Source organism: Pristiophorus japonicus, chromosome 10 (assembly GCF_044704955.1).
Source record: "Pristiophorus japonicus isolate sPriJap1 chromosome 10, sPriJap1.hap1, whole genome shotgun sequence".
Lineage (NCBI taxonomy): Eukaryota > Metazoa > Chordata > Chondrichthyes > Pristiophoridae > Pristiophorus > Pristiophorus japonicus.
The window spans coordinates 178,471,750-178,760,107 of NC_091986.1; the positions used below are offsets into that span (position 1 = coordinate 178,471,750).

At 45.1% G+C, this 288,358-nt stretch overlaps 2 protein-coding genes across 12 annotated transcripts; one reads left to right on the forward strand and one right to left on the reverse strand.

Moving 5' to 3' along the window:
- Positions 1 to 20,757: 20,757 nt before the first annotated feature.
- Positions 20,758 to 76,397, forward strand: exosc8 (exosome component 8). The gene is made up of 11 exons (XM_070892369.1): positions 20,758 to 20,958; positions 31,204 to 31,240; positions 36,661 to 36,724; positions 48,554 to 48,627; positions 56,158 to 56,203; positions 64,223 to 64,328; positions 64,458 to 64,503; positions 65,466 to 65,562; positions 71,271 to 71,391; positions 74,781 to 74,887; positions 76,203 to 76,397. The coding sequence occupies exons 1-11, from the start codon at positions 20,942 to 20,944 to the stop codon at positions 76,337 to 76,339; spliced, it is 852 nt and encodes a 283-aa protein (XP_070748470.1). The 5' UTR covers positions 20,758 to 20,941; the 3' UTR covers positions 76,340 to 76,397.
- supt20 (SPT20 homolog, SAGA complex component) lies at positions 75,850 to 195,446 on the reverse strand. 11 transcript variants are annotated; one of them, XM_070892357.1, is made up of 25 exons: positions 195,302 to 195,446; positions 179,395 to 179,481; positions 176,753 to 176,788; positions 176,579 to 176,637; positions 176,419 to 176,485; positions 174,630 to 174,756; positions 174,264 to 174,367; positions 157,372 to 157,488; positions 151,702 to 151,755; positions 151,250 to 151,389; positions 149,345 to 149,501; positions 149,193 to 149,249; positions 141,373 to 141,444; positions 138,653 to 138,819; positions 130,946 to 130,978; positions 130,736 to 130,853; positions 129,747 to 129,855; positions 121,544 to 121,705; positions 113,744 to 114,056; positions 106,330 to 106,484; positions 99,256 to 99,314; positions 81,220 to 81,339; positions 78,782 to 78,881; positions 77,681 to 77,805; positions 75,850 to 76,705 (listed from the first exon to the last, which is right to left on the reverse strand). In XM_070892357.1, exons 2-25 carry the CDS (start codon positions 179,395 to 179,397, stop codon positions 76,565 to 76,567), a joined length of 2,595 nt encoding a protein of 864 aa, XP_070748458.1. In that variant the 5' UTR covers positions 179,398 to 179,481; positions 195,302 to 195,446; the 3' UTR covers positions 75,850 to 76,564. The 11 variants fall into 11 exon arrangements, with proteins under 11 accessions (XP_070748458.1, XP_070748459.1, XP_070748460.1 ...); XM_070892358.1 differs by lacking the exon at positions 176,753 to 176,788; XM_070892359.1 differs by lacking the exon at positions 157,372 to 157,488.
- Between the last annotated feature and the right edge of the window lie 92,912 nt (positions 195,447 to 288,358).

Below are 288,358 nucleotides of genomic sequence, written 5' to 3' on the forward strand. Positions count from 1 at the left end.
GGTAGCTCGGGAGCCGATACTGCAGCGCCGCCCTAGTGCTCGGGAACCGACACTGCAGCGCCGCCCTGGTGCTCGGGAGCCGATACTGCAGCGCCGCCCTGGTGCTCGGGAACCGACACTGTAGCGCTGCCCTGGTGCTCGGGAGCTGCCACTGCAACACCGCCCTAGTGCTCGGGAACCGACACTGCAGCGCCGCCCTGGTGCTCGGGAGCCGATACTGCAGCGCTGCCCTGGTGCTCGGGAGCTGCCACTGCAACACCGCCCGAGTGCTCGGGAACCGACACTGCAGCGCCGCTCCGTGTACAGGAAGCGACACTGCAGCGCCGCCTGCTGCAATCTTTATAATTTTTTCTCACACCCAACAGTTCCACAAGTTATATCGACCTTTTTGAGCATTTGACATATTGAAATATCTCGGCTGACAGTCCAGTGCACTCATCATAGGCAGTCTCTCGAAATCGGCTTGCTTCCACTCTAAAAGTGAGTTCTCAGGTGACCGTACAGTCCAATAGGGAACTACCGTCTCTGTCACAGGTGGGACAGGCAGTCGTTGAAGGAAAGTGTGGGTGGGGAGTCTGGTTTGCCGCACGCTCCTTCCGTTGCATGTGACACTATTGCAAAAGTCAAATGCTGTAAGTTTCATCTTGTGAATAAACCTGTTTAAAAACCAAGATAAGTGTTGGCCTACATGATACTGACAACCTGCTGTTTATCAACATTATTGGGAAATCATGTTTGACAAATCTGTTGGGAGAATTTTGCAGTTATAAATAGTGGAATTGATAAGGGGAGACCAGTGGATGTAGTCTATTTGGATTTTCTGAAGGCATTTGATAAGGTGCCACACAAGAGGTTATTGAATAAAATTAGGGCTCACGGGATTGGGGGTAAATACTAGCATGGATTGAGGATTGGTTAACGGACAGAAAACAGAGAGTAGGAATAAACGGGTCATTTTCGGGTTGACAGGCTGTAACCAATGGGGTGCCGCAAGAATCGATGCTTGGGCCCCAGCTATTCACAATCTATATCAACGATTTGGATGAGGGGACCAAATGTAATATATCCAAGTTTGCTGATGATACAGTTTGAACCTCTCTTATCTGGACTCCTTTATCCGGCACTACCCCTCGTCCGGCACCATTCCCGGCAGGGGCCAGGTCTGTGTGTGAAAGCGGCCGGAGCTGCCGCAGCGTTGAATGTGGAATGCCCAGTGATCTGGAGTCTCAGTGCTGGCCTCCCCCCACCTCCCTCACCGACACCCCCCCCCCCATACCTACACCCACAGCCCCCGAGAGAGAGAGGGACAGCCTGACACTCACACAGACAACTGCAGCTGTCAAGCTGCACAGCGTGTCTTGTATTCAACCAGCATTGTAACCCATGTATAATCTGACCTAAGTTGTACACTGTGAGAACACTGACCATTAGGTGGTGAACTTGTGGGAGACACTCCTAACCTGGACCTTCAGATATAAAAGGGGAAGCTCCACCCACTTCCATCACTTGAGTGCTATGAAATAAAGAACAGGTCACAGACTGACCTTCTCTCAAGCATGAGCCTCGTGTGCATTTATACTGTATAGTAAGGACGTATTAATGGCGAAAAAAAACTGAGATTTAAACCATGCGAGCATGGCCACTAGCAGATCAGACGAGAGGTACTGTGTTAAGGAATGGTTGGGACAGAGATTCAACATTGTTAAAGCAGCACACAGTTCTCCAGGCATGCCCCAACATGTAGTCGAACCCAGAGGGGGAGTTCGACAGAGACAATGGCAAGCTGAACGGTGATTCACGCCATTGCAAGGGACAATGCAGCCAGTAATGGGGCCATCAACACCTGTTAATGGTGCACTCAAGGGCAATATCGGGCAGTCAGGGACGATCGACTGGCAAGGGACCTTTTGTTTCAAACAGCAGCTCATGCTGGAGGCGTGGAGGCACACACTCAGCCGGAGTTTGCAGAGGTGAGCAAAATACCTGCAGAAATTGCAGAAATGAATGCTGGGGGAAATCGCTGGAAGCTGAAGTTCAGCGAGTTCATGTGGAGCACGTAAACAGTTCATGCACCAGGACGCCACCGATAATGATGAAAGTGCTCCTCAATGGCATCCCAGTATCAATGGAGCTAGACACGGGGCCAGCCAGTCCCTGATGGGTATCAAACAGTTCGAAAAGTTGTGGGCGTCCAAGGCCAGGAGGCCAAAATTAGCGCCGATTGACATACACAAAGGAGATCATTCCGGTGCTAGGCAGCGCCACGGTAAGTCATGACCCACAAAGATTCGGAGAACAGGTTGCCACTCTGAGTTGTCCCAGGGGACGGTCCTGCACTACTGGGGAGGAGTTGGCTTGCTGTCATGAACTGGAAATGGGGCGATGTCAATGCAATTTCCTCTGTGGAGCGAGTATCATGCTCACAGATCCTGGACAAATTTGACTCATTATTTCAACCCGGCATTGGCACTTTCATGGGGGCCAAGGTAGTGATTCACATAAACCCGGATGCCAGGCCAGTACACCACAAGGCCAGAGCGGTGCCGTACGTGATGCGGGAAAAGATAGAAGGCGAATTGGACTGCCTGCTGAGGGAAGGCATCATCTCACCAGTCGAATTTAGTGACTGGGCGAGCCCGATTGTGCCGGTGCTCAAGGCGGATGGGTCGGTCAGGATATGTGGCGATTACAAGGCCACCATTAATCGGGTGTCACTCCAAGACCAGTACCCGCTACCGAGAGCGGAGGATCTCTTAGTGGCTCTATCCGGTGGCAAACTTTTTACAAAATTGGACCTGACCTCAGCTTACATGGCCCAGGAGCTGGCGAGTGAGTCGAAGAAGCTGACCACCATCACGACACACAAGGGGTTGTTTGAGTACAACAGATGTCCGTTCGGGATTCGCTCAGCCGCCGCAATCTTCCAACGAAATATGGAAAGCCTCCTCAAGTCTATTCCAGGGACGGTGGTTTTTCAGGACGACATCCTCATTACGGGTTACGATACTGAAGAACACCTCCACAACCTGGAGGAGGTGCTACGCAGACTGGACCGGGTAGGGCTGCGACTGAAAAAGGCGAAGTGCGTCTTCCTCGCTCCAGAGGTAGAATTCCTGGGGTTGAGGGTAGCAGCAGACGGGATCAGCCCTACTGTGTCCAAGACGGAAGCGATACAGAGAGCACCCAGATCCCGTAACACGACGGAGCTGCGTTCATTCCTGGGGCTCCTGAACTATTTTGGCAACTTTCTTCCCAAATTGAGCACGCTGATAGAGCCGCTACACGTGCTCCTACGCAAAGGTCACGAATGGGTCTGGGGGGACAGCCAGGAAAGGGCTTTTAATAGAGCACGCAATTTGTTACGTGCCAACAATCTGTTAACGCTATATGACCCATGTAAGAAACTTGTGTTAACGTGCGATGCATCGTCCTATGGTGTCGGGTGTGTGTTGCAGCATGTCAATGCCAAGGGTCAGTTACAGCCGGTAGCTTATGCCTCCAGAAGTCTGTCCCAGGGATGGTAGAAAAGGAGGCGCTCGCATCTGTATATGCGGTAAATAAAATGCACCAGTACCTGTTTGGCAGGAAATTTGAGCTGGAGACAGATCACAAACCCCTAACGTACGTTTGGCCGACAACAAGGCCATAAATGCAAACGCATCGGCCCGCATACAGAGGTGGGCACTCACGTTAGCCACCTATGACTACACAATTCGGCACAGACCGGGCACCGAAAACTGCGCCGATGCACTCAGCAGGCTCCCACTAGCCACCACTGAGGGGGCTACCGAGCATGCTGCTGAGATGGTCATGGCTGTTGAAGCTTTCTGGAGCGAAGGCTCACCCGTGACAGCCCGTCAGATTAAAGTCTGGACAAATAGAGACCCGCTATTGTCTCTAGTCAAGAAATGTGTCCTGAATGGGGACTGGGCAGCCATGTACAGGGCATGCCCTGAGAAATTTAAACCATTTCACAGGCGCAAGGATGAACTCTCGATTCAGGCCGATTGCCTACTGTGGGGAAACCGCGTAGTCATGCCCCAGATGGGCAGAGAGGTGTTCATCAGAGAACTCCACAATGGGCACCTGGGCATTGTCACGATGAAGGCAATTGCCAGGTCACACGTTTGGTGGCCAGGGATAGACGCAGATCTAGAACTTTGTGTTCGCAGGTGCAACACGTGTGCCCAGCTGGGCAATGCGCCCAGGGAAGCCTCCCTTAGCCCCTGGCCATGGCCCGCCAAGCCTTGGTCACGGACCCATGTGGACTATGCAGGTCCTTTCATGGGGAAAATGTTTTTGGTTGTAGTAGACGCCTACTCCAAATGGATCGAGTGTGACATTTTAAATTCAAGCACATCCTCTGCTTCGGTAGAAAGTCTACGGGCAATGTTCGCCGCCCACGGTCTACCGGACATCTTGGTCAGCGACAATGGCCCGTGCTTCACAAGCACTGAATTCCAGGATTTCATGGCAGGCAATGGAATTAACCATGTTAGAACGGCACCGTTCAAGCCGGCCTCAAACGGCCAGGCAGAACGAGCAGTGCAGATAATCAAACAGGGGATGCTCAGAATCCAAGGGGGTTCCCTACAAAGCTGCTTATCACGCCTCCTGTTGGCCTACAGATCCCGACCACACTCGCTCACAGGGGTTCCACCCGCAGAGCTGCTAATGAAAAGGATGCTCAAAACCCGGTTATCCCTCATACACCCCACCATGAAAGAAATTGTTGAGAGCAGGCGCCAGTCACAATATAACTACCATGATAGGAATGCGAGGGCGCGATGTATTGATGTAAATGACCCTGTTTTTGTCCTCAACTACACTGCAGGGCCCAAATGGCTCGCAGGCACTGTGGTTGCCAAAGAGGGAAATAGGATTCTGGTAGTTAAACTTACCAATGGACAAATCTGCCACAAGCATGTGGATCAAACAAAAAGGAGGTTCAGCAACCCCATAGAAGAAGCAGAGGAAGAACACGATGTAGAGTTCACTCCACCACAGGTGACCGAACACAGGAACCAAAGGGAGGAGAGCCCAGTCACTGTGGGCAGTCCGGACAGGCCTGAGGCACCGCAAACAGCAGACACTCAGGCCAGCGCCCAACAACCAGAGCCCCAACTCAGGCGCTCTACAAGGGAGCGTAAACCACCAGAGAGACTCAACCTGTGATCCCAATAAGACTTTGGGGGGGAGGTGATGTCATGTATTCAACCAGCATTGTAACCCATGTATAATCTGACCTAAGTTGTACACCGTGAGAACACTGACCACTAGGTGGTGAACTTGTGGGAGAGACTCCTAACCTCGACCTTCAGATAAAAAAAGGGGAAGCTCCACCCACTTCCATCACTTGAGTGCTATGAAATAAAGAACAGGTCACAGACTGACCTTCTCTCAAGCATGGGCCTCGTGTGCATTTATACTGTATAGTAAGGACATATTACAGCGTCTGCCATTTTGCAGCATTCCGGCGTCGGCAGACCCAAACTGGGTTGAAGCAGCCAGGTGTCTTGGTGAGAGGTCGAGCCCAGCGGCGGTGTCGGGGTCCAGAAGAGGTCAGCGAGCAGCAGGAGGTGAGGTTGTCAGCCCGAGGACACAGCGTGGGTGTTGTTGGTGTAATAGGTCAGCAGTATCAGGTAAGTCTGGGGGGGGGGGGGGTCAGTAGGGAGGGGGAGAGGCATGACCTCCCTTTATCCGGCAAAATCCCTTATCCAGCACAGGCCAGGTCCCGAGAGTGCCGGATAAGGGAGGTTCAATCTGTACAAAGCTAGGTGGGAATGTAAGTTGTGAGAAGGATTCAAAGAGACTTACATAAGAACATAAGAAATAGGAGCAGGAGTAGGCCATTCGGCTCCTCGAGCCTGCTCCGCCATTCAATACGATCATGGCCGATCCAATCTGGACTCTGGTCCACTTCCCCGCCCGCTCCCCATAATCTCTTATTCCCTTATCGTTTAAGATCTGCCTATTTCTGTCTTAAATTTATTCAATGTCCTAGCTTCCACAGCTCTCCGAGGCAGCGAATTCCACAGATTCACAACCCTCTGAGAGAAGAAATTTCTCCTCATCTGTTTTAAATAGATACACCTTATTCTAAGATGCCCTCTAGTTCTAGTTTCCTCCATCAGTGGAAACATCCTCTCTGCATCCACCTTGTCCTGCATATTATCCTTTTGTGTTTCATGCACAAGTACCCCCAGGTCCCATGGTACTGCAGCAGTTTGCAATCTTTCTCTATGTAAATAATAACTTACTCTTTGATTTTTTTCTGCCAAAGTGCATGACCTCACACTTTCCAACATTATACTCCATCTGCCAAATTTTTGCCCACTCACTTAGCCTGTCTATGTCCTTTTGCAGATTTTTTGTGTCCTCACACATTGTTTTTCCTCCCATCTTTGTATCGTCAGCAAACTTGGCTACGTTACACTCTTCCCTTCTTCCAAGTCGTTAATATAGATTGTAAATAGTTGGGATCCCAGCACTGATCTCTGCGGCACCCCACTAGTTACCCGAGAATGAACCATTTATCCTGACTCTCTGTTTTCTGTTAGTTAGCCAATCCTCTATCCATGCTAATATATTACCCCCAATCCCGTGAACTTTTATCTTGTGCAGTAACCTTTTATGTGGCACCTTGTCAAATGCCTTCTGGAAGTCCAAATACACCACATCCACTGGTTCCCCTTTATCCACCCTGTTCGTTACATCCTCAAAGAATTCTAGCAAATTTGTCAAACATGACTTCCCCTTCAAAAATCCATGCTGACTCTACCTGACCGAATTTTGCTTATCCAAATGTCCTGCTACTGCTTCTTTAATAATGGACCTCAACATTTTCCCAACCACAGATGTTAGGCTAACTGGTTTATAGTTTCCTGTTTTTTGTCTGCCTCCTTTTTTAAATAGGGGCGTTACATTTGCAGTTTTCCAATCTGCTGGAACCTCCCCAGAATCCAGGAAATTACAACCAATGCAGCCACAATCCCTGCCGCTACTTCTCTTAAGACCCTAGGATGCAAGTCATCAGGTCCAGAGGATTTATCTGCCTTTAGTCCCATTATCTTACTGAGTACCACCTCTTTAGTGATTGTGATTGTGTTAAGTTTATTGTCTCTGTAAGCACTTTAGTAATGACTCCACGAGGTAAGATATCGTATTTGAACTGTGGTGACCTTAGTCCATTTATTGCAGCTTCTGAGTGAGGGTACAGCATGGTGAGCTCCCTGGTTACCTGGTTACCTGTCGTGTACAGGTGACCCCTAGGTCTCCACCAGTTGCACCCTCTGGTGGTACAGGCATAGTGTATACAGTGTGAAGATACATCCAGTAGTCTTTTGTAATTGTACATTGAGTGTACAGGGTATATACTTATGTTATACATACACAACATCACTCCCCCTAAGTCTTGTGGCACTGGCCTTTGCACTGTGTGCTCTGACCCTAGACTTGTGTGCCAAAACCTTTGCACCTTGTCTATGCTTTGGCTTGGCACTCTCCCTGCAGACCCCCAAGTCCTTATTGCCACAACATTGGGAAATGGTCAACAGTGGGCGGATGGAGGTTGCAGTGGGGGTTGAGTGGGTTCTTGGTGTAATCCATGTGTGTGCATGGTTACATCTATCCATTTTCTCCCCCCATACATAGACCACGCATGTGGCTCAACACCTGCATTTGCATTCATGTACAGATGGAAAGAACCAAAAAAAAAGAAACATAGGATTAATTATATTGTGTTCCTAACACAGATGAGACTGCACACAGGGAGGTTAAAGTAGTAGTGACCTCAGTCTTTATTAAAACACTCCAGAGTAGGAACAGGCCTTAGGGGCTGGCTTATATACAGTGCTCCCAAGGGATGCTGGGATCCCTTGGGACTTCAGGGGATGCGCTCCCTGGTGGCGTGCTTTACAGATACACAACATCACTCCCTCCCAAAGTCAAAGTGAAAACTATTTACAAGATGAGGCAGTCAGGAGCCTTTCTTTCCCTGGTGGATCGCCTCGGTAAAAATGTCTGTTCTGGTGTGTTGGCTGTGCCCTCGCTGGGCTGGCGTGTTGTTGGCCCTGCAGGACTGCTGGGTGAGCCTGGCCTTGCTGGGCTGTTGGGCATGATGGGTTCGATTTCCTGGTCCGGGGTGGTGTCGTTGATGCTTTGGGTGCGTGTTGTGGGCTCGAAAAAGGTGGTGTATGCTGTGGGTTGTTCAAGGCAGTCTGTGAACCACAGCCTCATTTGGTCCAGGTGCTTTCTGCAACTTTGTCAATTGTCTAGTTTGACTACAAACACCCTATTCCCTTCTTTAGCTATCACCGTGTCCGCGATCCACTTGGGACCATTTCCCTAGTTTAGCACATACACAGGGTCATTCAGATCAATTTCCCGTGATACAGTGGCGCGACCATCGTTTACATTTTGTTGCTGCTGCTCTCTACCCGATCATGCAGGTTGGGGTGAACCAGCGAGAGTCTGGTTTTAAGTGTCCTTTTCATGAGTAGCTCAGCCGGGGTTACCCCTGTGAGCGAATGGGGTCTCGTGCGATAGCTGAGCAGTACTCAGGACAGGCGGGTTTTGAGTGAGCCTTCTGTGACTCGTTTAAGGCTCTGTTTGATTGTTTGTACTGCCCGCTCTGCCTGCCCATTGGAGGCTGGTTTAAACGGGGCCGAGGTGACATGTTTGATCCCATTGCAGGTCATGAATTCTTTAAATTCGGCACTGGTGAAACATGGCCCGTTGTCACCGACTAGTATGTCAGGCAGGTCGTGGGTGGCAAACATGGCCCTCAGACTTTCAATGATGGCGGTGGCGGTGCTTCCAGACATTATTTCACATTCAATCCATTTTGAAAAAGCATCCACCACCACCAGGAACATTTTACCGAGAAACGGGCCCGCCCGCATAGTCGACATGGATCCTCGACCATGGTCTGGAGGGCCAGGACCACAAACTTAGTGGTGCCTCTCTGGGCGTGTTGCTCAACTGAGCACACACTCTGCATTGCTGTACACGGGACTTGTCATGTATTCAACCAGCATTGTAACCCATGTATAATCTGACCTAAGTTGTACACTGTGAGAACAATGACCACTAGGTGGTGAACGTGTGGGAGACACTCCTAACCTGGACCTTCAGGTATAAAAGGGGAAGCTCCACCCACTTTCATCACTTGAGTGCTAAGGAATAGAGGACAGGTCACAGACTGACCTTCTCTCAAGCATGGAACTCGTGTGCATTTATACTGAATAGTAAGGACGTATCAGAACTCTAAGTCAGAGTCAATACCGGGCCACCACACGTGGGATCTGGCTATCGTTTTCATCATTACTATACCCGGGTGTGTACTGTGGAGATCCGAGATGAACGTCTCCCTGCCCTTTTTTGGTAGCACTATGCAGTTACCCCACAACAGGCAGTCTGCCTGAATGGACAGCTTATCCTTTCGCCGCTGGAACGGCTTGATTAGCTCTTGCATTTCATAGAAACATAGAAACATAGAAACATAGAAAAATAGATGTAGGAGTAGGTCATTTGGCCCCTCGAGTCCACACCACCATTCAATAAGATCATGGCTGATCTTTCCTTCAGTACCCCTTTCCTGCTTTCTCTCCATACCCCTTGATCCCCTTAACCGTAAGAGCCATATCTAACTCCCTCTTGAATATATCCAGTGAACTGGCATCAACAACTCTCTGCGGCAGGGAATTCCACAGGTTAACAACTCTCTGAGTGAAAAAGTTTCTCTTCATCTCAGTCCTAAATGGCCTACCCCTTATCCTAAGACTGTGTCCTCTGGTTCTGGACTTCCCCAACATCGGGAACATTCTTCCCACATCTAACCTGTCCAGTCCCGTCAGAATCTTATGTTTCTATGAGATCGTCTCTCATCCTTCTAAACTCCAGTGAATAAAGGCCCAGTTGATCCAGTCTCTCCTCATATGACAGCCCAGCCATCCCTGGAATCAGTCTGGTGAACCTTTCAACGGGGATGCAGGCCCAGCTCCCATGCAGTACACAGTTTTTTACTAGGGACAGCAGAGGATGTTGGCTGGTCCAAGTCCTAATCTGGCGGGCCGTGACAGGTGATTTATCATTTTCAAACACTTCCATGACCATCAACAAATCTGCGGGATGCGCCACCATCAACAAGTTTGCAGGCTGCGCCATTTCCACCCCCGTGGTGGTCAATGGTAGCCGACTGAGAGCATCCGCACAGTTCTCGGTGCCTGGCCTGTGGCGGATGGTATAGTTATACGCTGATAGCGCGAGTGCCCACCTTTGTATGCGGGCTGAGGCATTAGTATTTATCCCCTTGTTTTCAGCAAACAGGGATATGAGGGGCTTGTGATCGGTTTCCAGCTCAAATTTGAGGCCAAACAGGTACTGATGCATTTTCTTAACCCCGAACACACACTCTAATGCCTCTTTCTCAATCATGCTGTAGGCCCTCTTGGCCTTAGACAAGCTGCTGGAGGCATAGGCAACAGGTTGCAACTTCCCCGCAACGTTAGCTTGTTGTAATACACACCCGACTCTGTACGACGATGCATCACATTCTAGCACAAGTCCTTTACACGGGTTATACAATACTAGCAGCTTGTTGGGGCATAAAATGTTTCTGGCTTTCTCAAAAGCAATTACTTGTTTTTTTTCCCATACCCAGTTCTCACCTTTACGCAGTAACACATGTAGGGGCTCTAAGAGGGTGCTTAACCCAGTAGGAAGTTACCAAAATAGTTGAGGAGTCCCAGGAACGACAGCAGCTGCGTGACGTTCTGTGGTCTGGGCATGTTCCTGATAGCCTCTGTGTTGGCGTCTGTGGGCCGAATGCCCTCCGCCACGATCTTTCTCCCCAAAAACTCCACTTCTGTTGCCATGAAGACGCATTTCGACCTGTTCAGCCACAGCCCTATGTGATCCAGTCGCTGGACGACCTCCTCCAGGTTTTGTAGGTGCTCGACGGTATCCTGACCCGTGACCAATATGTCGTCCTGAAAAACCACCGTGCATGGTACCGACTTGAGGAGGCTCTCCATGTTTCTCAGGAAGATCGCTGCAGCCGACCGAATTCCAAACGGGCATCTGTTGTAGATGAACAGTGCCTTGTGTGTGTTGATGCAGGTGAGGCCCTTCAAAGACTCCTCCAGCTCCTGCGTCATGTAGGCCGAAGTCAGGTCGAGCTTGGTGAACGTCTTGCCATCTGCCAGCGTCACAAATAGGTCATCCGCCTTAGGTAGTGGGTATTGGTCCTGTAGCGAGAAACGATTAATAGTTACTTTATAATTGCCGCAAATCCTGACCGTGCCATCACTTTTGAGTACTGGAATAATCAGGCTGGCCCACTCGCTGAATTCCACTGGGGAGATGATGCCCTCGCATTGCACCCTGTCCACCTCGATTTCCACTCTCTCCCTCACCATGTGAGGTACCCTCGCGCCTTGTGGTGAATGGGTCGCGCCTCTGGGACCAAGTGGATCTGCAACTTCGTCCCGGAAAAGTTTCCAATGCCTGTCTCAAAAAGGGAAGGAAATTTGTTGAGAACCTGGGTACATGAGGCCTCATCGACATGTGATAGTGCTCAGATGTCATCCCAATTCCAGCGGATTTTGCCCAGCCAGCTCCTTCCAAGCAGTGTGGGGCCATCGCCCGGGACAATCCAGAGTGGCAGTTCGTGCACCGTGCCCTCGTAGATTACCTTGATCATGGCGCTGCCCAGGACAGTGATGAGCTCTTTGGTGTACGTTCTCAGTTTCGTGTGGATGGGGCTCAGGGCTGGTCTGAGTGCCTTGTTGCACCACAGTCTCTCAAACATCTTTTTACTCATGATGGATTGGCTAGCGCCAGTGTCCAGTTCCATGGCTACGGGTAAGCCATTCAACTTTACATTTAGCATTATAGGTGGACATTTCGTCGAAAATGTTTGCACCCCGTGTACTTCAGCATCTACCTCCTCTCTCTGAGGCTCGAAATTGCTTTGATCCACCATGGACCGATCTTCCTCTGCCACGTGGTTGTTAGCAGGTTTTGCAGAGCTTGCAGCTCGTCTGCCAGCTCGTTGGAGGTGCCCCATTGTTCCACAGCTCTTGCAAACATACCCATTGAAGCGGCATGAATAGGCTGAATGGAAACCTCCACAACGCCAACAAGGTGTGAATTGCCTTGGATTCATCCTTTGTTGCGGACTCTGAGTCATCTGGGTCACCTGAGGCCTTCTGGCAGTTGCAGACTTGTGGTTTCTGCCCTGTACATTTCTGCTCGCAAACACAGTTCCAGTTAATTTATGAACATTGCTAGCATTTGTGTGCTGAGAGATTTGTTTGGTGTTATCACTGGTGGATATAAACGCCTGTGCTATCGCAATGGCCTTACTGAGGGTCGGTGTCTTTACAGTCAAAAGTTTTCGTAGGATGGTCTCGTGGCCAATGCCCAGTACAAAAAAGTCTCTGAGCATTTGCTCCAGGTAGCCATCAAACTCACATTGTCCTGCAAGTCGCCTTAGCTCGGCGACGTAGCTCGCCACTTCCTGACCTTCAGATCGTTGGCAAATGTAGAACCGATACCTCGCCATCAGCACACTCTGCCTCGGGTTAAGATGCTCCCGAACCAGTGTACACAGCTACTCATATGACTTATCTGTGGGTTTCACCGGAGCCAGAAGATTCTTCATGAGGCTGTAGGTCGGTGCCCCGCAGACCGTGAGGAGGACCGCTCTCCTTTTTGCAGCGCTTCCTTCTCCGTCCAGTTCGTTGGCTACAAAGTACTGGTCTAGCTGTTCGACATAGGCTTCCCAGTCCTCACCCTCCGAGAAATTCTCCAGGATGCCCACAGTTTGCTACATCTCTGCGTTGGATTCGTATACTCGTCGCCAGTTATTGTGTTCCTAACACAGATAAGACTGCTCACAGGGAGGTTAAAGTAACAGTGACCTCAGTCTTTATTAAGACACTCCAGAGTGAGGAACAGGCCTTTGGGGCTGGCTTATACAGAGTGCTCCCAAGGGAGGCTGGGATCCCTTGGGAATTCAGGGGATGCGCTCCCTGGTGGCGGAACATGGGAGTGCATGCTTTACAGATACACAACAAATTACATCACTGTTTGGCTTTTGCAATCGTGGCACAAGTACATTTTACAGGTAAGGTACATACATGGTATCACAGTCTTGCCCCTGGGTTGTGTAGGTGCAGGTGGGTGAGGACGCTAGTTTCAGAGTGACCGGACTGTGTCCAGGTTGTCTCATGGTGGCGCTGCACCCCCTGTCTGATGGGTGGCTCGGATCGCTCACCTGGCTGAGTCTCAGGGCCTTTGCCGTTGCCTAGTGGTGGGCAGAGCCACATGAATGTGTGGCCTCCCTGTCCTCCTTTGAGGGCTGCAGTGTCTCCCTGCTGCACCTTCAGCGGTAGTGGGAGCCTGATCATCCTGGAGGGTGCTAGCCTCTTGCTCCCAGTACTGGCCCTGGTGGCCAGAGAGGTAGAGCCGATCTGGGGCAGGGTGCCAGTAGTGGTGCCCTTGCCGTCCGCTGATCACTGGTCCTGCAGTTGGTATACTCCCTCTGTGTGTGGCCACGATCCCTGGGACATCACATTGGTCCCGGAGGCGCAGGCTACATAATCGGGTAGCCCGCTGGACCTGGTTGCTTCCGACGGTAGGTTGCCCTTGGTTTTGTCGGCGTACATGTAGAACCCGGCATTGCACATCATTTCTTCATTTACTGTCATAATACATTGGCTCTGACCGCACTCGCTCCACTCGACACTGTTATTGCCTTTACATACTCGCATTTGTCACTTACATCTTTTCCATGTGTATTTCCGGCATCGCTGTACAAAGTTACATTTACATACTTGCATTTGTCAATTACATCTTTTACATGTGTATTACTGGTATCTCTGTACAAAGAGTGGAACTGTCCCTTTAATTGTGATGGGTTGCCGGTCTCCTTTAAGAGGGCCGTGCAATCTTTACCCCAATCCGGTTCGCTGCTCAGCATCACGTGTTGCTCCATCAACGCTGCCCCTTGTGGTCTGGCCGCCGTCATCTTTACTTCAGGTGCTTCACCGTGTGGTGCGGGCGCCTTCTTCTTTCTCTTCACGAGGTAGGCTGCGGTGATCCTTTTCTCCCCAGGTTCTGCCACGGAAGCAGGGAAGTTACCTTCTGCGCTGATTTTCTTCCACTAGAGTCCTGCCACTGGAGCCTGGAAGGTGAGGTCGGGTCGTTTGGGCTGGATCATCTCGCCGTTGGGTTGAGCGGTCTGTGTCCTCTCCACGCAGTCGAGTTGGACGGTTTGATTTTCAGGTGTTGTGCTGGATCCAAATTTGGGGCCACATAGGACGTCGATTGCTGGGGCCTGGAGGTTTTCCCAGCTCCAACAAATTTGGATTTGTTTCATCCATCTTCTTCCTAACAGCGCTGGACCATCACCAGCAACAATCCACAAAGGTGGCTTGAGCACGCGCCGCCATGGGACACCTGGATATCCACGCTGCCCACAACTGGGATGGTGTCGTTTGTGTAGGTGAGCAGCTTCACTTCGATCGGGATTATTATAGGTCGTTTGATTGGACTGTCCCAGAGTTTCTCAAAGGCCGCCTGATTCATCAGCGATTGGCTCGTCCCTGTATCCACCTCCATCGTAACTGGAACACCATTGATTTCAACTTCCATTTTCAATGGAGAACTCTTGGTGGAGCAGGTAAACACTCCGTACACCTCTTTGTGGAGCTGAGCTGCCTCATGGACTCTCTCTTCCTCTTCATCAGTGCTGGAGTCCGGATGATCGGCCAACTCTTCAGCGACTCAGTGAGTAAAATTTCTCTTGCACATTCGCTGAAGGTGGCCCTTCGTGTTACAGCCTTTGCAAGTATAGTCTTTGTAGCGGCACTGGTGGGACCTGTGATTCCCTCCACAGCGTCAGCATGGGGCTGGCCGGCTGGCCCCATGTGGCGGACTCAAGGTTGCGGGACTCGGGGTTCTGTTCTCTCTACCCTGAGAGATACCGCTGGAAGCAGCGTTGCCTCTGAAAAGCGCCAGTCGGTTCACAGTACTTGCTGGGTTAGAGTCCTGGGGGTGAGTCATCATCCGCTTGGAATCGAAGGCCAAGGCCATGAATGCCTGGCTGACGTTAATTGCCTTCTGCAGGGTGACCGTGGTGTCCGCAGAGAGCAGCTTGTGGAGGAGGCCCTCGTGGCCGATTCCAATGACGAAGATGTCCCGCAGCGCTTTGGTGAGGTGATCGCCAAAATCACATGGTGCAGCCAATCGTCTGAGGTCTGCAGCATATTTTGCGATTTCTTGGCCTTCGGGCCGCCGGTGTGTGTAGAACTGGTGTCTGGCTGTGAGGATGCTCTCTTTAGGTTTGAGCTGTTCCTGTATCATCGTTACGAGCTTCGCTTACGTTTTGGTTGTTGTCTTCTCTGGGACTAGCAAGTCCCTGACGAGGCCATAGACGGTGGGTCCACAACTGCTGAGCAGGATAGCTCTGCGCTTATCAACCAGCGAGGCAGCTGTGTCTCCCGCCAGGTTGTTCGCAATGAAAAAGTGTTCGAGCCTTTCCACAAAGGCCTCCCAATCTTCCCCATCGGCGAATTGTTGAAAGTTGCCAAGGTTAGCCATTTTTCGCGTGGAAATTCGTAATCTCGTCACCAGTTATTGTGTCTGTAAGCACTTTAGTAATGACTCCACGAGGTAAGATATCGTATTTGGACTGTTGTGACCTTAGTCCATTCTTGCAGCTCCTGAGTGAGGGTACAGCATGGTGAGCTCCCTTTTATACCTGGTTACCTGTCGTGTACAGGTGACCTCGAGGTCTCCACCAGTTGCACCCTCTGGTGGTACAGCCATAGTGTATACAGTGTGAAGATACATCCAGTAGTCTTTTGTAACTGTACATTGAGTGTACAGAGAGTATACTTATATTATACACACACAACAAAGTTCCTCCCCCCCATAGCCCCTTGACTATCCACTGTTGTAATACTGTTAGTGTCCTCCACCTTGAAGACTGATACAAAATATTTGTTCAGAATTTCTGCCATCTCCACGTTCCCCATTACTAATTCCACAGTCTCTTCCTCTAAGGGACAAACATTTACTTGAGCCACTCTTCAAGGAGACTTCAAGGGGATATAGACAGGCCAAGTGAGTGGGCAAGAACATGGCGAATGGAATGAAATGTGAAGTTATCCACTTTGGTAGAAAAAATAGAAAAGCAGAGTATTTTTTAATTGGTGAGAGATTGGGAAGTGTTGGTGCTCAGAGAAACCTGGTTGTGCTTGTACATAAATCATTGAAAGTTAACATGCAGGTACAGCAAGCAATAAAGAAAGCAAATGGAGTGTTGGCCTTTATTACACGAGGATTTGAGTATAAGAGTAAAGACGTCTTACTGTAATTATATAGGGCCCCAGTGATACCGCACTTGGAGTATTGTGTACAATTTTGATCTCCTTACCCAAGGAAGGATATACTTGCCATTGAGGAAGTGCAACAAATGTTCACCAGACTGATTCCTGAGATGGGGGGGTTGTCCGATGAGGAGAGATTGAGTAGACTAGGGTTATATTCTCTAGAATTTAGAAGAATGAGAGGTGATATTGAAAATTCTTACAGGGCTTGACAGGGTAGATGCAGGGAGGATGTTTTCTCTGGCTGAGGAGTAGAAACATAGAAACAGAGAAAATAGGTGCAGGAGTAGACCATTCGGCCCTTCAAGCCTGCACCACCATTCAATAAGATCATGGCTGATCATCACCTCAGTACCACTTTCCTGCTTTCTCTCCATACCCCTTGATCCCTTTAGCCATAAGGACCATATCTAACTCCCTCTTGAATATATCCAATGAACTGGCATCAACAACTCTCTGCGGCAGGGAATTCCACAGGTTCACAACTCTCTGAGTGAAGAAGTTTCTCCTCATCTCGGTCCTAAATGGCTTACCCCTTATCCTTAGACTGTAACCCCTGGTTCTGGACTTCCCCAACATCGGGAACATTCTTCCTGCACCTAACCTGTCCAGTCCCATCCGAATTTTATATGTTTCTACGAGAACCCCTCTCATTCTTCTAAACTCCAGTGAATATAGCTCCAGTTGATCCAGTCTCTCCTCGTATGTCAGTCCTGCCATCCCGGGAATCAGTCTGGTGTACCTTCGCTGCACTCCCTCAATAGCAAGAACGTCCTTCCTCAGATTAGAAGACCAAAACTGAACACAATATTCCAGGTGAGGCCTCACCAAGGCCCTGTACAACTGCAGTAAGATCTCCCTGCTCCTATACTCAAATCCCCTAACTATGAAGGCCAACATACCATTTGCCTTCTTCACCGCCTACTGTACCTGCATGCCAACTTTCAATGACTGATGTACCATGACACCCAGGTCTCGTTGCACCTCCCCTTTTCCTAATCTGCTGCCATTCAGATAATATTCTGCTTTCACGTTTTTGCCACCAAAGTGGGTAACCTCACATTTATCCACATTATACTGCACCTGCCATGTATTTGCCCACTCAGCTAACCTGTCCAAGTCACCCTGCAGCTTCTTAGCATCCTCCTCACAGCTCACACTGCCACCCAGCTTAATGTCATCTGTAAACTTGGAGATATTACACTGAATTCCTTCATCTAAATCATTGATGTATATTGTAAATAGTTGGGGTCCCAGCACTGAGCCCTGCGGCACCCCACTAGTCACTGCCTGCCATTCTGAAAAGGACCCGTTTATCCCGACTCTCTGCTTCCTGTCTGCCAATCGGTTCTCTATCCACGTCAATACATTACCCCCAATATCATGTGCTTTAATTTTGCACACTAATCTCTTGTGTGGGACCTTGTCAAAAGCCTTTTGAAAGTTCAAATACACCACATCCACTGGTTCTCCCTTGTCCACTCTACTAATTACATCCTCAAAAAATTCTAGAAGATTTGTCAAGCATGATTTCCCTTTCATAAATCCATGCTGACTTGGACCGATCCTGTCACTGCTTTCCAAATGTGCTGCTATTTCATCTTTAATAATTGATTCCAACATTTTCGCCACTACTGATGTCAGGCTATGATTCCCTGTTTTCTCTCTCCCTCCTTTCTTAAAAAGTGGTGTTACATTAGCTATCCTCCAATCCATAGGAATGGATCCAGAGTCGATAGACTGCTGGTAAATGATCACCAATGCATCCACTATTTCTGGGGCCACTCCTTAAGTATTCTGTGATGCAGACTATCAGACCCTGGGGATTTATCATCTTTCAATCCCTAACACAATTTCCTGACTAAAAGGATTTCCTTCAGTTCCTCCTCCTCACTAGACCCTTGGTCCCCTATTATTTCCAGAAGTTAATTTGTGTCTTCCTTCGTGAAGACAGAACCAAAGTATTTGTTCAACTGGTCTGCCATTTCTTTGTTCCCCATTATAAATTCTGACTGCAATGGACCTACGTTTGTCTTCACTAATCTTTTTCTCTTCACATATCTATAGGAGCTTTTGCAGTCAGTTTTTATATTCCAGCAAGCTTTCTCTCATACTCTATTTTCCCCCTCCTAATTAAACCCTTTGTCCTCCTCTGCTGACTTCTAAATTTCTCCCAGTCCTCAGGTTTGCTGCTTTTTCTGGCCAATTTATATGCCTCTTCCTTGGATTTAACACTATCCTTAATTTCCCTTGTTAGCCACAGTTGAGCCACCTTCCCCGTTTTATTTTTACTCCAGACCGGGATGTACAATTGTTGTAGTTCATCCATGTGATCTTTAAATGTTTGCCATTGCCTATCCACCATCAACCCTTTAAGTATCATTCGCCACTCTATTCTAGCCAATTCATGTCTCATACCAACGAAGTCACCTTTCCCTAAGTTCAGGACCCTAGTCTCTGAATTAACTGTGTCACTCTCCATCTTAACAAAGAATTCTACCATATTATGGTCACTCTTCCCCAAGGGGCCTCGCACAACAAGTCTAGAACCAGGACTCACAGTCTCAGAATAAGGAGTCGGCCATTTAGGACTGAGATGAGGAGGACTGTCTTCACTCAGAGGTTGTTGAATCTCTGGAATTATCACCCCAGAGGCTCAGTCTTTGAGTATATTCAAGGCAGAGATCGATAGATTTTTGGATATTAAGGGAATTAAGGGATATGGGGATAGTGCAGGAAAGTGGAGTTGAGGTAGAAGATCAGCCATGATCTCATTTATTGGCGGAGCAGGCTCGAGGGGCCGAGTGACCTACACCTGCTCCTAATATGTTCTTATTGATGACTGCATCGGTGCTATTTCCGACTCTCGCTCGGAACTGTAAAATTTCATTCACTTTAGTTCCAATTTCCACCCTTCCCTCGCCTTAACATGGTCCATCTCAGACTCTTCCCTTCCTTGACTTCTGTCTCCATTTCTGGGGATAGGCTAACGAACAGTATTCACTATAAGCCCACTGACTCGTACAGCTTCCTTAACTACACATCCTCCTACAATGCTTCCTGTAAGGACTTTGTTCCATTCTCCTATTTTGTCAATCTCTGTCACATCTGTTCTGACGATACCACCTTCCACACCAGTGCTTCCAATTTGTGTTCCTTTTTCTTCAACAGAGGTTTCCCCTCCACCGTGGTTGACGGGGCCCTTGACTATGTCTGTTCCATTTCCCGCACTTCTACCCTCACCCCTCCCCTCCCTCTCAGAACCACGACAGGGTTTCCCTTGCCCTCACCTTCTACCCCATCAGCATCCACCTTCAATGGATCATCCTCTCCCATCTCCAGTGCGATGCCATGATAAAAACATCTTCCTCTCCCCTCAGGGAGACAGAGATCGATGGATTTTTGGATATGAAGAGAATTAAGGGATATGGGGATAGTACAGGAAAATGGAGTTGAGGTAGAAGATCAGCCATGATCTCATTAAATGGCGGAGCAGGCTCGAGGGGCTGAATGACCTACTCCTGATCCTAATATGTTATTTATATTAATTCCAGCCTGTTTTTAAAAAACTGATGTTATTTACTAACATCACTAGGTTATGATGCAATGGCCAATATCTATTGTAAAACTGTTAAATTTTCTACAACTTTATTTTAAAAAGCGCAACTTGTATTTATACAGTGGCTTTAATGTGGTAAAATGTCCCAAAGTGCTTCACAGGAGTGTTATAAAACAAAATTTGACACCGAGCCACATAAGGAGATATTAAAGCAGATGACCACTTTACAGCCAATGAATTACTTTTGAAGTGTAGTCACTGTTATAATGTAGGAAACGTGGCAATTTGCACACAACAAGCTCCCACAATGTGATGCTATGTTGATTGAGAGATAAATATTGACCAGGACACCGGAGATAGCTCCCCTGCCCGTCTTAAAAATAGTGCCATGGGATCTTTTACATCTACCTAAGAGAGCAGATAGGGCCTAGATGGATGGAGTGGGACTTGAAGGCATGGCCACCAATGATGGAGCAATTAAAATCGGGGATGTGCAGGAGGAGCGCGGATATCTCGGAGGGTTGTCGGGCTGGAAGAGGTTACAGAGATAGGGAGAGGCGAGGCCATGGAGGGATCTGAAAACAAGGAGAATTTTAAAATCAAGGCATTGTTTTACAGGGAGCAAAAAAGCTGGCAAGAACTAAAGCAGTGTTTAATTAAATTAATCACATTAAATGTGCAGCATTTAACTGTATAAAAAAGCCGAGGAGAGCAGTGCAGTGCTGGAGCTGTGCTCCACTACAGACTCCCTCCGCCTGGGGCAGGGCCGCCATTTCACTTCAGCACATTCAATAGGACAACAAATACAATTAACAACTTCAGAGGGGAAAGCGCGGGCAACCCGAGTTTGGGAGGCGCGGAGCAGAATTATTCGCAATTTAATGAGATGCGGCGGCTCTTTCGCTGAGTCCGCTCCGCGCCGCGCCGTGTTGTGTTGAATCTGTGCCGAGGGGAACGGAGCTCACGTGGTGCTGGGCGCAGGATGGCGGCTGGATTCAAGTGAGTGAGTGAGTGAGAGATAGTGAGCGAGGGAAAGGGAGGGAGAGAGAGAGATAGTGAGGGAGGGAAGGTGAGGGAGGGAGAGAGAGAGATAGTGAGTGAGTGAGGGAGAGATAGTGAGGGAGGGAAGGGGAGGGAGAGAGAGAGAAATAGTGGGAGAGGAGAGAGATAGTGAGGGAGGGAAAGGGAGGAAGTGATAGTGAGGGAGGGACGGAGAGATAGTGAGTGAGGGAAAGGGAGAGAGAGAGATAGTGAGGGAGGGGAGGGAGAGAGAGATAGTGAGGGAGGGAAAGGGAGGAAGTGATAGTGAGAGAGACGGAGAGATAGTGAGTGAGGGAAAGGGAGAGAGATAGTGAGTGAATGATGGAGGGAGAGATAGTGAGTGAATGAGGGAGGGAGAGATAGTGAGGGAGGGAGATATAGTGAGGGAGGAAGAGGGAGGGAGATATACTGAGTGAGGGAGAGGGAGGGAGATATAGTGAGAGAGGGAGGGAGATATAGTGAGAGGGAGGGAGATATAGTGAGTGAGGGAGAGGGAGGGAGATATAGTGAGTGACGGAGAGGGAGGGAGATATAGTGAGATATTGAGTGAGGGATAGTGAGGGAGGAGAGAGATAGTGAATGAGGGATGGAGGGAATTAGGGAGGGGAGGGAGAGATAGAGAGTGAGGGAGGGAGGGAGAAATAGTGTGGGAGGGAGGGAGAGATAGTTAGGGAGGGAGGGAGAGATAGTGGGTGAGGCAGGGAGGGAGAGATAGTGAGTGAGGCAGGGAGATATAGTCAGTGAGGGAGAGGGAGGGAGATATTGTGAGTGGGAGAGGGAGGGAGAGATAGTGAGTGAGGGAGGGAGAGATAGTGAGTGAGGGAGGGAGAGATAGTGAGGGAGGGAGAGATAGTGAATGAGGGAGGGAGAGATAGTGAGTGGGGGAGAGATAGTGAGGGAGGGAGTGAGGGGGAGAGAGATAGTGAGTGAGGGAGGGAGTGAGGGGAAGAGTGAGGGAGGGAGAGATAGTGAGCGAGAGTGAGTGAGAGATAGTGAGGGAGATGTGAGAGAGAGATAGTGAGGGAGGGAGAGATAGTGAGTGATAGGGAGGGAGAGATAGTGAGTGAAAGGGAGGGAGAGGTGGTGAGGGAGGGAGAGATAGTGAGTGTGAGGGAGGGAGAGATAGTGAGTGATGGAGGGAGAGATAGTGAGTGATGGAGGGAGAGATAGTGAGTGATGGAGGGAGAGATAGTGAGTGATGGAGGGAGAGATAATGAGTGATGGAGGGAGAGATAGTGAATGAGTGATGGAGGGAGAGATAGTGAGTGAGTGATGGAGGGAGAGATAGTGAGTGAGTGATGGAGGGCGAGATAGTGAGAGGGAGGGAGCGAGTGAAGGAGAGGGAGGGAGAGAGTGAGTGAGGGAGAGATTGTGAGTGAGGCAGGGAGGGAGATATAGTGAGTGAGGTTGAGGGAGGGAGAGATAGTGAGTGAGGGAGGGAGAGATAGTGAGGGAGGGAGTGGGGGGGAGATAGTGAGTGAGGGGGAGAGAGATAGTGAGTGAGGGAGGGAGCGATAGTGAGGGAGAGTAAGATAGTGAGCGAGAGTGAGGGAGGAAGAGATAGTGAGCGAGAGTGAGGGAGGAAGAGATAGTGAGAGGGAGGGAGAGATAGTGATGGAGGGAGAGATAGTGAGGGAGGGAGAGATAGTGAGGGAGGGAGAGATACTGAGTGAAAGTGAGGGAGGGAGAGGTAGTGAGGGAGGGAGAGGTAGTGAGGGAGGGAGAGGTAGTGAGGGAGGGAGAGGTAGTGAGCGAGAGTGAGGGAGGAAGAGATAGTGAGTGATAGTGAGGGAGGAAGAGATAGTGAGTGATAGTGAGGGATGGAGAGATAGTGAGTGAAAGTGAGGGAGGGAGAGGTAGTGAGGGAGGGAGAGATAGTGAGTGAGAGTGAGGGAGGGAGGGAGAGATGAGTGAGTGATGGATGGGGGAGAGTGAGGGAGAGTGAGTGATGGAGGGAGAGATAGTGAGTAAGTGATGGAGGGAGAGATAGTGAGTGAATGATGGAGGGAGAGATAGTGAGTGAGTGATGGAGGGAGAGATAGTGGGTGAGGCAGGGAGGGAGAGATAGTGAGTGAGGCAGGGAGATATAGTCAGTGAGGGAGAGGGAGGGAGATATTGTGAGTGGGAGAGGGAGGGAGAGATAGTGAGTGAGGGAGGGAGAGATAGTGAGTGAGGGAGGGAGAGATAGTGAGTGAGGGAGGGAGAGATAGTGAGTGAGGGAGGGAGAGATAGTGAGTGAGGGAGGGAGAGATAGTGAGTGAGGGAGGGAGAGATAGTGAATGAGGGAGGGAGAGATAGTGAGTGAGGGAGTGAGTGAGGGGAGAGATAGTGAGTGAGGGAGGGAGTGAGGGGGAGAGAGATAGTGAGTGAGGGAGGGAGTGAGGGGGAGAGTGAGGGAGGGAGAGATAGTGAGCGAGAGTGAGGGAGAGATAGTGAGGGAGATGTGAGAGAGAGATAGTGAGGGAGGGAGAGATAGTGAGTGAGTAAGTGATGGAGGGAGAGATAGTGAGTGAATGATGGAGGGAGAGATAGTGAGTGAGTGATGGAGGGAGAGATAGTGAGTGAGTGGAGGGCGAGATAGTGAGTGAGGGAGGGCGAGATAGTGAGGGAGAGGGAGGGAGTTATAGTGAATGAGAGGGAGGGAGAGAGTGAGGGAGAGGGAGAGAGAGAGAGTGAGGGAGGGAGGGAATGAGGGAGAGAGAGAGTGAGGGAGAGATAGTGAGTGAGGCAGGGAGGGAGAGATAGTGAGTGAGGGAAATGGAGGGAGATATAGTGAGTAAGGTTGAGGGAGGGAGAGATAGTGAGGGAGGGGGAGATAGTGAGTGAGGGAGGGGAGATAGTGAGTGAGTGAGGGAGGGGGAGATAGTGAGTGAGGGAGGGAAAGATAGTGAGGGAGGGAGATAGTGAGTGAGGGAGGGGGAGATAGTGAGTGATGGAGGGAGAGATAGTGAGTGAGTGAGGGAGGGCGAGATAGTGAATGAGGGAGAGTGAGGGGAGGGAGAGTGAGGGAGAGATTGTGAGTGAGGCAGGGAGGGAGAGATAGTGAGTGAGGGAGATGGAGGGCGAGATAGTGAGTGAGGTTGAGGGAGGGCGAGATAGTGAGGGAGGGAGAGGTAGTGAGGGAGGGAGAGGTAGTGAGGGAGGGAGGGAGAGGTAGTGAGTGAGAGTGAGGGAGGAAGAGATAGTGAGTGATAGTGAGGGAGGGAGAGATAGTGAGTGAAAGTGAGGGAGGGAGAGGTAGTGAGGGAGGGAGAGATAGTGAGTGAGGGAGAGATGAGTGAGTGATGGATGGGGGAGAGTGAGGGAGAGTGAGTGATGGAGGGAGAGATAGTGAGTAAGTGATGGAGGGAGAGATAGTGAGTGAATGATGGAGGGAGAGATAGTGAGTGAGTGATGGAGGGAGAGATAGTGAGTGAGTGATGGAGGGAGAGATAGTGAGTGAGTGATGGAGGGAGAGATAGTGAGTGAGTGAGGGAGGGCGAGATAGTGAGTGAGGGAGGGCGAGATAGTGAGGGAGAGGGAGGGAGTTATAGTGAATGAGAGGGAGGGAGAGAGTGAGGGAGGGAGAGGGAGAGAGAGAAAGAGTGAGGGAGGGAGGGAATGAGGGAGAGAGAGTGAGGGAGAGATAGTAGTGAGGCAGGGAGGGAGAGATAGTGAGTGAGGGAGATGGAGGGAGATATAGTGAGTGAGGTTGAGGGAGGGAGAGATAGTGAGGGAGGGGGAGATAGTGAGTGAGGGAGGGGGAGATAGTGAGGGAGGGAGGGAGAGATAGTGAGGGAGGGAGGGAAAGATAGTGAGGGAGGGAGGGATAGGGAGGGAGGGAGAGATAGTGAGGGAGGGAGAGATAGTGAGTGAGGGAGGGAGAGATAGTGAGGGAGGGAGAGGGAGGGAGCGAGAGATAGTGAGGGAGGGATGGAGGGAGAGATAGTGAGTTAGGAAGATGGAGGGAGATAGTGAGGTTGAGGGAAGGAGATAGTGAGTGAGTGAGGGAGGGGGAGATAGTGAGTGAGGGAGGGGGAGATAGTGAGTGATGGAGGGAGAGATAGTGAGTGAGTGATGGAGGGAGAGTGAGTGAGTGAGTGAGGGAGGGCGAGATAGTGAATGAGGGAGAGTGAGGGGAGGGAGAGAATGTGAGGGAGAGAGAGTGAGGGAGAGATTGTGAGTGAGGCAGGGAGGGAGAGATAGTGAGTGAGGGAGGGGGAGATAGTGAGGGAGGGGGAGATAGTGAGTGAGGGAGGGGGGAAAGATAGTGAGGGAGGGAGGGATCGATAGTGAGGGAGGAAGAGATAGTGAGGGAGGGATAGTGAGTGAGGGAGGGAGAGATAGTGAGGGAGGGAGGGATAGTGAGGGCGGGAGGGAGAGATTGTGAGTGAGGGAGGGAGAGATAGTGAGTGAGGGAGGGAGAGATAGTGAGGGAGGGAGGGATAGTGAGTGAGGGAGGGGGAGGGAGGGAGAGATAGTGAGGGAGGGAGGGAGAGATAGTGAGTGAGGGGGAGAGAGAGTGCGAGGGAGGGAGAGATCGTGAGTGAGGAAGGAAATGAGGGAGAGATAGTGAGTAGGGGAGAGGGAGGAAATGAGGGAGAGTTAATGAGTGAGGGAGAGGGAGGGAATGAGGGAGAGATAGTGAGGGAGACGGATTGGATGAGGGAGATAGTGAGGGAGGGAATGAGGGAGAGGGAGAGATAGTGAGGGTGAGGGAGAGGGGGGAATGAGGGACAGATAGTGAGTAAGGAAGAGATAGTGAGTGAGAGGGAGGGAATGAGGGAGAGATAGTGAGGGAGGGAATGAGGGGGAGGGAGAGGTAGTGAGTGAATGAGGGAGAGATAGCGAGGGAGAGGTAGTGAGGGAAAGGGAGGGAATGAGTGAGAGATGGAGAGGGAGGGAATGAGGGAGAGAGGGAATGAGGGAGAGATAGTAAGTGAGGGAGAGATAGAGGGAGAGAATGAGAGAAGGAATGAGGGAGAGATAGTGAGTGAATGAGGGGGAGGGGGAGAGAGAGTGAGTGAGAGGGAGGGAATGAGCGAGATAGTGAGGGCGAGAGAGATAGTGAGGGAGAGATGGAGAGTGAGAGATAGGGAGGGATATAGTGAGGGAGGGAGAAATAGTGAGTGATAGTGAGGGGAAGAGATGGAGAGGGAGAGATAGATAGCTAGAGAGATTGGGGGGGGAGGAGGGAGGGAGAGAGGAGGGAGAGAGAGGAGAGGGGAGGGAGGGAAAGAGAGAGAGAGAGGAGAGAGAGAGAGGAGGGGGGAAGACGAAGAGGAGGAGGAGGAGGAGGAGGGAGAGAGGGAAGAGGAGGAGGAGGAGGAGGGAGAGAGAGCGAGAGAAGGAGGGGGAGAGAGAGAGAGAGAAAAGGAGGAAGGCAGAGAGAGCAAGGGGGTGTTGGAGTGGGGATTTTGGGATTGGGACGAGGACTGAGAGCTGGGAATGAGAGTCTGGGGACAGGGAGCAACTAGTCTGGTTTAAGAGTGTGGGCCCTCGCTGTTTACTTCCATATGTTCAGCACTAAATGTTTTAAGTGGTGTTGCGGTAAAGTTCAGTTCAGTGAAGCATAAGCGCGGCTCCTAACATTTCCCCAGTGTTGACGGTTCTGTTTAAAGTTTTAATCTGGAGCAGGAGCTGCAGCTTTTCACAAGAGAGAATGAAATTTGGAGCTTGATTTGGTCTGTGCCCTGTGATGTGAATGTGTTTTGTAGCCCTGACCTGTCTCGGTTTGTGCCCTGTCATGGGACAGTGTCTTGTAACTCATTTGATGAAACAAACTGCGCCTAACTCCAGGTTAGATAGCAGCACTGCAGCAGCAGGAAACTTCCTATTTGTTTTCAATATGTTTTATCCCTGTAACTTTGTATTTCAGTTTTTAACCGCCAGATAAGAGCTGCTGATAAGAACTGCTGAGGTTGCCTGTTCACTTTGTGAAATCTGTTGTAAGGATTTTGGAGCAGAGGCCAGTTTCAGCCCTGTTTGCATTGTATGCACCTGGCCACTACCCCTCACTGTGTGGCACTGATCATAGTCATTGCCTTGGAAGTGAGATTATCCACGCACAGGCATCTTCCACCCTTCAAGATTTAGTTCGGAATCTGGAATTTTAGGTCCTTCATTGAAACACCTGTGAACTTTTTTGACGTGGAAGCAAGTCATCCTCGATTCGAGGGACTGCCTATGATGATGATGATGGGATATGGTACTGTAATAATTGGTAGACTTTGTTATTAAAAAGGTATTTTTCAGGGCCTTCATATTTTGTTTGGATAAACAACAGCTTGTATTTATATAGTGCTCATGTGTTAGACGTTTCAATGGTTTACAATTAGGAGGAAAGGAAAATGGTGGGCACTGAGCATGGGGAGAGAGGAGGACACATCTCTGTCATAAAGATCAATAGAGGATACATGTTGAGGATCTGCAGGGTGCAGAATTTATTCAGCAGACGAACCTGTGTTATAATGGAGCATGTTGGATGAATAGTATGTCAACCCCATCCCCATTTTTTCAACCGGTACATTGTAAACAAGCAATTGCAAATAACGTTAGAGCTTTAGCGTAGGTCAGAAAATAGGAGTAATAATGAGGTGGATTAAAGTGATTTCTGACAGTGGCACCATAGACAGTATTTTGTCTTTTCACAGAACCAAAGACATAGGGCTGGATTTTCGGTTTTGCTCATTTCAGGGCGGTAATGGTGGTGGGGTAGTAAAGATTGCGCTTCAGTCAGCAAAATCGGGCCCTGAGTGTGGGGCGGAGCGCTAAGGGAGGCATTGCACACCTCTCTTAGAGCGCTTGGCTGGCTGAGCATGCAAAAATCTATAGAGCTGAACAGCCGGCCTGGGGAGGGAAAAAACCCTGAAAAACCCCCCACCAAAAACATCCCAATACATTGCCCACACCACCACAACATAAATCGCAAAAAAAAAAAGAAAAACCAATCACACTTACCTGAGGAGGACATAACTTACCTCACTTCAGCCGGTATAGGTCGGACCGCCCCTTTTCACAGGCAGTCCCAGCAGGCTGCTCTACACGGCACTATGGGTTGGGCGGGAGCCAAGAATCGAGCTGGTGTCGCAACCAGGGGTGTTGAACACCAGCTTGCCTCTTCCAGGCGGTAATGCTCCGTAACCCGCCGCAACTGGCCCCGAAAACCCCGGCTAGAAGCTGGCCGCCCGCCTAAAAGAGCTCATTGCTGCTCCTCTGGGGTGAAAACAAAGGCAGCCAGGAGCAGAACATCCAGCCCATTCTGTTGTGTAAGGATCATTTAACTGCTTAGTTTAGTTCTGCTGTTCAATCATCCTCATAGGCAGTCCCTCGGAATCAAGGGAAGACTTGATTCCACTCTTAGAATGAGTCTTTAGGTGGCTGAACAGTCCAATACGAGAACCACAGGTGGGACAGACAGTTGTTGAGGGTAATGGAGGTGGGACTGGCTTGCCGTGCGCTCCTTCCGCTATCTAAGCTTGTTTTCTCCATGCTCTCAGCGATGAGACTCGAGGCGCTTAGCGCCTTCCTGGATGCACTTCCTCCATTTAGGGTGGTCTTTGGCCAGGGACTCCCAGGTGTCGGTGGGGATGTTGCACTTTATCCGGGAGGCTTTGAGGGTGCCCTTGTAACGTTTCTTCTGTCCACCTTTGGCTCGTTTGCCATGAAGGAGTTCCGAGTAGAGCGCTTGCTTTGGGAGTCTCGTGACTGGCATGCGGACAATGTGGCCTATCCAGCGGAGCTGATCAAGTGTGGTCAGTGCTTCAATGCTGGGGATGTTGGCCTGGTCGAGGACGTTAATGTTGGTGCGTCTGTCCTCCCAGGGGATTTGTAGGATCTTGCAGAGGCATCATTGGTGGTATTTCTCCAGCGACTTGAGGTGTCTACTGTACATGGTCCATGTCTCTGAACCATACAGGAGAGTGGATATTACTACAGCCCTGTAGACCATGAGCTTGGTGGCAGATTTGAGGGCTTGGTCTTCGAGCACTCTTTTCCTCAGGTGGCCGACGGCTGTGCTGGCGCACTGGAGGCAGAGTTGAATCTCCTCATCAATGTCTGCTTTTGTTGATAAGAGGCTCCCGAGCTATGGGAAATGGTCCACGTTGTCCAGGGCCACACCGTGGATCTTGACTGGGGGACAGTGCTGTGCGGCGAGGACAGGCTGGTGGAGGACCTTTGTCTTACGGATGTTTAGTGTAAGGCCCATGCTTTCGTACACCTCAGTAAATACGTTGACTATGTCCTGGAGTTCAGCCTCTGTGCGCAGACGCAGGCGTCATCCACGTACTGTAGCTCGACGTGGAAGTATTTCAATAGTGGAAGTGTGATTGTTAAGTTCACATTTTGTTTAGTGCTGTACTGTATGGGTGAAAGAGAAGTAGCATAAGCAAAGATAGTTCTGTAAAAATTAAATCCTTGGTGACGAGAATGGGAGAGGAGACTCAGTTGTAAGAATGATGCATTTAAAAATCTATAAATGATACATAATTTGAGTGTTGCTGGACTCTGAGAATTTGTAATAACCTGTTTACAGATGTTCTAGTATATTGGGCTACATTAACTTGTATTGGTTATTTAAAAATAAACCAAGTAATTAGCGTTTAACGTAGAGTTGTCTTTCTGTTATCTCTGGCTTATTCACAATGTCTGGTTCATCACACCCATGTTTAAATATTTTTTTAAAGATATAACGGGTTGAATACTGTTTAAACGACGCTTGCATCTGCGCACATTCAGAGACTGAACTCCAAGTCATAGTCAACATCTTCACCGAGACGTACGAAAGCATGGACCTTACACTAAACATCCGTAAGACAAAGGTCCTCTACCAACCTGACACCGCCACACAGGACTGCCCCCTTCAGTCATCAAGATCCATGGTGCGGCCCTGGACAACGTGGACCACTTTCCATACCTTGGGAGCCTATTATCAGCAAGGGCAGACATTCAACACCACCTCCATTGCGCCAGCACAGCCTTTGGCCACCTTCGCAAGAGAGTGTTCGAAGATCAGGTCCTCAAATCTGACACCAAGCTCATGGTCTACAGAGCTGTAGTGAAACCCGCCCTCCTGTATGGCTGAGATGTGGACCATATACAGTAGACACCTCAAATGGCTGGAGAAATACCACCAATGATGTTTCCGCAAGATTCTGCAAATCCCCTGGGAGGACAGACGCACCAACGTTAGCGTCCTCGATCAGGCCAGCATTGAAGCACTGACCACACTCGACCAGCTCTGTTGGGCGGGCCATATCGTTTGCATGCCAGACATAAGACTCCCAAAGCAAGTACTCTACTCGGAACTCTTACACGGCAAGCGAGCCCCAGGTGGGCAGAGGAAACATTTCAAAGACACCCTCAAAGCCTCCTTGATCAAATGCAACATTCCCACCGACACCTGGGAGTCCCTGACCAAAGATTGCCCTAAGTGGCGGAAGAGCATCCAGGAGGGCGCTGAGCACTTCGAGTCTCGTCGCCGAGAGCATGCAGAAAACAAGCGCAGGCAGCGGAAGGAGCGTGCAGCAAACCAGTCCCATCCACCCTTTCCTTCAACGACTGTCCCACTTGTGACAGACTGTAATTCCCGTATTGGACTGTACAGTCACCTAACAACTCACTTTTAGAGTGGAAGCAAGTCTTCCTCGATTTCGAGGGACTGCCTATGATGATGATGTTTAAAGGAAGTAATTCCACATACGACTCAGAAACTACTCAGTCTTGCACAGAAAATAATTTTAAATGCTCAAGATGCAAAATGCAACTTGTAGTTCTGTAATTAGCTTGAGGAACAGTAGAACATGATTTTCTTTGTGCTTTAGTTCCAGTATTTAGATTGTATTTTGCGGTCAGTATATGTGGGCCACGTAGATTATTGGCGATTACTTCCCTGTATAGTGCCATTTGTAATTTTGCCATGTTACTTCCACTGCTACACTGCAGATTTTGCTTTGAATGAGAATTTAGGGGTGAAATTTAGCTTTTAGTGAAAAATGGGAGAATGCTTAATTAATAACCTTCAGAATATTTGAAGTGCATTGTAAAGTTCTGAAATATTTTTAATATTGTTATGAATAAACAGTAAAGGTGATGATGTGTTGTGATATTTAACTGTTATTGAACATTTAACTGTTTCTAATAATCATGTTGTAACTGTCATATGATGTAATTTAATATTTGAGCACAATGAACTTGACCTGTGTTTTCTTTCCCTTTTGTTAGAACGGTGGAACCCTTGGAATACTACAGAAAATTTCTGGTAGGCCATTTCTCAATTTAATCTCTGGTAAATGACTTGTGAAAGGTTTACATTTTCTGATGGCCTTTGGAGAGAAAATTTGTATTCTTCTTGGGGCTAGATTTTCCACTTTTTTTTGTATGCTTAACACCCACTTAACGTTCATTTTACTGCTGAAATGACGTATAACGCCCAGATATCGCCCATTTAGCCACAAAATGGAAACTGACGGGCATTTTTCGGAAACTTATCGCCGAGCGTTACTTTCCGCATACGCGTAACGCCGGGATAAAATAATACCGCCCGCCCACTTTTTGGGGGCGAAATCAATGCCCATAATATCGCCCAGCGTTACTTTCCGCACGGAATTAACGCTGAAATTCAATAATACCGCCCGCCTTTTTTTAGTCGTAAAGAGCACGTTTGGCGAAACTAACGCCCAGGAGATTGCCCACCTCTCGCACATATCGACCACAATATCGCTCGCCCAAAGAACCGCCCAGAAAAAGTGGAACTGTTCTGAACTAAAGTCAGCGGTGTGGCTGCCATTTTTAAAATCGCAGCTCGCTTCATTCAAAAGGCTGCTTCAACTTTGGGGCAGTTTGCATTGACTCTGGAGTTCTTCTCAGGTGAAGTGACCATCTCAACAGACATATTTTCAGACTCTGGACTATTGGGGGTTTACTCTAGGTGTATTTTAGTGAGGAAATTATTGCTTCTGATCAATCGCTACTATACTTTCATTACAATGGGGACAGCCATTTCTCAGCCTGTATTGATTAATACGCAGATGCTGAAGAGTGCAGATGGCTCAATGTGTGATGCACATCATTATGACCTCAATTTAAGATGTGCAAGAATGAGGAGGAGGGCCAGACCATACACACCCCGCACGTACAGGGAAAAGAGGTCTTACCTCGACGTGTTCGACCACACCTGCCTTTGGAGACTGCGCTTGCACAAGGTGATGATCAATGAAATATGTGAGCTCATCAGACCACCTATGCAGCCTGCCATCGGGACATCAGTGTCGGTCGAGGTCAAGGTCACTGCAGCACTGTCTTTCTACGCGTCCGGTTCCTTTCGGGCCTCCGCGGTTGAGATTTGCCCACTGTCTCACCATGTCACCCATCGCTGCATTAGACAGGTCACGGAGGCTCTGTACGCGAGAAGGATGGACTTTATCAGCTTCCCCAAGACCACGGAGGCTCAGACTGACAGGGCTTGAGCATTCTACTGCATTGCTCAGTTCCCCAGGGTGCAGGGAGCAATACATCAGTGCACTCACATCGCCATGCGGGCACCTTCTCCGGACCGGAGCTTTTTCGCAACAAAAAGATTTCTCTCCCTGAAAGTCCAACTAGTTGTCGACCACAACCAGATCATAATGGCAGTGAATGCCAAATGTCCGGGCAGCTTCGATGAGGCTCACATCCTGCTTGAGAGCGCTGTCTCTGACATCTTTAAGAGTCAGCCACAAGGACAATGCTGGATGCTTGGTGATAACCGATATGGCCTAGCCATCTGGCTGATGACCCCCCTGCTTTGCAGCCATACCGAGGCCAAGAAGCGATACAACTAGAGCCACAGAGACACATGCAATGTGGTCCACAAAACAATAACTGTACTTAAGCAGCGCTTCAGATGTCTGAACCACTCTGGAGGGGAGCTACAATCCAACCCTGAGCAAGTAGGTAAATTCGTGGTCGTGTGCTCCATGCTGCACAACTTGGCTATCAGGAGAGGACAAGAATTGCCAGAAGGGACTGATGCTCCACCTCAGGAGAGAGAGGAAGAGGACAACGAGGGGCTGGACCCTGACCTAGGGCCAATCAGGCTGGCTATGACCCTCTCCAGACCGTAGGAAAGGGCCCATGGTGGCTACATAGCTGCAAGACTCTTAAGTGAGGAGCTGATATCTGAACGATTTGCCTGAAAGAACGTTGCTGTGAGTGACAACGCTGACACACTGCTGTTTGTATGCAGCTCAGAAATCAATGGTGCCCTTCACCTTGGTGCCAGTTAAGTTTACGTTAATTGAAGTTAAGTTTTATTTAACCCTTTCATGTTAAGGAATCACCAGTGTGTAATGGTCCAGCTTGCGACAATGCGCAACAAGGTTATGTTCAATAAAAAAACTTTTATACCAACATTGGTCTGAAATCATAAGTATCATGGGCAAAAAATCCAACCCCCGCCCACATCCCACTTTTTCCACCATTGACATTAATCAAATGTTCAACATGTCCAGCAACACAGAATACAAAGGCAAAGCAGGAGGGTGGTCCCCTCCCCCCATACATTACAACAAATTGCATACACCCAGATGGAGATATAACACAGCCATCATCTGTGCACATGCACCTCACTTTCCTTCCCCCTCCCCCACCTTCTCACCATCCCTACCCCTTCCCCTCCTCGCTCCACGGCGCCTGGCCGAGGAGCTCCTCAGGCGGTGCCTCATTTGGGGGGGGGGGGGGGAAGAAGGCAGAGGCGCTGGTTGCACGGGTACGGGAGTGCGGGGTGCTGAGGGAGCAACAGTCAATGATGTAGAAGCAGGATCTTGGTCCTTCATCTCATCTGTCGTTCGCAGTGGTGATGCAGAACCTAGGGCTGGAGTGTCGCGCTCTGGGACCACTGGGAGGCCTGTGCCAGCAGTGTTCCTGGTTATCGCATCCAGGGCCTCCGCCATCCGTGGAACGTACTCAGTCATGGTGGCCAGCTGTCAGGATATGCCCCCCAATACTACAATGAGCTGGTCACCAATGTCTACAGTCCTCCTGGACAACTGTACCATCTCTCCGCTCTCATCTGGCGCTCGTGGACCAGACCTACCGTGTCCACGAGGCCTCTGCGGGGTCGGCGCCGTCCTGGGGACAAATGGGGTGCCCTGTGGCGAGGTGCTTGGGGCCGGTACCTCCAGAGTGGAAGCGGGAATGACCAGAGGACCACTAGATGGCCTTGGGGTGGGTGGAATGGCTTCTGGAGCGTGACGATGTAGATTCCTCGAAGTTCGCGCTCTCATCCGTGGAGAACAGACCAGCGGATTGACAGGCGAGAATCGGAGCTCCACCGCACCAGATGTAGGATCGTCCGAAGTGTCGGGCCCCGAGGCCCCACTTTCTGGCCTCTGTGGTCTTGCTTGGGGCTGCGCTGCTGGTTGAGCCGCAAAACACAATTGAGGTTATTAGAGAAGAAGGGGGTGCTAGGGTCACAAGGTGAGTCCAGCGCTACACACAGCATATGCATGATAAAAGCACCATCGCTCTCAAAATCATCACGGACATCATATTTCATGACCATCAACACATTTGCATTGCAATGATTTTCATTAGGCCAGCATTATTTCTAGCACAATTTGAGAAATCATCTATGATATATGATTGTTCGGATATGAGTGGGTGTGGCATCTCCTGACTTTACATCACGCAATGGTGTAAACTTTACTCACGTGGCATCACTTCAGGGTCTGCAGATGCTTCCATGGCTGTCCGGGTGTGCTTCCCCACGAGTGCGAGCACCCACTCCTCCATCTCAGTGATGTCGCTGGGGACTGGTGGCCCCCCCACCCGTTTGCCTCTGCATGGACTTCATTGTCGATAGCTTCGTCTGTAAAAGGTGACAGGACGACATGGCATGAGATCATTGCTAGGTACTGTCACAGAGACTGATGTAATCATGATTATTATCATTCTTTACCTAAAAGACATACACCGTGACCGCAGGCTTTGAGTAAAACATTCCTGGTAAAAGTGATAGTCACTCATGATTGTCACCAAGGTACAGGAGGAGCGGTGAGGTCGGGGCGAAGGAGCGGCGAGAGATTGTAGAGGGACGTGATCGGGGCCCAGGAGAGGCATGAGTTTGGGGCCCAGAAGAGGCGAGGGCCCAGGGGCAGCACGGGTCAGCCCACACTGCGATATGTGTGTGCACTTGGTCCGTGCAGCAGAGCAAGTCTCCAGTCTTGCTACTGGACCAAGACCTAGCTCTGTCAAGCCCGTGTGGTGGCTGGTGTGCAACAGTCACCACACGTTTAAAAAAAAAAATCCAAGCACAGGCATCTTCCACCCTTCAAGATTTAGTTCGGACATGGAATTTTAGGTCCATCATTGAAACACCTGTGAACTTTTTGACGTGGAAGCAAGTCATCCTCGATTCGAGGGACTGCATATGATGATGATGATGATGATGTTACAAATCAAATTACATAAATACATGTAAATAAATATAATACTTTTGCGGATCCCACAAGGTCATTCCATCGTTTACGGCATTGGATGCCCTCACGCACCTCGGTGGTCACCGACGAGACCGCCTCTGCTATCTCTTTCCATATCTTCTGGTAGGCCTTTGGGGTGGGCTTCCCACGCCCTCCCTGTGTCAAATCACCCCAGCGAAACTCTACCTCCTGCAGGAGGGAGGCATTTGCCTCGTCCGAGAACCTTCTCGCTCTTTTGTGCCCTCCAATATGCTCCTCTCCCACTGCTCTCGCCAGCGTCAGTCTCCACAGTGTGCTGTGATGCCTCCTCCTCTCCCTCCATTATAGCCAAATTCGGGCAATTATGTGGCTGGTAACAGCTAATTTTTGTTTCCCTATTTGCTGTAAAGCTCTAAAGTCTCCCTCCTTCCTCCCAAAGCAGCCACACCACACCCACACACGCCTTCACTCCCTCTCCGCTCCCTCTCTCTCTGTTTCCTCTTCTGCACATGCCATGATGACCCTTGACCTCCTGAATCGCGGGAATTGAGCGTTGCCATGCTGTTGCTAAGGACAGCAACACTACGGCAGAAGGTCAGTGAGAATTAACGCTACCGACATTTCATATCGCTCGCGGTAACGCCCAATTTCAAAAATGGAGAATGGACGAGAAGCCGGCGATCTGAAAATCCATTTTTACCACCCACGCCAGAAATAACGCCCATTTTTGGGCGATATGCACAGAAGTGTAAATCTAGCCCTAGGAATGGTCCTTAATCATTATAGGCAGTCCCTCAGAATCGAGGAAGACTTGCTTCCACTCTTAAAATGAGTTCTTAGGTGGCTGAACAGTCCAATACGAGAACCACAGTCCCTGTCACAGGTGGGACAGATGGTTGTTGATGGAAAGGGTGGGTGGGACAGGTTTGCCGCACGCTCTTTCCGCTGCCTGTGCTTGATTTCTGCATGCTCTCGGCGATGAGACTCGAGGTGCTCAGCGCCCTCCTGGATGCACTTAGGGCGGTCTTTGGCCAGGGTCTCCCAGGTGTCAGTAGTGATGTTGCACTTTTTCAGGGAGGCTTTGAGGGTGTCCCTGTAACGTTTCCTCCACCCACCTTTGGCTCGTTTGCCACGAAGGAGTTCCGAGTAGAGCACTTGCTCTACATGGACCCTAGATGTTGCATTTGTACCATGAACTATGATGCTAAACAGTCTTCCTAAATGGTATCTGTATGTATGCTAGAAAGAAAATTGTCGACCCGATGGAAGGGAGCTGGGTGAATTCCGAACAACAACTCTCAATATAGGTGAGAATTCGACACTTATTGAAATGCTTCATTCGTAAAATAGTAACTTGATAAATTTGTAAATGGGAACAACCCTTTCCTGACAACCTCATGAATTGATTTCCTTAAAGTGAGAGCTATAATTTTTGGGTGGGAATAATTGGTGCCATAAAACAGAATGAGACTGGAGATAACCGTAATAAGGGCAGAAGTATGCTAGTTTTTCAGAGCACAGAAACATTTAGTGAAATTCTACAGGTCTACAGTGCACACATGAGCAAGAAAGAACTTGTATTTATATAGAACATTATCAGGTCTTCAGGACATTGCAAGGAAGTACTTTTGAAGTGCAGATGCTGTTGTTGTGCAGGCAAATATGGCAGCCAAATTGCACACAGCAAGATCCCGGGAACTACAAAAGCAATGAAAGACCTAATTATCTGTTTATCGTAGAATCGAAGAATGATTCAGCACAGAAGGAAGCAATTTGATCCATCGTGCCTGTGCTGGCTCTTAGAACTATCCAATTAATCCCAGTCCTCTGCTCTTTCCCCATAGCCATGTAATTTTTTTTCCCTTCCAGTATTTATGTAATACTGTTTTAAAAGTTACTATTGAATCTGCTTCCTCCACCCTTTCATGCAGTGCACTCCAGATCACAACAACTTGCTGTGTTTTAAAAAAAAATTTCCTCCTGTTGCATTTGGTTCTTTCGCCAGTCGCCTTAAATCTGTGGCCTCTTGTTACTGACACTTCTGCCACTGGAAACAGTTTCTCTTGAATTACTCTATCATTGCTCGCTGTGGCTCAGTGGGTAGCACTATCGCCTCTGAGTCAGAAGGTTGTGGGTTCAAGTTCCACTCCAGGGACTTGAGCACAAAAATCTAGCTGACACTCCAGTGCAGTACTGAGGGAGTACTGCACTGTCAGGGGTGCCGTCTTTCGGATGAGACGTTAAACCGAGGTTCTCTCTCAGGTGGATGTAAAAGATCCAGTGGCACTATTTTGAAAAAGAACAAGGCTAATATTTATCCCTCAATCAACATAACAAAACAGATTATCTGGTCATTATCACATTGTTGTTTGTGGGAGCTTGCTGTGCGCAAATTGGCTGCCATTCATTTCCGAATTTCATGTCATTTGCAAACTTTGAAATGATGCCCTGTGTGCCCAACTCCAAGTCATTAATATATATCAAAAAGAGTAGTGGTCCTAATACCGACCCCTGGGAACACCACTGTCATCTTGCCTCCAGTCTGAAAAGCAACCAATCACCATGTCTCTTACATAAGAAATAGGAGTAGGCCACCTGGCCCCTCGAGCCTGCTCCGCCATTTAGTAAGATCATGGCTGATCTGATCATGGATTTAGCTCCACTTCCTTGCCCGCTCCCCATAACCCTTTGTTTCCTTATCGCTCAAAAATCTGTCTATCTCCACCTTAAATATATTCAATGACCCAGCCTCCACAGCTCTCCGGGGCAGAGAATTCCACAGATTTACAATCCTCTGAGAGAAGAAATTCCTCCTCATCTCAGTTTTAAACGGACGGCCCCTAATTCTGAGACTATGCCCTCTAGTTTTCGATTCCCCTATGAGTGGAAATATCCTCTCTGCATCCACCTTGTCGAGCCCTCTCATTACTTTATATGTTTCGATAAGATCACCTCTCATTCTTCTGAACTCCAATGAGTATAGGCTCAACCTAATCAACCTATCTTCATAAATCAACCCCCTCATCTCCGGAATCAACGTAGTGAATCTTCTCTGAACAGCCTCCAGTGCAAGTATATCCTTCCTTAAATACGGAGACCAAAACCGTACGCAATACTCGAGGTGTGGCCTCACTAGTACCCTTGTAGCAGGACTTCTCTGCTTTTATACTCTTATCTCCCTTGCAATAAAGTCCAATATTCCATTTGCCTTCCTGAGTACTTGCTGTAACCTGCATACTAACTTTTTGTGTTTCATGCACAAGGACCCCCAGATCTCGTTGCACTGCAGCACTTTGCAATTTTTCTCCATTTCAGTTATAATTTGCTTTTCTATTTTTTTCTGCCAAAGTTAATAACCTCACATTTTGCCACATTATACTCCATCTGCCAAATTTTTGCCCACTCACTTAGCCTATCTATATCCCTTTGTAAATTTTGTGTCCTCCTCACAATTTGCTTTCCCACTCATCTTTGTATCATCAGCAAACTTGGCTACATTACACTCAGTCCCTTCATCCAAGTCATTAATATAGATTGTCATTAGTTGAGGACCCAGCACCGATCCCTGTGGCACACCACTACTCACTGTTTGCCAACTGGAAAATGACTCTCTGTTTTCTGTTAGTTAGCCAATCCTCTATCCATGCTAATATATTACCCGCAACCCCGTGAGCTTTTATCTTGTGCAGTAACCTTTTACGTAGCACCATATCGAAGTACTAGGGGACTGAGGGTCTAGTGAGAAGGAGGAACTGAAGGATATCCTTATTAGACGGGAAATTGTGTTAGGGAAATTGATGGGATTGAAGGCCGATAAATCTCCGGGGCCTGATAGTCTGCATCCCACAGTACTTAAGGAAGTGGCCATAGAAATAATGGATGCATTGGTGATCATTTTCCAACAGTCTGTCGACTCTGGATCAGTTCCTATGGACTGAAGGATAGCTAGTGTAACACCACTTTTTTAAAAAGGAGGGAGAGAGAAAACGGGTAATTATAGACCGGTTAGCCTGACATCAGTAGCGGGGAAAATGATGGAATCAGTTATTAAAGATGAAATAGCGGCACATTTGGAAAGCAGTGGCAGGATCGGTCCAAGTCAGCATGGATTTATGATAGGGAAATCAGAGTTGACAAATCTTCTGGAATTTTTTGAGGATGTAACTAGTAGAGTGGACAAGGAAGAACCAGTGGATGTGGTGTATTTGGACTTTCAAAAGGCTTTTGACAAGGTCCCACACAAGAGATTGGTGTGCAAGGTCAAAGCACATGGTATTGGGGGTAATGTACTGACGTGGATAGAGAACTGGTTGGCAGACAGGAAGCAGAGAGTCGGGATAAACGGGTCCTTTTCAGAATGGCAGGCAGTGACTAGTGGGGTGCCGCAGGGCTTAGTGCTGGGACCCCAGCTCTTTACAATATACATTAATGATTTAGATGAAGGAATTCAGTGTAATATCTCCAAGTTTGCAGATGACACTAAACTGGGTGACGGTGTGAACTGTGAAGAGAACGCTAAGAGGCTGCAGGTGACTTGGGACAGGTTAGGTGAGTGGGCAAATGCATGGCAGATGCAGTGTATAATGTGGATAAATGTGAGGTTATCCACTTTGGGGGCAAAAACACGAAGGCAGAATATTATCTGAATGGCGGCAGATTAGGAAAAGGGGAGCTGCAACGAGACCTGGGTGTCATGGTTCATCAGTCATTGAAAGTTGGCATGCAGGTACAGTAGGCGGTGAAGAAGGCAAATGGTATGTTGGCCTTCATAGCTACGGGATTTGAGTATAGGAGCAGGGAGGTCTTATTGCAGTTGTACAGGGTCTTGGTGAGGCCTCACCTGGAATATTGTGTTCAATTTTGGTCTCCTAATCTGAGGAAGGACGTTTTTGCTATTGAGGGAGTGCAGCGAAGGTTCACCAGACTGATTCCCTGGATGGCTGGACTGACCTATGAGGAGAGACAGGATCAACTGGGCCTTTATACACTGCAGTTTAGAAGGATGAGAGGGGATCTCATAGAAACATATAAGATTCTGACGGGACTGGACAGGTTAGATGCAGGAAGAATGGTCCCGATGTTGGGGAAGTCCAGAACCAGGGGACACAGTCTTAGGATAAGGGGTAGGCCATTTATGACTGAGATGAGGAGAAACTTCTTCACTCAGAGTTGTTAACTTGTGGAATTCTCTGCCGCAGAGAGTTGTTGATGCCAATTTATTGGATATATTCAAGAGGGAGTTAGATATGGCTCTTACGGCTAAGGGGATCAAGGGGTATGGAGAGAAAGCAGGAAAGGGGTACTGAGGGAATGATCAGCCATGATCTTATTGAATGGTGGTGCAGGCTCGAAGGGCCGAATGGCCTATTCCTGCACCTATTTTCTATGTTTCTGGAAATCCAAATACACCACATTCACTGGTTCCCCCCTTATCCACCGAGCTCGTTACATCCTCAAAGAACTCCAGCATATTTGTCAAACATGATTTCCCTTTCATAAAACCATGCTGACTCTGCTTGATGAATTATGCTTTTCCAAATGTCCCGCTACTGCTTTCTTAATAATGGACTCCAGCATTTTCCCAATGACAGATGGGCTAATTGGTCTATAGTTTCCTGCTTTTTGTCTGCCTCCTTTTTTAAATAGGGACGTTACATTTGCGATTTTCCAATCCGCTGGGACCGCCCAGAATCCAGGGAATTTTGGTAGATTACAACCAATGCATCCACTAAGTCTACAGCCACCTCTCAAGACCCTAGGATGTAAGCCATCAGGGGACTTGTCCACCTTTAGTTCCATTATTTTACCGAGTACTACTTCATTAGTGATTGTATTAAGTTCCTCCCTCCCTATAGCCCCTTGATTATCCCCTATTGGTAGAAGACACTAAAAACATCCCATGAAATATTTGTTCAACATCTCTGCCATTTCCCTCTTCTCCATTATTAATTCCCCAGTCTCATCCTCTAGGGGACCAACATTTACTAGCATCCTTCTTTCTGTCCCTTAGCCAATTATGTATCCATGCTGCCACTGCCCCTTTAATTGCATAGACTTCAATTTTGCTGACAAGTCTATTATATGGTACTTTATCAAACTTCTTTTTAAAGTCCATATACACAACATCAACCGCACTACTCTCATCAACCCTCTCTGTTACTTTATTGAGGAACTCTATCAAATTAGTCAAACACAATTTGCCTTTCACAAACCTGTTTAATTTCATTTATTAGCCCATACTTTTCCAAATGCCAATTAATTTTCTCCTGGATTATTATCTTTAAAGCTTCCCCACCACCAACATTAGACTGACTAGCTTGTAGTTGCTAGGTTTATCTTCCTCCCGATTTTGAACAGGGGTTTAACATTTGAAATCCTCCAGTCCTCTGGCACCACTCTCATATCCAAGGAGTATTGGAAGATTGTGGCTTGAACCGTTGAATTTCCACCCTTATTTCCCTTAGTAAATTAGGATGCATCCCATCGGATTAGGTGACTTTTCTACTTTGATATTAGTTGAGGGAGTAATGTTGTCCAGGATATCAGGAGAATTCCCCCTTTGAAAAATGCCATGGAATCTTTTACATTGATTTGAATTGGCAGGGGTGGCTTTGATTAAACGTCTCCTCTGGAAAAAATGGAACTCCAACAAAACAGCACTCCCTCAACCAGTATCAGCCTAGATTATGTGCACCAGGTCATCCTCATCCAGTCCACTGGTCTGCATGGCTTGGAAAAGAACTGACTATACAAGAAATAGATGGGTCTTCTCTGGCTGCAGATATAAGGGCCAGGATGTTACTTCAGCGGGAGCATAAACCGGACAGTTGTGAAACACCAATGCTGTATACACCCCATCCGATTTCCCTTCCATTGATGGCAATGGAAAGGTAAAATTGGGCAGGGTGTATAACGGGCAGTCAATCTGTTAGCACTTGTTTCCAGTCCCCCACCACAGTTCAAATTTCCACCCACAGTTTGTAAACCATTGAAATTCTTGCTGATGATGACAGGCATTCTTGCAGATTATTGCTTTTGTAACTATTTTCACCGTTTGATTGTCCCACTAGATGAAATGTGATTACCAAGCTAGAGTACTTGGATGTATAATTTCACGGAAATTTCGTAGTTCAATATATTTATGGTGTTAAATAGTTGAGTTAGTAAAGTTTGTACAGGTTATACAACTTAACCTGAACAGTATAAATCCTAATCTTGTACATTTTAATTAAAAATAAATGTATAAACATGCAATCTTGATAAACATACAGTCAGCAATGTGTTTCAAGGCAGTAACACATGGAGTTAGTTGGGGTGATGTAAAAAGTGCGAGCAAAGCCAGAGTGATTTGCCCAGTTTATCTCCGCTCCAAAATGATTAATGCTTTAGAACTCCAGGCACAATATGTGCAAACCTAACGGCTTCTTAAATCATTATCATTTTATGTTTTTTTATTAATTCTGTGAATATATCATGTTGGGGCAATGACAGACAAGTTCTTGCAACTGAGAAGCAATGATATAAGATTTCCTTAACCGAATGATATAGGCAAGTTACAATATGCCACTGTAAGCATAAGATAGTCTCATTTTGTCTAGGCTATATATATTTTTGCCCCAGTTATCTATCTATGTTTCACTCCTTGAATTCAACTTTAGCGGGGGCACAAAATGTCTGATAGTGGATCAACCACCTCCTCCAATTTTCTTTCCATTGCAAGAAACTTTAAACTTTAGCGAGGTCGTAAAATGGAAAGGAAAATTGGGCGGGATGTATAACCGTCTTAAATTTAAAATGCTCATCCTTGTGATTCAGTCCCTCTAATGCCTTACCCCAGCCTAACTCTGTAACCTCCTTCAGCCTTGCATTTCTCCAAGAACTCTGTGTTCTTCCAACTCTGGCCTTTTATGCATCCCCCCCCACTTCCCACTCTCGCCCCACCAGTGATGGCTGCGCCTTCAACCGTCTATGCCTTAAGTTCTGGAATTAATTCTCCACCGCTCCTCCTTTAAGACCCTTTTTAAAACTTACTTCTTTGACCAAGTTTTTAGTCACTCCTGATATCTCCTCCTTTGGCTCAGTGTCAAATTTTGTCTGCCTATGCTCCTTGGGATGGTTTCTGACATTAAAGGAGCTATATAAATGCAAGTTGTTGAATATGTAGTGGTGAGGACTGAAATAAAGTGTCCAGTAAGTACAGTAATAATTTTAACCAGCTTGCCTATTAAAGTAATTTTAATTACGCAATAAAAACAGGTGTTATCCATGGTTACAACTTGTAATAAAATTATGAGCAACAAGAACTGGACAGTCGCAAGAAAATTAATATATCATAGATGTATATATTTTTCTTAATGCTCTTATTAACCACTTACTAATGAGGCTGTAATACGACTGCAGATCTTCATCACAAACTTAATCCTTGTTATTAGAATCTATGACCCCAAGTTTCCACATGATTTGCTCCTGATTTTTAGGAGCAACTGGTGTAGAACAGAGTATCTTAGAAATCGGAATTCTCGTCATTTAATTTGCTCCAGTTCTAGTCAGTTAGAACAGTTTCACTTTGGAACAGAATTTTTTTTTCAAAAGGGGGCGTGTCCGGCCACTTACGCCTGATTTCAAAGTTTCGTGAGTGAAAACTTACTCCAAACTAACTTAGAATGGAGTAAGTGAAGATTTTTGTACGCTTGAAAAAACCTTGTCTACACATTAAAAAATCAGGCGCAGGTTACAAATTAGGCGTGGGGATCGAGGGGGGGGGAAGGTAAGTCATTAAATTCTACAATAAATCCTTAGTTATACTTATACAAATATACAAATAAATCCAACCTGAATAAAAATTTATAAGCAAAGAAAAGATTAAATAAACCATGTTCCTACCTGTGGGAAAGTTCTTCAGGCAGGCCTTTCAGGAAGCGGTTTGCCGTCGGGACCGAAGGTTGAACGGCCCGTCCCCAGCACCAGATTTACAGGTAGGTGGCGTTGGGTCGGGTCGGGGAGGGAGGTTCGGTTCGGGTTGACGGGGGGGGGTGCGGGGGAGAGAGGGAGAGGGAGGTCAGGTCGGGGAGGGGGAGAGGTCGTGGAGGGGGAGGAGGGGGGCAGGTCGGGAGGAGGGGGGCAGGTCGGGGAGGGGGGGGGGAGGTCGGGGAGGGGGGGGGGTCAGGTCGGATCCAGTCCGGGGGCGGGAGTAGAGTTGGGTCGAGTCGGGGGGGGGAGCGGCAGCGGCAGTCAGGTCGAGTCGGGTCCGGTCCGGGGGAGGGGGGGAAGCAGGAACGGCAGCGGCAGACGGGTCGAGTCGGGCCCGGTCCGGGGGAGGGGTGGCGGGGGGAAGCAGGAGCGGCAGTGGCAGACGGGTCCGGTCCGAGGGGGGGAAGCGGGAGCGGGAGTCGGGAGAGGAGCCTTATTCACGCAGCCCCAGTGAGGCCATTCGGCCAGGGCTAGGGGCTGCGTGCTTCGGGCCCCTCCCACACAGTTTCGGGCGCCTGGAGCTATTGCACTTGCGCGCCCACTGTAGCACGCATGTGCAGAGGTCCCGGCACTGTTTTCAGCGCAGGGACCTGGCTCCGCCCCCCTACAGCTCCTGCTGTGCTGCGCCGAGGGCCAGAGGACCTGCAAGTAGGTGGAGAATACGGAGGGTTTTTTTAGGCGCACTTTGTGGCGCGAAAAATGGGCGTCCAGGTCGGGACCAAGTTTCGGCCTCAGTTGCTCCTGATTTTTTGGAGCAACTGGTGTAGAACGGAGTATCTTAGAAATTCAAATTCTCGCCATTTAGTTTGCTCCAGTTCTAGTCAGTTAGAACAGTTTCACTTTGGAACAGAATTTTTTTTTCAAAAGGGGGCATGTCCGGCCACTTACGCCTGTTTTCAAAGTTTCAGCAGTGAAAACTTACTCCAAACTAACTTAGAATGGAGTAAGTGAAGATTTTTGTACGCTTGAAAAAACCTTGTCTACACTTTAGAAAATCAGGCGTAGGTTACAAATCAGGCGTAGGGAATGGTGGGGGAGGGTGTTTAAAGGGAAGTTTACAAACATTAAACACTTCAGTTTTACAAATAAAGAGCCATCATCAATAATAAATGATAAAAACATCAATAAATCAATCAAAAAAATTAATAAGAAATAATTTTAAAAAAAATCAATAAATAAAACATTTTCTACTTACCGACTGCAGCACCAGGAGCCCTCCAACAGTGTGCTGGGATTGCACCCCCCCCCCCCCCCCCACCACCCAGTGTGTCTCTGTCAGTGTCTCTATCTCTCTGTCTGTCTGTCTGTGTGTGTCTCTCATTCTCTGTCTGTCAGTGCCTGTGTTTCTGACAGCGAGGGGAGGAGGAGGAGGAGGAGGGGTGTAGAGGGAGAGAGGGGGGGCAGGGAAGGGGAGAGAGCGAGCCAGAGGGTAGCGAGGAAAGTGGGAGGGATGGGGGGGGGAGAGAAGGGGGAGGGGGAAGGAGAAGGGGGAGAGGGGAAGGGGAAAATGGGGGGAGAGGGGAAGGGGAAGGGGAAAATGGGGGGAGAGGGGAAGGGGAAAGGGAGGGGGGGAGAGGGGAAGGGGAAAGGGAGGGGGGAGAGGGGAAGGGGAAAGGGAGGGGGGAGAGGGGAAGGGGAAAGGGAGGGGGGAGAGGGGAAGGGGAAAGGGAGGGGGGAGAGGGGAAGGGGAAAGGGAGGGGGGAAGGGGAAAGGGAGGGGGGAGAGGGGAAGGGGAAAGGGAGGGGGGGAAGGGGAAGAGGGGAAGGGGAAAGGGAGGGGGGGAGAGGGGAAGGGGAAAGGGAGGGGGGGGAGAGATGAAGGGGAAAGGGGGGGGAGAGATGAAGGGGAAAGGGGGGGGAGAGATGAAGGGGGGGGGGAGAGATGAAGGGAGGGGGGAGAGGGGAAGGGGAAAGGGAGGGGGGAGAGGGGAAGGGGAAAGGGAGGGGGGAGAGGGGAAGGGGAAAGGGAGGGGGGAGAGGGGAAGGGGAAAGGGAGGGGGGAGAGGGGAAGGGGAAAGGGAGGGGGGAGAGGGGAAGGGGAAAGGGAGAGGGAGGGAAAGGAGGGGAAGGGGTGGGGGGGAAATGGGAGAGGGGAAGGGGGAAATGGGGGGAAGGGGAAAGGGAGGGGGGAAGGAAAGGGAGGGGGAGGGGAGGGGGGGAAAGGGGAAAGGAGAAGGGGGTGGGGGGGAAAGGAGAAGGGGGTTGGGGGAAGGGGAAGGAGAAGGGGGTTGGGGGAAGGAGAAAGGGGTGGGGGGGAAAGGAGAAGGGGGTAGGGGGGAAAGGAGAAGGGGGTGGGGGTGGGGGGAAAGGAGAAGGGGTGGGGGTGGGGGGGGAAAGGAGAAGGGGGTGGGGTCGGGGGGAAAGGAGAAGGGTTGGAGGAAGGAGAAGGGTTGGAGGAAGGAGAAGGGGGTGGGGGGGAAAGGAGAAGAGGGTGGGGGGGAAAGGAGAAGGGGGTGGGGTGGGGGGGGAAAGGAGAAGGGGGTGGGGGGGAAAGGAGAAGGGGGTGGGGTGGGGGGGGAAAGGAGAAGGGGGTTGGAGGAAGGAGAAGGGGGTTGGGGGAAAGGAGAAGGGGGTGGGGGGGAAAGGAGAAGGGGGTGGGGGTGGAGAAGGAGAAGGGGGTGGGGGTGGAGAAGGAGAAGGTGGTGGGGGTGGAGAAGGAGAAGGGGGTGGGGGTGGAGAAGGAGAAGGGGGTGGGGGTGGAGAAGGAGAAGGGGGTGGGGGTGGAGAAGGAGAAGGGGGTGGGGGAAAGGAAAAGGAGAAGGGGGTGGGGGAAAGGAGAAGGGGGCGGGGGGAAAGGAGAAAGGGGGCGGGGGGAAAGGAGAAAGGGGTGGGGGGGGGAAAGGAGAAGGGGGTGGGGGGGGAAAGGAGAAGGGGATGGGGGGGAAAGGAGAAGGGGATGGGGGGGGAAAGGAGAAGAGGGTGGGGGGGGAAAGGAGAAGGGGGTGGGGGGGGAAAGGAGAAGAGGGTGGGGGGGGAAAGGAGAAGGGGGTGGGGGGGGGAAAGGAGAAGGGGGTGGGGGTGGAAAGGAGAAGAAGGAGAAGGGAGAGGGAGGCTGAACGGGCCGGGCCCAAGACTTCGGGCAGGGCCCATCTCCAGCACCAGATTTACAGGTAGGTGCCGTTGGGTCGGGTCGGGGGTTGGGAACGCGGGTCGGGTCGGCTCCGGCGGGGCGGTGGCGGTGGCGGTGCCGGTCGGGAGCACGGGTTGGGTTGCGGCGGGGGGGGGGGGGGGGGGGGAAGGGGGGGAGCGCGGGTCGGTTCGTGTCGGGGGAGGGAGGTCAGGTTGGGTCCGGGGGGGTGGGGGGTCGGGAGCGCGGGTCGGGTCGGGGTGGAGGGAGAGGGAGGTTAGGTCGGGGGGGGGGGCGGTCGGGAGCGCGGGTCGGGGTGGAGGGAGAGGGAGGTTAGGTTGGGGGCGGGGGGGGGGGTCGGAAGCGCGGGTCGGGTCAGGGTGGAGGGAGAGGGAGGTTAGGTCGGGGGGGGAGAGAGTGCGGGTCGGGTCCAGTCCGGGGGCAGAGGGGGGAAGCGGGAGTGGGGTCGGGTCCGCTCCGGGGGTGGGGTGGGGGGGGCGGGTGTCGGGGTCCGGTCCGAAGTGGGGGGTCGGGAGCGCGGGTTGGGGGGGGGGGAGGGAGGGAGGTTCGGGTCCGGGGGGGAAGCGCGGGGCGGGTCGGGTCGGGAGGAAGCAGGAGTTGGGCGTGGGAGGCAGCCTTATGCACGCAGCCCCAGTGAGGCCATTCGGCCAGGGCTAGGGGCTGCGTGCTTCGGGCCCCTCCCACACAGTTTTGGGCGCCTGGAGCTTACTGCGCAGTGACCGGGCTCTGCCCCCCCACATCTCGTGCTGCGCCACGCCGAGGGCCAGAGGACCAGCAGGGAGCCGGAGAATCTGGAAGTTTTTTTTAGGCGCACTTTGTGGCGCGATAAACGGGCGTCCAGGTCGGGGCTACGCCGTTCTAGGCGCGGTCTGAAACTTGGGCCCTATGATCCTACAAAAAATTTTACAGATAATGTAATTGTTTGTTTTGGTGTCCTCTAAAGTGGAATCACAGCACACCTCTTGATTGTACATTGTTACTGGTTACAATGTAAAATAACAAAATCTGCCACGAAACAGTTTGGAAGAGTAACCGTGTTTGTAAGTATTGCATTTCTAACTTCGGGTCTGATATTTCAGGTTCAATTACAACCGCGGATGGTTCTGCACTGGTAAAGCTGGGGAACACGACAGTTGTTTGTGGCATTAAAGTGGTGAGATTTCAGCTTTTAGTGTATAACTTGTATTGCTTGAATTTTGAGTCGAAAAAAAATCTGCATGAATGTATGTACAGTCTGTGTTAATTCTAGCAATTCGGCAGACAAATATAATGGCGGTGGTGAAACTGTCAGCATTTGCCGTCATTACTCCTCTGAAAGTGACAGCAATTACTGGAGTCTGCGCATGCACAGATAAATCCAGAAGTTGTGGTCAGTCATTCCCTGCTCCGCCAAAGGTTGTGCTGTGGAACTCCCTGGAGCCGGCAATCGATTCAAATCGCACTAAAGGACGAAAACTTCCCCTATTATGCTGGAATATTGCTGTTAACCCCCGCCCACCCCCCCCTCCCAAAAAAAAAAAGTTAAGCCTTATTGAAAGAGATGTAACTGGATTTTTAACGGTGTATTTACTGCTGAACAACCATTTTGGCCCTGAAAAACTAATTTTATATTTGTGAAATGTCAAGTGTTTCCATTAATATAAGAATTACATTGCTTTCAATATATTTTGTTTATGATATTTCAGCTTCTACCTTAATCCTATGTGTATGTGCCAATCTTTATTTTGTTAAAAAGTGAATTACTTCCTGGTTTGCTGTCTGAGAATTCTTCAGTGTGATTGGCTGCTTAACTTGCTTGATGATATCACTGTTGCTGGACGCTTAGGATTCGCTAATTTGGCGCCAGATTCAAACTAAAGTTGGGAGAGCTGATTTGTGGTCAGCGGTGAGCTCTGCCGCGTCGCCAATCACAAATTCCAGGCCAATAAATTTGCTTCATGGATTGGAGAAGTGATGACTTTCAGGATATGATTTATTGTTTAGCAAGGTGTCTGACATGTGGAAACCCATCACCGTGTTTGAACCTCCAAACCAAGCTTCTGAAAAATCAATACAGGTGGAGATTCTGTTTACCTCGTATGGCATGCACATCCGCTCTGTAGAGAAGCATTCCTTTTTATCTACGGCCAGAGATGCAGGTTTGCAAGAAACTAAGCTTAGAGATTTCCCAGTATGTACATGGACTTTATAAACTTCACAGGCTGCCAAAACCGAGAACTGCTAAGCTCTCTGCTACTTATCGAGCCAGACTACCTTACCCATTTTCCTCACGTGGGGGAATCTAGAACTCGGGGGCATAGTTTCAGAATACGGGGTCGCACATTTAAAATGGAGATGAGGAGGAATTTCTTCTCTGAGGGTTGTGAATCTTTGGAATTCTCTACCTCAGAGAGCTATGGAAGCTGGGTCATTGAATATTTTTAAGGTAGAGATAGATTTTTGAACGATAAGGGAGTCGATTATGGGGAGTGAGCAGGAAAATGAAGTTGAGGCCGAGATCAGATCAGCCATGATCTTATTGAATGGTGGAGCAGGCTCGAGGGGCCAAATGGCCTACTCCTGCTCCTATTTCTTATGTTCGTATTAGGGCATGGCTTGATCCCTTTTCACATGAGTGAAATGAGTGCAGTATTTGCCTATGTAATGATGGCTGCATTTCAAACTCATTAATTGTGTCTGAAGCTTTTTGAAATGTTTGAGAGATGTGATAAACTCGTTGTCTGGCTCCTTATATTAAAATTAGTTTGCATAATTTCACTGTCCAGTTCCAGTTCCAAGTGGACATGTGTATGCAGCACAGAATTATGCTTATTTCAGCATGAATTAGCTAATCTCACGGATTGACAATATAGGTGTTTGCTGTGGGAATTGTACTGTAATGGGATAGTCTTCTGAACAGATTTTTATATTGCATTGCACTATGCTGTGTAGGACTTCAAGAGGACATAGGCAGGCTGGTGAAACATGGCAGATAAAATTTAATGCATAAAAATGCAAATTGATACTGTTGTGTATCTGTAAAGCATGCACTCCCATGTTCCGCCACCAGGGAGCTCATCCCCTGAAGTCCCAAGGGATACCAGCATCCCTTGGGAGCACTGTATATAAGCCGGCCCCTAAGGCCTGTTCCTCACTCTGGAGTGTCTGATTAAAGACTGAGGTCACTGTTACTTTAACCTCCCTGTGTGCAGCCTCATCTGTGTTAAGAACACAATAACTGGCGACGAGAATACGAATCCAACGCAAAGATACAGCAAACTGTGGAGATCCTGGAGAAGTTCTCGGAGGGTGAGGACTGGGAAACCTATGTCGAACGGCTAGACCAATACTTTGTAGCCAACGAGCTGGACGGAGAAGGAAGCGCTGCAAAAAGGAGAGCGGTCCTCCTCACAATCTGCGGGGCATCGAGCTACAGCCTCATGAACAATCTTTTGGCTCTGGTGAAAGCCACAGATAAGTCGTATGAGGAGCTGTGTACACTGGTTCGGGAGTATCTTAACCCGAGGGAGAGCGTGCTGATGGCGAGGTATCAGTTCTACACGTGCCAGAGATCTGAAGGTCAGGAAGTGGTGAGCTACGTCGCCGAGCTAAGGCAACTTGCAGGACAATGTGAGTTTGATGGCTACCTGGAGCAAATGCTCAGAGACTGTTTTGTACTGGGCATTGGCCACGAGACCATCCTACGAAAACTTTTGACTGTAGAGACACCGACCCTCAGTAAGGCCATTGCGATAGCACAGGCGTTCATTTCCACCAGTGATAACACCAAACAAATCTCTCAGCACACAAGTGCTAGCAATGTTCATAAATTAACTGGAACTGTGTTTGCGAGCAGAAATGTACAGGGCAGAACCCATGAGTGTGCAACTGCCAGCAGGCCTCAGGTGACCCAGATGACTGAATCTCAAACAAAGGATGAATCCAAGGCAATTCACACCTTGGCGTTGTGGAGGCTTCCATTCAGCCTATTCATGCCGCTTCAAAGGGTATGTTTGCAAGAGCTGTGGAACAATGGGGCACCTCCAACGAGCTTGCAAACGAGCTGCAAGCTCTGCAAAACCTGCTAACCACCACATGGCAGAGGAAGATCGGTCCATGGTGGATCAAAGCAATTTCGAGCCTCAGAGAGAGGAGGCAAATGCTGAAGTACACGGGGTGCACACATTTTCAATGAAATGACCACCTATAATGCTAAACCTGAAATTGAATAGCTTACCCGTAGCCATGGAACTGGACACTGGCGCTAGCCAATCCATCATGAGTAAAAAGATGTTTAAGAGAGTGTGGTGCAACAAGGCATTCAGACCAGATCTGAGCCCCATCCACACGAAACTGAGAACGTACACCAAAGAGCTTATCACTGTCCTGGGCAGCACCACGGTCAAGGTCACCAACGAGGGCACGGTGCACGAACTACCACTCTGGATTGTCCTGGGCGATGGCCTCACACTGCTTGGAAGGAGCTGGCTGGGCAAAATCCGTTGGAACTGGGATGACATCCGAGCGCTATCACATGTCGATGAGGCCTTATATACCCAGGTTCTTAACAAATTTCCTTCCTTTTTGAGCCAGGCATTGGAAACTTTTCCGGACGAAGGTGCGGAAAAGTCCACTTGGTCCCAGAAGCACGACCCATTCACCACAAGGCATGAGCGATACCTCACATGATGAGGGAGAGAGTGGAAATCGAGCTGGACAGGCTGCAACGTGAGGGTATCATCTCCCCAGTGGAATTCTGTGAGTGGGCCAGCCCGATTTTCCAGTACTCAAAAGTGATGGCACGGTCAGGATTTGCGACGATTATAAAGTAACTATTAATCGTATCTCGCTATAGGACCAATACCCGCTACCTAAGGCAGATGACCTATTTGCGACGCTGGCAGGAGGCAAGACGTTCACCAAGCTCGACCTGACTTCGGCCTACATGACGCAGGAGCTGGAGGAGTCTTCGAAGGGCCTCACCTGCATCAACACGCACAAGGGACTGTTCATTTGGAATTCGGTCAGCTGCAGCGATCTTCCAGAGAAACATGGAGAGCCTACTCAAGTCGGTACCACACACGGTGGTCTTTGAGGATGACATATTGGTCACGGGTCGGGACACCGCCGAGCACCTACAAAACCTGGAGGAGGTCCTCCAGCGTCTGGATCACGTAGGGCTGCGGCTGAAGAAGTCGAAATGCGTCTTCATGGCAACAGAAGTGGAGTTTTTGGGGAGAAAGATCGCGGCAGACGGCATTCGGCCCACAGACGCCAAGACAGAGGCTATCAGGAACGCGCCCAGGCCACACAACGTCACGCAGCTGCGGTCGTTCCTGGGACTCCTCAACTATTTTAACTTCCTACCGGGGTTAAGCACCCTTTTAGAGCCCCTACATGTGTTATTGCGCAAAGGTGAGAACTGGGTATGGGGAAAAAAAACAAGTAATTGCATTTGAGAAAGCCAGAAACATTTTATGCTCCAACAAGCTGCTTGTATTGTATAACCCATGTAAAAGACTTGTGCTAGCATGTGATGCGTCGTCGTACGGAGTCGGGTGTGTTTTACAACAAGCTAACATTGTGGGGAAGTTGCAATCTGTCGCCTATGTTTCCAGGAGCTTGTCTGAGGCCGAGAGGGCCTACAGCATGATTGAGAAAGAGGCATTAGCGTGTGTGTTCGGGGTAAAGAAAATGCATCAGTACCTGTTTGGCCTCAAATTTGAGCTGGAAACCGATCACAAGCCTCTCATGTCCCTGTTCGCTGAAAACAAGGGGATAAATACTAATGCCTCAGCCCGCCTACAAAGGTGGGCACTCGCGCTATCAGCGTATAACTATACCACAGGCCAGGCACCGAGAACTGTGCGGATGCTCTCAGTCGGCTACCATTGCCCACCATGGGGGTGGAAATGGCACAGCCTGCAAACTTGTTGATGGTGGCGCAGCCCGCAGACTTGTTGATGGTCATGGAAGCGTTTGAAAATGATAAATCATCTGTCACGGCCCGCCAGATTAGGACTTGGACCAGCCAAGATCCTCTGCTGTCCCTAGTAAAAAAAACTGTGTACTGCATGGGAGCTGGGCCAGCATCCCCGTTGAAATGCAAGAGCCAATCAAGCCGTTCCAGCGGCAAAAGGACGAGCTTTCCATTCAAGCAGACTGCCTGTTGTGGGGTAACCGCGTAATGCTACCAAAAAAGGGCAGGGAGACGTTCATCTCGGATCTCCACAGCACATACCCAGGTATAGTAATGATGAGAGCGATAACCAGATCCCACGTGTGGTGGCCTGGTATCGACTTTGACTTCGAGTCCTGTGTACGGCAATGCAGCGTATGTGCTCAATTGAGCAACGTGCCCAGAGAGGCACCACTAAGTTTGTGGTCCTTGCCCTCCAGACCATGGTCGAGGATCCGTGTCGACTATGCGGGCCCGTTTCTCAGTAAAATGTTCCTGGTGGTGGTGGATGCTTTTTCAAAATGGATTGAGTGTGAAATAATGTCGGGAAGCACCGCCACCGCCACCATTGAAAGCCTGAGGGCCATGTTTGCCACTCACGGCCTGCATGACATACTGGTCAGTGACAACGGGTCATGTTTCACCAATGCCGAATTTAAAGAATTCATGACCCGCAATGGGATCAAACATGTCACCTTGGCCCCGTTTAAACCAGCCTCCAATGGGCAGGCAGAGCGGGCAGTACAAACCATCAAACAGAGCCTCAAACGAGTCACAGAAGGCTCACTCCAAACCAGCCTGTCCCGAGTACTGCTCAGCTACCGCACGAGACCCCACTCGCTCACAGGGGTGCCCCTGGCTGAGCTACTCATGAAAAGGGCACTTAAAACCAGACTCTCGCTGGTTCACCCCAACCTGCATGATCAGGTAGAGAGCAGGCAGCAGCAGCAAAATGTAAACGATGGTTGTGCCACTGTGTCACGGGAAATTGATCTGAATGACCCTGTGTATGTGCTAAAGTATGGACATGGTCCCAAGTGGATCGCGGGCATGGTGATAGCTAAAGAAGGGAATATAGGGTGTTTGTAGTCAAACTAGACAATGGACAAATTTGCAGAAAGTATCTGGACTAAACGAGGCTGCAGTTCACAACCCACAGCAGACACCACCTTTTTTGAGCCCACAATACACACCCAAAGGATCAATGATACCACACCGGACCAGGAAATCGAACCCATCACGCCCAACAGCCCAGCAAGGCCAGGCTAACCTAGCAGCCCTGCAGGGCCAACAACACGCCAGCCCAGCGAGGGCACAGCCAACACACCAGAACAGACATTTGTACCGAGGCGGTCCACCAGGGAAAGAAAGGCCACCGACTGCCTCATCTTGTAAATAGTTTTCACTTTGACTTTGGGGTGGGGAGTGATGTTGTGTATCTGTAAAGCATGCACTCCTATGTTCCGCCACCAGGGGGCTCATTCCCTGAAGTCCCAAGGGATCCCAGCATCCCTTGGGAGCACTGTATATAAGCCAGCCTCTAAGGCCTGTTCCTCACTCTGGAATGTCTTATTAAAGACTGCGGTCACTGTTACTTTAACCTCCCTGTGTGCAGCCTCATTTGTGTTAGGAACACAATAAATACAAACACAATAAATACATTTTACTAGAAAGAATGAGAGGAAATATAAACTAAAGGGTACAATCCTAAAGGGGGTGCATGAACAGAGAGTTCTCAGGGTATATGTGCACAAATCATTGAAGAAAGCAGTTTTAAAAAAAGCTTACGGAATCTGAGCTTCACGTATTGAGTACAAAAGTGTTGAAATTATGATGAACCTGTATAAAACACTGGTTTGGCATCAACTGGAGTATTGCGTCCAATTCTGGGCACCACACTTTAGGAGGGTGCAGAAAAGATTTATGAGAATGTTTCCAGGAATGAGGGACTTCAGTTACGTGGATAGACTGGAGAAGCTGGGGTTGTTATCCTTAGAGCAGAGAAGATTGAGATGAGATTTGATAGAGGTTGTCAAAATCAAGAGGGGTCTGGACAGAGTAGATAGACAGTGTTCACATTGGCGGAAGGTCGAGAACCAGAGAACACAGATTCAAGGTGATTGGCAAAAGAACCAAAGGCGACACAAGAAAAATCTTTTTTACACAGCGAGTGGTGTGCACTGCCTGAAAGTGTGGTGGAGTCAGACTCGATCATTGCTTTCAAAAGGGAGTTGGATAAGCACCTGAAAGAAAAAATGCAGGGTTATGTGAAGGGTTGGGGAAGGGGACTAGCTGAGATGCTCTTGCAGAGAGCTGCCATGGGCTCGACGGATGGCCGAATGGCCTTCTGTGCTGTAACCATTCTATTATTCTAAGTACTGCTTACTGATACTTGGATGGAAAAGTATTTCACTCTGTAGCACCTTGGTCTTCAAATAGCTAATGTTGATTTTGGGGGATGCATAATATTCTGCCTACTATTTCATTAGTTGACAAAAAGAAAATGAAAATACCAGAAGGGAAATAATGCCAAATGGGGTTTCAGCAAGCTAAAATAGCAGAGCACTAAACACCCATTAATCTCATCTATTATAATTTGTTCATATTCAAGGACTTTTATAATTAACATTGCATAGATGTGCAACATTATTCTATTTACATTTAAATTGCATAGATGTGCAGGCATTTTAATGCATATAGAAAAATATTTTGTATAAAATTATAACATTACTTTTTACTTTGCAGGAATTTGCAGTACCAACGATAGATGCACCAAATAAAGGATACATAGGTGCGTTATTGGTAAAAGAATTAATTCAGTGTATAAATTGCAATCGTGTAGATGAGCTTGGTACTTCATTCAAATGCAGTGTTAAATTCCTATTGTGAAATAGTTAAGGTTGATTGGTTTTTTTTGTGACAGTGACTGCAATTATTATGAATGCAAACTCGCCTGTTAGCTGGCAACAAATGATGATTTAGGGTTTTTTTTCAATATATGTGAGATTATCACTGAAACCTGACGAGTAGGTTTAAATTTTTAATTTTGCCATTTTTAAAAAATTGTATTTATCTGGATCTTGTAACCCTAGAGATACTATCTAGTAACAATATCTATAAATATAGAAAAGTTTAGGGGGACCTGAATTTAAAAATAGGATTAAACCAATATCATTTATAAAAATGGAAGCCAGCTTTTAGAACATGATTAATACATTCAATTATATAATGTAGAGATAAGACTCTGGTCCGTTGTGATATTTATCTTCAAGTTTGCAGATGATACTAAGTTAAAAGGTGCAGTAAGTTGTGTAGATGAGAGCAGGAAGTTATAAAGGGATATAAACAGACGAAGTGGGCAAAACTATGGCAGATGGAGTTCAATGTGGGGAAGTGTGAGGTCATCATCTTCGGATCAGAGAAAGACAAATCGGAATGTTTTCTTAATGGCACGTGACTAGGAGTTGTGAATGAGCAAAGAGATTTAGGTGTCCTAAAAGCTAGTGCACAGATATAAAATATAATAAAAAAGGCTGATGGAATATTCGCCTTTATCTCAAAGGGGTTGGAATACAAAAGTGACGAAATGATCCTTCAGTTGTACAGAGTCTAGTTCAGACCTCATCTTCACTGTCGTCAGTTTTGGTCATCGAAACTCAGGAAATACATTGGCCTTGGAGGGGTATAATGCAGAGTTAAATTAAAAGGACAGTTGCATAAACTTGATTTGTATTACATAGAAACATAGAAAATAGGTGCAAGAGCAGGCCATTTGGCCCTTCGAGCCTGCACCACCATTCACATCATGGCTAATCATTCAACCTCAGTACCCCACCCCTGCCTTCTCTCCATACCCCTTGATCCCTTTAGCCGTAAGGGCCACATCTTACTCCCTTTTGAATATGTCCAACGAACTGGACTCAACAACTTTCTGTGGTAGAGAATTCCACAGGTTCACAATTCTCTGGGTGAAAAAGTTTCTCCTTATCTCGGTCCTATATAGCTTACCCCTCATCCTTAAACTGTGTCCCCTGGTTCTGGACTTCCCCAACATCTTCCTGCATCTAACCTGTCCAGTCCCATCAGAATTTTATATGTTTTTATGAGATCCCCTCTCATTCTTCTAAATTCCAGTGAGTATAAGTCTAGCCAATCCAGTCTTTCCTCATATGTCAGTCCTGCCATCCCGGGAATCAGTCTGGTGAACCTTCGCTGCACTCCCTCAATAGCAAGCACGTCCTTCCTCAGATGAGGAGACCAAACTGCACACAATACTCAAGGTGTGGTCTCACCAAGGCCCTGTACAACTGCAGCAAGACCTCCCTGCTCCTACATTCAAATCCCCTCACTATGAAGGCCAGCATGCCATTTGCTCTCTTTATTGCCTGCTGTACCTGCATGCCTACCTTCAATGACTGATGTACCATGGCACCCAGGTCTCGTTGCACCTCCCCTTTTACTAATCTGTCAACATTCAGATAATCTGCCTTCCTGTTTTTGCCACCAAAGTGGATAACCTCACATAAATCCATATTATACTGCATCTGCTATGCATTTGCCCATTCACCTAACCTGTCCAAGTTCCCCTGCAGCCTCTTAGCATCCTCCTCGCAGCTCGCACTGCCACCCAGCTTAGTGTCATCTGCAAACTTGGAGATATTACATTCAATTCCTTTGTCTAAATAATTAATGTATATTGTAAAACTTATACTGCAAAAGCTTCTATAAATATGTGAAGAGAAAAAGATTAGTAAAGACAAACGTAGGTCCCTTGCAGTCGGATTCAGGTGAATTTATAATGGGGAACAAAGAAATGGTAGACCAATTGAACCAATACTTCGGTTCTGTCTTCACAAAGGAAGATACAAATAACCTTCCGAATGTACTAGGGGACAGTGGGTCTAGTGAGAATGAGGAACTGAAAGATATCCTTATTAGGTGGGAAATTGATGGGATTAAAGGCCGATAAATCCCTGGGTCCTGATAGTCTGCATCCCAGAGTACTTAACGAATTGGCCCTAGAAATAGTGGATGCATTGGTGATCATTTTCCAACAATCTATCGATCTATTGACTCTGGATCAGTTCCTATGGACTGGAGGGTAGCTAATGTAACGGCACTTTTTAAAAAAGGAGCGAGAGAGAAAGCGGGTAATTATAGACCAGTTAGCCTGACATCATTAGTGGGAAAAATGTTGGAATCAATCATTAAGGATGAAATAGCAGCCCATTTGGAAAGCAGTGACAGGATTGGACCGAGTCAGTATGGATTTATGAAAGGGAAATCATGCTTGACGAATTTTCTGGAATTTTTTGAGGATGTAACTAGTAGAGTGGACAAGGGAGAATCAGTGGATGTGGTGTATTTGGACTTTCAAAAGGCTTTTGACAAGGTCCCGCACAAGAGATTGGTGTACAAAATCAAAACGCATGGTATTGGGGGTAATGTACTGACATGGATAGAGAACTGTTTGGCAGACAGGAAGCAGAGAGTTGGGATAAACGGGTCCTTCTCAGAATGGCAGGTAGTTACTAGTGGGGTGCCGCAGGGCTCAGTGCTGGGACCCCAGCTCTTTACAATATACATTAACGATTTGGATGAAGGAATAGAGAGTAATATCTCCAAGTTTGCGGATGACATTAAACTGGGTGACGGTGTGAGCTGTGAGGAGGACGCTAAGAGGCTGCAGGGTGACTTGAACAGATTAGGTGAGTGGGCAAATACATGGCAGATACAGTATAATGTGGATAAATGTGAGGTTATCCATTTTGGGGGCAAAAACACAAAGGCAGAATATTATCTGAATGGCGGCAGACTAGAAAAAGGGGAGGTGCAACGAGACCTGGGTGTCATGGTTCATCAGTCACTGAAAGTGGGCACGCAGGTACAGCAGGCGGTAAAGAAGGCAAATGGTATGTTGGCCTTCATAGCTAGGGGATTTGAATATAGGAGCAGGGGAGGTCTTGCTGCAGTTGTACAAGGCCTTAGTGAGGCCTCACCTGGAATATTGTGTTCAGTTTTGGTCTCCTAGTCTGAAGAAGGACATTCTTGCTATTGAGGGAGTGCAGCGAAGCTTCATCAGACTGATTCCCGGGATGGCTGGACTGTCACATGAGAAGAGACTGGATCAACTGGGCCTTTATACACTGGCGTTTAGAAGGATGAGAGGGGATCTCATAGAAATATATAAGATCTGATGGGACTGGACAGGTTAGATGCGGGAAGAATGTTCTCAATGTTTGGGGAAGTCCAGAACCAGGGGACATAGTCTTAGGATAAGGGGTAGGCCATTTAGGACTGAGATGAGGAGAAACTTCTTCACTTAGAGAGTTGTTGACCTGTGGAATTCCCTGCCGCAGAGAGTTGTTGATGCCAGTTCATTGGATATATTCAAGAGGGAGTTAGATATGGCCCTTACGGTTAAGGGGATCAAGGGGTATAGAGAGAAAGCAGGAAAGGGGTACTGAGGGAATGATCAGCCATGATCTTATTGAATGGCAGTTCAGGCTCGAAGGGCCGAATTACCTACTCCTGCACCTATTTTCTATGTTTTTATGTTTCTATGTAAATAGCTGGGGTCCCAGCACTGAACCCTGCGGCACCCCACTAGTCACTGCCTGCCATTCTGAAAAGGATTTGTTTATTCCCACTCTTTGCTTCCTGTCTGCCAACCATTTCTCTATCCACATCAATGCATTACCCCCAATACCATATGCCTTAATTTTGCACACTAATCTCTTGTGTGGGACCTTGTCAAAAGCCTTATGAAAGTCCAAATACACCATATCTACTGGTTCTCCTTTATCCACTCTACTGGTTACATCCTCAAAAAACTCTAGAAGATTTGTCAAGCATGATTTCCCTTTCATAAATCCATGCTGACTTGGACCGATCCTGTCACTGCTTTCCAAATGCACTGCTATTGCATCTTTAATAATTGACTCCAGCATTTTCCCCACCACCGATGTCAGGCTAACCGGTCTATAATTCCCTGTTTTCTCTCTCCCTCCTTTTTAAAAAAATGGGGTTACATTAGCTACCCTCCAATCCATAGGAACTGATCCGGAGTCCATGGAATGTTGGAAAATGACCACCAATACTATTTCTAGGACCACTTCCTTGAGTTCTCTGGGATGCAGACTATCAGGCCCTGGGGATTTACCGGCCTTCAGTCCCTTCAATTACCCTAACACCATTTCCTGACTAATAAGGATTTCCCTCAGTTCCCCCTTCTCGCTAGACCCTCGGTCCCCTAGTATTTTCGGAGGTTATTCGTGTCTTCCTTAGTGAAGACCGAACCAAAGTATTTGTTCAATTGGTCTGCCATTTCCTTGTTCGCCATTATGAATGCACCTGATTCTGACCTACATTAGTCTTCTCTAATCTTTTTCTCTTCACATATCTATAGAAGCTTTTGCAGTCAGTTTTTATGTTCCCCGCAAACTTACTCTCATACTCTATTTTCCCCCTCCTAATTAAACCCTTTGTCCTCCTCCTGCTGAATTCTAAATTTCTCCCAGTCCTCAGATTTGCTGCTTTTTCTGGCCAATTTATATGCCTCTTCCTTGGATTTAACACTATCCTTAATTTCTCTTGTTAGCCACGGTTGAGCCACCTTTCCTTTTTTATTTTTATACCACACAGGGATGTACAATTGTTGCAGTTTATCCATGTAATCTTTAAATGTCTGCCATTGCCTATCCACCGTCAACCCTTTAAGTATCGTTTGCCAGTCTATCCTAGCCAATTCACGTCTCATACCATCGAAGTTTCCTTTCTTTAAGTTCAGGACCCTAGTCTCTGAATTAACTGTGTCACTCTCCACCTTAATGAAGAATTCTACCATATTATGGTCACTCTTCCGCAAGGGGCCTCGCACAACAAGATTGCTAATTAGTCCCTTCTCATTACACATCACCCAGTCTAGGATGGCCAGCTCTCTAGTTGGTTCCTCGACATATTCGTCGAGAAAACCATCCCTTATACACTCCAGGAACTCTTCCTCCACAGTATTGCTACCAGTTTGGTTAGCCCAATCAATATGTAGATTAAAGTCACCCATGATAACTGCTGTACCCTTATTGCACGCCTCCCTAATTTCCTGTTTGATGCCATCCCCAACTTCCCTACTACTGTTAGTGGGAGTTGTGTACAGACCACCAAACGTTTTCTGCCCTTTGGTGTTTCGCAGCTCCACCCATATAGATTCCACATCATCCACGCTAATGTCCTTCCTTACTATTGCGTTAATCTCCTCTTTAACCAGTAACGCTACCCCACCTCCTTTTCCTTTCTGCCTATCCTTCCTGAATATTGAATACCCCTGGATGTTGAGTTCCCAGCCTTGGTTACCCTGGAGCCATGTCTCCGTAATCCCAATTACATCATATCTGTTAACAGCTATCTGCGCAGTTAATTCACCCACCTTATTACGAATGCTCCTCGCATTGAGACTCAAAGCCTTCAGGCTTATTTTTTTTATCACCCTTTGTCCTTTTAGAATTATGTTATAATGTGGCCCTTTTTGATTTTTGCCCTTGATTTCTCTGCTCTCCACTCTTGTTTTTCTCCTTCCTACCTTTTGCTTCTACCCCCTTTTTACTTCCCTCTGCCTCCCTGCATAGATTCCCATCCCCCTGCCATTTTAGTTTAAACCCTCCCCAACAGCACTAGCAAACACTCTGTCTAGGACATCGGTTCCGGTCCTGCCCATGTGCAGACCGTCCGGTTTGTACTGGTCCACTTCCCCCTGAACCGGTTCCTATGTCCCAGGAATTTGAATCCCTCCCCCATGCCATGTATTCATCTGAGCTATCCTGCGATTCCTACTCTGACTAGCACGTGGCACTGGTAGCAATCCTGAGATTACTACCTTTTGAGGTCCTACTTTTTAATTTAACTCCTAGCTCCCTAAATTCAGCTTGTAGGACCTCATCCCTTTTTTTACCCATATCGTTGGTAGCAATATGCACGACAGCTGGCTGTTCACCCTCCCCCTCCAGAATACGCTGCAGCCGCTCCGAGACATCCTTCGGGTTCAGAAGGTTGAGGGGTAATCTAATTGAAGTGTTTAAAATGATGAAGGGATTTGATAGGGTAGATACAGAAAAACTATTTGCTTTGGTGGGGGAATCCAGAACAAAGGGCAGTGGAAATCGGGAACTCTTTCTTCCCCCCACCCCCTCCCCAACGAGGCTGTAGATTCTGGATCTATTTACATTTTTTAAGACTGAGCTAAAAAGAAAGACTTAGATTTTATATCGCTTTTCACGACCACCGGACATCTCAAAGCGCTTTACAGTCAATGAAGTACTTTTTGGAGTGTAGTCAATGTTGTAATGTAGGAAATGCGGCAGGCAATTTGCTCTTAAGCAAGCTCCCACAAACAGCAGTGTGATGATGACCAGATAATCTGTTTTTTTTTGTTATGTTGATTGAGAGATAAATATTGGCCAGGACACTGGGAAAACTCCCCTGCTCTTCTTCGAAATAGTGCCATGGGATCTTTTACATCCACTTGAAACAGGGCCTTGGTTTAACGTCTCATCTGAAAGACGGCACCTATGACCGTGCAGTGCTCCCTCAGTGTGTCAGTCTAGATTTTCTTTTGTGCTCAAGTCCCTGGAGTGGAACCCACAACCTTCTGACTCCGAGGTGAGAGTGCTACCCACTGAGCCACAGCTGACACAGCTTAATAGATTTTTGTTGGGTAGGGGATCAAAGGATATGGAGCAAAGGCGACTAAATGGAGTTGAGGTACTGATCAGCAATGATCTAATTCAATGATGGAATCGGCTCGGGGGGGCTGAATAGCCTACTCTTGTTTCTGTGTTCCTATGCAAGTCCACTGTGAACTTAACAGCTGGTGTTAATGGAATGATCCTACCAGTATTCCATTTAAAATCTGACTGATTGGATTCAAACCAAAATGCAATATTGTTGTTTGGTATGTTGGCTGGACAACTGACATACTGGCTTAAAAATACAATCCAAAGGTCAATTGGTGCAATGCTAACCCATTCTGTGTTCATCTTCGACAGGAAGTTGTACTTTTTCAGTTTTATTATTTCCACATATGCAAAATTTATTATTTGGTAAACCACTAATTAAAACACAATTATATTTTGCCAGATTTAGTTTGTGCTTTTAATTTTCTTGCTCCAAGACAGAAGGTTGTGGATTCAAGCTGTACTCCAGAATTTGAGCAGTCTAGGTTGAAGCTTCACTGTAGTATTGAGGGAGTGCTGCATTGTCAGAGGTACTGACCTTCAGATGAGATGTTAAACGAAGTCAGTGTCTACCTGTTCTGGTGCACATAAAAGATCCTATGGCAATATCTGAAAAACAGCAGGGAGTTCCCCTGGTTTCCCAACATATATCCCTCAACCAACACCACCGCCAACAAATTTCTATGTGCAAGACATTGTGCACTTTTGGCTCTGTATTTGTCTACATAAGAACTGACAAAACTTCAAACATAATACATTGGTTGTGAATTGCTTTGGGATGTTGCAGTTAGTGATGAGGGGCGACGTCAATGAAGAAAGTCCCTCGTTATTCCAGTTTTGCCCTCTCCTCTCCCAAAGGCAGCGACTTAATGAAATACAATTTCATGGGGTTGGAGGCCTTCCAGTACCTTGCCCAAAGTGGCCATTTTTTAATCAGAATAATTATGTTTTGGAAACAATTTTTGCAACCAGCGATAATACTGGTATGGAGAATCGTCTCTATTTTTTAAACGACAGAAAATGTAAGTGCCATGGAGATGGTAAAACTAACAAATGTGTACTTCTTAATGTTTTTATTACAGTGCCAAATGTAGATTTACCACCATTATGTTCATCAAGATTTCGACCTGGCCCTCCCGGGGAACAAGCACAAGCAGCTAGTCAGTTCATTTTTGATATCATAGAAAAGTAAGAATCTCTGGTAATGTTATACATTCTTTTTGCATTTCAACTGTAAAGATGTTTTTTATAGTACAGCTGTGTGGCAAATTAAAATCTGTGGAGCAATTCAAAATTGTCTTTTTTCCCAAAATATAGTTCACAGATCATTCAGAAGGAGGATCTCTGCATTGAGAAAGGGAAGGTAAGAAAAGTTCAGTGGTAGGTATTGTTTGTTTTTAGCATTTTTGAGTATAAATATCAAACACCATTTTCAAATATATAATGACTTCTTCTTTAGTTCAGTTTGCTAGTGTTGGAATTTAAATAGTTATCCAAAACCCATGTGGGCCTGATAAATCTTTTTCCCAGAATAGTATAAAGACTGGGGTTGTCAGCTGACAGAACATTTTAAGAAATCTCAACAAAGTAACCAGGAGACAATGGGGGAGAACGCCTGTGTTTTGGGTAAAAAATTGAGCTTACTCCCTCCCCTTGTGTTTGGATCTGTTCAGCTGGCTGGTTGCAGGATGCATGACTTTTGTTTCATTACGGCGTATGCTAGGACTAACAAACCCCTGCTTTCAAACTTGTGTTAAAGGCCTGTGACCCTTTGTGTTTATTCATTGTATGGTATACAGGTATAATGTCCTGAAACTGGAGACCTCGGGACTGAGGCCATTCCGATTTTCATGTTTTTCCGAATTTCAGAGAAGAAATGCAACATCCCGAATCCAGAAACCCTTGGGTCAACGTTCGTGTACAGGTTGAGCATCCGAAATCCGGAGTTCTGAAATTTGGAATGTTCCGGACACCAGGCCGATCCGTGGCGGGGTCGTCCGGAATCTGGAAAATATTCCAAAGTCCAGACTCCCCGGCCTCAGCCCCGACCCTCCCGCCCCCCACCCCCGGCCTTCCCCCGACCTCCTTCTGCTGACCTCTGGCTGTTTTTATTTTCCCTTGCATAACCCAGGCGTACTGAGGGTAATTTGTACCATTATCAGTATGTATTTTGTGCCTGCAGCTGTATATCTCATGCTTTTTGGTATTTCATGTGCAACTAACTTGATTGGACCATATCTGATTAGGGGACTACTTCAGAATGGTACAGAAACACATTATTTTTAACCTGAGTTTTGATGATTCTATTTTTTTCTTTTGTTTCAGCTTGCTTGGGTTGTATACTGTGACATGATGTGCTTAGATTATGATGGAAACTTATTGGATGCCTGTATAATAGCTCTGTTAGCAGCACTGAAAAATGGTAAGCGTGCCTATTTAAAAGAAAATGTAATGTACAGATTTATTTAATCTTTTGCTGCAGGAGATGCTGACTGTAAGCCAGGTGCCTCCCTTTAGCAGCATAGCCAGGTTTGGGAATTCAGCCAAACAGTGGAACTGACCTATATCCTTCCACACTACCTCACTATCTCGAATGTGGAAATCTTGAAATGGTTTCTTTGTGTACTGCTAATGTCTAATCATTGCGAATTTAAAAAAATGCAGGCAACTTTACATTTAATACTATCTTGCCATATTAAACATTGATTAAACTGGTGTTTATTCTGTGCAGGAATACGTCAGAAGAGAGTGTGGCATGCAGAAATAAGACAAACATTGCATTAAGTTTCAGTGTACTTAAACTTTATTCAGTATTTTACATAATTTTACAGCTTTGGTATGTTTTAGATTTAAAAACAGTTTTTAGCAGATTCAGTATGGATTGTTTTGCTTTTTAAAAACTGCAAATGTTGTTCTATTCTACAATAACATTTATTTATATAGCGCCTTTAATGTAGTAAAACATCCCAAGGCGCTTCACAGCAGTGTTATAAGAGAAAACAGATAAATTTGACACTGAGCCACAAAAGAAAAAATTACGGCAGATGACCAAAAGCTTGGTTAAAGAGGTAGGTTTTGAGGAGCGTCTTAAAGGAGGTAGAAAGGCAGAGAGGTTTAGGGCCCAAGCAGCTAAAGCCACCTATGGTTGAGCAGTTATAATGAGGGATGCTCAAGAGGCCAGAATTTGAGGAGCACAGACATCTCGTGGGTTGTGAGGCTGAAGCTGTTGGCTTTGATGTGGTCAGCCATTTGTGATTAGTTTGAAATGACTGTGCTTTTGTTGTGTATACCTGTTCATTTACTGTTGCGTCTTTTTCACATGATTGAAATCCTACTGAAGTGGCTGATATTGGCCTCGCGCCTTGCCCTGCCGCTTCGTTTCCTGTGGGTGTTCTCTCTTCACTGCCACTCCATGATCTTTTTCTTATTTTCACTAATGATACAGACTGCGGTTGGTTGAATTCTTGTGTGTTGCTATGTTTCTTTGCAGTCAATTCATAAACTTATGAGTGAGCAGTATTTACTTTTATCTGTTAGAATGTGGAATTCTCCACTACAAACTGTTGAAGCAGCTCACAAATTATTTTAAAAGCAATATTAAAGTGTTTTGGGAGCAAACTGATTTGTACAAGGCTATTTGTGAATTTGAAAAGAATGGGAATTTGGAGAAGAGAATGAAAAGGTTGCTGCTTTTTGCCTACACTACTTGTAGTGCTTTGTGTTACAGGTAGATATTTAATTTCATTGCCCATAATTTAATCTAGATCAATTAAGTAGCCAAGAATCTAAACTGTAAACTACGTTACTTAAATACAAATTTAATTAAATAGAACAAGGTCATATAGGGTTGGCAGTGCAGATGGCATGCCGCAACTGCAGCATGTGGGAGTTTGTGGAGAGCATTGTGATCTCGGACAACTACGTTTGTATTATGTGCTTGCATTTTGAGGAAACTCAGCTCAAGAGTTGTTGAGCTGGAGTCTGAGGTGCAGACATTGCGAGGCATCAGGAGGGGGAAAGTTACCTGGACACTGATCCAGGAGGCACTCACACTCTTTAGGTTAGGTAGTGGTACAGGTCTGGTTAGTGGTACAGGTCTGGTTAGAGGTCAGGGACAGGAGGGTGTGACTACAACTCGGTTAGGTAAGGGGACCCCAGGTGCAGTGCAGGAGGAGCCTCGGCATTTGTCCTTATCCAACAGGTATGAGGTTCTTGCCTGTGGATAAAGGAAAAGCCTGAAGGATGGATGAGCAAGCTGACCATGGCACCATGGTGCAGGGGGCCATTCAATTGGGGCAGGGGTGGTGTGAAAGGGAATGTAGTTGTGGTAGGGGACAGTATATTAGTATTAGGCAGTCCCTTATAACGAGGATGACTTGCTTCCACCAAAAAGGGATGAGTTCACAGGTATTTCAATGAGGGACCTGACATTCTAGGTCCTGAACTACATATTGAAGGGTGGAAGATGCCTGTGCGTGGATTCATGTAATGTGGGGTGGCCGTTGCACACCAGCCACCACACAGGCTTAACAGAGCTGGGTCTTGATCCAGTGGCAAGGGTTAACCAAGATGACCGGAGACCAAGCTCTGCTGCACAGACCTAGTGTGCACACATGCTCCTACTATCCATAGATCGCAGTGTGGGCTGACCCGTGCTGCCCCTGGGGCCTCGCCTCTCCTGGGCCCTGATCACAATGCTTCTGGGCCCCAATCTCTTTCCGCTCCTCCGCCCTGATCAAAAATGGAGCAGTCAGAAACAGGACATCAATTAGTCTCCTCTTATCTTGCAGACATCAAATATCGACACTGTTATTTGAAATATCAAAGTATTAAACTCCAGCCTAGTTGAAGGATTATTAACAACAGCAGAAACAAACGGCAACTCACAGAATGAACACAGTTCATCAGGATGTGAATAACACCAGCAATAACAGCAGAATCCAAACCCTGCAGTCACTTGTGAAGGGGACAGTATAGTCAGATGAATATGATACTGTTCTCTGCATCAACCCTGTCAAGCCCCCTCATAATCTTATACGTTTCAATAAGATCACACCTCATTGTTCTAAACTCCAATGATTATAGGCCCAACCTTTCTTCATATGACAACCCCTTCATCTCAGGAATTAACCTAGTGAACATCCTCTCAACTGCCTCCAATGCAAGTATATTCCTTCTTAAATAAGGAGACCAAAACTGTACTCCAGGTGTGGTCTCACCGATGTCCTGTACAATTGTAGCAGGACTTCACTACTTTTATACTCCATCCCCCTTGCAATAAAGGCCAACATTCCATTTGCTGTACCTGCATGTTAACTTTTTGTGTTTCATAAACAAGGACCCCCAGATCCCTCTGTACCGCAGCATTTTGCAATCTCCATTTAAATAATCATTTGCTTTTTTATTTTTCCTACCAAAGTGGATAACCTCTCATTTTCCTACATTATACTCCATCTGCCAAATTTTTTCCCACTCACTTAGCCTTTCTATATCCCTTTGCAGATTCTTTGTGTCCTCCTCACAACTTGCTTTCCTACCTCTTTGTATCATCAGCAAATTTAGCTACATTACACGGTCCCTTCATCCATTAATATAGATTGTATATAGTTGAGGCCGCAGCACTGATCCCTGTGGCACCCCACTAATTACAGTTTGCCAACCTGAAAATGACCCATTTATCCCAACTCTCTTTTCTGTTAGTCAACCAATCCTCTATCCATGCTAATATATTGCCCCCCAACTCCGTGCTCTTAGCATGTGCAGTAACCTTTTTTGTGGCACCTTATTGAATGCCTCTGGAAATCCAAATACAGTACATCTATTGGTTCTCCTTTATCCATCCTGCTCGTTACATCCTCAAAGAACTCGAATCACTGAAAGTTAACAGGTACAGCATGCAATTAAGAAAGTAAATAGTATGTTGGCCTTTATTACAAGAGGATTTGAGTATGAGTATAAAGATGTCTGACTGTAATTATATAGCGCCCTGCTGAGACCACACCTGGAATATTGTGTACAGTTTTGGTCTCCTTACCTAAGGCAGGATATACTTGCCATAGATGGAGGGGAACGAAAGTTCACCTGACTGATTCCTAGGATGTGGGGGAGTGGGGGGGATTGTCCTATGAGGATTGACTAGACTAGACAAGACATATATTCTCTAGAGTTTAGACGAATGAGAGGTGATTTCAATGAAACATACCAAATTCTTACAGGGCTTGACAGGGTAGATGTAGGGTGAATGTTTCCCCTGGCTGGGGAGTCTAGAACCAGGGGTCAGCCATTTAGGACAGAGATGAGGAGAAATTTCTTCACCCAGAGGGTGGTGAATCTTTGGAATTCTCTACCCAGAAGGTGTGGAGGCTCAGTCATTAAGTATATTCAGTGATCGATAGAAGTTTGGATATTAAGGGAATCAAAAGTAAATGGGGATAGTGAAGTTGAGGTAGATCAGCCATGATCTTATTGAATGGCGGAGCAGGCTCGAGGGGCCAAATCGGCGACTTCTCCTATTATGTTCTTATTGATGACTGTATTGGTGCCATTTCCTGCTCTTGCCCTGAACTGGAAAATTTCATTCACTTTAGTTCCAATTTCCACCCTTCCCTCGCCTTAACATGGTCCATCTCAGACGCTTCCCTTTCTTGACTTCTGTTTCCATTTCTGGGGATAGGCTAACGAACAATATTCACTATAAGCCCGCTGACTCGCAAGCTTCCTTAACTACACATCCTCCTACGATGCTTCCTGTAAGGACTTTGTTCAAAATCTCCATCACATCTGTTCTGACGATACCACCTTCCACACCAGTGCTTCCGATTTGTGTTCCTTTTTCCTCAAGAGGTTTCCCCTCCACCGTGGTTGACGGGGCCCTTGACTGTGTCTGTTCCATTTCCCGCACTTCTACCCTCACCCCTCCCCTCCCTCTCAGAACCACGACAGGGTTTCCCTTGTCCTCACCTTCCACCCCACCAGCCTCCACATTCAACGGATCATCCTCTCCCATTTCCACCACCTCCAGCGCGATGCCATGATAAAAACATCTTCCTCTTCCCTCTTCAGTCAGCATTCCAAAGGACTGTTCCCTCCACGACACCTGATGAACTCCTCGATCACCCCAACACCCCTCCCCTTCCTGTGCAAGACTTGCAACACCTGCCCTTTTACTTCCTCCTGTCTTTGTCCCCAAACACTGCTTCCAGGTGACAGTGATTTACTTGTACTTTCAATTTAGTATACTGTATTTGCTGCTCACGCAATGCGGTTTCCTCTACATTGGGAAGACTAAACATAGATTGGGTGATCGCTTTACAGAACACCTCCGTTCAGTCTGGGAGCATGACCCCGAGCCTCCAGTGTCTGTCACTTTAATTCTCCGTTCCACTCCCACTCCGATTTAAGCCTCCTACATTGTTCCAGTGAAGCTCAACATAAACTCGAGGGACAGCACCTCATCTTTCGATATGTGCCTTCCAGCCTCGACCTTGAGTTCAACAATTTCAGATCAGAACCACTACCCCCATTATTTCAGATGGCAGCTATTGATGATTCTGCTATTCCCATTTACACCTCTTCTAGATCCATCTTTTATTCCTTTACATGTCCCATTACCATCTCCTTTTGTCTTTTAATCTCTCCTATCTTCCACCCTATCACAGACCTTCCCTTTCCGTTCTTTCCTCCTTTCCCGGCCTCTGCACTTGTTTAAAACCTGTTAAGTTAGAGATATGATACAAAAGCAAAATACTGCGGATGCTGGAAATACTCAGCAGGTCAGGCAGCATCAATGAACCATCATCAACCTGAGTATTTCCAGCATTTTTTGTTTTTATTTCAGATTTCCAACATCTGCAGTCTTTTGTTTTTGTATTAGACTAGATGGCTTGCAGAGAAAAAAAAACATTGACAGACTTCATGGGGAGAGTAGTTTGCTTTTTTGCTGCAAAATTCCATGATTCTGACTGACTGGTTCAGTACAGCAGAATATAGCAATTGAAATTTACAACACTTTTTGTAAAAGGTAGAGTAGTTTTCAAAAAGTCCTACAGAATGTCCCCCATTAACACGACATTTTGCAACTGATACTCATTCTAGATGATAACCGAAGATTAACTGTTCCTTTTTCTACAGTCCAATTACCATCGGTGAAAATCAGTGAAGAAACTGGTTTGGCAGAAGTGAATATGAACCAGAAAAATCAACTGAATATCAGAAAGCACCCAGTTGCTACATCTTTTGCCATTTTTGATGAGTGAGTTATTTCTTAAGTGTAAAATAATATTTTAACACCTCTTATAACATTGTTCTGAGATGATACTGTCATCATCATAGGCAGTCCCTCAAAATTGAAGACTTGCTTCCACTCTAAAAGTGAGTTCTTAGATGACTGAACAGTCCAATATGTGAATTAGTCTCTGTTACAGGTGGGACAGACAGCTGTTGAAGGAAAGGGTGGGTGGGACTGGTTTGCCGCACACTCCTTCCGCTGCCTGCGCTTGTTTTCTGCATGCTCTCGGCGACGATACTGTATTCATATAACTGTGGGCTATATGGCATTTTCATATTTCAAAGCAGCAAGTGCAATACGGGTTGAGCGTCCGAAATCCGGAGTTCCGGAATTCGGAATGTTCCGGAATCTGAACACCGGGCCGATCCATGGCAGGGCCGTCTGGAATCTGGAAAATGCTCCGAAACCGGACACCCTGCCAAACCGATTACCGCCACGAGCAGGGCCCAGGGAAATTCCAAAAAACAAAAACTCCAACCCACCTTTTCTTGCAGGTCTTCACACCCACAGGCACGCTGCTCTTGGATCCGCAATGCAGGTCTATCCCCCCCCCCACGGGCTCGCGAAAACTACAAAGCACGGCGACTGCAGCACCCCCAGCTTTGCATGCCGGCGATCCATCTGAAACCGCCGGCACAAGACCAGAGCGAAACTCCGCAAATGGCACTTCCCAAACGGCACAACAAAACAGGCGTCCGAAAACTGGACACGCACAGCGCAGTCATCCGGAATCGGCTAAACATCCTAAAATCTACTGTGGATAGTCATTGCCGAAAAGTAATAGACTGCCCAATCAGTTTCAGCAAGGCAAAACAATACCGGAAATCAGACTAGTTTCAAACAGATACAGGAGACTGGATTAACAAAAAACCCCCGAGAGGGAGAGCAGCAAAGGACTACAGAAAGACATCCCGAAATCCGAAAATACCCGAACCTCAGCCCGGACATTTCCAGATTTGGGACATCGGAAAGACATTCCAAAATCTGGAAATAACCTAAATCCGAAACGGCCTCGGTCCCGAATTTCAGACGCTCTACCTGTACAACCATTATGCATGTCATTTTTAATCATAAGATCACAACACGGATAATGAAGGGCATCTGGCTTTAATTCAGCCATCTAAAAAGACTTTCCACTTCCACTCATTACTCCCTGCCATTGTAGTATCTATTTTCTTACCAGGATTTCCATATATTGTCACTCTTTAATTTTCTGACATCAGTCCTAAATTTACTTTTTACTAGTTTGAATTAGTGTCCGGTTGTTCTAGTCTCCAAATTTAGTTTGAAGTAATATTCTGGATTTATATTTTCCATAGCGTTTATTGTCTTCTCTATGATCATCTCTTAGTCTCCTTTCAGGACTGAAAGACGCAAGTCTCTCCAGTCTTTCCTCATAGCTCAACCTCTTAAAATAGGGATTAGCCTGTGATTCTTCTCTGAACCATCTTCAGGGCTTGAATGTCTAATTTCTCTTGATAACTAGAATTGTACACTATTCAATGTATGGTCTGACTAGTGCACTATACAGTTTGAGAATGATTTCCTCAGACTGATAGTTCAGTATTCTATTGGTTTTGTTGATTGCTGCACTGCAGTGTTGAGTATCAAGTCTACAAAGGCCTTTATATCTCCCAATTTAATTCTTAGCTATTTCAGTACCATTCATGGAGTTCATATGTTGCTCATTTTCCCTTCCTCTTCACAGTACTGTAAATATAGATATGTTGTGTTCCATCTGCTGTTCTACCTACCTACATATTTTATGCAGTTAATTTTGTATTTATGAAGCTGCTTCCTCATTCAAACACCCCTGTTAATTTGGTATTCTCTGCATTAGTAAGAAATTATTCTTTCACATCTGAATGTAATTAGGGGGAGGAAATGTAAAATTGAAGTTTTAAATTTAATTTTCATGTAAAATGGTGCTTAATTTAACTTGGCTTTAAAGGGTTAATACAGTAAAATAGCTATTCCTGATGTTTGAGTAGCTTTATTGTTGCAATATGTTTTTTTAAAAATCATGTACTTAGTATTTTGGCCCAGTGAGATAGCAGTGTATTAATTTGACTCGATTGGTAGCGTGTTCACCTTCACTAGAGACTTGAGGCTGGAGTCTAGGCTGAAACTCCAGTGCAATACTGAGAGTACAGAGTGTTTACACTGTTGTCTTTTGCGTAAAACATTAAACCAAAGCCATATCTGCCTGTTCGGGTGAAAGATAACATGGCATTAATCAAAGAGGAGCAGGGAATTCTTCATTGTTGTGGTTAACGTGCCTCCCTTATTGAACACCACAAATAACAGATTATCTGTCATTCATTCATTTGCTGTTTGTTGGTACGATGCTGTGTACAAGTGGCTGCTGCATTTCCTTACATAATAAGTGACTACTTTAAAATTGATCTATTGGTTGTAAAGCACTTTGGGACTACATACATTTAAGTTTTGTTCTTTCATTCACATACTATATATACCAATAAAATGAACCCTGGTTTCCAAGGGGAAGATTGTGTTAGTGCCATGCCCTCCCCGATGTTATATTTGTGAATCACTGTGCCATACCCTCCTGGGTGTTATCAGCTTTTTACCTGTTTAAAGTCATATGTTCATACCAACAAGCCTATTTAAATACACTTACTAGAAACTGGGTTGAGATTGCTTAAGACTCCTTTCATGGGTAATAAAGGAGATTTTTTTATCCCATCAGACTAGGCTGAATTTGAACTCTGGTGCCAAAGATGAATGGGCAGTGTCCTCCAACAGACTGCACCACCCCTACCTCTATTTTAGTATGATTTTTATTGAAAACCAAAATTATTTAAGTCTTCTGTTTAAATGAGCAAACAAGATTTTTAGGAAATTAAATATTCTTTCAAGTGCCAAGTCTTTGAAGAGATTCATTCAAGTAATATTTTAATAGAAAATTGACTCCTAAAAGGTCATGAGCTCTTGCTTTACTGTATTTGTTTTTCCACCTTGTTGCGTTAGCTGGTAAATTGAGGTATCAGATACACGGAGGGCATATTGTGGTACTGTTCAACAACCTGAATATCACTGTGTGGTGCTTAATGAACACTTGTATTGTTTTTCAGTAGATTACTATTTTCACTCTAATGCATAATACTTGCATGCCACTGAATTTTGCATGTATCTACAAATATATTCATTTGTATTATTACTGAAGTTCAGTAGCTTCCAGTCTTAGTGCCTATTATTCCAAAATACCATAACTGGTAACTTGAATCAGGGCATCTAGAGAGCAAGTTGTATAGATCCAATATTATAGAACTGGCTCATAATTGGTCTTGGATGGTCTTCTGAAAAGCTTTTTCCTCTTTTATTTTAAAAAGCACAATATTCATTGTAGATCCAACAGCTGAGGAAGAGACCTTGGCATCAGGGATGGCTACTATAGTAATTGATGAAGAGGATAGGCTTTCGGCAGTACATAAACCAGGTGTGTTAATATAAAATGTTGGCTTAATTGAGTGGTCCTATTTGGTACAGTCTGCTCTTTTACATTATTTTGTTGGACATTTTAGGCTAGAACCTTCCATTATGCAGATGGTGCTGATTTATGAAAAATAAATGGGTCTCAGCATGCTACCTACTAGCCCTTTTGGGTAGTTAAGTCTGTTTATTTAATAAACATTTCTGTCACCAGTACTTTAACATGAAAAGTATGCAATTATGTGAAGGTTTGACTGAAGAATCTTTTAAAAATAAGCCTGCCCTGGTTACCACAAAAACACAATTGTAATAGTATCCAATGAAGACTCCAGCTGAGCTGTTAAAGCAGTGGTTGTTTTTCCATTTAAAATAGAAATGAATAATGTATCAGTTTTTCCGTGAAGTAATTCTCTCATGACCCAGGCAATAAAGCATTACTGGCCATTTGGATTTACATGCTCAGCTGACCTTAAGTGTACTGCTTGGCCCTGAATGGAACTTCATTCCTCACATCCAGTTCATTATCAAAACTTTCCAGGTCACGTCTGATCCTGTGTCCTACCCCCTCTTGAGCTTGACCTTGTATATAACCTAAATCATGCTGCTTATATCCTATCCTTTACAAAGTCATAGAGGCATAGCTCCCTATCCCCCAGTGCATTAACTTCAACTTCCTACCCCAGATGTTTTCACCAATCTTACAAATCACTATCCATTAACTGTTTCTCTCGCTCTGGTTCACTTTCTCACCCCCCCCCCTTCCAAAACCTGTTTATCCATACCTTCAGTCACTTACCTGCTCTCCATCTTCCTACGTGGGTGCTGATTCATTTTCTTTTTTCATTCTCTTTCCTCCCCCTCCCCCTCCCAAAAAAACCCATGTAAATAAAGTCGACCAAAATTTTTGGAAAAATGGACAGCAAAATCATTAGAATGGGGAAAAAACCTAGGCTTTCACCACCAGGACTGTTTTTGAAGCAAGGATTTAGAATTTTTATTCACCCAAGTGCATACCTTAGGCATCGGACATTTATGATTTAAAAATGATTCATTAATAATCCAGTTGTATTGCGTAATTGTTGATCACTAGTTAAATCTGTACAGTAAGTTTTGCAACATTCAATGTTTTAGAAAGCCTTCAAATCAGGTGTCCCAAGCCACTTTTTCAAAAGATTGCAGTTGAGCTAGTGACACTTCAGTACCTAATACCATTTTTTGTCATTAACAGCATTGATTTAAAATACCTAACAATGTCATTCTTCAGTTTTTGTTGATATAGAAAACATCCAATCAACATATCTTATTTTTCTTTCCATATGGAGGAGGGAGTGGTCTCTCTGGTGAAAAACTCCAGGACTGCATTGTTCGTGCACAAACAAGACACAGAGAAGTCCATAAATTGCTCACTGAAGTGATGAAGAGTGTAACACCCACAATAAATGTGAAAGAGAGAGAATAGTTAAACCTGCTGTTGAAACTTTGACTGTACAATAAATCAGTTATTTTTCAAAAGTCAATATGTATAAGTTGTTTTTAAACTAAGTTCACAATTCTTACTGAAACAAAAGATTATACTATATACAATAGTTGGGTTTCATTTTTTTTAAATATTGTAAAAAAAGCATTCACTTCACCACGAGAGATATTAAGTTCAAGAAGCAGGCTTAAGGTTACATGAGATGGTTTATGATTTTGGTGGCGTTGGAGTCCCTCTTTTCCTTTTACTTTTTGACTGGCTGCCTGAATGCTGCTGCTGCTGCTGCTGCTGTTGTTGTTGCCGAAGCCGAACTGCTAAAGCCATTTGTTGCTGCAAGTATCGTAACTGCTGTCGGGAAGGGGAACAAAAGAACACATTTGTAAGACTTGAAGAAAAATGTTCATATGAATTAAACTGAAGTCTCGACAGCAAAGAGATGAATCAGTTTAAACATTTTGGAAGTTTTTAAGGATGGAGACGGAAAAGAAAATTAAACCCACAAACTTAATGACTACAGTCAAGCAGCACCAGTGGCACAGAAGAGTTAAGACAATTTGACACACAAACACTTGTTCTTGCAGAGCTAACTGCATGCTTGTTAGTCAACGTCTGATCTAAAACTGCTTTAGTATTTCCAGTTGGATGCAGATGTAGATGGTAACAGAACTGCAGCAAGTCAGCAACTTCTAAGAGGCATCTGTGCTAGGCTCAGTATTTTGTACTGGAATGTAATATCCCAAGTTAAACAATGGTATATTTTGCATTTTCAAATGATTTCAATTTCATCATGCTGTGATTCATTTACTCTCCTCCCATTAATAGACCAATATAACCCAAAACAAAGTGCAATGAAAACAAACTACTAGCTATTTATACAGAACCATTTTTCATAATGCACTTTGTGTGTATGTACATATATATTGTGTAAAAGGATAAGCAAGTTGACTTTATGATTCCAACTGCAGGTATCCAAAAATGTATGCTTTTTACATTTTTTGGGAGGGGAAGTGGGAAGTAACCCTACAACATTGCCTGCAGTGGTTCTTATCTTTCAACGTGCCACAAGCACTTCTTGAGCATAAATGTAAGAGAAAGAGGTGGATGGCTAGGATGTCATTAATGTAAATTCAATGCTCCAAAGTGATTAAATAATTGCGTCCTAATCACCCAATTTTTTTTTTCAACTGCCAACCCTCCCCCAGATTCAAACAAACACAAAAGATTTTAGATTTTTGGGCAGCACCTCAATGACTTTTCTCCATTCTTTATTTTGGAGCTGAGAATTTTTTATTTCATGTAACTGTAGCCAAGTTGCTGGATTACTTGTATCTGTTGCTGCTGCTGCAAGGCTTGTTGCTGTTGCTGCTGCAAGGCAGATGTAAGCTGGAGTCTCTGCTGAGGAAGGCTTTGCCCAGGTCTGTTCACAGCAGAGCCAAGCTGAGACAACACTACAGGGGAGACAGGTAGGGGGAAAGGGAGGGACAACAAGAGGATCAAATGAGGGAAGGAAATCAGGATAGGGAAAGATTGTAACAGAAAGGGGATCAGTAGAATTCACCTATTAGTGTAAATCAGAAACATAGCTAAATATATTTTTATGGAATGTAATAAGATTACAGGTATGTAATTTGTTAAATATACTGAGGGTGCATTTTATTTTGTGCCTCAATTTGATAATGGCATATATGCTTCTATCAGTTCGAAGTATCTTAACAGATATTTGTGGAAACTTTCGCAAGGTCCAATTAATTGTATTTAAAATGACAATAATTGGGAGAGAAGTATTAGACATTTCAATTAACAGGATCCAATTTTTACCATATCAGTATGACAACCTCATGTTCAATTTGGTTTTAAAATGCAGGCATTCTCTCTGGATTTAAGGAAATCAGCACAATACAGTTTTATCAATTTCCTAATTACAATTACAATAAAATAATGCACACTCAGTACTTAAATGTTTAAATGGCTGCAATTTTTATGGAAATATACATGCTGATCAATTGATTAGTCAGACCTCAACAGTATTGGGTATAATCAGGGAATGGAAGACAAGTGAAAATGGATTGGTACACTCCCTAAACCACCCGGAAGAATTGCTATGCAAAGCAACAGACATTTTTGGGGTGAGAGGAGGGGAAAAAGCTCAAGGGGAAAGGGTTAAGTGCAACAAAATAAATACATGCATTCAGGCTTTCAAATAGTTGGTGCAATCCTTTTAATATTGTGCACAGTCAAGCAATCTGTATCTGACTGGAGTGGCATGACAAGACTACAAGGAAAAAGCAATCATTAGCAGTTCATAGGTGCAAAATACAAGGCTGCTAGACTAGTCAGTGACATTTCTAAAAAGGTTGCTCAAGACAGAAATGAAAGGAAGAGTAAGGAACATAACAGTCAGAAGATGAAAGTAATAGTATGTACCTGCAGCCTGGGGAGGCACAAAACCTGCTGCCAGGTTGATGACTGCAGTCTGCTGAGCTGCCAAAGCCTGCTCCTGGCTAGCTGGAACCTGGTCAGAATTCTGCTGGACAGAACAGAGTTCCTACATCTGAGTTCTATGGTACTTTGCATCAGTGTGAAGTACTATTGACCTGATATTTGAACACTTTCTAGACTAAGTCTCAAGGATTTTGACCACAGTGAACCAAACTAACATTTCACAAGGAATCACAACATTTTAATAATGGGGAATTTTGAGAAGCTGATGGCATAGCTACAAACTATTTTCCTGGATAATTCAGTATTTTGTCAAAAAAAGTTCTGTTCAACAGTAAACCTAATCTATCTAGATTCTGGTTTCAGAATAACCAGACTAAATATCCCACATTCTGTACACCATTTTTCTTTCCATTATTTTCCAGGAATTAATGAATCTAATTGTTACACTTACACAGGTAACAAAAACTAGACTTAGTTCACTTCAGTTTGGTTGGTTGAAGAATGATTAATAATTTTATATCAAAGATCCTTAAAATAGCATGTGTATTCTGAACTGTTTGGAGCACGCACATGTATTTCCCAAATGTTAGCCTCAACAATCAACAAGGCATTGCCTTCTAACCCAGCAGTAGCTTTTCAAAATAATAGTCTCTTCATATTGCTGTTTAATTTACATAAAGGTAATTCAAACTAAACTTGAGGCAAGCAATCTCATCTGGGGCACCATTTATCATAGCCTACGTATCTGATGTAATGACCTAGTAGAAAAGTGAGAAAATTTCATTCAGTATGAATGAAGATATTTAGAAGGAAACGTGAAAGGCAATCCTAGTTTAGTGCGACAATGAAGTTGGCAAAAAAGGAAGCATCATGCATTTTAAAAAGCAGTAACATAACCCACCTTACCCAAGCCAACACAAATAAAGCAGCTTCAACCATCTGTCATGTAAGATTGCCATTGGTACTGCTGAAATTTTGTGGATTTAATAACATGGCATAAAATTCTACATATAACAGTTACAATGAGTTCCTGTATCCTGTAACAAGTTAACCATTGAAGTGATTGCTTGAATTTAAGTTATAGTTACTGGCCAGAGCAACCTGCTTGGGCCAAGACTTGCAGGTGGGTGGGAGAATAGGAATTAAAGCTTGTTGGAGAAATTTCTAGCAATGTACTATTAAGTTAATGTGCTACTAGGTACAGAACTGGTCCAATATAAAAAAGGCTTGAGACAGGGAAATTAACATTCTACAAGTTACAGACGTGGGCCTTTCAATCTTTGATCTTCTATATGATCCACCTTCTGCATTTTGTGCTGCAACGAACTTCTGCTTTTACAATGCATTTTTCATCTTTTCTCAGCTGCCTTTGGTTATTTCTTTTTTAAGCAAGAATTCAATGCTCTTAAAAAGTTCATTGGTCAGAAGTAACATCAATGCAGTGCCAAAGGATTAAATTATGTACATAAATACTTGTAAAAGGACAACACAGATATTGCTAGTCTCACAGCAATTAAGTATTGACTATACAGTACTTTAAAACTTTTCCTGTGATCTCATGAGAGTTAGTAATGGCTCCTTCACTTTCAAAACAAACTATGTACATTAAGACATTGTTGCACCCATTTGGACACAAACAAGTATAATAGCAAATCAGAGCCAATATTGTTGATATTTATGCAACTTCATTGAAGATCAAGGTTTACTTCAGTTCTAGCCAGAGAACTACACCAGATGCCTGGTTCATTCTGACCATGAAAGTGACTGGTTGACCACATCCAAGCACCAGCAAAAAATTTCAAGTATTCAAATAATTTCTAATTTAATGCAATGAATATTGTTAATATCAAACACTTAACATTTAAATTTATCGATTTAATTAGATTTAATGATTTAATATTCTACCATTTGTGGACACCACCATATATGAATCCTACTTTAATGAATGGTTAATATTTTATTTTAAATGTTTCAAATTTTGGAACCAGATAAAAAGAATTATACTTCCCATATCACTTTTTTCTAGGGACACAGATACTATGCTAGTTTCAGCTTCTGAATGTTAATCACAAGATAAAGTGATAATACGGCAATGTTTTACTACTGTTATTGCAAAGCAAGCCAGAAGATATTCTAGAAAATGTCGATTTGCAATTTGAAATTATAATCTGGGCTTTCTGTTTGAGCACGTGCCAGGGCCTCGATTTTCCTGCCCATTATAAAGATTGGGAGAAAATGTTGCACTGGCAAGCACACGAGTGGAAAACCCCAGCCTTAATAGTTTTAGTTTTCAGTGTTCAACCTTTATATTCTTGTTCTCTCAAAAGAATTATTTGCAATCTTTAGCTGTGTCTTGCAGTCTGTTCAGTAAGTATCAGTGACTCAACTTACTAGCTTTGTAACATGTAAAGAAAATGCACCTGTTCTCCCTGCTGTTGAGGGCTGGAGGTTGCGGACTGCTGGGATGACTGTTGCTGAGAAAACTGGGGGAGCTGTTGCTGCTGTAGTGGATTGAAGATCACTGGCGGGCCACTTGACAGCTGGGATAGGATTAAAAATGTAAAATAAGGACAAAACTACTATCTAAATTTGGATTACACCGTAATAGCTTTATAACTACACCCCTTTTTTGGCACAGAAATGTCTCGTTAAGAACTCACATAGCAAATCTATTACAATTTTTCAAAGTATCCCTGCAAATGACATGAACTTATCAATGCTATTTTTAAAATTTGTGACAGTGACACATTTACTTCTCATCTCTACTTGCCCTAAACTGAGTGGTTTGCTGGACCATTTCAAAAGGCATTAAGAGTAGACCACAGTGTGGAATCACATGTAGGCATGACCAGGTAAAAGCGGTAGGTTCCCTTCCTTGATGGACATTAGTGAATAAGATGGATGCTGACAGTGGTCTTTTTACCCCTCATGGCAGCTCACAAATTACTGAAGTTAATTTCGCAGCTTTTCATGATGGGATATGAACTCCTGACTTTGGATTTGCTAGTCAGTACCATACCCTCTACAAGATCCTGTACCATGTTTCTCTCTGGAGAGTCAAATATCCATGCTCAAATTGTTATTTAACAACTTGTATTTATATAGCACCTTTAACGTAGTGAAACATCCCAACATATACAATACACAGGTATTTAACTTTTAACTTTGTAGTTCTCACATGTTACTGTGCTGTCACAGGTTACAGAGAAACAGTTTAAGAGACGACAAATTTCTTCAGTGTAGAATTCTTGTTGAGGGATGGATTGCCTGCAACTCACACCACCTGTAAGATTTGTGATTTAGGCTTTTGCCAACAAACCCAAATGGCTTCTGAAAGGAGACATGCATCTCTCATCTGTGGAGCAGGCATCATTCCAACTGCAGGCAAAACTTTCACAACAAATATCTTCATGCGTCTTCCCTGATCATAGTGACAAGTATGTACGGCTGGGATACACAAAACTGAATTGGGTCCTTTCAGAAAGGTAGATTGTCAGCTATGTTTTACAATACTGACAACTTTTTTTGTTTGCTATACCTCATGTTAAAGACATCTCCCTTCCCCTCAGAGCAGGATCAAGAGAAGCAGAATGACAACTTTAAATTTGTTTGGGTCTACTAATGCTGCATCCTTGTCAACAATTTTGATGTAGTTGATGAGGAAAAAGTTGTGAATTTTATTTGTGCAGGGAAAAAGTCACTAATCCTAAAAGAGTATGAAATCTTTGCAAAATAGCTTCAACATAGATAACACTTTGATGTTTAAAGCTATGCATGATACACACTGTTCCTAACAATCAAAAAATGTATCAAGTATTTGATAAAGTAATTTGTTACTTTTGGCAAAAGTACCATTAGGATTTTGTATGCAAATGGAACAAATAGATCATGTATAGTCTTTCTCATTCTGAGTGAAGCTTCCTCCACTCACATACAATGTACTGAGTGTTAACAGGAGAAATCGTGAAAACTTTTCAAGATATTTTTCACATCACCTGTGATTCTCCCCGACAGCATGATATAAAAACACCTCCCTGGGTTGCTGTGCAGTTCTATTTTTCTAGAGGAGTCAGAACAGAGCCAACACAAAAGTGTGATAACTATAGCAAATATAATACACTACATAATGTGATCCTGAAGACAGGATCAAGGATGATGTTGGGGTATGGAAAATGTTTCATCTAAAGAATGAAGATGACCATAGATGGCAGACAATGTTCATCTTTTTCTTTTTTCACATCCTCCCCAGGCTTCATCAGTCTAATCCAGAAGTACCTATAACAGTAATTTGCTAATCATAGAATCATACAGCACAGGAGGCCGCCATTAGACCCATCATGCCTGTGCCGGCTCTTTGAAAGAGCTAGCTAATTTGTACCATTCCCCTGCCCTTTCCCCATAGCTGAGCAATTGTTTGCCTTTCAAGTATTTATCCAATTCCCTTTTGAAAGTTATTACTAAATCTGCTTCCACTGCCCTTTCAGGCAGTGCACGCAGATCCTAACTCGCTACATAAAAACAATTCTCATCTCCCATCTGGTTCTTTTACCATTCACCTTAAATCTGTATCCTCTGGTTACTGACCCTCGGCCTCTCGAAACAGTGTCTCCTAATTTCCTCATCACAACCCTTCGTGATTTTGAACACCTCTATTAAATCTCCCCTTCACTTTCTCTGCTCTAAGGAGAACAACCCCATCTTCTCTACTCTCGCCAAATAACTGAAGTCCCACATCCTGGTATCATTCTGGTAAATCTCCTCTGCAAGGCCTTGATATCCATCCTAAAGTGTGGTGCCCAGAATTAGACAATACTCCAGCTGGAACCTAACCCGTAATTTATAAAGGTTTAGCAGAAACTCCTTGCTTTTGTAGTCTATGCCCGTCTATAAATCCAAGAATTTTTTTTTAACCACCTTCAAAGATTTGTGTACGTACACCTCCGGGTCTCTGTTCATGCACTCCCTTTAAAATTGCACTATTTAGTTCATAATGCCTCTTCCTCATTCTTCCCATCAAAATTCATCACTTCACACTTCGCTGCATTAAATCGCACCTGCCATGTGTCTGCCCATTTCACCAGTCTGTCTATGTCCTCCTGAAGTCTGCGACTATCCTCCTCACTGTTTACATTTCTGAGTTTCTTGTCATCTGCAAACTTTGAAATTATGCCCTATATACCAAAGACCATATTATTATATATCAAAAAGCAGTGGTCCCAATTCCCTCCAGTCTGAAAGTGATCCTTCACCACTACACTCTGCTTTCTGTCCCTTAGCCAATTTTGTATCCATGCTGCCCCTATCCCCTTAATTCCATGGGCTTTAATTTTGCTAACATGCATTATGTGGTACTTTATTAAACACCTTTTAAAAGTCCATCTACACAACATCAACCACACTAACTTCATCAACTTCCTTCGTTACTTAAAAGAAGTCAAACAAGGTTTATATTTAACAAATTCATGCAGGCTGTCACTTATTAACCAATATTTTGTCAAGTGACAATTAATTTTGTCTCAGATTATTGTCTCTAAAAGTTTACCCATCACAGACATTAGGCTGACTGACCTGTAGTTGCCAGGTTTATCCCTTTCCCTTTTTTTGAACGGGATGAAACATTTGAAATCCACCAGTCCTCTGGTACTGCTCCCATATCCAAGGAGGATTGGAAGATTGTGATCAGAGCTTCCGCTATCTCCACTTTCCTCAGCAATCGAGGATGCATTCCATCCGGACCGGGTGACTTTCTACTTTGAGCGCTGCCAACCTTTTAAGTACCTTTCCTTTATCTATTTTTTTCCGATCCAATTTCTCTACTACCTCCTCCTTTACTGTGATATTGGAAGCATCCTCTTCTTTAATGAAGACAGATGCAAAGTACTCATTTAGTACCTCAGCCATGCCCTCTCCCTCCACAAGACCATCTTTTTGGTCCCAAATCGGACTTGCCCTTCCTTTGACTACCCTTTTACTATTTATGTTTATAAAAGACTTTTGGGTTCCCATTAATGTTACCTGCTAATCTATTCTCATACATTCTCTTTGCCCCTCTTATTTCCATTTTCAGTTATCCTCTGTACTTTCTGCATTCAACTTGGATCTCTACTGTATCACAAACCTGACATTTATCATAAACCTCTCTTTTCTGTTTCATTTTAATCTCTATTACGTCACGTTCCTGGGCCAACGCACAAACGGTGACCGTTTGTGGCAACCTCATGCGCCATGCACCAACCCCTTTCCGCCCCCGGGGGAAATTGTCGCGAGGCTGGCCGACATCCACTCGCGGGATGGAAGTTAAACGAGAGGGTACCATTGCCCCGCGCCCCCATCTTTAATGTTCTGCTGACTCTTGGGTCAGCTTCAGATCATCCCTCCTAGCGTGGTCGGGGTTGCCATCGCGCAGCCCCGGCACCGTGCTACCCTGGTGGTCCATCAGAGGCCTTGCAGAGTGTGCAGCGGCCCTCCCCTTTAAGTGAAGGGGAGGGGCATTGAAGCGTTAAACAACTTACCCAGTTACTGCCGTGGGACCTGCCCCTAAAGGAAGTGGAGGGTGCGAGATTTCGCTTCACTTCCTCTGAGGGGTGATAAGCCCAATTCAATGGTTGGGGTGGGACTTTGGCGCCGTGAGCAAGAAGTCCCAGCCCCAGCAGGTTACCGACCCCAATCGGGGCGCAGGTCAATTTCGCCCCCTGTTTTGAGTCATCCTGGGAGCTCTAGCTTTGTATGCACTTCCTTTTCCCTTCAGGGGATTGTGTCTAGTCTGTAACCGAATTATCTCTTGTCCTTTTCCATTACTACTCTATACCTAATGGTAGTGATCACGGATTGCCAAATTTGCTCCTCTATCTCTTTCGCACTATTTGATGGCTTATAGTACACACCTAGCAGCATAAAGCTCATCCAATATTTCTTAATTCTAACCAAATAGATTCTGTCTTTGAATCCTCAAGTACATTAGTCCTTTCCAGTGCTGTAACAGTATCTTTAATTAATATTTTTATCCTTCTCTATCGTTCCTGAATTGCCAACGAACCAGAAGCTGTGCAGAAGTGTACTGTGCACTCCAACAATCAGAAGCATGATTTTTCTGCTTTTTAAAATACGATCCCGCTAACCAGCCTTTTCCCTTCCCAGCTTTTTCACCAGCCCGCTCCCTCCACGGCTTTTACTCCCTTCACTACTTTTAAAACATTTTCCCGGCTTTCGCAACAACCCAGCTCCCTTCCTGGCATTTAAACATTTTTTAAACAAACCTCCAGTGACGAACCAGCAGCGCACACGCGCAGACCACTTACGGTTTATAGAATCATAAAAAGTTACATCACAGAAGGAGGCCATTTTGGCTCTTGTGTCCGCGCCGGCTGGCTAAGAGCTATCCAGCCTAATCCCACTTTCCAGCTCTTGGTCCGTAGCCCTGTAGGTTGCAGCACTTTAAGTGCACATTCAAGTATTTTTAAAATGTGGTGAGGCTTTCTGCCTCTACCACCCTTTCAGGCAGTGAGTTCCAGAGCCCCACCACCCTCTGGGTGAAGAAATTTCCCCATATATCTCCTCTAAACCTTCCCCCAATTACTTTAAATCTATGCCCCCTGGTTGTTGACCCCTCTGCCAAGGGAAACAGGTCCTTCCTACCCAGGCCCCTCATAATTTTATATGCCTCAATCAGGTTTCCCCTCAGCCTCCTCTGTTCCAAAGAAAATAGACCCAGCATCTCCAATCTTTCCACATAGCCAAAATTCTCCAGTCCTGACAACATTCTTGTAAATCTCTTCAGCACCTTTTCCAGTGCAATCACATCCTTCCTGTAACGTGGTGACCAGAACTGCATACAGTACTCCAGCTGCAGCCTAACTAGTGTTTTATACAGTTCAAGCATAATGTCCTCGCTCTTGTATTCCATGCCTCGACTAATAAAGGTAAGTATTCCATATGCTTTCTTAACCACCTTATCTACCTGCCCTGCTATCTTCCGGGATCTGCAGACCGGCAATCCAAGGTCCCTTTGTTCCTCTACACTTTTTCAGTGTTGTACCATTCAATGTTTTATGCCATGCCTTGTTAGACTTCCCCAAATGTATTACCTCACATTTAACTAGATTGAATTCCATTTGCCACTGTTTGATGGCAGCAGTCACATTCTTCCTGAATATCTTGTAACCAGGAATATTAAGTTCCCAATCATCCAGGTTTGAACTAGGTCTCCGTTATTACCAATATATCATAATCCTGTGTGGCAATTTTTGCCTACAGCTCACCAACCTTATTTTCCACACTTCGTGCATTTATGCACACCCACGCCAAACACATCCTAGTCTGCCTCGCATTTTGCCCCTGTCTGATCCCACTTATTTCTGAATTACTCTTTATTTAAATGCTGTTTGTCTCTCCCAGTCCTCTATGCAGCCTGTTTCTCCTCTCCAATGCGTTATCCTGGTACCCCTCCCCCTGCCAAATTAGTTTAAATCGTTCCCTACAGCACTAGTTAATCTTACCGCAAGGACATTGGTTCCAGCCCTGCTGAGGTCCCTCCTGCCCCAGAACTACTCCCATTACGCCAGGAATCTGAAGTCTTTCCCTCTGTACCATTTCTCCAGCCACACATTATCCTGCTCCTATACTCACTAGCACATTATAAATTGTATTTATTAATCAAACAGTATTGGAGCAGCTCCCAGTAGCCCCAAGATGCAAATAGAGTGAACCCATTACATTTTCTGACGGTTTCTTATATGCAAAACAACTGTCATGTAGGCTATCACTAAGCAAGCCATATTTGGTTTTAAGTGCCATAAGGTACAAAAATGTATAGTTTTGTAAAGGAAATTGATAAAAGATCTTGGCGATTACATAGTGGAATCTACATTCTACTTCTAATTTAATGAGGATAAATTGAACAAAAGGTAAATTGAACAAAAGAACAGTTATTACAGTAATTTCCTGTTGAAAATTAAATCGCCTTCAGAAGGAATTTAGAGTGATGCTATAGGATTGCATGGTCATTATGTTATGACAAGTACAACAAGCATACAGTTCTTCACACCAGAAATACGTTCACAACAAAGATATGGGTTAAAAGAAAGATGTAATGGTTTATGAAAACCTGGATTTAAATACAAAGTACTATAGGAAACTGGCAATTTTGTGAACAGACATGGAATAATGCGATAATGAAATGTGTACACAACAACCATTTGTCCATCGGCAGAGACTGAGGAAGAAATAATTGTCATTTATTCATCCCACAATATTTAGTGTGAAGTAAATTGCTATTATATCAGTTTATAAAATGGCAAATAACGGCTTAGAAATGCATGGAATTGGAGATTCGAGATATACACATGCGTCATTAAATGCTCAGTGGAACAATGTGGGTGCTGTGCTGCTTGAGCCATGGAAACGTCATCTGCAATAGCTAAGTTAGAATTGCAATATTTCATTAGGTTATCTTTGCGAGTCAGAGAAAAAATTACTTAGTTTATAGTCTTAGCATAATTACCTATTGTTATGCCTTCGACTCATAACCAAAAATAACTTGGGCAGAGAAGCAAAAAAAAAATGTTGGGCGGACTGGGTTTTTTCCCCCCTGAAAGCTTTATGTTGTATTCTAATCATTCTGAAGTTTCTGTTTATTCAGTAGATAAAGGCTAATGACTGCAACAGTGCCAAAAGTTTTTCCAGAATTCAAGACTGATGTAAGCAGTTGCAGCTTATCTGACCTGACTGTTAACTCTAAGGTAGTTACTGCATTTGTGGATAGTGTTTACGGGGGGGAATCAAAGGGTCATTGCCACTCCTACAAAGTGTCCACAAAGCATATTTTTGTGTTTACCAACATTTAATGTGTTAACAATAATCTTCAAGAAAATGTCACTTTGAGCAACCGCATTTTTTTTGAAACATACAAGCATAGTTACATTTAAGAAAAAATAAATTCCACGTGCCTGGTACTAAATTTTGAAATAAATTGGATAAATTTTTATGTGCCAATAATGGCAATATATAACAGCCATCATGTTTTCAACGCATGTATACATCTCCTCTAATAAGTTATGCACATATTCTTGAACATCAATAAACTGTAGCATCTTTAAATGACAATGTATGAAGAATTGAAACATTATGCCTGCCAACACAGCACATCAGTACACCATTAGAAAAAGGGAGAGAATTTTTGTTTAATCACTGACATAGTCAGGAAACTACTGACGATCACGATCTTAGGACAGGAAATAACCACTCAAATATTTTCCACTTTGGATCCACTCGCTCATAGTCAAGGCCTTATATACTAAGCATTTATAATACTGTTACGTGTGTCTGCATACGTGCACATGAGTGTTATCCTGTTGGCATAGCTACAGTGGATTTGCAGGATCTCGCAAAGCCTCCTTAATAAAGTGCAACATCCCCACCGACACCTGGGAATCCCTGGCCCAAGACCGCCCAAAATGGAGGAAAAGCATCCAGGAGGGCGCTGAGCACCTCGAGTCTCGTCGCTGAGAGCATGCAGAAACCAAGCGCAGACAGCCGTGGCTCCCCACCCACCCTTTCCTTCAACCGCTGTCTGCCCCACCTGTGATAGAGACTGTCATTTCCGTATTGGACTGTACAGTCACCTGAGAACTCGCTTTTAGAGTGGCAGCAAGTCTTGCTCGATTTCAAGGAACTGCCTATGATGATGACAGCTATAGTGAGGGTGCTGGGGAAGGCCCGAAGGATGTAAGGTTTGGTTCTTCCTTGAAAGACTGCTGAAATATTAGAATATGTACCATAGGCGTGGTCTTATTCAATCTTGGAATCTAAATCAACCTCACATACAACAGACTATGTCGACATTGGATGAGGGCACTTTGAGACACTTGCTTTAGAAACTTTGGTTGTTATTTTCAGCAGGTGGTCTTCCTCACATACTTCAAACCACTTGCTTCTTTGTCAGATGTGGCAGAATGACACAAGCAGAAATGATGCAAGAAAATACACACACACACACTGAATTTTATCAGAACAGTTCCAAGCTTAATAAAATGCAAGAGATAAGCTGGAATGGAGATGCTAGGTGAAGATTCAACTACATTTAAACAAGGAAGACCACACCTAATATGCTTTTTCAATGAAATTGTAGCAAAATGTGCCAAAACTGGATGAGAGACTCTGAAGGTCTAAATATTCAAGCCGACTTGAAGCACTGCACCAATTGCCCTGAACTGTTAGATCAAGACTATCAATGCATGCAAGTTACTCCAGGGTACCCACCTTATAGTGTCAATGAACGATTATGCTTTAAACTATCATAGAAACATAGAAAATAGGTGCAGGAGTAGGCAATTCGGCCCTTCGAGCCTGCACCATCATTCAATAAGATCATGGCTGATCATTCCTTCAGTACCCCATTCCTGCTTTCTCTCCATACCCCTTGATCCCTTGAGCCGCAAGGGCCATATCTAACTCCCTCTTGAATATATCCAATGAACTGGCATCAACAACTCTCTGCAGCAAGGAATTCCACAGGTTAACAACTCTCTGAGTGAAGAAGTTTCTCCTTAACTCAGTCCTAAATGGCCTGCACCTTATCCGAAGACCGTGTCCCCTGGTTCTGGACTTCCCCAACATCGGAAACATTCTTCCTGCATCTAACCTGTCCAGTCCCGTCAGAATCTTATATGTTTCTATGCGATCCCCTCTCATCCTTCTAAACTCCAGTGTATAAAGACCCAGTTGATCCAGTCTCTCCTCATATGTCAGTCCAGCCATCCTTGGAATCAGTCTGGTGTACCTTCGCTGCACTCCCTCAATAGCAAAAACGTCCTTCCTCAGATTAGGAGACCAAAACTGAACACAATATTCCAGGTGGGGCCTCATCAAGGCCCTGTACAACTGCAGTCAGACCTCCCTGCTCCTATACTCAAATCCCCGAGCTATGAAGGCCAACATACCATTTTCCTTCTTCACCGCCTGCTGGACCTGCATGCCAACCTTCAATGACTGATGAACCATGACACCCAGGTCTCGCTGCACCTCCCCTTTTCCTAATCTTCTGCCATTCAGATAATATTCTGCCTTCGTGTTTTTGCCCCCAAAGTGGATAACCTCACATTTATCCACATTATACTGCATCTGCCATGCATTTGCCCACTCACCTAACCTGTCCAAATCAGCCTGCAGCCTCTTAGCATCCTCCTCACAGCTCACACCGTCACCCAGTTTAGTGTCATCTGCAAACTTGGAGATATTACACTCAACTCCATCATCTAAATCATTAATGTATATTGTAAAGAGCTGGGGTCCAGGCACTGAGCCCTGTGGCACCCCACTAGTCACTGCCTGCCATTCTGAAAAGGACCCGTTAATCCCGACTCTCTGCTTCCTGTCTGCCAACCAGTTCTCTATCCACATCAGTACATTACCCCCAATACCATGTGCTTTGATTTTGCACACCAATCTCTTGTGTGGGATCTTGTCAAAAGCCTTTTGAAAGTCCAAATACACCACATCCACTGGTTCTCCCCTGTCCACTCTACTAGTTACATCCTCAAAAAATTCCAGAAGATTTGTCAAGCATGATTTCCCCTTCATAAATCCATGCTGACTTGGACCAATTCTATCCCTGCTTTCCAAATGCGTTGCTATTTCATCCTTAATGATTGATTCCAACATTTTCCCCACTACTGATGTCAGGCTAACCGGTCTATAATTACCTGTTTTCTCTCTCCCTCCTTTTTTAAAAAGTGGTGTTACATTAGCTACCCTCCAGTCCATAGTAACTGAACCAGAGTCGATAGACTGTTGGAAAATTATCACCAATGCGTCCACTATTTCTATGGCCACTTCCTTAAGTACTCTGGGATGTAGACTATCAGGCCCTGGGGATTTATCGGCCTTCAATCCCGTCAATTTCCCTTACACAATTTCCCGCCTAATAAGGAGATCCTTCAGTTCCTCCTTTTCACTAGACCTTCGGTCCCCGAGTACATCCGGAAGGTTATTTGTGTCTTCCTTTGTGAAGATAGAACCAAAGTACTTGTTCAATTGGTCTGCCGTTTCTTTGTTCCCCATTATAAATTCACCCGAATCCGACTGCAAGGGACCTACGTTTGTCTTCACTAATCTTTTTCTCTTCACATATCTATAGAAGCTTTTGCAGTCATTTTTTATGTTTCCAGCAAGCTTCCTCTCATACTCTATTTTCCCCCTCTTAATTAAACCCTTTGTCCTCCTCTGCTGTATTCTAAATTTCTCCCAGTCCTCCGGCTTGCGGCTTTTTCTGGCTAATTTGTATGCCTCTTCCTTGGATTTAACACTATCCTTAAGTTCCCTTGTTATCTACAGTTGAGCCACCTTCCCCGTATTATTTTTACTCCAGACAGGGATGTACAATTGTTGAAGTTCGTCCATATGATCTTTAAAGATTTGCCATTGCCTATTCACCGTCAACCCTTTAAGTATCATTTGCCAGTCTAATCTAGCCAATTCACGCCTCATACCATCAAAGTTACCTTTCCTTAAATTCAGGACCCTAGTTTTTGAATTAACTTTGTCACTCTCCATCTTAATAAAGAATTCTACCATATTATGGTCACTCTTCCACAAGGGGCCTCGCACAACAAGATTGCTAATTTGTCCTTTCTCATTACACATCACCCAATCTGGGATGGCCAGCTCTTTGGTTGGTTCCTCGACATATTGCTCTAGAAAACCATCCCTAATACACTCCAGGAAATCCTCCTCCACCGCATTGCTACCAGTTAGGTTAGCCCAATCAATATGTAGATTAAAGTCGCCCATGATTACTGCTGTAGCATTATTGCACACATCCCTTATTTCTTGTTTGATGCTGTCCCCAACCTCTCTACTATTATTTGGTGGCCTGGGGACACAACTCCCACTCGCGTTTTCTGCCCTTTGGTATTCCGTAGCTCCACCCATACCGATTCCACATCATCCAAGCTAATGTCCTTCCTTACAATTGCATTGATTTCCTCTTTAATCAGCAACGCCACCCCGCCTTCTTTTCCTTTCTGTCTATCCTTCCTAAATGCTGAATACCCTTGGATGCTGAGTTCCCAGCCTTGGTCACCCTGGAGCCATGTCTCTGTGATGCCAATCACATCATATCCGTTAATTGCTATCTGTGCAGTTAATTCGTCCATCTTATTCCGAATACTCCTCGCATTGAGGCACAGAGCCTTCAGGCTTGTCTTTTTAACACACTTTGACCCTTTAGGATTCTGCTGTAAACATAAGAACATAAGAATTAGGAACAGGAGTAGGCCATCTAGCCCCTCGAGCCTGCTCCGCCATTCAACAAGATCATGGCTGATCTGGCCGTGGACTCAGCTCCACTTACCCGCCCGCTCCCCGTAACCCTTAATTCCCTTATTGGTTAAAAATCTATCTATCTGTGATTTGAATACATTCAATGAGCTAGCCTCAACTGCTTCCTTGGGCAGAGAATTCCACAGATTCACAACCCTCTGGGAGACGAAATTCCTTTTTAATTGGCTTTAAATTGGCTCCCCCGTATTTTAAGGCTGTGCCCCCTAGTTCTAGTCTCCTCGACCAGTGGGAACAACCTCTCTGCCTCTATCTTGTCTATCCCTTTCATTATTTTAAATGTTTCGAGAAGATCACCCCTTATCCTTCTGAACTCCAACGAGTAAAGACCCAGTCTACTCAATCTATCATCATAAGATAACCCCCTCATCTCCGGAATCAGCCTAGTGAATCGTCTCTGTACCCCCTCCAAAGCTAGTATATCCTTCCTTAAGTAAGGTGACCAAAACTGCATGCAGTACTCCAGGTGCGGCCTCACCAATACCCTATACAGTTGCAGCAGGATCTCGCAATGAAGGCCAACATTCCATTCGCCTTCCTGAATACCTGTTGCTCCTGCAAACTAACTTTTTGGGATTCATGCACAAGGACCCCCAGGTCCCTCTGCACTGCAGCATGTTGTAATTTCTCCCCATTCAAATAATATTCCCTTTTACTGTTTTTTTTCCCCAAGGTGGATGACCTCACATTTTCCAACATTGTATTCCATCTGCCAAACCTTAGCCCATTCGCTTAACCTATCTAAATCTCTTTGCAGCCTCTCTGTGTCCTCTGCACAACCCGCTTTCCCACTAATCTTTGCGTCATCTGCAAATTTTGTTACACTACACTATGTCCCATCTTCCAGGTCATCTATGTATATTGTAAACAGTTGTGGTCCCAGCACCGATCCCTGTGGCACACCACTAACCACCGATTTCCAGCCCGAAAAGGACCCATTTATCCCGACTCTCTGCTTTCTGTTAGCCAGCCAATTCTCTATCCATGCTAATACATTTCCTCTGACTCCGCGTACCTTTATCTTCTGCAGTAACCTTTTGTGTGGCACCTTATCGAATGCCTTTTGAAAATCTAAATACACCACATCCATCTGTACACCTCTATCCACCATGCTCGTTATATCCTCAAAGAATTCTAGTAAATTAGTTAAACATGATTTCCCCTTCATGAATCCATGTTGCGTCTGCTTGATTGCACTGTTCCTATCTAGATGTCCCGCTATTTCTTCCTTAATGATAGCTTCAAGCATTTTTCCCACCACAGATGTTAAACTAACCGGCCTATAGTTACCTGCCTTTTGTCTGCCCCCTTTTTTTTTAAAAACAGAAGCGTTACATTAGCTGCTTTCCAATCCGCTGGTACCTCCCCAGAGTCCAGAGAATTTTGGTAAATTATAACGAATGCATCTGCTATAACTTCCGCCATCTCTTTTAATACCCTGGGATGCATTTCATCAGGATCAGGGGACTTGTCTACCTTGAGTCCCATTAGCCTGTCCAGCACTAACCCCCCTAGTGATCGTGATTGTCTCAAGGTCCTCTCTTCCCACATTCCTGTGACCAGCAATTTTTGGCATGGTTTTTGTGTCTTCCACTGTGAAGACCGAAGCAAAATAATTGTTTACGGTCTCAGCCATTTCCACATTTCCCATTATTAAATCCCCCTTCTCATCTTCTAAGGGACCAACATTTACTTTAGTCACTCTTTTCCGTTTTATATATCGGTAAAAGCTTTTACTATCTGTTTTTATGTTTTGCGCAAGTTTACTTTCGTAATCTCTCTTTCCTTTCTTTATTGCTTTCTTAGTCATTCTTTGCTGTCGTTTAAAATTTTCCCAATCTTCTATTTTCCCACTAACCTTGACCACCTTATACGCATTGGTTTTTAATTTGATACTCTCCTTTATTTCCTTGGTTATCCACGGCTGGTTATCCCTTCTCTTACCGCCCTTCTTTTTCACTGGAATATATTTTTGTTGAGCACTATGAAAGAGCTCCTTAAAAGTCCTCCACTGTTCTTCAATTGTGCCACCGTTTAGTCTGTGTTTCCAGTCTACTTTAGCCAACTCTGCCCTCATCCCACTGTAGTCCCCTTTGTTTAAGCATAGTACACTCGTTTGAGACACTACTTCCTCACCCTCAATCTGTATTACAAATTCAACCATACTGTGATCATTCATTCTGAGAGGATCTTTTACTAGGAGATCGTTTATTATTCCTGTCTCATTACACAGGACCAGATCTAAGATAGCTTGCTCCCTTGTCGGTTCTGTAACATGCTGTTCTAAGAAACAATCCCGTATGCATTCTATGAATTACTCCTCCAGGCTACCCCGTGCGATTTGAGGCCCTTTTTGTTTTTTGCCTTGGGTTTCTCTGACCTCCACTTTTACTATTCTCCTTTCTATTTTTTGCTTCTGTCTCCATTTTATTCCCCTCTGTCTCCCTGCATAGGTTCCCACCCCCCTGCCATATTAGTTTAACTCCTCCCAAACAGCACTAGCGAACACTTCCTAGGACATTGGCTCTGGTCCTGCCCAGGTGCAGACTGTCCGGTTTGTACTGGTCCCACCTCCCCCAGAACCAGTTCCAATGTCCCAGGAATTCGAATCCCTCTCTTCTGCACCACTGCTCAAGCCACATATTCATCTGAGCTATCCTGTGATTCCTATTCTGACTAGCACGTGGCACTGGTAGCAATCCTGAGATTACTACTTTTGAGGTCCTACTTTTAAATTTAACTCTTGGCTCCCTAAATTCGTCTCGTAGGACCTCATCCCGTTTTTTTACCTATATCGTTGGTACCTATATGTACCACGACAACTGGCTGTTCACCCTCCATTTTTAGAATGTCCTGCACCCGCTCCGAGACATCCTTGACCCTTGCACCAGGGAGGCAACATACCATCCTGGAGTCTCGGTTGCGGCCGCAGAAACGTCTATTTATTCCCCTTACAATTGAATCCCCTATCACTATAGCTCTCCCACTCTTTTTCCTGCCCTCCTGTGCAGCAGAGCCACCCACGGTGCCATGGACTTGGCTGCTTCTGCTTTCCCCTGATGAGTCATCCCCCTCAACAGTACCCAAAGCGGTGTACCTGTTTTTCAGGGGGATGACCGCAGGGGACCACTGCACTACCTTCCTTGCACTGCTCTTCCTATTGGTCTTCCATTCCCTATCTGGCTGTGTACCCTTTTCCTGCAGCAAGACCAACTTGCTAAACGTGCTATTCACGTCATTCTCAACATCGTGGATGCTCTAGAGTGAATCCACTCGCAGCTCCAGTGCCGCAAAGCGGTCCGTCAGGATCTACAGGCGGATACACTTCCCGCACACATAGTCGTCAGGGACACCGGAAGCGTCCCTGACTTCCCACATAGTACGGGAGGAGCATAACACGTGTCCGAGCACTCCTGCCATGACTTAACTCTTAGATTAACTTAATATAAATTAATATACAGCCTTTCTAATAATAGTTTAGTGCATATAAGTAGTTAAATTAATAGCCTAAACACCCAAATCAAAAATAATACAATTATACAACAGTAATTCAACTATGAATAAAATAAAAACGATCCACTGTTTCAAATTTTACCCATTCTTAGTCCATAATATTTAATTTTCATGTATTTGTGTGAGTAAGCATCAGTACTTAATGCATTTTGTTAGTTATCTTTCCTTTCGTACTTTTCGGCTGACTTGCATTGTTTTGGTCTGCATATTTCTCAGATTTTCATGATTTAAAATGAATAATTATCATTTTGTTTTCTAACATCTTTTGGGATGTTCAAATTTAGGAATCTCAAATCAGTTTGAAAGCAGCATTTGTAACTTCATTATCGGAAATATAGGTTTGTAAGTGAACCTGAATTATCACAGCCATCTTCTGGACCATTTAATGGTTCTGAATTATTGTACAATACATCGGATAGGAGGGACAACAAAATCTTTGTAATTTGTTGCATTAAACACGAAGGAGAGACTCAACTAATCTCACTTGAGCCATTAACTTACTGTCCTATTTTAGGAATCTCAGGAATGATGTTTGAATGGATTAGCTAAATTTGAACTTGTTTTGACAGCTAAGTTCTGGTAAATACAGATTACTATTGTTGTCAGGTGATGTTTTGAATTTAGGATTTGAAGACATCAGAACAGCAAATTTAAAACCGGTAAACAAGGTAGTTATTTTATAGCTTCAAAGAAAAATCAATAATTATTTGAAACAATCCATATTGCAAAATTTTACTAATGGCACCCAAACCTTTTAAAAACCCTTTTAAATTGTGCTATTATTGCAATGTCCAAACTATAACCTATGGGCTATTTGGCCTGCAAATACCAAATTACTTTGCCACTTGCAGTCCGGTTCCACTGCTTTTTCTGTTTCTACTTCCAGACATACTGTTCATACTGCTGGGTTTCCGTCTTGTGTTCAATGGATGTAGCAGTTTGGAGATGTCTATCCTTTCTGTTCTTTCATTGATTAATGATTCCAACAAATCTCAATATATTTTCAATAGAACTGAATGAAATAAAAAGTTGATGCAAAAACATTTTCTGCCACTAGAGATAGCTATTTCATTTGGTAAAAACTCCACTGTGCATGTTAATATGTAGCATTTTCAAAGTGCACTACATAGAAAGCTTCCAGTAGCAAATTCAGTGTACATCTTTAAGTTCAGAGTTCCTAATTAGTAGCAGCAACAATTAGATTCACCTTAGAGCTGAGTGTCATGCTGATCTTAATTCAGACATAAGCTACTGCAAACTGAGGGGTTTATACAGCAGATTTGACGGGGAGAGGGATTATGCCCAAGAGAGAACTGTTTACAATTGTCCTACAATTGCGGTCAGAGGCTACCCGTGAGCGGATGCCTCCGACCACAAAAATATTTACGTATGTACCTTGTGGTCCAGAAGGAATGAAGACTTCTGCTCCGAGATCTCGATGTGCAGCCCAGCACAGAGGCCCATGTATCCCAGGAACGTATGCGCATCCTGGGATCACGTGGGCCGGATCAACCAATGAAAATGGCGTGTCGCCATTCACAGTAATGGTAAGTTCCGTTTGTACGGATTTGCCATTATGTACTATCAATGGGGATACTCCCCAAAACACAAACAAACATTTTAAATAAATAAAAAAAACACTTCACATATTCAAAATTAATTGAAATTAAATTTAATCAAATGTTTTAGACAAAAATGCATTTATTTTATTTTTAAAATTTTTTTTTAATAGGGGTAGAAATAAACGTACCTTAATGGACAGGATTTTTAATATAAAAATTATTGATAACATTTTATTTTTCTATCTTTTAAAACTCTTACGTGGGTACAAGTAGGCCTTACGCCTGCTTTTACCAGGCATAAGAGTGTTAAGGACATGCACTGGGCAGGAATTGGGCAAATAGCCCAACTCTCCGCCCACAAAGGTCCTTCTCCTGGGGATGCATGCGATCTGTGAAAATAAATTCTGACAGTTCACAAGTTCTGGCTTTAGGCGCATGCGCAGTGCACGCCTAAACCCGGAAGTTTGCGGGCGCCTGTGGGCCCATGTGCACATCGTACGCACCCAGAAAGGCCGCGATTTCAGGCTTTTGTGTCAGGAAGGGGATGTAGATGTACCAACTTTTGTCAAATCTACACGATACAAATTGTAGGTTAACAAAAATGGTTTTATCTACATTACATGATCAGAGGCATGTTACACATTTTACATATGTGCAACATGTGCATACATTTAAAAAAAATAGTTTAATCTTTATTGGAGTCAGGAATAATGGGTAGGAAGGGAAGTAGTGGCTGTATTTAGGGTTTGAATCCTGTTCTCGGTTTGTACTGGCAAATGTCTAAATCAAGACAGTTGAGAGATTTACAGATTCTCATTCATATTGGTGCTATTAGGAACTCTGAATTTCAAGTTGTAGGTTAATATTGAGCAGAATTAAAGCTCTACTTGCCATTATAAACATACTAAGTTCCACATTCCAAAAATGCTAGAGTTACAAGCATGAAACATCTCAGATAACTGTGGCACGAGAACCAGAACACTGAAGCTGACTTTAAATAACTAGGAATTAAAATAATACAGGTTACACTGTAATAAGGAACCCTACCTGAAGCAAATTCAGAGGTCGGAAACCAGGAGCATTTTTTAAACCAACAAATGAACCACCTGCAAAGAAAACAGTGACAAATTAGGTACTGTGGATGATGTTAAATCGTTTGATTTAAAAGCAGTACATGTTCAGATACAAAGCTTTCCTAACAATGCATTTATATGTAGGTTTCTCTAAAAGTATTTACTTTTTCATATTTCCAAATAGATTAATATGACTTGCATCCAGTAAATAATACAGTTACAGATGCAAAACATTCTTTAATAAAAGGACATCCAGTCATTGACCTGGAATCTGAAATCCACAAGTTACTTGGATTTATGTATTTAGAGCAGCGGCCACATAGGCACAGGCCAAATTAACAGCGATACTTACATCCGTGCTCTAGACTCTGAACTTCATGACCAATACCATGAGCAATTCACTACTTTTAAATACATTTTAGTATTTAGAAACATAGTGCAGGAGTAGGCCATTCCCGCCCTTTGAGCCTGCACCACCATTCAATATGATCATGGCCGATCATTTTTGCAACTTTAGTACCCCATTCCTGCTTTCGCTCCATACCCCTTGATCCCTTTAGCCGTGAGGGCCACATCCAACTCCCTTTTGAATATATCTAACGAACTGGCCTCAACAACTTTCTGTGGTAGAGAATTCCACAGGTTCACAATTCTCTTGAAGAAGTTTCTTCTCACATCGGTCCTAAATGGCTTATCCTTATCCTTAGATTGTGACCTCTGGTTCTGGACTTCCTCAACATCAGGAACATTCTTCCTGCATCTAACCTGTCCAGTCCCAACAGAATTTTATATGTTTCTATGAGATCTCCTATCGCTCTTCTAAATTCCAGTGAATATAAGCCTAGTCGATCCAGTCTTTCTGCATGTCAGTCCTGCCATCCCGGGAATCAGTCTGGTGAATCTTCACTGCACTCCCTCAATAGCAAGAATGTCCTTCCTCAGATTAGGAAACCAAAACTATACACAATATTCAAAGTGTGGCCTCACCAAAGCGCTGTACAATTGCAGTAAGACCTCCTTGCTCCTATACTCAAATCCCTTAGCTATGAAGGCCAACATGCCATTTGCCTTCTTCATCACCTGCTGTACCTGCATGCTAACTTTCATTGACTGTTGTACCATGACACCTAGGTCTCGTTGCACCTCCCCTTTTTCTAATCTGTCGCCATTCAGATATTCTGCCTTCCTGTTCTTGCCACCAAAGTGGATAACCTCACATTTATCCACATTATACTGCATCTGCCATGCATTTGCCCACTCACCTAACCTGTCCAAGTCACTCTGCAGTCTGTTAGCATCCTCCTCACAGCTCACACTGCCACCCAGCTTAGTGTCATCTGCAAACTTGGAGATATTACATTAAATTCCTTCGTCTAAATCATTAATGTATATTGTAAATAGCATTAAATAAAGTTGTAGCTAAGAATTCACAAAAGTGTCGTGACACAAACTAAATGGGTCCCACTTCTGGTGCTAAGGTATACCGGTGAGGCAGATGTAATGTCGCTGTACTTACACTATGCCTGACCAGTGTTCCTCATGCTGACAAGTGTCGAAGTACTATATTTCCCCAACAGTAAAATTTCATCTACAAGAGCTCCAAATAAATAGCTGCTTTGAAAAAAAACATTTGAAATCATCCAATCCAGATTCAGATTTTAGACAGTTACATTTTATTAATTTTGTCAGTTTAGACATGTTGTGCAATGGGACACTAGAAATTTGAATCATCATCCAATCTGGATTCAGATTTTGGGCACAATATTAAACTTCACATTTTATTACCAGGTGTCGGTGGGGATGTTACATTTTTTCAAGGAGGCTTTGAGGGTGTCCTTGAAGCATTTCCTCTGCCCATCTGAGCTCCCAGTAGAGTGCTGGTTTTGGGAGTCTCGTGTTAGCCATGTGGGCAATGCAGAGCTGATCCGAGTGTGGTCAGTGCTTCAATGCTGGGGATACTGGCCTGAGCGAGGACACTGATGTTGGTGCGCCTATTCTGCCAATGGATTTGCTGGATCTTGCGGAGGCAGCATTGGTGGTACTTCTCCAGTGTTTTGAGGTGCCTGCTGTATATAGTCCATGTCTCTGAGTCATATAGGAGGGCGGATATCACCACTGCTCTGTAGACCATGAGCTTGGTGCCGGGTTTGAGGTCCTGGTCTTCAAACACTCTCTTCCTCAGGCGACCGAAGGCTGCACTGGCACACTGAAGGCAGTGTTGGACCTCATCATCAATGTCTGCCCTTGTTGACAGTAGGCTCCCGAGGTATAGAAAATGGTCCACGCTGTCCAAGACCTTGTTGTGGATTGTGCCCCTTGTTGGGGGGGCAGTGCTGTGTGGCGGGGGCATGTTGGTAGAGGACCTTTGTCTTACAGATGTTTAGTGTAAGGCCCATGTTCTCGTATGCCTCGGTGAAGGTGTTGACGATGGTTTGGAGTTCGGCCTCCGAGTGTGCACAGACGCTGGCATCGTCTGCGTACTGTAGTTTGATGATAGAGGATGGGACGACCTTGGATCTGGCCTGGAGACGGCGGGGGTTGAACAGATTCCCATTTGTTCTTTAATTTAGCTCCACTCCAGCGGGGAGTGCTGAGGGTGAGATGGAATATTGCAGCAAGAAAGATCGAGAAGAGCGTTGGTGCAATGACACAGCCTTGCTTGACCCCGGTCCGAACGTGGAATAGGTCTGTAGTGGATCCGTTGGTCAGAATCACGGCTTGCATGTCATCGTGGAGCAGGCGGAGAATGGTGACAAACATTTGAGGGCAGCCGAATCTGAGGAGGACGCTCCATAATCCCTCACGGATGACAGTGTCGAAGGCTTTTGTGAGGTCGAGAAAGGCCATATACAGGGGTTGGTGCTGTTCCCTGCATTTCTCTTGTATCTGCCATGCGGTGAAGATCATGTCCATTGCGCCCCTTAGTGGGCGGAATCCGCATTGCGACTCTGGGAGAAGTTCTTCAGCCACAGGAAGGTGGTGATTCAGGAGGATTCTTGCAATGACTTTCCCGGTGGTCGACAGTAGGCAGATTCCTCTGAAGTTACCGCAGTCGGACTGGTCACCTTTCTTGAAGATGGTCACAATTACAGCGTCTGATATCTCCTGGCATGATCTGCTCCTTCCAGATAAGAGAGATGATGTCAGGGATCTGCGCCAGTAGTGCTTCTCCTCCATGTTTTAGTTCTTCGGCAGGGATTCCATCTGCTCCTGATGACTTGTTGTTCTTCAGTTGTCGGACAGCCTTTTCAACCTCGTGACGGGTTGGGGTTGTGCTGAGATGGTGGCGGCTGGCATGCTGTGGGATGGAATCGAGGACACTCACGTCAAAGACAGAATCTCGGTTGAGGAGATCCTCAAAGTGCTCCTTCCAGTGGACACTGATTGCCTCTCTGTCCTTGATGAGCACCTCTCTGTTCTTGGCCAGTAGTGGGGTAGGGCCTTGGGTGCTTGGGCCATAGGTCGTCTTGATTGCGCTGAAGAATCCTCGCATGTCATGGTTGTCGGCTAGCTGCTGGATTTCTTGAGCTTTCTCCACCCACCATCTGTTCTTTAGGTCGCGGGTTTTCTGTTGGACCTCGGCCTTCAGACGGCTGTAGAGTTGCTTTCTTGCCCCAGAATTGTGTTGTTGCTTCCAGTCCAAGAATGCTTTGCGTTTGTGGCATATTAGCTCCTGGAACTCCTGATCGTTCTTGTCGAACCAGTCTTGGTGTTTCCTGGTCAAGTGACCGAGCATCTCTTCAGGTGCTGATTATGGAAGCCTTGAGAGTTGACCAGGCATTGTGGACACTCTGCGACTCTGGGAATCGTCAGGTTGGTAGCGAGGCACTGGCTGAATAGGGCTTTCTTAGCAGAATCTTTGAGTGCACCGGCGTTGGTTTTCCTGGTTTGTATTAACTCAATGGAAAATTGGCAAAGGAGTAGGCCATTCAGCCCTATTTCATTAGATCATTATTTCATTAGAAAGGTGTGAAGTGATACATTTTGGTGGAAAGAATTAGGTAAGGGCACATAAAGAAATGGTACAATTCTAAAGGGGGTGCATGAACAGATAGATCTGGGGGTATGTGTGCACAAATGGTTGAAGGTGGCAGGGTAGGTTGAGAAAGCAGTTAAAAAGGCTTACGGAATTCTGGGCTTCATAAATAGGAGGTATAGAGTACAAAAGTGTGGAAATTATGATGTGAAGGCCTTAGAGGAGGTGCAGAAAAGTTTTACGAGAATGATTCCAAGAATGAGGAACTTCAGTTACGTTGCTAGATGGGAGAAGCTGGGGTTGTTCTCCTTAGAGCAGAGGAGATTTGATAGAGGTGCTCAACATCATGAGGGATAGAGAGAAACTGTTCCCATTGGCAAAAAGGTCACGAACCAGAGGACACAGATTTAAGGTGATTGGCAAAAGAACCAAAGGCGACGTAAGAAAAGTTTTTTAATGCAGCGAGTGCTTAGGATCTGGAATGCATGACCTGAAAGGGCGGTGGAGGCAGACTCAATCTTATCTTTCAAAAAGGAGTTGGAGAAGTATCTGGAGGAAAACAAATTTCAGGTCTAAGGGAAAGGAGAAAGGGCAGGGGAGTGGGACTAGTTGAGATTTGGCATAGGCTCGACGGGCCGAATGGCTTTCTTCCGTGTGTAACCATTCTATGGGCTGGATTTTCCCTAACCTCTTTTTCTGGCGCCTTCACCCGAGGTGCGCCGCTTTTGTCCGCCTCCAAGCGCACCGAAAAAAGACTTCCGTATTCTGGCCGCTCCCCAGCCTCTCCTAGGTCGTAGTGTAGCATGGCCCAGTGGATTGGGGGCAGAGCCAGGTCCCGGCGCTGAAAACAGTGCCGGGACCTCTGCACATGCGCGCTAAAGTCTCCGCCTATGTGCAGTAGCTCCTGGCAGACCGTTTCTGTAAACCCGCTGCAGGCTGCGTGGGAGGGGCCCGAAGCACGCCGTCCCGAGCCCTGGCCAAATGGGCTCCCTCATTGGCGGCCCGCTGCGTTCCCTAAGGTATTTTTTTATTTGTTATTTACTGATTGATTGATTGCTTATTACTTTGGTCTTGGTGCTTTAGGTGCAGGGTTCCTTCTATTTTTTATTTGTTAATTAATTGCTTATTACTTTTTGTGCTTTGTTTGGTGCTTGGTGGTGCTTTAAATGTAGTTACTTGGGCCAATTTCTTAACTCTAGGTAAGGTTTTTCTGTGCAGACAGAAGTGGCAACATATGCTGGCCTAAGTTAGTTTGGAGTAACTATTTGCTGGCCAAGCACCCAAAACAGGGGCAAGTGGCTGGGAACGCCCCCTTTTGAAAAAAAAACTGAATTAAAAAACTTAACTAACTCACTCACACTGGCACAAATTAAATGGCCAGAATTGCAACTAAAAAGATAGTCCAAAAAAATCAAGTTGCTCCAAAAAAAAAAAGGAGCAACTCCTGGGAAATTTAGGCCCTATGATTCTACTCTAATACAAAAGCAAAATACTGCAGTTGCTGGAATCTGAAATAAAAACAGAGAATGCTGGAAATCTCAGCAGGTTAGGCAGCATCTGTGGAGAGAAAAATAGAGTTAATGTTTCAGGATCGACCTGAAACATTAATTCTGTTTTTCTCTCCAAAGTTGCTGCCTGACCTGCTGAGATTTCCAGCATTTTCTGATTTTATAACTATGATTCTACTCACTGTTTCCTGTCACTTAGCCAACTTTCTCTATATCTATCCTATTGAATCGCTTTATTATTTTAAACACCTCACCTATTAAATCTTCTATACTCAAGGGAATACAAGCCTAATCTATGAGACCTGTCTTTATAATTTACCTCTTTTAGCTCTGGTTCGGTATTGCTTCTTTGTAAAGGAGTCCTGAAAGCTAGCATGTCTGCTAAGACCAGTTGTTCATGACTAATGTGCAAGAAGAAACCATTTTACACAACAATAGATTACCGAGGTAGTAAGGTCTTCATTATTCTTTAAATGGAGTGTAGTCTAGCTTGATAGCTTCCACTAACACTAAATGTTGAGCACACATATGAAGATGTCATTATGACATAGCAGATAGATGGGAGTTCATGTGGGCCCCAACTCCCATGTTATATAAAGCCCCAAGACTTGCGCCACTAAGCGATTTGAGAAACTGAAACAAACCAATTAACGCTGACCTTTCTTCCGACCTCCCCCACAAAGTCATACACATTTAAGGAGACCAGCATCGCAGACGTTTCAGCTGTCACTGCTCGTCACATTGTGTTGCGGTTCAATCTCAACAGTAATGTTTATGTGAAGATTGTTCCATATTGATATCAATTAGAACCTGAGTAAGAGATGTCCTAAAAGCAGAGGTGGAAAGGGTGGAATGATGCTTAACCAACTAGCAGGGCTTCTTCCTTGTGAGATGGGAGCAACAGAGGATGTACTCATCCATCAATTGTCTATCTGCTGCTTAGTAACCAGTTTGCCTTGACTCTTTGCACCATAGGAAATAAATAATTGTCGAGACTGTCTAATTTGCTGTATGAGAGAAATAACAGCTTGGGCTTCTGAGCATTTACCTAATAAAAATATTCTGGCTCTGAATTATGTGGCAATGGATAATACAAGGAAACAACCTTAAGTTAAAGCTGTTGAGTGAATCCTACTTACTTGTTTTTGCCTGCTTCATTTGTTTTCTATTCGGTTGCCTCAGGAGCATAGGATTGGATGCTATTGTTACAAAGAAGAACATAGCTTGTTTCTTTTCTATGTTTGACCTGAAAAGGATATTCTGGAATACTATATTTAAAAAAAAATAGATTTTCCACAAAGCGCCAACCAATATTGATACCATAGTCTCCTGGGAAACATGAGAAGGAAACATGGACAGGCTGGATTAAATAACAATGTTCAATAATATCCTGTCTGTCTGTCTGTCTAATCTAACTCACCCCTGTAGAAAGGCTAGAGACTTTGACAAGGGATTCTCCTAAAGCACAGATATACTGAAATCAAAGAAGACCAAAGCAAGATGATAGTAATTGTTTAAAATATTTCAGGAACCTCATCAACCATTTGTCTTATTTAGTACTAACCTGCTTGGGCTGCAGACTGCATGGCAGCTGGCAGGGAGCTTGACACCAGTCCTGCTGGCGGTATAATGCTGCTTAGATTTAGGCCGGTAGGGGTTATGGCACCCGCATTACTCCCCAGCATGGGATTTGAACCACTCATTAATGTCTGTGCTCCACTGGAAGGGAAAAAACAAATACATTATCCATATGCTTCTGATTTATTTCAGCTATTAGGCCATTTCTTACAGCAACAGCTGTAACTAAAAGGTTTAAAGTAAATACGCTACAATTACTGTAAAGCTGAAGAATCATTCAATTACAAACCTAATATGGTTATAGAAAATAAATCCCAGCAGGCACAAAATTACTAAAAATAAGTCAGGAAAAAGCTTGTGTAACAGCTGACCGAACAGTCGAAGTGTCATCACAATGTAGGGTAGTAGTTGCAAAGGCAAGCAAAAATATTAAGGTGAGCAATTAGAGCCACAAAATGCCACTCCAAGAAAGAAAAAACATTCAGTAAAATATGAATGAGACCACACATGGAGTACTGTGTCTATATGTAATCATTATACTTAGGAACAGGCTCAAGGGGCCGTATGGCCTACTCCTGCTCCTATTTCTTACCTTCTTATGAAATGATACAAAGGAAGTATAAGGAAGGGAAATAAGAATGACCCAGAATTTCAGATAGGTCGATGAAATCTAGATTTATTTTCTGTCTAAAAATATTGGGTTAGTAATTTTTATCAACACGACAACCTCAAAATTCTCAGAATAGATTCCAAGCCTCAACTGACATTTAATGGTATTGCCAAATTATGTTCTAAAATGACCAAAGTGTCATCACCATGTATGACACATTATTTAATACGAGTAATAAAAATATTTTTAAAAGTATGCAGGAATCAATTAAATGTTGCATATAGCATTGACTTTAAATGATAGGAAAAATTAAATATTTAATATACATCCTATCCACAGTAATTAAAAAGAGCAGCTAATCATTTTTTAAACCACTGAGACTCACTATTTCGATCTCTAGCTGCGCCTGCAGTCATTGTGATAGTGGAGGTAAGTGGGACCTGGTGCATCTTATCCCTTTTTTTGGAAGTCAGGACCTTTGACTGGCCTGGATGTCAATCTGGAGGCACAATACTGCATAAAGTTCATACTAGCTGTGGGTAATGTTGATATTAGCTTTTCCCAGGCCAGGTGCTTTTAGATAGACATCCAGGTCTATTCAAAGCACAAAGAGTCATGTATGTGAAATTAGCTGCACTCTACATCACTGAAGCAGCTCTGGGTCAGAATGGAGGTTAGAATGGTAAGTCTCTGAGAGGAATCTCAAACCAGTGTACTAAGATTAAATAAAGGAGACTACAAAGGTATGTGGGCAGAGTTAGCTAAAGTGGACTGCGAAAGTAGATTAAAGTGTAGGACGGTTGATGAACAGTGGTGTACATTTAAGGAGATATTTCACAACTCTCAAGAAAAATATATTCCAGTGAGGAGGAAAGGGTGTAAAAGAAAAGATAGCCATCCGTAGCTAACTAAAGAAATAAAGGACGGTATCCAATTAAAAACAAGGGCATACAAAGTGGCCAAAACTAGTGGGAGGACAGAAGATTGGGAAGCTTTTAAAAGCCAGCAAAGAATGACTTAAAAAAATGATTAAGAAAGGGAAGATAGACTATGAAAGTAAACTAGCACAAAATATAAAAACAGACAGCAAGAGTTTCTATAGGTATATAAAAAGGAAAAGAGTGGTTAAAGTAAATGTTGGTCCCTTCGAGGATGAGACCGGAGAATTAGTAATGAGGAACATGGAGATGGCAGAAACTCTGAACAAATATTTTCTATCAGTCTTTATGGTAGAGGACACAAATAATATTCCAACAGTGGATAGTCAAGGGGCTATAGGGGGGGGAGGAACTTAACACAATCACAATCACTAAGGAAGTGGTACTCAGTAAGATAATGGGACTAAAGGCAGATAAATCCCCTGGACCTGATGGCTTGCATCCTAAGGTCTTAAGAGAAGTAGCGGCAGGGATAGTGGGTGCATTGATTGTAATTTACCAAAATTCCCTGGATTCTGGGGAGGTCCCAGCAGGTTTGAAAACTGCAAATGTAACACCACTATTTAAAAAAGGAGGCAGACAAAAAGCAGGAAACTATAGACCAGTTAGCCTAACATCTGCGGTTGGGAAAATGTTGGGAGTCCGTTATTAAAGAAGCAGTAGCAGGACATTTGGAAAAACATAATTCAGTCAGGCAGAGTCAGAATGGAGTTATGAAAGGGAAGTCATGTTTGACAAATTTGCTGGAATTCTTTGAGGATATAACGAACAGGGTGGATAAAGGGGAACAAGTGGATGTAGTGTATTTGGACTTCCAGAAGACATTTGACAAGGTGCCACAGAAAAGGTTACTGCACAAGATAAAAGTTCACGGGGTTGGGAGTTATATATTAGCATGGATAGAGGATTGGCTAACTAACAGAGAACAGAGAGTCGGGATAAATGGTTCATTCTAGGGTTGGCAGTCAGTAACTGTGGGGTGCCGCAGGGATCTGTGCTGGGAACCCAACTATTTACAATCTATATTAATTATTTGGAAGAAGGGACCGAGTGTAACGTAGCCAAGTTGGCTGATGATACAAAGATGGAAGGAAAAGCAATATGTGAGGAGGACACAAAAAATATGCAAAAGGACATAGACAGGCTAAGTGAGTGGGCAAAAATTTGGCAGATGGAGTATAATGTTGGAAAGTAAGAGGTTATGCACTTTGGCAGAAAAAAATCAAACAGCAAGTTATTATTTAAATGGAGAAAAATTGCAAAGTGCTGCAGTATAGTGGGACCTCGGGGCACTTGTGCATGAAACACAAAAGGTTAGTATACAGGTACAGCAAGTGATCAGGAAGGCCAATGGAATCTTGGCCTTTATTGCAAAGGGGATGGAGTATAAAAACAAGGAAGTCTTGCTACAGTTACACAGGGTATTGGTGAGGCCACACCTGGAATACTTTGTACAGTTTTGGTTTCAAAGAAAGGATATACTTGCTTTGGAGGCAGTTCAGATAAGGTTCACTAGGTTGATTCCGGAGATGAGGGGGTTGACTTCTGAGGAAAGGTTGAGTAGGTTGGGCCTCTACTCATTGGAATTCAGAAGAATGAGAGTTGATCATATCGAAACATGTGAGATTATGAGGGGGCTTGACAAGGTGGATGTTTCCACTGATAGGGGAGGTTAGAACTAGGGGGCATAATCTTAGAATAAGGGGCCGCCCATTTAAAACTGAGATGAGGAGGAATTTCTTCTCTCAGAGGGTTGTAAATCTGTGGAATTCGCTGCGTCAGAGAGCTATGGAAGCTGGGACATTGAATATATTTAAGACTGAAATAGACAGTTTCTTAACCGATAAAGGGAATAAGGGGTTATGGGGAACGGGCAGAGAAGTGGACCAGAGTTCATGATCGGATCAGCGATGATCATATTAAATGGCGGAGCAGGCTCGAGGGGCCGCAGGGCCTACTTCTGCTCCTATTTCTTATGTATAATTATTTACGAACATGATACAAGGAATAGTACTTAAAAAAAGCCTTTCTTCCTCAATCAGCATCCTTTTCACATTTCAGGACTCTAATGCAATAGATGCTTACATCAAATTATCTGTTAATTTGAATTGGAAATTGTGAAATGGTGTAAGAAAAACAACTTGGCTGTTTTATTATAATTGCTTGACATGAACGACTGGATAGTACAATTTTTTCAAGCAAAGGATTGCTGAATTAATAGGAGCAGATTGTATTACAGTACTCAGAAGGAAGAGTGCACTTGGTTTAGATTAAACACCTGAAGTAAAACTGAACTGTCAAACGCAGGTCATCGTTGAAAGTTAAATCCAATCAATGTTCAGTAATAGTATGATCCAGGCTGCAGCTCGACAGATGCTCTCTAAAGCAACATTCTTGAACTTAGCCCAGGAAATAATCATTTGGTTTTGGGGACAAATTCCAAAAGGCCAAGGCACAGTGATTGAATGATCAATGTCAGATGGTAGGTTAGAGAGAGAGTGGGTAGGAAGTAATAAGCTAGAGAAGATTGCTCAGATAGGGTTGAATGAAGCCATGGAGTGATTTGAAAACTAGTACAAGAAATTGAACACTAAAACAAAAAGAGAAATACTGCAGATGCTGGAAATCAGAAATAAAAACAGAAAATGCTAAAAAACACTCAGCAGGTCAGGAAGCACCTGATGAGTTCTGATAAAAGGTCATCAATCTGAAACATCAACTCTGCTTCTCTCTCCACATATGCTGCCTGAACTGCTGAGTGTTTGAACATTTTCTGTTTTACTTACAAGGAATAGAGCTCAATTTTCCCCAGCTTTTTTTTGGGCGTACTTGAAGAGTTACACCCGTTTTTGGGGGGGGTTAGGGCCCAAGTACACCAAAAAAAATGTTCCAAGTTTCCCCGTTGGATTTCTTCATTTTGGCACAGCCTAACCTGTCCTTTAGTTTTAGGGGTGGAGCCTTGATCTGCGCTAAAACGATCAGGTTGCCACGGTAACCAAGGACACAATGCAAGCTGAGGCTGGAAAGTGAAAAAGACAGCCAGCTCGCAACACATTAAAATATATTGCAGCAATGTACCTCCAATTATTAAAGTCCTTCCCCCCTCCCAATGTCAGTGCCGGTCCCTGCCCCTATCCCAGGCCGAAGGGCCTCCTGGTCTGCTTCCCTTGCTCGCCCCGAGCCCCTTGCCGGTCCAGCTACAACTCCCCCTCCCCCCAGCCCCAAGTGCCTTGCCAGTCCCGCCCCTTGTCCAGGCCAAATGGCCTCCCGGTCAGCTCCCCTGCCCCTATCCCTGGCTGAATGGCCTCCTCCCTCCCGGTCCCTGCATCTAACTATACCCGAAAGGCTCCCCACCACCCACCTCCCCCCTCCTCTCTCTTAGCTCTCCTGCTGCTGCTGTCTGGACATCTGCTGCACTTACCTCTGCTGATTTCTTTAACTCTCCAGAAGGCTTTTCCGCAGAGGTCACATACGCTGGCCTAAGCAGAACTGGAGTAACTCTCAGCTGTCCAAACTTGCCTAAATGGCCAGAATTGGCACGGGTGGCAGGTTACGCTGCCTTTGACTGAAAAAAAAACTTACCTGAAAAAAATTGTAACTAACTGGGTTACGCTGGTGCAAATTGATTGGGGAAACTTTTTTTTTAACCACTTGTCAAAAAAATCAGCTTGCTCCAAAACAACGGCGCAAATCCCTGGGGAAAATTAAGCCCATTGAATTCGATTCACATGGGAACAGTGGAGTTCAATAAGGATGGAATAACTGTTGTGCAGAAGAGAACATGGCCAAAAATCTATAGATCAACTCGTGTGGAATAGAATGACAAGAAATTAATCCTCAAGGTGATGGTGTGAATTGAGGTTTCAGCAGCAGTGAGGCAGAAGTAGGAGTGTAACAAGGAAATATTCAAGAACTGAAAGAATATGATAACAATGGAAAGGATGTGAGGTAAAAAGTTCAGCCAGCATTGAACTGGATACTGTGGTTGTGCATCACCGAACTTGGACAAAGAGAACAGCCATAGAAATTGACAAACATATTTGAACAGATTTGACAATCCACTGCCAGAGGCTCGTAGGTACTGACAGAAAGTGGAAAACGATAGCCTGTTATTGCCAATGTTGAAGGATATTGATTCAAAGACCCAATATTGTACAGCCAGTTAGAAAATATTGCAAGAGTCTTGGAGTCATTGCTGATAGTGAACAGGTAATATACAGGTAAGCTGATCCAGTTCTTGTAAATAATGTAATCAAGGGCAGCATGTAAATAATGAAGAAGGCAACAACAATGGAGACCTGGGACACAAAAAGTGATCATGTGGACATGGGAGGAGAAACCATTTGAAAAATAGTTGTGGCTGAATTAAAGAGGTATAAGTGGCACTACAAGAGAATGGTGTCGTGGAGCTGAATCACAGAGGAGAGGTAATTGGGGAGAATGGAGTGATCAGTGTCAAATATAACAAATAGATCAAGGAGGACAGAAATGGTGAGACAGGGAGCCTCAGTCACATGTCATTGGGGCCTTGGACCATGACAGTCTGATGCTGTGCACAGGACAGAAACTAGACTTTAGAGATTTTGTTCGAGAGTATGAGGCCAAGTTGGGTAGTTAGGAGCTACAGTGGGAACTCCTCATGAGAGCAAGTGGTAGGTTTCATGGAGAAGAAAAGTTTGATGGTTACTTGGGAGAGGGGCGGGGGAAGAAAAATGTGGCGCAGGCTGTCAAATGAGAGGGGTGAGGTCAATAGAGATGTGTTAGGAGGATTAGTGGGAGCAGTCAGAGGCAGGGGAGGGCCAGAGAAGAGAGGTAGCCACAGAGTGCCTCTATGTTTGACACAAAGTCCATGAGCTCCTCACAGTTAATATCAGAGTTGAGCAATGAGTATGGTGGAGGACGATCAGAGGATGTAGTTTGTAGCAAAAGGTTTGGGTCTATTCTAGTTCTTCAATAAGACTCTCGAGTAAGGGAGGAATTGCTTTCAGAAGAGGAGATGTGACTGGAGATAATTAACTCAGCTTTGCTAGTGGACCAGTGTTGAATGCAGCATACACTTTTAGTGTTCAGCCCATTGACTTGAGCCAAGAAAGCAGGAGTTGTAATGGGATGGGTGGGAGAGAAATCTATACTCTCACGCACTGCTATCCCAGCTCTGCAGAAAGTGACCCGTTTGATAGGCTCTGAGCTCTGGACGTAATTGTATTTCTTGGTTTACCCCTGTTGCAGGTTTTTTCTTGGGAGGATGGCCTTGTGGAGTCTATGAAGAAGGGCTAAGACAGACTGAAACACAATGAAGTAGAACAAAGACATCCAATAGTGGGTGTCGATCACTATTAAAAGTTGGGTTACACTTTGGGACTAATTGACTGAGTGCACACTGGCATTGAGGTTTCCCGCATCCCCTTAGCAAATTAAATCTTTCATTACATCTTTGAAGTTACCGAATCTCTTCAACAAGTAAAACAAAGTGAGATAAACAAAGTGAGATAAACAGGCTTGAGGAAAGCTAACAAACTCATCATGTAGGAGCACAGTAAATGCTACAATGACGAGACAATAGAGTAGCACAGGAGAGAGAGTGTGATATGGCAGCCATCTGTCATTATGGCATCAAAAGCTCCTTAAAAGCACCAATAGTGAAGTTATTTCACTGCCAACCTGGGCTTGTACCTGTGGTATGTGAAGGATGCTGAATATAGAAGCATGGTGCTCAGCTAGCATCCAATATCAGTCAACAACAATAAAAATCCATAGTATTGAATAAAAGTAGATACACTTCAATCTTATAAGATTAATACATCAAATTAAAATGTTTAGGATAGGTTTAAAAGATTTGTAAATATTCTTACCAAACAGAGCCCACTACATTGATGAAGTTGAGACCCGCTGGATTTGTCATCACCTGGGTGGATGAACTTCCTGTTGTAATGGAAGTTACCATAGTGGAAAGAGGAATGGTCATTACTGGCAGAGCTTGACTGAGAGCCATCTGCTGTTGGGCAAAAGGGGTTAAAAGGGTCTGTGGATTGAGGCCTGACTCTTGGACAGAAGGGGTAGCTGTGGGAGGAGCTGTAGACGTTGGGATTTGGACATCAGGGGGGTGTGGAGTTGATGAAGGGGTGTTGGTTGGTGTGGGGGTAGATGGCTTGGGTGTCCCAGATCCTGCTCATTAAGAAAACAAAAAGTGCCAGGTTATTACTTTAAGACCGATGGAAAGGCTTTCTGTAAAACTGTCCAAAAAAAATAACATTTAATGTTAATGCCGAAGAAAAAAAGTAGTTTTATTCAAGCAAGCAGAAATAGTGACTTGCAATTGCATACATTGATGCCAAGTACATTCCAAGACCATCTGTAAAATGTAAATCAAGTCAATTTCCATCCATTTTTTTGAGTAATACAGTAGTTTCACACAATGTAGCTGCAGTATACAACTAGGAAAACTAGGCTTTGAAGAAATCTTACATTGCCTGAGTAGTTAACGGGGGAAAAAATATCACCAGATCTAAATCAGTGACTGCAACTTTTAAGCTCTGCCTATACAAATTGAAATTGTTAAATATTTGATAGAGTGCATGTGGTTTTGTATAATTATATGGTTAATATCATATACGAGCCATGGAATAATGAACTGTTGGGGTGAATTAGACTTTCATACAGTTCCAAGTGTGATAACCTTGTAGTTAATACAAGGACAGAGTGGAGGTCAGGGATTGACTGTTGTGATTCAAGGGCAGGGGCAAACTACTGGACAGTTTCAGCTTATCCCACAAAGCGCATCAATAATTCTTGGGTCAGGACTAACAGTTAATGCAGGCTGCCATGCCAAATGGAACTATTCAGAGATTCCTCTTCAACCTCTACCAACAGTCACGGCATCAGCTGCTGCAACAACAGCAGCACCAATAAGGTGTCAGTAATTTTCAACATTTTAGCTTGGTAATAAACACTTATGGAATGGTGGTGAGAATGTTGAACTCGCTACCACAGGGAGTGGTTGAAGCGAATAGTATAGATGCATTTAAGGGGAGGCTAGACAAGCATACGAGGGAGAAAGGAATAGAGGATTTACGCTGATAGATTTAAATGAGGACAGACGAGTAGAGCATAAACACCGGCAGAGACTGGTTGGACTGAATGGCCGATTTTTGTGCTGTATATCCTATGTAATTCTAATCCTATATGTGATGGCGGTCATGCATGCAAAAGAAATAAATTGTCCTATGAGCACTACTGATAACTTTTTGGAGATTGTAAAATAAATGAATTAATATACGTTTATAGATTATTAAACTTTGAGAACAATTTGTACCATGGATAAGGATATATCTTTAATAATACTTGCGCCTGTATCAAGCATCTTAAAGCTCTTCGGACAATGTTACTTTTGAAATGCAAAGACTGTATGCAGTCAAATTTTATCTTGGACCATAGTGTAACATGCAAAGCTTGCATTCTTTAAAATGTTCGTTCTTACAGCAAAGAGAGCCCACAAATATGCTTGTTTAAAGAGATCAGAACAGAAATTTGCACCATTAAAAAATTATGTCATGTGAATGTTACGTACAATGGAACACATTCTATCTTAATTTTAGTGCCCCTTTTATCAAATAAGGAGTTCAGTGGGCAGTTTAAAGGTGTATCTTCACATTCCACACAGTGGAGAAGAAAAGGGTTTGCTGGTGATTGTGGCAAGGAAACAGTGATCTGTTCTATGTAGTCAGAAAATAACAGATGTTTTTGCATCGGGTAATGGAGTAGTTAAAAAAAAAATCTTGTAAACCCAAAAGTTGTAATCCATGTGACTGTGCTCGGAGACCCTAGTCAGAAGGAGCAGATGGGGCATTACTTTGCATTACAGCTATTAGGTTCTTTCCTCCTTGAAGACGCTGCTTAAAACCTACCTCTTTGACCAAGCTTTTGGTCATCTGTCTAATTTCTCCTTATGTGGCTTGGTGTTAAATTTTGTTTTCTAACACTCCTGTGTACCGCCTTGGGACGTTTTATTATGTTATGCTATACAAATACAGCTCGTTAGCTCAGAAGCATCGATTTAGCTCTTTTATGTGCATAGACAATTGTTTTGAAGTGCTGTGTTTAGGAATTTTAGAAGGAAGGTTTTAGATAGAAGGGAATTGGTACATGCAATATATGCAAGATTAATGTAATTTTCTTTCTCTGTGAATTGTTAGAGTTTATAAGCTTTGTTATCTAACCGCGTCTTGTACTTTGATTTGGATTCACTTGTTTCCATTCCTGCAATTGTACTAACGTTTGATTGGAAAAAAAGAGAAACAGATTGCAAAGTTTCCTCTACATTGGGGAACCTAAATGCAGATTGGATGATCACTTTGTGCAACACCTCCATTTTGTCTTTAAATGCAACCTCAAACTGCCTGTGGCTTGTGACTTTAACTCCTCCACCCATTCTTACTCTGACCCATCATTGGCCTTGTACTTTGTTCCAATGAAGCTCAAGGCAAGCTTCTTTTTCCTAGGTACTCTGTAACCTTCTGGTCTGAACATTGATTTCAGTAACTTCATACTTGAGTTATATCCTCATTTTCAAACCCATTTCAAATAATTCTTGCCCTGAGGTTCTCCATCTTTGCCACTTTCTTGCATTTCCCCAGGCCAACTACTTCGTCAGCTATTTACACACCTGTTGTTTCTTTAATGCTTCTGTCCATTACTTAACTAAAATGATCTGTTACATCATTGCACTCATGATTACTCTCTGGGTTTGTGTCCTTTTGTAATATAGACATTTCTACCCCACCCCCACCATTTTTTTGATTGGATTAATATTCCTGTCTGCTTATATTTCAGACTGAAAAAATGTCTGCTCATAAAATGTTAACTTATCTATTCTCTCTACAGATGCTGACTGACCTGTGCATTTTTAGCATTTTCTGTTTTTGCTTCTTACTTGTAATAAAGTTAATCAGGCCAATATGATGAACACACTATTCAAGAAAAATTAAAAAGTCAATTATAATAACAATGTATTCTCGGAGACTATTTTATAGTGTTTGCATCACCAGACCAACTTGTTATTGGCTTGCCCAAATTTGTAGATTAACTTTATCAAGTCATGTTTTTAGTGCCCACCATAAAGATTCACAAAAACTATAAAGACCTTTGAGAAATCATCCATCATCATAGGCAGCCCCTCGGAATCGAGGAAGACTTGCTTCCACTCTTAGAATGAGTCCTTAGGTGGCTGAACAGTCCAATACGAGAGCCACAGTCCCTGCCACATCTTTGAGACAAAGACCTTCACAAAACACAAATTCCAAAGACCTCAAATTTAATAATTTTACACTGAAATAAGTGGCTCCAATAGATATTTTAGGAGTCAAAAAAATGTGGTCAGAAGTCCCGAGAATCACAGGTTACGGTTACCTCAGGTGTCAGTGCTGTTCATGGACAGCATGCTAACCCAAACAGGAAAACAACAAAGATGATGATTGGTTACCCCTTTAAGGCATTGAGGCAAAATCACCTGACATTACTAATGCACTTTACAAGGACCTCTCCGGGCAGTGATCGTCAGTTTATTTGGATCACGAGTGCTACAAACATGGGGTTTGAAAATAATTCAACGATTTCTCAAACTTCAATACGGAGAGGAAAAAAGTGGTTTAAAACTATTTACACAAATCAAATACAGGATTTAAAAAAAGAAAAGTACACAGCTAACAGGAGCAGGTAAAGCAACTCACAGAAAAGGAAAAATGCTCTCTCCACAGCAGATTCAGAGGGAGGATGTCATAAGAGTAGGTTCCATGGCTATACTTTCATTTAAAGCATGATGTACTATTATCTCAAGCAGTAAATAATTATTTTCTTAATAATTTACACTACACATTAACACAGATAACTAGGTGGCAACCTTAGCATAGATAGATAGACCAGCCTACCCTGCAAAATTGAGGTGCTTGGAGAAGTTGTGCAGGATTCTCTTTGTGCTCCATAGATATCCTGCAGGGTCACTTAGCAAATTTTGGAAAGTGGCTGTTTTTCTTGAAAGGTTCTCTTTTGACTACTAGCAGTAGAAAGGGCAATGCATTTTACAAACCAGTGGTCAGATTCTATTTGGACATAGGAAATCTAATATTCTAGTGCCAATCCTACTCAACACAGGAAACAATCTCATCTCTCAAAGGTTCTTATTTTGTCCACATAACAGGAAAATTTGATAGCCATATCGCAAAGAAGCACAGATGAGGAAGGTCATCTGGTCAATCTAGCCCATCCTTCAATATACATCTATGGTCCCACCATCACAGGATCCAACACATGCTCATTCTTGTTTGGGGAAAAATTATGGATCGTCCTTTAGCTTTAAATTTAATCAGTGTTTCTTCTGCCTAAATAAGCCCTTTACATTAAACAATAAGTTTGCAACCAAATGTTCAATTTCGTGGGCATCACTATTATTCTAAGGGTATTGTGTTTGCACAAGGTCATTTAGCTGCACAGCACAATAAATCTGTCAAGCCTACAGTTGTAGCTGAGCAATTTGAGGTATAACTGCTACAGATGGCATGGCAACTTTGTAAAAAGACTACAGCATATTCATGTTGCACTGTACCTGTTCCATTTGGTGCTTAAGCTTAACTAGCAAACTATCAAAGACCCTCATACCCTTGTTTGTACCCATCTATAGTCATCTGAGAACTCAAGTGGAAGACAAGAATGAGTTACAGTTAATATAACAAAGCGGGGTATATATACTGCATCCAATTTTATTCTGTTTATATCACATTTTAGGTAATTAAAATAGTACAAGTCAGACATAAATTCTACTAATTATTGGGAAGTAAAATGAGGTACAGGTTGTAGAGTATATAAGTTATAATGTCACCTCCAAGAAATGAAAAATATTTAATGAAGATGGCATTAACATATATGCTATAAATGTGTTCTTTGTGATTGGGTATTAGAGTTGTAGTAAAAGGATGTACTGGTAGAATGTTAGATCTCTTTAAATTCCCAGGCTTAGCCTTAACTTCCCCAGAGAACTCCTTGATTTAGTGATCGTTCGGGTTGTCAGTGCACTTATATTTTTAAATTAGAGCGTAAAAATTCAAAGCAGCCAATTTTCAGAGATGTTTATCCTAGTTATCTTGAACTGCACGGTTATGCCACCTAATATACATTTAAGAAAGCCTATGTTGTTTTGTCTGGAATTCTCTTAAATGAGTGGACAATCTCTGTGATTTTCCTGGTTTGGATGCCTTGCTAACCATGACCTGTGAAGTAGAACATGTGAAAAGAATAAAGATTTCAATGTATGTAATTCATCAAATCTTCTCTAACTTACTTAAAATATACTGAAGTCTTCACAATCTATTTGAAGGCAGCACCAATATGTGCTCATAAGTAAATGTAGTGTTTAATCTTAAAATTGATATGATCCTCTACCATCTACCAAAAGCCCTTTTTATGGACGTTTATCTGCCTCATCAATGTCCGGGACCTACTTTATGGTTGGGCCCGGGTATGGACCCACAGACTGAGCAGGATTAAACATAGCTTAAACTGAAAGACACCAAGGAATGGATTTCCATCGATGGATTTTCAAGGTCCTGGCAGTGCAAGGTTTACCTCTCAGACCATCTTGCAGGGAAAATAATACTCCTTTAAAATAATAAGTCCTTTAAAATAATAACATTTATAAATATTTTAAAAATTTCAACCACTGGACACTTCTGGCAATGCTGCTTCCAATTTTAACATGTAATATTCCCTTCTTACTAATTCTACAAAGCTGCTGGAATTGCTTTGCTCTATAGAAGGTAAGAAGATTTGAATAGTTATCTATATGTACCATGGCCCTAATAGATTCAAGTATAAGGGACAGGAATAAATTCTATCAGGGGCCAAATATAGTTGTTTTTAGCTCAGCTACAGAAGTAAAACTCAGCTTCTCTCAGGGCAGGCAGACATTGCATTTCAGCAAATTAACATGCAATTACATCAATGTATAAATTAAAGCCCTATAAACAGGGTCTATGACAATTCAATAACTTACTTTGTGCCTGTAATGTGAATTATAAAAAGAACTACCAAGGGACAATTTCTTTTGAGAAGTGTCACCTGTATTTTCACAAAGGTGGGCTCAAGTATTTGTTATTTCTCAGTTTTAAGTTGTTTCTTCAGTTAACTATATTGGTATATTATAAAATAGTTTGATGGAGTTATTATAATTGTGTGAAAGTACAATGACTGACAAGAGTCACTGAAGCACAAATATAGTACGGACTGAAAATCATTGCTATAAAATATTTACCGTACATTGAAATATATCAATGCATTTATATAGTATTTTTCATGTCTAAACACTTCAAAGCACTGTACACAGTGAACAACCTTTTTGAAGTGCAGTGATTGTTATGTGGACAAATGTGCCAATAACATTCCAAAAACAGCCATGTCTGTGTTTAGCTGGTACTGGTTGATGAAGTAATATTGACCTGTTCTTCTTTAAATAGTGCCACAGAACCTTTGACATCCACCTAAATCACCAGAACAGATAGATAGGACCTATGTTTAATCTGTTTTCCAAAAACCAGCACTCCAGACAATGCACCACTCTCTCGGAACAGCGCCTAGGTTATATGCTCAAACCCACTGGGGTGAAATACAATCTTCTGATTTACAAGCAAAGGTGCCATCAATTGATTCAAGCTGTATCCTAACTCCCAGTAAGTTCCGTTCATCCATCATCACTGTGCTCGCTGACCAACATTGGCACTCGGTCTGGCAATTTCTAATTTTAAAAATTCTCATCTTTGTTTTCAAATCCCTCCCTGCCCTCATCCTTCCCTATCTCTGTAACCTCCTGAAGCCCTACAACACTCAGAGATATCTGCGTTCCTGCAATTCTGGCCTCTTGCACAGCCCCCAATTTTCATCACTGGCGGCAATAACATCACCTGCCTAGGCCCCAAGTTCTGAAATTCCCTGCCTAACCCTCTCCGCCTCTCTCTCCTCTTTTAAGATGCTCTTTAAAACCTACCTCTGTGACCACACTGTCCTCATATGGCTCTGTTAAATATTGTTTGATAATGCTCGCGTGAAGTGCCTTGCAACATTTTACTACGTTAAAGGCGCTATATAAATGCAAATTGGTGTTGATTATAATCCATGGGCACATTCCAATTCAAATTTCTACTTCATTTTGCCATTTCTGAGGATAAGGTGTCACCTGCTTCCTGCAGTAGTAATGAAGTAATTTACTTTTCTTTCACCTCTTGTTTTACAGAACTAGGTTATTCTTGAGGTTAAGAACTTAAGCATGTAGGCTCAAATTGTGATCCTTTGAATTTATCACTGCCTTTTGCCATCAATTCTTTTGTACATTCATCTTATACCAATGCTTGTAAAAGATTAAATTTGTCAACTACAGCACTCATTTATTTTCACTTTGACTATTTTAAGTACACAGACATACAAAATGCAGTATTATACAATTATATACATCAAACTTAATTAAATTATACATTGAAATCTGGCACACATTCAACACAAGAGAAAGGCATTCTTAGGGAAAAGCAATACTAAGCAATTTAGCTTCTTGATGACTATGCACACCATTAACATAGTGAACTAGCCACAAATATGTTGCTAGTTATTCCACTCACTTTGTGATGAGCCCACTGGAGACATGGCAGGTGGTGAGAGCATGTTTACTTGATTTAGATCCATAGAATGTTTTCTAGACAGACTAGCACTTTTGATAGTCGGAGGAGGGGGAGTTGTGGACTTCAGGTGGCCACTTGGTTGCAATGGACTAAAGACATTTCCTAAAATAGAGAGCACAAATATATTTTAGTACAACACTCTACTTAAAAAAAAGCTTACCATTGAGTTCTGGGCAAACTAAGGTCTTAATTTTCCATTCCCCATTTTTTCTTTTGTTCTTCTCTGTATCATCCTTCCTCAAGTCATCCTATGTACTATTCCCTTCATGAGAAAAGCAGATGGACCTGCTTCCTGGCCTTTGTCAACCTTTGTTCCTATTTTCTATGTTGCTAATAGTTGGACACAAAGGAAACATTATGAACAGGAATAGGCTATTTGACTCAACAAATCTGTTCATTTTTTGAGTAACCACCAACGTATTTTTTCATCTTCTTACCAATCTATCCCTACTTTCTCCAAAAACACATCCCAAGAACACACAAATTAAATGAGCTTCTTAAAATAGTGATTACATTTCTGCTTTGGTTGAATGTTTTCCTTTCTCAATCAGCAACACTTGCTTTACTACTTGACATGCTGTAGACCTACATCAAAGAAAGTTGTTCTCTCATTAGTGAAATGGCCTTTAGAGTTAGCTTGTATGTCACTCGTGATCCAAAAGCGCAAAAATTCACAGTCACATCGTTGACATATTTAAAGGTCTGATGAAAGGTCATCGATCCGAAACCTTAACTTTGTTTCTTTCTCCACAGATGCTGCCTGACCTGCTATTTCGAGTATTTTCTGTTTTAATCTCCAAGAACACAGATGAGAGCATCCTGTGGTGATTTCTTTCAAAAAAGCAACAAGCTTCTATTTAATGCCACTCAAAATCCATAACAGCCATGCCTCACGAATTAGGGGACACATATTATCATAGAGTCATAGAAATTTACAGCACGGAAGGCGGCCATTTCAGCCCATTGTGTCCGCGCCAGCCGACCAAGAGCTATCCAGTCTAATCCCAATTTCCAGCTCTTGGTCCATTGACCTGTAGGTTTCGGCACTTTAAGTGTATATCCAAGTATCTTTTAAATGTGGTGAGCATTTCTGCCTCTACCACCCTTTCAGACAGTGAGTTCCAGACCCCCACCACCCTCTGGGTGAAGAAATTTCCCCTCATATCTCCTCTAAACCTCCCCCCAATGATTTTCAATCTATGTCCCCTGGTTGTTGACCCCTCTGCCAAGGGAAACAAGTCCTTCCTATCCACTCCCCTCAATTTTATACACCTCAATCAGGTCGCCCCTCAGCTTCTCTGTTCCAAAGAAACAGACCTAGCATCTCCAATCTTTCCTCGTAGCCAAAATTCTCCAGTCCAGCCAACATTCTTCTCTGCACCCTTTCCAGTGCAATCACAGTACTCCAGCTGCGGCCTAACTAGTGTTTTATACAGTTCATGCATAATCTAAGTCTTGCTCTTATATTCCATGCCTCGATTAATAAAGGCAAGTATTCCATATGCCTTCTTAACCACGTTATCGACCTGGCCTGCTACCTTCAGGGGTCTGTGGACCTGCACTCTAAGGTCCCTTTGACCTCTATACCTTTCAGTGCCGTGCTGTTTAATATGTATTCCCCTGCCTTGTTAGACCTCTCCAAATGCATTACCTCGCACTTATCCGGATTGAATTCCATTTGCCACTGTTCCGCTCACCTGATCAGTACATTAACATCTTCCTGCAGTCCGCAGCTTTCTTCTTCATTATCAGCCACACAGCCTATTTTAGTGTCATCTGCAAACTTCTTAATCATACCCCCAATATTCAAGTTCAAGTCATTGATATATGCCACAAAAGCAAGGGACCCAGCACTGAGCCCTGATTTTATAAATACCATCTTACTCTTAGGAGTATGTTATTTAACTTTTAGAAATTCAAGCACAGAATAGTACTAATCCTTGGACAACTGTCAATGAGTTGTCCTGATGAGGAATGATTGAGCAATCTGCAATACAGCTCACAAAAAATCAAATTTCCAGTTTTGATCTTAAAATATGTCAACGGTGTGACTATGTGAATCTTTGCAATGTCGGGCCTTGAGTGACAGATACAAGTTGACTCTAAAGGGTATTTAACAAATCAGAGGACAACTTTTTTGATGTGTCTGCATAACATCAAGTAGTAAAGCAAATTTTACTGATTGAGAAAGAAAAACATTCCACCACAGCAAAAACTATGGACTCAATTTTTCCCAAGGCAATGTTCTGGCATATTGCCAGTTACACGCCCGTTTTTCTAGGCCAGAAATGCGCCGGAAATAATTTGCCAACGTTTTCCCAATGTATAATTCAAATTTGGCGTCGCGCAGTGTGTCCAGGGGATGGAGCCTGCTGTCTGCGACGAAAAAAACGATGCCGCACCTTCTGCTCATGCGCGGAAAAAAAAGTGACGTTTTTGACGCCGTTTCAATGGACGTGCATGTGCACTACAACTCCGAGTTGGCAATTAGCCATTTTTAAAGAACCAGTTGTGTGCGCGAGAACGTTGAGTGCTGTGTGAGAGCACTGGAAAAATCACAGCTGCAGCAGTACAAGATGCAACATAAGAACATAAGAATAGGAGCACGAGGATGCCATACGGCCCCTCGAGCCTGCTCCACCATTTAATACAATCATGGTTGATCCGATCATGGACTCAGGTCCACTTTCCTGCCCGCTCCCCGTAACCCCTCATCGGTTAAGAAATTGTCTATCTCTGTCTTAAATTTATTCAATGACCCAGCTTCTACAGCTTTCTGAGGCAGTGAATTCCCTCCAAGAGAAGCAATTCCTCCTCATCTTATTTAAATGGGCGGCCCCTTATTCTAAGATTATGCCCCCTAGTTCTAATCTCCCCTATCAGTGGAAACATCCTCTATGCATCCACCTTGTTAAGCCCCTTCATAATCTTATACATTTTGATAAGATCACCTCTCATTCATCTGAATTCCAATGAGTAGAGGCCTAACCTACTCAATCTTTCCTCATAAGTCAACCCCCTCATCTCCGGAATCAACCTAGTGAACCTTCTCTGAACTGCCTCCAAAGCAAGTATATCCTTTCGTAAATATGGAAATCAAAACTGTACGCAGTATTCCAGATGTGGTCTCACTGTATAACTGTAGCAAGACTTCCCTGCTTTATACTCCATCCCCTTTGCAATAAAAGCAAGATTCCATTGGCCTTCCTGATCATTTGCTGTACCTGCATATTAACCTTTTGTGTTTCATGCACAAGTGCCCCCTAGGTCCCGCTGTACTGCAGCTCTTTGCAATTTTTTCTCCATTAAATAATAACTTGCTCTTTGATTTTTTTCTGAATGCATAACCTTACACGTTCCAACATTATACTCTGATAAATTTTTGCCCACTCACTTCGCCTGTCTCGGTCCTTTTGCAGATTTTTTGTGTCCTTCTCACATATTGCTTTTCCTCCCATCTTTGCAACGCGGTGCAAGAACCAAGAATTTCTTACAGCAAGAACTGGTGGCACGAGTTACTGTGATTGAGAACAGATGACAGGAGCTGGACACCAGCAAAGGTCACACAAAACTTCCACCCAAAGAAATGAAGAAATGCTGGAACCAAGTTGTAGAAGATTACTGTGCAATGGTGACCACCACGAGATCTGAAGGCCAGTGTAAAAAGTGGCAGGACATTGGTCAAGTGGTTAGTGTAAGTAATATTTTCATTTATTCAATGCAATTGCAATCGTAAATGTGACTATCTGTAGGTCCCAACCAGCAGAAAGACACCCTTTTTAAAAAGATAGGTGTTCATATCTTTGCAGAGGAAGGTGGCACATAATAAAAGGGAAAGAACTCGAACAGGAGGAGGCCCAGCAAATCTGCAGCCACTGACACCCTTGGAAGAGAGGGTCGCTGCTTTGATGGGTCTTGCCTGGAAAAAAGCAATCAGTACTGCACAAGCTGGGCCCAGACTCGAGGGAGAAGGTAAGTCCTGCAAATTCGTCGTGGTCATTCAAATCAGCCCACTGCCTGACCTGTGATGTGTGAGCCTACTCATGCCACCCACCCTGCCTCCTCCTCTGCTACTAACCATTTGATTGTTCTGTTATATTTTGCAGAACTTGAGGCCAATCCTGATGATGCAGAAGATTCAGACGCGGACAAGCCTGAAGAAGAGAACATCTTCCAATCCAACCCTCCAGACCAAGATCATGGGGGTGACGGGGAGGGGATGGAGCTGGATGAAGCTCCCACTGTTGTACTGACTTTGGAGGAAGTGCTGCTCATGGAGGTGACGGCCCCTTCCGTGACTAGTGGTTTGAGTGCTGGTGAGACATTCCATGGTTTCACACCTTCCAAGGTTGCGGGTCCCAGTGGTGGGGTGCAGTGAGGCACACCCATGGCCCCACCTTCCGAGGTTGTGGGTCCCAGTGATGGGGTGCAGCGAGGCACACCCAGAGCCCCGCCATCCCAGGCTGCAGGTCACAGTGGTGGGGTGCAGTGAGGCACACCCGTGGGACTCGACCGCACTCTCCTGAGGTACAGGATCTAACAGATGTGGTTCAGATGATGTCACTGAGTGCGGAGAGCATTGACCTTACCCGATCATTCCTGGACGCCATCAGTGGGGTGACTGATGAGGTAGCAGGACTGTCAGGAGAAGTAACAGCAATGACACGAGAAATGGGAACGATATCCAGGACCATCAGTGAGGGAATAGTGGCCATGAGGGAGGGAATGTCAGAGGCAGTGCAAACCACATCACTGACCATGAGGGAGGGAATGTTGCAGGTAGTTGAGACACTGTCAGGGTGCATGAAGGACAGCATGTTGGAGTTAGCTGCTGCAATAAGGGAACACGCCCAGATCCTGTGCCCATTGACAGAATCAACTGTCATTCCCACTCCAATCTCCACACCAGCCTCTGAAGAGCCCAAAGCCGGGCCCTCCAACTTGCCGCCTGGGCCCTCTAACTTGCCACCTGACGCCGATGCCCCCCACTCTCGAGGTGCGCAGTACCCAAGATGTTAGAAAGAATAAGCTTGGTACCAAGCCCAGAATCACTGTGCCACCGCCTGTGGGTAGGGGTGGTGGAGTATCCATGACCAAGCGCAGCGGGCGGTGTTAGAATAAGGGGGATGAGAGATGGGTGGGTGCAGCCTTTCTTTGCTGTTGTTGTTGATGTTATAATTATTGTTGTTACTGTTGTAAGCGTTCTCAAATTAAAAGTTTTTTGTAAATTATGTAAATTTACAAGTTTAAAGTTTGTAAGTGATCTTAACGTTTGATACAAAAATAATTTTATTAAAGTTAAGTACAAAAGAACTGTTTGCTAAACTTTTGAATAAAATATGTTTTACATTAAAACTGAATCATGTTCCATTAACACAATACAACATTACGGAACAGCTCCAAACAGTAAATATGGTCCAGTTGGAATAGTTGTCGCTGAACCCTCAGGCATCAGTAAAGCGTTCATGAATGAGCTGCTGGCGCAAGGCTCGAACATTCATTAAAGGGGCATGTCATGCTCCGGCCTCAGGCATGGCTTCCTCATCCTCATCCTCCTGTTCGTCATCTGCATCTTCCACATCATTATCATCAGCCACTCTCACCTCAGGTGGGTCTTCCACTACCAGGTACTGCTACCTCATGATGGCTAAGTTAAACAGCATGCTGCGCACAACAGTGAACTGACCGTCAATCTCAGGGGAGTACAGCAAGTAGCCTCCAGAATAGTCCAGGCATCGGAAACGCTGTTTTAATATAAAGCTGCGTGTCGAAATGTGCGACATGTTGTATTCACGGTCAGCTTCCATCCAGGTTGCGCGTAGGGGTGTCATGAGCCAGGTGGCAAGGCCGTACATACCCTTTGTCTCCCAGTAGCTGGCTCTGCCCTTCTGGCTGCTGCTGAAACATGGCAGATATAAAGCTGTCGTGTAGGATGAACGCATCATGGGTGCTCCCAGGGTATCTTGCATCGACTGACATGATATGATGCATGTCGTCACACACAAGCTGTACATTAATGGAATGGAAGCCTTTTCTGTTCCTGTACATCTCAGAATCCTCCAAAAGGTGTTCGCAAGACAATGTGGGTACAATCAATGCAGCCCTGTACCTTTGGGAAGCCAGCAATCCTGGAGAAACCCACAGCCCTGTGATGGATTGCTTGGGCGGTCATGGAGAACTTTATGAAGTCATTCCTCTGCGCATACAGTGCAGCCGTAACCTGGCGAATGGAGACATGTGTTGCATGTTGAGAGATGGCGCACATACCCCCAGTTGTAGCTTGAAACGAGCCGGATGAATAGAATGAAAGTACAGCTGTAACCTTCGCTTCAACTGACAAAAGCAGTCCTCTTGATGCTGCTAGGTTTCAGGTCTGCTTTGACTAACTCACAGATCACAATTACAACTTCTTTGTGGAAACGCAGCCTTCTGACAGTTTGCATCACTCAGGTGGAGGTACCAACACCTGTCTCGATATACTCGAGGTGGGTAAGGCCTCCTGCCCAGCACCCTACGGGCTCTGATATTCCTGATGCGATGACGTCGAATCAATTGTCTCCTATGTAGCACGATGCAGAAGGCTCGCACAAGGTATATCATTGTCAGTATTGCCCCCATACTTAAATTTAACCTTTGAAAGAAGCTCAAAATAGCAGGAAAATAGACAGGCAGGGCAGGTTCGCAGTTCTCTCTCTCTCCCCCCAAGGTCTGGCTGGATGGACCACACCCAAGGCTTTGTGACTTCTCTCTTCCCCCAACCTTAACTAATTGCAGTCTTGTGACTTCTCTTTCCCCCCCGTTAACTAATTGCTGTCTTGTGACTTCTCCCTTTCTCTCCCCCTCCCCCCTACTCACCCCCACCCCACCCATTGCAGTCTTCAGAAGCCTTCCAATCAGCACCTTGCTTCCCGGGCTCAAAGCCTTCCGATCGACACCTCGCTCTCTCTCTCTCACTTTCCTCCCCCCAACCCCCCCGGCTTGTTTTCTAGCCGAGCCCCGTGTCCGTGTCCGTGTCCGGGCGCGGGCCGATTCTGCCGGCCAAAGCTATGACCCTCCGGCCCTACTTCTAGACCTTCGATAGTGGTGTGAGAGTGAGTAAAAAAAAGAGAAAACTTCTGAAATCCAACAAATTTACACTTACTACGTTGACAGATACAAAAAAGTTGAACTTTATTATTAATTTTGACAGTGTTCTTGACTCCCTCAAATTTTCGATTTAAACACAATGGTGGCTTTCAGCGCCAATTTGTCAATATGCGCTGGTTTTCTTAATGCCCAGAAGATTTTTCGGGAGTGGCCAGATACACTGACCTAGGAGGAAAAAATGTTGACCAAACTGCGAAAATTTTTAAAAAACCGTTGCAGACATGATGTAAAAAAAACTGGCCGAGAAAAATCGTAACTAAGTCAGTTACGCCGGCGCAGATCGCAGGGGGAAACTTGGGGGGAAAAATGGGGAAAATTGAGCCCCTAGTTGTTATTTTAATAAGCTCATTTAATCTGTACGGAGAATTTCACCAACAATGGTACAACTAGAAAAGAAAGAAGTCTAAGTTTTATTAGTGCTTTTATGTTTAAATCAATCTCATTGCCTTTTTTAAATAATTTCATTTACAGGGCTCCCCTCTTCAGTAGACACAGACCAGATGTGTTAGGTAACATAAGAAAATTATTCAGATATTACTCAAGAACACCTTTTCATTACTGGCAACAGTGCTGTTGCAAAAGAATGTAAGTGAGAACCATCACCATTTAGAATTGTGCAATGGTAGATCTTTATTGTAAGTGACAATGATCTGTAAGGCTAACACATTGTTTAACCTACACTAAGAACCATTAACATGTATATATGTATATAAGGATCTCCAGTAACTAAAACAGGAAAGAGAGGCAGAATGGACTGGTAACAATTTAACAACTAATACAGTAAAAGAACAAAGACTTGTATAGAATATTCAATATTTAACATATCCACATGAAACTACAAACCTATGTAACATTTCAGTAATAAATGTTTGTTAGATGTTTCAGTTCCATTGTTCTGAAGTATAATCTTTTTGACTTGTGTATGTGCCAATAAAGGCATAATCAAAAGAGATGGTTAAAGTTGCTACACAAACAATTCAACCACTAAAGGATTTACCTGAAGAACTGCTACTTGAGCCACTAGGGAGCTTAATAGGTGGAGGTCGATGCTTCACACCCTTCCCCAGTATAGAAGACTGGACAGATCCAGAAATTTCTTCAGATTGCTACAAAAAAAATCACATGACTAATCAAACATTTATTGGACTGAACATATAGAATCACATTTTTAAAACATGGCATTTTCACTTGGATAAACACAGAATCAGTGTTTAAGTGATTACTTTCAACATTTTAAATCATACCACTTAACTAGTGCACTAAGTTTTGATCATAGTGAAGAACCTTTAATTTACATCCCAATTATTTCCATCCTATGCACACTTCATTTCTTGCAATATGAAGACTGTTATGATTGTTGTAATGACAACCATGTAACACAGGAGCAGTCCTGACTGAAAATTATGGGCTCTTTTCTTATAATATTGATTTTTACGACCAGTGTGTATATATTTACACGAAGAACAATATCAGCTTTACACAATATTTGGGTTTTTGCTACACTAAAAAAAAAGCCATCTGTATCTTCAATAAAATAACTTGCTGGCGATGACCAATCATGTGACTATTTCAGTACATTAATTAACATTAAAAAGAGCTACCCTTTCCAAGATCAAATCAGTATATTCATTTTTTTTTTAAATGGAAAAATCATTTTAGACTGGAATTAGCAGGGCCAACAGAGGCTGTACAGTCCCACAAGGATCTTGTATGGGGGACAGATGTAATTAGTTTATGCTCAGATTTATCCTTGTACAGAAACCTGCAGGACCAGAGGCTGATGGGGCTGGCCATTTGAGGTCCTGTTACTCAAAATAATAAATTATATTTAAAAAAAATACTAATTTCAATTGTGATTTTCACCAAAAAGATGAACGCAATAAAATGCAACTATCAAGTACGATATCAAGAGAATGGGCAGATTAAAAAAAAATTCTGAATACAAATCTAAGCTTTAAATAGTAAAACACACTATTGTGAACCCACCTCAATTTCTTTCCCAGGAGACAAGTGACTCTGGCTCACTGAGCCAGCTGAATTGTGGGAAATCTTCACTGGGCACTTGGTGTCCTGCTGCAAAACCTCAAAATACTGCTTTACAAACCTGCAGTTTAACAAGATGGGTTTTAAACAGTAAACCCTTATTATGAAAACTCTAATATACAGTATGTGCAGAAGAAAAATAAGGGGACTCACCTATCGGCTTCTGCTTTTGTACCTATAGGGAACCTGGTCAACAAAACAATGTTTATTAATTGATATTCATGGATCAATATAGAAACTGCATAGACCTAAACTATTCAAATGTAAACACACTTTTGCAAGTTATAGATTCTCAACTCTATAACTTAGAATGTTGTGGGTTCAAGCCCTATTACAGATATGAGCACATAGACTAAGCTGACACTTTAGTTCAGTACTGAGATGCAATCTTTCGGATGCAACATTAAACTGAGGCCCCATCGGGGAGCTCAGGTGGACTTAAAAGACTCTATGGCTATTTGAGGAAGAGCAAAGCTGGTATCCTGGCGAATATTCTTTCCTCAACCAGCACCACCAAAAACAGATTATCTTGTCATTCATTCATTTTATGCTTGTGGGACAAATTGGCTGCTGCCTCTGCCAAAAATAACAGTGGTTGTATTTGAGGAGTAATTCATGAACTATAAAGCATTTTAGGATGTCCCCAAGGTGTTATATAAATCCAAGCTTATTTTTAAAATTACTTCCTTATAAATTATAATATTTAGCAAGTACAAAGTATTTTTAAAGTTTTTATGTAACCAAAATGATATTTTGATACTTCTGAATCACTCAGATCTGGCAATTCTTTGTGACATTACTGTTCATGAATCCTACCATTTGTAACAAATTTTTGGACAAATTGATACTACACTTTCCAACAGAATAATTTCATAATCCTAAACATTTTAAAAGGTATTATTAGTCTGTAGTTCTTGCCTTCCTGCTACCATTTTAAATTGTTGCTTAGAGGCAGCCTGCGTGCATGCATTTTGTTTACAATTCTCCCACGTCACACTGTGGGCAACACTCATGTCATGACATCACTGAGTCACACAAGGAGAAATTGTACATTTTAAAACCTAATTTGTAGCAAGGAAGCAAAAGGCTGACACTGGCAAATGTTCAATCTAGGATTATCTAACAAATCACGAGAAAATAGCAAAAACATCTTTACTATAACTCAAGGTTGAAGTATTAGAAATGGTACTGTAGTTATTAAAGCCTGGATATTCCAATCAGGTGTGAGCAAGACCAAATGAGTCAGGTGCCATTCCTGCCCACCAGACTTCAAGAAGCTCACTCTGCAGTACTTCCCCAGGCTAGCTTCCTTATAATACTTTGGAATAGTATTGTTTTTTTATTCATTCCTGGGATGTGGGCATCACTGACATGGCCAGCATTTATTGCCCATACTTAATTTCCCTCAAGAAGGTGGTGGTGAGCCGCCTCTTGAGCCACTGCAATCCATGTTGTGAAGGTACTCCCAACAGTACTGTTAGGAAGGGGGGAGGAGGGGTTCCAGGATTTTAACCCAGTGACGATGAAGGAACGGCGACATATTTACAAGTCAGGATGGTGTGTGACTTGAAGAGCAACTTGGAGGTGGTGATGTTCCCATGCGTCTACTGCCCTTGTCCTTCTCGGTTGTAGAGGTTGCGGGTTTGGGAAGGTGCTGTTGAAGAAACCATGGCGAGTTTGCATGAATGCCCGATTGAGAGTTCGCTCAATTGGGGTGGGGGGGGCGGGAATTAAGATTAAGCATGCTGCAGCAGGATTTAAGGTCCTGCAGCAGCTAAAAGGGCAAACATAAACATCATTATTTTTACTGGAGTACCATGCCTGGCAGATTTGCAGGAAGACACAGAGCCCTTGATTTAGAGATGGAGCAGCAGAGGTTCTATAGCAGAGTGAGTGAGATAAGAAAAGGCACAGACCGATGTAGGGCTCCCAAGAAGAACTGTTCGGGAGTAATGGAAGAGGTGGCATCCAGTTCCAATGCAACCACACCATGCATAGCCTCAGTACAGAAAGAGGTTTAATGACCATACCATGTTAGGCAACCACACCTTCCAAGAACGCACAGTAGTGAGCATTCTGTCATTCTTGCTGACTCCCCCTCATACAGCATTAAAATACTTTAATTGCTGACCATCGATGCATATGAGGCAGCATCGCACCCCAGCCTTCACTTGAAAGTGATCCTGCATTCACTCCACAAAAAGCTTCATGTGCAATGTAATCGCTTGGTACATGTACCTGTGATCACATTATTGGCTGCATGCTTGGACTTTGCTGCAGGTTGCAGTAACCAAAGGTATTTCTTACTTTTGGCATTTTTATTAAAAGGAAAAGATAGCCTATAACATGAGCGAGCTGCGATAGGTGGCGTTCCCCCTCCCAAGCCTCTGATCTCATATCCCACATAACGAAAATGTTCTTCAAATCCTGGAGAGCCATAGTGATGAACATCTGCTTGTCTTCTTTCTCATCATTTCACAAAACATTTATTTCACTTTCTACTGTAAGTTACATTTCATTTCTGCTCAATAGGAAATTACTATAACCTCCCCATCTCCTCTAGATGTGCCTGAAGAACTCATAGCTCTCCTTACAAGGTTCTCCAAAAACTCCCAGAATCAGCAGACCTGACATAACCAGGCCTCTGTTGTTTCCAAAGGGGATTCTGCCTGCAGCAAATCTATTCAAAAAGCAGCTGAATGCACATTCACTCTCAGGAATCTAATGAGAGATTATTAGTCGAAGGAGGAAAGAGGAATGTATGGTTGTTGGGGGATGGGGAAAAGTGGGGTAATAGAAGAGATAGAGCAGGGGAAGAAGGCATGGTGGTTTGTGATGAGTGAGGACTGGGAGAGGTGGTAGGAAGGAATGACAAGCACAGGTTAAGCCACAGGCACTCAGGCAGGGGAAGCAATAGTAAGGAGCATGGTGAAAAAAATGTATGGCACTCAGTAGGGGCAATTGTGATGAGAGGCAGGGAGGGGAATTAGAATCCTTCCCCTCCCTCCCTCAGATTTTTTTTTAATTTTTAGAGGGCTTTCCCATTTTCTACATCTCTTATTGAAACAGCAATCATTGCCACCAAAAGCTAGATCCTGCTGCAATATTTTTAAAGCGTTCAAAATGCTTGAGAAACATACAACTGCTAGCATGAATCGAACACCAGGATCAAAACCAGTAAAACACCAAAATTAAATGAGCCTCAGATAAGGTGGTACTGTGAGCAGTGTTAGCCTTGGAGTTTAGGGGACTGACAAACACCACTACCACCAGGGAGTTGAAGAACGCAAAGGTAAGTATCGATAGGTATGCTTTAAACATGACAGTTAAGCCCGACACAAACAGCAAGACATGAAGTAGTACAGGAAGTGCAGTATGCAATATTTTAAATCTATTACTCATACATCTTTTGTGGCACTGCTCAAAATGAGTCATAGAAACATAGAATATAGGTGCAGGAGGAGGCCGTTCGGCCCTTCCAGCCTGCACCACCATTCAATAAGATCATGGCTGATCATTCACCTCAGTACCCCTTTCCCACTTTCTCTCCTTACCCCTTGATCCCTTTAGCTGTAAGGGCCATATCTAACTCCCTCTTGAATATATCCAATGAACTGGCATCAACGATTCTCTGCGGCAGGGAATTCCACAGGTTAAAATTTCTGAGTGAAGAAGTTTCTCCTCATCTCAGTCCTAAATGACTTACCCCTTATCCTAAGACTGTGCCCCCTGATTCTGAACTTCCCCAACATCGGGAACATTCTTCCCGCATCTAACCTGTCCAGTCCCGTCAGAATCTTATATGCTTCTATGAGATCCCCTCTCATCCTTCTAAACTCCAGTGAATAAAGGCCCAGTTGATCCAGTCTCTCCTCATATGACAGGCCAGCCATCCCTGGAATCAGGCTGGCGAACCTTCGCTGCACTCCCTCAATAGCAAGAACGTCCTTCCTCAGATTAGGAGACCAAAACTGAACACAATATTCCAGTTGCGGCCTCACCAAGGCCCTGTACAACTGCAGTAAGACTTCCCTGCTCCTATACTCAAATCCCCTTGCTATGAAGGCCAACATACCATTTGCTTTCTTCACCCCCTGCTGAACCTGCATGCCAACTTTCAATGACTGGTGAATCAAGACACCTAGGTATCGTTGCACCTCCCCTTTTCCTAATCTGCCACCATTTAGATAATATTCTGCCTTCGTGTTTTTGCCACCAAAGTGGAATACCTCACATTTATCCACATTATACTGCATCTACCATGCATTTGCCCACTCACCTAACCTGTCCAAATCACGCTGCAGCCTCTTAGCATCCTCTTCACAGCTCACTCCGCTACCCAGTACGCTACCCAGTTTAGTGTCATCTGCAAACTTGGAAATATTACACTCAATTCCTGCATCCAAATCATTAATGTTTATTGTAAAGAGCTGGGGTCCCAGCACTGAGCACTGTGGCACTCCGCTAGTCACTGCCTCCCATTCCGAAAAGGACTAGTTTATCCCGACTCTCTGCTTCCTGTCTGCCAACCAATTCTGTATCCACGTCAGTACATTACCCCCAATACCATGTGCTTTGATTTTGCACACAAATCTCTTATGTGGGACCTTGTCAAAGTCCTTTTGAAAGTCCAAATACACCACATCCACTGGTTCGACCTTGTCCACTCTACTAGTTACATCCTCAAAAAATTCCAGATTTGTCAAACATGATTTCCCTTTCACAAATCCATGCTGACTTGGACCGATCCTCTCACTGCTTTCCAAATGCGCTGCTATTTCATCCTTAATAATTGATTCCAATATTTTCCCCGCTACTGATGTCAGGCTAACCAGTCTATAATTTCCCGTTTTCTCTCTCCCTCCTTTTTTAAAAAGTGGCGTTACATTTGCTACCCTCCAGTCCATAGGAACTGATCCAGAGTCAATAGGGTGTTGGAAAATGATCACCAATGCATCCACTATTTCTAGGGCCACTTCCTTAAGTATTCTGGGATGCAGACAATCAGGCCCCGGGGATTTGTCGGCCTTCAATCCCATCAATTTCACCAACACAATTTCCCGCCTAATAAGGAAATCCTTCAGTTCCTCCTTCTCACTAGACCCTCGGTCTCCTAGTACATCCGGAAGGTCATTTGTGTCTTCCTTCGTGAAGACAGAACCAAAGTATTTGTTCAATTGGTCTGCCATTTCTTTGTTCCCCATTATTAATTCACCTGAGTCCGACTGCAAGGGACCTATGTTTGTCTTGACTAATCTTTTTCTCTTCACATATCTATAGAAGCTTTTGCAGTCAGTTTTTATGTTCCCAGCAAGCTTCCTCTCATACTCTATTTTCCCCCTCCTAATTAAACCCTTTGTCCTCCTCTGCTGAATTCTAAATTTCTCAGTCCTCAGGTTTGTTGCTTTTTCTGGCCAATTTATATGCCTCTTCCTTGGATCTAACACTATCCTTAATTTCCCTTGTTAGCCACGGATGAGCCACCTTCCTTGTTTTATTTTTACTCCAGACAGGGATGTTCAACAGTTGAAGTTCATCCATGTGATCTTTAAATGTTTGCCATTGCCTATCCACCGTCAACCCTTTAAGTATCATTTGCCAGTCTATTCTAGCCAATTCACGCCTCATGCCGTCCAAGTTAGCTTTCCTTAAGTTTAGGACTCTAGTCTCTGAATTAACTGTGTCACTCTCCATCTTAATAAAGAATTCTACCATATTATGGTCACTCTTCCCCAAAAGGCCTGCCACAACAAGATTGCCAATTAGTCCCTTCTCATTACACATTACCCAGTCTTGGATGGCCAGCTCTCTAGTTGATTCCTCTACATATTGGTCAAGAAAACCATCCCTAATACACTCCAGGAAATCCTCCTCTACCGCATTGCTATCAGTTTGGTTAGCCCAATCTATATATAAATTAAAGTCACCCATGATAACTGCTGTACCTTTATTGCACACATCCCTTATTTCTTGTTTGATGCTGTCCCCAATCTCACTGCTACTATTTGGTGGCCTGTACACAACTCCCACCAGCGTTTTCTGCCCTTTGGTATTCCGCAGCTCCACCTATACTGATTCCACATCATTCAAGCCAATGTCCTTCCTTATATTGCATTAATTTCCTCTTTAACCAGCAACACCACCCCGCCTCCTTTTCCTCTCTGTAGATCCTTCCTAAATGTTGAATAACCCTGGTGTTGAGTTCCCAGCCTTGGTCAACCTGGAGCCATGTCTCTGTGATGCCAATTACATCATATCCATTAACTGCTATCTGCGCAGTTAATTCGTCCACCTTATTCCGAATACTCCTCGCATTGAGGCACAGAGCCTTCAGGCTTGTCTTTTTAACACACCTTGCCCCTTTAAAATTTTGCTGTAATGTGGCCCTTTTTGTTTTTTGCCTTGGGATTCCCTCCACTTTTAATATTCTCCTTTCTATCTTTTGCCTCTATCTCCCTTTTATTTCCCTCTGCCTCCCTGCATAGGTTCCCGTTCTCCTGCCATATTAGTTTAACTCCTCCCCAACAGCACTAGCAAACATTCCCCCTAGGACATTGGTTCCGGTCCTGCCCAGGTGTAGACCGTCCGGTTTGTACTGGTCCCACCTCCCCCAGAACCGGTTCCAATGCACCAGGAATTTGAATCCCTCCCTTCTGCACCACTCCTCAAGCCACGTATTCATCTGAGCTATCCTGCGATTCCTACTCTGACTTGCACTTGGCACTGGTAGCAATCCTGAGATTATTACTTTTGAACACCTACTTTTTAATTGAGCTGAAGCTCCCTAAATTCGTGTCGTAGGACCTCATCCCGTTTTTTACCTATATCGTTGGTACCTATATGTACCATGACAACTGGCTGTTCACCCTCCCTTTTCAGAATATCCTGCACCCACTCTGAGACATCCTTTACCCTTGCACCAGGGAGGCAACATACCATCCTGGATTCTCAGTTGCGGCCGCAGAAACGCCTATCTATTCCCCTTACAATTGAATTCCCTATCACTATCACTCTTCCACTCTTTTTCCTGCCCCCCTGTGCAGCAGAGCCACCCACAGTGCCATGAACTTGGCTGCTTCTGCCCTCCCCTGATGAGTCATCCCCCTCAACAACACCCAAAGCGGTGTATCTGTTTTGCAGGGGGATAACCACAAATGACCCCTGAACTACCTTCCTTCCACTGCTCTTCCTGTTGGTCACCCATTTACTATCTGGCTGTGGACCCTTTGCCTGCGGTGAGACCAACTCGCTAAATGTGCTAATCACGTCATTCTCAGCATCGTGCATGCTCCAGAGTCAGAAGATATACTGTTTTATATCAGTGGTATTATCAACAAAGTATATGGGGTAAATGTTACAGGAAGTAGGTGTGACACTTGGAGGAAATACATACAAGACTACTAATACATTATAGATATAGACAGATTTATATATAGAATATCAAAGTTCCACCTATCTTGTCCAACTTGTAGCTAATTGGCACAATTAGAATTTTATGAATCAGAGAAGTTAGATTGAGATTGTTGCTATAGTATAATATTTCAGCTCATCTGTGTTGTACAATGCCTTCCGCCATCTATGTACTGCAATTATCTTTAGCAGATGGCTCTATAGAAGATGTACAAGCTCTAATTTCATGATTTGGTTGATGGGGAACACATGAAAGACAGTCCCTGAAATTTCTTTCAATAATATAAAGACAATGTTCATTAGTGAAGCTACATCTTTGGGCCAGTGGTTTTAAACTTGGGGCCCAAAAGGTTCACTCCAATACATTTATTTTGCATTCACACAGCTTTGCAATTCAGTCCCAGTCCTATTCATTTCCTAATCCTGCTTGTACAACAAACTTCTACTTACGGGATGTGAGTAACCATGTGTTCGTTTTCTTCCTCTGGTTTGGCGTCCTTCGTCATTAGTATCTTACCATAAAAGAGGGGGTCATCTGATGGCTGATAAATTGTTAATTTGGAGGCAAGAACTTGATCGGTCCCTTCCCACTCAAAAACGTATTCATCATTTGCTTCCTGGAAAGATTCAATAATTAAACATCACCTTCTTCTTAATGACTTCATTACATATTACACAATAAAGCAAAAGACTAGATGTGAATATAAATTTTATCAGTGGTTAAATCTCTTGTTCTTCTACCAACACCGAGTACCAAGTATCACTCCTCTCGAGTTATGGTCACTATTTCCCAATTGTTCTCCTACTCTCATTTAATTGTCTGCCCTATTTCATTTCAATAAACAATTCTTACCTGTTGGGCCAGAAATTGAGGACGCAATCAGGATAAATTCTTAAAAAGCTGTTCCTCACTCTGACCACCTAAATATCCTTTATCCCAGTCTATCTTGGGATAGATAAAATCATCCAATTAATGTACTGTTGTTCTAGCATATCTTTCTAAACTGTAAAAAATATCTTCTCTATTGTTAATTTTTTTTGCTTTCATTTCTTCTTCATTAGCTTGTTTATTCTCTCCACTTGCCATGTTAATTTAAACCCACTCCCATAGCACCAGCAACTCTCCCAGCAAGGACATTGGTCCCAGCCTTGTGCAAGTGTGAAGCCACCCAGTAAAGGGCCAATCTTGTTCAATAACTGGTCCCAATGCTCCAAGAATCTGAATTATTCCCTCCAATACCATCTGTCAAGGCATGCATTTAACCTCCCTTATCCTGCTATTCCCACATTGACTAGCAGGTGTAATCTGGAGATTATTACCCATCAGGTCCTGTTCTTTAATCTGTCTCCTAATTTCTGCTAACTCCTTTTGCAGGATCTCAATTCTATTCCCTTCTGTAATTGGATCTGACATGAACTACGATTGTTTCCTTTCTCATTGGAAAATCTTTTGCACCTATGTTCCCTAGAATCTGAGAGGTAGACATTATATAGAATTCTTATTATACAGCTATAAAAGTACACATTTGTTCTCCTGACAATGGAATTCCCTTGACATTTCTTCTGCACTTCAACTTCCCTTTTGGTAACTACTTATCCACAGTGCCACATTTTTGCTTATTGTTGCAGTTCTCCAAGTTACTGCCATTATCACAGGTAACCAATACTGATAATACCGGTTTGTTAATTCAACATTCCTACTCCGAAAGTCATCCAATTCCTTTCCTTACTAACTCCCCCTGCCTGTAGGATGACCACCTCCTGGAATGTGCATTCCAGGAACCCTTCAACCTTCGGTATGGATGAACTGTCCAAAACTGCTCTTCAAGTTCAGAAATCTTGAGCTCAAGTGCAAGAAGTTCATTTGGTTGACAGATGCACAGCATATCAAAGACCTCAGACAGGTGCTGCACAATCTCGGCTTCAGCTGTCCCCATGTTAAACTGAAGTGTTTTCTCTTGAAACTAAGAATAAAATCAAACTTAGTGATTTAATCCTTCAAATATAATTTGAATGCAAATGCACCTCGAGGTTGAATTCTTGCTAATCTCTTGTTGCTCGACTAATTAAAACAAATTTATACCATGTTAATTGACATGGCTGAACTACCGCAGGAAAAAAAAACAGCCAATCATATCATTTATGCAACCAATTAATGAACCTATTACCAATTCACAGGTAAGACACCAAATAAATAAGTTTAAACAGTTACTAAACACTTTCTAGTATTGAACACTTAAAATTATGTAAATTAAATCCAAAATACAGTAAGTAAATCTTTCAGTATATTTGACCCAATACTGAGGCTGAACACATTCTCCCGGCCTTACAAGCTCTACTGAACTCTTGCTAATCACAATAATCTGAGGAATAAGAATAAAAGTGCTCATTGTTGCAATCCCCTCCATAAAAATGGTAGACTAGGAGTATTTAGGGACAGAATTACAAGTATACACCCAACATCATCCTATGATACTAAGAGCTTGTACAATTTTTGGTCATTTGACCATTACTAACAATAACATCCAGTTACTGTAATACACCCTTTTAAATATGATAATGCTGTAAATTTGCAGTATTATCTTGATAGGCAATATTCATGTTACAATAAAATGCACTCCATTTGAACAGAATCATCTATTTAAGCCAGAGAAACTCAAAATAGTTCCCCAACACAATTAATTCCAAACAATTTACTAAAGGAAGTTTATCTACAAGTAACCAAGATTGTAGATCAAGCAACATGTCTAGATTTTGAGTCTAGTCTAGCATCCCATTCGACAAACCATTAAAGTTGATCAAATATATATTTTCAGAAGTAATTATTTGTTATAATGTACATTAGCAATCAACCATACAGAGCAATCATGTGCTTATAAACAACTCAATCTTATACTGCTTATTTGCTTCAAATTTGTAATTTCGGTTTCATTTTTGTGATGAAGAATTAATTAGTATATATTCAAACAGATGAATACATTTAAAATTATTTCAATTTTGAACATGTTCACTTTCAAAAAATCCTCATAGCTGAATTGGAAGTAGGCATGTCAATTTTGTCCCATATTCCCAATGTAATAAATCACTGCAATTGGAAGTAAGCTCGATGGTGTCTGAACAAGCCCCACAAGATATATGAAGAAACCAGCCAAAGAACAGGAGGTACTTACATGGGTTGGCCAGACAGCTGTTTGCAAGTCATCAGATTTGCTAGCTTTTTCCACCTTTGCATACTTTTCCACCTAGAGCAAGTGCCAAATTTGAAACCAAAATTAATGAACAGAAAACAGAAGAGCTTTTCACTTTGTAAGCTTCACACTATGAAACCCTTAAATGAGTCACTCTCCCACTGCCACCGCAAAATTAATATAAAAATCTATCCTTTAAAATTCACTTAAAAAATTGTATTCAGAGATGCTAAAGCAGAGAATCTAAAAACTGAATGCAAGTTAACAACGAGTATTTATATAGCACCTTTAACGCAGTAAATAACAATTACACAAATTTCCCAGACATCTACTTAAAGGCTGGATTTGGGGGCCGCAAACAGCCGTCAAATTCTGAAACACGTAAAGGCTGAAGCCTTAAGAAGCCTGCAAAACTGAACAGAACATGTTTATCACAATTACAGAAAATAAAAGACTATTGTTTATATTAAATGGAATGGAGTGCAAATGGAATATAATGTGGAGAAATGTGACGTTATCCACTTTGGTGGGAAAAATAGAAAAGCAGAGTAATTTTTAAAATGTTGAGAGATTGGGAAATGTTGCCGTTCAGAGGGACCTGGGTGTCCTTGTACACAAATCACTGAAAGTTAACATGCAGGTACAGCAATCAATTAATAAAGCAAATGGTAAGTTGGCCTTTATTACAAGAGGATTTGAGTATAAGAGTAAAGACGTCTTACTGCAATTATATAGGACCCTGGTGAGACCGCATCTGGAGTATTGTGTACAGTTTTGATATAATTACCTAAGGAAGGATATACTTGCCATAAAGGGTGAGCAACGAAGATTCGACAGACTGATTCCTGGGATGGGGGGATTGTCCTATGATGAGACATGGAGTAGACAAAGGGGCGAATTTTCGGCGAAAACGGTAGCGATACGTGAAACTTACCGTTTTCGCTGCGCTACCGTTTTTAGGCCAATCTTTCGGCTTTTACATCTGCGCATCAGTAAGGGAGGCATTGCAGAAGCATTCGCAGCGCAAAACGCGAGTTTCGGCAACTTTAATCCGGGGCCGGGAGCGCTGCGAGAGAGGCCTTGGGAGGGAGGAAAAAAGAAAAAAAAATTCCAAAAACATTTACAAGACCCGTAACTATCTAATTGCTGCAAAAAAAATTTAAAAATAAAAACTTTAACTTATCTTTTTTGCAGGTTTTCGTACTTACCGCTGCTGGCAGGGCTGCACCGATAGGTTTGGCCTGTTGGTGTTCTGGGTGCGGCGTACGGGTCGGGAGAGTGCCGAAACTCAGATGGAAACACAATCAGCATGTCGGCACACCTCTCCTCGGTGGTACTTGGAAGCGCCGCCGCAAACAGGTAACTGAGGGTCCCGTCCGGGCTTTGCGACCGAGTTTTCGCCGCGGAGGGTCAAATCGCGGCGAAAACCCAGTCGCAAACCTGCTGAAAATCCGGCCCTAGGCCTATATTCTTTAGAGTTTAAAAGAATGAGAGGTGATCTCATTGAAACATACAAAATTCTTTCAGGGCTTGACAGGGTAGATGCAGGGAGGATGTTCCCCCTGGCTGGGAAGATTAGTACCAGGGGTCACAGTCTCAGAATAAGGGGTCGGCCATTTAGGACTGAGATGAGGAGAAATTTCTTCACTCAGAGGGTTGTGAATCTTTGGAATTCTCTACCCCAGAGGGCTGTGGAAGCGCACTCATTGGGTATTTTCAAGACAGAGATCGATAAGAGAATCAAAGGATATGGGGATAGTGCAGGCAAGTGGAGTTAGGGTAAATCAGCCATGATCTCATTGAATGCCGGAGCAGGCTCGAGGGGCGAAATGGCCTACTCCTGCTCCTATTTCTCATGTTCTTAAGTATTACAGAATTCCACAACTATATATAAAATCATATCATGTAATTTTCTGTCCATTCATTCCTCTTTGAGGCTGAATCACGCTCAGATTCCTGACTTCAGGTGAACTCTTAGGGCTGGATTTTGATCAAAAACCGCCACCACCGGATTACCATGCAAAAAACCACTATGATTATTCAATTAAGATCAAAAAATGGAATTAAAATCCACCCGGCAGGAAAAATCGGTATTCTACATGGATTCTCAGCAGAAAACGCAATCCTGGTCAAATTTAGTCATATTTAGTTCAATTTAGTCTGAGGCTATGAGTTGGGCCTAGGGAGGGGGGAAAACACAAAAAATATTTAAAAAAAAAAAAAAATCGGAACACATTCACAGGACCCTTTTCCAGTGAATCGCTGCAAAATAATTTTTTTTAAACTTTCACATACCCTTTTTTGCAGGGTTTCATGCTGACCGCTGATCGAAGGGCTTCTCCGGCGAGTTTCTCATCAGCGTTTTTCTCCCCCTCAATTACGATCACCGCTGCCACCAAACTCGGGCGGAAGCGTTTGTTTCAGTGTTGCACGCCAGCGGTCCACTCCCCAGCAGTATTTTGAAACCGCCAGCGGAACATTTTGATGAAATTACCACCGGAAAAGAGAAAAACCGCCAAAAAACGCAGTAGAAAGGCTGATCAAAATCCAGTCCTTGGTGTCATTATTTTGCTCCCCACGCCCTTTTCGGCCCAAATGACCCGCTTTGACTACCTCTCTACCCAAGTTCCTCGGTGGCCTGGGACACACTGGCATTATACCTACCTTCTCATTTTCAGTTTATTTAATGAACCTGGTAATAGTCCCCACGACTTATTCGGTCACGTTGGTGTCAATGCAATTTGCCCGATATATGTGGTGACCGGTGTTGCCAAATTTTTTTTTAAAAGCACGTTTCTCCATTTCCTGTTGTGTACATTTACAGTGCCATCATTCAATACCTCGTATACACAGACTCTACATTCTCATGAGAAAGATGCCCCTTCACTCCCTTCCCGCTGAGCCCCTATTCAATGTTTAGTGACAATGCTTGGTTATTGATGTGAAAATCATCATCTTCATAGGCAGTCTCTTGGAATCGAGGAAGACTTGCTTCCACTCTTAGAATGAGTCCTTAGGTGGGTGAACAGTCCAATACGAGAACCACAGTCCCTGTCACAGGTGGGACAGATAGTCATTGAGGGAAAGGGTGGGTGGGACAGGTTTGCCGCACGCTCTTTCTGCTGCCTGTGCTTGATTTCTGCAAGCTCTCGGCGATGTGAAAATACGCTAAATGACAATAAACACACCGTAGTAATGATCCAAATGGGAAATTGTTCCTTTCACAACTCAATCAGCTCTTCCTCATCAACCGTTTAAGAGGCAGTCAGACTGTGGCAGGGGTGGACGGAAGGTGTCTGTAGGAGGGTGAGTTAAATGGGCCAAGTCCACTTTCTCATCTTAAATGTCATTTTAATTTTAAAAGAGAACTGGAATGTATCTAGTTCAGCAAGTTGACAAGAAGGGCTCACAGCAGAGGCAGAAGTTCGAGAAGCTATGTATGGGAGGTTAGCACTTGATGACAGATAATCGCACATAAACAAGGTACAAACAGCTGCTTGAACTGCCCAAAATAGTCAGCATGCTTAACACTGTTTAGGCACGCCTTTGTAATTGATGCCAATGGTAATGGGAAATTAGATAGTGCCATCTGCCCGATATAATCAGGGATGGTGTAAATGGTGGAGACTGTACCCACCTACTCCTTGCATTTCTACTATTACAATATTCTCAATTAGAAATTTAAACACATTTTGTAAGTGTTAATAATATAAAACCTTTAAACTGTAACCTCTTTCACAGCTTTAAACTTCCATGCATGTTTTCAATATAATGGCCCACAAATTGCTGGAGTGGCACATCTTGCGGCAAGCACTGTGAATTGGATTGTTTATATCACCCATTATTTCGTATTACTTATGCAGCGCAAATTGCTGGAAATGCGAATTGATAATGGCATGGCGACGTCAACAGGGCATCTGAAATCTCATGAACGTCGTATCTCCTTAACCATTGAAATTTAAGGATAAGAAAGAAACAGAGTGAACGATGGTGAAGCAAATAGGGTGAATTAGAGCCAAATTAGAAACAGAAAGATAAAGAGAGAGAGAGATTGCATTAAGAGTGTTAGTCAGAGTAGGAATCGCAGGATAGCGCAGATGAATATGTGGCTTGAGGAGTGGTACAGAAGGGAGGGATTCAAATTCCTGGGACATTGGAACCAGTTCTGGGGGAGGTGGGACCAGTACAAACCGGATGGTCTGCACCTGGGCAGGACTGGAACCAATGTCCGAGCGGGAAGTGTTTGCTAGTGCTGTTGGGGAGGGGTTAAACTAATATGGCAGGAGGATGGGAGTCTATGCAGGGAGACAGAGGAAAGTAGAATGGGGACAGAAGCAAAAGATAGAAAGAGGAAAAGTAAAAGTGGAGATAAGAGAAACCCAAGGCAAAAAGCAAAAAGGGCCACATTACAGCAAATTTCTAAAGGGGCAAAGGGTGTTAAAAAGACAAGCCTGAAAGCTCTGTGCCTCAATGCGAGGAGTATTCGCAATAAGGTGGACAAATTAACTGCGCAGACAGCAGTTAACGGATATGATGTAATTGGCATCACGGAGACATGGCTCCAGGGTGACCAAGGCTGGGAACTCAACATCCAAGGGTATTCAGCATTTAGGAAGGATAGACAGAAAGGAAAAGGAGGTGGGGTGGCGTTGTTGGTTAAAGAGGAAATTAATGCAATAGTAAGGAAGGACATTAGCTTGGATGATGTGGAATCGGTATGGGTGGAGCTACGGAATACCAAAGGGCAGAAAACGCTAGTGGGAGTTGTGTACAGACCACCAAACAGTAGTAGTGAGTTTGGGGACAACATCAAACAAGAAATTAGGGATGCGTGCAATAAAGGTACAGCAGTTATCATGGGCGACTTTAATCTACATATTGATTGGGCTAACCAAACTGGTAGCAATGCAGTGGAGGAGGATTTCCTGGAGTGTATTAGGGATGGTTTTCTAGACCAATATGTCGAGGAGACAACTAGAGGGCTGGCCATCCTAGACTGGGTGATGTGAAATGAGAAAGGACTAATTAGCAATCTTGTTGTGCGAGGCCCCTTGGGAAAGAGTGACCATAATATGGTAGAATTCTTTATTAAGATGGAGAGTGACACAGTTAATTCAGAGACTTGGGTCCTGAACTTAAGGGAAGGTAACTTCGATGGTATGAGACATGAATTGGCTAAAATAGACTGGCAAGTGATACTTAAAGGGTTGACGGTGGATGGGCAATGGCAAACATTTAAAGATCACATGGATGAACTTCAACAATTGTACATCCCACTCTGGAGTAAAAATAAAATGGGGAAGGTGGCTCAACCGTGGCAAACAAGGGAAATTAAGGATAGTGTTAAATCCAAGGAAGAGGCACATAAATTGGCCAGAAAAAGCAGCAAACCTGAGGACTGGGAGAAATTTAGAATTCAGCAAAGGAGGACATAGGGTTTAATTAGGAGGGGGAAAATAGAGTATGAGAGGAAGCCTGCTGTGAACATAAAAACTGACTGCAAAAGCTTCTATAGATATGTGAAGAGAAAAAGATTAGTGAAGACAAAGGTCCCTTGCAGTCAGATTCAGGTGAATTAATAATGGGGAACAAAGAAATGGCGGACCAATTGAACAAATACTTTGGTTCTGTCTTCATGAAGGAAGACACAAATAACCTTCCGGAAATACTAAGGGACCGAGGGTCTAGTGAGAAGGAGAAACCAAAGGAAATCCTTATTAGGCGGGAAATTGTGTTAGGGAAATTGATGCGATTGAAGGCTGATAAATCCCCAGGGCCTGATAGTCTGCATCCCAGAGTACTTAAGGAAGTAGCCATAGAAATAGTGGATGCATTGGTGATCATTTTCCAACAGTCTATCGACTCTGGATCGGTTCCTATGGACTGGAGGGTAGCTAATGTAACATCACTTTTTAGGAAGGGAGGGAGAGAGAAGGCGGGTAATTATAGACCGGTTAGCCTGACATCAGTAGTGGGGAAAATGTTGGAAACAATTATTAAAGATGAAATAGCAACACATTTGGAAAGCAATGACGGGATCGGTCCAAGTCAGCATGGATTTATGAAAGGGAAATCCTGCTTGACAAATCTTCTAGAATTTTTTGAGGATGTAACTAGTAGAGTGGATAAGGGAGAACCAGTGGATGTGGTGTATTTGGACTTTCAAAAGGCTTTTGACAAGGTCCCACACAAGAGATTGGTGTGCAAAATTAAAGCACATGGTATTGGGGGTAATGTACTGACGTGGATAGAGAACTGGTTGGCAGACAGGAAGCAGAGAGTCAGGATAAACGGGTTCTTTTCAGAATGGCAGGCAGTGACTAGTAGGGTGCCGCAGGGCTCAGTACTGGGACCCCAGCCATTTACAATTCACATTAATGATTTGGATGAGGGAATTGAGTGTAATATTTCCAAGTTTGCAGATGACACGAAGCTGGGTGGCAGTGTGAGCTATGAGGAGGACGCTAAAAGGCTGCAGGGTGACTTGGACAGGTTAGGTGAGTGGGCAAATGAGTGGCAGATGCAGTATAATGTGGATAAATGTGAGGTTATCCTTTTTGGGGGCAAAAACACGAAGGCAGAATATTATCTGAAAGGCGGCAGATTAGGAAAAGGGGAGGTGTAACGAGACGTGGGTGTCATGGTTCATCAGTCATTGAAAGTTGGCATGCAGGTACAGCAGGCGGTGAAAAAGGCAAATGGTATGTTGGCCTTCATAGCCAGGGGATTTGAGTATTGGAGCAGGGAGGTCTTACTGCAGTTGTACAGGGCTTTAGTGAGGCCTCACCTGGAATATTGTGTTGAGTTTTGGTCTCCTAATCTGAGGAAGGACGTTCTTGCTATTGAGTGAATACAGCGAAGGTTCACCAGACTGATTCCCGGGATGGAAGGACTGACATATGAGGAGAGACTGGATCGACTGGGCCTGTATTCACTGGAGTTTAGAAGGATGAGAGGGGATCTCATAGAAACATGTAAAATTCTGACGGGACTGGACAGGTTAGATGCAGGAAGAATGTTCCCAATGTTGGGGAAATCCAGAACCAGGGGACATTGTCCAAGGATAAGGGGTAAGTCATTTAGGACTGAGATGAGGAGAAACTTCTTCACTCAGAGTTGTTAACCTGTGGAATTCCCTACCGCAGAGAGTTGTTAATACCAGTTCATTGGATATATTCAAGAGGAAGTTAGATATGGCCCTTACGGCTAAAGGTATCAAGGGGTATGGAGAGAAAACAGGAAAGGGGTACTGAGGTGAATGATCAGCCTTGATCTTATTGAATGGTGGTGCAGTCTCGAAGGGCCGAATGGCCTACTCCTGCACCTATTTTCTATGTTTCTATGAGAGAGAAATAAAGAGATAGAAAGTAAAATATATATATATTTTTTTTTAAACCTCCAAGAACAATTTTCTACCTGCCGGAGTTTCTGTTCCCTTTCTGGGCCTCTTGAGTGGCATGTCAGGACCACAAATCTTGCCATTAACAAGGTTCTTACAACATGAATTACCAGCCCTAAAATGGCTGCAGTGAGATTAACTCGTATTAATAGCACAAATCCAGCAATTTAATGGTACACAATGGAGAGGCTCATGGCGAGATGGTAATTTTTTTCAGTTTTGTCAAGGCTAACGGCAAATCGTCCAGCAATTTTTGGCGTATCGGAACTCATGGCGTAGCTCAAACCACTGGGTTTTTTTTTTAAACACACCAATAATGGCAGGTGCCGTGAACTCGTTTTCAGCAATTTCTGGGGAATAATCACACAGCATTCTGGATGGACTCCAAAGAAAGCAAACTTACATCAATTTCAGATGGCACAGTGAGCTGGCAAGGATTCTGCTTCCACATATCAACGCACTTCCAAAAAAGGGGGGAAAAAAATCCTGTTAGAACTGTGTGCAATAGAAAATAAAACATAAACATTTGTTTTTGAAAAATGAAAAGGAACATACATTTCCAGCTCTTGAAATTTTAAGGTCAATGGTTGGTGCTGGCCTTCTTTCCTTTCTTTTTTGTAAATAATCAAACAGTTTGAGATGAGGTGGTGGTGTGAATTGGCCTATCTCCTGCTGTTTGTTCAATGCTGGCCGAGAGTACCGTTTCATACACCTATTGAAGAAAGCGAGAATGGACAATTAAAATAATCCAAATTAATAACCAGTAAACAGAGCTCAAAACATAATACAGGCTCCCTTATCCAGAAACCTTGGGACCTAGCTTGTTCCGAATGAGGGATATTTCCGGATAAGGGGAGGTCACGTGTTTTCAGTGTGCGCGCGCCGATTTGCTGGAATAACCGTCAGTCAGACAGTCTCAACTCACATTGGAGACCAAACTATTCTAGAGATCTAGAGTTAGGATATTCTCAAGATTTATAGAATGGTTAGCTGATCCCGAAATATTAAAAAGGTAAGTCTTTGAAAACATTTTCTGAACAATTTTTATTGGAACTTCCATCAGTGTGGTGTTGGCAGGCCGTCGGGCCCCGAGGTGTCGGAGGGCCATCGGGCCCCGAGGCGTCGACTCCGAATTCGGGTAAATTTATTTTATATTGATATTTTTCGAGGATTTGGGGTAAATTTATTGTGGGTCTGTAAGTGTAAATGGGCAAGTTTTTTTTTCATTGATAGTTTGAGGATTTTGACTGACCGCATTGTGTGCATGCGCCACCCGGCGGCCGGGAATGGTTCCGAACAAGGGGTGGTTCCGGATAAGGAAGTTTCGGATAAGGGAGGTTCAACCTGAACACGATAAATTCAAAATCTATTTCCTTAATTCTGGATTGAATAGGAGCAGAGTGAATAAAAGTGGGCTGTAGAAACTGGAAGTGGGAGAACTCATAAAATTCATGGCTTGTCCAGTAGCATGCAGCTCCTATAGAAACATAGAAAATAGGTGCAGGAGTAGGCCATTCGGCCCTTCGCGCCTGCACCGCCATTCAATGAGTTCATGCAACTTCAGTACCCCATTCCTGCTTTCTCACCATACCCCTTGATCCCCCTAGTAGTAAAGACTACATCTAACTCCTTTTTGAATATATTTAGTGAATTGGCCTCAACAACTTTCTGTGGTAGAGAATTCCACAGGTTCACCACTCTCTGGGTGAAGAAGTTTCTCCTCATCTCGGTCCTAAATGGCTTACCCCTTATCCTTAGACTGTGACCCCTGGTTCTGGACTTCCTCTGCAAGCTTCCTCTCATACTCTATTTTCCCTGCCCTAATCAAACCCTTTGTCCTCCTCTGCTGAGTTCTAAATTTCTCCCAGTCCCCGGGTTGGCTGCTATTTCTGGCCAATTTGTATGCCACTTCCTTGGCTTTAATACTATCCCTGATTTCCCTTGATAACCACGGTTGAGCCACCTTCCCTTTTTTATTTTTACTCCAGATTTTCCTAATCCAGAGTAATAACAGGGACAAATCCTAGTCTCAGCCAACACTAGACTCATTCTTCTTCTTCAAAGTTCACATCATGGGAAGCCAAGGAAGTGCTAAAATGCCACGTAACTTACGACTTATAACAGATTAGTGTATGGACAGAAACATGAATTTGCACAAATTTTCAGCAGCAGGAAAACTTGTTCATCTGTCTCTTTGACCATCTCGCGCAAACATACAACTTTTTTGGATTTGGGTTGATCGTGGATGATCATAAAATAAAAATACACATCTATTTATTTAAAACATTGGATACATCTCAAGTCCTAAGTAGAATGATTACAAAAGTTATTTCAAATAGTGCTGAGTTTAAAAAATATACTTTCATAGTCCATCAGTTTTAATAAGGAGAGAAAGAGGCATTGGCCAGCAGTAGCGTATCGAAACAAAATTTTACCGCATAATATTTATCCAACACCCACCTTTTCATTGGTCGAGTGTTCATCTTTTGTTTGTTATAAAGAAGTCTGTTGGTTGTGCATGTTACAGTGAAGGAAGGGTCTAGGCAAAGAGGCTCTGCCGTATGGAGCACCAGCTGGCTTTCAAGGACTAGCTTATCATCCTGTATCATGAAAAAGGTCAAAAGACAAAACTTTACTGTTTTTAACCAAACAAATAACACAGTAAATATCAATTTGGGTGATCAAATGTTCAGTAAAGGGGTCAAATAGAGTTTTAAAAGGTTCCTGGTTATCATATATTGAACAAGTGTGCCCTTTTTACCTGAAAAAAAAATCTTAGAAATTGCTTAGCGATTTTACTCCACTGCCTTCAGCAACGATAAGTACATATTCAAGTTTACAAAATTAACATTTCTATTAAATAGATCCACCATGACACAGCAACCCCATGAGTTGGTTGCTGTTAAATTTACCTGTGTCCATTTGTGGTTGTCACTTGTTATTGCATGTACGTCACAAATCAAAGTCTGCAGAAAAAAATATAAATGGGAGAATATTTACAGGTTGGGAAATTGTACAAGTTCAAGATGAGCATCAGGCAGGCAAGTCGAGCATAATATTATAACCTATAGGAAAGAAAGTACGATAATCATATAATTAACTGTCACAATCACCTTATATAAAGTTAACTACATTAAAATAAATTGTTTAAGCTTTTGCTGACTTAGACCTACAGTTTGGTTTGAGAAAAATACAGAGGGGCAGAATGTGCGGTCAGTATGACAGCATACTCTTATATTACGCCGTCATATCACTTTTGTAACTGTTTACTGGTTCACGTATGCGCTAAATCCCAAATTTGCGATCCGTCAAGTTCCAAATAGACAGATCATCCGCTGAGACTGTGAAATCCTCACGGCTGGCACAGCGTTGGACTAATTGCCCACTAACTGCCCAGCGTTAGGGGAAAGAGGGGGGGGGGGGCAAAGTAACAGTTGTCCATTCCAGTTTAATATTCAACATAACTGTTTGTCCTCAGTCCCCAACCATATGCCTTAGATGAGGCTAAACTTGGTAGACCTGGGAAGAATATTTTCTGCTCCACTTATCATCAAAAGATTTATCAGAACCTGTAAACTTTTCAGGAAACATAATTATCCATGCCACAAAGAAATAGCACAGCAGCCGACACAGAACGATTCACTACCCCGAGGCCAAAGGTTTCTGAGCATTAGATTACAAAGCCTTGGTGCACCTAAATATGATTATTAAAACAATTTCCATGACATTGTCTAATATTATGTTAATTTGAAAACTGTGTATGAAAACTATGAAAGCTGTCGACTATAATACCCAAATTCATTTAATGAAACATCGTTAAGGCAATTAAGCCTCCTGAATACGATTAAGGAACATAATTGCGACACTGTTCACTGCCATAATTGAGTGTCTTTAATCAAGTGATATGAGGAGCAACACTGCCAATACTTTGTATTGTTCTCACTCTGCTGTCCGTCACTCGGACTGTAAATTATTCCCAGCCACCAGACTTTTTGCATAATAAAGTTAAATGGATATTGTTGAAACAAGATTTGCTGCCTAATATTTATTTGCCTACCTCGCTTTGAATAATTGTTTTTATTCATTTCACTAAGTAAAACTGCACAGAACTTCGGAAAGAGATTTGTGTTTATTTTACGAAAAATATTCCGTGCCAGTTTAGCGTGAATGTTATAATGATTACTATTATTTACAGTGGGAGTGATAAGTCATCAATACCTTTCAAATCCATATTCACACCATTTAATTTAAAATGTGATTGATGTCAGGCAACGGAGATCAGAGATTTCTGTTTCCTGATTGGCACACTGCCCCATGTGATTGCAGCTATGCTTATGCACATGATGTGCGCCCCTGGGATCCGTGGGCCACTACGCTGTGCACAACTCCGCAGCGAAACAATGCAAGTTTTCAAAAGGGTCCTTGCATAAGGTTAAGTACGCATTTCATTCGGAGGTCAGCGGTGTACTCCTTAGCTACGGCTCCGAATGCTACTTCAGGGCCAGTATGTCATTATCTTAAATTTCTGTTGGTGACTTTATTTCATTCGGTTAGCAACATCTTACATCTGCATGATGTTCTGTGACTGCAATGAACAAATAATATTCAAAGTTCTGGAAATCCCTACACATAGCATAAACGTTGAACTGGATGTAGAATCAAGTTCAAGAAATAATCAGTTTCAGAACAACATTTAAACCACAGATTATTTTACGACCTTAAAATTATGCTATTTTAAAACTTACGGGGCAGAACAGGAACTACCACAACTTATCTCATCATGGCTGAGTAATGATGGGGCTCAATAATTAGCCTTAGATTTCTGGTTTCCAGAGGGCAGGGAAGGGAAGAAAGAGAAAAATCAGTCAAGGTTCCCATTTCTGATTATCCTATAACGTCTGCAGGAAAGTGTATACACAAAGTTAGATGAGAATATCATCCTTAGTTGTAACTCCTGAAATAGCTCCTGAACACTCTTGGAAACATAGATAGAAACATAGAAAATAGGTGCAGGAGAAGGCCATTCGTCCCTTCGAGCCTGCACCACCATTCAGTATGATCATGGCTGATCATGCAACTTCAGTACCCCACTCCTGCCTTCTCTCCATACCCCCTGATCCCTTTAGCCATAAGGGCCACATCAAACTCCCCTTTGAATATATCCAACGAACTGGACTCAACAACTTTCTGTGGCAGAGATTTCCATAGGTTCACAATTCTCTGGGTGAAAAAGTTTCTCCTCATCTCGGTCCTATATGGCTTATCCCTTATCCTTAGACTGTGACCCCTGATTCTGGACTTCCCCAACATTAGAAATATTTTTCCTGCATCTAACCTTCCAATCCCATCAGAATTTTATATGCTTCCATGAGATCCCCTTGCATTCTTCTAAATTCCAGTGAATATAAGCCTAGTCGGCCCAGTCTTTTTTCACATGTCAGTCCTGCCATCCTGGGAATCAGTCTGAGGAACCTTCACTGCCTCAATAGCAAGAATGTCCTTCCTCAGATTAGCAGACCAAAACTGCACACAATACTCAAGCTGTGGTCTCACCAAGGCCCTGCACAACTGCAGCAAGACCTCCCTGCTCCTTTACTCAAATCCTCTCGCTATGAAGGCCAACATGCCATTTGCTTTCTTAACTGCCTGCTGTACCTGCATGCCTACATTCAATGACTGATGTACCATGGCACCCAAGTCTCGTGGCACCTCCCCTTTTACTAATCTGTCACCATTCTGATAATAATCTGCCTTCCTGTTTTTGCCACCAAAGTGGATAACCTCACACTTATCCACATTATACTGCACCTGCCATGCATTTGCTCACTCACCTAACCTGTCCAGGTCACCCTGCAGCCTCTTAGCATCCTCCTCGCAGCTCACACCGCCACCCAGCTTAATGTCATCTGCAAACTTGGAGATATTACACTCAATTCCTTCGTCTAAATCATTAATGTATATTGTAAATAGCTGGGGTCTCAACACTGAACCTTGCAGTACTCCACTAGTCACTGCCTGCCATTCTGAAAAAGACCCGTTTATTCTCACTCTTTGCTTCCTATCTGCCAACCAGTTCTCTATCCACGTCAATACATTACCCCAATCCCATGTGCCTTAATTTTGCACACTAATCTCTTGTGTGGGACCTTGTCAAAAGCCCGTTGAAAGTCCAAATACACTACATCCACTGGTTCTCCCTTATCCACTCTACTAGTTATATCATCAAAAAATTCTAGAAGATTAGTCAAGCATGATTTCCCTTTCATAAATCCATGCTGCCTTGGACCAATCCTGTCACTGCTTTCACATCTTCAATAATTGATTCCAGCATTTTCCCCACTACCGATGTAAGGCTAACCAGTCAATAATTCCCTGTTTTCTCTCTCCCTCCTTTTTTTAAAAAGTGGGGTTACATTAACGACCTTCCAATCCATAGGAACTGATCCAGAGTCCATGGAATGTTGGAAAATGACCTAATATACATCTACTATTTCTAGGGCCACTTCCTTAAGTACTCTGGGATGCAGACTATCAGGCCCTGGGGATTTATCGGCCTTCAATCCCATCAATTTCAATAACACCATTTCCTGACTAATAAGGATTTCCTTCAGTTCCCTCAGTTCCTCCTTCTTGCTAGACCCTCGGTCCCCTAGTATTTTCAGGAGGTTATTTGTGTCTTCCTTAGTGAAGACAGAAAGAACCAAAGTATTTGTTCAATTGGTCTGCCATTTCCTTGTTCCTCATTATGAATTCACCTGATTCTGACTGCAAGGGAACTACATTAGTCTTCACTAATCTTTTTCTCTTCACATATCTATAAAAGCTTTTGCAGTCAGTTTTTATGTTCCCTGCAAGCTTACTCTCATACTCTATTTTCCCCTTTCTAATTAAACCTTTAGTCCTCCTCTGCTGAATTCTAAATTTCTCCCAGTCCTCAGGTTTGCTGCTTTTTCTGGCCAATTTATATGCCTCTTCCTTGGATTTAACACTATCCCTAATTTCCCTCATTAGTCACGGTTGAGCCACCTTCCCCGTTTTATTTTTACTCCAGACCGGGATGTACAGTTCATCCATGTAATCTTTAAATATCTGCCATTGCCTTTCCACCGTCAACCCTTTAAGTATCATTCGCCAATCTATCCTAGCCAATTTACGTCTCATACCATCGAAATTACCTTTCTTTAAGTTCAGGACCCTAGTCTCTGAATTAACTGTGTTATTCTCCATCTTAATGAAGAATTCTACCATTTTATGGGCACTCTTCCCCCAAGAGCCTCGCACGACAAGATTGCTAATTAATCCCCTCTCATTACACAAGACCCAGTCTAGGGTGGCCTGCTCTCTAGTTGGTTCCTCGACATATTGGTCTAGAAAACCATCCCTTATACACCCCAGGAAATCCTCCTCCACAGTATTGCTACCAGTTTGGTTAGCCCAATCTGTAAGTAGATTAAAGTTACCCATGATAACTGCTGTGCCTTTATTTTGCACGCATCCCTAATTTCCTGTTTGATGCCACCCCCAACCTCACTACTACTATTTGATGGTCTGTACACAACTCACACTAATGTTTTCTGCCCTTTGGTGTTTCGCAGTTCTACCCATATAGATTCCACATCATCCAAGCTATGTCCTTCCTTACTATTGCGTTAATCTCCTCTTTAACTAGTAACGCTACCCCAACTCCTTTTCCTTTCTGTCTATCCTTCCTGAATACTGAATACCCCTGGACGTTGAGTTCCCAGCCTTGGTTACCCTGGAGCCATGTCTCCGTAATCCCAATTACATCATATCTGTCAACAGCTATCTGCGCAGTTAATTCATCCACCTTATTACGAATGCTCCTCGCATTGAGACACAGAGCCTTCAGGCTTGTTTTTTTCACATTCTTTGTCCTTTTAGAATTATGTTGTAATGTGGCCCTTTTTGATTTTTGCCCTTGATTTCTCTGCCCTCCACTCTTACTTTTCTCCTTCCCCCTTTTTACTTCCCTCTGCCTCCCTGCATAGATTCCCATCCCCCTGCCATATTAGTTTAAACCCTCCCCAATAGCACTAGCAACCACTCCCCTAGGACATTGGTTCCGGTCCTGCCCAGGTGCAGACCGTCCGGTTTGTACTGGTCCCACCTCCCCCAGAACCGGTTCCAATGTCCCAGAAATTTGAATCCCTCCCCCTTGCACCATTCCTCAAGCCACGTATTGATCTGAACTATCCTGCTATTCCTACTCTGACTAGCACGTGGCACTGGTATCAATCCTGAGATTGCTACCTTTGAGGTCCTACTTTTTAATTTAACTCCTAGCTCCCTAAATTCAGCTTGTGGGTTCACACATTAAGAATGTTTGCTTGGGTAAGATACCGGAGGTTCAATGGCATCCCAGCATAAAACAATGCCTTCTGGAGAGTAGAAGAGCAAAGACATGAGAAAAGAATTAAAAGTTTGTTTTCAGGGACTATTAAAGATATAATAATGACCTAATTAAAAGTAATTGGTATGTGTGTGTGTGTGCAAGGGGGGGGGGGGGGGGGCGGGGAAAGAGAGTGGGGGGAATATAACTTTTAGCAAACACAATTTATTACCTGCATCGTGGGCCGAAGTAATATATGCCTGCTTTGATATGTAGGCGCTTTCACGTGACCAGATTGCCGATAATCTCGTACTTCAGCTACGACACATCCACAATGAAAAATATTCACCTAACAGGAAAATACATTTTTTTAACAAAAATGGTCACTATTGATTTAATAAATTGGTGCTGACTTTGAAGTCAAAAACAAAGTTGAAAGGAGTCTGTTCAAATGACTGACACTGATTTTGCAATAGAAATAACAGTGAAGCTATCAGTGCTCTGCGTTATTAAAAAGTAAATTGGACAGCAACTTCCAGCAACCGCATATGCGCAGTTAAACAAGAAATTAGGAAGCTGCTCTTCGAGTTGCCCTGTTCCACCAGAAGCTTCACTATAATAGAATCTTGTCGAGAGACTCAGCATTCAAAGACTTGGAAGTGCATTAAGTTGCAGTACTTACATGATAGGTACCCACGAAACATGGCAGAAAAAGTTTAGGTTTCCCATTCAAGCTTAAGTGAATTTTCAACAGCGCGATAAGTCTCAATTACTGCCAAACAACCTCCCTGGCACTAAAAATTAACTTATACAAGTGTGGAGCCTCATTCTTTTAGATTTTAATTATTGTTGGGAAATCTTTACAAATTTAAAAATGTAAATACAATTTAAAAAAATGTTTTTTCTTCATCTCTTATCTCACTCCCAATCTTTCTTTCCCTCTCTAGTTCACTTTCTGTACATGATTTGGCATTGAATTAACTATTTTAACTTACACTTCCTGGTTCAGGCTTGGCGGCCGGAATTTTCCGGGGTGTCAGCGGGCGGGATCTGTGGTGGGTCAGGTGGGAAAGTGTCTTTTTTGACAGCAGGTCGGGAACCCACTACAACGCGCCTTTCCCAATGTCAGGTCTGTCAGTGCTGAGCAAGACCAGACAGGCAGCGGCAGGCAACCCAATTAAATAAATTATAATGTGGTTACCAGACCCTTAACAGACTTTTTTACATTACTTTTTAACTTTAACTTCATGGCCTGTGGCAGGAGTTCAGTGGCCATTGCTCCAGCTGATTATTTGACAGCTTCAAATGTACAGTAAAAGCTCCCAATCAACAGAGGTCACTTTCCTCAGCCACAAGCTGTTTCTCACTGCATTTCCACAACAGATTCCGCATTCTGCAAGTCTCCAACCAGTCTCACTTCATTACCTCTCTCACCATTGACAGATCATTTATCATTTATTCCATCAGCATGCGTGCCATTTATACTGTCTCACCTTGGTCCTCAGAATCGGACCACGATGAGCCACAACACCAGCAGCACAATAACAACCTTCCCTGCAATCACCTGATGCTGCACGGGACACAGGGCATCAGCACCCGACCACATTGCTGCCCGGGAGGCCAGGGACGGCCTCATCATGGCCACATTTACTTCACCTGACGCTGTACATCCTGGTTGCCACATGATGCGCCAGGTTGGCACCACGCCACACCAACACCATAAAGAATGTACGAAATAGGAGCAGGAGTAGGCCATTTGGCCCCTCGAGCCTGCTCCACCATTTAATAAGATTATGGCTGATCTGATCTTGGGCTTAGCTCCACTTCCCTGGCCCGCTCCCCATAACCCTTCACTCCCTTATCGTTTAAAAATCTTCACCTTAAATATATTCAATGACCCAGCCTCCACAGCTCCCTGGGGCAGAGAATTCCAGAGTTATGACCCTCAGAGGAAATTTCGCCTCATCTCAGTTCTAAATGGCCGACCCCTTATCCTTAAGCTATGCCCCCTAGTTCTAGATTCCCCACGAGTGGAAACATCCTCTCTGGTCTCTACCTTGTCGAGCCCTCTCAGTATCTTATACATTTCAATAAGATCACCTTCAATGAGTATAGGCCCAACCTTTCTTCATAAGTCAATCCCATCATCTCAGGAATCAACCTAGTGAACCTTCTCTGAACTGCCTCCAATGCAAGTATATCCCCCCTTAAATAAAGAGACCAAAACTGTACGCAGTACTCCAGGTGTGGCCTCACCAATATCCTGTACAGCTGTCTCTGCTTTTATACTCCATCCCCCTTACAATAAAGGCCAACATTCCATTTGCCTTCCTGATTACTTGCTGTACCTGCATACTAACTTTTTGCGTTTCATGCACAAGGACCGCCAGGTCCCTCTGTACTGCAGCATTTTGTAATCTCTCTCCATTTAAATAATAATTTTATTTTTTATTTTTCCTGCCAAAGTGGATAACCTCACACTTTCCCACATTATACTCCTTTGCCAAATGTTTATATCCCTGTCTATATCCCTTTGCAGATTCTTTGTGTCCTCCTCACAACTTGCTTTCCCACCCATCTTTGTATCAGCAGCAAACCTGGCTACATTACACTCAGTCCCTTCATCCAAGTCATTAATATAGATTGTAAATAGTTGAGGCCCCAGCACCGATTCCTGTGGCATCCCACTAGTTACTGTTTCCCAACCGGGAAAAGACCCATTTATCCCGACTCTGTTTTCTGTTAGTTAGCCAATCTTCAATCCTGCTAATATATTAGCCCCAACCCCATGAGCTCTTATCTTATGCAGTAACTATTTATGTGGCACCTTATTGAATGCGTTCTGGAAATTCAAATACACCACATCCATTGGTTCCCCCTTTTCCACCCTGCTCATTACATCCTTAAAGGACTCCAGCAAATTTATCAAACATGATTTCCCTTTCACAAAACCATGCTACCTCTGCTTGACTGAATTCTGCTTTTCCAAATGTCCTGCTACTGCTTCCTTAATAATGGACTCCAGCATTTTCCCAACGACAGACGTTAGGCTAACTGCCTTCCTGCTTTCTGTCGCCCTCCTTTTTTAAATAGGGGCGTTACATTTTTGGATTTCCAATCTGCTGGGACCTCTACAGAATCCAGATAATTTTGGTAGATTGCAGCCAATCCACTACCTCTGCAGCCGCTTCTTTTAAGACCCTAAGATGCAGGCCATCAGGTCCAGGGGATTGTCCACCTTTGGTCCCATTATTTTACTGAGTATTTTTTCTTTAGTGATAATGATTGTTTTCCGTTTCCCGTTCCCTATAGCCCCATGATTATCCACTATTGGGATGTTTTTAGTGTCTTCTACTGTGAAGACAAATACAAAATACTTGTTCAACGTCTCGGCCATTTCCCTGTTCCCCATTATTAATTCCCCAGTCCCATCCTCTAAGGGACCAACATTTACTTTAGCTACTCTATTCCTTTTTACATACCGATAGAAGCTCTTACTAACTGTTTTTATATTTCTTGCTAGTTTACTCTCATAATCCATGTTCTCTCTATTATTCTTTTAATCATCCTTTGCTGGTTTTTTAAAAATTCTCAATCCTCTGGCTCCCCACTAATCTTGGCAACATTGTATGCCATTGTTTTCAATTTGATACCATCCTTTACTGCCTTAGTTAGGCACCGATGGTTCTCCCTTCTCAAAGTCTTTTTTACTTCTCACTGGAATATATTTTTGTTGAGAATTATGAAATATCTCCTTAAATGTCTGCCAGTTTATCAACCGTCTTATACTTTAATCTATTTTCCCAGTCCACTTTAGCCAACTCTGCCTTCATATCTTTGTAATTGCCTTTATTTAAGATCAGGACACTGGTTTGAGACCCAACTTTCTCACTCTTCAACTGAATTTGAAATTCAACCCTGCAATCATTCTTTTCTAGAGGATCCATTACGATGAGATCATGTATTAATCCTGTCTCATTACACAGTACCAGATCGAAGATAGCCTGCTCCCTGTTTGGTTCCACAATATACTGTTCAAGGAAACCATCCCGGATACACTCTTATGAACCCTTCCTCAAGGCTACCTTGGCCAATTTGATTTGTTCAATCAATATGAAGATTAAAATCCCCCACGATTATTGCCGTACCTTTCTTACAATCCATCATTATTTCTTGATTTATACTCTGTCCAACAGCATAGCTACTGTTAGGGGGCCTATAGACTACGCCCACAAGTGACTTCTTCCCCTTATTATTTCTTATCTCCCACCCAAACTGATTCTACATCTTGATCTTCTGAGCCAGTATCATAGAAACATGGAAAATAGGTGCAGGAGGAGGCCATTCGGCCCTTCGAGCATGCACCACCATTCAATATGATCAAGGCTGATCATGTACTTCAGTACCCCATTCCTGCTTTCTCTCCAATTCCCCTTGATCCCTTTAGCCGTAAGGGCCACATCTAACTCCCTTTTGAATATATCTAACGAACTGGCCTCAACAACTTTCTGTGGTAGAGAATTCCACATGCTCACAACTCTCTGGGTGAAGAAGTTTCTCCTCATCATTTCTCACTACTGCACTGATCTCATCTTTTATTAACAGAGCTACCCCACCTCCCTTTCTTTTCTGTCTATCCTTCCGAATTGTCAAATACCCTTGAATATTCAATTCCCAGCCTTGGTCACCTTGCAAGCATGTCTCTTTTATGGCTATCAGATCATACCCATTTATATCCATTTGTGCCGTCAACTCATCTATCTTGTTACGAATGCTGCGTGCATTCCAATAAAGAGCTTTTAATTTTGACTTTTTACCATTTTTCCATGCTTTGACAGCATCTTCTGAGACACTCTTATTTTTATACATTCTGTCCCTTCCCGTCACACTCTGTTATAATTTCCCCCATCGCTACCCTGCTCTATTTCCTTCTCCTTTCTCTTTGACTGGTTAAATTTCCGCTCACCTGAATCCATCTCCCCACTATTTAGTTTAAAGCCCTCTTTATAGCCCTAGTTATTCGATTCGCCAGGACTCTACAATGATCAAGCCATTCATTTCACATTCATCATCATTGCGTGGGGTACCGTTATGTCTCACCATTCACTGCAACTCACTTAGTCACTTCCAAAAGGTGCGCACAACTTTGTCCAAGACAGGAAAGTGTTGAAAATAAAGATTTCAATGTTTGACAGCACATTAATAGAAACTTTACGTAAACCTTGGAGAAAACAGCTAAGTGGCTACCCTTGTAAATTGTTAGTTGGCATGATTGCACTAAGATGAGGGCGAGTGTGAGGGGTGGCTAGTGAAAGACGGATGTGATAATGTAAATAAAGATGGGTGGGTGGAGGTGCAAGGTAAGTTGGTGTGAGTAATGATGTGCAGGAGTAGGGTAGAGTGATGGGGATGTGATGAGAGGCACAGCAGGATGAGGTCGAGTGTGGCTTTGTACTAACGTTTCCTGATCTAATGAGATCATTGAAATGTTTGTGCCACTGCACCCAGGTCATCCTGACCACATCCCTGCTTATGCCCTCCTGTGCAATGTGCAACCAGGCTGTTTTGGTCTCCTGGGGAGATCTCTTCCATCCATCGGAAGGGAAGAGGACCTCCCTGCGTACTCTGACTCCCTCCATAAGCAAATGGAGGTAGTCACGGGAGAACCTGGGTGCAGCTTCTGTGTAGTCATTGTCAGTGTTTGCAAATGCTGTAAAACACTGACAGCACAAATGTCAAAAGAAAGTTGGCCATGGTCCCTTTAATGAGACCATCTGATGACACGTCATGAATTACATCACCAGACTCGCTTCCTCTAATTGGCCTGAGAAATGTGCTAGGCGGACTTAACCAGCCCAACCAACGTAAATTCATTTTCAACAGCAGGATGGAGCCAGCAGCGGGTCCACGACCCACCAACGACATTGCCTGCCCCTGACCCGCCGAGGTAAGGAAAATCCTGGACTGCATGCCTAAGAAAGGATTCTTCAATCTGATTGACTAAGGAGATACAGAGTCGCTTACCCTGTTCTCGCAGGTCCCAGATTCCCTGCAGAGGGTACTATGCTGTTTTGGATTTCTAATAATTGCAAGTTCCACAGAAAGTCTGCGGGCAAGTGTTAAGTGTAATAAACGGCTAGGGCTGTTCGTTCGCCGCTGACTGCAAAATATGGGCCAACAACTTCCATATTCTTACCTAGGATTGGAATCAATGATTCATAGAAAACATAGAAAAATAGGTGCAGGAGTAGGCCATTTGGCTCTTCGAGCCTGCACCGCCATTCAATGAGTTCATGGCTGAACATGCAACTTCAGTACCCCATTCCTGCTTTCTCACCATACCCCTTGATCCCCCTAGTAGTAAGGACTACATCTAAGTCCTTTTTGATTATATTTAGTGAATTGGCCTCAACAACTTTCTGTGGTAGAGAATTCCACAGGTTCACCACTCTCTGGGTGAAGAAGTTTCTCCTCATCTCGGTCCTAAATGGCTTACCCCTTATCCTTAAGACTGTGACCCCTGGTTCTGGACTTCCCCAACATTGGGAACATTCTTCCTGCATCTAACCTGTCTAAACCCGTCAGAATTTTAAACGTTTTTATGAGATCCCCTCTCATTCTTCTGAACTCCAGTGAATACAAGCCCAGTTGATCCAGTCTTTCTTGATATGTCAGACCCGCCATCCCGGGAATCAGTCTGGTGAACTTTCGCTGCACTCCCTCAATAGCAAGAATGTCCTTCCTCAAGTTAGGAGACCAAAACTGTACACAATACTCCAGGTGTGGCCTCACCAAGGCCCTGTACAACTGTAGTAACACCTCCCTGCCCCTGTACTCAAATCCCCTCGCTATGAAGGCCAACATGCCATTTGCTTTCTTAATCGCCTGCTGTACCTGCATGCCAACCTTCAATGACTGATGTACCATGACACCCAGGTCTCGTTGCACCTGCTCTTTTCCGAATCTGTCACCATTCAGATAATAGTCTATCTCTCTGTTTTTACCACCAAAGTGGATAACCTCACATTTATCCACATTATACTTCGTTGCCATGCATTTGCCCACTCACCTAACCTATCCAAGTCACTCTGCAGCCTCATAGCATCCTCCTCGCAGCTCACACTGCCACCCAACTTAGTGTCATCCGCAAATTTGGAGATACTACATTTAATGTACAATGCAAACAGCTGGGGCCCCAGCACAGAACCTTGCGGTACCCCACTAGTCACTGCCTGCCATTCTAAAAAGTACCCATTTACTCCTACTCTTTGCTTCCTATCTGACAACCAGTTCTCAATCCACGTCAGCACACTACCCCCAATCCCATGTGCTTTAACTTTGCACATTAATCTCTTGTGTGGGACCTTATCGGAAACCTTCTGAAAGTCCAAATACACCACATCAACTGGTTCTCCCTTGTCCACTCTACTGGGAACATCCTCAAAAAATTCCCTTTCACAAATCCATGCTGACTTGGACCGATCATGTCACCTCTTTCCAAATGCGCTGCTATGACATCCTTAATAATTCATCCCATCATTTTACCCACTACTGAGGTCAGGCTGACCAGTCTGCAATTCCCTGTTTTCTCTCTCGCTCCTTTTTTTAAAAAGTGGGGTTACATTGGCTACCCTCCACTCCATAGGAACTGATCCAAAGTCTATGGAATGTTGGAAAATGACTGTCAATGCATCCGCTATTTCCAAGGCCACCTCCTTAAGTACTCTGGGATGCAGTCCATCAGGCTCTGGGGTTTTATCGGCCTTCAGTCCCATCAATTTCCCCAACACAATTTCCCGACTAATAAGGATTTCCCTCAGTTCCTCCTTCTTACTAGACCCTCTGACCCCTTTTTTATCCGGAAGGTTGTTTGCGTCCTCCTTAGTGAATACCGAACCAAAGTACTTGTTCAATTGGTCCGCCATTTCTTTGTTCCCCGTTATGACTTCCCCTGATTCTGACTGCAGGGGACCTACGTTTGTCTTTACTAACCTTTTTCTCTTTACATATCTATAGAAACCTTTGCAATCCGTCTTAATGTTCCCTGCAAGCTTCCTCTCGTACTCTATTTTCCCTGTCCTAATCAAACCCTTTGTCCTCCTCTGCTGAGTTCTAAATTTCTCCCAGTCCCTGGGTTCACTGCTATTTCTGGCCAATTTGTATGCCATTTCCTTGGCTTTAATACTATCCCTGATTTCCCTTGATAGCCACGGTTGAGCCACCTTCCCTTTTTTATTTTTATGCCAGACAGGGATGTACAATTATTGTAGTTCATCCATGCGGTCTCTAAATGTCTGCCATTGCCCATCCACTGTCAACCCCTTAAGTATCATTCGCCAATCTATCCTAGCCAATTCACGCCTCATACCTTCAAAGTTACCCTTCTTTAAGTTCTGGACCATGGTCTCTGAACTAACTGTTTCATTCTCCATCCTAATGTAGAATTCCACCATATTATGGTCACTCTTCCCCAAGAGGCCTCGCACAATGAGATTGCTAATTAATCCTCTCTCATTACACAACACCCAGTCTAAGATGGCCTCCCCCCTAGTTGGTTCCTCGACATATTGGTCTAGAAAACCATCCCTTATGCACTCCAGGAAATCCTCCTCCACCACAGAAGGCTGTGGAGGCCAAGTTACTGAATATATTAAAGAAGGTGACACAAAAGGCATCAAGGGGTATGGGGAGAAAGCGGGAATATGGTATTGAGATAGAGGATCGGCCATGATCATATTGAATGGCGGTGCAGGCTTGAAAAGCTGAATGGCCTACTATTGCTCCTATTTTCTGTTTCTAAGATCCTTTGTCAATCAAAGTTATGCTGTCCAAGGGCAGATATAACAATCAGTACAGCAGCTGTTTGGTAGGCAACTGTTTTCTTTTCCCAGAAACTGCCTTGGTATTTGAACTTCCAGTTAGTTTTTAGTGGATAAATTTCCATTTGAAACAAAATCCTTAAACATCTTTAAGTAGAACACAGCAGAATTCATAGCCCTAGATAAGAATTTGCCATGTTATCAGACTGTAATTCCTGATAGGGCCATAACAACAACTTGCATAAACTGGACAACAGAAACTGCCCTGCGACTGCTCCAACCATGACCCAGTAGTTAGCTGTCATTCCTGACTCTCGACCCGGCTCTGCATGCAGTCTTTTCTCACAGACTAGCAGTGATAGAGCTCAATTTGAGGCCCATTATCAGTCCAACTACATCCATACACCTCAGCTTAAACTTTGATCAGTTTATGGCCTGCTTCCCACCCACTGTCACCTCCAAGGTTGTATCTTTTTAAAATACCATTCTCCTGTTTTTCACATCTATGAACACTCCAACCAGACCCTGGGCTATATAAAAAATTGTATACATTTATATTTACAATATTTTTATATTTACAAATTGCAATATTAATCATTTCATAAATTTATAATTATTTTAATTGTATCAAGTAATTTTATAATAGACATTTATGCTGAGGTAAGGGGATGGATGGGGAAGGAAGAACCTCTAACTGCACCCACTTCAAGGAATGCTATGGCTCAGCCGTGAGACTAGGTCTTGGTTGAGGGGATGGGGTGAAATGGAGTGTGGGTAAATGTCACTCACAGAAATAAAGGCCACGGTCAAATGGCCACAGGAGTGTCATAGGTGGGATGGGGGAAGGGCCATGATTTTTAAAAATATACACCAACAAAAGAAACCGATCCATGTATCCATCCACTTTCTTATGCAGATTTGTACAGAAATGTTAAATTTGGCCTTGGACAAGGCCATAGGAAACAAACTAGTAAAAGATAAAAATAATTTACATTAAAAGTCTGGGAGTTATGTATTTCCTAATGCCAGCCACTTTAATTGTAATTCAGTTACTACACAGAGTTGGTAAATTTGCCAAATCTTCGGATACTCGCGTTTGGCAAATTTTTCCAATTGCAAAGTTGGGACTAGATTTTCTAAGCAGCATAAAAACAGATATTGATTTTACACTTACTTTAAAGTAGAAAGTATATAATATGCCAGTTGACTATTATATAGTAAAACACACTGGGGAAGAGAATACTCTGCAATGCAATTGTGCCATCGGATGTTCATCGTGGCAATACTTCTGCCAGCTTCTTTAGCCTGGCTGTGACTCCATAAAGAATCCAGGGAATGGGGTCATTTAAATCTCAGTGCAGCACCCTGCTACTCCGAGAGGGGGAGCAAGATATTGCTTGGGTCAAAAAGGATCAGTATCCAAAATTCTAACTTTCGGATGTTCCTCTCTGATGGGTTTTTATGCCGATGGCAAACAATTCTTCTGGGATCAATTGCAGATTTAAGTTTAGGGGATTGATTGGACAAATCAAATTGGCCAGGATAGCCTTGAGGAAGAGTGCATGAAGGACGGGTTCCTTGAGCAGTATGTAACAGAACCAACCAGGGGGCAGGTTATCTTAGATCTGGTCCTGTGTAATGAAACAGAATTAATAAACAATCTCCTAGTAAAGGATCCCCTTGAAATGAGTGATCATAGCATGGTTGAATTTTAAATTCAGATGGAGGGTGAGAAAGTTGGATCTCAAACCAGCATACTAAGCTTAAATAAAGGAGACTACAAAGGTATGAGGGCAGAGTTGGCTAAAGTGGACTGCGAAAATAGATTAAAGTGTAGGCCGGTTGATGAACAGGGGCGTACATTTAAGGAGATATTTCATAACTCTCAAGAAAAATATATTCCAGTGAGGAGGAAAGGATGTTGCCTCCCTGGTACAAAGGTCAAGGATGTCTCGGGTGCAGGACATTCTGAAAAGGGAGGGTGAACAGCCAGTGGTCGCGGTGCACATTGGTACCAACGATATAGGTAAAAAAAGGGATGAGGTCCTACGAGATGAATTTAAGGAGCTAGGAGCTAAATTAAAACGTAGGACCTCAAAAGTAGTAATCTCAGGATTGCTACCAGTGCCACGTGCTAGTCAGAGTAAGAATCGCAGGATAGCTCAGATGAATACGTGGCTTGAGCAGTGATGCAACAGGGAGGGATTCAAATTCCTGGGGCATTGGAACCGGTTCTGGGGGAGGTGGGACCAGTACAATCCGGATGGTCTGCATCTAGGCAGGACCGGAACCAATGTCCCAGGGGGAGTGTTTGCTAGTGCTGTTGGGGAGGAATTAAACTAATATGGCAGGGGGATGGGAACCAATGCAGGGAGACAGAGGGAAACAAAAAGGAGACAAAAGCAAAAGACAGAAAGGAGATGAGTAATAGTGGACGGCAGAGAAACCCAAGGCAAAAAACAAAAAGGGCCACTGAATATAAAGGGGCTGCAGGAGGGGTCAAAACTAAAAATCATGGTTTAAAAACTAGTATTAAAACACTCTACCTAAACGCACGCAGCATTCGAAATAAAGTAAATGAATTGACGGCACAAATCATTACAAATGGGTATGATTTGGTGCAAACGTGGTTGCAGGGTGGCCAAGACTGGGAATTAAACATACAGGGGTATCTGACGATTCGGAAAGATAGACAAGAAGGGAAAGGAGGTGGGGTAGCTCTGTTAATAAAGGATGATATCAGGGCAGTTGTGAGAGACGATATTGGCTCGAATGAACAAAATGTTGAATCACTGTGGGTGGAGATTAGAGATAGTAAGGGGAAAAAGTCATTGGTGGACATAGTTTATAGGCCCCCAAATAATAACGGTGGGGCAGGCAATAATCAAGGGAATAATGGAGGCATGTGAAAAAGGAACGGCAGTAATCATGGGGGATTTTAACCTACACATCGATTGGTCAAATCAAATCGCACGGGGTAGCCTGGAGGAAGAATTCATAGAATGCATACGGGATTGTTTCTTAGAACAGTATGTTACAGAACCTACAAGGGAGCAAGCTATCTTAGATTTGGTCCTGTGTAATGAGACAGGAATAATAAACGATCTCCTGGTAAAAGATCCTCTCGGAATGAGTGATCACAGTATGGTTGAATTTGTAATACAGATTGAGGGTGAGGAAGTAGTGTCTCAAACGAGCGTACTATGTTTAAACAAAGAGGACTACAGTGGGATGAGGGCAGAGTTGGCTAAAGTAGACTGGAAACACAGACTAAACGGTGGCACAATTGAGGAACAGTGGAGGACTTTTAAGGAGCTCTTTCATAGTGTTTAACAAAAATATATTCCAGTGAAAAAGAAGGGCGGTAAGAGAAGGGATAACCAGCTGTGGATAACCAAGGAAATAAAGGAGAGTATCAAATTAAAAACCAATGCGTATAAGGTGGCCAAGGTTAGTGGGAAAATAGAAGATTGGGAAAATTTTAAACGACAGCAAAGAATGACTAAGAAAGGAAAGATAGGTTACGAAGATAAACTTGCGCAAAACATAAAAACGGATAGTAAAAGTTTTTACCGATATATAAAACGGAAAACAGTGACTAAAGTAAATGTTGGTCCCTTAGAAGATGAGAAGGGGGATTTAATAATGGGAAATGTGGAAATGGCTGAGACCTTAAACAATTATTTTGCTTCGGTCTTCACAGTGGAAGACACAAAAACCATGCCAAAAATTGCTGGTCACAGGAATGTGGGAAGGGAGGACCTTGAGACAATCACGATCACTACGGGGGTAGTGCTGGACAGGCTAATGGGACTCAAGGTAGACAAGTCCCCTGATCCTGATGAAATGCATCCCAGGGTATTAAAAGAGATGACGGAAGTTATAGCAGATGCATTCGTTATAATCTACCAAAATTCTCTGGACTCTGGGGAGGTACCAGCAGATTGGAAAGCAGCTAATGTAACGCCTCTGTTTAAAAAAGGGGGCAGACAAAAGGCAGGTAACTATAGGCCGGTTAGTTTAACATCTGTAGTGGGGAAAATGCTTGAAACTATCATTAAGGAAGAAATAGCGGGACATCTAGATAGAAATAGTGCAATCAAGCAGACGCAGCATGGATTCATGAAGGGCAAATCATGTTTAACTAATTTACTGGAATTCTTTGAGGATATAACGAGCATGGTGGATAGAGGTGTACCGATGGATGTGGTGTATTTAGATTTTCAAAAGGCATTCGATAAGGTGCCACACAAAAGGTTGCTGCAGAAGATAAAGGTACACAGAGTCAGAGGAAATGTATTAGCATGGATAGAGAATTGGCTGGCTAACAGAAAGCAGAGAGTTGGGATAAATGGGTCCTTTTCGGGTTGGAAATCGGTGGTTAGTGGTGTGCCACAGGGATCGGTGCTGGGACCACAACTGTTTACAATATACATAGATGACCTGGAAGAGGGGACAGAGTGTAGTGTAACAAAATTTGCAGATGACACAAAGATTAGTGGGAAAGCGGGTTGTGTAGAGGACACAGAGAGGCTGCAAAGAGATTTAGATAGGTTAAGCAAATGGGCTAAGGTTTGGCAGATGGAATACAATGTCGGAAAGTGTGAGGTCATCCACCTTGTGGAAAAAAAAAACAGTAAAAGGGAATATTATTTGAATGGGGAGCAATTACAACATGCTGCGGTGCAGAGGGACCTGGGGGTCCTTGTACATGAATCCCAAAAAGTTAGTTTGCAGGTACAGCAGGTAATCAGGAAGGCGAATGGAATGTTGGCCTTCATTGCGGGAGGGATGGAGTATAAAAGCAGGGAGATCCTTCTGCAACTGTATATGGTATTGGTGAGGCCGCACCTGGAGTACTGCGTGCAGTTTTGGTCACCTTACTTAAGGAAGGATATACTAGCTTTGGAGGGGGAACAGAGACGATTCACTAGGCTGATTCCGGAGATGAGGGGGTTACCTTATGATGATAGATTGAGTAGACTGGGTCTTTACTCGTTGGAGTTCAGAAGGATGAGGGGTGATCTTATAGAAACATTTAAAATAATGAAAGAGATAGACAAGATAGAGGCAGAGAGGTTGTTTCCACTGGTCGGGGAGACTAGAACTAGGGGGCACAGCCTCAAAATACGGGGGAGCCAATTTAAAACCGAGTTGAGAAGGAATTTCTTCTCCCAGAGGGTTGTGAATCTGTGGAATTCTCTGCCCAAGGAAGCAGTTGAGGCTAGCTCATTGAATGTATTCAAGTCACAGATAGATAGATTTTTAACCAATAAGGGAATTAAGGGTTATGGGGAGCGGGCGGGTAAGTGGAGCTGAGTCCACGGCCAGATCAGCCATGATCTTGTTGAATGGCGGAGCAGGCTCGAGGGGCTAGATGGCCTACTCCTGTTCCTAATTCTTATGTTCTTATGTGTAAAAGAAGATAGCCATCCGTGGCTAACTAAAGAAATAAAGGACGGTATCCAATTAAAAACAAGGGCATACAAAGTGGTCAAAACTAGTGGGAGGACAGAAGATTGGGAAGTTTTCAAAAGCCAGCAAAGAATGACTAAAAAGATGATTAAGAAAGGGAAGATAGACTATGAAAGTAAACTAGCACGAAATATAAAAAGAGATCGCAAGAATTTCTACAGGTATATAAAAAGGAAAAAAGTGGCTCAATTGAATGTTCTTCCCTTAGAAGATGAGACCGGGGAATTAGTGATGGGGAACATGGAAATAGCAGAAACTTTGAACAAATATTTTATATCAGTCTTTACGGTGGAGGACACTAAAAATATGCCAAAAGTGGATAGTCAAGAGGCTATGGGTTTTGGGGGGGGGTGGGGGGAGGGGGATGGGTGAAGGAACTTAACACAATCACAATCACTAAGGAGGTGGTACTCAGTAAGATAATGGGACTAAAGGTGGATAAATCCCCTGGACCTGATGGCTTGCATCCTAGGGTCTTAAGAGAAGTAGCGGCAGGGATAGTGGATGCATTGGTTGTAATTTACCAAAATTCCCTGGATTCTAGGGAGGTCCCAGCAGATTGAAAAACTGCAAATGTAATGCCCCTATTTAAAAAAGGAGACAGACAAAAAGCAGTAAACTATAGACCAGTTAGCCTAGCATTTGTGGTTGAGAAAATGCCCATTATTAAAGAAGCAGTAGCAGAACATTTGAAAAATCATATTTCAGTTCAGGCAGTGTCAGCAAGTATTTATGAAGGGGAAGTCACGTTTGACAAATTTGCTGGAGTTCTTTGAGGATGTAATGAACAGGATAAAGGGGAACCAGTGGATGTGATGTATTTGGACTTCCAGAAGGCATTTGTCAAGGTGCCACATAAAAGGTTACTGCACAAGATAAAAGTTCACGGGTTTGGGGGTAATATATTAGCATGGATGAGAACACCAGCGGCAGGTCGGGGCCATAAAAGGAGCGGCAAGCGGCCTCGGGAACAGTGTGGAGGCCCCGACCTGCATGAGAACATCAGCGGCAGATGGGGCCTTGAAAGGAGCGGCGAGCGGCCTCGGGAGCAGCGTGGAGGCATACTACTTCAGGGAGCAGTGCGAGCTGGTGCAGGAAGGCGACGGCAGCAAAGAGTGACGTCATCAAGATCCAGGTTGGTGATTGGAGCGTGGGCAGGTACAGCAGGAGCGGCGAGAGAATGTAGAGCGATGTGATCAGGACCCGAGAGAGGAGAGAGTTCAGGGCCAGAAGAGGTGAGGGCCCAGGGGCAGCACGAGCTAGCCCACACTGTGATATGTGTGCACACTGGGCCCGTGCAGCAGAGCAGGACTTCAGTTGTCTTGGGTAATCCTTGCCACTGGACCAAGACCTAGCTCTGTCAAGCCCGTGTGGTGGCTGGTGTGCAACGGCCACCACATGTTAAAAAAATCCATGCACAGGCATCTTCCATCCTTCAAAATGTAGTTCGGGATCTGGAATATTAGGTCCTTCGTTGAAACACCTGTGAACTCATCCCTTTTTGGCGTGGAAGCAAGTCATCCTTGTTTCGAAGGACTGCCTATGAGATGATGATTAGCATGGATGGAGGATTGGCTATCTAACAGAAAGCAGAGTCGGGATAAATGGTTCATTCTCGGGTTGTCAATCCGTAACTATTGGGATGCCACAGGGATCAGTGCTAGGACCCCAACTATTTACAATCTATATTAATGACTTGGATGAAGGGACCGAGTGTAACGTAGCCAAGTTTGCTGACGATACAAAGATGGGAGGAAAAGCAATGTGAGGACAAAAAAAAACCTGTAAAAGAACATGGAGAGGCTGAGTGAGTGGGCAAAAATTTGGCAGATGGATAATGTTGGAAAGTGTGAGGTTATGCACTTTGGCAGAAAAAAAATTGAAGAGCAAGTTATTATTTAAATGGAGAAAATTTGCGAAGTGCTGCAGTACAGCGGGACTTGGGGATCCTGGTGCATGAAACAAAAAAGGATAGTATGCAGGTACAGCAAGTGATCAGGAAGGCCAATGGAATCTTGGTCTTTAATGCAAAGGGGATGGAGTATAAAAGCAGGGAAATCTTGCTACAGTTATACAGGGTATTGGTGAGGCCACACCTGGAATACTGCATACAGTTTTGGTTTCCATATTTAATATGAATATACTTGCTTTAGAGACAGTTCAGAGAAGGTTCACTAGGTTCATTCCGGAGATGAGGGGGTTGACTTATGAAGAAAGATTGAGTAGCTTGGGCCTCTACTCATTGGAATTCAGAAGAATGAGAGGTGATCTTATCGAAACATAAGATTATGAGGGGGCTTGACAAGGTGGGTGCAGAGAGGATGTTTCCACTGATAGGGGACATTAGAACTAGGGGGCATTATCTTAGAATAAGAGGCTGTCCATTTAAAACAGAGATGAGGGGGAATTTCTTCGCTCAGAGGGTTGTAAATCTGTGAAATTCGCTGCCTCAGAGAGCTGGGTCATTGAATAAATTTAAGACAGAGATAGACAGTTTCTTAACCGATAAGGGAATAACGGGTTATGGGGAGCGGGCAGGGAAATGGACCAGAGTCCATGATCAGATCAGCCATGATCTTATTAAATGGCGGAGCAGGCTCGAGGGGCCAAATGGCCTACTCCTGCTCCTAGTTCTTATGGATACTTCAGTCTCAGAATGGAACCTACACTCAGTCAGTCAATCAGTAGTGTAGCTGATGGTGTTCCCAGGGTAGCTCCTACCCCACAAAACACAATTTTTTTGTACAGTGGAAAAGGGGAGTTTTCTAACGTGCCTCCCCCACAGAATCATTTGATCATGAAGTTCCCACTCTTACATATTTTACCTCACCTGAGATTTTTCCAAAAGATCTACAAGAATTGGTGGTAGCTCTTCTGCATCCAAGTATTCCAGCAACTCTCCCTCCTCATAAGGCAACCGGATTGTTTCCGAATCTGAATTTATTACAAGTACCGATTTAAAAAAATAAAATATTCGAATATAAAAAAATTTACACAACTTAAGACTTTTTTTTAAACACACATACAGGCAATGGTATATGCATTACTCTCCCAATTGCACTCTAAATATTTTTATATATCTGCAAGAAACCAGATGAAAGGCAATGTTTGCAATAATAAAACTGCATGGATATTTTCTCACGGATATTTATAAAGCTCTTTTAATTAATAGTCTACAAATGATAAGTAATGCTACCTGATCCATTTTTCCCTCGAAGCATCAGAGAATAGCCTTCATTTCCTGGATATAGATTTACAACAAGACACGACACTCTTTCTTGCATAACCAGTTTCTCCAGCAGGTTAACATTTCGCCTTAATCTCTGAGAATTAATCAGAAATTTACACTTTAAACAACTGTCAAATTCTGCTCTATGGCAAACAGCTGAATATCACTACTTGCATTAAGTTATATCGTTATTAATATGTTCTTTACAAAAGTGATGCAGCTATCTATAAATATTGCACTTGCAGGGTATGTTATTTTATCATCATCATGGGCAGTCCCTCGAAATCGAGGATGATTTGCTTCCACTCTAAAAGTGAGTTCTCAGGTGACTGTACAATCCAATACGGGAATTACAGTCACAGGTGGGACAGACAGTCATTGAAGGAAGGGGGGGGTGGCGGGTGGAAGAGTCTAGTTTGCCGCACGCTCCTTCCGCTGTCTGCGCTTGGTTTCTGCATGCTCTCGGCGACAAGACTCGAGGTGCTCAGCGCCCTCCCGGATGCTCTTTCTCCACTTAGGGCGGTCTTGGGCCAGGGACTCCCAGGTGCCGGTGGGGATGTTGCATTTTATCAAAGAGGCTGTGAGGGTATTTTATAAGGGCATTAAAATAACCCAAGGTAACAATAACAGCAGGTTCCTTTGCAAATATCATATTTTCTCCCCCAATCTCCTCTTCTAAATATGTTGCCTCAATGTGAGGCATTGTTCTGCAATCACTGACACCTTGCCGTGGCCATTTTTCATGCATGAGCCTCGACAACATCAGCAGGCTATTTAACATCGAAACAAGGATCGGCCATTCAGTCCCTCGAGCCTGTTCAATTAGATCATGGCTGATCTGTATCTTAATTCCATATACCCTCCTTGGTTCCGTATCTCTTAATACCCTTGCTGAAACAAGTTTTGAAATCTGCAATGACCCTAGCCTCAACAGCTTTTTGGAGGAGAGAGTTCCAGATATCCACTACCCTTTGTGTGAAGTGCTTCCTGACATCACCCTTGAACAGCCAAGTTCTGGACTTTCCCACCAGAGGAAATAGTTTCCCTCTATCCATCCAATCAAATCCTTTTTTAGATCACCTTTTAATCTTTTATACTCAAGGGAATACAAACCTAGTCTAATGCAACCTGTCCTCATTATTTAACCTTTTTAACCACAGCACAGTGATAGCCTTGCTTCAAAATCCACACATGTACTTCTAGCAAAGGTCCGCAGGTAACAATCGGGAGTGGAAACCTTGCTGATTTTAACCTTTGACGCAAAAGCATTACGGCCAATTGTAGGATCCCCAACAGTTGAAGTCAGCTAAATCGGTTCACATCAAGAGTTGAGCCTGGGAACTTTTCACTCTGTATGGCTCATCTATTCACAGCATACACTGACAGAGCCTTCTGACAGCCTACTGGACCTTATCTTAATCAACTAGAAACATTTAAAACTAAGTTTTCATGATTCTTAAAGCTTTTAAAAATATTCAAATATGGGTTTAACGATTTCATAAACCTAGTTACATTTAGGATTTTATGCGAGTACTTGATAAGCCAGGCAAACGAAACCATTAAGGTAGGACCTAAAACAAAAGGGGAAGCTATGGATGTAATATTCTTTCCCTCTACTTGTGGACTATTTGACAAATAAATAAGATACGAATTTTAAATCTTAATTGTTAATGGTTTCAAGAATATTTTCCTGTAAATTTCAAGCAGAACTAAATAGCTCAAAGGAACCATAGATTCGTGCATCAGTTGTGCATACCTTCAGCTCTGGTTCTTTTTCACATTCTTCCATGTACAAGTCATACAGTTTCTGATGTACAGATTTCCTAAAATAACAAGTTTTAAAATTCAATGTTTTTAAACTTTGTAAGTCAAAAATATATATTAAATTTTAAAATATTTTAATTATGGAGTACCACCTGCCACTAGATGAATGTCTTCTTTTTGGAGGTCGTTGCCTGGCACATCCAATTATGTACTACAAAAAATAAAAATAAATCATTATATATACTGAATAACTGAGTAACAGGTTTAATAAGAGTGGCAGTGCAATACTACACAGCAGAATAGATGAGTTGCTGGAGATGACTCACCTCTGCACGGTCCAATGCATACTCCAAAGCGTGATACTGCAGAAAAAAAATGGTTTTACTAAGGAATGCTAAAGATACTAAGCAACCTGAAATCCATAGTTTTGGGAATTCCTTCTAGAATGTCCCACCTTTTTTAATATATAGTAAGCCAAATTATTGGGCATCCCAACAATGGATATATTGCTTTAAAGGAATACTCCAGGAAAAAACAATCCAAAGAGCAGATTATTTAAGCTGTTTATATATATTTATATTAAATAGTGAACAAAAATTCACTACTTGATTGTTTTGCTTCCCAAACCCCCACAAGAATTCTTCCTGCATATGCAGGAAGCAACAATTTTACAAGTGATTCACTGGTTGTAATGAAGGAAATAATTGCTTCCACTCCATTACCAGATTATACCTGCATGAATCCAAATCAGCATCATTAAAACCATTGATCCTGTTTCCACCAGGACCAATTTGGAATGTATAACTCAACCCAAAATATTACATTTCAGAAATATGATTTCAGGTTTTAACTTGTTGAAAATATAATTGTATAAACAAGTAACTGTAAGAATCGAAGTGTGAGGGAATGAGTATTCGGTTTAGTGCAAATAATTCCTTGTTTATAGCAACAGGGAACTAAATTACTTGGAGGAGGTGAATTAATAGATTGTATCCCCTTTTCTACCACAAATTAATTTTTTTTTTAAAAAGGTTAAGAATAAAGAACTAAGTTCACAGTATAACACCGCTGAGTCAGAAATTAGCATATCCAAACAACCTCCAACTTATTGCCTGTTGCAGAAATAGTGGTGTGCCAACTTGAATATGAAAGTGAGAGCAGACACAACATGCCAGAAACAAATGCACAACATGGCTTAACATTCTTTCAAGCAAATGTATCTAATTAACAGCATTGAAAAGTGGACAGAAGAGCAGATATTGCCAAGGATGACCAAAGGCTTGGTCAAAGAAATGGGTTTTAAGGAGAGGAGGGTCCTGTAGGAAAGTTTTAGATGATCTAAAGTTTAGGGAGAGTGGAGGATGGGTGGCCAGATCATTGGAACAGTCGAGTGTGAAGACAACAAAGGCAAGCATGAGGGTTTTAGCAGCTGATGGGCTGATAGGGGCAGAGGCGGGCAATGTTACAGGTGGAAGTAGACGGTCTTTGCGATGGAGAGGATATAGGGTTGAAGGCTCAGCTCCATGACATAGGACATAGAGGCTACCAAGAATCTGGTTCAGCCCTAGACTGACCGGAGAAGGAGAAGGAATCAGTGGCAAGGGTAGAGTTTGTAGTGGGGGCTGGAGGTGATGGCTTTAGTCTTTCCAATGTTTAGCTGGAGGAAATTGAAGCTCATCCAAGACTGAATGTCAGACTAGCTATCTGACAATACAGAGGCAGTAGAGGGATTGAGAGAGGTGGTGGAGAGATAGAGCTGGGCAAAGTCAGCGTACATATGAAAGCTGGCACCATGTCTGCAGATGATGTCGCCTGGGGTAGCATGTAGATGAGCATGGGGAGGCCGAGGCTGGATTCTTGGGACCTCTGCATGTAACGGTGTGGGGGCGGGAGCCATTACTAGAGATGCTCTGGTTTAAAATGAAATGTTAACCTGTCCACCTCTTTCTGAAATAAAAACAGAAAATGCTGGAAATACTCAGCAGGTGAGGCAGCATCTGTGGAGAGAGAAACAGAGTTAATGTTTCAGTTTGACGACCTTTCTGATGCTGACTGATCGATATTTTCTGTTTTAATTCAAAGTTCTAGCATTCACTGTTCTTATTTTATGTACACTTGCCATCAACTGCTCTTTGGGGCTTCCACTTTAATTTCTCACATCAGGCTTTACAAAATAAAGCAGTGTGAATTATTGGTGCTTAACAATGTGCATTTTTCCACCCATGAAGATAAAGGATGGCAACACTGAGAAATGGAACTATAGCTCATTTCAAACACACGCAGCCAACATCAAGCATAACCAGGTATTCCACCCTTAGATGCAGGGTCAAGCTCTGTCTTTATTGACACAATTATATGCCTTAGCTTCAACTCCAACAAAGTACCAAGACGACCTTTTCCATTCCCAACACTAGCCATCCTGTGTGAGACTACTACTTTAGTTCCAATTTTGGACAGTTTTCTGCAGTAGACTCGTGCCCACTAGGAATTGAGTTAAGGTTTGCCAAAACAATTTCACAAACAAACTTTACAACCAGCAGACAAGACTTTCATCTCATCAATCAGTGCTGGAATTGAAGATAGATAGAGGTGAAAGACCAACCTAACTTCCTGTGTCACACAATCCTGTAAAAAAAAATCTAAAACTAATTCCACATCCTGTTGTTGCCTTCTAGATAAGTGGCATCTCCCATCCATAATCAGCTCACAACTAAAATATTAAAACTTAAGGCCAGCTATTAATTTCCATTTTATCTTTTTTTTGTAAAAGACAGCATTCAATGTTCTAACCATGGTGTTACCATGCCTCAAAGTTAGTTAAACGTTTGTACAATTCCTGATAACTTTTTAAAAATAACTTTTTTGCAATTAATTTTTAAACAAAAACAACTTTATCAACAAATGGATACTAATTAGCTAAAACATTTTTTTAATTCCGATGTTAACAAGAAAACTGCACAAAACTCACCATTATGAAAGGAATCAGACCTCAGGTATCAGAAGAGAAATCATGAATGCAGCCACAAAGTCATGGTTCTCCAACAGACTTCGAACTCTGTTGAAAGCAAAATTAGTTCATTATTTTGCAGGACTTTCACAAAGCCTCTAAACAACAACAATTTGCATTAATATAGCACCTTTAATTTAGTAAAACACCCCAAGGCATGAGAAAGATCAATTATTTATATTCCAAATGGGTGAATTACCAGTTATGTTTTTATTTAGAGTATTTAAATAAGTTACTTTTTTAAATGCATCTTTCTGTCCTCTTCAGGTTCCTTCACATCATTCCATGGGTAAAACTTCAGCCAGTACATTGCAGGTGTTCAGGAACAGCACCACACAATTCTTCTGGCCCAGTCAGCACTTCCCAGTGGCTCAACCAATGTTGGGGGACTTGTATGGTAAATTGGGCATACTAACTAGAGCCACTAGTTATTCAGAATTTATATAATTGTCATTAAGAGCAGTATCAATTGGCGCTTTCTCACTAATACCTTGCTTACCGATACTCAGTTTAGGTTCTGCCGGGACCATTCGGCCCCCTACCTCATTACAGCCTTGGACACAAGATTTGAATTCCTGAGTTGAGGCGAGAGTGACTTCCCTTGACATCAAGACAGCATTCCACTGAGTGTACCACCAAGAAGCCACAGTAAAACTGATATTAATGGGAATCGGGGGACCCTCCAGTGGCTGGAGTCATAGCCGAGTACATCCACACAAAAAGATCTTAAAGTTCCTCCAATTCAGCATCCAATTGTTTCTTAAAAGATTCCCATTGATTACTCTGTGCAAGAAGAATTTCCTGACATTTATAAGTTTGAATCTATGTCCCTTGTCCTACTCTTGCTATTTAACTTAAAAGTAATATTCTGACTTTTATCTTTTTTTAATTCCCCTAATTATCCGATAACCCTCTCAACCACCTCCAATACAGACGGGAAAGCTCACGTTTCTCCAGTCTTTCCTTATAACTTGGAAACTGACATTAGGGATCAGCCTGTGGCACTGCCTCCACAGCCTGAATCTCTCCTTTGTGTCTTGGCCACCAGAAGAGGAGGCAGTATTCAAGGTGCAATCTGACCAGAGTTTGGCTATGACTTCCCATAACTTGTATTCTACTGTTTTGGCTACGTAGTTTAATTTTCTATTCGCTTTGCTGATTGGTGTTCTGCAGTGGTTGGACATTCTGATCCTAGAGTTTACTAAAACTCTTAGGTTTCTTTTGGCTTCATCCGTAGCTTTTTCAACACCATCCTTGGAGTACATCAGATGCTAATTTTTTCCCCTATGTTTAGTGCTTTATATTTGTTTATATTAAATTTAATCTGCCATGTTTCCACTCAGATATATATTATATCCTATCATTCTATAATTTCTGAGCTGCTTCTTCCAAATCCATTGACACTCGTAGTTTTGTATCATTTGCAAATTTGACCACTGGGTTTCTTAATCCAGATCATTTACATTTTTTTAAAAAATATTTGTTTTTGGGATGTGGGTGCCACTTGGAAGGCAGCATTTCCTGCCATCTCTAGTTATCTTGGAGGCAGAGTCAACTTTGTAGTGTGGGACTGGAGTTATGTGTCAGCCAGACTAGTAAGGGTGGCAGGTCCCCTTCCCTAAAGGAAATTAAGAGAACCAGCTGGGTTTTTACATCAACATTATACTTCATCTGCCATGCATTTGCCCACTCACCTAACCTGTCCAAGTCAACCTGCGGCCTCTTAGCATCCTCCTCACAGCTTACACCACCACCCAGCTTAGTGTCATCTGCAAACTTAGAGATATTACACTCAATTCCTTCATCCAAATCATTGATGTAAATTGTAAATAGCTGGGGTCCCAGCACAAGGCGCTGCGGCACCCCACTAGTCACTGCCTGCCATTCTGAAAAGGACCCGTTTATCCCGACTCTCTGCTTCCTGTCTGCCAACCATTTCTCTACCCACATCAATATATTACCCGCAATACTATGTGCCTTAATTTTGCACACTAATCTCTTGTGTGGGGCCTTGTCAAAAGCCTTTTGAAAGTCCAAATACACCACATCTACTGGTTCTTGCTTATCCACTCTACTAGTTACATTCTCAAAAGATTTGTCAAGCATGATTTCCCTTTCATAAATCCATGCTGACTTGGACCGATCCTGTCACTGCTTTCCAAATGCGCTGCTATTGTATCTTTACTAATTGACTCCAGCATTTTCCCCATCACCGATGTCAAGTTGACCGGTCTATAATTCCATGTTTTCTCTCTCCCTCCTGTTTTAAAAAGTGGGGTTACATTAGCTACCCTCCAATCCATAGGAACTGATCCAGAGTCCATGGAATGTTGGAAAATGACCACCAATGCATCTACTATTTCTAGTGCCACTTCATTAAGTACTCTGGGATGCAGACTATCAGGCCCTGGAGATTTATCGGCCTTCAGTCCCTTCAATTTCCCCAACACCATTTCCTGACTAATAAGGATTTCCCTCAGTTCCCCTTCTCACTAGACCCTCGGGTTCCCTAGTATTTTCGGGAGGTTATTAGTGTCTTCCTTAGTGAAGACAGAACCAAAGTATTTGGTCAATTGGTCTGCCATTTCCTTGCTCCTCATTATGAATTCACCTAATTCTGACTGCAAGGGACCTACATTAGTCTTCACTAATCGTTTTCTCTTCACATATCGGTAGAAGCTTTTGCAGTCAGTTTTTATGTTCCCTGCAAGCTTACTCTCATGCTCTATTTTCCCCTTTCTAATTAAACCTCCCTTATGAATGTTTCCAGCATTTAAGTAAATACATCTTACAGACTCACCTCCTTTCATGTTCCTCTGGTTCTTGTATGTCACTCTGGGTATCGTTGTCCTTACCTACCTGTTGGCTACCTTCTATCTTGTGATCTACCTTGTCTGAGATCTGGCTTTCTGACTGCTTTCCCTCCTACCTATCTGATTTAAATGATTCTCAATTGCTGCCTCTTTGTGCTTACTTGGTTTAGGTGCAAGCCATCTTCCTTGTACCAATCCCTATTTCTAATGGTTCCCAGTTATATAAAAATAATATTGTTCTTGTCCTTGCTTTGTTCTTATGGATATTTAGCGTAAGGTCCATGTTTTCGTACGCCTCAGTAAATACATTGACTAAGACTTGAAGTTCAGCCTCTGTACGTGTGCAGACGCAGGCATCGTCCGCGTACTGTAGCTCGACAATAGACGTTGGGGTGGTCTTGGACCTGGCCTGGAATCGACGAAAGTTGAACAGGTTCCCATTGGTTCTGTAGAACTCCGCTGGGCAGGCCACATTGTTCGCATGCCAGACACGAGGCTCCCAAAGCAAACGCTCTACTCGGAACTCCTTCACGGCAAGCGAGCCAAAGGTGGGCAGAGGAAACATTAAAGGACACCTTCAAAGCCTCCCTGATAAAGTGCAACAACCCCACCGACACCTGGGAGTCCCTGGCCAAAGACCGCCTTGTGGAGGAAGTGCATCTGTGAGGGGGCTGAGCACCTCGAGTCTCATCGCCGAGAGCATGCAGAAATCAAGCGCAGGCAACGGAAAGAGCGTGCAGCAAACCTGTCCCACCCACCCCTTCCCTCAACGACTATCTGTCCCACCTGTGACAGGGACTGTGGTTCTCGTATTGGACTGTCCAGCCATCTAAGGACTCATTTTTAGAGTGGAAGCAAGTCTTCCTCGATTCCGAGGGACTGCCTAGGATGACGATGATTGTTCTTGCACCACTTATTTCCATCCTTAATTTTCTTAGTGAACACCCCTCCTTTCCAAACAGTATGGCGGATCAGGCTTGAGGGGTTGAATGAACTACCTGTGCTATGTTGTTAGTAGCTTCTCAGGGCCCAGAAACACACTCTACAAGAGCAATTCTCTATCTCAAGCAAAACCATCTGCCAGCGCTACTCTGTTCCTCCATAGCTGAAGTGAGCAGCTACTCAATTGCCGTTTCAATTAAGTTCTCCCAAGTAGCAACAAAAGAACTGTTGCTCAACACAATCATAACTAGCAACATTAAGTACACTTAATGGGCCCAAGTTTCCACACGCACCTAGAACGGCGCAGTCCCGACCTGGACGCCCGTTTTTCGCGCCACAAAGTGCGCCTAAAAAAATCCTCCGTATTCTCCACCTACCTGCAGGTCCTCTGGCCCTCGGCGCAGCCAGCACGAGCTGTGGGGGGGCGGAGCCAGGTCCCTGCGCTGAAAACAGTGCCGGGACCTCTGCACATGCACGCTACAGTGGGCACGCAAGTGCAGTAGCTCCAGGCGCCTGAAGCACGCAGCCCCTAGCCCTGGCCGAATGGCCTCACTGGGGCTGCATGAATAAGGCTCCTCCCACGACCATTTCCTGCTCTTCCCCCTCCCCCCCACCCCCCCCCCCCGACTAGACCCGACACCCGCTCCCCCCCCACCCCCGGACCGGACTCGACACCCGCCCACCCGACTGGACCCGACCCGACCGAGACTGGACCCGACCCGACCGCCTGCTCCCGCTCCCCCGACTGGACCCCCCCCCCTCGACCCGACCCCCGACTCGACCCGACCCGACCGAGACTGGACCCGACCCGACCGCCTGCTCCCGCTCCCCCGACTGGACCCCCCCCCCCTCGACCCGACCCCCGACTCGACCCGACCCGACCGAGACTGGACCCGACCCGACCGCCTGCTCCCGCTCCCGCTCCCCCGCCTGGACCCGACCCGACCTCCTGCTCCCGCTCCCCCGACTGGACCCCCCCGCCCCCCCCCGACTCGACCCGACCCGCGCTCCTGCTCCCCCCCCCGACTGGACCCGACCCAACCCTCGCTCCTGCTCCCGCTCCGCCGCCCGCCGCCCCCCCCCCCGACTGGACCCGACCCCCGCCTGGATCCGACCTGACCTCCCCCTCCCCGACCTCCCCCTCTCTCTCCGCGCCCCCCCCTCTCTCTCTCTCTCTCTCTCCCCCCCCTCCCTCCCTCTCCTCCCCCTCCACCCCCCCTCCCTCTCTCTCCCCCTCCCTCTCTCCCCTCTCCCCCCCCTCCCCTCCCCCCCCTCCCCTCCCCTCTCCCCCCCTCTCCCCTCCCCCCCCTCCCCTCTCCCTCCCCCCCCCTCCCCTCCCCTCCCCCCCCTCTCCCTCTCTCTCGCTCTCTCGCTCTCTCTCCCTCCCCCCGACCCGACCCAACGCCACCTACCTGTAAATCTGGTGCTGGGGACGGGCCCTGCCCGAAGTCTCGGGCCGGCCCGTTCAGCCTTCGGTCCCGAAAGGCCTGCCTGAAGCACTTTCACACAGGTAGGAAGATGATTTATTTAATCTTTTCTTTGCTTATAAATGTTTATTCAGGTTGGATTTATTTGTATAATATTTGTAGAAGTATAAATAAGGATTTATTATAGAATTTAATGACTTCCCTTCCCCCCACCCCTCCCCCCCCACCTCGTTCTGGACGCCTAATTTGTAACCTGCGCCTGATTTTTTAATGTGTAGAACAGGTTTTTTCAGTTCTACAAAAATCTTCACTTGCTCCATTCTAAGTTTGTTTGGAGTACGCTTTCACTGTGGAAACTTTGAAATCAGGTATCAGTGGCCGGACACGCCCCCTTTTGAAGAAAAAATTCTGTTCCAAAGTGGAACTGTTCTACCTGACTAGAACTGCAGAAAAAAAAATGTGGAGAATTGCGATTTGTAAGATAGTCCGTTCTCCACCAGTTGCTCCTAAAAATCAGGCGCAAATCATGTGGAAACTTGGGCCCAATGTTCTATACACAACAATGCTTGAAGCCTTCCTCCGGAACAACCAGTAGATCCTGTTATCTGGTGCTTACGTAGGCCTCCACAACTGGCTCCCAAACAAAAGTATCTTTAGTGGGTGGGGAGGTGTAGAGAACCTCATCCAGATAAGCAAACTTTCAACTCATAGTAGTGGGTAAAAAAAATCATTGCATCAGAATCAAGGAGTCAACAGATGGATACGTATATTTTGTCAATCAAAATGCTTTCTCAGATTTATCTTGATGTCGGAATTGTTAAGTCTCCTCCAATGATTTTGCACATTTAATACAAGATACCAATTTCTCTTTTCCCACTCCCACACTTCTGTCAGAATTATAAAGCTTTATAAAAACAGAGTATTACTGTTTGCTGAAAATATTAAAAATATTAAGCCTTTGCAGACAGTTAGGGGATCAGACTTTTAAGATACAAGGTGTACAAAATTCTGACACACTGAGTTCAAACAACCCAAATAGGTGGGAGGGGTAAATACATACCACCAATATCTTTGAATGTATGTTTTTTGGCTTCAATTTCAACTGCCATTGTCGGAATAGATTCAGTCCCATATAAGGAGCCAAAGCTAAGATTGACTGATAATCTTTGTGTAAAGTTATTCCTGGTAAAGATATTTCATCTTTGTTCATTTTTTCATATTTTCATATACCTGGTGATTGATATGGATAGCAGGGATATACGTTGTATCCAGGAGTAGCTCAGATTTTGCCAAGGGAGCATAATGTAAACCCTTAGTATCAGGATTTGGCAGCTTTATAAGGGGAAATTAAATTAAAGATATGTTAAAAGGGAGAATTCCACCACCATTCTACGTGTGGGCAACCTGGTATCACTAAAAACGATGCTACGACTCCGCTAAGAAACTTATTGGCTGAATACAAGAAAAGGTGCCAGTAATTGCATGATGTCGTGTCATATATACAACACAGCAGGCTTCCAACAGTTAATATCTGCTTTAAAGCCTATGATTTCATGGGAACACTTTGTTCTCGTTTATCTTTCCTGTTCCAAGAAGCGTAACTGTTACTTCTTAGTATTTTTGATGACTTATCTAAATAGGTAGAAATATCCCTCCTACAACCGCACAACAGCTAAAGTACCTGCTAGGAAGTTGGCATAGGAAATTTACCTGCTGTCTGCCTGCCCAGGGTATATCATTTATAAGTGCAGTGTTCAGATAACAAGAGGCACTTGGAACTAAATACCTTGCAACATTTCCTTATTCTCCCAAGTTGAAGCAAATAGACCTTGTACTAAACAATCAGGTTCACCATAAGGACCTGTACAGGGCCAGAACTAAAATGATTGGGATTAACTACCTTTCGAACTACATCTCATGCTACCAGAGAAGATGCACTGGTATTTATCCTCTTCAAAAAGGTATCTTCTAACTCCTTTTGACCTTGTTACAAATACCAGGGGCTAAAAATTGGCCAACCTTGCACCCGGTTTTTCAGCAATATTCCGCCGTTTTTGGCGAAAACCGGTGAACCGGGAAATTCGGAGAAGTCTTGCGCCAGCAGTTTTTAAGTACCGCAAGGCAGCGGACCGCCGGCGTGCAAGGTTCGAAATAGTACTTTCACCAAAACTTTGGCTCACAGCGCACCTGTAGTTAGGAAGAAAAAAACTGCCCAGGAAAAACCTGTGTTGCAGCCCTTGGAACAGCAGTAGGTATGAAGACCTGCAAAAAATGTAAGTTAAATTTTTTCTTTTTTAAATTCTTTTGCAGTGATTTGATAGTTAGGTGTCTTATGAATGTTTTGTGATTTTTAGAATTTTTGGGAGGGCGTTTTCCCTCTTTCCTAGCCCCAATTTGCAATGGTATTGGCCTCAGAGAAAAGTTGCAGAAAATTTGCGGTGTGTGCCACGAATCCTCGTGCCATGCTGATTTTTACCGCTGGGTGCATTTTATTCTGAATTTTAGGCCTCGTAGCAGTATTTTTTGCGGAAAAATACCACTATCACCAAAAAACGAATTTCTAGCCCTAGATCTTCCAACAGAAAGCCTGTTGGCTCCTACAAGGCCAATCTGACGGCAGTGTTGGAAGATGTACATCAGCTGGTAAAAGACCAGTTAATTGTGGCAGGTTAGACTTTTGTTGGCTTTGGATTAAAGGAGACTGATAAAGGTTTATGGCATATGATCAGTCCAAGTCAGCATGGATTTATGAAAGGGAAATCATGCTTGACAAATTTTCTGAGGATGTAACTAGCAGAGTGGACAAGGGAGAACCAGTGGATGTGGTGTATTTGGACTTTCAAAAGGCTTTTGACAAGGTCCCACACAAGAGATTGGTGTGCAAAATTAAAGCACATGATATTGGGGGTAATGTACTGACGTGGATAGAGAACTGGTTGGCAGACAGGAAGCAGAGAGTCGGGATAAATGGATCCTTTTCAGAATGGCAGGCAGTGACTAGTGGGGTGCCGCAGGGCTCAGTGCTGGGACCCCAGCTATTTACAATATACATCAATGATTTGGATGAAGGAATTGAGTGTAATATCTCCAAGTTTGCAGATGACACTTAAGCTGGGTGGCGGTGTGAGCTGTGAGGAGGATGCTAAGAGGCTGCAGGGTGACTTGGACAGGTTAGGTGAGTGGGCAAATGCATGGCAGATGCAGTATAATGTGGATAAATGTGAGGTTATCCACTTTGGTGGCAAAAACATGAAGACAGAATATTATCTGAATGGCGGCAGATTAGGAAAAGGGGAGGTGCAACGAGACCTGGGTGTCATGGTACATCAGCCATTGAAAGTTGGCATGCAGGTATAGCAGGCGGTGAAGGCGGCAAATGGCATGTTGGCCTTCATAGCTAGGCGATGAGAGTATAGGAGCAGGGAGGCCTTACTGCAGATGTACAGGGCCTTGGTGAGGCCTCACCTGGAATATTGTGTTCAGTTTTGGTCTGCTAATCTGAGGAAGGACGTTCTTGCTATTGAGGGAGTGCCGCGAAGGTTCATCAGACTGATTCCCGGGATGGCAGGGCTGACATATGAGGAGAGATTGGATCGACTGGGCCTGTATTCACTAGAGTTTAGAAGAATGAGAGGTGATCTCATAGAAACATATAAAATTCTGATGGGACTGAACAGGTTCGATGCAGGAAGTATGTTCCCGATGTTGGGGAAGTCCAGAACCAGGGGTCACAGTCTAAGGATAAGGGGTAAGCCATTTAGGACCGAGATAAGAAGAAACTTCTTCACTCAGAGAGTTGTTAACCTGTGGAATTCTCTGTCACAGAAAGTTGTTGATGCCAGTTCATTGGATATGTTCAAGAGGGAGTTAGATATGGCCCTTACGGCTACAGGGATCAAGGGGTATGGAGAAAAAGCAGGAAAGGGGTACTGAGGTGAAGGGTCAGCCATGATCTTATTGAATGGTGGTGCAGAAGCGAAGGGCCGAATGTCCTACTCCTGCACCTATTTTCTATGTTGCTATGGGGAAAGCCAATGATTGGGAGGAGGATGTACAGCTTAACCACCAACCACTGGGCATGCTGCTCATTGTGGCAGGAGGATGGAGGGGGTGGTAAGTCAATTAGTACTAATTGTGTTTTCTACATTGGAGATTTTGATGTATTTTTTGAGTTCTGCATCGGGCTTCAACCAACAGAAGCAGCATTCGCAATGGTCCTGGGTTCCAGATGGGTTGCAGCAAATATGTTGGAAGTTCTGTCCATTATGTCAGAACTAAGAAGGTGTTTCATTAAAAATATATTCAAATTTAACAGTTCCGAGCATGCAGCGAGATGTGTATCCAGTAACTCGGGAGGATAGGAATAAAAAAGAGACAGCGTTTAAGTAGGCTAAGAGATCAAAAAACAAGTGGAAGCAGGGAAAGAGGAGAGGGAGCCACATTTTCTATGCAATCCCATCTTAAATGCAGCCTGCAGATATTGGTGGTTCTTTCCCTGCCACAACATGCCATACAACCCACCACCTCCCACCCAAAAAGAAAAACAACACAAAGACATCAGAGATCGGCAAGAGAGTGACCATATTCTCTCCATGGGAAATCAACTATTGTATTATAATAGATAACTGTTTGGAACTTTGAAGAATTGAAGACCCTGTTATCTAATGCTTATGTGGGTCTTCAAGATAGAGGTTGGACCTCTGTGGTCCGGCACCCTCGGGACCTGAGAGGTGCCGAAACAGAGAATTTTCTGAACCACAGGTGGTCACGCCTAGCCTAGGCTTACCGTAACCTGTCGACAGCACCCGGGCTCCCGTGTGCGCGCGCTGACAGCCTGTGGGCGACTCCCTCTGCACCCGCGCACACACTCACTGACTGACAGCCGCTCGCAGCCAATCGCCATACGCACACCGCAGCAGCAACCGAGCCCGCTTTCTGAAACACCGTTTAAAGTTACAGACCCACAGCACAGTCCCCAGCCAGCGCCTTGCACACTCAGGTTGCACAGATAACACATTGTAACACTCACTGAGATTGCGCAGATAGAAACATAGAAATATAGAAAATAGGTGCAGGAGTAGGCCATTCGGCCCTTCCAGCTTGCACCACCATTCAATAAGATCATGGCTGGTCATTCCCTCAGTACCCCTTTCCTGCTTTCTCTCCATACCCCTTGATCCCTTTAGCTGTAAGGACCATATCTAACTCCCTCTTGAATATATCCAATGAACTGGCATCAATAACTCTCTGCGGTAGAGAATTCCACAGGCTAACAACTATCTGAGTGAAGAAGTTTCTCCTCATCTCAGTCCTAAATGGCTTACCCCTTATCCTTAGCCTATATCCCCTGGTTCTGGACTTCCCCAATATCGGAAACATTTTTTCTGCATCTAACCTCTCTAGTCCCATCAGAATTTTATATGTTTCTATGAAATCACCTCTCATCCTTCTAAACTCCAGTGAATACAGGCCCAGTCGATCCAATCTCTCCTCATATGTCAGTCCAGCCATCCCAGGAATCAGTCTGGTGAACCTTCGCTGCACTCCCTCAATAGCAAGAACGTCCTTCCTCAGATTAGCAGACCAAAACTGAACACAATATTCCAGGTGAGGCCTCACCAAGGCCCTGTACATCTGCAGTAAGGCCTCCCTGCTCCTATACTCTCATCGCCTAGCTATGAAGGCCAACATGCCATTTTCCGCCTTCACCGCCTGCTGTACCTGCATGCCAACTTTCAATGACTGATGTACCATGACACCCAGGTCTCGTTGCACCTCCCCTTTTCCTAATCTGCCGCCATTCAGATAAAATTCTGCCTTCGTGTTTTTGCCCCCAAAGTGGATAACCTCATATTTATCCGCATTATACTGTATCTGCCATGCATTTGCCCACTCACCTAACCTGTCTAAGTCACCCTGCAGCCTCTTAGCGTCCTCCTCACAGCTCACACTGCCACCCAGTTTAGTGTCATCTGCAAACTTAGAAATATTACACCAAATTCCTTCATCTAAATCATTAATGTATATTGTAAATAGCTGGGGTCCCAGCACTGAGCCCTGCGGCATTCCACTAGTCACTGCCTGCCATTCTGAAAAGGATCCATTTATCCCGACTCTCTGCTTCCTGTCTGCCAACCAGTTCTCTATCCACGTCAGTACATTACCCCAATACTGTGTGCTTTAATTTTGCACACCAATCTCTTGTGTGGGACCTTGTCAAAAGCTTTTTGAAAGTCCAAATACACCACATCCACTGATTCTCCCTTGTCCAATCTACTAGTTACATCCTCAAAAAATTCCAGAAGATTTGTCAAGCATGATTTCCCTTTCATAAATCCATGCTGACTTGGACCGATCCTTTCACTGCTTTCCAAATGTGCTGCTATTTCATCTTTAATAATTGATTCCAACATTTTCCCCACTACTGATGTCAGGCTAACCGGTCTATAATTACGTGTTTTCTCTCTCCCTTCTTTTTTAAAAAGTGGTGTTACATTAGCTGCCCTCCAGTCCATAGGGACTGATCCAGAGTCGATAAGACTGTTGGAAAATAATCACCAATGCACCACTATTTCGAGGGCTACTTCCTTAAGTACTCTGGGATGCAGATATCAGTCCCCGGGGATTTATCGGCCTTCAATCCCATCCATTTCCCAAACACAATTTCCCGCCTAATAAGGATATCCTTCAGTTCCTCCTTCTCACCAGACCCTCGGTCCCCTAGTACTTCCAGAAGGTTATTTGTGTCTTCCTTCGTGAAGATAGAACCGAAGTATTGGTTCAACTGGTCTGCCATTTCTTTGTTCCCCATTATAAATTCACCTGAATCTGACTGCAAGGGACCTACGTTTGTCTCTACGAATCTTTTTCTCTTCACATATCTATACAAGTTTTTGCAGTCAGTTTTTATGTTCCCAGCAAGCTTCCTCTCATACTCTATTTCCCCCCTCCTAATTAAACCCTTTGTCCTCCTCTGCTGAATTCGAAATTTCTCCCAGTCCTCAGGTTTGCTGCTTTTTTTGCCCAATTTATATGTCTCTTCCTTGGATTTAACACTATCCTTAATTTCCAGTGTTAGCCATGGTTGAGCCACCTTCCCTGTTTTATTTTTACTCCAAGCAGGGGTGTACAATTGTTGAAGCTCATCCATGTGATCCTTAAATGTTTGCCATTGCCTATCCACTGTCAACCCTTTAAGTATCATTTGCCAGTCTATTCTAGCTAATTCATGCCTCATACCATCGAAGTTACTTTTCCTTAAGTTCAGGACCTTAGTCTCTAAATTAACTGTGTCACTCTCCATCTTAATAAAGAATCCTACCATATAACTTCAGACTGCAAAACTCACAGGTTGTATTTCAAACTCAAAGGCTGTGAAACTCGGGCCTCGATCTCTCGTTACGTGTAGAAACCTCCCAGCCACATTTATTAATTAACACGCTGGTTTGTGCTCTTTTTTTTAATAAACCATCCTCTCCCTCAGGCCCAACTAATGCCAAACCATGGATGTTTCCGGACCAGAGAGGTCCAATCTGTATATGCTTTTCAGTCAGTTATAAAGTACATTGATGCTGTCTCTCCTTCTCCTCTAGTTCATGTAGTCATTGCTTCACCTGTTTCACTGCCTCAAATATGTGGAATTCCTTTCTCTCCTTGCATTGCTTCTTGGCAGTCTGGTGCTCGCTCTTCTCCTGCAGCTTCAACACCTATAGATGCTGCACATGTTCCTTTGTATTTTCATCAGCAACTAAACAAGCTAATTCCATCTCTCTGCACCCTAGCGGACATTGTTAACTCAAAATGTAATTGGCTGTGAAGTGTTTGTGGACATCCTGTCAGGAAAAGTACTGTATAACACTGTGGGCGGATCACTGGCAAATGGAATTCAACCCGGAGAATTGTGAGGTAATGCTTTTGGGGAGGGCTAACAAGACAAGGGAATACACAATAAATGGTAGATCACTGAGGTGTAGAGGGACCTTGGAGTGCACGTCCACAGATCCCTGAAGGTAGCATGACAGGTAGATAAGGTGGTTAAGAAGGTATACGGAATTCTTGCCTTTATTAGCCGAGGCATAGAATACAAGAGCAGGGAGGTTATACTTGAACTGTATAAAACACTGGTTAGACCGCAGCTGGAGTACTGTGTGCAGTTCTGGTCACATCACAGGAAAGATGTGATTGCACTAGAGAAGGTACAGAGGAGAGTTATGAGGATGATGCCTGGACTGGAGAATTTTAGCTACGAGGTAAGACTGGATAGGCTAGGGTTGTTTTCTTTGGAACAGAGGCGGCTGAGGGAGATCTAATTGAGGTATATAAAATTATATGGGGCGTTGATCGAGTAGACAGGAAGGACCAGGGGGCTTAGATTTAAAGTAAGTGTAGGGTTTCGAGGGGAAATGAGAAGTTTTTTCACCCAGAGGGTGGTGGGGATCTGGAACTCTCTGCCTGAAAGGGTGGTTGAGGCAGAAACACTCACCGCATTTAAAAAGTACTTGGATATGCACCTGAAGTGCTTTAACCTACAAGGCTACGGACCAAGAGCTAGAAAATAGGATTAGTCTCTTTGTCGACAGCACGGACATGATGGGCTGAATGGCCTATTTCTGTGCTGTAAATTTCAATGAATCTATGAAAAGCAAGTTCCTTCATTCTTCTTAATGCTGTCTACTACTGCTCCACTTGTTGGTCATTAAGTGATGTTTTATCCCACCTAGTCTGCCATCACTATTGGCCCTGAATTTGCGGTCCCTACGGCGGGTACGAGGTGCACATGTGCCCGTAGGGGCTTTGCAAGTTCCGGGTATAGGTATGTGCACCTAAACACAGAACTTGCGATCAGTCAAGAATCCTCTTGACAAATCGCATGCATCCAGAAGTAAACGGCCTCTGCAGGCTGAGAGTTGGGCTATTTGCCCAACTTCTGTCCAGCGAATGCCCGTGAAATTCTTATGACTGATAAAAGCAGGCGTAAGGCATTTTTTTTCAATAATTAAAATATGTAAATGTATTTTTTTTTAATTACATTGTTTTAAATAATTAATTAAATCCTATTTTGATTCATTTCAAAGATGTGATTTTTTTTAAACATTTATTTTCAGTGTTTGTGTGTTTTGGGGGTATTCCCATTCATACTTATAGTATTCCGTACAAACAGAACTCACCACAAGTATGAATAGGAATACCCCAACTTTGATTGGTTGGGCCGGCCCACGTGATCCCAGGGACACGTGCGAAGCGCCTACGTACTGGGATACATGAGTCTCTATACGTTTACATAGAAGCCCAGGACCAGAAGTCTCCGAACCTCCCGGACCACCAGGTAAATTCGTAGAAATGTTTCAGGTCGGAGGCATCCGCCCACGGGAAGCCTCCTACCCCACTTTCTAAGCCATTAGGTTTGAGTTTTCGGTCTGCTAACTCAAAACCAGTTACCCTCTGAGGTTGTCAGGTAGGTGTGGAAGGGCCTTCAAATATAGTCATAGTTGATATGGACAATCCATCTCTACTGGCTGCGACCTACTTTGCATTCCACCAGTATTTATGAGTGCTTCAATCAGTCTGCATTAAGGTAAGTCAGGCCTTCACATACCATCACTTATATGCCATCGGATAGGCCATCACAGTCTCACATGGAAATTGGTATTCTGCACACATTAATCTCCTGACAGTGATCTATTTGCACCTGTCTATATATGTGGATGTGAGGGTATCGACAGGTGGGTGCAGAATACACCAGATGAAGCTTAACCTCCGTAGGTACTCATAGTCTATTTCCTATAAAATCATCAAGTATAGGAGGATTGGGTTTGCCCAATTTATGTCTGTTTATCAGGAGAACCCAACTGATTACTGGAGGCAATCACTCCACATTATGATGTCATGTGTTTTAATGTACAGGTGTCTACAAATTTTTATTGTCTCTTCATTGACCTAATGTAAATTCCAAGACATATTACACATTTATATCTTTTGTACAATTTCATGGGAGTTGCATTATTTGCTAAGGTCTGCCAGTTGAATAAAGCATTCAGTAAATTACTATGCATCTTCTATAAATCCTTGCCAATCTAGCACATCATCCTATGTCTATTCTAGGTATTCTTTCATTCTTGCCCTCTTGAACTAATCCTACTTGACACTACCGGACAGATTCTGTGACTGTATTCTGTTGCATTCCCTAAATCTCTCCTTTTCCTGAAAAGGGGTGGGGAGGAGGGAGGTTGACTCTGAACCCCCCCAGCACCTCACCGAAGGGGCCATTGTTCAAGTGCAATGCAGAGACTGTCAGTAATCTATTCAATTCCGAGCCTGCACTCAGTGGACATCCACACAGAGCAATCGGGCCATCCGAGAGAGCGGTCAGCAACTGGCCGATTGCCCCCCTCCCTCACCCCAAGGGGCGATGAGACCAAGCGCAGCGGCCGCCCACCCCACCACAATATATGCCCGCCCCTGTGATCAGCACAGACCGGGGATGGAAGATGGAACACGGGCGCCGGCGCCTCCCCCTCCCCGCGGGAGAGCTCGCTGTCGTGTTGTTCGCAGTAAGAGGCGGCGGGGGGGCTATCGCCCAGCCTCCGCTGTGTCCGCGGCCATGTCCCGAGCCCCGGCGCGCTGTGAATGGGAGCGGCCAATCGGCGCAGCGCCGGCCCCAACACACGCTACAAAAAGCTGACTTGCCGGTATCCGTGCCATCGCCGGCCATTTATGTTGGGTATCTCAGCTCCCGGCTGCTTGTGTCTGTTTTTTTTTGATTTGCTCCGTTATTCCAATCACCGAGCCGCCGGCTCCCAAACGGCCATTTCCCCCCCAAGTCCGACCCAACTTCCGGTCGGATGCCAGGAGGAGGAGCTCCGGGACCGGAAACCCTAGGGCAGGGTGCACGGGTTGGGGCTGGGCTGCAAGGTGCACCAAACCTACTTTAACATATTATGCAAAAACAATTAAAAACAACACCAGCTTGGCAAAAGGAATGCCAAAGCGATACTTTTGAATTTCCAAAAATAAAATAGTATCTTGGTTGATATGTCCTTACTATACAGTATAAATGCACACAAGGCCCATACTTGAGAGAAGGTCACTCTGTGACCAGTTACCTTTATTACCAAGACCTCAACTGATGAAGGTGGATGGAGCTTCCCCTTTTATACCTGAAAGTCCAGGTTAGGAGTGTCTCCCACAAGTTCGCCCCTTGTGGTCAATGTTCTCAAGGTGTACAACTTAGGTCAACTTCTACATGGGTTACAATGATAGTTGAATACATGACATCACCTCTCCCCCAAAGTCTGATTGGGATCACAGGTTAAGTCTCTCTGGTGGTTTACGCTCCCTTGTAGAGCGCCTGAGCTGGGGCTCCGGTTGTTGGGCGCTGGCCTGAGTGTCTGCTGTTTGCGGTGCCTCAGGCCTGTCCCGACTGCCCACAGTGACTGGGCTCTCCTCCACTTGGTTCCGGTGTTAGGTCACCTGTGGTGGAATAAACTCTACGTTGTGTTCTTCCTCTGCTTCTTCTATGAGGTTGCTGAACCTCCTTTTAGTTTGATCCACGTGTTTGCAGCAGATTTGTCCATTGGTAAGTTTAACTACCAAAACCCTATTCCCCTCTTTGGCAATCACAGTGCCTGCAAGCCATTTGGGCCCCGCAGCGTAATTAAGGACAAAAACAGGGTCATTGACATCAATACATTGCGCCCTCGCATTCCAGTCATGGTAGTCACATTGTGACTGACGCCTGCTCTCAACAATTTCTTTCATAGGGTGTATAAGGGATAACATGGTTTTGAGCGTCCTTTTCATTAGCAGCTCTGCGGGTGGAACTCCTGTGAGTGAGTGTGGTCGGGATCTATTGGCCAACAGGAGGTGTGATAAGCGGCTTTGTAGGGAACCCCCTTGGATTCTGAGCATCCCCTGCTTGATTATCTGCACTGCTCATTCCGCCTGGCCATTTGAGGTTGATTCCATTGCCTGCCATGAAGTCCTGGAATTCAGTGCTTGTGAAGCATGGGCCATTGTCACTGACCAAGACATCCGGTAGACCATGGGTGGCGAGCATTGCCCGTAGATTTTCTACCGTGGCAGAGGATGTGCTTGAATTTAAAATGGCACACACAATTCATTTGGAGTAGGCATCTATTACAACCAAAAACATTTTTCCCATGAAAGGACCTGCGTAGTCCACATGGATGCGTGACCATGGCTTGGCGGGCCAGGGCCAGGGCTAAGGGGGGGGCTTCCCTGGGTGCGTTGCCTAGCTGAGCACACGTGTTGCACCTGCGAACACAAAGTTCCAGGTCTGCATCTATTCCAGGCCACCAAACGTGTGACCAGGCAATTGACTTCATCATGACAATGCCCGGGTGCTCATTGTGAAATTCTCTGATAAATAACTCTCTGCCCATCTGTTGCATGACTACTCAGTTTCCCCACAGTAGGCAATCGGCCGGAATCGAGAGTTCATCCTTGCGCCTATGAAACGGTTTAAATTCCTCAGGGTATGCCCCGTAGGTGGCTGCCCAGTCCCCATTCAGGACACATTTCTTAACTAAAGACAGTAGCGGGTCTTTATTTGTCCAGACTTTAATCTGACGGCTGTCACTGGTGAGACTTCCCTTTCGAAAGCTTCAACAGCCATGACCATCTCAGCATCATGCTCAGTTGCCCCCTCAGTGGTGGCTAGTGGGAGCCTGCTGAGTGCATCGGTCTGTGCCGAATTGTGTAGTCATAGGCGGCTAACATGAGTGCCCACCTCTGTATGCGGGCCGATGCATTCGCATTTATGGCCATGTTGTCAGCCAAAAGGGACGTTAAGGGTTTGTGATCTGTCTCCAGCTCAAATTTCCTGCCAAACAGGTACTGGTGCATTTTTTTACAGCATATACACATACAAGCGCTTCCTTTTCTACCATCCCGTAGCACCTTTCTGCCTGGGACAGACTTCTGGAGGCATAAGCTACCAGCTGTAACAAACCATTGGCATTCACATGCTGCAACACACACCCGACCCCATAGGACGATGCATCGCACGTTAAAACAAGTTTCTTACACGGGTTCTATAACGTTAACAGTTTTTTGGAGCATAACAAATTGCGTGCTCTATCAAAAGCCCTTTCCTGGCTGTCCCCCCAGACCCAATCACGACCTTTGCGTAGGAGCATGTGTAGCGGCTCTAACAGCATGTTCAATTTGGGAAGAAAGTTACCAAAATAGTTCAGGAGCCCCAGGAATGAATGCAGCTCCATCGTGTTACGGGGTCTGGGTGCTCTCTGGATCGTTTCCGTTTTGGACGCAGTAGGTCTGATCCCGTCTGGTGCTACCCTCCTCCCCAGGAATTCTACCTCTGGAGCTAAGAAGACGCATTTCGTCTTTTTCAGTCGCAGCCCTACCCAGTCGAGTCTGTGTCGCACCTCCTCCAGGTTGTGGAGGTGTTCTTCCGTATCGCGACCCGTGATGAGGATGTTGTCATGTATGTAACCTTCATGTAACACCACTGCAATACTGTATATACTTAAGCAATGCACACCTTGACCACAGGGGGTGAACTTGTGGGAGACACCCCTTACCTGGTCATCCAGGTATATAAAAGGAGGTCCCACGCAGGGTCATCACGTCTTGGTCCTGTGAATAAAGATTCAGATCATTGAGTGACCTTGTCCATAGAATGTGCCTCGTGTGGGCTTTGTGCCATTGAGTAAGAACATTACATTGGCGATGAGGAACGGGAATCAACGACCCATGAGAATGGCCACCAGTAGCACAGAGGAACGGTACTGTGTTGGTGAGGACTGGAACGATTTCATTGAGAGGCTCCAGCAAAGCTATGTCACGAAAGAATGGCTGGGAGATGCAGCGAAGGGCCCATCTGCTGACCAGCTGCGGACCTAAGACTTACGCACTCATGAAGGACCTACTAGCACCCGAAAAGCCGGCGGACAAAACCTTTGAAGAGCTCAGCAAACTAATCGGTGAGCACCTCAAACCAGCGAGCAGCATACACATGGCCCGACACCGACGTCGTGAAGGACAGAGCATACCGGACTTGGTTGTGGACCTCCGGCGTTTGGCCAGCCTCTGTAAGTTCACAGACGCCTGCAGGGGGGAGATGTTAAGGGACTTCTTTATTGAGGGCCTCGGTCATGCGGAGATTTTTCGAAAGTTAATTGAGACCAAGGACTTGACTTTGGAAGCGGCGGCTTTGATGGCTCAGACTTTCATGGCGGGGGAGGAGGAAACCAAAATAATATACGCGCACAATTCTGCCTCCAACACGCCGGGGGATCAGGGAGTCAATATCATAAACGCGACTTAGAGCCCCGCAGGCAGGCAAGGGCAGTTCGACACACCCCAGGCAGCAATAGACCCCAGAGTAGGTTTTCAACAGAGACAATGGCAGGCTGAACGGACATTTACGCCATCACAGTGGACAATGCGGTCTGGGATGGGGCCATTGACACCCACTAACAGGGTACTCAAGAGCAATCAAAGGGACAATCAGCGAGAAATGCCGGGTCATAGCTCCTTTGTTCACACAATGTGAATCTCAGCTCATGCTGGAGGTGTGGGGGCAAGCACTCTGCCAGGACTTGCAGGTTTCAACAATTTGTCTGCAGAAATTGCAACCTCAGTGGCCATTTAGCTCGAATGTGCAGGAAGCCTGTAACCAGGCTAATTTACGAGGTGGATGGATCAGAAGAGGGGTCTGTGAGGCAGGATGACTCTAGGGGCAAATCAATGGACGCTGAAGTTCAGCGGGTTCATGTGGCAAACATTCACAGCTCATATACCAAAACGCCAACCATGATGATGAATGTTTTATTAAACGGCATCCCTGTACGCATGGAGCTGGACACGGGGGCCAGCCAGTCACTCATGAGCGTTCAACAATTGGAAAAGCTATGGTCACTCAAAACCAGTCGAGCCAAACTAGAACGCATTGAGACACAACTACGGACGTATACCAAAGAAATCATTCCACTACTATGCAGTGCAATGTTGGCGGTCACACACAATGGATCAGTGAACCGGCTGCCACTCTGGATTGTCCCGGGCAATGGTCCCGCACTGTTGGGGAGGAGCTGGTGAGCTGAGATGAACTGGAAATGCACGCAATGTCATCTGTGGAGCGAAGTTTGTGCTCACAAGTCCTACAACAATTTGAGTCACTATTCCAACCTGGCGTCGGGACGTTCAAAGGTACCAAAGTAGTGATACGCATCACCCCGGACGCCAGACCAGTGCACCACAAAGCCAGAGCGGTGCCGTATGTGATGCGGGAGAAAATTGAGAGCAAATTGGACCGTTTGCTGAGAGAGGGCATCATCTTGCCCATTGAATTCAGCGACTGGGCGAGCCCCATCGTTCCCGTCCTAAAAGCGGATGGTTCTGTCAGGATCTGTGGCGACTACAAGGCCACTATCAATCGGGAGTCCTTACAAGACCAATACCCACTCCCGAGAATGGAGGATCTTTTCGCCATGCTGGCAGGCGGCAAGCTATTTACCAAGTTGGATCTCACTTCAGCCTACATGACCCAAGAACTGGCCGATTAATCTAAACTACTGACCACCATCACCACACACAAGGGACTGTTTGTTTACAACAGGTGCCCGTTTGGCATTCGATCAGCGGCCGCGATTTTTCAAAGAAACATGGAAAGCCTGCTCAAATCCATTCCTGGAACAATCGTATTTCAGGACGACATCCTCATCACGGGTCGTGACACTGAGGAACACCTCCACAACCTGGAGGAGGTGCTACGCCGACTGGACTGGGTAAGCATTTAGACTCAAGAAGTCTAAATGTGTGTTTTTGGCTCCTGAGGTTGAGTTCCTGGGCAGGAGGGTTGCTGCAGACGGGATTCGGCCTACCAAATCTAAAACAGCGGCGATTCGACGAGCGCCCAGGCCCGGCAACACATCGGAGTTGCGTTCATTTCTGAGACTCTTGAACTATTTCGGGAACTTTCTGCCGAACTTAAGCACGTTGTTGGAGCCACTTCACGTGCTCCTACATAAGGGTTATGATTGGTTTTTGGGGGACTGTCAAGAACGGGCTTTCAATGTGGTGTGGAACCTGCTTTGTTCAAATAACTTATTGACCCTGTACGACCCTGTAAGAAGTTGGTTCTGACATGTGATGCATCGTCCTATGGGGTTGGGTGCGTGTTGCAGCAGAGTAATGCTGAGGGCCAACTACAACCTGTGGCTTATGCTTCCAGGTCGCGCTCTCAAGCAGAACGGGGATATGGGATGGTTGAGAAGGAGGCACTCGCATGTGTATATGGTGTAAAAAAAATGCATCAGTATCTTTTTGGCAGGAGGTTCGAATTAGAAACGGACCACAAGCCGTTAACATCCCTGTTGTCAGACAGCAAGGCTGTCAATGCCAATGCGTCAGCTTGCATACAGCGATGGGCTCTCACGCTAGCTGCTTGTGACTACTCCATCCGGCACTGGCCTGGCACCGAAAATTGCACTGACGCGCTCAGCAGGCTTCCACTCTCCACCACCGAGGGGGCAGCGGAACAAAAGGCTGAGATGGTCATGGCCGTTGATGCCTTTGACAGCGCAGGCTCCCCCATCACAGCCATCCAGATCAAAATCTGGACAAACAGAGATCCCCTCCTATCCCTGATTAAGAAATGTGTCCTGACTGGGGATTGGGCGCCCGCACACGGAGCATGCCCTGAGGAGGTCAGACCATTTCACAGGCGGATGGATGAGCTCTCTATCCAAGCCGACTGCCTACTATGGGGCAGCCGGGTAGTCATGCCCCAGAGGGGCAGGGAGGCATTCATCATGAAACTCCACAGTGAGCATCCAGGCATCGTGCTGATGAAGGCCATTGCCCGGTCACATGTTTGGTGGGCGGGAATTGATTCAGACCTGGAACACTGTGTTCGCAGGCGCACAACGTGTGCTCAGCTGGGTAATGCCCCCAGGGACGCCCCGCTCAGCCCGTGGCCCTGGCCCACCAGGCCATGATCCCATATTCATGTCGACTACGTCGGCCCATTCATGGGAAAAATGTTTCTCATTGTGGTAAATGAGTACTTGAAATGGATCGAGTGCATAATTTTGAATTCGTGCATGACATCCACCACTGTGGAGAGTCTACTTGTGGTCTTTGTAACCCACGACTTGCCGGACATCCTTGTTAGCGATAATGGCCCATGTTTCATGAGCTACGAATTCCAGGAGTTCATGTCGGGCAATGGCATCAACCATGTCAGGACAGCACCGTTCAAGCCGGCCTCCAATGGCCAGGCGGAACGTGCGGTCTAAATCATTAAACAAGGCATGCTCCGGATTCAAGGACCCTCCCTTCAATGCCGCCTATTGCGCCTCCTGCTGGCCTATAGGTCCCGACTCCACTCGCTCACGGAGGTCCCGCCCACTGAGCTACTTATGAAACGAACACTCAAATCTCGGTTGTCCCTCATTCACCCAGTACTGACCGACATAGTTGAGGGCAAGCGCCAGTCCCAAAATGAGTACCATGACCAAAATTCAAGGGAGAGATGTACAGAAATAAATGACCCCGTATTTGTCCTCAATCACGCCATGGGGCCCAAATGGCTTGACGGTACTGTAATAGACAAAGAGGGGAACAGGGTCATCGTGGTTTACAATGGGCAGATATGCCGTAAGCATCTGGACCAAGTAAAAAAAAAGGTTCAGCATGGACAGTGAGGAACCCGAGGAAGATCATGAGATGGTGCTCACACCACCACCAGTGAACGAGCAACAAGAACATTCAGCAGCATGCACAGTCCCGGCGGTCAGCCCGGACAGGCCAGAATCACCACAGGTGACAGACACTCACGCCAAGGTTCAACAACCAGAGCCCCAACTGCGGCGCTCCATGAGGGAGTGTAGACCACCTGAAAGACTTAACCTATGATCCCAATAAGACTTTGGGGGGAGGTGATGTCATGTACGTAACCTCTATGTAAGACCTCTGCAATACTGTATATACTTAAGCAATGCACACCTTGACCACAGGGGGTGAACTTGTGGGAGACATTCCTTACCTGGTCATCCAGGTATATAAAGGGAGGTCCCACGCAGGGTCATCACTTCTTGGTCCTGTGAATAAAGGTTCAGGTCACAGAGTGACCTTGTCCATAGAATGTGCCTCGTGTGGGTTTTGTGCCATTGAGTAAGGACATTACAGATGTCGTCTTGAAAAATCACCGTCCTTGGAATCGACTTGAGGAGGCTTTCCATATTTCGCTGAAAGATCGCAGCGGCCGAACAAATCCCGAACGGACATCTGTTGTACTCAAACAACCCCTTGTGTGTCGCGATGGTGGTCAGCTTCTTCGACTCACTCTCCAGCTCCTGGGTCATGTAAGCTGAGGTCAGGCCCAATTTTGAAAAAAGTTTGGCACCGGATAGGGTCGCAAAGAGGTCCTCCGCTCTCAGTAACGGGTACTGGTCTTGGAGTGACACCCGATTGATGGTGGCCTTGTAATCGCCACATATCCTGACTGACCCATCCGCCTTGAGCACCGGCACGATCGGGCTCGCCCAGTCACTGAATACGACTGGTGAGATGATGCCTTCCCTCAGCAGGCAATCCAATTCGCCTTCTATCTTTTCCCGCATCACGTAAGGCCTTGTGGTGTACTGGCCTGGCGTCCAGGTTTATGTGAATCACTACCTTGGTCCCCATGAAAGTGCCGATGCCGGGTTGAAATAATGAGTCAAATTTGTCCAGAACCTGTGAGCATGATACTCGCTCCACAGAAGAAATTGCATTGACATCGCCCCATTTCCAGTTCATGACAGCAAGTCAACTCCTCCCCAGTAGTGCGGGACCATCCCCCGGGACAATCCAGAGTGGCAACCTGTTCTCCGAATCTTTGTGGGTCACGACTACCGTGGCGCTGCCTAGCACTGGAATGATCTCCTTTGTATATGTCTGTAGCTGTGCACCAATCGGCAATAATTTTGGCCTCCTGGCTTTGGACACCCACAACCTTTCGAACTGTTTGATACTCATCAGGAACTGGCTGGCCCCCGTGTCTAGCTCCATTAATACTGGGATGCCATTGATGAGCGCTTTCATCATTATCGGTGGCATCCTAGTATATGAACTATATGTGTGCTCCACATGAACTCACTGAACTTCAGCTTCCAGCGATTTCTCCCAATATTCATTTGGCATCGTAGGGCTTACATCGGGCCTGTCCTCCTCGTACATCAAACTGGCTGCTGGCTTCCTGCACATACGCACCAAGTGACCGCTGACTTTGCAGTTTCTGCATGTGTATTGCTGATACCTGCAAGCTCTGGCTGTGTGTTTGCCTCCACACCTCCAACATGAGCTGGAGGCCCCGTTGTTGGAAACAAAAGGTCCATTACCAGTCGATCATCTCTGACTGTCTCTGTAACTGTCCTTAAGCGCACCATTAACAGTTGATTGGGGAACATCTTTATCCGACGAGCAGCATGCACATGGCGAGACACCGGTTTTACACGCACCGGCAGCGAGAAGGGCAAAGTGTTTCAGACTTCATGGCAGATCTCCAGCGACTGGCGAGCCTATGTAAGTTCCCAGATGCATGCAGAGCGGAGATGCTGCGAGACATTTTTATTGAGGGCATCGGGCATGTTGGGGTTTTCAGGAAACTGATTGAGACCAAAGACTTGACCTTGGAAGCGGCGGCTCTGATAGCCCAGACATTTATCTCAGGGGAGGAAGAGACCAGAATGATGTATGACAAAAATCTTGGCTCAAATGTTGATGGCCCCATTACTGGCTGCATTGTCCATTGCGATGGCGTGAATCGCCGTTCAGCTAGCCATTGTCTCTGTTGAATTCCCCCTTTGGGTTCAACTACTGGGGCATGTCCGATTGCCCTTGTCTGCCTAGAGAACTGTGTGCCGCATTAACAATGTTGACTCGCTGGTCGTTTGCCGCATTTGAGCCAAGATTTTTGTCATACATCATTCTGGTCTCTTCCTCCCCTGAGATAAATGTCTGGGCTATCAGAGCCGCCGCTTCCAAGGTCAAGTCTTTGGTCTCAATCAGTTTCCTGAAAACCTCAGCGTGCCCGATACCCTCAATAAAAAAGTCTCGCAGCATCTCCGCTCTGCATGCATCTGGGAACTTACATAGGCTCACCAGTCGCCGGAGATCTGCCACGAAGTCTTGAACACTTTGCCCTTCTCGCCGCCGGTGCGTGTAAAACCGGTGTCTCGCCATGTGCATGCTGCTCGTCGGTTTAAGATGTTCCCCGATCAACTTATGGAGCTCTTCGAACGTCTTGTCCACCGGCTTCTCTGGCGCTAGAAGGTCCTTCATCAGGGAGTACGTTCTGGATCCACAAACCGTCAGGAGATGAGCCCTGCGTTTGTCAGCCGAATCCTGTCCCAACCATTCCTTAGTGACAAAACTTTGCTGTAGTCTCTCAATAAAGTCCTCCCAATCATCACCAACACAGTACCTTTCTTCTGTGCTGCTAGTGGCCATGCTCGCATGGATTAAATCCCAGTTTCTCGTCGCCAATGATATGTCCTTACTATACAGTATAAATGCACACGAGGCCCATACTTGAGAGAAGGTCACTCTGTGACCAGTTACCTTTATTACCAAGACCTCAAGTGATGAAGGTGGGTGGAGCTTCCCCTTTTCTACCTGAAAGTCCAGATTAGGAGCGTCTCCCACATGTTCACCCCCTTGTGGTCAGTGTTCTCAAGGTGTACAACTTAGGTCAGCTTACACATGGGTTACAATGACAGTTGAATACATGACATGGGAACAGATGCTTGCCGAACACTTTGAAATTTTAGTTGCACAACAATTTGTATTAAAACATTGGGGATTGCCACTTTTTGCCAAATCCAAAACCAAACCTGGCAAATTCTCAGACAGTTGTCCCTTTCAATGATGGGTAACAGCCAAATTTCCAACACTGAAAAGTAGTTTAAGTGGTTTCCAGTGTGGAAAAGTCACAAGTTTTTAAGTTGCAAAAGCACTGTCATCAGTATAGATTGATTTCTGCGATCTGTTTGCGGGCAGGTTGTTTATGTACAGGTTAAAAAGGAGCGGTGTCCCTGAAAGGCCATTGATTTGATATCTCTACGAGCCGGTGCGGTTGGCCACATGTACTCTGAACCATTGGCCCTGTCGCAGTAATTCAATCAAGCAGGTGACCCAATATGGTAGGGCTCTTGGGGCTGGATCTTTGGTTGTCTAGCGCCTCAGTTATCAGCCAGAACGGGCATTAATGCGAGCGTAATAGCTTACTGACTGGGCGCCCCGACGGAAAATTCATTTGAGGTTTACCGGGGGCACAAAACGCTAGCACCTGGCTGCTGCCGATCACTCTGATCATGACGTCAGTCCTGGTGCAATGCCCACACTTGTGCCACGGTCGCTAAATTAGGTGCGGCCGCCTCATTTAGCGACTGCCACTAATCATGTCTGAAAAAACAGTCAGTACAGGTTTCCAGGGTCGTTAACTGGTGGCTAATTAAAGGGATGAGGAAGTGCTTCCCTCAGAGGCTACAGTCAGTGCAACGTTTACACAAAGCACGGTGCGTGAGCCTCCCAGTTTGGAGCGGCAGACAGACATAACAGTTCAGCTTGAGAAAACGTAATTTTGAGAACTTTATTGGGTGCATTACTAGAAACATAGAAACATAGAAAATAGATGCAGGAGTAGGCCATTCGGCCCTTCGAGCCTGCACCACCATTCGGTAAGATCATGGCTGATCATTCTCTCAGTACCCCTTTCTTGCTTTCTCTCCATACCCCTTGATCCCTTTAGCTCCCTCTTGAATATATCCAATGAACTGGCATCAATAACTCTCTGCAACAGGGAATTCCACAGGTTAACAACTCTCTGAGTGAAGAAGTTTCTCCTCATCTCAGTCCTAAATGGCCTACCCCTTATCCTAAGACTGTGTCCCCTGGTTCTGGACTTCCCCATCATCGGGAACAACCTACCTGCATCTAACCTGTCCAGTCCCATCAGAATCTTGTATGTTTCTATGAGATCCCCTCTCATCCTTCTAAACTCCAATGTATAAAGGCCCAGTTGATCCAGTCTCTCCTCATATGTCAGTCCGGCCATTCCGGGAATCAGTCTGGTGAACCTTCGCTGCACTCCCTCAATAACAAGAATGTCCTTCCTCAGATTAGGAGACAAAAACTGAACACAATATTCCAGGTGAGGCCTCACCAAGGCCCTGTACAACTGCAGTAAGACCTCCCTGCTCCTATACTCAAATCCCCTAGCTATGAAGGCCAACATACCATTTGCCTTCTTTACCTCCTGCTGCACCTGGATGCCAACTTTCAATGACTGATGAACCATGACACCCAGGTCTCGTTGCACCTCCCCTTTTCCTAATCTGTCACTATTCAGATAATATTCTGTCTTCGTGTCAAACCTCTCTCCTCCCCACAAACCTCTCCCCCACTTCCCTCCCCCCCCAAACCTCTCTCCCACTCCCCTCCCCCTAGCCTCTCCCTCACTCCCCTCCCCTCTCACCTCTCCCTCACTCCCCTTCCCCCCACAATGCTTTCAGTGTTGTATTCTACATGCTCTAGAAAGACGGCATCAAGAGAGAAGGGCTGTTGGCCTTGTCGGCGGCCGAAGGAGGAGACCCCTCGAAGTCGGGGCAGGAAGCCTTACCCCCACGGCTTTAGCGGTGGCAACGCTCATACCTGGACCTGTCCAAGGAGCAGTGTGTCAGAAGGTTCCGCTTCCAAAAGGAGGTAGTTACAGAGATATGCCATCTCCTACAGGAAGATCTGTAGCCTCACATCGGCACCAGGACTGCGCTGCCTGTCACAGTGGAGGTCATGGTGGCATTCACCTTCTATGCCTCCGGCTTTTTCCAGGCTGCATCAGGAGACATATGCAGTGTTTCACAATTCGCAGCACATCACTGCATCCACGACGTCACACAGGCTCTCCACATACGCAGAATCGACTTTATTAACTTCCCGATGACGAGGGAGAAACAGGATGAGTGTGCATATGGGTTTGCCAGGATAGCGGGCTTCCCAGGTTGCAAGAAGCAACTGATTGCATGCACATGGCCTTGCAAGCACTATTCCAGAATGCAGAGGTCTTCAGAAACAGAAAGGGATACCACTCCCTAAATGTGCAGCTGCTGTTCGACCACACGCAGCACATCTTCGCAATCAATGCTCGCTATCCTGGAAGCGCACATGATGCGTTTATCCTGCAGGAAGGCCGAGGCTGACTGCTCGGGGCAGGGGATATGGCCTGGCCACCTGGCTAATAACCCCCTTCCGCAACCCCTCCACAGAGCTGGAGGAACATACGAACATAAGAAATAGGAGCAGGAGTAGGCCATACGGCCCCTTGAGTCTGCTCCTCCATTTAATACGATCATGGCTGATCCGATCATGGACTCAGGTCTACTTCCCTGCCCGCTCCCCATAACCCCTTATTCCCTTATCAGTTAAGAAACTGTCTATTTCTGTCTTAAATTTATGCAATGTCCCAGCTTCCACAGCTCTCTGAGGCAGCGAATTCCACAGATTTACAACCCTCAGAGAAGAAATTTCTCCTCATCTCAGTTTTAAATGGGCGGCCCCTTATTCTAAGATTATGCCCCCTAGTTCTAGTCTCACCTATCAGTGGAAACATCCTCTCTGCATCCACCTTGTCAAGCCCCATCATAATCTTATACGTTTCGATAAGATTAACTGATATGATAGGTCCAAGTCAGCATGGATTTGTGAAAGGGAAATCATGCTTGACAAATCTTCTGGAATTTTTTGAGGATGTTTCCAGTAGAGTGGACAAGGGAGAACCAGTTGATGTGGTATATTTGGACTTTCAGAAGGCTTTCGACAAGGTCCCACACAAGAGATTAATGTGCAAAGTTAAAGCACATGGGATTGGGGGTAGTGTGCTGACATGGATTGAGAACTGGTTGGCAGACAGGAAGCAAAGAGTAGGAGTAAATGGGTACTTTTCAGAATGGCAGGCAGTGACTAGTGGGGTATCGCAAGGTTCTGTGCTGGGGCCCCTGCTGTTTACATTGTACATTAATGATTTAGATGAGGAGATTAAATGTAGTATCTCCAAATTTGCAGATGACACTAAGTTGGGTGGCAGTGTGAGCTGCGAGGAGGATGCTATGAGGCTGCAGATCGACTTAGATAGGTTAGGTGAGTGGGCAAATGCATGGCAGATGAAGTATAATGTGGATAAATGTGAGGTTATCCACTTTGGTGGTAAAAACAGAGAGACAGACTATTATTTGAATGTTGACAGATTAGGAAAAGGGGAGGTGCAACGAGACCTGGGTGTCATGGTACATCAGTCATTGAAGGTTGGCATGCAGGAATAGCAGGTGGTTAAGAAAACAAATGGCATGTTGGCCTTCATAGCGAGGGGATTTGAGTACAGGGGCAGGGAGGTGTCACTACAGCTGTACAGGGCCTTGGTGAGGCCACACCTGGAGTATTGTGTACAGTTTTGGTCTCCTAACTTGAGGAAGGACATTCTTGCTATTGAGGGAGTGCAGCGAAGGTTCACCAGACTGATTCCCAGGATGGCGGGACTGACATATCAAGAAAGACTGGATCAACTGGGCTTGTATTCACTGGAGTTCAGAAGAATGAGAGGGGACCTCATAGAAACGTTTAAAATTCTGATGGGTTAAGACAGGTTAGATGCAGGAAGAATGTTCCCAATGTTGGGGAAGTCCAGAACCAGGGGTCACAGTCTAAGGATAAGGGGTAAGCCATTTAGGACCGAGATGAGGAGAAACTTCTTCACCCAGAGATTCGTGAACCTGTGGAATTCTCTACCACAGAAAGTTGTTGAGGCCAATTCACTAAATATATTCAAAAAGGAGTTAGATGTAGTCCTTACTACTCGGGGGATCAAGGGGTATGGCGAGAAAGCAGGAATGGGGTACTGAAGTTACATGTTCAGCCATGAACTCATTGAATGGCGGTGCAGGCTCGAAGGGCCGAATGACCTACTCCTGCACCTATTTTCTATATTTCTATGTTTCTACCTCTCATTCTTCTGAATTCCAATGAGTAGAGGCCCAACTTACTCAACCTTTCCTCATAAGTGAACCCCTCATCTCCGGAATCAACCCAGTGAACCTTTTCTGAACTGCCTTCAAAGCAAGTATATCCTTTCGTAAATATGGAAACCAAAACTGTACACAGTATTCCAGGTGTGACCTCACTAATACCCTGTATAACTGTAGCAAGACTTCCATTCCCTTTGCAATAAAGGCCAAAATTCCATTGGCCTTCCTGATCACTTGCTATACCTGCATACTAACCTTGTGTGTTTCATGCACAAGTACCCCCAGGTCCCGCTGCACTTTGCAATCTTTCTCCATGTAAATAATAACTTACTCTTTGATTTTTTTCTGCCAAAGTGCATATGGTGGAATTCTGCATTAGGATGGAGAATGAAACAGTTAATTCAGAAACCATGGTCCAGAACTTAAAGAAGGCTAACTTTGAAGGTATGAGGCGTGAATTGGCTGGGATGGATTGGCGAATGATACTTAAGGGGTTGACTGTGGATGGGCAATGGCAGACATTTAGAGACCGCATGGATGAACTACAACAATTGTACATTCCAGTCTGGCATAAAAATAAAAAAGGGAAGGTGGCTCAAACGTGGCTATCAAGGGAAATCAGGGATAATATTAAAGCCAAGGAAGTGGCATACAAATTGGCCAGAAATAGCAGCGAACCCGGGGACTGGGAGAAATTTAGAACTCAGCAGAGGAGGACAAAGGGTTTGATTAGGGCAGGGAAAATGGAGTATGAGAAGAAGCTTGCAGGGAACATTAAGACGGATTGCAAAACTTTCTATAGATATGTAAAGAGAAAAAGGTTAGTAAAGACAAACGTAGGTCTCCTGCAGTCAGAATCAGGGGAAGTCATAACGGGGAACAAAGAAATGGCGGACCAATTGAACAAGTACTTTGGTTCGGTATTCACAAAGGAGGACACAAACAACCTTCCGGTTATAAAAGGGGTCGGGGGGTCTAGTAAGGAGGAGGAACTGAGGGAAATCCTTATTAGCCGGGAAATTGTGTTGGGGAAATTGATGGGATTGAAGGCCGATAAATCCCCAGGGCCTGAAGGACTGCATCCCAGAGAACTTAAGGAGGTGGCCTTGGAAATAGTGGATGCATTGACAGTCATTTTCCAACATTCCATTGACTCTGGATCAGTTCCTATAGAGTGGAGGGTAGCCAATGTAACCCCACTTTTTAAAAAAGGAGGGAGAGAGAAAACAGGGAATTATAGACCGGTCCGCCTGACATCGGTAGTGGGTAAAATGATGGAATCAATTATTAAGGATGTCATAGCAGTGCATTTGGAAAGCGGTGACATGATAGGTCCAAGTCAGCATGGATTTGTGAAAGGGAAATCATGCTTGACAAATCTTCTGGAATTTTTTGAGGATGTTTCCAGTAGAGTGGACAAGGGAGAACCAGTTGATGTGGTATATTTGGACTTTCAGAAGGCGTTCGACAAGGTCCCACACAAGAGATTGATGTGCAAAGTTAGAGCACATGGGATTGGGGGTAGTGTGCTGACATGGATTGAGAACTGGTTGTCAGACAGGAAGCAAAGAGTAGGAGTAAATGGGTACTCTTCAGAATGGCAGGCAGTGACTAGTGGGGTATCGCAAGGTTCTGTGCTGGGGCCCCAGCTGTTTACACTGTACATTAATGATTTAGATGAAGGGATTAAATGTAGTATCTCCAAATTTGCAGATGACACTAAGTTGGGTGGCAGTGTGAGCTGCGAGGAGGATGCTATGAGGCTGCAGATCGACTTGGATAGGTTAGGTGAGTGGGCAAATGCATGGCAGATGAAGTATAATGTGGATAAATGTGAGGTTATCCACTTTGGTGGTAAAAACAGAGAGACAGACTATTATCTGAATGGTGACAGATTAGTGTCGTGGTACATCAGTCATTGAAGGTTGGCATGCAGGCGCAGCAGGCGGTTAAGAAAGCAAATGGCATGTTGGCCTTCATAGCAAGGGGATTTGAGTACAGGGGCAGGGAGGTGTTGCTACAGTTGTACAGGGCATTGGTGAGGCCACACCTGGAGTATTGTGTACAGTTTTGGTCTCCTAACCTGAGGAAGGACATTCTTGCTATTGAGGGAGTGCAGCGAAGGTTCACCAGACTGATTCCCGGGATGGCGGGACTGACCTATCAAGAAAGACTGGATCAACTGGGCTTGTATTCACTGGAGTTCAGAAGAATGAGAGGGGACCTCATAGAAACATTTAAAATTCTGACGGGGTTAGACAGGTTAGATGCAGGAAGAATGTTCCCAATGTTGGGGAAGTCCAGAACCAGAGGTCACAGTCTAAGGATAAAGGGTAAGCCATTTAGGACCGAGATGCGGAGGAACTTCTTCACCCAGAGAGTGGTGAACCTGTGGAATTCTCTACCACAGAAAGTTGTTGAGGCCAATTCACTAAATATATTCAAAAAGGAGTTAGATGAGGTCCTTACTACTAGGGGGATCAAGGGGTATGGCGAGAAAGCAGGAATGGGGTACTGAAGTTGAATGTTCAGCCATGAACTCATTGAATGGCGGTGCAGGCTAGAAGGGCCGAATGGCCTACTCCACCTATTTTCTATGTTTCTATCTTTCTATAACCTCACACTTTCCAACATTATACTCCGTCTGCCAAATTTTTGCCCACTCATAGCCTGTCTATGTCCCTTTGCAGATTTTTTGTTTCCTCCTCACACATTGCTTTGCCTCCCATCTTTGTATCATCAGCAAATTTGGCTACTTTACACAGTCCTTTCTTCCAAGTCATTAATATAGATTGTAAATAGTTGGGGTCCTAGCACTGATCCCTGTGGCACCCCACTAGTTACTGATTGCCAACCAGAGAATGAACTATTTATCCCGACTCTCTGTTTTCTGTTTGTTAGCTAATCCTCTATCCATGCTAATATATTACCCCCAACCCTGTGAACTTTTATCTTGTGTAGTAACCTTTTATGTGGTACATTGTCAAATGCCTTTTGGAATTCCAAATACACCACATCCACTGGTTCCCCTTTATCTATCCTAAACTCCACAATGAGAACCATGCTGCCACCCACAACATCATAGAGCAGACAATATGGCTGCGGAAGCAGCAATTCCGATACCTGGAGGCAGCCTTCAATACTCCCCTCAACAGGTCTCACTATTCATTGTGGTGTGCTGCATGCTGCACAACTTGGTCATCATGAGGGCCGAGGCCTTGACAGTGGGGATCGCAGGCCCACCTCCGGAGGAGGGGAAGGAGGAAGAGTAACAGGAGCCTGGAGACGCCCAAATGTCTAGCAAGACGACGAGGACCAGCAGCAGCGTGCCAATGTTGGCGGCATCAAGGATATTTGGCAATGGCTCATAAGGCATCGGTTTTGTGGTGCATGAAATGATACAATGATCTCCATACTGTGAGCCAGTGACTAGGTGTAACCTGGTCAATCTTTAAAGGCTGCCAGAAGTGAAGATACAAAGGTGAAGTTCAGGTTATATACCTGGCCCAGCACGAGTGTACCTATGACCCTAGGACCTCCGATGGTAGTGCCCCCTGGTTGTGGGCAGACCTTATGTACATACATTACATCATTCCCCCCCCATTTCTTGGCATAATTCCATGTTACAAGTTCAGATGGTCCAGAGCCCTTCGCTCCCTGGTTGACCTTCTCAGTACAATCCCAGTGCTTTCCGAGTCTCTCACGACTTGGAGCTGGGCATTGACCACAGTGAGTTCTTTTGATGGCTGGACATGAATTGGTTGGTCATCTAAGCTCGCGGTGTCTTCTTCCAACTGTTCCATTCGTCAGTGTGTCTTAGCTCGATTTGATCAATATGTTTCCTGCACATCTGCCCATTTTTGAGGTTACCTTCATTATCCCTAACATTGCCCGGGAGCCACTTGGGCCCTTGACCATGGTTAAGTACATACACTGGGTCATTTACAGATACGTCGCATGACATTGCGGCACAGTCGTGATACGACTGCTGGTGTTGACGTCAGGTTTCGACATGATCGTTAAGGTCAGGATGGACTAGAGAGAGCCTGGTTCTGAGGCCTCTCTTCATCAATAGTTCCACAGGCGGGACCCCGGTGAGCGTGCATGGCCTTGTCCTGTAACTGAGCAGTATGTGTGACAGGCGTGTCTGCAAGGAACCGTGAGTTACGCGTTTCAGACTCTGCTTGATGGTTTGAACTGCCCGCTCCGCTTGACCATTGGACACGGGTTTGAACGGGGCTGTCCTCACGTGTTTTATGCCATTGCATTTCATGAACTCTTGAAACTCCAGGCTCGTGAAACACGGTCCATTGTTGCTCACAACGATGTCTGGCAGACCATGTGTGGCAAAAATGGCTCTCAGGTTCTCAATGGTGGCAGTGGAAGTGCTGGATGACATGATCACACATTCTATCCATTTGGAGTATGCATCCATCACAACAAAAAACATTTTACCGAGGAAGGGGCCTGCAAAGTCGATTGGATAGTAGACCACAGTTTGGATGGCTATGACCACAGACTGGGCGGAGCTTCCTTTGGGGCATTGCTTAACTGCATGCAAGTGCTGCACTGATGCATGCATGACTCTAAGTCCGAGTCAATGCCAGGCTATCAAACGTGGGACCTGGCGATGGCCTTCATCATGACAATACCGGGATGCGTACTATGTAACTCCCGTACAAATCTCGTCCTGCCTTTCTTGGGCATTACAACACGATTACCCCACAGTAAACAGTCGGACTGGATGGAAAGCTCATCTTTGCGACGGCTGTACGGTTTGGTTTCATTTCCTTGGGGATGGTCGACCAGTCCCCGTTAAGATCACAACGTTTTACAACCGATAAAGTCGGATCCTGGCTGGTCCAGGTCTTAACTTGTTGAGCAGTGACAGGTGACCCTTCACTCTCAAAGGCATTCATGACCATGAGTAGCTCTGCGGGCATTGGCGTTTCCACCTCCAGTGTGGGCAACGGTGACCGGCTCAATGCATCAGCTCAGTTGTTGATGCCTGGTCTATGGCGAATGACATAATCATAGGCAGATAATGTCAGCGCCCACCTCTGGACATGTTGGTATTGATACCTTTATGTTCCGAGAACAACAATATAAGCGGCTTGTGATCGGTTCCCAGCTCGAAGCGAAGCCCAAGCAGGTACTGGTGCATTTTTTTTACCCCATAAACACATGCTAAAGCCTCTTTCTCTACCATGCCGTAGGCTCTTTCCGCCTTGAACAGGCTTCGAGAAACGTATGCAATTGGTTGTAGTTTGCCTGACTCATTGGCTTGCTGGAGTACGCAGCCGGCCCCATAGGACAACGCATCACAGGTCAAAACTAGACACTTGCATGGGTCATACAGTACCAGTAGCTTGTGGGAGCACAACAGATTTCTAGCCTTCTCAAAGGCTCTGTCTTGAAGTTCACCACACACACAATCGTCTCCTTTCCTGAGCAGCTTGTGCAAAAGCTCTAATACTGTGTTCAATTTGGGTAAGAAGTTACCGAAGTAGTTTTGAAGACCCAGGAATGATCGCAGCTTCGTCACATTCTGGGGCCTGGGCGCATTTTTGATGGCCTCTGTTTTCGCGTCTGTAGGCCTGATTCTGTCTGCAGCAATCTTTGGTCGAAGGAATTCGACCTCTGGTGTCATGAAATTGCACTTCGTCCAGATGACGCAGATTGTGCAGATGCTCGGCGGTGTCACGACCTGTGACTAGGATGTCATCTTGGAATACCACGGTCCTGGAGATGAATTTCAATCGACTCTCCATGTTTCTCTGAAATATGGCTGCCGCCGAACGAATGCCAAAAGGGCACCTGTTGTAAATAAACAGTCCTTTGTGCGTGTTGATGCACGTAAGTTTCTTTGATAATTCAACCAGTTCCTGTGTCATGCAGGCCGACGTTAGATCCAATTTGGTAAACGATTATCCCCCGGCTAGCATTGCAACCAGGTCATCAGTTTTCGGTAGCAGCTACTGATCTTGTTTCAAAACTCGGTTGATCGTGACCTTGTAGTCTCCACAAATCCTGACCGTGCCGTCACTCTTTAACACTGGAACAATGGGGCTGACCCATTCATTAAATTCGACCGATATGATGACCCCCTTGCGTTGTAGCCTGTCCAATTCGAGCTCGACCTTTTCTCTCATCATGTGCGGGACCGCTTTGGCTTTGTGATCGATGGGCCTTGCGTCTGGGCCAAGGTGAATCTGCACCTTGGCTCACTTGAAGCTGCCAATTCCCGGTTCAAACAGTAAGGGAAATTTGCTCAGCACTTGAGCACAAAAATCATCATCCGCTGATGACAAAGCTTTGATATCGTACCATTTCCATTTTATTTTCTCGAGCCAACTCCTGCCGAATAACAATGGGCCGTTGCCCGGGATAATCCATAACAGTAGATCAAGAACTGCTCCCTCGTACGACACCCTTACTGCTGCACTACCGACTACTGATATGAGCTCTTTGGTGTAGGTACGCAACTTTGCATTTATCAGACTCAGCTTGGGTCTCACTGCCTTGGTCTCCCACAGCTTTTCGAAAGTCCTCTGGCTCATTATCGATTGACTTGCACCAGTGTCTGATTCCATGGATACTGGCACGCCGTTTAATTTTGCCTCTATCGGTTGGCTCTTTGTTAGGAATGCATGTATGCTATACACTTCCTTCTCGGAGCTTTCAAATCGCCAGATCTACGCTGAATTGATCATCATTCACGTGGTGGTCGCAGCTCGCTTGCTCCTCTGCGGACACGTCCGCTGAAGATGCCCCGTCTTCGCACACCCTCTGCATACATACTGCCTGAAGCGGCACTGATGGGGTCGGTGATTGTCCCCGGAACGCCAACACATTGAGTTCGGATTTGCGCCTGATGGCGGGCTTTGAGCGGCTCCCGTTCTCGCATACGCAGTCGAGTAGGCCCTCGCTGGCGAACTTTGAGCAGCTCCCGTTCTCGCATACGCAGTCGAGTAGGCCCTCGCTGGCGAACTTTGAGCAGCTCCCGTTCTCGCATACGCAGTCGAGTAGGCCCTCGATGGCGAACTTTGAGCAGCTCCCGTTCTCGCATACGCAGTCGAGTAGGCCCTCGATGGCGAACTTTGAGCGGCTCCCATTCTCGCATACGCAGTCGAGTAGGCCCTTGCTGGCGAACTTTGAGCGGCTCCCGGTCTTGCAGACGCAGTCGAGTAGGCCCTGCCATGTGCAGTCGTCAATACAATTTTGTACACAGTACTTGCCATAAAGTTCCTGTTTTGTCACAATATCTGCATCATGCTTTTCTGCGTGGACATGCAAGCCTGGGAGATGGTGATGACCTTGCTGAGGTCCGGCGTCTCCGCAGCCAGCTGCTTACTTAAGATCGCCTCGTGGTTGACTCCGATCACGAAAATGTCACGCAGCATGTCTTCCAACGCAGGCCCAAATTTGCAAGGCTCTGCAAGGCGTCTCAGGTCGGCAACAAATACCGCTACGTCCTGGCCTTCTGGACGAACGTGCGATTAGAAGCGATATCTGTATATGAGGATTCCTTCCATGGGTTTAAGGTGTTCCCGAACTAGAGCACGTAATTCTTTGTAATCCTTTTCTTTAGGAAGAGTGGGTGAGAGCAGATTCTTGATGAATGCATAGATCATGGGGCCACAGACGGTGGGAAGAACTGCCCTACGCTTCTCTGCATCCTCGTCTTTGCTTAGGTCGTTTGCCATGAAATACTGGTCAAGACGATCCGTGAAATCTCCCCAATCCTCTCCCTCATTGAATGTCTCAAGAATTTCAACAGTACTTGATCGTGCTGTGCTAGCCATACTTTTGTGTGGGTTCGTATTTGCCTCGTCGCCAGTTGAGGTGTATGAAATGATACAATGAACTCCGTACTGTGAGCCAGTGACTAGGTGTAACCTGGTCAGTCTTTAATGGCTTCCAGAAGTGAAGATACAAAGGTGAAGTTCAAGTTATTCACCGGACCCAGCACACGTGTACCTATGACCCCAGGACCTCTGACAGTAGTGCCCCCCTGGTGGTGGGCAGACCTTACAGGTTTGCTTAAATGTAGGGAGCTGAGGGATGCAGCTAATAATTACCGCGCATTATGCCCCGATAATGCCACCTCTCCGTCACAAGTCCAGTCATACAGCAGAGGCTGAAGGAGATGGTCAAAGTAACATTTTATTTTTCAAACATCCCTCATACAACCCCAAAAACCTCACACCTGCAAATAAAACAAAATGGAGCAGCCGCCTCTTCAAAGCACACAAAAGATGAGCGTAGCGTATGTAGGCATCTTTATTAATGACTCCACGAGGCAGGGTGTGATACTTAAACTGTGTCGACCTGTAGTCCTCCTTTATTTGCAGCTCCTGAGTGCCGACAACAAGCTATGAGTTCCGTTTTATATTGGGTTACCTGCCGTGTGCAGGCAACCCCTAGGTCTCCAGCAGCAGCACCCTCTGGTGTACCGGTGAGGTGTGTACAGTATAAGGATACATTCAGTGTGGCAATAACAGTGTTACAGACATCACACAGTAAACAGGCATGCATGCACAACAATACTCCCCCCTGAGCAGTTTTCATATCCTTATTGTCATGACCAGGGGAGGTGATCAGTGGTGGGCTATGGGAGGTTGTGGTGAGGGTTGTGTGGTTGCCAGGTGTGACCCCTGTGCTTGAGGCTGGCCTTGTACGTTTCCCCTCCCTCACACACAAACCAAGTGGGTGTCACTGTTGTGGGATCCCTTGGGGAGGTAGCCACGGCAGCAGTGGGTGGTGTGTATACACTGTGATGTGGGTAGTTGTGGGGTGGTGGGCAGGGCCACAAGACTGGGTGGGCTCCTTGTTCACCAATGGGGATGAGGGTCATGTCATCACAGGGTTTGCCAGGGAAGCTGAAGGGTATTGGCCTTATGCTTCTGGTGTTGGCCCTGGTGGCCAGGGGCTGTAGGGCTGGTCTGGAGCAGGTTGCCATTGGTGGTGGCTGGGCTGCCCATTGACCACTGTCCCTGTAGTGGGTCTGCTCCCACTGCCTGTGTGTGTGTCCTGCAAGGGGCATCACATTCGTTCCAAAAGTCCAGGCCACATGGTCAGGTAGCCTGCTGGACCTGGGGGTCTCCCACAGGGGGATTCAATAGGCATCAGCATGGTCCCTGTAGGACCCAATGTCCTTTGGCAGTGTCCTACCAGTAAACATGACACCTTGGCTCTGATCACACATAGTCGAGCTTGCATTATACATTCTAGCATTTGCATCACTTTTGGGTGTCCTGGTTTCAACAGACATGGTTACATTAGGCATTTCACAATCTCTATCATTATTGTTAAGCATAATAAACTTGTTCTTAACCTTACTGACACTTGCATTCATCTCATTAGTCACATTAGTTAAATCAGCATTACAATTCATGGTTACATTGCATACATTTTCATACTTGCACCCTTTAATTGCATCTTTAGCTTTAAAGTCCGTATACTCAAATAGTTGAAACTTCCCCTTTAAATTTTTTTGGTTACCAGTCTCCTTTAAGGGAGCCTTCAAATCCGATTGACCGCTCGATGTCACATGATGCTCCTCCATGTTCACTCGTGGCATGGCTGAGGCCATTTTGATTACAGGTTCTGCTGCTTGTGGTGCTGCAGCCATTTTCTGGTCTTGCTGCAGGTAGGCTGTGGTGGTCTTTTCTTCCACGTCGCCACTTCGCCTGATGTGGACCCGGTTCATCCAATTCCTGCCCAGCAGCGTGGGACCGTCGCCGGCTACAATCCGCAGGGGGAGTTTGTTCAACACACCGCCCTGGGAGACCTGGACGTCTACACTGCCAACGATTTGGAATTTACCTTTGGTATAGGTGAGCAGCTTTGCCTGGACAGGAGACAGTTTTGGTCGAGTGGCAGGATTCATCCAAATTTTTTTAGAGGTCATTTGGCTCATCACAGACTGGCTCACCCCTGTGTCGCTCTCCATGGATACTGGGACCCCATCGATGTCCACTTCCATCATCCACGGAGAACTTCCGGTGGAGCAGGTAAAGATTCCGTACACTTCTTCCAGGGTTTGAGCAGCTTCATCTTCATCTGAGTCGGAGCCCCGGTGATCAGCCAACTCATCAGAGACACAGTGAGTACAGCCTTTTCTGCACATTCTCTGAAGGTGCCCTTTTTCTTTGCAGCCTTTGCATGCATAGTCTTTGTAGTGGCATTGGTGGGCCCTGTGGTTTCATCCGCAGCGCCAGCACGGGGCCATCCGGTTTGCCCCATGTGGTGGACTCAGGGTTGCGGGACTCGGGGCAGCATTTCTGCCTTTTAAGTATCCATGCGGTGCACTGTGCTCGCCAGTTTAGAGTCCTGGGTCAGTATTTGCCTGGAGTTTCTGGCCGAAACCATATAGGCCTGGCTCACTTGAATTGCTTTCTGCAGGGTGTCCGTGATGTCAGCCGAGAGCAATTTGTGAAGGAGGCCTTTGTGGCCGATTCCGATGACAAATACGTCCCTTAGTGCTTCATTAAGGTGGTGCCAAAATCACACGGTGCAGCTAGTCTTCTTAAGTGTGCAGCATACTTGGCAATTTCTTGGCCCTCAGGTCGCCGGTAAGTGTAGAACCGCTGCCTATCTGTGAGGATGCTTTCTTTCGGTTTTAGTTGTTCCTGTATGATTGTTACAAGTTGCTCTTAGCTCTTGGTGGTTGTCTTCTCCGGGGCTAGTAAGTCCCTGACGAGACCGTAGATGGTGGGCCCACAACTGCTAAGCAGGATGGCCTTGCGTTTGCTCGGTAGTGTGGCCGGTGTGTCCCCATCCAGGTCGTTGGCTATAAAGAAGTGTTCTAATCTTTCCACAAAAGCATCCCAATCTTCCCCCTCTGTAAATTGCTGAAAGTTGCTAAGGTTAGACATGTTGAGCGTGTAGTTCGTGACCTCGTATCCCCGTCGCCAATTGTAGTGTATGTAGGCACCTTTAGTAATGACTCCACGAGGCAGGGTATGGTACTTAAACTGTGTCGACCTGTAGTCCTTTATTTGCAGCTCCTGAGTGCTGACAACAAGCTATGAGTTCCCTTTTATACCTGCCGTGTGCAGGCAACCCCTAGGTCTCCAGCAGCAGCACCCTCTGGTGTACCGGTGAGGTGTGTACAGTATAAGGATACATTCAGTGTGGCATAACAGTGTTACAGACATCACACAGTAAACAGGCACACATACACAACAATGAGGATACTGCAGAACATATACACAGAGGTCCCATGGAGACACATTTCATCAGTGAATCTTGCGCTGGCATTTCCCACCCCTCTGCCTCACCCCCCTCCCACATCTAATACTCTCCTCCTCAATGTGGCCTCAGTGCCTGCAGCAAGGCCGCTTGAGGGCTGCTCTGTGTCTGAGGGAGTCAGGACAGATGGCCTACGATGACGCCCTGGACCAGCTATGGGCCTGGAAGGCCTGACTGCTGACTACACCTCCTGAGGATGGGTTGCAGCAGTGTCGGATGGTTGGGGTGCAGGCCGTGGCGGATGCAGAGGCGGACTGCCAATGGCGGAAGCCGGAATGCTGTCATAGAAACATAGAAACATAGAAAATAGGTGCAGGAATAGGCCATTCGGCCCTTTGAGCCTGCACCGCCATTCAATGAGTTCATGGCTGAGGAAGGACAGCACCTTCATCGTGAGGAAGGACAGCACCTTCCATTTCCAGCGGCACACTGCCATTCCTCCGGGGCAGTGCCAGAGCATCAGGAGCAATATGTGCAACCACAGATTGCTGACCTGCTGCAGTACCATCTGTTCCCTGTCCAAATGTGGGGATGACAAAGAGGATAGCGGCAGACACTGTTTGCATGGCATCACCTTGAGACTGCATAAGTGCAACTTGCGCTTGAAACGCTGCAGTCTGAGAGTGCATGCCAGCAACCAGTGTCTGCATGATATCACGAAGACCATGCTTGGCTTCAGCCTGTGATGTCATGGCTGCTGCCACGTCAACTTTGGCATGCGCGATCAGCTCTGTGACCCCGCTGTTGTTCGTTGAGTCCATTTCCCAGTTTAGCCGGGCAAGGATGGGCTCAGTGGACTGCTGAGAGGCATGGGTAATGCTTAAGGTGGCCTTCACCACACCCACAGCAAGTGCATCCATGCTCTGCGGCACCCTCCCCAATGCACCCACAATCTCACGGTGCATCTGAATGGACTCCCTGGACTTAGCCTCGCAATCCAGGTCCTCATCTGCCTGACTCTGAGCAGGACTCCCATGCCAATTTACCCTCCGGAGAGCTGGACCCCCAGTTTTCCCTCGCGCTGCGCGTTGCTGCAGGCCACTGGGGCCAGGAGCGTCAGGAGCAACAAACCTCAGGAACTTGGTGATGTCCTCCACCGTGCAGGTCTCCCCACTCACTGGCACTGAGGATGGGTCCCGCTCTGTGGTCACACACATCAGCACGTCCTTCTCATCTTCCCCGTTGGTGTGATGACGGCGGCTGATGGGCAGGCTGCAGCTCATTATCTGTAAGCACAAAGCAACACAAGTGTGGGTTGGGGAGGGGGCAGGAAGGCAAGAATGAGGTGGCATCGTTATTTTGGAGCTACAAGGTGTAAGGCCTGTGGGCTCAGGGTTCAGGGTTCTCACAGAAAACGGACATCTCATTCACAAACTGTCGCTGTTGAGCGGCGGCTCTGCCTCGCCGGCCTCCACCACCCCGACTGGTGTGTCAATGAGGGCGGACACTCACACCTCGATCCCGGTCAGGTCCTGGAGGTCTGGCTCCCCTCCTCCCGTCCACTCCTGCTCTCGTCTGCTGTGGGCGAGTTTGGCCTGCAATGACCAAAACAAGAAGTTGTCAGTGGGTCTGTAGTTACTCGTGTGCTACATTTGTCTGCAGTAAATGACTCGCTACTAATGTCCCGCATCTCTGCATCTCAGCCTGCGTGGCAGCGCACAGTGGATGCGTGAAAGGTGGGATTGGGACAAAAACCTACGAGTAACTATGAGGCTGAAGGTCTGTGACCACATATGGAGAGTTAAATGGTGTTGGTGGGTGTCCTTAGGCTGAGTCGGTGAGAGACGCTTGGATGGTGAGGCGATAGAGAGGTTTTAGGGTGTCTCCAGCAACGAGGATCATGGCCTGGTACACATAGAGAAGGGGTGGGCAGTCTAAAGCCTTTACATTGTGTAAGACAGTGAGGCTCACATGAACGTATTGCAAGGTTAATGTAAAGGGTATTCACCCTGATGACCCTTGTGAGGTCGTTGAATTTTTTGCAACTTTGAGTCACTGTCCTGACCACCGTGTTGCAGGCAGAGGGATGCTGGGCCATCTCTCTCCACAGCCTCCTGAACACCCGTGGCGATGGCCTTCATCCCCCTCCAGGATGTAGAGCATTGTTACGCTTCTTTACAGCCTCAAGCATGGCCTCAAGAGCCATGACTGAGAAGAGGTGCGTTCTCTGTCTTACTCCCTACTCCTCCATTTTCCCGCTCTCAGGTCAGTGAGGAGGTGGAGCTGTGCACGTGCATACTTACCTTGCCGCACCTTTAAAACTCGGCTTTTCCCGGGATCTGAATCCGAGTTCTGAGCATGCGGAATGGTTCGGCAAACTTTTCGCCCCCCCAGGCCAGGTGTGTAATGGCTGATTTAGTGGGAGTCCCCTTCAGCTCTCTGTCCGATTCTGACAAATTTCTTGTCGGGAGGTGCAAACTTTTTCAAGGCGTTAAAATTACTGCTCCGCCTGGATTAACGCTGCAAAAGAGGCGCGACCATATTTCCACCACCTTGATATTTTCATCAGAAGACCCGTCTGGCAGCCAGTACCATAGCTGGCTGTTAGATCAAGGAAGCCATTTCCAAGGAAGATGGTTAAGGTAAGTATTTAGTCACAAGTGCTGCAAGCACAGCGCAAAACCTTGATCTGGGCTCAGCACAGCATCGACTATCAACTGGAAGATCTCTCTCTCTCTCTCTCTCTCTCTTGCACATCTTATAGTAAACACTCAAGAGGATGATTGATTAGTAGCTGTCGATTTTTGCCTGTCATAGTCATACTCACAGAAATAGGTTAGGGAGGACCAGTAGACTTGTCTGTCATTGTTTGTATTATCAGGACGTTGGCTGATTGGTATGATCAGCCAACGTCCTGATAATACGAACAATGACAGACAGGTAAAGACCCTCTGGTCCATTGAACCTGTTCCACAAAGTATACTTTCCACCCCACCCGAAACTATATGATCTCCTGGGAGAGGTAAAAAATCAGGTAAGAACCTAGGCCAATTTGGGCAAAAATACCTGGGAAATTGCTCTTCGACGATCAAAACTAGTCCAGGAGATTATTGTGCCCCTGAATTCCCTGCAGGACCTACGTTTTGTAAGAGGAGATCTCCACCCCAGCCAGAAACTGGTCCAGCTCTCACTTGAAGGGAGCATCCACCGCATGAGATGGCAGCCTGTTCCAGAGGTCCACTGTTCTCTGGCATCTAACCTAGATCTGGAATTACACAACTTAAACTTGCGACTACTGGTCCTCCCTAACCTATTTAATTGGAACAAACTGTCAATTGGAACAAAATCTATTCCCTTGTGATCTTATAAACCTCAATCAAGTCACCTCTAAGTCAATGCTTCTCTAAAGTGTAGAGTCCCAACTCTTTTAGCCTATCTTGATAACTGAGATGCTTTAAACTGGGAATTGGTGTAGTGGCCCTCCTTTGTACACTTTCCTATGCCCTAATGTCACCCACAATGTGGGAGACCAAAACTGTGCAGCCTGACCAAGGTCTTGTACAAGGACAAAACAGTATGTCTCGTCTTGTACTCAATTGTCCCATGGATACACCGCAACACCCTATTTGCTCTAGCTATCGCTACATGGTAGTGCTCATGTACCTTTAGCGATGTATGCACTAAAATGTCCAGAGCTCTTTCTTTCTCCACCTTCCTTAATGCTGAAGGGTAAATGAATGTTGAGCATTTGCCCTGCCCACATGCATAACACTGTATTTATCCAAGTTATACATCATTTGCCAGTCATGAGCCCAATCTCCCAACACATTAAGATCCACCTGAAGCACATGAGCATTGTCTAAAATCCTAACACTCGCACACTCGACTATCTGTTCCACCTGTGACAGAGACTGTGGCTCTTGTATTGGACTGTTCAGCCACCTAAGGACTCATTTTAAGAGTGGAAGCAAGTCTTCCTCGATTCCGAGGGACTGCCTATTATGATGACAGATCTTAGTATCATCTGCAAATTTGAAGATCGTGCTCCCAACAGCTGCATCCAGATCATTAATGCACTAGCTTAATGCTTATGCTACGGTATGTCATACCTGTTAAACTATACAGGTGCTCCTCTAATTTATTCCTTATATCATTTATTTTAGTTTATGCAGTATTGATGTAAGGCTACTGGTTTCTAGTGCATGAGTCCAATTTGTTCCCACTTTTAAATATGGGCACTATGGGCTAGAATTTCCAAAAACTCCGCCATCACCAGATTGTCGCCCAATATACTGCTAAGATTCTCAAATTATCGCTGGTGAAAAATTCCATTAAAAAAAGAAAAAATCCGCCCAGCAAAAAAAAATGGACCTTACACCCCGATTCTCGGCAGAAAATGGAACCTTGGGCCGATTGGGCGGTTCTTAAAAAAAAAAATGGCCGATAATTACTAAAGTTTACACCGAGGTTGCGGGTTGGGCCGAGGAGGAGAAAAACACAAAAAATATTTTTTCAAAAAATCAGAAAAACATTCTCAGGACCCTTTTCACTTAAATCACTGTAAGAGAATTTAAAAATAATTAGTAAAAACCCATTTACTTACCTTTTTTTGCAGGGCTACTTACCTACTGCCCAGCACCGTTTAGCTCCGCTGATTCTTGTGGGCTTTTTTTCCCCAACTTACCTATGGGTCACCGCTGAGCCAAAAATCGGGTGATGGCGGTGTATGGACGGTGCACGCCGGTGGTCCGCTCCCCAGCTATTCTTCGAAACTGCCGGTGGAACTCAGCTGTGGAAATTTTCGCCGACCCAGTTCTCGCCCAAAACGACCAATACCGCTGACAAACCGGGCGGCAACGCAATGGAGTTCTAGCCATAACCCTTCATGGACTTGACCTCTCTATGGCCCCTATTTTCCCCAAAGAAGATTTATGGCGTCCACTTACCAGTACGCATATTTTTCTAACCACTGTCAGCGCCGGAAAAAAAAACTTTAGTTTACCTGAATCTCGGGGGGGCGGAGCTAATAGTGTGCGCCTAAAATTCACTGCGCATGCATTTAAAAAAGAGGAACCACTCAGTGCGCATGCGCATGAGCAATGCGCAGAAAAAAAACCAAACTCTGTGCGGGCGCTGTAAAAAAAAAAATCAGGATTCCTTCGACCTGGGATAGCAGTGGGCCATGTGCGTGGAGGACCATAGGCCAGGAATAACAGTGGATCGAGTCAGCTACGTTGAAGAGTTGGGAAAGACTGCCCTGGGTGTTTGCTGGAGTTCTGCCTTGTTGTGTCTATAAGCACTCTAGTAATGACTCCACGAGGCATTTTGTACTTGAACTGTGGTGACCTTAGTCCATTTATTACGGCTCCTGAGTGAGGGTACAGCATGGTGAGCTTCCTTTTATACCTGGTTACCTGTCGTGTACAGATGACCCCTAGGTCTCCACCAGTTGCACCCTCTGGTGGTACAAGCATAGTATATACAATGTGAAGGTACATCCAGTAGTCTTATATAACTGTACATTGAGTGTACTGGGAGTATACTTATGTTATACATACACAACATGCCTCATCTTGCTGTGGTGATTTTGGAGTTTCTTGGAGTTCCTTGGAGTTTCTTTGGCAATTTGTATCCAGTTGGAGCATCGATAGAAAAGGCGAGTGGAGAAGATTTGTGTTTAATTTGTTTCTCAACCAAGGAGGAGCCTTAAGTAAGTTTTATTTCATTTACATTAATTTTAAACTGCAGTTATTTGGTAGAAAAAGGCATGATAGACCTTCGGCCAGGGATAAGAGCGGGCCAGCGTCGATTTCTTTAAGTGTAGGTATGCTTTTTTCAAACGGTATTCAATGTGTATGTGCACAGTTTAAAAAAAAAACGTTGTTGGGGAAAGTGGCCTTAATGGCCAGAAATAGCAGGTAAACAGCTTTTTACAGTACACCAGCATCAGAATATATGGCGGCAAAAATTCTGCCGCTGTTAGTTGGCGCTGGCGCCCAGATATTGGGTAAACTTTGAAATGTCCGTCCATGCCAGAAAAATTGCTGGACTCCAAAAAAATCGGCGCCCAATCCTGGGGAAAATAGGGGCCTACGTAACTTCCTCCAACCTTACAAACCTCTGCGATCTCTGCACTCCTCCAATTCCGGCCTCTTGCACATCCCCAGTTTCCTTTGCTCCATCATTGGCAGCTGTGGCTTCAGCTACCTAGGCTCCTAAGCTCTGGAATTCCCTTCCATAATCTCTACACTTCTCCTACTTTAAGTCGCTCCTTAAAACCTACCTTTTTGACCAAGCTTTTGATCACCTGTCTGAATATCTCTTTGTGTGGCTCAGTGACAAATTTTGGCTGGTAACACTCCTGTGAAGTGCCTTGGGCTGTTTTACACTTTAAAAAATGAAAGTTTTTGTTAGTTCCCTTCCATCTTGTGGAACCTCATCAAAACTGACGAAAGGTCATCGACCTGAAACGTTAATTCTGTTTCTCTCTCCACAGATGCTGCCTGACCTGCTGAGCTTTTTCTGCTTCTATTTCATGTTTTATCAGGTTGAATTATATTATCGTCAAGTTTTGTAGTGCTGTCAGTTTGAAACTATTTGAAGTGACTCACACTAAAGCAATTGTCTTGCAAAATTAGGCAAAATCAAAAAAATCAAAAAAAAATTTGAATTGACTTTGTTTCAGTTCAAAATGAATTCAGAAACTATTTTGTATCACACCCTCATTTTGAGACCAAGTACAGATTTGACACAAATGCTAACATAAGATTGTAATCAAAAGAAAGGAATTTAATCAGTATAAAAGGTTCATTTATATCAGTATAAAAGCAAGTAGGACAAAGACTAAAGTAATAAATTGGGAAAAAAGCTGATTTTAAGAGGATGAGAATGGAACAAGGGAAAATATACTGGAACAATTTACTGACAAACAAAGAAATAGAACACCAGTGGGAAACATTTAAAATGGTGATCAATATGTCCAAGATAAATATATCTCACTAAAAAGCAAGAACAAACTAGCCAGTATGACACACCACGGATGAATAAAGAAATAAGGGCAACATTGAAACAAAAGAAAAAGCACATAGAAAACAAAGGAGAGGATAACAAAAAGGAATAGGAAAAGATTAGGAAATAAGTCAAAAAATACAATAGAAAGGCAAAGAGAAACTACAAAATTAAATTATCAAGGAATATAAAAATAAATAGTAAAGTACTCTACAGACACATAAACAACGAAAGAAAAATTAGAATAGGTATAGGGGCATACACATGATAAACTCAAAGGTAATGACAGCGAAATGGCAGAAATATTAAATAATTATTTTGCCTCATTATTTACCAGGAAGACTAACTTGATGGACTGATGGATTAGATACAAAAAGACATTTAAGATAAAAAGGGAGGGATAATGATAAATTAATCAAACTTAGAGAGGATAAAACCCTTGGTCCAGATGGATTGCATCCGCAGATGGTACACACTGCAGCCATGGTGCAGAGAGTGAATGTTTAAGGTGGTGGATGGGGTGCCAAATAAGCAGGCACTTTGTCCTGGATGGTGTCGAGCTTCTTGAGTGTTGTTGGAGTGCACTCATTCAAGCAAGTGGAGAGTATTCCATCACACTTCTGACTTGTGCCTTGTAGATGGTGGAAAGGCTTTGGGGAGTCAGGAGGTGAGACACTCGCCGCAGAATACCCAGCCTCTGACCTGATCTTGTAGCCACAGTATTTATGTGGCTGGTGCAGTTAAGTTTCTGGTCAATGGTGACCCCCAGTATGTTGATAGTGGGGGTTTGGTAATGGTAATGTTGTTGAATGTCAAAGGGTGGTGGTTAGACTCTCTCTTGTTGGAGATGGTCATTGCCTGGCACTTGTGTTACTTGATGATGTTACCTGCCACTTATCAGCCCAATACTGAATCTCGTCCAGGCCTTGCTGCATGCAGCCATGAACTGCTTCATTGTCTGAGGAGTTGCGAATGGAACTGAGCACTGTGTAAGCATCAGCGAACATCCATACATCTGACCTTATGATGGTGGGATTTCCAAAAGGCATTTGATAAGGTACCGCATAGTAGTAACTCATGGGTAAGTTCAGAACATGTCGAGTCAGAGGAGAAGTAGCAGAATGGATAGCAGCTGGCAACAAAACAGAAAACAGAGAGTTGGGGTTAATAGTTGTTACTCAGACTAACTAAAGATGGGAAATAGTGTTCCACAAGGATTGGTGCTGGGAGCACTGTTGTTCACCATTTACATAAACGACTTGCACTCGGGAACCTGAAGTACAATTTCAAAGGCAATTATGGATGGGCAATAAATGCTGGCCTTGCCAGCAATGTCCACATTCCATGAATGAATTTTTAAAAATGTGAAGTACTGTGAACATTTGTGGTCTCCATATTATAAAAAAGATATAGAGGAAGTGGAGAAAGTGGAAAAAATATTTATCAGAATGATACCAGATTTGAGAGGTTATACGTATCAGGAAAGATTGAACAGGCTGATCTCTTTTCTCTAGAAAAGAGAAGATTGAGGGATGACCTGATAGAGGTCTTTAAGATGATGAAAGGGTTTGATAGGGTAGACGTAGAGAAGATGTTTCCACTTGTAGGGGAGACCAGAACTAGAGGACATAAATATAAGATAGTCACAAATAAATCCAATAGAAACTTAGAAACATAGAAAATAGGTGCAGGAGTAGGCCATTCGGCCCTTCGAGCCTGCACCACCATTCAATATGATCATGGCTGATCATTCACCTCAGTACCCCATTGCTGCTTTCTCTTCAAATCCCTTGATACCTTTAGCTGTAAGGGCCACATCTAACTCCCTTTTGAATATATCTAATGAACTGGCCTCAACAACATTCCACAGGTTCACAATTCTCTGAGTGAAGAAGTTTCTCCTCATCTCGGTCCCAAATGGCTTACCCCCTATCCTTAGACTGTAACCCCTGGTTCTGGACTTCCCCAACATTGGGGACATTCTTCCTGCAGCTAACCTGTCTAATCCCGTCAGAATTTTATATGTTTCTACGAGACTGCAGTAAGACCGCCCTGCTCCTATAGTCAAATCCTCTCGCTATGAAGGCCAACATGCCATTTGTCTTCATCACCGCCTGCCGTACCTGCATGTCCCCTCTCATTCTTCTAAATTCCAGTGAATATAAGCCCAGTCGATCCAGTATTTCTTCATATGTAAATTCTGCCATCCCGGAAATCAGTCTGGTGAACCTTCGCTGCACTCCCTCAATAGCAAGAATGTCCTTCCTCAGATTAGGAGACCAAAACTGTTATATATGTAAACCTGTAAATACCTTGTTTAACCACCAGAGGGCTTATCCCCTGGAGTCCCAAGGGATCCCACAATCCCTTGGGAGCACCTGTACATAAGGAGGCCTCACAGGCTGGAGAGGCACTCTGGAGACCTGCAATAAAGGACTACTGTCACACTTTACTTTGAGCTCACAGTATCTGGTCAGACTCTTTATTCAATACTTAACAAATACTGTACACAATATTCAAAGTATGGCCTCATCAAGGCCCTGTATAACTGCAGTAAGACCACCCTGCTCCTATACTCAAATCCTCTCGCTATGAAGGCCAACATGCCATTTGTCTTCATCACCGCCTGTTGTACCTGCATGCCAACTTTCAATGACTGATGTTCCATGGCATCCAGATCTCGTTGCACCTCCCCTTTTCCTAATCTGTCACCATTCAGATAATATTCTGATTTCCTGTTTTTGCCACCAAAGTGGATAACCTCACATTTATCCACATTATATTGCAACTGCCATGCATTTGCCCACTCACCTAACTTGTCCAAGTCACCCTGCAACCTCTTTGCTTCCTCCTCACAGCTCACATTGCCACCCAGCTTAAAATAGGGTATTCATTAGAAACTTCTTTAACCAGACAATGGTTAGAACATGCAACTCTCTATCACAAGCAATAGTTCTGGCAAATAGCATAGATGCACTTAAGGGGAAGCTAGATAAGCACATGAGGGAGATAGGTATATAAGGATATGTTGTTGGGGTTAAATGAAGAGGGGGAGGAGGAGGCTCGTGTGGAGCATAAACATCAGCATGGACCTGTTGGGCCAAATGGCCTATTTCTGTGCTGTAAATATTATGTGCTAGAACTTCCAATTTTGTGCTTATTGCCTGAAAATGGGCGTTATTTCAGGTGTGGGCATTTAAAAAGGGTTTTCAGATCGCCGGCTTCTCACCCATTCTCAAAACACCAAGTTTCCATTTTTGAAAATGGGCGTTACCGTGAGCGATATCAAATGGGTGGTAGCGTTACATAGTTTTGACCTTCTGCCGTAAAGTGTGGCCATCCTTAGCAATGGCACGACAACGCTTGATTCCCGTGATTCTGGAGGTTGAGGGTCATCATGACATGCGCAGAAGAGGAGACAGAGCGAGAGGGAGCTCAGAGAGACTGAAAGCGTATGTGGCTGTGGTGTGTGCTTGTTTGGCTGTTGTGGGAGGCATGAGGGAGATTCACCAGCAACAAAAAGCCTACTAAGCTCCAAGAACATAGTTGGCACTGAGTTTTTGTCCAACAAATAGATATAACATGGAAGGGATGGAGGAGGCCCTGGAGTTGGTAGCCAGGAACACTGGTGACAGAGGGCTCCTAGTGGTCCCAGAGCACTGCACCCCAAGGTGCCGCAACCCCATTGTCAACCACAGATGAGAGCCAGGAGGATGATCTTGCTTCTGGCTCGGAGCACATTCCCACCTCGGGACCGTCCACTTCCGTATTCGTCCAAGCAGCGTTTCGGCCGTCAACCACCCCCCCACCCCCCTCCAATGAAGCATCACCTGAGGACCTCCTCGGCCAGGCGGCTTGGAGTCATGAGGGGAAGGGGAAGGGGTAGAGATGGGGAGGAGAAGCGGGGGTGGGGGAGGTGGTGTGGGGGGGGAAGGATTGGTTTGTACAGAAATACTGATGATTTCAGACTAATGTTCGGTTTAAATGTTTTTTACTTAACAAAACCTTGTAGAACATTGGCTTAGTTGGCTGCACCATTATACGCTGGTGATTCCTTAACATCAAAGGGTATAATGACACTTAGTTAAAGTTTAAGTTGATTGAACCTGTCACCAAGGTGATGCCCACCACTGATGTATGACCTGCACACCCAGCAGTGTATCAGCCTTGTAAACAACACCAACGTTCTTTCAGGCAATGCGATCATTTATGAGCTCCTGACGTGAGGCTTTTGCAGCTGTCATGCCACCATGGGCCCTTTCATGCGGTCTACAGAAGGGCGGGCGCATGGCTTCAGCACAGCCTGATTGTCTGGGCCGATGTCAGCATCCGCCTCCTCGTCCTCCTCTTCCTCTCTCTGGTGAGGTGGACTCTCAGTCTCATCAGGCAATTCTTGCCCCCCTCCTGATAGCCAAGTTGTGTAGCATGGAGCACACCTCCACGAATTGAGCTACCTGCTCAGGGTGGTATTGGAGCTCACCTCCTGAGTGGTCCAGGCATCAAAAGCGCTGCTTCAGTACTGCAATGGTTTTCTCCACGATACTGTGAGTTGCTCTGTGGTTCTCGTTGTGTCACCTCTCGGCCTTGGTGTGCGTGTCACACAGGGGGGTCATCAGCCCAGTGGCAAGGCCATATCCTTTGTCCCCAAGCATCCAGCATTGACCTTGTGGCTCATTGTTAAACAAGTCAGATACAGTGCTCTCACACAGGGTGTGAGCATCATGGATGCTGCCTGGAAATTGAGCATTCACTGCCATTCTAATTTGCTGGTGGTCGACAACAAGTTGGACATTCAGGGAGTGGAATCCCTTGCAGTTCCTGAAAACCTCAGCATCCTGAAAAGGTGCCTGCAACGTGATGTGCGTACAGTTTATAGCTCCCTGCACCCTGGGGAAGTTTGCAATTCTGGAGAATCCTCGAGGCCCCTCATTCTGCGCCTCCCTAATCATAGGGAAGCTGATCAAGTCCCTCCTGCGTGCGTACAGGGCTTCAGTGACCTGTCTAATGCTGCGATGTGTGGCATGCTGAGAAAGTCCGCAAATGTCGCCAGCTGTGGCCTGAAAAGAACCCGAGGCGTAGAACGACAGTGCCGTGGTGACTTAGACCTCGACGGACAGTGCAGTACTGATGGTGCTGGCAGGCTGCAGATCTGCCCTTATCAGCTGGTATACCTCAGTGATAACCTCTTTGTGGAAGTTCAGTCTCTGAAGGCAGGTGGTGTCGGGAAAGACGACGTAAGAATGCTTCTCCTTGTACCTGCGGGGGGTGTATCGTCTGGTCCTCATCATCTGTCTGTCACTTCATACATTGGGCAAATAATGCAGTGGAGTGTTTCTTCGGCAATGTCGAGTCTGCTGCATGTAATTGGTCACCAAGAGAGGGTGAGAAAGGACAGGCCCCATTGCAGTAGCTCTCTATTTTCCACCGATTGGTCACAAACAAGGAATGCCCCGATGAAGACACCTCTTCAATTCCAATCGGTCACAGTGTGGTCAAGATGTTTTTGCAGATGTTCACATCAACTCCAATGACCTGCAGAATATATCCGAACTCCGCCGAGGTTGAAGCACAGCAGCCTTTTAAAGGACGCGACATGTGATCTATAACATGGCATCCATAATGCTGTGATTCGTCCCGGTTAGTTCCACTTTTTGTGGGGCGAGCGATATTGTGGGCGATATGTGTGCGAGGTGGTGAAATTGACGATGGCCGATCTCCATGGCCGCTAGTTTGGGTAAATATACTCTTTACAACAAAAAACAGTCGCTGGGCGTTAATATTGAATCTCGGCGTTTATTCTATGCGGAAAGTAACGCTGGGTGATATTATGGGCGTTGAATTCGCCCATTCTGCTGATTCCGCTGAAAAAAGTGGGCGGGCAGTTATATTTTTTCTCGCTGTTAAGCACATGGGAAAAGTAACACTTGGCAATAAGTTTCTGAAAAATGCCTGCCAGTTTCCATTTTGTGCCAAAATGGGTGATATCTGGGCGTTATACGTCATTTCAGCGGTAAAATGGGCGTTAAGTAGGCGTTAAGCATGCAAAAAAAGTGGAGGTTCTAGCCCCATATATGTAATAGAGCAACCCCTCGTTGACTACAGCTTCACCTGGTGGACTAGTGATGTAATGCAACTACTGATGGATAAAATAAAAGGGTCATGTGGCAACGTCACATGATGACGGGTTTCTCTGTTAAGAGCCATCTTGTAGAATGTGTTTGTTAGTGGTGCAGTAAGAATATATCACATTAGCTATGAGGATAGGATTTTTGGATAACCTAGCTGAAATTTTTGTTGGTGGATATTCCTGTCAAATAGAGGGACTTTGAGAGGTTCTTTGGTTTGCAGAACAGCTAAAAATCCAAGGTAAATTTCAACACACTTGCAGAATTGTTGACATTGTCAGACTCCAGATGATCGGGTCTATGGGAATAATAAGGCGCTTGGGTGAGTTCCATCGCAACCGACAGATAACACATTGCTCAAAGTTGTCCATATGTGAAGGCAGAGTGTTTCTATTGCAAGAAAACTGGGCATCTTGTGAAGGAATGCCTACTGAAGAGTAAACCGACATTCAATGCTAGAAGTAGAAATTGCCAGACACTACATAGCATTGAAGAGAAGCAACAGGTTGAAGAGATTTTAGAGATACACGTCATCAGGAGCACAAGAGTATCTAACAGCGAATTACGTAAGAACATAAGAACATAAGAACATAAGAACATAAGAACATAAGAACATAAGAACATAAGAACATAAGAACATAAGAACATAAGAAATAGGAGCAGGAGTAGGCCATAAGGCCCCTCGAGCCTGCTCTGCCATTTAATACATTCATGGCTGATCTGATCATGGACTCAGGTCCACTTCCCTGCCCGCTCCCCATAACCCCTTAATCCCTTATCGGTTAAGAAATTGTTTATCTTTGTCTTAAATTTATTCAATGTCCCAGCTTCCACAGCTCTTTTGGGCAGTGAATTCTGCAGATTTACAATCCTCTGAGAAGAAATTCCTCCTCATCTCAGTTTTAAATGGGTGAGCCCTCATTCTAAGATCATGCCCATAGTTCTCGTCTCCCCTATCAGTGGAAACATTCTCTCTGCATCCTACTCCCGCTCTTATTTCTTATGTTCTTATGTTCTTATGTAATTCGTTGTTAGATACTCTTGTGCTCCTGATGACGTGTAGCTCTAAAAACTCCTCAACCTGTTGCTTCTCTTCAATGTTATGTAGTGTCTGGCGATTTCTACTTCTCGCATTGAATGTCGGTTTACTCTTCAGTCGGCATTCCTTCACAAGATGCCCAGTTTTCTTGCAAGCCCCCTCATAATCTTATACGTTTCGATAAGATCACCTCTCATTCTTCTGAATTCCAATGAGTAGAAGCCCAACCTCCTCAACCTTTCCTCATAAGTCAACCCCCTCATCCCCGAAATCAACCTTGTGAACCTTCTCTGAACTGCCTCCAAAGCAAGTATATCCTTTCGTAAATATGGAAACCAAAACTGTACGAAGTATTCCAGGTGTGACCTCACCAATACCCTGTATAACTGTAGCAAGACTTCCCTGTTTTAATACTCCATCCCCTTTGCAAAAAAGGCCAAGATTCCATTGGCCTTCCTGATCACTTGCATACTAACCTTTTGTGTTTCATGCACAAGTACCCCCAGTTCCCGCTGTACTGAAGCACTTTGCAATTTTTCTCCATTTAAATAATAACTTGCTCTTTGATTTTTTTCTGCCAAAGTGCATGACCCCACATTTTCCAACATTATACTCCATCTGCCAAATTTTTGCCCACTCACTTAGCCTGTCTATGTCCTTTTGCGGATTTTTTGTGTCCTCCTCACACATTGCTTTTCCTCCCATCTTTGTATCGTCAGCAAACTTGGCTACGTTACACTCGAAATTGCGATGTATTGACATTACAGGAACCAGGATACCACTGGAAATTGACACTGTTGCATCTGTGAGCATAATACCGGAGTTGCTATATCTCGACAAGTTACGTGCTTTTCAACTGGAGAAATTAAAGTTAGAGCTGCAAGGCTACTCAGGAGAGCAAATCTCTGTGGTAGGACATATCACAGTAGTAGCAGGAGACAAGCCTGCCTTGATAGGTAGAAATTGGTTGGAATCACTGAAGCTGGATTGGAATGAGATTTTTCGTGTAGAAACAAAATTTGCATTGAAAGATAATGTCATCAAGCTGTATCCAAAGGTGTTCTGCGAAACAGGCATTCTGATTTAAGACCAATGTCTAGATCCAAGATAAATTATTATTTAAATGGGAAGAGATTACAAAATGCTGCGGTATAGAGGGATCTGGGGGTTCTTGGACGTGAAACACAAAAAGTTAGCATACAGGTACAGCAAGTAATTAGCAGGCAAATGGAATATTGGCCTTTATTGCAAGGGGAATGGAGTATAAAAGTAGGGAAATCCTGCTACAACTGTTGGTAGACCATACCTGGTGTATTGCATACAGTTTTGGTCCCCATTTTTAAGGAGGGATACACTTGCATTGGAGGCAATTCAGAGAAGGTTCTCGAGGTTGATTCCTGAGATGAAGGGGTTGTCTTATGAAGAAAGATTTAGCAGATTGGGCCTGTACTCATTAAAGTTTAGAAGAATGAGAGGTGATCTTATTGAAACGTATAAGGTTCTGATGGGGCTTGACAGGGTCGATGCAGAGAGGATGTTTCTCCTTGCGGGGGGATCTAAAACTAGGGGGCATAGTTTCAGAATAAGAGATCACCCATTTAAAACGGAAATGAGGAGGAATTTCTTCTCTCTTTGGATCTTTGGAATTCTCTACCCCAGATAGCTGAGGCGACTGGGTCATTGAATATATTTAAGGTGGAGATAGACAGATTTTTGAACAATAAGGGAGTCAAGGTTTATGGGGTCAGGCAGGGAAATGGAGTTGAGGCCAAGATCAGATCAGCCATGATCTAATCGAATGGCGGAGCAGGCTCGAGAGGGCAAATGGCCTATTCCTGCTTCTATTTCTTATGTAAGACTTCAAGGCGAGTATCAGAGTGCAGATGGACGCAAGGCCAGTTTACTGCAACCACGTCCCATACCATACGCACTCAAGGAGAAAGTTGAGCAAGAACTCAAAAGTCTAGAAACTGAGAACATTATCTCTAAGGCAGCTCTAAGTAATTGGGCTACATCCATTGTTGTTGTTCCTAAGTCAGATGGTAATGCTAATGCTATGTCCAGGTTGCCATCACAAGTTGCACCCAATTGGGAAGAAATATTTCTATTTTTCATATACTGATGAACTGCCAGTCAATGCTGAAGAAATTGGTAGAGCAACCAAAGGTATATGATTACATAGCAAATGGCTGGCCAAACCAGGTATCAGAGAAAGATATTCATCCATACTTCGTTCATAGGAATTAATTGTCAGTGGCTAACAATTGTATCATGTGGCGTGCAAGAGTCATTATTCCAAATAAGTTCAGGTCCAAATTGTTGGCAGATCTTCCTGACCAGCGCCCGGGAATGTGCTTGACCAAGAGTTTTGCATGCAGTTACTTATGGTGGTCAGGTTTAGACAAAGATATAGAGTATATCGTTAGTCAGTGTATAACGTGTCAATCGGTAAGCAAGAAACCACCACCAGTACCATTACAGCCATGGAAATGGCTTCCCATGGTGTGGCAAAGGTTATATGTAGATTTTGCCGAGCTAGAAGGACAACATTTGTTCATAGTAATTGATAGTCATTCAAAGTGGGAGAGGTGTTTCCAATGCGGAAAATAACAACAATTAAAACACTAGACACTTTGTGAAGATTGTTTTCTTCATATGGCCTCCCAGAAGCAATTGTATCTGATAAAAGACTGCAATTTTGTTCAAAAGAATTTGCACAGTTCATTAGCAGAAACTGTGTGAAACATACCAAAGTTCCACCATACCACCCTGTCTCAAATGATACAGCAGAGCGCACAGTACAAATTGTAAAACGTGCCCTCATCAAGCAAATATCAGAACCAAATCCAAGGAAATGACAATTGTCGTTGGATCACAAACCAGCAAATTTTCTGATTAGTTATCGTAATACTCCTCGTACAACAGCAGCATTGTTTCTCAAACAACAGCCATGAACCAGGTTCTCATTGTTCAAGCCAAACTTGGCAGTAAAAGAGAAACAATTAAGACAAAAAGAGAATCATGATAGAGGTAGAATAAGAGAGATAACTGTGAAATTGAATCAGAAGGTTAAGTATGAAGAACCACTATAAATGGTTAAAGTGGTTACCAGGAAGAATAATGAAGAAATGTGGCCCTAGCACATATTTGGTCAAGATGTTTGATCATGGAAAGGTTAGGTTTGTTCACATTGATCATATTTTACCGACAGATGTGAAAGGTGTTGAAAGTTGGAATGATTCGATTATTTCTGATGAGTCAGATAGTCTTGTTACAAGTAGAGTACCAGTAGCAAATCCTACATCAGATGTACTAGAAACAAGTCCAAGAGAAAGTCAGAATTTAAGTTTGAGTCCGAGTCAGGCAGACAAACAGTCTGAAGTTGTAGAGAGTCAAAATGTAGATCAAGGGTATCCCTTGGAAAAAAATTCTCCTCAGGCTCAGCCTAGAATGAGTCTAAGTTCAACACTAAGTTTGGGAAGTTCTGTTCGAGAGCGAAGGTATCCTCTTCGAAACAGAAAACGAGTGGTTAGGTATGATTTGTAAATGTGGCAAAATAAGTCCATGGGCTAGACTTTCCACTTTATTCGCTAGGGCCCAAAAAATGGACGATGTTCCAGCCTTAGCGATGTTGCAGCCTTCATGATTGCTAGAATATCACCTATTTTTTGGATCGCCATTTTCAGCTCGGCGATAGCCCAGCGATGGCGAAGGGTACGCAAATATTTTGGGTTGGCCATGTTTTCCTGCGTTTCGGGAGGTCAGGGGTCATCCACACATGCGCAGAAGGGGGAGAGAGAGAGAGAGAGAGAGAGAGAGGAGGAGGAGGAGGAGGAGGAAGGCAGAGACAGAGATATTAGAGAAAAGAGAGAGCGAGAGAGAGAGAGAAAGAAAGCCAGAGAAATATGTCTGATAGCGATGAAAGTGGGAGAGATGTGGAGACGGGGTGGAAGAGGGCCAAATCCTTCTCCGATGAGGTCACGAGACCCTCGTGGTGGATGTGCACTCCTGCTGGGCCCAACTGACTGGGGGGGGGGGGGGGCGGGAGGGAGCGTGGTGAGAAACCAGCACCACGGGCGTACCGCAGGTTATGGGGTGAGATAGCTGAGGTCGTCTCGTCTGCGTCCCACGAGCCCAGGGGTTCCGACCAGTGCCACAAACACTGGAACAGCCTTATTGCTTCAGCAACAGTAAGTATGACTTTATATTTTAATGATGCACATTCTAAGTATAATAATCATTAATCAATAATTCTCCTGGATTGAACGTAAGCTTGTTATTCTAACATATAACATTTATCATCCCCGCTAAGAACTGGACAGGGCCATGATCTGGTGCCCGTTTTAAGACTCTCTGGCTGCTGTCACTTACACAGGGACCCAGCGTGGACTGGGGGAGAGCTGCCTTTGCTCACTGTCTGGCCTGGGACACTTTTGGATATCAGCTACAGTCATTGAATTGTGGACACAACCCCTATTAGCATATAACGTTTGAAACTGTTGTGTATAAATGACATAACCTAGTCAAGTAGCTTATGCCATGCTCTATTCACGTTCGCAGAGGAAGATATCTCATAATCGGGCTCAGCAGAGGTGCACCAGGGGAGGCCCTGCTGTAATACCGACTGGAGGAACGTGCTGCAGCACTAGTGGGGGCTCACAGTCGAGCGGTCACCACCCGTGGTGTTGCCGGACCAACGCATGCGCCACGTGAGTAATGTGTCAAGCAGTGTAAGAGCTATGTGACATCATTCCATTCTCATATCAAAGACGAATTATGCACTCAGTCTCTGTGCGACTCTCAGCCATGCTCAGGTCGACAACATAAGAACATAAGAGAAGTCCATCTGGCCATCTGTCCCCTTCTCTGTTCACACCCCATAAACCCTCACTCCCTTATCATTCTGTCTATCTGTGACTGATCCAGCCTCCATAGCTCTCTGACGCAGTGATTTCCACATAGATGTACTGCCATAGATACCACCATATGATGCATTAATATGCAACACTTCTCTGTCACATTTATGGGATTAGAGCTGTTCCCCTTACGTATGCCAGGGCGGCGCAACAATGCTTTCTGCTCTAATAATCTCAATTGTGTCTTGCAGCTTTACCAGCTCCAGAGGTGCAATGGGAGGACAGATGCTCACATGGACCTGACCCACTGCATGTGTCATTCACCATGGCTATAATGGTACTGATGGTGGTTTCTTGCTTACCGGTTGACATGTTGTACACTGACTAATGATGTACTCGAAATCTTTATCTAAACCTGGCCACCATAAATAACTGCATGCAAAACTCTTGGTCAAGCAGACTCCCAGGTGCTGGTCATGAAGATCTCCGAACAATTTGGACCAGAACTTATTTGGAGTAACTACTCTTGCACCTCACATGATACAATCTTTGTCCACTGATAATTCATTCCTACAAACGAAGTAGAGATGAATATCTTTCTCTGATACATGGTTTGGCCAGCCATTTGCTATGTAATCATACACCTTTGACATAACTGGGTCACACTTGGTTGCTCTACCAATCTCTTCAGCTCTGACTGGCAGTTCATCAATGTGTGAAAAACAGAACACTTCTTCCCTATTGGCTATAACTTGTGATGGAGATGGCAACCTGGACATAGCATCAACACTACTGTGATCAGCTGATTGTCTGCACTCAATACCATATATATATGCTGACAAAATCAAAGCCCATCTCTGCATTCGGGCTGCAGCTGATGTTGGAACTGGGGACTTTGAATAGAGGATTGCTTTCAGGGGCTTATGTTCAGTAACGATCAGTAAACTTACAAGTATTTGAGGAACTTCATGACCCCAAAAATCAATGCCAAATCTTCTCTTTCAATTTGCATATAATTACGCCCACAGAGTGCGTGAAGCAAAAGCGATTGGTCTCTCCTCCCCACTACATGAGAGATCACTGCCCCAACTCCATACGGAGAGACGTCACATGCTAGCTTGATCTCCTTAGATTCGTCATAGTGAACTAACATGGTACTTTCTACCAACTGGCTTTTACACTCTTTGAATGCTGTGTTGCATTCTTCTGACCACTTTCAATGGACCTGTTTTTTCAACAGCTCATTCAGTGGATGTAACACTGTAGCCAAATTTGGTAGGAACTTCCCATATGTAAGTGGTTTCTCTTAGGTGTTTTCGACGCACCCCCATGTTACACTAGTTCTAGACCTGGGAGTGATTACTGTACTGAACAGATAAATGAGTCATGAACAAATACCTCGGTCTCAACTGACAATGCTTTATTAAAGCTAAACATACACCTGCACCCAGTAAAACCACACACACCCTTGTGTGTAAAACAAACAAATGCAGTACAATAACAGGCCCCTAACGTGAAGTACCCCAGCATTTCTAAAACACCTCCCCTGTAAACCCCATAGAATTTGGTTGGGAGAAACCACGATACCCCCTCACACCGTGGCTGTGATCTTAAAAGATGTGTGTGCAGAAATGCTCACTGATTTCACTGGCTTACTCGCTGCTTCTTCCGATGAAAAGATGTCTCTTCTGGTTTCTTCTCTCCGTCTCAATACGGAGGGTTGGATTCTTGTAGGGGCGAAGCAGCAAGGTAAGAGAGAGAGCTGTGTCCACATGGCATGCTTTTATATCCCAAGTTCGTTTGCCTTTTTCAGGCTGAATAAAGTTTTCGAGGCTTCCTATGGGTGTGTCTTCTGCTTTTACCCAATAATGTTCCTTGTTTTCAATGCTTCCTGTGTTTGAGTCCAGTGATGGGTTTTCGCTTCCAGGCAGTCTGGCCTTAATGGCTCTCCATTGTTCTGGTAACTCATCCAGGTAATCACTGATTGAAGAGGTCACTTTGCCTAACAATAAACTCCATTAGCCCACCTCCTGCCTTATTGTCATTCTAGACTACCTGCCCATCATTCTAAGTCCAACATGGAGTCGCACCTGGGCCCTCCCACAAACAGCTTCCAGCTTTATTTCTGTGAGGAGAAAAATATTAAACGCAATGTTCAGACAATGTCCAATAAATCCTTGGGGGTTCAATGCTTCCAGTCCTTACATATAATAGTTCAAAAGACCAAAAAATGATCGAAGTTCAGTGACATTCTTGAGAGTGGGTGCATTTTTGATTGCATCCAGCTTTCCCTTGGTTGGATGTAAACCATCTTTGTCTACTTTGTGCCCTAAGTATTCCACTGAGTTTTGAAATAACTCACACTTGTGAGCAGTCACTCGTACTCTGTGCTTCTCTAGCCGTTTGCGCACTTCATTCAACATGTTATTATTGATTTTCCTGTTTGCTGCTGAAATGAGCATGTCATCTAAGTAACATACTATCCCTTCACTGCCTTGCAAAATCTGGTTCATCACCCATTGGAATTTGGCGGGGGTGGAAGACACTCCAATTGGTAGCCCATTAAATTGATATAAGCTTAGATGAGTAATTATAGTCTAGCATGACTTGAACTCCTCATCTAGTTCAAGGTGTAAGTAAGTATTTGTGAGATCTAACTTTGAGAGAAACTGGCCAACTGTCAGCGTCGTGAACAAATCTTATACATTTGGCAATGTATTGGGTAGATTACCCTCTAGAACCTGGTTTACGGTTAGTTTATAATCCCACACAACCTTACCTTACCATCTGACTTAGCTACAATAACAATGGGTTAGATCTATCTTAGAGATAAAGTTCTCAGTTTCTAGTCTTTTGAGTTCTTGCTCAACTTTCTCCTTGAGGACGTATGGTACGGAGCGTGGCTTGCAGTAAACTGGTCTAGCATCATTCAGCACTCTGACATTCACCTTGAAGCCTTGGATCGGACTGCCTGTTTCACAGAACACCTTTGGATACTTCTTGATGATGTCATTTTTCGATGCAAATCTCGTTTCAACACGAAAAATCTCATTCCAATCCAGCTTCAGTGATCCCAACCAATTTCTACATATTAAGGCAGGCTTGTCTCCTGACACTACTAAGAGAGGCAAGCTCTGAAATGGATCCCTGTATTTCACCGGTACGGAGATATGTCCTACCACAGGGATTTCCTGAGCAGCCTCACAGCCACAAAGGACAAAGGGTGTTAATAAAACAAGCCTGAAGGCTTTGTGTCTTAATGCAAGGAGTATCCGCAATAAGGTGGATGAATTAATTGTGCAAATAGATGTTAACAAATATGATGTGATTGGGATTACGGAGACGTGGCTCCAGGATGATCAGGGCTGGGAACTCAACATTCAGGGGTATTCAACATTCAGGAAGGATATAATAAAAGGAAAAGGAGGTGGGGTAGCATTGCTGGTTAAAGAGGAGATTAATGCAATAGTTAGGAAAGACATTAGCTTGGATGATGTGGAATCTATATGGGTAGAGCTGCAGAACACCAAAGGGCAAAAAACGTTAGTAGGAGTTGTGTACAGACCTCCAAACAGTAATAGGGATGTTGGGGAGGGCATCAAACAGGAAATTAGGGGTGCATGCAATAAAGGTGTAGCAGTTATAATGGGTGACTTTAATATGCACATAGATTGGGCTAGCCAAACTGGAAGCAATACGGTGGAGGAGGATTTCCTGGAGTGCATAAGGGATGGTTTTCTAGACCAATATGTTGAGGAACCAACTAGGGGGGAGGCCATCTTAGACTGGGTGTTGTGTAATGAGAGAGGATTAATTAGCAATCTCATTGTGCGAGGCCCCTTGGGGAAGAGTGACCATAATATGGTGGAATTCTGCATTAGGATGGAGAATGAAACAGTAATTTCAGAGACCATGGTCCAGAACTTAAAGAAGGGTAACTTTGAAGGTATGAGGCGTGAATTGGCTAGGATAGATTGGCGAATGATACTTAGGGGGTTGACTGTGGATGGGCAATGGGAGACATTTAGAGACCGCATGGTAAATTACAACAATTGTACATTCCTGTCTGGCGTAAAAATAAAAAAGGGAAGGTGGCTCAACCGTGGCTATCTAGGGAAATCAGGGATAGTATTAAAGCCAAGGAAGTGGCATACAAATTGGCCAGAAATAGCAGCGAACCTGGGGACTGGGAGAAATTTAGAACTCAGCAGAGGAGGACAAAGGGTTTGATTAGGGCAGGGAAAATGGAGTACGAGAAGAAGCTTGCAGGGAACATTAAGGCGGATTGCAAAAGTTTCTATAGGTATGTAAAGAGAAAAAGGTTAGTAAAGACAAACGTAGGTCCCCTGCAGTCAGAATCAGGGGAAGTCATAATGGGGAACAAAGAAATGGCAGACCAATTGAACAAGTACTTTGGTTCAGTATTCACTAAGGAGGACACAAACAACCTTCCGGATATAAAAGGGGTCAGAGGGTCTAGTAAGGAGGAGGAACTGAGGGAAATCTTTATTAGTCGGGAAATTGTGTTGGGGAAATTGATGGGATTGAAGGCCGATAAATCCCCAGGGCCTGATGGACTGCATCCTAGAGTACTTAAGGAGGTGGCCTTGGAAATAGCGGATGCATTGACAGTCATTTTCCAACATTCCATTGACTCTGGATCAGTTCCTATGGAGTGGAGGGTAGCCAATGTAACCCCACTTTTTAAAAAAGGAGGGAGAGAGAAAACAGGGAATTATAGACCGGTCAGCCTGACCTCAGTCGTGGGTAAAATGATGGAATCAATTATTAAGGATGTCATAGCAGTGCATCTGGAAAATGGTGACATGATAGGTCCAAGTCAGCATGGATTTGTGAAAGGGAAATCATGCTTGACAAATCTTCTGGAATTTTTTGAGGATGTTTCCAGTAAAGTGGACAAAGGAGAACCAGTTGATGTGGTATATTTGGACTTTCAGAAGGCTTTCGACAAGGTCCCACACAAGAGATTAATGTGCAAAGTTAAAGCACATGGGATTGGGGGTAGTGTGCTGACGTGGATTGAGAACTGGTTGTCAGACAGGAAGCAAAGAGTAGGAGTAAACGGGTACTTTTCAGAATGGCAGGCAGTGACTAGTGGAGTGCCGCAAGGTTCTGTGCTGGGGCCCCAGCTGTTTACATTGTACATTAATGATTTAGACGAGGGGATTAAATGCAGTATCTCCAAATTTGCGGATGATACTAAGTTGGGTGGCAGTGTGAGCTGCGAGGAGGATGCTATTAGGCTGCAGAGTGACTTGGATAGGTTAGGTGAGTGGGCAAATGCATGGCAGATGAAGTATAATGTGGATAAATGTGAGGTTATCCACTTTGGTGGTAAAAACAGAGAGACAGACTATTATCTGAATGGTGACAGATTAGGAAAAGGGAAGGTGCAACGAGACCTGGGTGTCATGGTACATCAGTCATTGAAGGTTAGCATGCAGGTACAGCAGGCGGTTAAGAAAGCAAATGGCATGTTGGCCTTCATAGCGAGGGGATTTGAATACAGGGGCAGGGAGGTGTTGCTACAGTTGTACAGGGCCTTGGTGAGGCCACACCTGGAGTATTGTGTACAGTTTTGGTCTCCTAACTTGAGGAAGGACATTCTTGCTATTGAGGGAGTGCAGCGAAGGTTCACCAGACTGATTCCCGGGATGGCGGGACTGACCATTCAAGAAAGATTGGATCAACTGGGCTTGTATTCACTGGAGTTCAGAAGAATGAGAGGGGACCTCATAGAAACGTTTAAAATTCTGACGGGTTTAGACAGGTTAGATGCAGAAAGAATGTTCCCAATGTTGGGGAAGTCCAGAACCAGGGGTCACAGTCTGAGGATAAAGGGTAAGCCATTTAGGACCGAGATGAGGAGAAACTTCTTCACCCAGAGAGTGGTGAACCTGTGGAATTCTCTACCACAGAAAGTAGTTGAGGCCAATTCACTAAATATATTCAAAAGGGAGTTAGATGAAGTCCTTACTACTCGGGGGATCAAGGGTTATGGCGAGAAAGCAGGAAGGGGGTACTGAAGTTTCATGTTCAGCCATGAACTCATTGAATGGCGGTGCAGGCTAGAAGGGCTGAATGGCCTGCTCCTGCACCTATTTTCTATGTTTCTATGTTTCTACCGTTGACTTCTCCAGTGGAAAATCACTCAACTTGTCGAGATATAGCGATTCTGCTACTACGTTCACAGATGCACCAGTGTTGATTTCCATGGGTACCCTGGTTACTGCAATGTCGAATCGCTGTTAGATATCCCCAGCTCCTGATGACGTGTATCTCCAGAACCTCCTCATCCTGTTGCTTCTCTTCAATGCTGTGTAGTCTCTGGTGATTTCTACTTATTGCATTGAAGATCGGTTTATTCTTCAGTCGGCACGCCTTCGCAAGATGCCCAGTTTTCTTGCAGAAGAAACATTCTGCCTTCACATATGGACAACTTTGAACAATGTGTTGTCCCAGCCACCGATAGCAATACTTTAATGCTCTGCTACCTTGACCAGTTGCTGAGGCCTTGAGGTCCAACTGCCCTTTACTTTTAACCTGCAGGCGATTCACCTCGGTTGGCTGACGACTGGAAATGGCGCGAAATTCTCAGGAGTATTGGTCAGCCATATCCATCGACAAAGCTGTCTGACAAGCTAAAATCAAAAGTCAAGTTAGATGTTGTCAACAACTTTCTTCTGATGGCTTCATTTTTCATCCCACAAACAAAGCAGTCACACAATGCTTGCTCATGAAAGTTTCTGCAATGACAGTGAATGGATAGCTTTTTTAAAGCTACAATGTACTCACTGATACACTCATCATGTAATTGATTTTGTATTCCAAAATGATAACTTTCAGCAATTTATAAGAGCTCCAGACTGTCGTGCTGTTCTAACATGTCGCTGTCAATGGTGTGTCCTTTGGCTTGGCAGGAACAAGCACATTTTTCAGAGTTTCATCCATCTCGGGGCCTACTTCAGTCAAGAAAATAGCCTGTTTTCTTTCTAACACCACCCAGTTTCGGTTTTCGTTGTTGGGGACTTCGACGATACTATTTGCGGTGAAAAACATTTCTAGCCGCTCCACATATGCTCCGAAAGTCAGTCGGTGAAGATGGAACTCAGCCAAGTGCTCTATTATTCCCATAGGCATGGGCATTTGGACTCTGGCAATGTCAGCAGTGTTTTTTTGCTGTGCGGCAAAACAAAGAACCCTCAAAGGGCTCAATTTTCCCCAAAGCATTTTTTTGGTGTACTTGAAGAGTTATGCCCAATTTTTTTGTGGCCCAAGTACACCAAAAAAAGTGTTGTAAGTTTCCCCTTAGGATGTCTTCATTTTGGCGTGGCCTAACCCCAGAGAGGTGGAACCTTGATCTGCACCAAAAAGATCGGCTGCCATGGTAACCTGTGAGTTCTGAGAGTTCTCCTGCCTGCCGAGTTCTCCCGCCCCTAGCCCAGGTCAAGTGGCCTCCCGGTCCGCTCGCCCGCCCCTAGCCCAGGCCGAGTGACCTCCCGCACCGGCCCACTGCCTTCCCAGGCTGAGTGCAGAAGGTGAATTGCAGTTTGATGCTGAAGGTAGGAATTTAATTTTTTATTTCTTCTTATTTTAATTTTTAAAATTTTTTTTAATGTCCAATTTCTTTCCAGATCAACTCTAACGCCAAAGATCACTTTGCGCCAATATATTTGATCTTAGGCCAAAAGGCCGAGAGGAGAAGTTGCACCGTTCCTGGAAATACTGCAATACCAGGTCGGTGCATGGAGTGGACGGGGCAAGCCCCTGATCCAGCTCTTCTTATTTTAATTGTGCGAAGGAAGGATGGTTTTGCAAGTCTGTTCCCTAAGGCATGGTTGGTTCAGGTCCAGGTCCTCTCCACTTCCCGTCCCTATCCCAGGACGAATGGCCTCCGATGTACCTACCTGCACGATTTCTTTAACTCCCTGCAAGGGTTTTCTCAAGTGGCCACATACACTGACCTAATTAGAAATGGAGTAACTATTAGCTGGCCAAAGTTGCCTAAATAGACCGAACTGGAGAAGGTGGCTGGTAACGCCCACTTTTGAGAAAAAAAAACAAACCTAAAAAAAACGAAATGAAATGAATTACGCTGGTGCAAATTGATTGGGGAAACTGTGGATTTTTAAGTTAGGCCAGAAAAAACAGCCTACTCTTTTAAAAAAAACGCAACAACTTCTGGGGAACATTGAACCCAATGTCTCTCTGTTGTTTGGCTGGATGAGCCACCCACAAAAATTTCAGCTTGGATATCCGCTAATCCTATTTTCATCGCCAATGTGATATTTTGCTTAAGACATCACAAACACACAGACTACAAGATGGCTCTACAGGAACTTGTCAATCATGTGACTTGTTGCATGACCCTTTAATTATTTTCCACCAGTAGTTGCAATACCACAGTAGTCCATTAGGTGGAGCAGTAATCCACTAGGTGGAGCTCTATATTACAGTGTGGATATTTAGTGAACACAGGCTTGGGCTCAGTTGTGATTCCTGCCAAGTTTGTCATAATTATTTTTCTGGGATTACACATAAAGAATAATGTAATCTGGTCGCAGCACCAGAGGGCTGCTACCATCTGTGGAACCCATGCTGCCTGGAGCCTCAGGAGAGGAGAGAAAAATTAGGGAAAATATTTTGGGGAAAGTTGTTATGTATTTAACCCTTGGCAACCTGTATCACACCACCATCAGAGGGCCTACGTGTTGGAGTCCCAAGGGATCCCAGCGTCCCTTGGAAGCACTGTATATAAGCAGGCCACCCACGCAGTACCTGCACTCTAGAGCTTATTAAAGGAGCTATGGTCACACTTACTCATTGCTCATAGTACTCAATTTCATCCTTTATTATGAGCTTATCAATTGGCGACAAGATAACGAACAACCGCGCAAAAATGCAAAGAACAGTTGGTATCCTGGAGCAGTTCTCAGAAGGGGATGATTCGGAGGCCTTTGTGGAGAGACTTGACCAATACTTCATGGCCAACAAGCTGGAAGGGGATGAGAACGCTGCCAAACGGAGGATGATCCTCCTTACCGTCTGTGGGGCAACAACCTATGGCCTCATGAAGAATCTTCTAGCTCCGGTAAAACCAATAACTAAATCCTATGAAGAATTGTGTACGCTGGTCCGGGAGCATCTAAATCCTAAAGAAAGCGTTTTGATGGCGAGGTATCGGTTTTACACATGTCAATGGTCGGAGGGCCAGGAAGTGGCGAGCTATGTCGCCGAACTAAGGCGCCTCGCTGGTAATTGTGAATTTGATGGATTCCTAGAACAAATGCTGAGAGACTTTTTTGTGCTTGGCATTGTCCATGAGGTAATTCTTCGCAAACTATTGATTGTTGAAACTCCGAATCTGAGCAAAGCCATAACGATAGCCCAGGCATTTATGTCCACCAGCGATAATACCAAACAAATTTCGCCAGCAGGTTTCGGCCAGCACTGTGCACAAAGTAACGTTGTTTTCGAGCAGGAATATACATGGCAGAACGTACACACCGGCTGCTGTGCGACCTCAGTTGACCCAGAGTCTGCCATCAATCGTTAATGCGAGGCAGTTAACACCCTGTTGGCACTGTGGAGGTGATCATCGGGCCCTTCAATGCTGCTTCAAGCACGATGCGTGCAACGGTTGTAGAACAATGGGACACCTCCAGCGAATGTGCAGGCAAGCTGCAAACCCTGCAAACCACCACGTTGCAGAGGAAGATCAATCCACTGTGGATCAGGCTGAATTGGAGACTCGTACCGAGGAGGCAGAAGTGTACGAGGTACACACGTTCACCACGAAATGTCCACCAATAATGTTTAAAGTTGAACTGAATGGAATTCCAGTATCCATGGAACTGGACACGGGGGTGAGTCAGTCCATAATGAGCAAAAAGGCCTTCTACAGGCAACAAGGCACACAGGCTGTAGAAGCCCAAGCTCAGCCCCATTGACACCAAGCTAACAACTTACACCAAGGAACTGATCCCTGTAATTGGCAGTGCAGAAGTCAAAGTCTCCTATGATGGAGCAGTGCACGAACTCCCACTGTGGATCGTGCCAGGGGATGGCCCCACACTGTTTGGCAGAAGCTGACTGGGAAAAATCCGCTGGAACTGGGACGACATCCGAGCGCTTTCGTCCATCGACGATGCCTCATGTGCCCAGGTTCTGAGCAGATTGCTATCGTTGTTCAAGCCAGGCATTTGAAGCTTTTCGAGAGCGAAAGTGCAGACCCATTTGGTTCCCGGTACACGACTCATCCACCACAAGGCACGTGCGGTACCGTATATGATGCGAGAGAAAGTGGAAATTGAGCTGGACAGGCTGCAGCGAGAAGACATCATTGCACCGGTAGAATTCAACGAGTGGGCCAGTCCGATTGTCCTGGTACTTAAAGGTGAAGGCATGGTCAGAATTTGTGGGGACTATAAAATAACGATGAACCGTTTTTCGCTACAGGACTAGTACCCGCTACCCAAGGCAGACGACCTATTTGTGACCCTGGCTGGAGGGAAGATGTTCACCAAGTTGGACCTGACTTCGGCCTACATGACGCAGGAGCTGGAGGAATCTTTGAAAGGCCTCACCTGCATCAACACGCACAAAGGTCTGTTCATCTATAACAGATGCCCGTTCGGGATTCTGTCAGCCGCGGCAATCTTCCAACGGAACATGGAGAGCCTGCACAAGTCGGTCGCTCGCACCGTGGTTTTCCAGGATGACATACTGATTACAGGTCGGGACACCATTGAGCACTTGAAAAATCTGGAAGAGGTTCTTAGTCGGTTGGATCGCGTGGGACTCAGGTTGAAACGCTCGAAGTGTGTTTTCCTGGCACCGGAGGTCGAGTTCTTGGGAAGAAGAATCGCAGCAGATGGCATCAGACCCACCAACGCCAAGACGGAGGCCATCAAGAATGCGCCGAGACCACAGAACGTGACGGAGCTGCAGTCGTTCCTGGACTCCTCAACTATTTTGGTAATTTCCTACCCGGGTTAAGCACCTTGCTAGAACCCCTATATGTGCTACTGCACAAGGGAGATGACTGGGTAAGGGGGAATTCACAAGAGGCTTTGAGAAAGCCAGAAATCTGTTGTGTTCAAATAAACTGCTTGTTCTGTATAACCCTTGTAAATGATTAGTGCTAGTTTGCGATGCGTTGTCATATGGGGTCGAGTGTGTGTTACAACAGGCTAACGAATCGGGGATTTTGCAACCGGTCACTTATGCGTTCAGGAGTCTGTCCAAGGCCAAAAGGGCCGACAGCATGATTGAAAAAGAGGCTCTGGCGTGCATTTACGGGGTGAAAAAAATGCACCAGTACTTGTTTGGCCTCAAGTTTGAGCTTGAAATTGACAACAAGCCACTCATATCGCTATTCTCTGAGAGCAAAGGGATTAACACCAATGTCTCTGCCCGCATCCAAAGATGGGCACTCACGCTGTTGGCATACAACTATGTAATCCGACACAGACCGGGCACAGAGAACTGCGCAGATGCTCTCAGTTGGCTACCATTGCCCACCACCGGGGTGGAAATGGCACAGCCTGCGGACTTGCTCATGGTAATGGATGCATTTGAAAATGAAAAGTCACCTGTTACGACTCGCCAGATCAGGACCTGGACCAGCCAGGATCCTTTACTGTCCTTGGTAACAAAAACTGTGTCCTCCATGGGAGTTGGTCCAGTGTCCCAGTGGAGATGCAGGAGGCGATTAAGCCGTTCCACAGGCGTAAAGACGAAATGTCCTTGCAGGCGGACTGTCTGTTGTGGGGTAATCGCGTGGTCTTGCCCAAGAAAGGCAGAGAAACATTCATTTGTGACCTACACAGCACCCACCCAGGCATTGTAACGATGAAAGCCATAGTCAGATCCCAAGTGTGGTGGCCCAGCATCGACTCAGATTTAGAGTCATGCATGCGCCAGTGCAACACTTGCTCTCAGCTGAGCAATGCACCCAGAGAGGCACCGCTAAGTTTGTGGTTGTTGCCCTCCAAACCCTGGTCGAGGATCCACGCGGACTATGCAAAATGTTCTAGGCAAAATGTTCTTGGTTGTCGTGGATGCTTATTTAAAATGGATTGAATGTGTAATAATATCTGTAAGCACGTCCATGGCCACCATCGAAAGCCTACGAGCCATGTTTGCCACACACGGCCTGCCTGATGTCCTAGTCAGCGACAATGGGCCGTGTTTCACCAGTGCTGAATTCAAGGAATTCATGACCCGCAATGGGATCAAGCACGTCACATCTGCCCCATTCAAGCCCGCATCTAATGGCCAGGCAGAACGGGCAGTTCAGACCATCAAGCAAAATTTGAAACGTGTGTCGGAAGGCTCCCTGCAGACCCGGCTGTCCCGAGTCCTGCTCAGCTACCGCACCAGACCCCACTTGCTCACCGGGGTTCCCCCAGCTGAGCTGCTCATGAAAAGGGTGTTCAAAACAAGGCTCTCTCTTGTCCATCCTGATCGCCATGATCACGTGGAGGGAATCAACAAAGTATGTACCATGACCGTGCAAATTTGTCATGCGATATTGAGGTCAATGATCTTGTGTTTGTACTTAATTATGGACATGGTCCCAAATGGCTCGCTGGCACAGTCACAGCCAAAGAAGGGAGTAGGGTGTTTCAGGTCAAATTGGCCAATGGACTAACGTGCAAAAAACATTTGGACCAAATCAAATTGCGGTTCACCAACAGCTACGAACAACCCGAAGAAGACACCACCAAATTTGACCCTCCAACACACACACAAGTGGCAACCGATATCATGGTTGACTACGAAGCCGAACTCACCATCCCCAGCAGCCCAGCAAGGCCGGCTGCCGAGTAAAGAACTAACCAACTCCCCTACACCCGCATTTGTACCGAGACGATCGACAAGGGAGCAAAAAGCCCCAGATTGTCTCATCCTGTAAATAAGTGTACTATTGACTTTACGAGGGAGTGATATTATGTATTTAACCCTTTGCAACCTGTATCACATCACCACTAGAGGGCCTACGTGTTGGAGTCCCGTCCCGTCAGAATTTTATACGTTTCTATGAGGTCCCTTCTCATCCTTCTAAACTCCAATGTATAAAGACCCAGTTGATCCAGTCTCTCCTCATATGTCAGTCCTGCCATCCCGGGAATCAGTCTGGTGAACCTTCGCTGCACTCCCTCAATAGCAAGAATGTCCTTCCTCAGATTAGGAGACCATCACTGAACACAATATTCCAGGTGAGGCCTCACTAAGGCCCTGTACAACTGCAATAAGACCTCCATGCTCCTATACTCAAATCCCCTAGCTATGAAGGCCAACATACCATTTACCTTCTTCAATGCCTGCTGTAACTGTATGCCAACTTTCAATGACTGATTAACCATGACACCCAGGTCTCATTGCACCTCCCCTTTTCCTAATCTGCCGCCATTCAGATAATATTCTGTCTTCGCGTTTTTGCCCCCAAAGTGGATAACCTCATATTTATCCACATTATACTGCATCAGCCATGAATTTGCCCACTCACCTAACCTGTCCAAGTCATCCTGCAGCCTCCGAGTGTCCCCCTCACAGCTCACACCGCCACCCAGTTTAGTGTCATCTGCAAATTTGGAGATATTACACTCAATTCCTTCATCTAAATCATTAATGTATATTGTAAAGAGCTGGGATCCCAGCAATGAGCCCTGCGGCACTCCACTAATCACTGCCTGAAAAGGATCCGTTTATCCTGACTCTCTGCTTCCTATCTGCCAACCAGTTCTCTATCCACGTCAGTATATTACCCCCAATACCATGTGCTTTGATTTTGCACACCAATCTCTTGTGTGGGACCTTGTCAAAAGCCTTTTGAAAGTCCAAATACACCACATCCACTGGTTCTCCCTCGTCCACTCTACTAGTTACATCCTCAAAAAATTCCAGAAGATTTGTCAAGCATGATTTCCCCTTCATAAATCCATGCTGACTTGGACCGATCCTGTCACTGCTTTCCAAATGCATTGCTATTTCATCCTTAATAATTGATTCCAACATTTTCCCCATTACTGATGTCAGGCTAACTGGTCTATAATTACCCGCTTTCTCTCTCCCTCCCTTTTTAAAAAGTGGTATTACATTAGCTACCCTCCAGTCCATAGGAACTGATCCAGAGTCGATAGACTGTTGGAAAATGATCCCCAATGCATCCACTATTTCTCGGGCCACTTCCTTAAGTACTCTGGGATGCAAACTTTCAGGTCCCGGGGACTTATCGGCCTTCAATCCCATCAATTTCCCTAACGTAATTTCCCGTCTAATAAGGATATCCTTCAGTTCCTCCTTCTCATAAAAACATAAGAATTAGGAACAGTAGTAGGCTATCTAGCCCCTCGAGCCTGCTCCGCCATTCAATAAGATCATAGCTGATCTGGCCGTGGACTCAGCTCTACTTACCCGCCCGCTCCCCATAACCCTTAATTCCCTTATTGGTTAAAAATCTATCTATCTGTGACTTGAATACATTCAATGAGCTAGCCTCAACTGCTTCCTTGGGCAGAGAATTCCACAGATTCACAACCCTCTGGGAGAAGAAGTTCCTTCTCAACTTGGTTTTAAATTGGCTCCTCCGTATTTTGAGGCTGTGCCCCCTAGTTCTAGTCTCCCCTACTAGTGGAAACAACCTCTCTGCCTCTATCTTGTCTATCCCTTTCATGATTTTAAATGTTTCTATAAGATCACCCCTCATCCTTCTGAACTCGAACGAGTAAAGACCCAGTCTACTCAATCTATCATCATAAGGTAACCCCCTCATCTCCGGAATCAGCCTAGTGAATCGTCTCTGTACCCCCTCCAAATCCAGTATATCCTTCCTTAAGTAAGGTGACCAAAACTGCACGCAGTACTCCAGGTGCGGCCTTACCAATACCCTATACAGTTGCAGCAGGACCTCCCTGCTTTTGTACTCCATCCCTCTCGCAATGAAGGCCAACATTCCATTCGCCTTCCTGATTACCTGCTGCACCTGCAAACTAACTTTTTGGGATTCATGCACAAGGACCCCCAGGTCCCTCTGCACCTCAGCATGTTGTAATTTCTCCCCATTCAAATAATATTCCCTTTTACTGTTTTTTTTCCCAAGATGGATGACCTCACACTTTCCGACATTGTATTCCATCTGCCAAACCTTAGCCCAGTCGCTTAAACTATCCAAATCTCTTTGCAGCCTCTCTGTGTCCTCTACACAACCCGCTTTCCCACTAATCTTAGCGTCATCTGCAAATTTTGTTACACTACACTCTGTCCCCTCTTCCAGGTCATCTATGTATATTGTAAACAGTTGTGGTCGCAGCACCGATCTCTGTGGTACACCACTAACCACTGATTTCCAACCCGAAAAGGACCCATTTATCCCGACTCTCTGCTTTCTGTTAGCCAGCCAATTCTCTATCCAAGCTAATACATTTCCTCTGACTCCGCGTACCTCTATCTTCTGCAGTAATCTTTTGTGTGGCACCTTATCAAATGCCTTTTGGAAATCTAAATACATCACATCCATCGGTACACCTCTATCCACCATGCTTGTTATATTCTCACTAGACCCTCGGTACCCTAGTACTTCCGGAAGGTTATTTGTGTCTTCCTTCGTGAAGACAGAACCAAGAGATGATCAACGAGAGATTTGCCAGCTTATTAAGCCAGACCTTCAGCCCAGTACGACCAACATTACTGCATTCTCTGTCGAGATGAAGGTGACTGCGGCACTTTCCTTTTATGCATACGGCTCTTTTCAGGCATCAGCTGGGGACATATGCTCTATTTCTCAGCACGCTACTCATCGTTGCATTCGACAGGTGACTGAAGCACTGTATGCATGCCGGATGGAATTTATAAACTTCCCAATGACAAGGGAGGCACAGAGTGAGAGGGCTTTGGGTTTTGCACGCATTGTCGGCTTCCCCAAGGTGCAGGGTGCTCTTGACTGTACCCATATTGCCCTGCGAGCACCATTACAGGAGGCAGAGGTGTACCGAAGCCGTAAGGGATTTCACTCCCTCAATGTGCAGCCCGTCTGTGACCATACACAGCGCGTAATGGCAGTGAATGCAAACTTTCTAGGAAGCATTCATGATGCGCACATCTTGCGTGAGAGCACTGAGTCTGACCTGTTGAAGTCTAAGCCACAAGGTAAATGCTGGATGCTGGGGGACAAAGGGTACGGCCTCGCCTCCTGGCTCTTGACCCTCCTGCGGAATCCTCAGACAGAAGCCGAGCAACAATATAATAAGAGCCATATAGCCACACGTAATATTATCGAAATATTGGAGTGCTGAAGCAGCACTTTGGATGCTTGGATCACTCGGGAGGCAGGCTGCAGTACCACCCTGAGCAGGTTGCTCAGTTCACAGTGGTGTGCTGCATGTTGTATAATTTAGCAATCATGCGGGGACAGGAATTGCCACAGGGGACTGCGGGACCACCTGGTGAGGGAGTGTAGGAGACGGAGGAGGAAGAAGAGGAAAATGAGGGGGAGGAGAATGAGGAAGAGCTTTCAGATGAAGCCATGGCACCACCGCCACAGCCCCCCCCATCCCACCCGATACCACAGTGGAGGGCACGCAGAGCATATGCCACTGCAAAATTATTACGTCAGCAGCTCATAAATGAACACTTTGTTTGAAAGTGGAGAGCTGCGTTTTGACCCTGATGACTGTTACCCCAAAAGTTTGACACTGTACAAAAGTGCTTAAATTAAATTCAAACGTTGATGTAAAAATATAAAAGATATACAACAATTAAAAAAACTTTGTAAAACATATAACTATAACTTTGAACGACTGTAACAACTTTAACTTTATTAACAACTTTAACAAAACTTTAACAAATTGAAATAAATTTTAAAAAATCAAACTTCAATTATTTTAAATGAACAACTACAGCAAAAGACCCTTTACTGTCCTCGACCTCAACATCGACCTCGACCACGTGCTCCAGCACCCTTGGGACTCATCCCCCCTTTATAACTCCCACCCTTCCCTTTCCTACTGCCCCGTGGTGGTACCAAGCCGGCGTGCAGCACTGCACTCTGAACGCTGTTGTCGTTGGGGGTCAGATATTGCAGGCGCAATGAATGGGGCCTCAGGAGAAGCTTGTGATCCAGAAGACATGGCTTCAGGGCTGGAAACTGCTGCCCACTCTCAGATGCTGTCGACCCAACTACTATGGCACGGGGGGATTCCGTGCCATGTTCCGATCCCGTTGATTACCACATGGCATCGACGGAGTCGGCGGTTTGCTCCATATGATATGATCAAACGCGACATATCCTCCGTGTGTCATTCTGATAGCGCCGCGTAGTTTCCGGCTATCGTAGCCATGGCCTTGAGCAGCTCTCAACCTATGTCGTCGCTGGCCTGTGACAGACGCACCATGTCCTGGTACACACCTATCTGCCTTGCAGCAACGGACCTTTTCTGCACCAGCCTCCGTCGCTGCGGCAAAGGCGCTGCAACACAGAATCAGAGGAGGCACGGGGGATTCTCCTGAATACAGGCTCGGTGATGGAGGATGTTCCAACTGGCCCAGATGGAACTGGTGTATCCTTCTCCGCCTCCACCCCCATTGGCTCCAGAATCAGCTGCTCTTCCTCTTCCTCTTCATCTTCATCATCTCTGGCAGGGGTGAAGTCAGGAGCCGGCTGGGTGACGCCAGAGGTGGAGGCAGTGGGTCTGTCGTCTGGTCTCTCTGTGGAGGTCTGGTCTGAATCATCCGAGTCTGGAAGTACAAAACAACATTTAAAAATACTTGGCAGGGGTCAGGGGTCAGGGTTACATGAGTACATGAGTACAGTGACTTAGCGCAGTCTTACTTAAATGTCCACCACTGCTGCATTACTGCATTACATAATCACAGACAATACATATATGTATTGTGTTACATGCCCCCAACATTGCAATACATCACATGAGGCCAACATTACAATGCAATAAACTTAGATTACTTAACATGAGGCCAACATTACAGTTACAGTTACATTCATTACATGACATTACAGGACCAGAACACAGACCGAGGATTATAATGAACTGACCATCCTGTGTGAGTCGGTCAGCTCCAATACCGGTGGTGGCACGGTTGCTATCCCCGACTAGCGACAGGGCACAGATCTCGATCTCTGTCAATGGTTCTTCCATTGTGGGTCCTCCCCACATACACCGCTGATCCACTGCTATTGCAAATGGCAAACATTTAAAGATCACATGGATGAACTTCAACAATTGTACATCCCTGTCTGGAGTAAAAATAAAACGGGGAAGGTGGCTAACAAGGGAAATTAAGGATAGTGTTAAATCCAAGGCAGAGGCATATAAATTGGCCAGAAAAAGGACTGGGAGAATTTTGTAATACAGCAGAGGAGGACAAAGGGTTTAATTAGGAGGGGAAAATAGAGTATGAGAGGAAGCTTGCTGGGAACATAAAAACTGACTGCAAAAGTTTCTATAGATATGTGAAGAGAAAAAGATTAGTGAAAACAAACGTAGGTCCCTTGCAGTCAGATTCAGGTGAATTTATAATGGGGAACAAAGAAATGGCGGACCAGTTAAACAAATATTTTGGCCCTGTCTTCACGAAGGAAGACACAAATAACCTTCCGGAAATACTAGGGGACCGAGGGTCTAGTGAGAAGGGGGAACTGAAGAAAATCCTTATTAGGCAGGAAATTGTGTTAGGGAAATTGATGGGATTGAAGGCCGAGAAATCCCCGGGGCCTGTTAGTCTGCATCCCAGAGTACTTAAGGAAGTAGCCCTAGAAATAGTGGATGCATTGGTGATCATTTTCCAACAGTCTATCGATTCTGGATCGGTTCCTATGGACTGGAGGGTAGCTAATGTAACACCACTTTTTTAGAAAGGAGGGAGAGAGAAAACGGGTAATTATAGACCGGTTAGCCTGACATCAGTAGTGGGGAAAATGTTGGAATCAATTATTAAAGATGAAAAAGCAGCAAATTTGGAAAGCAGTGACGGGATCGGTCCAAGTCAGTATGGATTTATGAAAGGGAAATCCTGCTTGACAAATCTTCCAGAATTTTTTGAGGATGTAACTGGTGGAGTGGACAAGGGAGAACCAGTGGATGTGGTATCTTTGGACTTTCAAAAGGCTTTTGACAAGGTCCCACACAAGAGATTGGTGTGAAAATTAAAGCACATGGTATTGGGGGTAATGTACTGACGTGGATAGAGAACTGGTTGGCAGACAGGAAGCAGAGAGTCGGGATAAACAGGTCCTTTTCAGAATGGCAGGCAGTGACTAGTGGAGTGCCGCAGGGCTCAGTGCTGGGACCCCAGCTCTTTACATTAGTGATTTGGATGAGGGAATTGAGTATAATATCTCCAAGTTTGCAGATGACACTAAACTGGGTGGCGGTGTGAGCTGTGAGGAGGACGCCAAAAGGCTGCAGGGTGACTTGGACAGGTTAGGTGAACGGGCAAACGCGTGGCAGACGCATTATAATGTGGATAAATGTGAGGTTATCCACTTTGGGGGCAAAAACACGAAGGCAGAATATTATCTGAATGGTGGCAGATTAGGAAAAGGGGAGGTGCAATGAGACCTGGGTGTCATGGTACATCAGTCATTGAAAGTTGGCATGCAGGTACAACAGGCGGTGAAGAAGGCAAATGGTATGTTGGCCTTCACAGCTAGGGGATTTGAGTGTAGGAGCTGGGAGGTCTTGCAGCAGTTGTACAGGGCCTTAATGAGGCCTCACCTGGAATATTGTGTTCAGTTTTGGTCTTCTAATCTGAGGAAGGATGTTCTTGCTATTGAGGGAGTGCAGCAAAGGTTCCCGGGATGGCAGGAATGACATATGAGGAGAGACTGGATCGACTGGGCCCGTATTCAATGGAGTTTAGAAGGATGAGGGGGGATCTCATAGAAACATATAAAATTCTGACGGGACTGGATAGGTTAGATGCAGGAAGAATGTTCCCGATGTTGGGCAAGTGCAGAATTAGTGGACATAGTCTAAGGATAATGAATAAGCCATTTAGGACCGAGATGAGGAGAAACAACTTCACTCAGAGAGTTGTTAACCTGTGGAATTCCCTACCGCAGAGAGTTGTAGATGCCAGTTCATTGGATATATTCAAGAGGGAGTTAGATGTGGCCCTTACGGCTAAAGGGATCAAGGGATACGGAGAGTAAGCAGGAAAGGGGTACTGAGGTGAATGATCAGCCTTGATCTTATTGAATGGTGGTGCAGGCTCGAAGGGCCGAATGGCCTACTCCTGCACCTATTTTCTATATTTCTATATCTTCTTCTGCAAAAAGTGAAGTAAATGAAAGTAAAAATCTTCAATCTATTTAACATCGCAGACACGCAGGTTCACACACACACGCACACACACATCAAAACACTGCATTGATCTTCTTGTCATTGCCTGAAAGCACAAATACATTGCCGTAATCTTAAGCTAAATAACATCTTCCATGTGACACTGAACCTACATTTACATGGCACATGGCTCAAGGGGGGGAGAATAAATAAAATCATTATTTACTCTTGCTATCCTCATCTCCTACGACACCTTTCCCCGGTGCGTACCACCGCACTTGTGGAGGAGACTGCCTCCCCGATCTCATCCCATATTCTGTTGTACTACTTTGGGATGTGTTTTCCATGATCATCCTTCGTTAGGTTGGAGTATCTCTCTGTAATATTTTCCAGAAGGGCAGGTAGCTCTGTATCGTCGAAGCTGGATGACCTGAACCTCTCATCCTTCTCGATGTTCCTCCGCTTTGACTTTTTTTTGAACATTTCCATTATATTTATATTATTATATGATTTTTGATTTATAAAATATGTCTTATTGTTTATATTGTTCTAATTATTTTTTGTTTTTTAAATCTTTTTAACATTTTTTAAATCTACAATCTGTGATTAAACTAACTGACCCTCAAATAGCTTGCTGCTCCTTCACACACTCTCTCCCTCGACTTCAACTCACTGCGCATGCGCAGGTGACCCCTGACCCCTGAAATCATGAGTAAAAAGCTTTTCTGAAAAAAAGAAAAGAAAAAATTTGCACATGCGCAATGCATTGCCGCACAAGAAAGTCGATCTGGATCGACTACAATGCTGCCTACCGCCCACCGCATACCGCTCGCATATCACCAAAAATAAATTCACCAAAATTGCGCTCTTTGGTCTCGGTAGTATGCCGACGGTTTGAAACGATGCACCACCCGCATACTGCCGAGAAATGGGCGGACCTTATGTCCTGACCAATTTCGGGCCCAATATTCCGTCTTTTACTCTGATTAAACACGACATATCCAGATTGGTTTTATAGTCGATCCTGATTATTAAAGTGAATAGAGATAGCCTTAACCTGGCATATTTCTAACAATACAATTTATTCTTGTCACTCAAGTTTTTCCCCTATGATCTCCTTAAAAGGGAATTTCATTCTAGCGACATTTTAAATGTAAATTCTCCTCCCTGAAATATTCTGCAATATGTTTTTATGGGGCCGAATTTGATCAACTCACGACCCACTGCCACCGACATTCCTCTGAAAGATCCGCCTAGTGCCACTTTCGAGGTGGCCTGGAGTGGGCGGGAGTGGGCGAGAGGAGAGAGCTGCTGGGAACCACCCGCTGACGTCAGTGGACGGCCGAGTGGCGCAACTGAGCTCTCGCCCGTCAAGCTCCCATATTGATGCGGGCAGTAGTCGGCGGGTGTCGGTGCCAGAACGGGGTGGACCGCTGGCTGGAGGCTGGTCTGCCCCGATGGTAAGTATGAAGATCCTGAAAAAACGGTTAGCGAACATTTTATATGTTTTTTTCCCACAACGACTTCGTATTAGTATTAGGCAGTCCCTCGTAGCGAGGCTGACCCACTTCCACACCAAAAAGTGATGAGTTCACAAGTGTTTCAATGAGGGACCTGACATTCTAGGTCCTGAACTACATATTGAAGGGTGGAAGATGCTGGTGTGTGGATTCTTTTAACGTGGGGTGGCCGTTGCACACCAGCCACCACACGGGCTTGACAGAGCTAGGTCTTGATCCGGTGGCAAGGGTTAACCAAGGCGACTGGAGACCAAGCTCTGCTGCACGGACCTAGTGCGCACACATGCTCCTCCATGTCTGAGCCATACAGGAGGGCGGGTATCACTACAGCCCTGTAGACCATGAGCTTGGTGCCAGATTTGAGGGCTTGATCTTCGAACATTATCTTCCTCAGCCAGCCAAAGGCTGCACTGGCGCACTGGAGGCAGTGTTGAACCTTGTCATCGATGTTTGCCCTTGCTGATAGTAGGCTCCCGAGATATAGAAAGTGGTCCACGTTGTCCAGGGCTGCGCCATGGACCTTGAATGCATGGGATCCCCCTCTTCCGATAGTTTTAAAATTTTTTACTGATTTTCTTTTTCAGCTGTTCGACTCTCCGTGGACCCGACTCCATCCTCGGCGGCACTTGGATGGCAAGCGCCTCTGCCGCCGAGAATGAGACCTCCCTCTCGCTGCCGCCCAGATTGGTGGCGTATGTCGTCCATTTGCCACCCGCTGACCTTCGAGGGACCTCAGCGATGAATATCCTGCCCAAAGTATCGTCCGGTACCTCAGCAGCCTACTGCGGCACTTTGGGCGGCCATTTGTCCTTGATCAAAATCAGCCCCTATATTTCTTACCTGTGAGGGTATATTTGAAGTATTGAAGTGAGTAGGGACGGACACGTTGTTCCTCTCCTGAGTCCACAACCTCATGTCTAAATGATAGGCTTAGTTCAGGTAAAACATTTTGTTTTAGAATACTCCTATGAAGCGCCTTGGGACATTTTACTATATTAAAGGCGCTATACAAATACAAGTTGTTGTTGATGTTCAGGTGGGATTTGAGTCACTGTATCAATAACTTTCCAACAGTGGAGAACCCATGTCCAACCATTGTACCTCTTTGCCTCAATTCTATCTCAGGTTTGCAATGCCACTATTATCTAAGTGTCAGCTGTGGCTCAGTGGATAGCACACTTGCCTTTGAGTCAGAAGGTTGTGGGTTTAAGTCCCACTCCAGGAGCTTGCGTACATAAATCTAGGCTGACACTCCAGTGCAGTGCTGAAGGATTACTGCACTGTTGGGGGTGCTGCCTTTTGGATGAGACGTCTGCCCTCTCAGGTGGACATAAAAGATGCCATGGCACTATTTCAAAAACGAGCTGGGGAGTTACCCTGGTGTCCTGGCCGATATTTATCTCTCAATCAACATAACAAAAAAATAGTTTATCTGGCCATTATCACATTGATGACATTGTGGGAGTATGCTGTGTGCAAATTGGCTGCTGCGTTTCCCATATCACAACAGTGGCTACATTCCAGAAGTATTTCATTAGCTGGAAAGTGCTTTGAGATGCCAGGTGGTTGTGAAAGGCGCTATGTAAATGCAGGTCTTTTTTTTTCTAGGAATGATTTAAGATGTGAAATGTTGAGAAGAATGAATAATGCTGGTATAAACATATTATTTAACTTGGACTATGAACACAGAGCTGGAAAATGTGGCTATAAAATTTACAAGCCTCATGCAAGACCTGAGATTAGGAGGCAGACTTTTCTCTTTTGTACTTGGTCATTGGACAATTGCCTAGGTGGACTGCACAGCCGGATAGAGAAACCAGCTTGAACTGCTGTCACTGTGCCAGGTATTAAGTTTCTAAATGCAGAGTCTAGATTTTAAAATAGGAATTATACTCACATGGCTATGCAAAGGCATAGTTTATTTATTTTGTATCATTAATACTTTATGGAGCTTACCAAAAAATGTTCTTGCTACATCGATTTTATTTGAATTTTTGGGCAGAATACCAAATTTAGGCTCTGGAATTTCTCTGCCACACATAGTATCATTTTAATTTCTGTGGTTAATAATTTGTTGATGTTCTGCTAGAATTAAGTTGTTAACATTTTTGTTTGGCAGCTTGAAGAGTTTCAATAAAGTAAACTAACACTATCAACATTGTACAATCCCTAATGAGCTTTGATTGAACCAAATGGATATACAACACCAAAGCAAACACAATTTCACATTTTGAAACTATTACCAAATGGTCTTAATGGCCCTGAAATTCTGGTCGGAGGCTTCCTTCGGACGAACGCCTCCGACCCGAAATTTCTCTATGAATATACTTGATGGTCCCAGAGGCGCTTTAGATTCCGGTCGGAGGCCTTCTTTCCACATGCTTTGCAGTGCGTCCACGTCTTCTAGATACGGACGGAGAAGCTGGAGTCACATGGGCCTGGACCACCAATCACTCTGCAGCATTCTCATTGATTATGAGTTCCCATTACTGTCACTGAAAATTAACCTCTAAAACACCCAAATACAATATAATAAATAAAAAAAAACACACATATTTAAAATTAATTGAAATTAAAGTTAATTAAATGTTTTAGAAAAAAAAATATTTGGGAGATTTTTTTTAAATGTGTTTTAATATGATTTAAAATAAACTTACCTTAGTGGACAGGGTTTTTAACAAAAAAATGTATATTTAAATTTTATTTTTATATGTTTTAAAACTCTTACGCTGGTAAAAGTAGGCTATGCATCTGCTTTTACCAGGCGTAAAAGTTTGAAGGACATTCGCTGGGCAACAGATGGGCAAATAGCCCAATCTCTCCCGCGCGGATGTCCTTCTCCCGGGGATGCGGAGGATCTGTCAAGAGAAATCTTGACAGATGGTGTGGAAATGTATTTTTATCTAAGCCGATACCATACGGTATTTGTGTGCCTTTTGATTAAAATGGAGTCCTGGCCCTTCCAGAACTTTCTGCATTTTAGCAGTCAGCTTGCATAAACAGCTAAACCTGGTTTGAGATGGCTGATGGCCATCAGACAGCTAGGAGACAAGTCATGCTGAGACAAGTAACCCCCCATGGTGCTCTCCTATTGTCTACACTACAGGAGTTCCATGTCACCCCACCCTTATCTTCTAGCCATTATCTCTTCCCGAGACCTCATCCATTTGATGCAAACAGATAAACTGACCAGGAAATTGGAACAATCCTGACACAATACAAGACAGGTGATAGCCCATTACCTATGACTCATGGAGTAATGGCCGTTTGGCTTTCTGATAACCCTGACAAAAGGAAATATCTGGATACCATGTCAGGACCAGGATATAGTAATTAACTCTTTATCTGTATTCACTGACTGTGAGACAGAGCAATACACAGGGAGAGGCCATAACTTTGGTTTTACTGTATAAATATCTTGTTAAACTGAACCATTTCGGAGGTGTTCACTTAGCCCTTGACTGAGTGTAATCTACCCCTTGCTAGCAAGTAAATTAAAGAAACTTCTACCGGAGCTGTAAGTGTCGGAGTCATTCTTTTCAGAGGTCGAGATTTCGACAATGGGAAAAGCTGGTTTTCGGTGCATGCACATTGCGCCCCAAAAACTGGCTTTTGTGAGGCCTCGTCAGGTCAGTACGTATTTCTTACGGAACCGGCGAGGCCGGAATTTCAGGGCCAATACCTTTTCCACAGACATTGCTGATGACACCATGGTATTTTACCTCTGCAAACTCTGGAATACAATCTTGCCTCAGACCATCTACATTACACCTTGTTTAAAAGGAATAATAAATTTGCATTCTAATTTTAGTAAATGTCAATATTCATTTGGAAAACAAAACAATCTTAATCTGTCCAGGTTCGAAGTTGGCTGTGACCATTTTAGATATTGGGTTGAGTCCCAAACCAACTTGGAATCAAAATCACTAAACAGATGCCTTGGTTAAAAAAAATAAACTCCCATTTACTAAATCAACGGCCTCTGCTTCCTCCCGATTTGAACATAGGAACAGGAGGAGGCCATTCAGCCCCTCGAGATGGTTCCGCCATTCAGTTATATCATGTTTGATATATATCTTAACTATATCTGTCCACCTTATTTCAGCAACCCTTAATATCCATGCTGTCATGTATCTCAAACTACTGTACATAACTGTATCTTACCATGCTATACATGTCTGTAACTAGAGAGTTTCGGCCCCAAGACCTCTAATCATTCGCTTTACCAGATAAAACTGCGTGTGGACGAGCACCAGCTATCCTGAGGGAAACTTCGGAGGGAACCAGCTACTAGATGGTTCGATTAGTCTTTCGCATGACCTGTAACCACAACCACCCATCAGGGGTGCACTTGCAGGAGACACTGGATACCTGTCCCAGACAGGTATATAAGGACAGGTCTCAGGCAAGTGTGGCATTCGAGAGCTGTGTAATAAAGGTGCAGGTCCTGAGAGACCTTGACTTCAGCATGTGCCTCGTGTGAGTCTGTACTGCAGGGAGAGGACTTTACACATGCCTAACAAAAATGTATCAATCCCAGCCATTTCTTAGCTATCTTTCAGGCCCATACAATGGTTTTTCGTCACACAACTTCATCACTGTTTGGAGACTGACTGAAGAGACACAGCTGATAAAGTGGTTAAAAGCTAAGTTGAGGGCCAGAAATACTGAACTGTGGTGGAAACCAGCAATGTGAGGACAGCAGCAGTCAGGGTAGCAACTAGCATTTGTTTTACCCTTGGCCCTGGCTTCAGAATCAATCCAGGGAGCTGGAAGGAACACTTGGATTCCAAAATGATTTTTTTTTCTCTGCCAATTTTCTTTCCTGTACTTGTGAAGGTGTCATCTCCTTTCGGGGGTACCATTCCTGGGGTGGCAGCCACCCTCCAGTACTTCACCCAAGTAACCGTTCTTCATGTAGCCTAGACAGTGAGTATCAGCTGGCTATTTGAACATATGGGCATCATCATCTACCCATATCCTGTGCTAAATGCACACACATTCATTTCACTGCAGAAGTTACCGAATAACAATCCGGAATGGAACCGGCCTATTTTCATCTCTATAACTCAGGATCAATTGTAGTACACCTACTTGTGTCAGCCAGTGGCTTAGTTGGTAACACTCTCACCTCTGAGTCAGTTGTTTGTGGGTTCCAGTCCTACTCCAGAGACATGAGCGTAAAAATCCAAGCTGACACTCCAGGGCAGCAGTGAGGGAGTGCTGCACTGTTGGGATGTCTTTTGAATGAGACGTTAAACCGAGGCCCCATCTGTTCTCTCAGATGGATGTAAAAGATCCTATGGCACTATTTTGAAGAAGAGCAGGGAAGTTATCCCTGGTGTGCTGGCCAACAGTTATCCCTCAATCACCATCACTAAAACTGAGTATCTGGTCATTATCACATTGCTGTTTGTGGGAGCTTGCTGTGTGCAAATTAGCTACCACATTTCCTACTTTACAACAGTGACTATACTTCAAAAAGTACTTCAGTGGCTGTAAAGCACTTTGGAACATCCTGAGGTCTTAAAGGCGCTTTATAAATGCAAGTCTTTCTTTCTTTCACACTAGCTGAGGTCAGCTAATTCAGCACTGATCAGGAATCAAACCAGGCAACATCCTGGTCTCCATGATTCAGTTACTCAGGGTGAATGTTAATTTCTTTCATATGTTGTCTCAAAAGCTGAGAATTTAACCTCTGGTCAAGTTAAAAACAATAAATTGGAGCTGTGCCTGATGGATGCAGAAATAGGATACATTAAAAGAACAGTAAAGTACAAACGTTATGACCCTGGGTAAAAATTAATTGTAAAGATAAGTTTGAAATAAGTATGAAAGCAAAACAATGCGGATGCTGGAAATCTGAAATAAAAACCGATAATGCTGGAAACTGCATTCAACCAAGATTATAATCCATGTATAATCTGAACGAAATTGTACACTGTGAGAACAATGACCACTAGGTGGTGAACTTGTGGGAGACACTTCTAACCTGGACCTTCAGAGATAAAAGGGCAAGCTCCACCCACTTCCATCACTTGAGTGCTAAGGAATAAAGGACAGGTCACAGATTGACCTTCTCTCAAGCATGGGCCTCGTGTGCATTTATATTGTATAGTGAGGACGTATCAATGGCGACGAGAAACTGGGATTTAAACCACGCGAGCATGGCTACGAGCAGAACAGACGAGAGGTACTGTGTTAAGGAATGGTTGGGACAGAGGTTCAACATTGTTAAAGCAGCACACAGTTCTCCAGGCAGACAAGGGCAATCGGGCATGCCCCAACATGTAGTCGAACCCCGAGGGGGAGTTCGATAGAGACAATGGCAAGCTGAATGGCGATTCACGCCATTGCAAGGGACAATGCGGCCAGTAATGGGGCCATCAACACCTGTTAATGGCGCACTCAAGGACAATAACAGGGGCAGTCAGGGACGATCGACTGGCAAGGGACCTTTTGTTTCAAACAGCAGCTCATGTTGGAGGTGTGGAGGCACACACTCAGCCGGAGTTTGCAGAGATGAGCAAAATACCTGCAGAAATTGCAGAAATGAACGCTGGGGGAAATCGCTGGAAGCTGAAGTTCAGCGAGTTCATGTGGAGCACGTATACAGTTCATACACCAGGACGCCACCGATAATGATGAAAGTGCTCCTCAATGGCATCCCAGTATCAATGGAGCTAGACACGAGGGCCAGCCAGTCCCTGATGGGTATCAAACAGTTTGAAAGGTTGTGGGCGTCCAAGGCCAGGAGCCCAAAATTGTCACCGATTGACGCACAGCTACGGACATACACAAAGGAGATCATTCCGGTGCTAGGCAGTGCCACGGTAGTCGTGACCCACAAAGATTCGGAGACCAGGTTGCCACTCTGGATTGTCCCAGTGGACGGTCCCGCACTACTGGGGAGGAGTTGGCTTGCTGTCATGAACTGGAAATGGGGTGATGTCAATGCAATTTCCTCTGTGGAGCGAGTATCATGTTCACAATCCTGGACAAATTTGACTCATTATTTCAACCCGGCATCGGCACTTTCATGGGGCCCAAGGTAGCGATTCACATAAACCCGGATGCCAGGCCAGTACACCACAAGGCCAGAGCGGTGCCGTATGTGATGCGGGAAAAGATAGAAGGCGAATTGGACCGCCTGCTGAGGGAAGGCATCATCTCGCCAGTCGAATTCAGTGACTGGGCGAGCCCGATTGTGCTGGTGCTCAAGGCGGATGGGTCGGTCAGGATATGTGGCGATTACAAGGCCACCATCAATCGGGTGTCACTTCAAGACCAGTACCTGCTACCGAGAGCGGAGGACCTCTTTGCGACGCTATCCGGGGCAAACTTTTTTCAAAATTGGACCTGACCTCAGCTTACATGCCCCAGGAGCTGGCGAGTGAGTCGAAGAAGCTGACCACCATCATGACACACAAGGGGTTGTTTGAGTACAACAGATGTCTGTTCGGGATTTGCTTGGCCGCCGCGATCTTCCAATGAAATATGGAAAGTCTCCTCAAGTCGATTCCAGGGACGGTGGTTTTTCAGGACGACATCCTCATCACGGGTTACGATACTGAAGAACACCTCCACAACCTGGAGGAGGGGCTACGCAGACTGGACCATGTAGGGCTGCGACTGAAAAAGGCGAAGTGCATCTTCCTAGCTCCAGAGGTAGAATTCCTGGGGATGAGGGTAGCAGCAGACGGGATCAGCCCTACTGCGTCCAAGACAGAAGCGATCCAGAGAGCACCCAGACCCCGTAATACGATGGAGCTGCGTTCATTCCTGGGGCTCCTGAACTATTTTGGTAACTTTCTTCCCAAATTGAGCATGCTGCTAGAGCCGCTACACGTGCTCCTACGCAAAGGTCGTGAATGGGTCTGGGGAGACAGCCAGGAAAGGGCTTTTAATAGACCATGCCATTTGTTATGTTCCAACAATCTGTTAATGCTATATGACCCATGTAAGAAACTTGTGTTAACGTGCGATGCGTCGTCCTATGGTGTCGGGTGTGTGTTGCAGCATGTCAATGCCAAGGGTCAGTTACAGCCGGTAGTGTATGCTTCCAAAAGTCTGTCCCAGGCAGAAAGGGGCTACGGGATGGTAGAAAAGGAGGCGCTCGCATCTGTATATGCGGTAAAGAAAATGCACCAGTACCTGTTTGGCAGGAAATTTGAGCTGGAGTCAGATCACAAACCTCTAACGTCCCTTTTGGCCGACAACAAGGCCATAAATGCAAACGCATCAGCCTGCATACAGAGGTGGGCACTCACGTTAGCCGCCTATGACTACACAATTCGGCACAGACCGGGCACCAAAAACTGCGCCGATGCACTCAGCAGGCTCCCACTAGCCAACACTGAGGGGGCTACCGAGCATGCTGCTGAGATGGTCATGGCTGTTGAAGCTTTTGGAAGCGAAGGCTCACCCGTGACAGCCCGTCAGATTAAAGTCTGGACAAATAGAGACCCGCTATTGTCTCTAGTCAAGAAATGTGTCCTCAATGGGGACTGGGCAGCCCACGTATAGGGCATGCCCTGAGGAATTTAAACCATTTCACAGGCCGCAGGGCTGAACTCTCGATTCAGGCCGATTGCCTACTGTGGGGAAACCGCGTAGTCATGCCCCAGATGGGCAGAGAGGTGTTCATCAGAGAATTCCACAATGAGCACCCGGGCATTGTCACGATGAAGGCAATTGCCAAGTTACACGTTTGGTGGCCAGGGATCGACGCAGATCTGGAACTTTGTGTTCGCAGGTGCAACACGTGTGCCCAGCTGGGCAATGTGCCCAGGGAAGCACCCCTTAGCCTCTAGCCATGGCCCGCCAAGCCTTGGTCACGCATCCATTTGGACTACGCAGGTCCTTTCATGGGAAAATTTTTTTTGGTTGTAGTAGACGCCTACTCCAAATGGATTGAGTGTGACATTTTAAATTCAAGCACATCCTCTGCCACGGTAGAAAATCTATGGGCAATGTTCGCTGCCCACGGTCTACCAGACATCTTGGTCAGTGACAATGGCCCGTGCTTCACAAGCACTGAATTCCAGGACTTCATGGCAGGCAATGAAATTAACCATGTCAGAACGGCACCGTTCAAGCCGGCCTCAAACGGCCAGGCAGAACGAGCAGTGCAGATAATCAAACAGGGGATGCTCAGAATCCAAGGGAGTTCCCTACAATGCCGCTTATCACGCCTCCTGTTGGCCTACAGATCCCGATCACACTCGCTCACAGGGGTTCCACCCTCAGAGCTGCTAATGAAAAGGACGCTCAAAACCCGGTTATCCCTCATACACCCCACCATGAAAGAAATTGTTGAGAGCAGGTGCCAGTCACAATATGACTACCATGACAAGAATGCGAGGGCGCGATGTATTGATGTAAATTACCCTGTTTTTGTCCTCAACTACGCTGCAGGGCCCAAATGGCTCGCAGGCACTGTGGTTGCCAAAGAGGGAAATAGGATTCTGTTAGTTAAACTTACCAATGGATAAATCTGCCGCAAACATGTGGATCAAACAAAAAGGAGGTTCAGCAACCCCATAGAAGAAGCAGAGGAAGAACATGACATAGAGTTCACTCCTCCACAGGTGACCGAACACAGGAACCAAAGGGAGGAGAGCCCAGTCACTGTGGGCAGTCCGGTCAGGCCTGAGGCACCGCAAACAGCAGACACTCAAACCAGCGCCCAACAACCGGAGCCCCAACTCAGGCGCTCTACAAGAGAGTGTAAACCACCAGAGACTCAACCTGTGATTCCAATAAGACTTTGGGGGGGAGGTGATGTCATGTATTCAACCAGCATTGTAACCCATGTATAATCTGACCTAAGTTGTACACTGTGAGAACACTGACCACTAGGTGGTGAACTTGTGGGAGACACTCCTAACCTGGACCTTCAGAGATAAAAGGGCAAGCTCCACCCACTTCCATCACTTGAGTGCTATGGAATAAAGGACAGGTCACAGACTGACCTTCTCTCAAGCATGGGCCTCGTGTGCATTTATACTGTATAGTAAGGACGTATCAGAAACAGTCAGCAGGTAAGGCAGCATCTGTGAATGGTGAACGTTTCAGGTCAATGACCTTTCATTAGAACAGGAAAAGGTTAGGGATGTAACAGGTTTTAAGCAAGTACTAAAGAGGGGGAAGGAAAGGGGAGGAAAGAAGAAAAGGGAAGGCTGGAGAGATTAAGGGGCCGAAATTCCCTGCAGTGAAGCAGTCCAGCACCAGCAAAAATTTCTTAGCAGAAGTCAGAATGTAGTTGTCGGAATCAGAAGATATGTCAAACGATGCCCAGAGGTTAACCAATAGCTTAAAAGAACAAGTCAGCAATTAATCTGTATGTAGTGGATATGCCCTTTAAATAGCGCTGCTGAAGGGTCTTTGCTGCCTGTTAGCGGCATGAGTTGCTGAGCAAGTCAGGTGCTGGGGAAGCCCAATTTCACAAAAGAGTTTTACAACACGCATAGAAGTTGTATTTAAATATTTTAATGAGCATTTTAAACAATTTCAGTGCATGCCCTGGTTATCAATGGATGAGCCAATTCCAGTGTGGAATAAGCATTTTACACCTGGAAAACAGGCACACGACTTATGTAACTGAAAGACATTGCAGTGTGATATGCGTGCACTGCCACTTGTGTTTTGAGTGAATTCCAGGATGCCGAGGATACCAATTTAATCTAGCTCAACTGGGAAATGGGTGAGGGATTGCTCATAACAATGTGTTGAGTGACTACATCTGCTCCATCGGTAGGAGGCACATGTAGTATTGGAAAAGAATGTACTTCACAGTTCTGTTCCAGGAACTGATGTAACTGAGCTTATTCTCTACTAAATAGCTACAGTTAATCTATTCTAGCTTAATGCATTGCATCCAGATAACTGTGACAATATAGGTCATAGAATCATAGAATAATAGCCATTTGCAGCAAAGAAGGAGGCTATTTTGGCCCATCGTGCCTGCACTGGTCAACAAAGAGCTAGCCTAATCCCACTTTCTAGCTCTTGGTCTGTAGCCCTGTAGGTTATGGTACTTCAAGAGCACATCAAAGTAATTTTTAAATGCTATGAGGGCTTCTGCCTCTACCACCCTTTCAGGCAGTGAGTTCCAGAACCCCATCACAATCTGGGTGAAGAAATTTCCCCTCAAATCCCCTCTAAACCTCCTACCAATTACATTAAATCTATGCTTCTGGTACATGACCCCTCTGCTAAGGGAAAAAGATCCGTCCCATCCACTCTATCTTGGCCCCTCATAATTTTATACACCTCAACACCTCCCCTCAGCCTATCCAATCTTTCCTCATAGTTAAAATTCTCCAGTCCAGGCAACATCCTTTAACTCTCCTCTGTATTCTCTCCAGTGCAATCACGTCTTTCCTGTAATATGGTGACCAGAACTGCACGCAGTACTCTAGCTGTGGCCTAACTAATGTTTTCTACAGTTTAAGCATAACCTCCCTGTCTTGTATTCTCTGCCTCGGCTAATAAAGGCAACCACCTTATTTATCTGTCCTGCTACCTTCAAGGATCTGTGGACATGCACTCCAAGGTCCCTCTGTTGTTCACACAAATTATGGCATGAAACAATTGTGCAGTTCTACCTCATTCAGGAGAATCCGTCAGTATGCTTAAAGCTGGCCAAAGGTTATTTTTCCTGAGCTTAAACAAATCCTGATCCCTCGGACTGCTAAGGGCTTCTGAGTGGGGCTAAGGCACATCGTTAGGGTAGATTAGAGAGAGCTTTGCTTTGCACTTAACTGTGCCGTAGTGGATCTAGTCAAGCCTGATGCTGACACTAGGTGCCCAAAAATGACAACATCCACCACTCTGGACCTTCACTCAGACAGCTCCACTGACACATCTAAGGAGCGGGATCTCCCAGCATCCCTGGCTCAGCACCCCATTGTCATTTTCTGTGTAAAGGGTGGCCAGTGGTTCCACTTTTTAAAAGGCAATGAGCAAACTCCTAAAAGTTACGTAACTGGGTCTCTGCTGTTTTCCTGGGGGGTTCCACTGGTTTCCCACCATTTACGGCGAAAGACTGGGAGGACACCTGAGGAATTTTGGGGCCTATATAGTTTTTGGCCATTGCTATAAAAACCTATACCCTAAATAGGTGGACAGACTGCCATGCAGAGTTATATTTATTCTGTTAAGTGTGGTATGTGTAGGAACAAATTTATCTACCTGCAGTTGGTAAGGAAATACATTTACTGCACTATTTCTGATATTTCTTACAAACTTACTTATTTCAATGATGATGGCTACCTCACTCCTACTTCTATATCTGAGCACCCTGCCCCTTGCAGCAAGATACTTACATTCAGAGTATTTTAATTCATCCATCCAGAACAAACCTACACTTCTTCCATTGCTGAACCTAATTGGTTCTTAAATGATTCCATGGTTTTCTCCACTCTGCCAATAGCAGTCCAGTCCAAATGTTGATCACTCTCTGGGAAGTGGACTGAGCCCAAGATCAGATCAGCCATGATATTAAATGGCAGAGTAGGCTCGAGGGGCCAAATGGCCTATTCCTGCTCCTATTTCTTAAGTTCTTATGTTCTGCGTGAAAAAGAACACAGTCCTAAATTTGCATTTTGTTATTTGAACCTTTGTTCCCTTGCCCAACGTACACAATTTAATTTATAGTATTCCTGATTAACCTTTTCCTGATTAACCTTTATCTTGTATACCTCTATACGATCACATCCCAGTCATAGAAACATAGAAAATAGGTGCAGGAGTAGGCCATTCGGCCCTTCGAGCCTGCACCACCATTCAATAAGATCATGGCTGATCATTCACCTCAGTACCCCTTTCCTGCTTTCTCTCCATACCCCTTAATCCCTTTAGCTGTAAGGGCCATATCCAACTCCCTCTTGAATATATCTAATGAACTGGCATCAACAACTCTCTGTGGAAGAGAATTCCACAGGTTAACAACTCTCTGAGTGAAGAAGTTTCTCCTCATCTCGGACCTAAATGGCTTACCCCTTATTCTTAGACTGTGACCCCTGGTTCTGGACTTCCCTAACATTGGGAACATTCTTCCTGCACCTAACCTGTCCAGTCCCAGCCAATCACCTCCTTTCCTCATAAATCAGACCCCTGACACTAGGATCAAGCTTGTGGCACTGTGTGGTTGTCTCTCCGGGTGTTGGAATTCGGAAGGAAGCAGGTGGTTGTGTGTAAGCCCATGAGGTGTCTAGTTCTCCCAGTGCGACAGGCTGTTGGGAACAGGGCTGCTTGGGTGAGGGAACTGGAGTGGTGTACAGTTAGCTGAATGGGCAAGGTGCTCAGGAGACCAGGGACTAGAAGCATTCTCAGCCAGGGATGGTGACGTGATACTGATGGCCTCATAAACCTCAGTGCAGTACGCAGAGTCACCAAAGGCAGTTGAGACAGTGGGGCTTGTTTCATCTAAAGCCACTTCATGCCAAGTCTGCAATATATTACGTGGCCCAGTGGTTACATCAAGACATGCCATCTCTTCTCCCAGTCCTTGCTGCCAGTTGTGAAACTGTCATTCAAGCCAGTCCACTCTTCGCAAAAAAATCCTCTGCTGGTCAAGCTAGTCTGCTTGAGGTGCCGTGGCTGGGCTTCGCTGACAACAACTTCAGCAGCCAAAAACACCTGTTCCACTCCTCCTCATCCATGAAGAAATGTATCAAAGCGCTGGTCTTCCACATTGAGATCCTGGATCAGGAGAGCTCCTCTGCCACATTCATGCAGAAGACCTCTTTCAAGCAGGTTGCAGAGGCGCACGCAGTTCTACGATCGTTGTGTGCAGGTTTCTCCAATTACGCTGTGAAGCAGATGTGGGAAAATCATCGTAACCTATATACAGTGAGCGAAGAGTGGACTGGCTTGAATGACAGTTTCACAACTGGGAGCAAGGACTGTGAAATGAGGAAATGAGATGGCATGTCTTGATGTAACCGCTGAGCCACGTAACATATTGCAGACTTGGCATGAAGTGGCTTTAGATGAAACAGGCCCCACTGTCTCAACTGCCTTTGGTGACTCTGCGTACTGCACTGAGGTCTATGAGGCCATCAGTATCACGTCACCATCCCTGGCTGAGAATGCTTCTAGTCCCTGGTCTCCTGAGCACCTTGCCCATTCAGCTAACTGCACACCACTCCAGTTCCCTCACCCAAGCAGCCCTGTTCCCAACAGCCTGTCGCACTGGGAGAACCAGACACCTCATAGGCTTACACACAACCACCTGCTTCCTTCCGAATTCCAACACCCGGAGAGACAACCACACAGTGCCACAAGCTTGATCCTAGTGTCAGGGGTCTGATTTATGAGGAAAGGAGGTGATTGGCTGGGAATGGACAGGTTAGATGCAGGAAGAATGTTCCCGATGTTGGGGGAGTCCAGAACCAGACACCTCATAGCTTAACGTGTGGCCAAGATGATTGCCAAGGCTGTCAGGGCAAGTCTCCCAGAGACTTTGCACAATGACAGCATGTTTGCAGGACAACAAATGTTGAAGCCAAAAGGTGAAGCTGCAAGTAGCTTGGCTGTCATGTGTCTTCAGAGTGTACTCCTTGTCACACTGACCGTGTCAGCTTCCTGTTGCTTTATGCTCACTGTATACAGGTTACGATGATTTTCCCACATCTGCTTCACAGCGTAATTGGAGAAACCTGCACACAACGATCGTAGAACTGCGTGCGCCTCTGCAACCTGCTTGAAAGAGGTCTTCTGCATGAATGTGGCAGAGGAGCTCTCCTGATCCAGGATCTCAATGTGGAAGACTTTGATGCATTTCTTCATGGATGAGGAGGAGTGGAACAGGTGTTTTTTATTGGCATTCTCTGACTCCATCCGATTATTGGCACTATTCCCAAAATGGTACTTCAGGGATTTGCTGCCTATATCTCCTTCTGCGGAACCCAGTTAATTAACAGATAATGCTGCAGGGGTAGGTAAAGATGCCCAATCCTTTCTACACACTTTTTCAGTTTCTCCTCAGAGCCTCCATGAACCATCTCCCTGAAGATGTCAGAGTTACTGCTTTCTCAGGTGGTTCAATGTGTAGCTGCAGACCTTCCTCTTCATGTTCATTATGACATGGAATTGGCAGCGTAACACGGTGACCGCTGGGAGGTGCTTCTTGAATGCATTGATCTCGTTAATGCCCTTATCCATGATTGCTGTCTTCATCTGATCAATGCAGGGTCCCATCATTTGAAGGAATACTCCCATCATTTCATCCAGCGTCTCAGCTGCATCATTCTTCACCACACGTAGAACACAGCCCTGCCCCTATCAAGATTGTCCTGCATCATAACCTGATATAGAGAATAGCCGTACTTGTTGATCTTGTATGTCCCATCAATAAACAGTGACTCGGGAAAGGCCTTGAGATGGGAGTTAATTGCTGGCATTTTAAATGATTGTTGACATTTAAAGATGGATGTCCTTCGCTTGCAGGCCAACACGCACTGTGGCCTCGTTCCGTTCAATCTTTTTCAAAGTATCACAGAGTGTATTCATCCAGTCATCACCTGCTTTGAGTCGCTTCTTTATGTTTCTAATGTCATGAAGGTTACTACCTTGTTGAATTGGTGCTGAATATAATCCTACAGCTGCTTGTTCCTGGGTTGCAGCTTGACCAACTCCTCCACCTTCTGCTACTTGTCCTGACTGCGTCATCAGCTCCTGGCGTAGAAAGGTAAATATTCCGTATTCAGGACGTGGCAGGTAGGCACGAGGTGACACACAGCCTGTCGTTGGTCATGTTGTAGGTCAATGTGAGGATGGCCTCGCAGCCCATGGTGAGGTACCTGGAAAAAAATTGTAATGCGACACGGAGCTATCAGTTTGGGGAAGTTCTCAAGGTGCCTGCTACGGTCCTCTACCCCGGACTCTGCCAGGCACTGCTCCGCCCTGGACCCATGTGTAGGCAGGGTAAGCTGGAACAACCAAACCATTCACAGTGTCAGCTGTGGCTCAGTGGGTAGCACCCTCACCTCTGGGTCAGAAGGTTGTGGGTTCAAGTCCCACTCCATGTACTTGAGCACAAAAATCTAGGCTGCCCCTCCAGTGTAGTACTGAGGGAGTGCTGCACTGGCAGCAGGTGTCTTTCAGGTTAGTGTTAAAATCATCATGACTGTTGAACTCCAAATACATGAAAATGGGAAGGAATTGCTCCATGGTATTGACTGGAATCGCCATAATAGACATTAGCACCCGAGGAAAATTGAGCAGAAGGCATGCATCAAGTTAAAGGAAATAGAAGGTTCATCATAGTAAGTGTGAGATGAGCAATCTAATGGCAGGCACAACTCAAACCTGGTCATTCATCATTCTTGGCTTTATTTTAATCTCTGTAAAAGCGTTTGATAAAGTGCCACATAATAGACTGTTAGCAGCTGAAGCCCGTGAGGTTAATAGGGCAGTGCCAGGCAGTCTGCAATGCGGTTAAACCCAGACTCTCACTGACTTGTACAGCTGGAGTGGAGGGGAGCAATCAGCAGGGAGTGTCCACACGCATGATATCGACAATGCTGAGTAATGGGACGGAAAAAGGACAAGGAAAGGCACACGTCAGTACAGTCGAGCAGTACATGATGATATTAATCACATCTGTGTCGCTGCACCTTAACTTTCCCAAGACTATCAGCTTCTCTGGGCTATCGATTCCACTTTCTCACCACCCACTGTGTTATAAAGTTTGGCAAGAGAGTTAGGATGGGACAGTTGAGGTTGTTGCTCATAAGGGAGCAGCGATGAGTGCCTCGATGGGCCGTTCGGAGGTACAGAGGAAATCTGTAGGCTTATCGAAGAGGAAGTCAAGCTTGACCAGGAAGATCGAGGAGTGCCGAAGGGCTGGGGTAGGGACTTGGCCGGAGAGGGGGATGCAAGTGCAGGGTACTCAAGAGGGGAGTAATGAAAGGAGACATGATGACAGAAGAGAAGAGCCTAGGAGGGGTAAAGAGAAATAAAGAAAAAAAGGGAAATAGAGTGATGGGTTCCGGTCCGAGCAGCAGCCAAAACACGCATGGGAATGGATGCAGGGAAACTCAAGTTACAGAAGCATGATTACATAGCAAGGTTAGGATAGATATGTCCTGGTAATAAACGGGGAATAGATAGGAGTAAATAGGAGGGAGTCCAAGGTTAAAGTCAGAGGTCCCGTTGTGGGATAAAGTTGTCGTGGAGTCAGCTTGGAGCATCAAACTGATGTCCTGGTTTGGAGACAGGTGGGGAGTGCGAGTGCATCCAGAAGCTATTTGAATGGTAAAGTATCGGAAGACATACTGGTGGAAGTATTTCCTTGGGAATGAAGAGCCAGGAAGTGTGCAGAATCAAACATGGGGCCGAAAAACAATGGGATAGTTGGATAGTTAGAGGGCACGATGAAATCCAGAAGCGACGGATAAAGGACGCATTTATTTGTAACACCTAAAGCTCTGATTAGGTTTCCTTGATCACCTGACTGATTGCTGATTGGTCCCCTTGGAGGATAAGACACACCCAGCAGTTTCTCTGGAATGTGTAGTTAGAACTGCCCTGCCTATGTAATCAGTGACTTTGCAAAGTGTAATTTGGGCCATTCTGACTGCTGACTCCAGACTGAAAGGAGCTCACTTGGAACAAACAGGGCTCACTCTCACGGGTTAAGACCTTCTTCCACCAACGCCCCCCCCCCCCCAACAAGTTTCTGCCCCTATCCCCCCAGCCCAAGTTTCTGAGCTCCCCCCAAGTTCCTGACCTCATCCCCACCCCCGTCCCCCGCCATAGATGGAGCATTGTGTGTGGATTACGGATTGTTAACAGGCTTATTGGGTATGAAGTGAAATCAACCAGGTGTCGGGGGAGGAGAGTAAGAATGTGGTGCAGATGTAGAGGGGATGCGGTTGGAAGAACGTGATCCATCTTACTATCTGGATCACGTTCTCACTCTCAACCCCCCCTTTGGACCTAGATTACGTTCTTCCCCCATTCCTTGCGCTTTACCCTCCCCCCCCCACAACTGATTTCCTGACCACCTCTCCCTGAGTTCCCTCTCTCTCTCTACATCCCCTCTCTCTGCTCCCTCCCAGTCTCTCTCTGCCCCTCTCTCTGCGCCACTCTGTCTCTCTGCCCTACTCTCTCTCACCCCCATTCTCTTTCTCTCTCTCTCTCCCCCCACTCTCTCTCTCTCACTCTACCCCACTCTCTCTCACTGCCCCACATTCTCTCTCTCTCTCTCTCTCTCTCTCGCCCCATTCTCTCCCCCCCTCCCTAGTCTTTCTCTCTCACCCCCTTCTCTCTCCCCAGTCTCTCTCTCTTTGCCCCACTTTCTGGCTGTGATGTCACCACCCGTGGCTGCATCCAGGCTCTCCTACCACTCCCTCCAGATGCTTATGGAGGGAGTCACAGCAAGCAGGGAGGTTCTCCTCCCTTCCAATGGGTGGAAGAGACCTCCCCAGGACACCAATGCAGTCTGGTTGCACATTGCACAGGAGGGCACAAGCAGGGATGTCATCAGGAAGAACTGGCTGCAGTGGTGCAAACCTTTCTATGATCTCAGTAGATCACAAAACGTTACTGCAAAGCCACATTCAACCTCATCCTGCTGTGCCACTCATCACATCCCCATCACTCTGCCTTCCCTACTCTACCCCTGCACATCCTTACTCACACCAACATAGCTTGCACCTCCACCCATTCCTCTCTCTATCTACATTATCAGTTCCCCATCTCAGTAGCCACCTCTCACACTTATCCTCATCCTTGTCCATTCATACCAACTAACAACACATCCAGGTAGGACTTGGGACCTTTAGCCAATGTTCATGTAAAACTTATGTTAATGTGTTGTCAAACATTTACATCTTTATTTTGAACACTTTGCGTTCTTGGACAGATTTGTGGCCACCTTTGGAAGTGGTTTAGTGAGTTGCAGTGAATGGTAAGACATAAGGGTACCCCCCACAATGGTGATGAGTGTGAAAGGAATGGCTTGGGCATTGTAGGGATGCTTTATACAACTGGTGTGGGGTGGTGCCAAACTGGCGCATCATGAGGCAGCCAGGATGCACAATGTCAAGTGAAGTAAATGTGGCCATGGTGGGGCCATCCCTGGCGTCCCGGGCAGCAATGTGGTTGGGTGCTGATGAACTGTGTAGCATCAGGTGATTGCGTAGAAGGCTGGTGTTGTTATTAGTGATGCTGGTGTGTTTAGTGATGTTGGTGTTGGTCTGATCGTGGTGGGATTCTGAGGACGAAGGTGAGATTTTTTCAAGGGCACTGATGCTGCTGGAATAGATGAAAGGTGAAGTTGAGATGACAGAAGTGATCTGTCAATGGTGAGAGAGGTTGCTCCAAGGAGGTGACAGTGATTAGAGAGTTCACTGCAAACACTTCCAAACTGCCTACAGCTCAAAAGTTTTTCCAAAATCCTAAAGACTTCAGCTTCTGACATTGGAAAGTGAACAGCTATGAAATGGTAGCTTTTATACCACTTTTGTAGCTCTCAACTAGCCAAAATAATGGAGAGTCATTGAGAACCCGACTCCATTTAACTGGTGTGTTTCCCATGTGATGGTAATCTCATCAAAAGATTGGTAAAATTATAAGCACCTGCTTTTAATCCTTTTAACTCATATTCAACTACCAATTAACTACCTTAATTAACTGGCCCGTGGCTTGGTGTCGGGTTTGTGATACACAGGCAGACCCGACAGTTGAGAAACTGACACAGAGGCGGGTTCAGTGCAGACTTCCGCCCCGCTGTCAATCAGGGCCATTTTGACAGCGGGCCCGCCTCCAAACCTACACTCGAAGGGCTGGGAAGATTCTGACCCTTCTCTCCCTCCCCAGTTTCTCTCTCTGCCCCAGTCTCTCTCTCTCTCTGCCCCAGTCTCTCTCTCTCTCTGCCCCAGTCTCTCTCTCTCTCTGCCCCAGTCTCTCTCTCTCTCTGCCCCAGTCTCTCTCTCTCTCTGCCCCAGTCTCTCTCTCTCTCTGCCCCAGTCTCTCTCTCTCTCTGCCCCAGTCTCTCTCTCTCTCTGCCCCAGTCTCTCTCTCTCTCTGCCCCAGTCTCTCTCTCTCTCTGCCCCAGTCTCTCTCTCTCTCTGCCCCAGTCTCTCTCTCTCTCTGCCCCAGTCTCTCTCTCTCTCTGCCCCAGTCTCTCTCTCTCTCTGCCCCAGTCTCTCTCTCTCTCTGCCCCAGTCTCTCTCTCTCTCTGCCCCAGTCTCTCTCTCTCTCTGCCCCAGTCTCTCTCTCTCTCTGCCCCAGTCTCTCTTTCTTTCCCTCCCCCCAGTCTCTCTGCCTATCCTTTCTCTCCCTCCCCAGTCTCTCTCTCTGCTCCAGTGTCTCTCTCTCTCTGCTCCAGTCTCTCTCTCTGCCCCAGTTTTTCTCTCTCTGCCCCAGTTTTTCTCTCTCTCCACCCCAGTCTCTCTTTCTTTCCCTCCCCCCAGTTTCTCTGCCCACTCTCTCTCCCTCCCCAGTCTCTCTCTCTGCTCCAGTGTCTCTCTCTCTCTGCCTCAGTCTCTCTCTCTGCCCCAGTCTCTCTCTCCCAACCTCCCCAGTCTCTCTGCCCCAGTTTCTCTCTCTCTCTCCACACCAGTCTCTCTTTCTTTCCCTCCCCCCAGTCTCTCTGCCCACTCTCTCTCTCTCTCTGCCCCAGTCACTCTCTCTCTCTCTGCCCCAGTTTCTCTCTCTCTCCACCCCAGTCTCTCTCTCTCTCCACCTCAGTCTCCCTGCTCCACTCTCTACCCCCCCCCCCACAGTCTCTCTCTCTCTGCCCCAGTCTCTCTCTCTCTCTCTCTCTCTGCCCCAGTCTCTCTCTCTCTCTCCATCCCAGTCTCTCTCTCTCTCCACCCCAGTCTCCCTGCTCCACTCTCTACCCCCCCCACAGTCTCTCTCTCTCTGCCCCAGTCTCTCTCTCTCTCTCTCTCTCTGCCCCAGTCTCTCTCTCTCTCTCTCTCTCTCTCTCTGCCCCAGTTTATCTCTCTTTCTATCCCAGTCTCTCTTTCTTTCCCCCCCCCGTCTCTCTGCCCACATTCTCTCTCTCTCGCTCCACCCCAGTCTCTCTGCCCCACTCTCTCTCCCTCCCAGTCTCTCTCTTTCTCTCTGCCCCACTCTCTCTCCCTCCCAGTCTCTCTCTCTCTCTGCCCCAGTCTCTCTCTCTCTCTGCCCCACTCTCTCTCCCTCCCAGTCTCTCTCTTTCTCTCTGCCCCACTCTCTCTCTCTCTCTCTCTCTCTCTCTCTCTCTCTCTCTGCCCCAGTCTCTCTGCCCACTCTCTTTCTCCCTCCCCAGTCTCTCTCTCTGCCCCAGTTTCTCTCTCTCTCTCCCCCTGTCCCTCTGACCCATCTCTCTCTCCCTCCCCAATCTCTCTCTCTCTCTGCCTCAGTCTCTCTCTCTCTCGTACCCACTCTCTCTCTCTACCCCCCAGTCTCTCTCTCCACCCCAATCTCTCTCCCCCGCTCTCTCTCTCTCTCTCTCTCCCCCTCTCCGGTCTCTCTCTGCCCCATCCAGTCTCTCTCTCTGCCCCAGTCTCTCTCTCATCCCCGCCCCCTGTCTCTCTCTCATATATTGTACAGCACGTGCATGACCAGATCAAGGGCGCATGCTCCAAAAGAGGTGGAGTCCATGTGCGCATGCGCAGAAGGACACACAAATGTTCATACACATAATCTCAGAAATGGGCTATGGCCCAGGAGAGTAAATTCTGATTTGATATCTTCATTTTATCTTTTTCTCCTGGTTCCCCTCTTTACATTAAGCAATCCCAGGTCAGGTTCTAACATCTGGGAGAGGGTGCCGAGGATATTTACTAGAATGGAATCGGGGATGAAGGGCTTCAGTTATCTGGAGAGATTAAACAAGTTGAGGTTGTTCTCTTTACAGCAGAGAAGGTTAATGTTATATATGTAAACCTGTAAATACCTTGTTTAACCACCAGAGGGCTCATCCCCTGGAGTCCCAAGGGATCCCACAATCCTCTGGAGACCCGTAATAAAGGACTACAGTCTCACCTTACTTTGAGCTCACAGTATCTAGTCAGACTCTTTATTCAATACATAACAACTGGCGACGAGATACAGATGGCGAACCCCACCACAACGATGCAGAGAACAGTGGGCATCCTGGAGAGATTTTTGGAGGGAGATGATTGAGAAACCTTCATGGAGCGAGTCGACCAATACTTCATGGCCAACGAGCTGGAAGGAGAAGCGAATGCTGCCAAACGAAGGGCGACTCCTCACCGTTTGCGGGGCACCAACGTATGGCCTCATGAAAAACCTGCTTGCTCCAGCAAAACCCACAGAGAAGTCATATGATGATTTGTGCACACTGGTCTGGGAGCATCTATATCCGAAGGAAAGCATTCTGATGGCGAGGTATCGGTTCTACATGTACAAGAGGTCTGAAGGCCAGGAAGCGGCGAGCTACGTCGCCAAGCTAAGGCGCCTTGCAGGACATTACGAGTTTGAAGGATACTTGAAGCACATGCTCAGGGACTTCTTTGTCCTTGGCATTGGCCATGAAGTAATATTTCGCAAACTTTTGACTGTAGAGACCCCAACTTTGAGTAAAGCCATAGCGATAGCCCAGGCGTTCATCGCCACTAGTGACAATACCAAACAAATCTCTCAGCACACAAGTGCTGTTGCAAGTACTATGAACAAAGTGATGTTGTTTTTGAATTGTAACATACAGGGCAGGCCTCACATGCCTGCAGCTGCACGTCCGCAGATGTCTCAGAGTCCACCATCAAGGGTGGTGCATGCAAGGCCATTAACACCTTGTTGGTGCTGCAGGGGTGATCATCGTTTTCATTCATGCTGCTTCAAAGGATACGTTTGAAAGGGCTATTGTACAATGGGACACCTCCAACATATGTGCAGGCGAGCTGCAAACTCTGCTAATCCTGTTACAGAGGAGGACAGATCCATGGTGGATCACGACGAACCAGAGCCTCAGACCGAGCAGGCATAGGTATATGAGGTGCACACATTTACCACAAAGTGTCCCCCGATAATGCTGAAGGTTGAACTAAATGGACTCCCAGTGTCGATGGAGCTGGACACGGGCGCGGGCCAGTCCATAATGAGCAAAAAGACTTTCGATAAATTGTGGTGCAGCAAGGCCTCAAGGTCAGTCCTGACTCCCATTCGTACTAAACTGAGAACGTACACAAAGGAACTGATTCCCGTAATCCGCAGTGCTACTTAAAGGTCTCCTACAATGGAGCGGTGCACAAGTTACCACTCTGGGTGGTACTTGGCAATGGCCCCACGCTGCTCGGTAGGAGCTGGCTGGGGCAGATACACTGGAACTGGGACGACGTCCGAGTGCTCTCGTCCATCAACGATACTTCATGTGCCCAGGTCCTAAATAAGTTCCCCTCGTTGTTCGAACTAGGCATCGGGAAGTTCCAAGGAGCAAAAGTGCAAATCCACCTGTTTCCGGGGGCGCGACCCATCCATCACAAGGCAAGAGCGGTACCGTACATGATGAGAGGGTGGAGATCGAGCTGGACTGACTGCAACGAGAGGACATCATTTCGCCGATCGAATTCAACGAGTGGGCCAGTCCGATAGGTCCAGTTCTCAAGGAAGATGGCACCGTCAGAATCTGTGGTGATTACAAAGTAACTATCAAACGTTTCTCCCTGCCGGATCAATACCCGCTATCAAAGGCAGACGACCTATTTGCGACGCTGTCGGGAGGAAAAACGTTCATGAAACTGGACTTGACCTCGGCCTACATGATGCAGGAGCTGGAGGAATCATCGAAGGGCCTCACCTGTATCAACACGCACAAAGGTCCCTTCATTTACAACAGATGCCTGTTTTGGATTTGATCAGCCGCGGCGATATTCCAGAGGAACATGGCAAGCTTACTGAAGTCGGTCCCGTGCACCGTGGTCTTCCAGGATGACATCTTGGTTACAGGTCGGGACACAGTCGAGGATCTGCAGAACCTGGAGGAGGTTCTTAGTTGGCTTAGTTGTGTGGGGCTCAGGTTAAAATGCTCGAAGTGCATTTTCTTGGTGCCTGAAGTGGAGTTCCTGGGGAGAAGAATCGCGGCAGATGGCATCAGGCCCACCGATTCGAAGTCGGAGGCAATCGAGAACGCACCGAGACCACAGAACGTGACAGAGCTGCGGACGTTTCTAGGACTCCTGAACTACTTTGGTTAGAACCACTGCACTCTTTACTGCGTAAAGGAGATGAATGGGTATGGGGTAAAAGCCAAGAAAATGCCTTTGTAAAAGTTAGAAAACTGTTATGCTCAAACAAATTGCTTGTGTTGTATGATCCATGTAAGCGTTTGGTACTAGCATGTGATGCGTCGTCAGACGGTGTCAGGTGTGTATTGCAACAAGCTAATGAATCTGGGAAATTGCAACCGGTTGCCTATGCACCCAGAAGTCTGTCTAAGGCTGAGAGGGCCTACAGCATGATCGAAAAAGAAGTGTTAGCGTGTGTTTATTGGGTAAAGAAAATGCATCAATATCTGTTTGAGCTCAAATTTGAATTGGAAACCGACCATAAGCAACTGATGTCCCTCTTTTCTGAAAGTAAGGGGATAAATACGAATGCATCTGCCCGCATCCAGAGATGGGCGCTCACTTTGTCCGCATACAACTACGTCATCCGCCACAGGCCAGGCACCGAAAACTGTGCCGATGCTCTCAGTAGGCTGTCATTGCCCACCACAGGGGTGGAGATGACACAACCCGCAGATTTAGTTATGGTAATGGAAGCATTCGAGAGTGAGCAATCACCTGTTACTGCCCGACAGATTAGAACCTGGACGAGCCAGGACCCCTTACTGTCCTTCGTAAAAAACTGTGTGCTCCACGGGAGTTGGTCTAGTGTCCCGTTAGAAATGCAGGAAGAAATAAAGCTGTACCAGCGGCGCAAAAATGAAATGTCTATGCAGGCAGACTGCCTTCTGTGGGGTAATCAGGTAGTGGTACCAAAAAAGGGCAGGGACACTTTCATTAGTGATCTCCACAGTACCCACCCAGGCATTGTAATGATGAAAGTGATAGCCAGATCCCATGTGTGGTGGCCCTGTATCGATGCAGACTTAGAGCCCTGCATGCAAAAATGTAACACATGTTAACAGTTAAGCAATGTACCCAGGAAGGCGCCACTAAGTTTATGGTCTTGGCTCTCCAAACCGTGGTCCAGGATCCATGTCGACTATGCAGGCCTGTTCTTGGGAAAAATGTTCCTAGTGATTGTAGATGCGTAATCCAAATGGATTGAATGTGAGATAGTGTCGGCAGGCACGTCCGCTGCCACCATTGATAGCCTGCGGGCCATGTTTGCCACGCACGGCCTGCCTGACGTCCTTGTGAGTGACAATGGGCCGGGCCTCACCAGTGCTGAGTTAAGAGTTCATGATCCGTAATGGGATCAAACATGTCACATCTGCCCCATTCAAACCAGCGTCCAATGGTCAGGCAGAGATAGCAGTGCAAACAATCAAGCAGAGCTTGAAGAGGGTAACGGAAGGCTCACTGCAGACTCGCCTATCTCGAGTCCTGCTCAATTACCGCACAAGACCTCAGTCGCTCACTGGGATTCCCCCCGCTGAACTGCTCATGAAAAGGGCACTTAAGACAAGGCTCTCGTTAGTCCACTCTGATCTACATGAACAGGTAAGTGAGCAGGCGGCTTCAACAGAATACATATCATGACGGCGCAAATGTGTCTCGCGAAATCACGATTACTGATCCTGTATTTGTGTTAAACTATGGACAAGGTCCCAAGTGACTTCCCGGCACTATCGTGGCTAAAGAAGGGAGTAGGGTGTTTCTTGTCAAACTTTCAAATGGACTCACCTGCAGGAAACACTTGGACCAAACCAAACTCAGATTCACGGACTATCCAGAGCAACCCACAATAGATTCTACCTTTTTTTGACCCTCCAACACACACACCAGTGACAACCGACCCAGCGGTTGACCAGAAAGCAGAACCTATCACCCGCAGCAGCCCAGCAGGACTCAGCATGCCAGGCAGCCCAGCAAGGCCAACTGCACAGCAGCCCAGCGAGGGCCCAACAAACGACTCACCAAAACGATCAACTAGGAAAAGGAAGGCCCAGATTAGCTTACATTGTAAATAGTTACACTATTGATTTTTGGGGGAGGTTGGGGTGGGGTGGGTGGGGGGAGGTGGCGGGAGTGTTGTTATATATGTAAACCTGTAAATACCTTGTTTAACCACCAGAGGGCTCAGCCCTTGGAGTCCCAAGGGATCCCACAATCCCTTGGGAGCACCTGTACATAAGGAGGCCTCACAGGCTGAAGAGGCGCTCTGGAGACCTGTAATAAAGGACTGTGGTCACACTTTACTTTGAACTCAGAGTTATCTGGTCAGACTCTTTATTCAATATATAACAGTTAAGAGCAGATTTAATAGAGATGTTCAAAATTTTGAGGGGTTTTGATTGAGTAAATAAGTGAAACTGTTTCCACTGGCAGGACGGTCGGTAACCAGAGGACACAGATTTAAGATGATTGGAAAAAAACCCAGAGTTGAGATGAAGAGAATTTTTTTTACACAGTGAATTGTTATGATCTGGATTGCAGTATCTGAAAGGGCGGCAGAAGCAGATTCAATAATAACTTTCAAAAGGGAATTGGATAAATAT

Bases quoted from the DNA above. Each gene is read 5' to 3' on its own strand.
- supt20 (XM_070892357.1), bottom strand. The intron at 149,250-149,344 runs GTATGTTCCTTT...CTTTTTTGGAAG, and splicing joins AAATTTCAAGAGCTGGAAAT to TGCGTTGATATGTGGAAGCA. The intron at 121,706-129,746 runs GTAAATCCTTTA...TCTCTATTTTAG, and splicing joins CTCAAGTAGCAGTTCTTCAG to GAAATGTCTTTAGTCCATTG.
- exosc8 (XM_070892369.1), top strand. The intron at 56,204-64,222 runs GTGCGTTATTGG...TTTTTATTACAG, and splicing joins ACCAAATAAAGGATACATAG to TGCCAAATGTAGATTTACCA. The intron at 65,563-71,270 runs GTAAGCGTGCCT...CTTTTTCTACAG, and splicing joins GTTAGCAGCACTGAAAAATG to TCCAATTACCATCGGTGAAA.